Below are 253,509 nucleotides of genomic sequence, written 5' to 3' on the forward strand. Positions count from 1 at the left end.
AGCTGTAGATGCCTTATGGGCAGAGACATGGAAAACATCAAGATCGGTCTCGGGCTTTTGTAAGCGAACCCAAATATCTTTCCACATCTCTTGTTCCCATAAAGATTTGTTCATAATCAGTCAACTCTTCATGTTCATTGTCGAAGCCATAGTCAATCCCTTTAAAATGGCCCAACTGTCAGTACACAGGACAGTAGACACGGTTTATATGTGATTATAAACCCACTGACCACTGTGATTTGTTCCTGTTCCCATGCAGATGGTATCAGGGGATGATTGGATTACAACTGCCATACAGGTGAGCGATTGCCCCACCTAGCACCATCAGTATACCAAGCTCTAGACAGAACTTTCCATTTCTTCTTGCAGGTTGTAGGGAATGACACAGGGAAAGGAGCAGGAGCATTTGGAGGGTCTGTATATTCAACAGGGTCTAGTAATTGTTGCATCTCTGAAGACAGGACTCTTTGACAGAGTACTCCTCTGCTGTAGGTAGGCATGCCTCTTAGTCTGGGCCATGGCAGAGGCATATTGGTGGAACATGCTGTCTATCCGCCCCTTGATGAGAAGGGAAGTTCTTACTGTAACTGCCTGCTCTTTGGCAAGACTCCACCTGCAGGAGCGCTGCATAAGCTACCAATAATGGCTGTTCCATCGGGGTGTATCTGATATCTGCCCCCTTCCATAATTGGGATCAAAATCTAAGGGGCACTCCTTTTGCTGTTTTTTGCCCTTATACCTAGCCCATGCCTTCCAGGGTTACTGAAACATCTAATTCAAATGGCAACTCCACCTGGGAGATTCCAAGGGCTTTAATCTGTTTACTCTCTCCTCCACATCAACCCAACCTTGAACAACTTCACCAACTCACTGTAACAAAGGAACCCTTTGTAATCATATGCCAGTCAAGACACTGAAACGGAAGAACTTTGGTCTGACCCGCATGTATACAGTGCTTTGTCTTAGCAAGACCTTTGGGAATAGGCCTGGAGGAGAAGAAAATAAATGATCTATGAAGGAAAAGGGACATCTGGGTCTAATTCAAACATCTGAGGAAATGGAAAGGATTTTCTCTCCTGACGAAAAGTTCTGAACTGGGGAAAAAACCAAAAAGCAGTGCTGGTTAGGGTGTGTCACTCATCGTCTCTTTCTGCAAGCCCATTTCCCTGTCACAGATTAGTCCTGTCAAATCTACTGGCGCTCATTCTCCTCCTTGCCACGTAGCCTGTGTTTGCAATATAAACACATAATGAATCATCATCTTATACCCCTAAAATTAATATAGTGTTTTATGTCAACTATAACTCAATTTTTTCTTCTTTTTGGATAGCAAGAATATGGGGAACAGGGGCACATATGTTCTGGTTTTTAGGGAGTTTTGTGGAGAAATATACCCCATGGACAAAGAAGATGGTAGTATCAAAAAAAAAAAAAAAAAGCAGGTTGAGCCACTAAGGCCTGTGAGAAGGAAGTAATGAACATAAGAATAAAAAGCACCAGTAAGGGCCTTCACACCAGAGTGACCTTTCAAAAACACAAATCTGATCCTGTTTCTTTCTATTTCCAATTCAGTGGGTACCCTTTACCTATAGGGTTAAGTCCAGACCCCTATGCATACACATATGGTTCTTAAGGATCTCATTCCTGCCAGTTTTATCAGTATCATCTCCCACCCCTCTATTCAAGCATCTTATCATCTAGCTATACTGACTACTGCCAGGTCCCTAAAAATGAATACCACCTCAAACTTTTGCCTATTTGCACTTGCCCTTTTTTGAAAGGAAGCATTAAAAAGGGAACCAGATGTTAAATAGTTAGGGCCTGACTACAGAGGACTAGTCATCCACAGAAATGTGATTATAAAGGGACCAGAAAGTTCCCTTGTCCCAAACTACCTCTTCTCCTTGCCTATCACATGCCTAAAGTCCACTTGGACATATATATTTAATGCAGAACATCTCCGTACCCCATGAGATTTACATTAAATCATTGCCATCTATTAATACTGGAGAGTGAAACTATTTATAGGATTACTTTTCATTTCAGTATCAGGTGTGAAAAGGTCACTCAGGAAATGTAAGTTTTGATGGGGATAAAGTAAAGATAACTCTGAAATTAGAAGGCAGGCAGACCTGGACAGATTATCTCGGTTGATGACACTAGGCCAGAAAGGGCCAATATAAAGGCATGTGGAATTGAGTATGGTAATGCAGAGAGGGGGCTAAGATACGGAAGACAGAATTAGAAGTTGGTGATGAAAGGAAACTTTATCCACTGTGATGGTTAGTTTTGTGTGCGAATTTGCCTCAGCTACAGTGCTCAGATAACTGGTCAAACATTCTGGATGTGTCTGTGAGGGTGTTTTTGGATAGATTGACATTTAAATTGGTGGACTTTGAGTAAAGCACATTGCCCTCCATAATGTGGGTGGACCTAATAAAATCAGTTGAAGGCCTGAACAGAACAACAGACTGGCCTCCCAAGAGCAAGGAATGTGCCAGAACTGAACTTGGACCAACATCAGCTCTTCCCTGTGTCTGCATACTGACAGCACACACTCCTGATTTTGGACTTGCCAGCCTCCATGACTGCATGAGTCAATTCCTTAAAATAAATGAATCTCAGTAGCTCTCTCATGTGATACATATCTTATTATATATATCCCATTAGTTCAGTTTCCCTAGAGAACCCTAAAACACACACTTAATGTTGATCTTATTGATCTCTTCAATGTTGAATATACTTATGTTGTCTTAGATTTCTAGAGAATAAAGCTTTCGATAACAAACCATAGAAAGCCACTCAAACTAACTGAAGCAAGGGATTTATTGGCTAATGGAATTGGAAAGGACAGGGATACAAACAGCTTCAGGCACATCTATACCCAGGGACACAATGTTGTCAGAACTCTCTTTGATTCTCCCTCTCTCTGACCTCATGGACAAGGAATGACCCTCAAACAGTTCTGGAATATCTTTACAGCTCTCGGTCCAAGGCGAGAGAGGCTATTCCTCCATCCGCATTTTTTATTTTTTCATCAAGGATTCTGATGGGACCATGTGAGTCACATGCCCACTCCTGTTGCAGAGAGAGCAGGACAGTTCCACAGAGCCACATGGTCAGCAGGAGGTAGTAGTTCTTCAAAGGAAAGTTCAGGAAGGTGTTGCTAAATGAATGAGGGACACCAAATAGACAAACAAAAGATGTCCATTGTATCGGGTGAACACGGCCTTGATTTGCCCTACCAGGAAACCTCCGGCTTGGGAACAAAGGGTACTGACTCCAACTTGAATACATTCCCCAATCCTCTCCAGGATGGCTTCAAATTTTCCCAGTAGGCAGAAGCTGGGGCAATTTTCTAACTCTGCCAGAAACTCATTCTACTGCCAAGAAATTGTCAACAAATTGGAAAGCATGAGATTAACTGGTCCTATCTACTGTTTCTGTCCTGTAGGATGTGATCAGAGCCGAATGGAGGTGGGCCATTTGGGGAGCTGCCTAGAGCTGGAAGATCACTAGAAATGTCAGGTGATAGAGAAAATGCTTTCTTTTAGGGGATATAAAAGTCAATGGTGCACAGCCTGCAGGCACCCTGTAGAGGCATCATAGATAAGGATGAGGAGTTATAACGCTGGCATTTCCCAAACGGATGTCCATTCCCACTGGATTGGAGAGCAGCCGGCTGCGGATTCTTGCATAAAAAATTGCCACACACGCAGTGCTTTGGCCCACGATGGTGTGGAACAAGTAAAAGGTGGAAAAGACTTTTGCCCACTAGAAGGTAGCACCTATGAAGACAAGGAAAGCTTCTCTCCTCCCTCAGGAAGGCATACTCGGGAATATGTAGGTCCAATTCCCTTAGGGCAAACAGGTAGTAGTGATCTGTACAGGCTCCGCAGCCAGAATGCCAGGGTTCATGTTCCTGGCTTTTCCATCTCAGTTGTTTGGCAATGGAACATGTACTTCTCTGTGTGCCTTATAGGGACATTCGTAATCACCAATCTAATAGAATGAAATGACTCCATAGATGTCAGGTGCTTACAAGAGTCACATAGTGAATGCTCAATAAAGTTTACTGTTTTCATATACGTTGCTCCTTACTGTTTTGGATAGCGCTGCATCCTAATTTTGGTAGTAAAAACTCCTCCAAGTGCGTGGCTTATTCTTGGCCAATAACCTTCATTTCAAATACCTATTGAAATGTCCCATATTTATAAAATGTTTTCAATAATACTTCATGTAAAAAGATTTTATATATTTGGGGGGTTAATTTTTACTTTTGTTTTGGCTAAACACAACTAATAGTGAATGATTACTTTCTTTGGGACTATGTAGGAGGAAATTATATATAATTTAAACATTCAAAAATAAAAGCCTTATTAAAATATACTTTCTAAATTAATCTTTGATTGAAAAAGTAGTTCAATTAATTTAAAAATGTTAGTTTTCATTTTAAGGTCAACATTTGGCACTGTTTGATACAAACAAAAACCAGTAAAATTATTTACCAAGTCCTCCATGATTTACCAGGCTCTTTGTTAGAAGGCAATCAGTTTCAGGTGACAGAATATCTAACAGAAGCTATAATAAAAAAATTAAAAAAACAAACAAAAAAAAAACCTTTTATCCCATGTGATCCTCTGAAAATGGGTTGTTCCAGGGCTGGCTCAAAGGTCAATAATGTCCTCAAAGATCCAGGCCCTTTTTTTCCTTTCTCTTTGCCGTTCTCAGTGGACTAGCTTTTCAATATCACGAGTTCACTGTCAAAGCCTTAGACATCAAGTCTTCAGACTACAGTGTACAGAGCAGTAATAGAAATGGATAGGAAAAGTGATTTCTTTAATGCAGACTTACTCTCTCTCAAAGAAGAAAATCTTTCCAGAACTCACCAATAGACTTTGGCCAGAGCTGGGTCATATGTTCACACCTGGACTAATTTCTGGGAGGGAGGGAGGGAGGGAGGGAGGGAGGGAGGGAGGGAGGGAGGGAGGGAGAAAATGACTGGTTTAGACCAGTTAGAATTTAACCCCTGGGATTGAGGTGGGACCTACCTTCACTGGGCACATCACAACCAAATGATAACTGAGTGGGTTCTTCTCAGTAAGAAGTCGGGGTGTATGCTGGGTAGGCAACCAAAAGTTTCTCCAGCACTCTCCAAGCTGCCCACATCTTGCTTTTGTACCATTTCCAGCTAAGCACTTCCACTTTCCACTCAAGCCATTCTTAGTTTCTTAGTTTCCAAATACATTTCACAGCTTCCAGATTCTGATTACACTCGTCTGTGTGACGACAATGTTCTTCCCCACATTTTCTCCTTGTTCTTCATGGCTGATTCCTTTTGTAGAAAACGTTTTCAATGCCTTGGCCTCTCAGTTCTATGATTTCCTCCCTTCCAATACTCTAATCCATCACCCACCTCAGCCACTTATTACAGGGCCAGACCTAAGACTTGTCATTAACTGCATCTCCTCCATAATCTGAAGTTCCTTTAGCTTCATCTAAAGGGCAGGTTACAAAGCAATTCCCAGAGCTTAAGATGAATTCATCTGTAATAGCTCAGAAAACAAATTATCCAATCCTACTATCTGGTTCTGTGAACCAAAGAACAAAAATTAAAACTTCAATTCTTGGCATTCACAACTAGTGCAGTTCTTCCTGTATCCATCCCTATCTTAACCTCCATAATTTTGGGAGCCAGAATTCCAGAGATGCAGTATATCCGTCTTTCCTTTCCTGATATTATCTGTGAACTGTTGTCTCTAAATTACTATAGGAAAATAAGAAAGGAGGATAATTTGCTGTCTAGGCTACCTACAAAAGCAGTACCCCTATGGCAGAAAGGTAACTGTCCAAATTTCTGGCATGGCACACATTATAGATCTCTGAGCCAAGAGAAGCCAGTAGAAGAAGGACGAAAGCAATTTCTCATCTTCTTTAAAGAGAGATTCTGTTTCATATGGTAAAACCTAGGCATGCTAAGGCAGTTTTCTTCACTTCAGCCTGCACTCTTAAAATTAATGGAAATTTTGTCTACATTCTAGAACCTGGTTCTTTATCAGTTTTCAGCATTATGATTTGTTTTTTTGAGTTGTTTTTTTTTTTTGTCTCTTAAGGAAAAGTTATATGTTACTACATTTGGGGCTACTAGCTAGATGCCATTTTTAAAGCAGAATTGTTTTGTTTGTTTGTTTGTTTAGTTTCAGCTGTGTTTTGTTAACAAGGTATAAATTCAGTAAGAATAGTTTCAAACATCTCACGAAAAACTAAGCCATTTTAGAACATTTTAAAAAGCAATCTCCTTATGTACGTCTGTATAAAAATAAATACAAAGAATTAACCATGAGGAATGAAGAATAAAAATAAAAATATCCCTGGTTAATATCCACGTGTACAGAAGATAATTCCGGATGTTATAAATAACTCATATGAGGTAAAGCAAACATGCAATATTTATATATCATTCTATGACGAACAGGCATATTTTATTAATCCAAAAGTTCCTTAGCAGATTAATAATAAAAGTTTGGTATACATTATCAACAAGTCCGACTGCTGGGCCCAAAGAAAACTCAAAATTATTTTAAGGTGAGTTTGCTTCTTTTTCATCTGATTCATCATCCATAACCTAAAACCAAAAAACAAAGAGAATTTAAGAATTAAGAAAAGAATTAGAAATTGTTATTTTCCTGACTTAACAGTACTTGATTACCTGAAATACTCTATAACAATGCATATCAATCCAATAAGAACAAATCTACCAACAGCCCCAAAGCACAAGTTTTGCATCATAACCTGGTATCCTAACAATATAAAAGCAAACCGAATATTAGCAAATTAATTAAAAGCACTGGTCTCTCTTCCTTGTCTCAAAAGAGGCTTCTAATAGCAGAGTCTCAGCTAGATAGAGAAGATTATAATGATTAATTAATTTGTATTTCCTAGCCATAGACTAATGTAATTGACTTTTTTTTTTGTTTTTTCCCAAAGCATTTTATTTACTTAAATATATTCTGGGGAGCTATGCCAAACTGTTATTGCAAAAATATATATTAGAAAAAATGAATCCTTAAAAAAAAATAAACAAAATATCACATTGGCAACTAATTACTTTGGTCTTAGATAAGCATTCATTTGAAACCTTCGAAAAATGTGAAGACTTTCATTTCTGGTAAGTTAATAAAAATACTAATGAATACTTAAAGAAAAAAATGAAAAGATTAATACTCTTTTCATGAGTTAGTATATTACTCAGATAATGAAGAACAACTCCTTTGGTGAGGAAAAGAGTTATATAAACCTAAGAATTTTTTTTCTCTTCACCACACCTACTACAATTAAATGCCAATCCAAGTTTATAATCTCACTGCCAACTCATCACCCCACCCTGGACAAGCGAATAAACATGTTCCTTTGTCAATCCACTAAACTGTCTCCTAATGTAATTTTTTTAAAGCTTACAGAGAGAGGATAATGGCATAAAAATAAGTTTAAAAAACAATCTAGATGAATCTGGATCTGATCTGAGACAATCAATGGAAAAACAATTCTCTTAATTTCTCTTTTGGATTCAGTAAAATGGATATCTACTTCCAAGGATTGGATACTTTATACCCAATCTCAGCGACACCCAATCCAAAGAATTTCATCAATCAACTCCTATTTTAGGCAGAATATTCCTAATTTTGGAATATTTCCAAATATTTAATACAAACTACGTAAGAATATGTATAACACACAGGGCTAAGCGTTACAGAAGAACACAAAGACCTAGCTATGACTATAAGTCTCTCAAGGAACTTACCCATAGATACAAAGCTGAAACACACAGAAAGAGACTTTGGAACAAAGTAGAGCTTAATTCCAAGGAGGACTGATAAGGACTTCAAAGAAGAGATGGCATATATCTTTGGTGTGTGTGTGTGTGTGTGTGTGTGTGTGTGTGTGTGTACACACACATACATATATACATACATATATATATATATATGTATATATGTATATACATATATATGTATGTGTGTGTATACATATATATGTATGTGTGTGTATATATATATATGTATGTGTGTGAACTGGGGCAGCTGGTACAAGAACCTTGGAGTTTTTATATATATATATATATATATATATATATATATATATATATATACACACACACATATATATACACACACATATATATACACACCAAAAGGACATATTTTTATACTATCCTGAGATGAGTGATTCTCAAAGGAGCTAAGAGATGCCCTCTCTTTAAAGGCACAGAGTTACCTGAAGAATTTTTTCAAATTTCTAATTTCCACACATTCTTTTCCCTTCTTGATACTCTCTCTCCATAAGGCCATGCTTCCTGATTGAGAATCACTGTGTATTACTGCTGTGAAAATGCTGTGCTATATTCCTTAGGTATCTTGGGGCGGGAAAAATGTTGACATCAGGCTATAGATAAAGCTCTATGACTCTACTTAGTACTCGTTTTAACTGTACAACCAAGTATGATTTCTCAATGAGTTTCTTGCCTGCACATTTAAGAACAAGGAGTGGATAAATGTAAGAACACAAAGTGGGTTAAGTATGATGTAGTGGAGCTGTTCCACTTCTAGATCTCATCCATAAAATTCTATGTTTTGAATCCTCTTTTCCTAATTTTTCTATAACTAGAGCAGCAGTATGCCCTCTGAGTCTCAATTTCCTATGCACAAAATGGAAATGACTCACTTAGCACACTGTATTGTTAGAAGATTAAATGAGGTAATATCTGTAAAAATGCCTGGCACACAGTAGGTATTCATAACACTAAAGTTAATTCTAAACTAAGGAGTCTTCAAGTCTGATAATAATTGTAACACAAAAACCCAGCCCTTGAAGAAAATGTCAGGTCATAAATTTCTTTTCTTCTCAAATGTTTGTTTATATTAAATCTAAATTGTCACATAATATTGGCATACCTGTTCGACGCCTTCTACTTCCGGAATATAAAACTGCAGCATGTTCTGAATTCCATTTTTCAGAGTAATGATTGAACTGGGGCAGCTGGTACAAGAACCTTGGAGTTTCAGTTGTACGATGCCATCTTCAAAGCCCTTATAGATTACATCTCCTCCATCTTCCTGCACAGTTGGGCTGTGGTCACATATATTTGTGATATATTCAAGAGAATAGAAGTTTTCGTCAAAGATTTTCAATACAACTCAAGGCTTAGATTTAATATTGGTAAAATTCACAGTTAGAGCTACTTTTACAATAGAGAAAATAACTGTGGCTAGTCTCATCTGTAATTTTAATTCTGTCAAAATTCATTCACACAAATATTTGCTGTATTTATTGTATTTTAATCTTGCTAATTAATAATCTTTTTTAAGCATTTAAGGTTTCAAATTTCTTGAAAATTATAGTGATTGTCTAAGATATACTCATTCACTTCTTTTGAGTGAACAGAGGGAGACTGACACATACTAGTTTTCTTCTTCAGGTAAACTTTTCATTGAAATATTACATTAATATAGAAAAATACATATCATGTACAATCAATTAAATTAATTTTCACAAAGTGAGCAAACATTTGTCCCAGACCAAGAAACAAAACACTAGTACCCCAGGAGTGCCCCTTGTGCTGGCTTCTAATCACTCCTCCCAACCAACGTAACCATTTTCCTAATTGCTAGCACCATTGCTCAGTTTTGCCTGTTTTTTAACTTTAAAATTTGTAAATATAAATTCCATTTAGAAAACATAAAGTATTTACTCTTTTGTATCTGGCTTCTTTTGCTCCTGTGAGATTCACCCACATTGTTGCATGTAGTAGTAATTCACTCAATCTCACTGCAGCATGGTATCCCACTAAGTGAGTATTTGTCCGTTCTACTACTGATAGACATCTATCTGGGTTAATAATAGTCTGGGGCTTTTACAAATGGTGCAGCTATGAAGATTCTTGCAAGTCTTTTAGTACACACATATATCACTACTGGGAATATACCTGAGAGTGGAATTGCTGGATCAAGAATATGCGTATGTTCAGATTTAGTAGATAATGCTAAACAGTTTTCCAAAGTTAGAAAAATTTACATCTCCACCAGCAGTACATGAGAGTTCCTGTTACTCCACATCCTCACCAACAACTGGTGTTGTCAATCTTAATGATTTTAACCATTCTAGTGGATTTGCAGTGATAGTTCTTTGTGGTTTTAATTTAAATATTCGTGACTAACAAGGTTGAGCACTTTTTCATGTTTAGTGGCCATATGATTACTGTCTTTTGTGGGTTGCTCCAGTGCTTTTGTGAAGAGGCTGCTCCAGTATCTATTTGATTTTCTGTCTTTTTCTTAACAAAGTATAGGTGTTTTAAAATATATTCTGTCATATATGTATTATAAATATATTCTACTCTGTGCTTTGCTTTTCATTGTAAATGGTGTCTTTTGATGAAAAGAAAGTCAGAATTTCATTGTAGTCCAATCTGTATGTCTTTTCCTTGATTTTTCTTCTGTCCTGTCGAAAAAAATATTTGCCAACCCAAAGGTCATACAGATATTCTCCTAGTTTATATTGCCTTTGTGATTTCTTTGTTGACCCTGGTCTTCCTCTGGTGTGCCCCCATTTCAAGGGTAAGTCCTCTAGAGATCCCAACAGAGAGTCTGGATGTTTCTTGAGGCCCCACCTGCCGTAACAGTTCCTTAAGTCCAATTTTTGTCAGGCCCCCTCCGCTCCCCACCGCCCCAGCACCATGAGACTGCTAAAACTCAGTTTAGCTTTCCAACTGCTTTTTGTTTGACTTCTTAGTCTCTTCCCCTACACAGCTAAAACTAAGCAAGTGCCTTGTCAGGAGAACCTGAATGTTAGGCTTACTTTTTCTTAATCTCTCTCTAGGATCTTGGCCCTTGAAGTCAAAGCTTCATTGGTAACCCAGAATTTTAACTTTTGTCTTCCCATCTCAATGAATTTACTGAAAGCTAACATTTCTCTGATTCTTAGCAGTTGCCCCTGACCAGCTTCTCATACTCCAGCCTCACACCAAAACTCAGCAAGTGCCTCAAGGAAAGCTTCCATGTGCTTTCCTTCTCTACAGGATCTTATGTGCTCTGGCAGCTATCTAATGCCTTCACATACAACATTTTTTTTAATTGTATTTTGTCTAGCTTTTCTGGGACTTCTCACGGGAACCATTGGTCTGCTATAAGCAAAAAGTACAAGCCTGCAGTTCTATTATTCTTTATGGGCAATAGCCTAAAAATACGTCCTCCTCTCCTCACAATCCTCCCAAATACTATGTCTTTTTTTTTTCTAAGAAATTTCGCATTATAGCAGTATCAAACCTAAATGGCGATGGTGAAAGATAAATTCCTTTATTGACTCTGTTTAGATAGATTGTTTTAAAATTTGAAATGAATATAGAGAATGTACAGGCTTTACATTCAGCTGTCATGGTTACCTACGGTGGTTTACATTAACTTATACCTATTTTGGAACTCTACTACAATCTCACAGACTACCAAAAGTACATGCTATAAAGAAAATTGGTTCTGCAGCATATCTGATCTCAAGTGGAAAGACCAGCACATACCGTATTCTAGTGTCTAACAATTCTTTAATCATTGCCACAACTTCATCATCTTCTTCAGATCCTAGAAACAGTTACAAATAAAAAATTATCAACAGTAGATATTTCATATCCATGCAAGTACAAGTATTAAAACAGGATGATTTTAACTTAATGCCTCATTAAAAAAATAAAAGCACAGAACATGTAACTTGGTATGGTGATAAAGTGATTTGGGGAAAATGGAAAGATTATTCCTTTGATTCTCTGAAAAAAGATTAAGAAGCACTGATCCACTCAATATTTAGTAATAAAGATGAGTATATGGAAATAGCTTGATCCATAATACTAACAATGGTGAGGTTTGAATTTTTTGACCAATAAATTTGTAATCTTTCCTCGTTCTTAAGGATTGAAAAAAGGCAGAAAAAAAGAGATTGTCTTTTTGGAAACTTTGAGACAAAAAGGCATACTTTTGAAGTTATATCTTCAATTTCTTAGTTTTGTGGTTTTCAAAATGCAAATTATACTAAATATAGACGTGAAGAGCCTTATGGTAATTTCCAAAATGTTCTACAAATCTGAGCAAAAAGATGTTTTTTAATATTGCTTCATTTTTGTTTTTCTTTTACTTTTAAGGTTATACTGATTTTTACCAATGTTTTTTTATGGGCTTAAAAATATTTTTTGAGAAATTTATTTACGTTCAGAACTAAAAATGCAGATAATTCAAGTTACACTATAACAAACACTAGAGTTCTGGCAACAACATAAATAACTATCAGTGTTAAGTTATATTAAGTCTTTTTTTAAAAAAAGAAGTAAAATATAATAAAGCTAAAATTCTCTAACATCAGCAAACCTAAGTTCCATTCCCCACCGTCACTTCTATAGGTAACCACCATCACAAGTTCAGTGTATATCCTGCTAGTACATGTTTACATACACAAGTGTACATTTACACAGATGAGATCACACTATATACACTGTTCTACACCTAGTTTTTTTTCTATTTAATATATCTTAAAGGTCGTTCCTTATCAGCATCTACAGATGTGCCTCAATTTTTAAAATAGGTACATACAAATTTTTGTATGGATTTGTCTTCATTTACCTAATTTCTTGATTATTTCAGTTGTTTCTAGTTTGCTATTTCTAACAATCCTGCAGCATACATGCTTGTTAAAGTATGTATCAGTGTACTTTTACAAATATATCTATGAGATAAATTCCTACTGGTGAGACATCTGGGTCAACAGACTTGTGTATTTTTTAATTTGGTAGATGTGGTCAAATGGCTCTCAAAATTTTGTATCAATTTTATGTATATACCCATCAAGAACACAAATAGCTGTTTCATGTACGTATTATTTAAAATCTGCATAAATGGTACATATGTAAGAGTATATAAATAAACATACCCTTCACTTTTCCTTTATCACTTAAAATTTTCTTTTCACATTGATATCTCCCAAGCTAATTGCTGATATATTTTTAAAATATTTCAATGAATATGCTTCCACACATTGTCTTGTGTACATTTCTAAGACTCATTTATGGTATATATCTAGACGGGGAACTCTATCATCTATAGGCCAGTGTGTGTGTGTGTGTGTGTGTGTGTGTGTGTGTGTGACACACACACAATACCTTTATGACACTGGAGAAAGGACAAACTTCATCAACAACAAATATAACAATCACAGCTAATATTTGAGCTCCATGTGCAGTTCTCTTCTAAGTGTTACACAAAATAACTTATTTAAAACAAGGTACAAAAAGCACAAACCACAGAGGAAAAGATGAATGTATGTGACTACATTAAAAAAACAAACAAAACTGTGCTTGCTTCGGCAACACACAACCACTAAAACTGGAATGATACAGCGATTAGCATGGCCCCGAGCAAAGATGACACACCAATTCATGAAACGTTCCAATTTTAAAAACAAAAAGAAAAACTTCTTAATGACAAAAGGCATCCTAAACATAGTGAAAAAGTAACACATGGTTAGGGAGAAGATATCTGCTATGAAAAAACTAACAAAAAATTAACATTCAGAATACTTTTTAAAAACCTGCTAAAATCAATACAAAAAAAGACATACAATGCAAATTTTTAAAAATGGGCCAAGATCATGAACAGGAAATATACTGATAAGGAAAATAATGACCAGAAAAAATATGAATTCAGTCTCAGTGTTATAATATCAAGGAAATGCAATTGAAACAAAATACCATTCTACACTTAACATATTGGTTAAAAAAAAAATGTAATAGACACTAAGTGATGATAAAGATATCAGAAAGTCAAAATTCTTATACACTGCTAATTTGCATGTAAATTAGAACAATTTATGATACAGCAATTCTGCTTTTAGGAATATACTCTAAAGAAATTCTCCACATATGCACGAAGAGAGTGTACTAAAGATGCCCACTGCAGCAACATTTGTAATAGAAATTAGTACAAACAATTCACTTAAGCATAAGTAAAGGAACAAATTAATTAACTGTAGTTTACTCATATAATGATTATTCAGCTCTTAAAATAAACAAAACAGAACTGCATTTTTTTTCCAAAATGAATGCATCTTAAAATAAGCTCAGTGAAAAAAAGGAAAGTTAAAAATAACATGTTATTTAAATTTTAAAAACAAAACTGCTATATATTCCCTAGAGAGACTTGTATTTGTAGTAAACATTTAAAAACCAACAAAGTTTACATATATATCTGGAAGTAGAAAGGGAAGAAGGATGGGGGTTATAGGGCTTTGGCTGTATCTTTAATATTTTATTTAAAAATAGGTCTAAAGAAATTATAGCCAAAAATTAACATTTGTTAAATCTGAGAGGAGGGCAAATTGGTGAACTTCCTTTTCTGTATGTTTGAAATTTTTTTATAATTGAAAATTTTAGTTTTGTATAACAGATTCAATTTATACACAAGTTTTCAAAAACGATGGGCAAAACTAGTATATATAAAGTTTTGTTTCCTCTGGAATTGGTTCCAGGGCTAAACATAATACCATGATAAAAATCTGTATTTCCATGACGTCTGAAATCAAGACAAATGTGAAGAAAGTAAAACATTTTTTAAAAAAGATAAATATTAATTATCCAACACTTTACCTGTTTCTCCTGAAGATGTTTCCTCAGTGACTAAGGGTAAGCCAGATGCAAAGAAATCCATGATTGTTGCATAAATATCTGGTTTCAGTATATTCCAGTCTAACTCTTCACTTTCCTGTAAATATTTGAAGGAAAATGCTAATTTTCACCCAAGGGCACAGACAAATATAAAACAATACTTTGTATCTTTTAAGAATCTTTTCCTATACATATATCCTGTACTATGCAACAGTACCCATTTCTGAGAATACATGTCAGTTTCAGTTCTTAAAGGATCTGGCTTATAATGACTTTCAGAAGATACAATCTTAGAACATCTCTCATTTATTCATTCATCAAACTTGTATTAAGTGTGCTGTATGCACTATGCCCTGTATAGGGGATAGCAAAATACTTAAAAGGTCTTTTTTCATGAGGTAAAGAGAGTTAAAATACTGAATGGATTCTTTGTTTAAAGATGACAAAGAGATTTCCCATTCTTTTAAATAAAATAGGATATAATTGCTTGATCAAATATATAGGATATCCCACACTATTAACACGTTGCGTACGGCAGGGTTTAAATCTCTTGTGAAGATTCTCGTGATCCGTACGCAACGTGTTAAAAGACCTCAACTTACATATATTAATTACTTAAGAGTATTGAAGAAATCCAATGACACAACTGTAGAACCAAAACATACAATGTGTTTTATCTATGGCTACTGGGCTGGAGGACTTGTAAACTGTCGACAAGACTGATATCCTTAAGAAAGAATCCATAACTATTTCTCCTCTATATCTGGCCAACCAGTTGATTCCACAATTCTTAAATGCTTAAATAGTACCAACATCTAAAAACAACAAGGCAGGATATATTGTTCTAGCTTTCTAAAGGAGAGCTCCTTAGGAGAAAAACACTATTAGATCCAGTCTATTTAGACTCTCAGGAAGCTGTTAGCTAGGGTCAATGCTTGAATACTATTAAAAATTGAGTCTACATGCAAAAAGAAACTATTTTTGTCATGGATTAAGAACCAATTTAAAAACAGTACACAGAAGAGAACAAAAATGGGGACTGCTATGGATACAAGAGCAAAACAAGTGAGATGCCTTCGTGATTGGGAATGGAAACTAGCTCTAGGTATCATTTCTTTTAATTTTTATTTTGTTCAATTACAGTTGACACTCAATATGATATTAGTGTTAGGTGTACAGCATAGTGGTTAGACATTTATATCACTTATGAAATGACCCCCCTGATAAGTCTAGTACCCACTTGGCACCATACATAGTTATTACAATTAATACTGACTATATTCCCTATGCTGTACTTTATATCTCTGTGACTATTTTGTAACTACCAATTTGTAGTCTTAATCCCTTCATCTTTTTCGCCCAGCACCCCCATTCTAGGTAACATTTTAATAAATTATTTGGAAGATGGATCAGAGGGCTACCTCAAATCTTCAGTAAACAGTGGGCTCTACTGAGTAGGGAAATACTGGTAATAAAAATAAAAAAAAAATTCTGAAGTTGTCTGAATGAATAAAAAGGGCAGCATATAAGCTGCAAATACACCTACACGTTTAGAAAACACCGCATAAAGAAGCCTCTGAATTATCAATTACAAATCAGAAAGGGAAACAGGCAATTGCCGAAGATACCAGGTAAATGGGACAGTCCATGATGAGGAAGGTAACTGAAAGAAAACAAATCAAATCTGCTATTCCACCTATTAAATATCAATGTGTGCCCTCACTTGGAATATTATTTATTAGTTATGTCATTTCATAAAGAAAAAATAGTGGAGCTGAAGAATTTTTTTAAAGGGTAACTAAATTATGAAGGGAAAGAAAAATAAAAGATGACTTACCAAAATGAATTTTTAAAAAAAGGAAAAATACCCTGTAAGATATAATCACGTTTTCATCTAAAAATTTTTTTATATAACATAGGCTGAATGTAAAAGAACTAAATAAAAATGTCTTAAATACAAAATTTCCTGTTTATAAAATGAAGACAAAAACTGGTTGTAAGAATTAACTTAGATAATATATGTAAAGCAGTAGTGCCATATCAAATATGTTGGATATATTAAACAAATGCTGGTGCATTTTTCTCCCTCAAAAAATATCAGAGAAAGAAAATGAAGAATAATAAAGGTAGGCCAGATGTCTCTAAAGTGGGAATGACTGGGGATCACTTAACACACCTTTGCTCACCATGATCCTACATTTGGGGGAAATCACTTGAAGCCTGAAAATTCAATTTAGAAAATTTTACGTCATTGTTTCCTTCAACAAAAGTCTGAGTGCATACTATGTACTAGGCATTGTTCTAGGTGAACTTAACAAGATGAACAATGTTTACCTTCATGGCATTTACATTCTAGTACAGAAATGACAGGTATAAAAACAAACAAACAAAATACAATTAAGTGATAAGTGCAATGAAGAAAATAAATAAGGTGAATGACCTCCTAGAGGAAGTGCCACTTTTACCAATATGGTCACGAAAGGGCTTTCTGAGAATTTAGGACAAATAATACTTAAACAACAGGGGAAAACATTTTATAATTGGATATTTGTAAGAACAACCATAGCCACTGGGATTGCCACCAAGGAGGCAAATCATAATTCTCCTCCACACATAAATAGCTATAAGAGAATACTGGACTAGATGCAACATGTCACTAACACAGTATGGCCACTTTTATGGTGCACCAAGAACTCAGAGTAATCCTTTCTAATTGCTTAAGAGGAGTTGAATGAATATTTTTTATTTTGATGCAAAACTTGACACGTGATTAAGTTCAGTGCATACATGTCAATTAACAGGACACACAGTTCAAATTTAAATAGTTCATTTCTCATTAATCTAATAGACTTAAAAAGAAACAGCCTCTTCTAACAGGTATCACCTCAGCTGTTGGAATGGGTAGCATATTTAGCTTCGATTTTTGACATTTAGAGGTTAACCAAGCGCTGAGCACTGCACAGTCTACTGCTCTTATCTGTGAAGCTCTGAAGTGTTATTGCAGGATGGTAGAATGGGTCAGATGTCATGTATAAGTGCCCACTTTGAATGGAGATATTTATTCAATCATTCTGTTGGTGATATATATATGTGTGTGTGTATATATATATATGTGTGTGTGTGTGTATATATATATATATGTGTGTGTGTGTGTGTATATACACACACACATATATATGATATGTGTGATATGATATATATATATATATATACACACACACATATATATGATATGTATATCAACAGGTAATATATATACATACATATATATACACACACATATATATGTATATATATTACCTGTTGATATACATATCATTCTGTTGTTGAGATATATAGACACATATATATGTATATAAACATATACATATACGTATGTATATATGGTGTGTGTGATTATTTATTTGCTTCTCTTTTTACTCTATTAATTTAAACTAAGAATTAGTAAAAATAATAACTTGGAAGCCTAAATTCTAGTCCTGCCAAGGTTGAGTCTTGGCCATGCTATAGGATGGGTATATAATCTTGGACACTACATTTAACCCCCTGAAGCTTAAGTTTATCTCTTTTGAAAAATGAGGGATATGGACTATAGCAAATTTCAAAGTGAAAATTCTACTAAATAATTAAGAAATGTGAGAAGTAAACTTAACTTGAGATTTTTAAAATAATGGTATGCATAAAATACATTAAGAATGGAACTCTGGAGAGGAGCATTTGACTTCAAAAACCTCAAAGTGCTTCACATCTTATATCATCTTATATTTACTTTTGTGACAGTGATGAAATCTGGTCCAAAGAAGACACTTTTCACTCCTTCAATCCTAAATAACTGCCTGTGGGGGAAAAGAGAGATAATAAATTGTTTTATTATGAAAAGTTTACAGATAAGCAAAGCAGAGAGAAAAATACAAGAACCTCCATGCACCTATCATCAGCTTCAACAACTGTCGACTCATGGACAATCCTGTTTTATCCTCTTATCCTACAATCAAACAATCCCATTCTTCGATATTTACCCAAGAGAAATGAAAACATATGTTCCACAAACACCTGCACATGAATCTTTATAGCAGCTTTATCTATTATAGCCAAAAAAAATCTGGAAATGTCCATTAACCAGGCAATGACTAAAGAGCCTGTGAATATCCATATAACATAGTACTACTCAGTGATAAAGAGGAATGAACTACGGATACAAACAAGGATAGCTCTCAGAAGCATTCCGCTAAATGAAAGAAGCCAAACACAAGACTCTATGGTTCCATTTATAGAAACTCTAGAAAAGGAAAAACAGTAGTGGCATAAAGAAAATCAATAGTTACCAGGGTAATAGATGTGTTAACTAACCTTACTGTTGTAATCATATATACATATATATTCAAATATATACACATAGCAAGTCATCACATTGTACACAATATTTTACACAATACATAATTACACAATGTTTTATGTCAATTATATCTCAACAAAGGTGGAAAAACATTTTTTAAATAAAAATAAAAAGTCATCGCTATTAAAAAAGTTATCAGAATGTGATGGCGAAGCAAGAGGACTGGATGCAAAGGGAAATGAAGGATCTTTTGCAGCAATAAAAAAGTTCTATATTTTTATTTTGGTGGTGGGTACACAACTGTATGTTTTATCAAAACTCACTAAACTATACACTTAAAATTTGGTGAATTTTATTGTATGTAAATTATACCTCAGTAAAGCTAATTTTTAGAAACCTGTGAGAGAAGGGGCACATTATAATTTGAAAAACCCTGTAAGACATTTTGAAGTGCACCTTTTTCCCCCAATCACTGATGTATGTACTATACCTAATATATACACTCTAGAGCAGTTTCTTTTTTTTAACCTGAGGAATAAAAGCTGACATACTCCAAAAAATGTTACAGTTTTCCTTTACTTAGTCTACCATTGCAGGAGAACTATCGGAATTACTGTTTTGATATTATTTAGGAATTTGTCTGAAACAATGTAATGGGTCATTTACACAACCCTTCAATATTAAATATACAAGTAGTCACAAGGTTCTAGGTTGGAACTTATGACCCAATAAACCCAAGCACAGACCTTTAATTAGGTCCCTTGATTGTCTCTGTACATCTGCACTGTTAGAAGAGCCTTTATTTCCAAGTTAAAGGAACATGTGAAGGGGATTGCTTTTGATCTATGGGCCATGTCATGGGCACTTGCTTTAGGTAAGAGTTCATAGGTTCTGGCCCTAAAAGAAAGAAAAAGCTGAAACAGGAGTTTCAAACATTATTATACATGCTTTGCCATTTAGGTTACTTTCCTTGGGACAACTTCACCTTGACAACGTCAAAAATAAAATATGATACCCAGAATTGAACACAATATCCCAAGTATAGTCTGACTTGTTAAAAGTACAAAGACTTTTGACCTGGACACTATGACTCTGTTAAAGTTTGATTGACTTTTTTGAGCACTACATCATATCCAAATGGATAAACAAAAAGGTCAGATCCTTCTATTCCATGATTGTGCTCCTCATTTAAAAAATTTAAATATGAGGCTTAATATTTGTTCCTGTTACATTTTATCTTATTTGTTTTAACCTACCATTCCAGACTAATGAAACTTCTTGAATTTCTCTGAATTTTGCCATCCAATACGTAAGCAATTCCTCCCATCTGAAAAACTAATAATTATATCTTTATTGTTGCTGATTTAAAAAAAGTATTGAATAAACGTGCCAACTACAGAGATACACAGCCCTTTTACATGTCACTAGAGACAGATTTACACTCTGCTTATATTTATTTGTCTTGTCCATAAGGACAGGAAGAAACAAGTCAAATGCCTCCCTAAAGTAAGATATACTACCGTCTACTCATTCATTCAATCAGTTATTCATTCAACAAATATTTGAACACTTGCTGAGCACCAGACACTGCTAAGCACTAGAGATGAGCAACACAGACTGGTCTCTGTCCTCATGAAGCTTACATTCCAGCTTACAGCAAAAACAGTCTCTGCTACAACAAAAACATTTTGCTTAACTGAAGATAACATAAATTCTGTGAATCCACAAAATGGGCCACTTTCAAAAGATTAATTTGAAAAAGGGCTTTTGCCAACTGATTATCTGTCAGAAATACTCTCCAACTAATCTGTAACTGAATTGATCAGGGCCATTTTACTTTTACATTTTTTAAAATACAAAATATGTGAACTCATACTTGATGTAAACATTTCAAACTATAAAGTGAAAATGGCTGTTTGAACGTCCCTCCCAAATCTACTGTTATCAGCTTGGTGTGCATTCTTCCAGACCTTTTTTGTCAGTGCATTTTTGTTTTGTTTTGTTTTTTTGTACTTATACACATAATAATCATATTGTACTCACTGTTCTGAAACTCGCTTTCTTCACTTAACAGTATGTCTCAGAGGTCACTCTATGACAGTAAATATGGGTCCTCCTCATTCTTTTTAGTATCTGCACACTATGGATGAACCAAGTTTATCTAACTCTTCCTATTGATGGATATTTAGGTTGTTTCTAACTTGTTACCATTACCAACAAGGTGATAATGAACCTCCTTGCACAAAACTTGTGTATATATGTGTTCTGTACAGTAGGGTTTTTTTTCCAATAAGTTGTGAAATTGATACACAATGATCAGAATTTTATCTAATAAAATAAAACAGAACAGAATAAAAGAACAAGAAAGGAAATATAAGAATGCATTACACATTGTAAGAGTGAATAATGTCCCATCAAACACTTGTCTCATACACATATGTATGTGTGTATATATACATATATATCAGTGTGTGTATATATACACATATGTATGTATATCTGTGCGTGTGTGTGTGTGTGGTGTCTACTGGGTTGTAATATAAGACATTTCTTACTCTGGCTTGTATCAAAAAGTGTCAAAAACAAATGCTCTAAGGTATATTCTGAGAAGTAGCATGTTTAGATCAAGGAAATGTACATTTTTATTAATTAGATATTTTTAAAAACCATTCCTGAGATAAGCATATTTCTGGCTCCCCTAATGAAACATAAAAAGGCTGGATATAAAGAAATAGTTATCCAAGCTTTATTTTCCAACTATGCTTGGCAATTAGTATCAGGCTTAGGTTACCAAAAATTTCAATTGATAGTGACTGATTCTAATATTTCTTATTACAAATAATTTCTTCAGCTCTCAGTTAAAAAGAGTTTCATTCTAATAATTTTATTGTCTGTGCTTTATATTGATATATATTTAACATGTCTCTATCTAGTGAATTTGAAAACTGTCTCCACTAAGCAGTTTTTAAAAAAATCATTCCATATCTCATAATTATTATCATTTACAGTTTTAAGTGGAATATTTTGCAATGACTCCATTTTGAAACATCTAGAAATTCAGCTATCCTTAAAAAGAAAATGAGCAAGTTTTCATTGCTTATTAAAAACAGTTTTAAAGATTTAGAATGGAAATTTACTATATTATCATTTTGATGGATTATTTTTAAGTAAAAATACAAATTTTTATTTAGTCAGGTTACAGATCTCTCAAATACATCACTTTTCAGGACAAGGGTTTCCTACTATCAACTCTCAGTTTTCTTTATCTCTTACCCCAAAATAAAATAAAAGAACGTATTCTTTATACTGAAAAAATGTAATGCACATAAAAATGCAATAGTGAAATAAAGGTGCCTTAACTCCAAAGTCAGTTATTTGTGTGTGTCTTGGTGAAAGCAAATGAAGAACAATAATATACCTAGCCAGAGGGGAGCGAAATGCTGTAGCTGGTGTGGGAAAATCCATGGTCCTTGTCTCAAGAACTGGTCTTCCTGGAATAAACTTTAGACTGTTGGGATTTGGGGTATCTTGTGTTTGAATAAACATGTATCTCACTAAAAGAGAAAAAAGGAGAAAGAATGTTATTCTAGAAAAAAAATAGTATTTAATAATTTATGAACTATAAAGGGCTCACTTTCAGAGAACCAAAATAAGAAAAATTAGAAACGAGAAAATAAGGATTTATTACCCAAGCTCACATGGTAAGAATTTTTAAAGACAAGAAAGAAATTTATCAATATATTTAGGATAACTATATTGAATCTTACATTAATTTTGATTAGATAGTTTTGTTACTCAACGGATTCTAGGAATATCTTACACTTAAGTAGGAAGACACGTAATTTAGGAGTCTTATATATGTATTCTATTTGGTGACTTAGTACCAACGGCTACCATAATCATAAATCATCATCACTGTGATATTATCACAGTAAAATGTTACATTTTTCTTCTTTCCAAAGTGCTAACATTCTTTTAAAGACAAATAAATTTATAATAATAACAACAAATATTTATGTGTGCTTACTATTTTACACGCGAGGGACAGGATCAAGTGCTTTAAATGTATTTAAACTTTTAACAACCTTCTGAAGAAGGTACTATTATTCTCATTCTACAAATGAAGAAACTGAGGCTTAGAGATAACTAACTTAAGTTACATAGAGTTAAGTAACTTGCCCAGTGGTATAGAGTTAGTGACATTACATATTATCACGTAAGGGGGAATTGATGTGACTTTCTGGAATATTTTAAAATTATCTTTACAGTTTCTTTTCTTATCTCTTTCTCCTAAGGCCATGATTAGATTGAGAATGGATTCATTAAAGCAGTGAAGAAAGAACAGAATCTTAAATTTTGTACCTTGCTGTTATGACAATAGTTTATAGAACAAAAGGATAGTACTGGGTTTTACTAGCTTTAAAACTATTAAACAGGCTTTTATTATTTATTATGAAAATAAAACTTCTGATTAAAAAAACACCAATTCTGATCTTAGAGCGGTATACTGAAGTAGGTTAATTTATTGGGTGTTTAACATGTGCTGGGCATGGTGCTAAGCACTCCACGTGAATTATATCATCTAATCCTTACATCTTGCCAAGGAGGCACTGTTTTTATCCTATTTTATAAATGAGGAAACTAAAGCTCAAATTCACTCAGCTAGTTAAGTGACAGTGAGGCAGGACATGTAGTCTAGGAGATTTGACAACCCCCTCCAGAGTACAAGGGGAGGTATTTCACTGGTTACACCAGTAAGGAATTTAAAGTGTCCAATATCTGTAACTGGAGAAAACAAGAACCAGTTTCTTCCAGCTAGGATGATCCCCATGACCAGGACCTGACCTTTAGCTAATCATAATGTCATTATAATCTCATTTGCATTGCAACCCCCACATGCATCTGCCACGATGCCAGTTCTGGAGAAACCAAATAAGGAAGAAAAAGCAGGAAACAGAGGGTCCCCCGCAGGGGAGGAGATGAATGAACCACGTCAATGGGGACGTCACCAATTCCTGCCACAGGAAGGATAGAAACTCCCGATCATGACTTCTTCAGTATGACTCATTCTCAGAGTTGGCCCACATTTTCCTCTTAAGTGTGTACTTTCATTTTTTTTTTTTCTTCTTGGGGAATATTGGGGAACAGTGCGTTTTTCCAGCACCCATCAGTTCCAAGTCATTGTTTTCAATCTAGTTGCGGAGGGCACAGCCTATTGGCTCATGTGGGAATCGAACCAGTGACCTTGGTATTATGAGCACTGTGCTCTAACCAACTGATGCAACCAGCTGCCATGTACTTTCATTTTCAATAAATCACTTTCGCTTTCCTACATCTCTTTCGCTTTGGATTCTTTCTTGTGCCGACAGAATAACCCAGTCACCGCAGCTCCAGGTTGAGTCCTCTTCTGTACATCCCGTGAGCCTCTGGTGACGACACAACCAGAATTCAAGCCCCGCCAATTTTCTAGCACTGACTTGCTTAACCACTGTGCATAATGCCACTCCACACTTATTACTGCCAAGCATAACAGGAAAATATAGTTAAAATCACTCTTCCTATCTTATAATGATCCTCATACCATGTATCTTAGGGAAGACAGTAAAGTATCAAAAAGCAACAGTTTTATTTTAAATTAGAGATTAAATCTGGCAAAACAAATGGTTGTTATGGAAGTGCTTTTCTAACCATTAAAAGAGAAAATACTAATTTGACAACTGAGAATTGTTTTTGCACCTTGTCGTGCAGTTCCAGCTAACTGTGGTTGAGTGATTTCCTTGGTAAAGTAGAAATTGAAACTAAACTCCCACGCATTTTCCTTAAATCACTGTCCTATAAAGGTATGGGTGACCAGGTAAATCCTGAAAAAGAGAAAAATTTCAAATGATAACCTCAATGTCCAAGTACTTGGTTTAAAATATTTATATCTGTAACCAATAAATGCCTCTGGGAATCTGTGTTACAAGGGAATAATTTTTCAGATGGAACATTAAAGAAAGAACTGTCACCACTTTCTGTAAATATAAACAAGATTCTTTTAACCCTGGTTCTGACTAATCATTTCCTGTAAACTTTCTTAATAGTTTATGGGTAACCAAAATCTCTGCACACATTAGGCACATTACCAATATTTGAAGAATTAAATCTGACTTTTTTCCAATCAATCCATTTGTGTAAAACTATACATGCAAGAAAAAAAAATTAGAAATATTTGAAGGTAAGAACTATAAGTATAAAATTTTTTTAAGAGAGCATAATCTATATACACTGTCTGAAGTACAATATATGGTATCACTACATAAACTTTCTCTTGACATGAACAAAGCTATTGCAAAAGGATAATCTGACCAGGTGTTAACAAAATCATTACATTTATAGTCTAAATTGGATTTAATTTGGTATTTCAAAAATGACTCCTGGGTCCATCATCCAGAAAGATGCCCTTGAAAGTATCATAAGGGTGATACGAGAATAGAAAGACTGATCTAAAATAATTTTTCCTATTATGCTTGGTGTTCATATATAAATAGGTAGGCATAAGTTCCCCCAAACAATACATTAGTACTGCTTAAGGTCAGTACCAGAGACTAAAATCAGCAGCTCTCCAAGTTGAAAAGCCTAGATGACCACAATTCCAGTCCTACAAAAATTTAAAGTCCAATTAAAGTAGCTTACCATGCTGAGTTACTCAATATTCATACCTAAATTATTCTGTTATTCAAGAAGACAGGCCAGGCACTCCTGTTCTTGCCCTAGTACACAGGGGAGGTAAATCTACCCTAATCCTACTCGTGCCATTAGCCAGAGTCAGCCACCTTCCAAAGTACCGCCACAGGAGGTATTCAAGGTAGTGATGGAAATGGACATGAGCCAAGAGCTGAATCATTAAGCAGAAGGTAGGCACGAACGACAGGAGCGGGTAGGCAATCATGTAACCCCAGGGACCACCGAGGTCCAACCGTGGGGGAATAATTTTGTGGTTACAACATCCTGAAAAGAGGGAAGTAAAATCCATCTAGAATTATCTGGTTTTTGACGCCTGCGCAGAACGTTAAAGCTTATCCTTGGTTTAACCTTGGCCTCATTATATAATAGTTACAATAAATTAGCATTGCGGTTTTAACCCTGACCCCTCCCAGTGTGTTTTTCTGTATGCATTATGGGTAAGGGCATGTGCTGAAAGGAATGGGTTATATAACCTACACATGTCAATCAAATGACCCAAGTCTATACATCACACGCAGAGCTGGCCTAGGGCCAACAATATAAAGCTCAAGCCCCAAACCCTGCTGGGCCACTGTCTCTCTTGACTTGGCCCATTCTTCCCATAGAAGGTATCCTAATGAACTTTCCTTTCTTTATACCTTCATGTTTGCTGATTCGTAATTCTTTACTGCAACGGCAACAGGACCAAGCAGTTACTCCGATAACAAATCCAATCTCTTACAGCTCTATAAGCACACATAAATAGGTATTTACACACAGACATATACACCCTCTTCCCAAGGTTTCCTAACCACATTACATAATAGTGGTCATATTTCAGTACTTTTCAAATCCTATCTTCATACCTATTGCCAATATTAAAGAAAATAAAAGCATGCAACATCAACAAGATTGTCAAAAAAAACAGTGATTCTGACAAAAAAGATAGAATTACATTCAAAATACTATGTTGTACAGTCTGGATGAAGGCTAGAAATTTATTGATTTTAGAGGTATTCTTATCAAAATAAGGAGGGCAATAGCTTAAAACACATGATTCTTTGAAACACAAACTCATTTGTCATTTCTTTTTACCATGTTTTCACTTCAGAAATCATTTATTGAGCAACTCTTATGTTCCAGAGGATGTGTTGTACAACATCCTGAGATTTCATAGATCTATTATTAGACACTGTACTCAGGAGTCTTGAAATTTAATGCCAATGATATGTGTAAGCAAATAATGACAGTCAAGTGTGATGTTATGATAGAAAAAAATGCTGTGTTCTTTTCATAGGCATCTGAATAGAAAACTGAGAAATCTCTTCTTTTATGACCCACAAAATTTCATTCAAGCACAGTTTTATTAGCTTCTGAAACACTTTCTCTGAGAGGTAAAATTTTACCTGTGTTACATAAGGTTGCAGGTAGTGGGAAAAGTGGTCTTTGTACAAACTGATGCAGGGGCTGCTTCTTAACAGTGTATGGATTCATCATATGACAAAATCTGCATATGAAAACAAATAAAATGACATTTTAAGAGAGAATCTTTTAAGCTCAGTTTCTACTTCTCATACATAAAAAAACCATAATGAAAATAATAACAAAGCTCAATTTTCATTTTCCATCCATAACATTATTTCCACTTCCTTAGGCAAGCAATATCTACAAACCATTTTAAAAAGTTCAAGGGAAAATTTATAACCTTGATAACTGAGTGTACAGAGGATAGTGCAATATCTAGTGTAAAAAACAGAAATGCATATATCTGCAATAGTGATTTATAATCTGGAGGCCCACATTCTTAGCTATGCATGAAGGAGGCAAAAAACTACAAACTGTTTTTCCCCTCTTTTGAAAGTTTTAAAAACTAGGTAAAGAGTCACATGGTTTCAAATTTAAAGGGTGAAAATAAAATACTGTTTCTACCACCATGTTTCCCTGGAAAGAGATAACCTATGCTATCTGGATTGAAAGGTATTTCAATACTTCAAAAAATGTAGTAGAAAGTGTACTATTTTCCTACAAACTGCTAAAGAAGCCAATAATCTATATATGCTTTTTGATTGGAAACATATTAGTATTGTAACTTTGGTTATTTCTCTCTGATAGAGGAAGTACTGATTAGCTCTTTTTTCATGCCTTTTACATTAAAAACAAAGGGAAAGGAAAAAAAAAACAAGTATTACTGGAAAAGGAAATAAGACTTCTGTAGTGAAAATGTTTAGAAATCTGATGCAAGTTCCTTCAAAATCCAGTTTACTTTAAAATACTAGTTATCCATTACAATTTTCATTTCACAGGAGTCACTGAGGAATTTTAAGCATACATACGATTGCCTTTATTTTTTTAACATTGCTGATTCTTTTCATCTACAAACGCATTAAGGGGATTATCTTCATTTCTATGTCTCTAGCAGGTAGCACAACAGTCTCAGTTCCCCATTTCTAAAATGAAGTTAGTATTCATAGCTACCTCATAAAGACTGGGGCAAAGATGGATCCAGATAATCCATGTAAAGCACTTAAATCAATGCTAGGCCATGTAGTGTTCAATATACATTAACTACCACTGTTACGTGATTGGTGCCCAATAATTATTTATTGAATGAAGTTCAAGGTTTGGGGTGAAACATTTTTATCTAGAGCCCACTGCCTAAATCCTGAACACCTTGGAATATGGATAGACACTGGAAAATCAGTATTCTTGTCCCTTAAGCCCAGGGAAAAGGCAGCAAAATGGATAAATATTCTGAACAGAGATGGGTTTCAAGTAATAAAATAGTTAAGGCAAGTTAAATTATTCCAGGAAGACATTATTCAAACATAAGAAAGGCAGACAGGAGATGACTACTAAATAATCGTTATACAAACTTAAGAAATGCATTTAAACGTCCAGAGCATCATTAGCATAAAACTCCTACAATGAAATCAAACCCTGTTAAGTCCTTTCCTCTTTTTGTTCCAGAAGCAAAATTGGGGTACAATACCTAACCAATATTGACAGATATCAAAGGCAGGGCGCATGGAAGGGGGAAAATCAAGGGAAAGCAGTAGGTTTAAGTGGTGGGGAGGAAACCTAGGGGTCTGGATTCTCATCCGAGTTCCATCATTTAGATGCTGTGTGACCTCAGTCAAGTCACGTCCCCTTTCTGGGCCTCACTGAGAAAAATGAAAAACATGAGACGAGGTCTTCTTCATTCGACATGGCATTCTGATTTTGTGTTTAAAAGGCAGAGAAAATGCACGTGGTCTAAAGGCTGGAGGGGACCACACGATTTAAAAACAGCTCTTCCGCTGGATCTCTACAGCCAGTGTCTGCGAGCCTCCCCACCGCAGGAACCCAGGCACAGGGCCTCCCAGCCAGGGGCGAGGCAGGACACAGTCCGCCCGAACTGGGGGCGAGGAGATGCCTCAGTGATAGACGCGCACCTCAGGGCTCAACCCCCAACTGCGGCGACCCGGGCGGGGCCAAAGGCTCAGTCAGACGCACTTCTCCCCACAGCGTTTGGGGGAGTGGGCGGGGCGGCTACCACGCTGAGGGCTAAGCCTAGCGACACCCCTACACGGAGCTCAGAGCCCGTCACCTACCGCCTGCGCAACTCTGCGGCAGCAGCCGCAGCTCCCCGGCCCAGCCTGGCCGCAGCCGCCATCTTAGCCTGAGCCCTGATGCGTGGGACCGGTCTGTTCCTTCGCCGAGACGCGGAAGCCCCGCGCAAGCGCAGCAGCAGGCACAGACCGGCCGGGAGAGTTGGACAAGGACCGCGGAGAGCGCCCTCTACCGGTCATAGACGGCGCCGCTGAGGATGTGTTGGGCAGCCTTGCGCCCTGCTGTTTGCAGCCATTGCTTAACTACTGCGTCAGCCTGGACAAGGTGGGGAAAAAAGAATTCCCTCGGTAAGGCACGCAGGACTGTGCACGCATGCGCGGAGCCGTTACATTGCTTTTCCTACTTGTTGGGTGCTGCTTTTGCACCGACAGATCCTGTGGTTGGAATGCTGTTCCCCATCTCTAAACCTGCTCCATTGCCATTTTGTAGGATCCAGCTCTCCTCCAGGCTCAGCTCAATGACTGCCTCAAAAGACTCCCCGGAGCATCCCCTCTGAAGGTTCTTGCCTTCCGCCAGCGAGCTGCTTTCCCTTCAATCAATTACCGGGTTGATGTGGACCTCTTTGTCTTACCCTCCCATTAGGCTGGGTTTGTGGACTTGGTCATCTTGGACCAACACACACACAGGACTCACCTAGTGCAGGGCTGCCCTTTGCTACATAAATACGAGTATTGACTGGTTTCCAAAGTATAAAGCCCATTAAGTATTCTTCCAGGACCTCACGGGTATTTGGCTTTCTCTAGGACAGCGGTTCTCAAAGTGTGGACTGGGTGCAGTAACAGCATGAAAACATGTTGGAGATGCAGTTATCAGGCCCCACCTTAGACTACTGAATCACAGTCTCTGAAGGTGTGGTCTAATAATTGTTTTAAGAAGGTCTGCAGGCTAAAGTTTGAGAACCACTGCTCTAGAGGATACACAGAGTACTGGTTTCTGGAAGAGTAACAACACACCTGTTGTTGGACAGGTTGAGGCCACACCCAAGACAAACCTGGTGGTTTCTATGGCCAGTGAAGCATCAAAGAGGGTGGGTGGATGGGGCTTCAGACTTGCAGCTGGCCTGGGCCTGGACACTGTGAGCTGGCTCTGCTTCCTCTCAGTGCAGTTTGCATTCTTAAGGCTGCAGTTTGGCTTCCAACCACTGTCTTTCTTCCATGACCCATTTTACCTCAATGCCATCCAAGGTTTGTCCTCTTGCTCTCTTCTAGACCCTGAATAAATGTGGCTCTTCTACCCAATAACAGGCCCCAGCCAGGGAACAATCTGTCTTCAACTTCTCCCTCTTACGGGTTCCTTCCCATGAGAAAAATCCTTCTTTGCTCCAAATCTCCTTCAAACCACCATTCTCTTTTCTTCCAAGTCAAATGGCATAAAAGAGTTGTCTTTGAACTTTAGAGAGTAATTTTAGAGACTGGATTAGTTTCCTATTGCTGCTATAACAAATTATTGCAAATTTAGTGGCTTAAAACAACAAATTTATTCTCTTACAGTCTGGGTATCAGAAGTTTAAAATCATTTTCACTCGGTTAAAGTCAAGGTGTCAGCAGGCTTTTTTCCTTCTAGAGGCTCTGAAGGAAGAATCTGTTTCCTTTTTTTTTTTCACATTCTAGTGGCTGCCTGTATTCCTTGGCTTCCTCCATCTTCAAAGTATCTCTTCAATCTTTGCTTCTGTCATCACATTGCCTTTTTCTCTGACTTCTGCATCTCTCTTAAAGGATGCTGTGATTATGTTAGGACCTCCTGGATAATCCAGGATAATCTCCCCGTGGCAAGATCCTTAATTTAATCACACCTGCTAAATCCCTTTTGCCATATAAGGTATCATTCACAGGTCCTGGTGATTAGGACATGGATATATTAGAAGAGCAGGGAGGCATCATTCAGCCTGTTACAGTGACACAATTTCTTGTGTGTGTTTTTTTAAATTCACTAACACTATAGTGTAATAATTCTCCTTGGGCAGCTGGATGGCTCAGTTGGTTGCCGGTTTGATTCCCACATGGGCCAGTGAGCTGTTCCCTCCACAACTAGATTGAAGACAAAAAGCTGCCACTGAGCTTCTGGAGGGGTGGCCAGATGGCTCAGTTGGTTAGAGTGAGAGCTCTCAACAACAAGGTTGCCGGTTCAATTCCCACATGATATGGTGGGCTGCGCCCCCTGCAACTAAAGATTGAAAACAGCAACTGGACTTGGAGTTGAGCTGTGCCCTCCACAACTAGATTGAAGGACAACTACTTGGAGCTGATGGGCCCTGGAGAAACACACTGTCCCCCAATATTCCCCAATAAAATTTTTTTTTTAAAAAATTCTCCTTTTCGTCCTAAGAAATGCCATCTAAACATTTGTTCAGTGATGTTATTAGTAAGAGAACTGGAGGGGGAAAAAATCAAATCAATAATATTGGGATGCAAGTTAGATATAATAAGACTTGGATAAGGCTGTTTATTTAAAAACGATAAATCTTCTAAGAAAAAAATCACCAGATTAAATCAACAATTTAGAAGATAACGTAGCAGAAAATACCCAATCAGAACAGCAAAAAGAAAAAAGAATAAAAAATGATGAGGATACTTTAAGGGGCCTCTGGGACAACATCAAGCATACCAATATTCACATCATAGGGGTACCAGAAGGAGAAGAGACAGAACAAGGAGTTGAAAACCGATTTGAAGAAATGATGGGAAACTTCCCTAACCTGGTGAAGGAAATAGACATACAAGTCCAGGAAGCACAGAGAGTCCCAAACAAGATGAACCTAAAGAGGCCCACTCCAAGACACATCATAATTAAAATGCCAAAGGTTGACCGAGCTTCGCAGAGAAGGGAGAGCTGTTCGATGTTGTGTGGGGGCTGTTCATTAACAAAAGTATTCATGGAGAACACTGAAAACTCAGTGGATTCAAAATCCATTAAAAATTCAGAAACAAAGATTTTACATGGAAGCAAATCAATGAACTCTGGAATATCCTTGGACAATAGTTACAAAATGGATTATCCCGAAATGGGTTTATGTATAATAATCAATAATAAGAATTTTCATAAAAGTACTGGAATGGCAGCTCGGTCTGGTACAGATGTAGATGCAGCAAATCTCAGGGAAACATTCATGAAATTGAAATACGAAGTCAGGAATAAAAATGATCTCACATGTGAAGAAATTGTAGATTTGATGCACAATGTTTCTAAAGAAGATCATGGCAAAAGGAGCAGTTTTATTTGTGTGCTTCTAAGCCATGGTGATGAAGGAAGAATTTTTGGAACAAATGGACCTGTTGACCTGAGAATATTAGCAAGTTTTTTCAGAGGGGATTGTTGTAGAAGTCTAACTGGAAAACCCAAACTTTTCATTATTCAGGCCTGCCGAGGTACAGAATTAGACTGTGGTATTGAGACGGACAGTGTTGAGGAAGACATGGCATGTCAGAAAATACCAGTGGAGGCAGACTTCTTGTATGCGTACTCTACAGCACCTGGTTACTATTCGTGGCGAAATTCAAAGGATGGATCCTGGTTCATCCAGTCGCTTTGTGCTATGCTGAAAGAGCACGCTCAAAAGCTTGAGCTTATGCACATTCTTACTCGGGTTAACAGAATGGTAGCAACAGAATTTGAGTCCTTTTCCTTTGACTCTACTTTTCATGCAAAGAAACAGATTCCTTGTGTTGTGTCTATGCTCACAAAAGAACTGTATTTTTATCACTGAAGAAATGGATGATTTCTTTTTAATTTGTGTGTCTAGTGAGGAATTAATGTAACTGATCGCTGTATTTTCCCCTCATCTAAATTTAATCCAATACTGCAGGTAGAACTTTGAAACATGCCACTTTCATAGCAATAGAATTACTATGAAACTACCTCAAACTCAGAATCAGGCAGTTGAAATTGAATTTAGTTAGGAATAAATAAATGGATAGTAGTACAATCATGAGAGGAAGTGATTGTAAATTAACAGCTCTCATAATTAGCAAGTTTTAGTGATGCTATGCTATGAATTTTCAAGTAATTACGGAAAAAATTAAGCATTGTAGTAACGAATTTCAGTGATATTGATATGTCATCATTGAAGAATATGCATTCTAGTTTTCGTGAGCCTATGGAAATAATGATATGGAATAATGTATCCTAGACTTTAGGGATCCATGTGCATGATGAAGGGTTTGAAGACTTTGATTTTAGAATTTGGAGATAAATCAACTGTATTTTTAGATCATTTATCTGAGTGTGTGGTTTTGTGTATGAGTCCTGAGCATGTCTTTGTTGTAAAAAATCATGTTTAATATTGAAAAAAGAAAGTAAATATTGTCCTTGAAAATGTGAGCAAACTCAGTTGACTCCTTTAAGGCAAAGTGGAAGATGAACACAGGGAGACGGAGTTAGAACTCTGAGGTGCTGAAAGGCAGTTTCACCCACCAGCAGATGACATCCTGTTGTTTGTCCCTATGCGAGCTGCTGAGCCTCACACACCAGCAACATACCTGAGGTTTTGTGAGGTAAAAACCTCAAACTGTCAAATTGATAGCATTGTGAATTTAAAAACTTCTGTAGGGACATACTGAAATACAACTTACAGATAAACGGTGAAATGGAAGGAAGAAATAGTAAATCAGCTAACTGGGCACGCCGTATTAGATGGGGGTTGGAGCTTGAGCAGGTACACAGCACAGCGTACGTGATGAAGGCACCACCCTGGACCACAGCTTCCGGAAAAGGACTGCTAAGTTCTTCCTATCTTCTGGTGTGCATGGACGATGTCCCCAAGGCAGGAATCTCCAAGAAAGTGAACCAAATTAGAAACTTCTGAAATGGAAACTTTCCAAAGATGGTGAGAGCCACAATAAAAACCATCGTACCCTTTGTAGTGAAATTTTGGAACATGTTACTTTCTCTTGAAGTTTATGAGCAAAGAAAAATGATACTGTTATAATAATACACGGTTCTCTGCAATGAAACGACCGTGACAGACAGGACTTTAGAAATCATCCAGTCTTCCCTTGGTGCACAGGGAAAGTGAAGACCAGAGAGGAGAAGCACCGCAGCACCCAGCGTGTAAGGCCAGGCGCCATGCCTCCTCCCTCAGGGAGGTGGTGAGCCATCATTGTGGTGGTTTCTCACTGGTGTTCAGTCTCACATTTTACATGAGCTTTCTTTTGCTCAGAGAAAGAAACTCACGTTTATAAAAGAAACTCACTATTTGTTTTGACTATATCTAACCTTTCCTAAGTAAATGAGGCATGTAACGTTATCTTAAGGTGTATACCTGTGTGACAATTTTGTTAAGAATTGTTATTATGAATTTTTATTTCAAAATATAAATACTAACCTAAAATTACAAAAAAAAAAAAATGCCAAAGGTTAAAGACAAAGAGAGAATCTTAAAAGCAGCAAGAGAAAAGCAGTTACCTATAAAGGAACTCCCATAAAACTGTCAGCTGATTTCTCAACAGAAACTTTGCAGGCCAGAAGGGATTTGTATGAAATATTCAAAATGATGAAAAGCAAGGATCTACAACCAAGATTACTCTACCCAGCAAAGCTATCATTTAGCATCAAAGGACAAATAAGAGCTTCCCAGACAAGAAAAAGCTAAAGGAGTTCATTGCCACTATTACAAGAAATATTAGAGGGATTTTTTTAAGAAGAAAAAGAAAGGTCAAAAATATGAATCACTAAATGGCAATAATTACATTTCTATCAACAATTACTTTCAAGGTAACTGGATTAAGTACTCCAATCAAAACATAGTGTGGCTGAATGGATAAAAAAACTAAGACCCTTACATATGCTGCTTCCAAGAGACTCACTTCTGGTCAAAAGACACAAACAGACTGAATATAAAGGGATGGAAAAGATATTTTGTGAAAATGGAAACAAACTAACAAAAAAGGCTGGGGTAGCAATTCTTATACCACACAAAATAGACTTTAGAACAAAGGCTATAACAAGAGATAAGAAGGGGTATTTATCCAAAGAAACCCAAAACACTATTTCAAAGGGACATGTGCATCCATATGTTCATTGCAGCATTATTTACAATAGTCAAGATATGGAGGCAGCCTGTGTGTCCATCAATGGATGAATGGATAAAGAAGAGATGGCACATATATACAATGGAATATTACTAAGCCATAAAAAAGAATGAAAAATGTTTTCATTATTATGTTTTAGGTGTACAAAACAACATAATGATTAGACATTTACACACCTCAAAGTGATAACCCCAATAAGTCTTCTACCCATCTGACACCGTACATAGCCATTACAATACCATTGACTATATTCACTATGCTGTACTATTATATCTTGTGAATATATATACATGTGTCTATATATATGTGTGTGTGTGTGTATATATATATATATACATATATACATATATACATATATATATATATATATATATATATATATATATATATATATACACATATATACATATATATATATAAATATATAAATTACAGTAAAAAAATGAAATCTGACATCTGGGACAACATGGGTAGACCTAGATGGTATTGTGCTGAGTGGAGTAAGTCAGACAAAGAAAGACAAATGCCATATGATTTCACTTATATGTGTAATCTAAAGAACAAAATAAACAAAAGAGAAGCAAACTCATAGATACAGAGAACATTTGGATAGTTGCCAGATGGGAGGAAGGCTGGGGGCAGGTGAAAAACGGAAGGAACTAAGAAGTACAAATTGGTAGTTACAAAATAGTCGTGGGGATGTAAAGTATAGCATAAGGAATATAGTCAATAATATTGTGATAACTATGTATGGTGTCAGATAGGTAGTAGATTTATCAGGGTAATCACTTCATAAGTTATATAAATGTCGAATCACTATGTTGTACACCTGAAACTAATATAATATTGTATGTCAACTGTAATTAAAAAATTATTAAAGAAAAAAACTCCATAAAATGTAACAAAAAAATGGGGATCAGTTTGGTGTTTTGGGGGAAGGATCGGTGCAGCTGTAGTGTGCCCTAAATTGTGGATTAATCAAGGTCTTTGTATACAATGAAAACACCCTGTCCTTTAAAATGTATCCTTTACACGCTGCCCCCACCACTTTACTAAAATTGCTCATGCTGAGGTCATCAATAGCCTCCTGACAAATCCAATGAACACTTTTCTGTGTCATTTGATCACTCTGTGACATACACTACTGACCACTGCTCATTCTTGACACTGTTTTTCCTCCCTTAGCTTTGTCGTGACCCTTCTATTTTTCCGCCCATGTTTGTGGCTTAGTTTTGTCCGTGGCTTTTTCTCTATCCATCCATTAAATATTGATGTTTCCAAAGGGTGTTTTAAGTCCTCGTTTCCTCACGCTTCATTCTCCTTCATTGATCTTGTGTATCCAGACATTCAAATACCACTCACTGATGATTTCCCTGTCAGAAGTCAATACTTCTCTCCCGATCCATCCAGCTAATGGCCATCTGGACGTCACTATGCTAGCCCATGAACAGGCACACGACATTTTGAACCACTGTGGCTGTTTCGCCCAATATTTTTGAATATAGATATTTTAACCGAACTAATATTGATGAATTTTCATGAAGAAATTCCATTAAGCCAATTTAACATTTGGATCACTTTACTATGCAATGCATTCCCCTTTTTTTTTTTTTTGGTAATCATTTTCATTGGGATCCAGTTTTTCTATACATTTACAATAGAGATTTTTTTCGTCAAATTTTGGTTCACTTCAAATTTTACGAATGGTATCTTTTGCTACTGAGTTCTCTTGTGGCCACTGTATCTGCTGAATTCAAATTTCCCGAGCCAAAATTTTGACTTAAATTTTGTCCAGATTTCATCAATTTTTAACCATGTGCAGTGTAAGCTATCTTGAATTTTACTTGAACTTATTATTTCTACTGTTAATATTCATGATAAACTAACTGAAAAAAGGAAGAGAGGTTATATTTAATTTTTGGTTAGTTTATGAGAAAACTGTGATCAAGTCCCCTCAGGTAACCTAAGGTTTCTCTAAAGAGTGAAAACAAAAGTACGTCCTTGGGATCTAAAGGTCCTGTTCAAAAACAGGATGAGGATTATCTGATAAAACTATTAATTTCATTATATCTGACTCTAGGAATTCCATATTTCGCGATGATCATGGTCCCAAATCTTCAGCACTGGAGAGTTGGGTTGCCTTCCGAAGGAAATACTATGATTCCTTTTGGGCCTCTAAGCTAAGCTTACATAAAAGTAAGTGGAAGAATTACTTGGGTCTCCTTCCAGGTAAGCTGACAGCTCAACTTAAGCCATCTAGATCTTATTACTCCAACAGAAGGAAGGATAAACTCAAGGAAAAATACATAAGGGGAAAAGATCTTTGTCTCCAAATTCAAACAGGTCAAAATCATCTGCTCATGGCTTTTTTCCTGGTTCTCACCCTGGTTCCTTCCACGGGGTTCTCAATTAGGGGGCAATATAAGGGCACCTCCTCCCTTGCTGGTCTCTCACCAACCCGTCTCAGGGCTGGCAAAAATGAGGGTGCTCACGCTGTGGGAGCTAGAACTTCCACCTCTGGCTTTCCCTACAAGAAAGGCAGGACTGAGACAGGTGAGCTCTGTCCACTTTGCAGAAGGTGGACTTCTGCACCTCAGTGGGAGTGATGCATCTGACAGGGCTTCCCCCAAATAGCCCGATTCACAGATAAAGAAGACTATGTTTGGTTAATGATAATTTGAAATAGAAAAAGTATAAGAACTTCATATTATAGAACTAGGTGGGCATATATTTATAAAGATAGTTCCATCAAATCTTCAATAAATCTTCAGAAAAAGTAGTCAACTTTAGTTTCACTCATGCATATTATACCAAAACTCTTTGGATCCCTAGATCTTCTTTGAATGCCATCTCTGTGAACTCAGCTCATCACCAATTCTCCCTGAATCATGGATGTCAAGTTTATTAAAGTTCAAATATTACTGTTATTTTCTCAAATTTGGAGAGGAAACAGGCAGGCAGGTTCTTCCTCACAGTATAATCCATTTCCTCCCAAGACGTTTGTCTTTAGTTTCTTATGTTAATGCTGGTCTCTCTCATATATAGTATATATATATATATATATATATATATATATATATATATTCATATATATTATATATGACATATGTCATATTGATGCAGCTCACATTCATATAACAGATACATTAGAACCTCACAGGAAAGTGCATAGCAGGGAGGTCTGTGGATTTCCCAGCTGTCCTTATGGCCCCATTATCTTGTATTATTTCATTTATGTCTCCACATAACATCTGGAAGAGAAAGTAGGTCTCAGAAAATGACAGCATTGGAAAGAAACCAACCAACCAACCAACCAACCAACCAACCAACCAACCAACCAACCAAAAGTTGTTCTCTGAAACTTAAAACTCTTAGGATGACCTGACGTAAGAAATAAAACAAAGTGTAAATCATTTATTTTAATTAGGTCCATTTTAATAAAGTGTATAGGAGTTTACAACTCAAACAATTATTCATAAAAACTATCAGATACATAAAATAGATCACACGAAGAGTGCAGTAACATAATCCAATAGTCTGCAAATCAGAGGTATTGCAAAAACTGTTAAGATTGACTTTATAAATGTCCTTTCCCATGTTCACAGCCCTTGAGATTGCATGCACATATTGTTCTTGAAGTCTGATGACCTCAATACTCCTTACAGCTAGGTCGACCTCCTCATTCAGTCAACTCAAAATCCAATCAGCAGAGGGAGCTCACCTCTTCTCCATGGAATGAGCATGGTCCTTGGCCTGTATTTGGTTTCTATCCCCTAAAAAATGACATTAAACGTTCCCTCTTTCAAAGCAACATCTCGCAGGCCTTGTGGTGTTCTGGTCACTGCTGCCCTCCCAACACTACATGTGAGCCAAGGATTCAGGACAAACCGCAGTGGGTTTCATCCTTGTGGATGAGAAGAGCATACTTACTGTAGAAATGAGGCTAAGGCAATGGCTGATTTCCCCCCAACCTTTATCTAGAATAACTTTAGTTTTTACTCAGAGAACTGTTGGCAAAGGGAACCAAATTTACTCATGCCAAATCCCTACTGTCACCTTTGGTATTCTTTGGATGCCTTTATTAGGAGGTCTTGTTAGCATCATGGCAGAAAACATGATACACACACACACACACACACACTCCATTCACACTCCCCAAACAGGAGTTTTTGGTAGACTCAAGAGTACAACTGACTTGCCATTTCAGAGTGAAAAGGCTACATTGTCTTTTACTCCCAAAGTGTTTTTAACTAACATTGGGAAAAACCATTTCTGCAATTCCTTACCAAAATGAATCAAATAGATCCCTTTAAAGTGCATATAAGGTTCTATTATAATGCAATGCAGATTTCATTTACTTGATTTCAAGAAAATATTGTTACTATAAACTCAAAACACTGTCACACATATTGAAATTGCTGGGAAGTAGCTCAGACTAAATTTCTAATGTAATTTACAAGTTACGGGAATACTGGACTAAGCCACCAGTGTGCTGGTCAACATTTAGTCATTTTTATAAGCTATTCTCGAGTCCCTTCACACATAAACTTGCCCTGGGCCCTTGTTACATCAAGGTGAGGAGATGCCTTTGGGTTGTGTTTCCAGAGTAAGGCGGGGGTTCTGCCACCCTTCCTTCATCCTTTCTTCTAGTCCGTAAGAAATGGGGAAGGTGAGCCATTTCATTCTTATTTTGCATTATTCCAGTGTGGTGAGCTTATCACAGGCTAGGCTAAAATTTTTTATTGTAAACTGTTTACAATAGAAAGAGAGGCAAATAAAAATTAACATGATCATTCACTCATACCTCTCATCATCCACTTACTGGTATGGTCCTAATAGGGGCACGTCGTATGAGGAAATAAAGTGGGAACAAGAACAAGGACGATTAGCCAGGAAGACTTGCAGGGATAGAGAAAGAGCAGGAAAGAGCTATGTCTGGAAGTGTTTTAATGACGGTGTCTTGGGCACCACACATAGAGGCCTATTTCCTAATAAAAGTCAAGATGCAAATGAGGCAGGTAGGACCAGAAGTCTAGAGAGCAAGGTGGCATTCTGGGAATCAAGACACTGCTAGTGTGGATTCCCACATTTGAGCTAAGCCAGCTTGTTGTTTTCAGCAACCTAGCGAATTTGTTTTGTAGCAAAAGGACACCAAAACAAGTCCCAATCAGATACTTTTTATTTTCAAGCATTTTGAAATCCCTCAAGTGAACTTCACAAGTCACAAGTTTGCAAATGTTCTGGTGGTTAAAAACAAAAAAGAACAACAACAAAAAAACCAAACAAGTTGTACTTGACAAAGGCATTGGAAAAACTACGAATTTAAATTACATGATTTCACTTAAAATCTTCATGTTTACTCCATCAGGCAGGACTGGAGGATTAGAACTCAGAGGCGGTTACAGCGTTTACAGGTGCACCTGCCTCCTTAGAAGCTGTGGTTCTTTCAGCGGCTTTCCTATGTATCTTTCATCAAAGTAATCTGGGTTCCATATTTCTCAGTAATTTTGCAGTTTTCTCAAAAACTGCATCTGTGTGACCATCCCACAGTCAACTGGCTTATGTTCTCCAATTTCAATTCCAAAGACATAGCAGAGAATAACATATTTATTAAAGGGATCTAAGTGACTCCATTTTACGTTGTATACTTCCTACTACCCTTCTCTAGTTTCCTATATGATAGTTTCCTATTTGATGTAACACATACATAAAACCAGGATCTATGTTTTGATGACTTTTCTTTATGGAAGCCAAGTACAGCATAATTCAATTTCTATTGTCAGATCACTCTGGTGATTACACTTACTTTAAATAAAACTGAAATCTGCTAGTACTTCATGAGTGAAATGTCCACCAAACAACTAAAAACACTGATACACATGTATTCTAAAACTTAATAAGTAATGGGCCAATAAGATACTGGTATTTTTCCTGGAAGTTTAAAAGAAATCTTGGTTGCCACATGAAATTCGTATCTAATATGGGCACGTAAACACATACTCATTAGCCTACACATATGAAATTTTCAACTCAACAATGAGTGGGCCCAAAATGAAAGAAAGTTTCCCTTAAGTCCTGGCAAGCCTCTGCTTCAGCATAAAATTTTGTTCATTCCATTTTTCAGTCTAACAAGAATTTGGAGCTAAAGGGCTGAATGTGAGCCCAAAAAACAGATGTTAAATATTTTTTCACCAACATAAGGCAATTCATTAATTCAATAGTGCCTGTTAGTCAATTAATGTGGATTCTTTAAGAGTTCATCTGTGTATGTTGCAATTCAATGCTTTATTCTAAACATATTCTGGTTCATTGAGCTCCACTGAAATGAAAAGTCACAAATTCCTGCATTCCCTATCAAATGCGTAAAGCAAATAACACATAACAAACTAAAATAAGAAGTGCAGTATTTTGTTGACCATATATTTTCTTTTTCTCTTTAATTTTATCCGATTGCAGTATAGTTGTTGGAAACATGCATTTACTACTAATTCAAAGCACCCTGAGCACTCCCGATTCCCTTAAAACTAAATTTTCCAGATCTCCAGATTCAGGATGGCCTCTGGCAAGTACATTTTATCTTTCAATGATACATTTACCCTATATGATCCACAGAAGATCACTGCAGAATTCACTAGTTATTAGCTAATAATTAATGTAATCCAATAGTCAAAAAAGTTTCATGTAATCACTAAGAATACAAAAATAATCTGTTTATATTCATTTCCTATTCAAAGAAGGTATTTAGAGTCTCCAACCATCATAACTCTCCAGTGAGAATAAAAAAACAGGTTACAAGCCCATGCTTGACAAATGATACAACTACATAATAAAAATCACCATGATTTTATTGATTTTATCTTGAGAACTAAAATGGCGACTTGATTAGGAGGGAGTGATCAAATAACCAAAGGAAAGACATTTTGCAAGGCTGTTATAGAGGTAATTCTGAATATTTGAAAGAGTGAATCAGAATGACCTTCCACTTTTACGGAGTTTCTGATTTGGGGTGAGAACTCTCCCTGAATATTCCTATCCTCTTAGCTCCTGCCTTTGAGGGCTTTAATTGATAATGACGAAAGGAAGAGTTTGGGGTGCCATATGCATTAGCCGAAACTATTCATTCAACTGGAAAGATAATTTTGCATACACTGTTACATAGGAAAATCAGAAATGATCACTGAGAGAAAGCAAACTCCTAGAATAAACATATAGCATTTAATAAAGTGAAAGACATTTGTTTCTGGCACAATGAAACCTCAGTTGGAGCACCACTGCTGGTAGCTCTGATCCAGTGCCAATTGTTTATTTTTTAACCTGGACATTCGAAATAGGTGGAGACAAAACAAAACTAGAAAAAGTCTTGAAGCAGCTGTTCATATTTTACTGCCAAGATCCCTGAACTTCAAATTTAAAGACTATCACACCTCATCAACTGCAATAGAGTTTGGCATCCACACTTGATTCTTGGATGAATTTCCAGGAATTCTTAAATCATTAATCTGGTTTGGTAAGCAACATTCCCAATTTCTCTAGCTAATGGGGAAAAAAAAATCACTAAAAATCACAGGAAGCTTTCAACTTGAAACATGGTGTAGCAACTCTTTCCATTAAGTTGAATTTAGTCTGAAGTCTTCCCATTGGGACATAAGTTTCATTTTAAGGCACTAATAATAAAGGGTATGAAAACAGCTAAGAATGAAATGGATATTTCCAGAAAGAGAAGACATTTCAAAAACACAAGTCAGTCATCTATCTGGCTTACTTCAACTTCTAAAGAGTAGGGAGAATTGAAAGGTTTTCATGGCTAACTGATTCAGCTCTTTTTCATTTCATTTCCCAAACTTATTTACAAGTTTAAGATTTCTATTTCCTCAAGAGGCAGTAGTGAAAGATGGCAAGGATTTGGAACAATCAAACAAGCAAGCAAACCTAGTTTGTAGCCTAGTCTCATGATTAATGAATTCCATAATGACAGCATGGAGTGTTGAGACCTAAGGTCTTTAAAAGACCACATACCCAGTGGCTGGAACTGTAACGAGGTGCTCTTTCCTATTGTCCTGAGGGGTAAATGTATAAGGATAATTAATTTTTCATGACCAGGCAAATGGAATTTGTTAACTACAAATAGCAAATTCTGGACAAAAATAAATCTATTCAGAAACCGTAGTTTCAGCGGGTTTGAAACTACACCTTCCAATGAATTCAATTTTGCCATGAGAAAAGAACTAAATAAAATAGGGTTCAAGTCAGTTAGTTCAGGAGACAAATGCCACTAAATGATTGACTGTGGAGGTAGGCATGCTGGGACAGGATTATCCTAAAGGAAGAACGCTTCCTGTACACACACACACGCCACACCCATACCTGTGCACTCATACTAATCTATAAAGTGGCGCGGACATGGGGAAGACTCAACACTATGAGACATGAGCACAGATATCCCATCTGTTTGCATTTCTACAGAGGAGAAGGTCAGGCACACATTAAACAAGCACAGACACGCGTGCATGAGGGTCAGCCTGGCTGGCGCAGACTCAAACAGGTGCAGACTCCTTCTAGAGCTGCTGGTTTTACAGGAATGATTAGTATCTGCAGGATGACACTTCCTATGGATGTGCAGGATTTTCATCTTGCATTTCTTTCCAGAAATATCTCCTTTTCAAGAGTATTAAATCAAGTCCTGGAAGGACTAATCTTGATTCCTCAATGATGCCGAACAGGTCTGCAGGAATTAAAACTAATAACAATACGGCCCCTTTGGGGTTGGGGTGAAGTATTTCAAAAAAGCAGAGTTCTGGGTAGAGGTGGAGATGCCTGCAAGTCCAGAAATCGATATAAACAAAAAGAAATAGGCATAACTTAAAGGGGTTTTAACTAAGTATCACTGCTACTGAGTTTGTTGACTGAAGTTCTGCTCTGGTCCATAGAGCTGAAAGACAATAACTGACAATAATTGATATATTTCTTCTTAGGAAGGCTCAGCTGGGAGTGGGGTGGTGGGTTATTGAGGGTGGGGCAGACAGAGGCCCAAGGCTCAGGTATTGCTCCTAAGGTTTCTGCTTGCCTGATTTTGAAGGAAAGGGTGCTAAAGCAAAAGGATCAGCAGCTGGCAGCTCCATAGTCCTGGAGGAAAGGGATGTGATGGAAACAGAGCCAGCTATGGACTGCTTGTTGGTTTGCGAAACAATTTTGTAGGCAGCAATGGGCTGGGCTTCCGGACTTGGCTCATCTTCTGGGCTATAGTGACGAGAGTATTTGGATAAAGACTGGGGGCGGAATGGTTTGCCAGCCATGGGGACTGAGACAGCTTCTTTCTGGGGCTGAGGTCCTTTGTTTCTGTCATTAGGATGGCCCCCCGATTCTAGGGAGGATCCCCTGGGTAAGACGCTGTCAAGATGGTCTGCTGCTTGTACGGAATGGGAGGGGGGGGTGGACTGTTGGGCGAAACCAGCCATGGAATACTGAGATGGGACAGAGGCATATACTGCTCTGTCAAGGCCTGAGAGCAGAGCGACATCATCTGTCTGGCTGAGGAGACTGGTCTGCGCAGGCAATTCCTGGGAGGTGCTCGGGGCAACTGTTAACTCCTCCATACTTTTCTTCTTGGTAAAAGGAGCTCTCAAGAACACGTCCTCTGGCTGGGAAGGAGCCACACTGCCCTTGGAGACAAATGGGGCTTTGGAGAAAATGTCCACATCATCAGTGGGAACCCTTGAGCTCCTGAAGGGGGCGGTGGCAAAAACATCTGGCTCCCCGAGACCATCAGTGGTTGGTTGTGGGAGGACTTGAAATTGATTCTTTCTTCCACCCTGCGCTGCCTTTGCTTGCTCAGTAGAGACTTCCGGCTGAGTGAATGGAATGGCCCCTCCCAGCTTCCCCTGCGGAGGCTTGCAGCTTTCGTCCTCTTCTTCAGATTCCATGAGGAGAGGTCGAGACCCACTGCAGTCTAGCATGTCACCCTCGAGGTCAGTCCCTTCCTCTTCACTGCTGTGGAACGAGCTGTTGCTTGAGGGGCCATCCCTGGCCAAGTAGTCAGATTCTAAATTGTTCTGAGTTTTCATGTCAGGTATTCTGGAGGGGTCTGGATACAGGGGAAGGCCTTTAACACCCGCTGATTCTTTAAAGTGCTCTACAGTTATTACAGGACGGGGGTTGGGCTCTCTCTGGAGACCTAGAAAAGCACAAAATGCAGAATTAATGCGTAGGTCAGTTCAACTCTCCTTGAAACATTTAATGGTCAACCCGCGGCAGAAATATTGTGGGACCAAATAATAGATGTTGGAAATGGAAAAGGAAAAACAGAAAATAAAAGTCAGGCAAGGAAACTGCACACAAACTGGAACACAACCAATCACCGTTTCACATTTTAGAGCATGATAAGCACGATGCACAGGAAAGGAGATGGTGTTAGGCAGACATTGGGCATCACTACGCAATGCTCCTCCGCGCGGGGCTACGCACTGACTCCTGCTCTGCCTGGCAGTGGCTCATGACGGGATGAAAGCAAACCCAGTCACTATCTCCTCACATACCATGATGGCTCTGGATTAGGCAGAAATACTGTCTGGGGACAAACTCAACTCAGTATTTGACATGGTCGTCTGCTCCACACCGCTGGTATCTAAGGACACCCCCTACTCCCGACCCTGACCAGTAGCAGGACGTGGCTGCTTGAGAAATGCAGGTTCACTGGATGATTTACATCACGGGCACTACTCAAATGCACGCCAGTGCTCCAAATACAAGTACTGAAGGCATTTTCTCGGGGCAGGAGACATACTCAAAATCATGTTAATTAAATCACCTTCAGCTGGAGCTTCCCTGGCATTTTTTTTTTTTTCAGTCTTCTAAGTTTGGCAAAGATCTCCTCTGCTTAAATGAATCCATTATAAAGTTCTTGAACGACAAGGAATATGCATGGGAAATCACACAAGTATTTGCAAACTAATATGCTAGTCTATTTCTATCTAGGTAGAGGTGCCTCAGGGTGTTCTGGCTTTTAAAATCAAATAGACAATTATCAGAATGCAAGACAGCTTACCTTCCAAGAAATATTAGCAGGTTAGAAGTATGTCATTGGGCACATGTTAGCAAGAGGGCAGGAAAAAGGCATATGTAACTAAGCAAGAAGAATCCAGAGAAAGGGTGGTTGGGGGTAAAAAGGTATCATTTCATCATGGGTTTCCCAACCCACCAGGATAAGAACATTTGGTACAATGATTTGGATTCTCTAGATGACTTGGAATCTCTATACAGAAGTAATTCAATCATCACCTCCCCACATCACCCTCTCCCCTTCTATGCAAACCATTAGCTGTAGAAACTTCTGCTACATAACAATTATCCCGTTAAAGTTTCAGCTTGAATTAAGCACACAAAACACAGCAGAAGCAGCATCAAAATCAGTTTATTGGGAAACCAGTCATTAGAGACATTACATTGTAAAGAGATGTAGAGAGCTGAACATCTTAGAAGATACTGTACAAAAATACTATGCTTTTCTGAATCCTACAACTTTTTAGCAGTGCTTCTTTTTAAATAGTTGACCTTAAATATTGTTTCCAGAAGCAAAACAGGTGGGTTTCCCCCCATTTTTATTTCCCTAACATTGGAACGCATTTAGTGAATTCCAAATTAGGGTCTTTAAGTTAAATACTGTACTGGTGTCACATGGCTTTCTGAATAGTATTTGAATATGATTTGAAGAGGATAAATTTTTCCTTGCATTACAACTTTAATATATGTACCTGCATGGTGATACGAAAGCATTAGTGGATAGGAAATAAATGAAATACCTTATCCTTGCAATCTATGTGGAAAGACATAATCCTAACCTCTCAGGCAAGTATATTGATATTAGATCTGTCAGTGATTCCCAGATGATGATTTCTGGGAAGAAATTCAAATGACAGGGGGAAGATAAGTTTTCCAAAATAACATTTACCAAGCAGAGTGGTATGAAAGGCCCCCAAAATTCCTTGAACCACTTTCTAACATAGCATCAGCTGGACAAAGTTTTCAGTTGCTAAACTAAGGCACAATTTCTCATCTTCCAAAACTACCCTGAAAGTTGATGTTATTAAGCTGATTCTGTGGATGAGCAAAATATCTCTTGGGAAAAAATGGTAAATTTAGTTAAGCCAATGACCAACTCTGGCATTATACAGATCAATAATGGAAATGAACATGAGTTCGACTGGCGCTAGTGTTTATGGGAAATTTAAATTGATTTCAGTGAAATCAATTTGTGCGCAGAGATTGTTAAAAAGCAGCTACCTATAGAATCTGGGGCACTTTGGATGTGTGCAGTGTTAGATTACATTTTGAAAACTATAAAGTACCCAGCAGAGGTACCCATACCTCGAGTTGGACAGGATGGAAGAACATGCCTAATTTATCAAAATTACGTCTGTTAAAAAGTGGGTTCTTGGTCAAGTCAACTGGAAGCCTGCCAACTCAGAGCATTCTATAACCCTTCATGGTGAGCAACTTACAACTTTTAAAATTCACAGTCACAAAAATACTGTAACATTGAGTTTGAAGGGAAAATTAGTCTCTTGTCTTTCAAAACAAAGCCAGGCCTATTTCCTATCTCTTTCAGCATGAATATGCTTATAGGTCTGGAAAAATACATTTAAAAAATCCTCCTGAGAAGGCCAAGTCTCTCAACCTGTCCATTCCTTTTTAGAAGAGGTACAGTGTGATGGAGGCAGAGTGCAACCACCCTCTGCTAGTCTCCAAGCCTGGCATTCTGGAGACCAAAGAAATTCTGGTAGATATGGAAAAGCGCAGCTATCCCCATTCCCTCCGGGAATTTTGGTGGTGGCAGCACAAGAAACAAAGTAGTCAGGAGAAGGAGAGATTCTAAATAACTGTAAACAGAAGATAGATATTAAATATTGCTGGGAGTTAGAGGTCTTTTTTGGAACATGAGTGTGTTCTTGTAGGGAAAACACATATCTTTAGGGTCAATAGTCCTTGTATATGTAGATAGCCTGGTATTATCAGGAAAATGTGTTTGAAGTAGTCTGCCGACTAGCAATATAGGATTTCCAGTCATTTAACCTCATGCTTTGGTCCAGTTCCTTTTGTAACCGATGGTGTGCATAGCAGATACCCTGTGACCAGAGCTCACTAAATCTAGCCAGCTGCTCCTGTAGGGGGACGAGGGGGCTTAAGCCCAGGACAAGGCCTCACAGTCTGCAAAACGGTCTTCCTTATCATGAAGCCTAAGTAAGGCATTTTTCTAATTCCCCCAAATTGGGTCATATCTCCTTTTATTTTGGTTTAGCACATTAAATTAAGGAAGTAGTCAAAACATTTCTTTTTCTTGCTCTGATGTAGAGTGTGTGCCAGGTTAAGGTTAAACACAGTTTTTGACACTTCCACTAGGGATAATTCCATTTTTGAGGCTCCAAATTATACACCTTTCAGGAAGAGCTCACATGCTTCAGAGAGTAGGGAAGGAGTCCCAGAAAGAGATGACCAGGCAACTATCCTCACTAACTCTCGACTAACTTTCAAAGCAACAAAAAGTGCTGAGTGATTTGGGATAAATTTACCCTGGGAATTTTACAGGATGGACATAGTGAGGGTCATCAGAGTGCTTTCTAGAACATCAAAATCAGAAGAACTAAATTTCAGGCTGGATATTCCTTAGTGCAATATATCATGTACAACCAGAATTTTTACTCTCCCCTATATTAAAAATTGAAATAACCGTTACAGGGAGTATCAAAGACATATTTCTTGCCCAAAACTGAAAACGAAGACTTGGAGTATTGAGACACCTTCTCACATAGTTGACAAGTAGAAAGCAAAATAACCTTTCAGAAGAACTTGAGAAATGCAGCACCAACTGAAATTCACATTCTTGGAGCCAAAACAGAGAATCAGGAGATGTACATCAAACTAATAATTTCCATGACCTTTTGGCTTAGATGATAAAATTAAGCATTTGGTTCTACCATATGCTGTGCAGTTGCATTAAAACCCACGACTGGGGAATAAGGGATCTGAAGGGAGCCAACATTGGCTGGTGCTGTTGTGCCTCTCAAGCCAGTGGAGCAATTAAATGAGAGATTTCTCCCTGGGCATAAAACTGCTGTTGCCAACATAAAATGTTTAATTAAATTGGCCTGGGTATATTGAAGATTAAATTAGAGGAGGATAGCTGCAAATCTGTGCCCCACTTTACAACCCCTGTGTCTGGTTATATCAAATGCAGGCTCACAAGGGTTTCATTCTCCCTGACCACAAGGTGGATGACTCATTAAAATGTCCTCGGCATCTCTCTCACCCGTGTCTGCACTTCCCTAGTGCACAGGTACTTATTGTTACTCAACAATGTGTTTAAATCTTTTTTGTAAAAGTGAGTTTTCAGCTGAGGAAAACAGCAGCTATTTTAAGTTTATTTATATCTCTGAACATCAATGCTCCTGTTTGAACAGGTAAAAGTCTTTATTCCCCTGTATGTTTACATAAGAAATTTGTTTACAGATTTGTTTTTTTATACAATACTTGCGTAGCAATGTTCAAATTTCACATTTACTGCATAAGGTAGCTTCATGTACCTCTGTTTGCTTTGTCTTCTTGGGGAGGACAGGATAAAGACCTGTGGTAAACATACATCCACATGACGAGGGCTGTGCAATAGCAGAGTCGAATGCTCGTAGGAAAAGAGTACATTCAGGACACTACCACCAGGTGGGAACCAAGGGATTGTCTTCTATTCTAGCAACTACCACCATTTGGTAACCTTGCATTACCCAAAGGACCTTTCTCCCCGACCTCAGTGAAAGGAAACCTTGGAGAAACAAAACAGTATCTTGTTACAGACTATTTGAAATGGAAGCCATCCAGGATTCATTGTGACTCAAAAAACCCAAGCACATCCGGGAACATTACTAGCAGGGAAAAGGAAAAGGCTAACTCTATGTTGGTAAAAATGATAGTCTCTAGAGAGGAATAAAAGATAACAGCTTTGTAATATCTGGAGTGTTTCAGGAAAGATTCTTTTTAAACATCCATGCGACAGTTTTCTCTGTTCTGCTTGGCAGCCTCTAATTTGCTTAATTCCTGTCTTTTTTTTTTTTTAATTGAGGCAATGTTGTCATTTTTATCTCCAAACTCGAAGTCAGTGGCTACAGGATCCTGGTAATCTATTATAGACTGAGAAAGTTAAAAACTCCTGCAGATTACAGACAAACTTCATCATAGGAACTTAATTTTGGCCCAAGGAATCTACAGCGTGCATGTATTTCAGATCCCTCCATACCTCTGGGCTCAGGTCAGCCCGAAAGGTCTGCTGCTTCCCATAGCACTGCTGAAAGCAAACCGTTCCTGACTCGGGAAGGCTGGGCTGGTTTGAATCAAAATGATCAACTATCTGTCAGGAGAGTGGGAAAAGGTATTACAAACAAAACCAGTATTTCATCTTGGGAAAAATAGGTTCCTTTTTTGGTTTGTTCCTCTATAATTACTAGCAATCCAAGTTCTATAGTTCTAATTCAGGAAAAGCCAAGTTCAGTATCAAATGACACAAAGTGACAACCTGTTTCAGAGGTATTTTAGATCACTTATCTTTCAATTTCTAAACTATGCTAAAGACAGGTAAATCACAGACATTCCCTTAGTCCGAATATTAAGGAAATTATGATCATTGTCACTTTCCATTGTAAGTTTCTCTCTGGGAATTTTCTATGGATTATTCTTTTTACTATCTTCAGTAGTAACCACTCTACATCTTAGGGTGGTGATTTTGCTTTTGGAAATAGTTAAATGTTACTCAGAACCAAGAGTGGTGGAAAAAGTAGGTCAAGAAAAAAACATACTTTCGGATGCTGAAAGCGATACCAATTAGATAATAACTCATTTTCTTATACCTTATTACCTTCCTTGATGTTGTTTCTAAGAAGAGGAGTTTCAAAAATAACTTAAATGATGGCAGCATCATTAGAATAAGTATCAGCTTCCCAAGTAAAACCAGATGTCTTTGAAGGAAACAACACTCAATTAGATGTCAAAATTCTGATATATCTGGTAAAGTAATCATTAATTATAATCATATTTATAAGTGTCCATTTAAATCTTATCGACTCTGAGGCCCGTGTTTTTAAAAACACTGGGACTTGAATTTGGCAATCTAGCTATTTGAATGCTCTAAAGGGGAAAAAAAAAAACAATTTATGATTTTTTAAAATATAGTTACTACTCCTGCACAGTTGGAATAAAAGCAAATCAGAAACATATGCTTACAGTATTTGCCCATTTTTAAATAGCAGATCATTGATTATACATTTTTAAAAGAATTGAAATCTGATATTGTTTTGTTGTATGCTGTGTGTGTGTGTGTGTGTGTGTGTGTGTGTGTGTGTCTGTGTGTATGTGTAATATTAAAAAAAGGAACATCTATATCCAAAACTCTGTGACGATTTAGGCTTCTATTTGGATAACCAAGAAAGAGCAACCCAGGTTAGTAAAAGTCCATAAAGTCTGTTATAATTCTCTAAAATGTCAATACTGCTATATAATAGAACTACATTAGATACTTGAAGAACATCAGGATATATAAATCCTTCATAGTCCTCTCAAAGCATAATAATATATACTTAGAACCCTAGAATCCCATACTCTTCAAGGTCATCTAGTCCAAATCCACCATTATAAAAACAAGAACAGCAGCTCTGAGAAGTGATGGTGCCTGCTGAAGGTCACACAGACGTGAGTGGCAAAGGTCAGGGTGAGATCCCTATCCTGCCCGTCCAGGCCTCTTCTCCCACCACCCTGCCTCAGATGCTACACCTGTCAAATGAACTGGATGGACTAGAGGATGGGCTCTAAGGTCCCTCTTATAGCTCAGTCTATAGTTCCACAGGTCTATCAACTATCAGCACACTACACTCATCTCAAATAAACGCTTTTAGCACAGGGATGATGCTTTATACCGAAAGGCCCCATTTACCAAGTCACTCACTTGTATTCCTTAATAGAAAACCAGTTCTCTCCTTTGAGGCCCTACTCCTACAGAATTTCATTCATTATTTCCCTCAGGCTTCTCCATCCAGTCTCTGGCTTCTCGTCGGTTCTTTTCATTAACAATCTCCAATAAGCTTTACTGAGCCAGAAAACTGGATAATGTATCTCAATGTAATTACGGGTAATTACACAAAAGGAACAATTTAGAGACACCTAATTTCTAAAGTGTATACTTCAAGGTTTCGAGAAACTGGATATTTAATTATATTTCTAACAGGTATGCATGGAAAAATCAAATTGGAAAACATAGGCATAAAACATTATTCTTATTTAAAAATAAACATTTCCTTCATTAGTTTATACATTCTTTCTATGTCAAGGAAAAAGAATACACTTTTGATCTTCAATAATATTCCTGTCCACAAAGGGGCAAACCAAGTCCCATTTTCATGCTATCCAATCACGGAGAGCTCTTCAAGGATGTCTTTTTTTATCCTTAGCAGGAAGGCTGTGCCTCCCTCAATTCTGGAAATGATCCATTATCCTCACAGAGGCCTTTACTTAGCTCATCTAGTTTCAGCTGGCACGGGAAGTATTTAAAGGAAGAAGGAAGACTGAAAGATTCAGACTTTTCCTCTGGTGCCTTTCAAAGGCGGCTGTCACATTGCTGGGGTCAAAGCTTGACCTCCCAAGTGCAGTGTTTTGCAGACTGTTGTAGCTGTTCAGCTCCCCCCCGCCGCCCCTTAAAGTGCAAACATGAGGAAGAAGAAACAAAAGTACTAGATAGAGAAACAAGCAAATGGACTTGGAATTTTATTTGTACAAATCTTATTAACTGTTTCCCTTCCGATCATGGAAAATGGCACTCAAGGAAGGGAACCACAACGGGCTTTTCCGTGCTCACCTTTTTTCAAAAGGGCGATTTTCTAAAACTGCTTTCCACGTAAGGAAAAAAAAATATACTTCAGTGAGTAAGGACATATACAGAGGGTGACATGAGGCATGTTGTCATGTCATCGCAGGGCCCTTTATTTACTTTATGAACAATAGTCTAAGGTTAGTGAGGAACTATGCTTTGTTTTGTTTTTTTAATCTAGGAAGCCAAGGAAAACCAACTGAACATATTTCACTGGCTGCATCCTTCAATTCAGACATCAGCGAGAAAGAAAGGTAAGTAGCCAGAGTCAAGTTGTGCCCAGCTTGTCAGCATACTTATTTTTGATTATCTGAAAATAAACAACATGCTTAATCTACAAAGACAGAGGACCTGTTGAAAGCTTATAGCAATGCACAAGTCTATTCAAAATGATTCCATATGTTACACTGTAGGACTGCTGTGTAGTTATACAAGGGAAGGAGATCAAAACCCTGTACAGACACCTGATATCAGACTTGAAACGCCAAGTGGAAACAGAACTATTCAGCGTCTTTTATACACAATTTACAATATTTGATTCAAAATAAAAATCACAAGAAAAATACATCTGTTTCTGCTACAATTCCTTCCCCTCCCTCATCCACCCCCCAGTGAAAAGTCTTCTAATAAAAGGTATCATATTACCACCATTGTCTTGTTTTGGTCTAATTCTGAGATCCCGGCTTGGGATAGTTAACATGAAAAGGAATGGCAATACTTGGGATTTATGTAACGTACACATTTTATCCAAGGATCTCAAGCACTTGCAGTCACGTCTCCAGATCTGAGAATCACGGTTCAATGGAAGCCAGAGTGCTGGACGGATGCTGGACAGGTTGCATGGGGTGTAAAATCCCTTGGCTAAGTCAAGGTCAAAGTTGGTTAGCTAGAAGCTGGACATACTTTCTCTTTTCAAACATATACCATCAGTCAGTCAATTTTACCCTCTCTTAAACCACACACCCATCTCTGGGCTACTACCTAGAGTTAAGACCAACTGAAGAAGCCACGTCTTCATAATGCAGCAGGATAAAAAGCAAAAACAGAGAAACACATTCATCAGCATCTGGCCAAAGGAGACCGGGGCTGGGAGGATTGACTTGGGAGGCCATTCCTAGCGAGAATGAGGCAAAGGTATCAATTCACTAGTTTCAGTTACAGTTAAGCTTTTGGTGGAGTCGATTCCAGCAGAGGTGAAGCTCATGGCATCTAGTGCTTGATTTAAGATAATGCTGTTGAAGAAGGGTAATGAGAAAACACAGCAAACTAACAGGGAGGAGCTGGCCAAGGAGTATCTGGAGGGCCAAAGTGATTTTCTTTCCTTATCATTTCTATAGGAGAAGGCAAGGGGTAGGAGATAAGGGCTAGGGGGCCCCTTATTTGCAGATTTTTTAAAAAAATCATTTTTCTTATAATTCCGTAACGAAAATGTGTATTACGGTTATGAAGGTTACAGAACTGCATCTGCTACTGGGTCACGGCTACAGGTCTATGAGCTGATCCACCAGCAGTAAAGACCTGGCTAGGTTGGGAAGACTGGACTCAGAGCTCCCACTGCTGTTTCTAGAGTGCCCACCTGGAAGTGGAGAGATAGGAATTCAGTACAAAACACAGAGGGTTAAGGTTTAGATGTGCAGAGCAAGCAAAGGAGAAAAAAACCAAGACAAAACCCTGGAGAAGCAACAATTTACATTTGCAAACTCTTACACGTTGATTTTTAAACATATAAATAGGCATCCACCACCTCCCGCCAAAAGTTCTGGCATTGTGTGCACATCATACTATGAGCAGGACACCTTGCAAAGAAGATGGTATTTTCAAAAGAATATATATGCGTATTTTGCCTGAGAACTGCTGGCTGTACGCTAATTTCTTGATAACATTGAGTCATCTCCCTGATACAGTAAAAATCAATAATTTTTTCTTTGGGGAGAAATTAGTTAAGAACACTGCAATCAACACATGCTTTAAACAAATATGTAGATGGCACTACGCAATTCAGTGTTTTGTTAGCATGTTCAAATGATTTTAATCCATCAAAGAGGAAAAAGTATGCTCCACAAATGTCCAAAAGATGCAAATGATATCAAAGCACCATTGTTAATCTCTTTGGGAAGAATATTTATTCCAGATGGTTCTAATCATGATTTTTGAAATGGTTAGTACTTTTTTTTTTTTTTTGACACATGCCTTCAGGCTTCTACTGATTGAAGATCACTTTGTTTTTTGGCTTGAGTTACAAAAACCAGCTTTTAGTCCAACTATTACTTTTCCTCTCCCTAAAGAAACAACGTGGTAAGGCTTTAAGATACTTGCATCAGTATATCTGTTTGCATCTCTTATCTAAACTGGTCCAGCCCACAATGATTGTCATTACCCCCAATTTCCTTCATTAAATGTTGCTTTTTTTCCCCCTTGTAGATTAGATACACTACTATTTTGTAGAGAGCTGATGTCAAACTCTTCTCTTTTCCCCATGCTCTCTTTCTTACCTTGTGGGTTTTTGGTTATCAATACAGGAATAGGGTCAAACTCATCTTCTGCCACCTTGTCCGAGCCCTCAGGGACATCGAAACCTGAGAGGAGATTACTATCTTCCGCAGCTTAATACAGAACGCAAGTACACAAGCAGAAACAACAGAGGCAGAGATTAGCAAATGAGAGAACATGTCAGAAGCACCAAGTTCTCAACTGCACAATCATTGCAGTTTTTAAAGATGAAAATGTTTGTTTTCCTGAGTTGAAATAAAAGTTAAAAGTAGCAAAATCGGAAAACTTAGGGAAATAGAAAAAAATGCTGTAGAGCTGGCTATGTTAAGACTTTCATAAATGATTAAGAAAACGAATTAAAGGATGAATTCTCTCTACCATTTTAAGACCATTAATTGTAGTTATTATGAGGTATTTCTTCAATGTCAGTGATTCACAAAGGCACAAGAATTAGTCATTTATCTTACTTATTGAGCAAACAGAGGCCTGACTAACAATTTATTCGAAAAACTCAAAACCAGGGGCAGGGATAGGTCATCAGTCACTCTTCAGGAATCAAATGCTATATACAACATAAACAAAATGCTTCTGAAAGGACTCACTGCCCTGCAAAAGGGAAAAAAGGCTTTCAAACAACTCTGATGCCTCAGAGAATGTGGGGGCAGGAGATCACATGCGCTATTTCAAGCACAAGTCTGTCAGTGTTCTCCCTCCTGAGTAAGGCTACCCTACCAGCCAAGTGCTAGCTGAGCAGCTATTTTGCAAGTACTGCTCCTCTGTAATTATACATTGCTGCTGACATTCTCCGGTCAGACATACTTGGTTAAAAAGATAACTTCTTTTTACATGCTCTATAAAAACATAACCATTTTAATGCTACAAAGGGTAAAAACAGAGGCTCAGCTATTACCACTGCAAACCACAGGCTAATTTTTTTCAGTCATCTTGGGGAGGCTTCATGACTTTCCTTCAGAAAGGACTTAAGCTGTTCCTTTTCTATGTATGTGCTAGTTCCAGAAAACGACTGCCACTACCCAAGCGCAGAAAGAAGCTCGGAAAGAAGCTTAGTGAATGCCTGCATACAATACGCTAGATGTCATGTCTAGCATTTTCACCAACTACTCACTGAATAGGACTCAATTTAAACTACCTCTGTCCAGCAGAATTTCAAACCAGTGTTAACCTAAGACTAAGACGTGAAAATGGTAGATTAGAAAGAGAAACCCAGTAATCAATCATGACTCAAAGGTTAACCAAAATTCAAAGCTTTCATAAACTCCATCTCTGAGGACTAACTTTTGAGAAATGATGCCTGTTTATCACTCTCCAAAAACTTTACATCAGATTTGATGAAACAATTTTGAATTCTAAGGCCAATCAGTCTCATATCAATAATTTGAGTCAGTCAGTGGCTAGTAGGTTCAGCCATCCCCTTGAGCTGAAGAATGTGCTTTGTCTTCACTAGATCACATGGATTATCTGTACTCTGGGTAACTTCCAGAAAGCAAAACCTCCACCAATCTGTTGTCTAAGTTTTATTAAATATTCTTACTTAGAGGGACTGTAACACAGTTGCTGAGAATACCAACTCCAGTTTTCCACTTAAGAAGGGGGTTAAAACACTTCACTAGCAAAGACCTGTGGTAAGGAAAAATTTCAGTTGTTCACGTCTCCTCTCAGGATACATGTGGGCTCAACAAGAGGGCAGCATTTACCTTTATGGGCTGGAGCAGAGATCGCTATGGGGGCAAACTCTTCCAGAAGGTCAGTTGTAGGGTTAGAAAGCAGAGAGCAATCGATGAGGGAATCTTCCCCAGTGAGAGAATCTGACTCCACGTGAACGGCATCCCAGGTCAGTGATGGCATTAAATGGCACATACAACAATATCATGAGATTAGACCTTAGTCTTTAAGTCACTGCATTTACATGTTATATATACAAGCCAAGGCAGGAGAAAGAAGACCAAAAGAAATATGTTAAGCACTCTGGATTTCAGCTATAGAAACATGTATTTCTAGATTTCTTCGTAACACTAATATGTAAATAGTAAAGCATTTTTTTGTTCAGAGGTTGCTGGTTAAGCAAGTATGTGATTTAGATGCCAATAAAACTTTAACAATTCAGTTCTCAGCAAATGCCATTTGAGAAAAAGGACTTCACAACTAAAGAGTTTCACTTAAACTTGCCCTAAACATTCATGGAAAAAAGTTACTATAGGATGAGATATCTAAGCTAATTAGAAGGGGTTGTCCCTGGCTTATTATTAGCAGAATATGACATGATTAAACAGTACTTTCTAAAACTCAACCAGATTCCTATTCAAAATAGAACGATCTTGCCTCTTACTAGTGTCTTTAACTTTGAATTGCCCCTTTGAAAACATAATTTTGCTTTTAGTTGAAGAGCAGAAACAAGACAAAATTCAGAGTTCAAGTATTTTAACACATGAATTATTTTCTGTAAAGTTTTCTAGGAGAAAACAACGAAGTAAGCACAAGGAAAAGAAACCATATTGTCTTCTGTGTTCATTTTCTTTTTACCTGGATGAGTTAATAGTCATACTTCCTAGACTACTAATTGTTTCTGTTCCAAGGTAGGAAATCTGACCCTTTTATCAGGTAATTATGGACTTAACGAAAATGAAGGTTATCAAATCTGTATTTATGGGCGGTTAGGGAATTCTACTAAGAGCGAACTTTGATATTAGGGTGAAAGCAATGCTGGAACCAGGGGAGATTTCAACTTCGCCCACAATTTAACAGCAAATCACCTACGTATGTATGATTAAAGCTCTGTGCTGGCAACAGAATGTCCACATAGAGCATGAGCTCCAGGGATAGCACTGACGTTGTTAGATAATCTAGGAACAACTGCTCAGTAACTGGGCATCCTTACAGCTCAGCGGAGTTCTTTAATTAAGGAGGTGGAACTTGCTACCAACGAAAAAAATCTTGACTAAAGACTGTAACCAGAGAAAGCCCAGGGATCCCTCCACAAAGAACCTGGCTCCAAAAAGTACTCTGCTCTTTAGCGAAGAAACACATCGCTCAGCATCTAGAATCTGGGGCTGTGACAATTCCGAGCATCCCATCTAGGAGGAACTAACCAGGCTGCAAAAACAAGCCCAGGACCACCAGCGGTGGGTGGCACGCTGGCTCTGGGGGCTCCCCACATGGACCAGTCCCCGCAGCTGCACAGACTCCTGACTGACCTGTGCGGTTCGAGGTCACAGAGTCCGTCTGAGATGGGAGGCGCTGGGGCACCGGGGGCTCCAGTCCTGGTATCAAACTCTCAACAGCAACATCAGCTTTTTCTTTTGTACCAGAGCATTAAGAGAGGAGAGTAAAGGGTAAGGGAAAGGCAGCCACAGGTTCCGTGGCCAGTTCTGTGGCCAGTTCTTGTACAGGTCTCTAAGATGCCGGTTTCAGGCGGGATGGAAAGCGCAGTAAGTTACTGTATTCTGCAGCTTTGAGTGTCTGGGCTTCCCCGATTGAGCACACCTGTGTATTATGGCTCATCTCGGTGAGTCTCAGTGTTTACAGATGAATGCAGAATGAGAGCCACCCAGGAGATCTTTTCACCGTCAGAAGAGATAGACTAAAAGACACTTTACTATCTTCTGGTAGCTTTGCTTTTCTTAAAGGATAAACTTAGGGGCCTTTCCCATCCGCTGTGCCTTGCAAAGCCCATCCCGTGATGTACCTGGAAGGTATCCTGCAGCTATGACATTCCCCAGCGAGAGGCGCATCTCCCTGTAGTGTAATGGCCTTTCTGAATTCTAGGACTCTGTGCCCCTGCAGTACAGGGGCCCTGGACCTTTGGTAGGTCTCGCCTGCCTTGTGGTTGGAGCACAGGGAAATGTAAGGGCAAGAAGACCAAGCCCTGTCCTGATTCTACTCCTGGTGCTTCCCCACCAACCGTGTGTTTTCTCAGTTACTGATACTTGGCACATAGAGAGGCCTTCTAAAGAAGAATCTGCTAAAGGTAAGGTCTAGCTCGAAACCAACTTTTTTCATGAAGCTTTGGTAACTAAATGTGAATTTTCCCAGAATTCTCTTCATTCATAAGAAATCACTTTAGAAATCTTGGGGTATCAAGAAAGGAAAAATAACAGTGTTGTGCTATTATTTTTATGAAGTTATGAAGACAGAAAACATTTCATTTGGGGTGATACCGTGTTTCCCCGAAAATAAGACCTAGCTGGACCATCGGCTCTCATGCATCTTTTGGAGCAAAAATTAATATAAGACTCAGCAGTATAGTATAGTATAGTATAGTATAGTATAGTATAGTATAGTATAGTATAGTATAATGTAGTACATAAGACCCCATCTTATATTATAGTAAAGCGAGATTAAATAGCCTTGGCTTCTGCGTTAGCACAAGGCATTGCTCCAACACTAGGAGGCTTGGTGGCATTTCCTCACTGGGGCTAATCACTAGGGACCTGTTAACTGGTTAGTTATTCTTGAAACAGACACACACATCATGCACGACTGAAGAAACAGAGATGATGACTTTACCAATTACAGCATCAGAAGTGCTACCGAAAGGATCTGTCATAGGCAAGAGATCAGGGAGCAGAAGAGAAGTGTCAGGAGATTTGAGTCCCTCAATTAGTTTCTCTAGGTTGGGTAGAGAGGTAAAAAGAAAAGCAAAAATGCAATGAGATATTAAAACAAGCTGATCATTTTCTGTTTTCTATACAAATACATTCTAGGGATCAAAATTTTATACGGATTCATCATTAAAATGAATGTTAGTATCTTGTTAAAAATAGATTTTTAAAGTTTGCAGTTTAAAAATGATTATTTCCCTAATTGAAGTAGTCACTTAGTGAAGCATTCAAGATGCTGGTCTGGTTTTGTTTCTTTTTATTTTTATTACTATTATTATTTTAATTTTTATTTAAGAGTTTATTTGAAACAAACTGACATGCTGGGGAGCAAGATCTCAAATGCTCCCGTTTGTTTTTAATTTTGAGGCATAATTTACACTGAATAAAAGTCACTGATTTTAAGTGTACAATTTGATGAATTTTAACAAATGTCCACATTCATATAAGCACCAGTGAAATAATGACGGAGAATATCTCCATCGACCCCCAAAATACCCTTGTACCTCTTTCCAGTCAATGACTTCCTCTCACCCCGAGACCCTGGCAACAACTGATCTGATCTGCTTTCTGTTCGTACAGTTTGCCTGTTCTAGGATTTCTTGTAAATGGAACCATACAGTACGCAGTCCTTTCTGTCTGGTGTCAATCATTTACCGTAACGCCTTTGAGATTCCTCCGTGTTGTGGCATGTATCAGTAGTTTGTTCTGTTTTATTGCTGAGTAGAGTTCCACTGTACGAATGTACATTGTATTGATTCATTCACTAGTTGATGGACATTTGGTTTTTTCCAGTTTTTAGCTATTAAAAATAAAGCTGCCATAAACATATGCATATAAGGCTTTGTGTATGAGTTTTGAATCTTTTTTACTTGCATTTAGAAATGGTTTATAACTCACCCAAAGAATATATTAAACCATGCCTAAGTTAACTTCAACAATCCTTTATTGTTTGCCAACTGAGAATCTGTGATATGCTGGTACTCTAATTATTCTAAAGTCAAATCGCACAAGTCACTTAAGCCTGCTGATAAAAATTACTTCTGATATCTTTTAGCTAAGAAACAAAAGGACATCAGAAGCCACCAGATTTGTCACACCTGATAAGTTAATGTGTGATAATGTATACATATTAAGATTCCTTCCGGAACAATTCCTTTAGCCCTGATCCATTAACAACTCTCCATTTACTTTTAACTTATTAAAGATAGAACATTAATTGAAACAAAATAATAAATCCGAGAATCCTATAGAAAGAAGGGAATTAAGAGCTCATACCTCCTTTTACTTACAAGGAGACTGAGACCACATAAAATTCAGTAACTTGCCAAATTAAAGGCCTAGCAACAAACTTCTTTCTATCACAAATAAAATGCCATTAAGATAAACTGAAAGTAAAATGTTTGAGAAAAAGAAGTGACTGAGGTTCAAGTATGTGTATATATGGAACAATTTTAAAGAATCTGTAGTTTTGTAGGCCATCAGGAATCGAAATAAGGCAAAAGTGATATTCATTGAGGGACAGAAACCAAATTTTAGGTGATCTGTAATTTATAACTACTCAGATGAAACAAAATAATGGATTTTAGTGTCTTGGAAGCATGATTTGCTTTGGTACAATTAACACACTTCAGAAAAAGACATTTTAATATATGAAACCAATTTATCATCTTTGGAGTATATGGCACGTGTGATACCTTTGAATTTAATGCTACATTTCTCATTTATACCTGATTTATATTGAAGAAAGGAAGGAAACAAGAAGCTTCTCAACAGCTGGGAGAAAAACCCAGTGTACTAGCCAAGTATACAGTGTAATCACACTAGCAATAATCTGGCACTGTAAATATATTTTTGACAATTTTCAGTATAGTGGCAAAAATTAAGATGGTTTTCCCCAAAAGTCTCATTTTTCATTATTCTGAATACTAGTTTTTGTTTTATTCCTTCCAAAAGCTTCTCACTTAAAAAATAATTTGCCTCTTTCACTTTTAGCAATCACATTTGTAATCTTGTAAAACAATGGATAAAAAGACCCAAAGAGGTTCTGTGGCACTTTGTGCAAATTCCTCTCTTTCTCTGGATCTAAGTTTTCTTACTGATACCATGAAGATAAACTTAAAGGTACTATCCACTTCTAGATGTCAATCATCCAACATGAATGGAAAAGTAGGAAGTAGGATCTGGTTACCCACGTGATGGGCTGTTTAGAGATGAAACTGGAGATCTGAACTGGTAATAACTGCAGGGAAGGACACTTGGAGGGCACCATGGCAATACAGGAAGGAGGAAAGATGACTGGCCCCAAGGTAGCAGGTTAGGGAAAATACAGAGCTGACTAAACATGGTGTTCAACAAGCAAACTCAGCCCAGACAGGTACAGCCAGCAGAACAGCTTGAGGAGGTGGGGGAAAATCTAAACTCGTTCCTCGTTTGAAAAAAGAACCAGCTTTTATGGTTTAATTCCTTATTTAAAAAGTAATACATGTTTATTGTGGAAAATTTGGGAAATCCAAATAAGCCAAAGGATAAAAGTAAAAACTACCCATAATCTCATTTCTAGGGATAACTCACTATGAAGAGTTTTCAATGAATACTCTTCTAATCTTTTCCTATAAATTCTAGTCATTTGATAAATATTTAAGCATACATATCTTTTCTTAGAATAATTTTTAAGAAAAGAATTGCTAAGTCAAAGAGAAAGTAAACTCTTAAAGGCTTTTGCTATAAACTGCCAAACTATGTTCTGAACAGGATCTGAACGTGTCTGTTTTCTTATACCTTCACCAAGCCTGAGGTGGTGGGTTATTTTTCATCTTTACCAATCTGATAGCAGAAGTTGTAGCATCTCATCGTTTAATAATTGGCTCTTCTTGGATTCATGATGATGATGAGCTTTCTAAAACATGTATTTACTGGTCATTTATATTTCATCTTTTATGAATTGTCTGCTTATGTTTTTCTGTTGGTGGTGTTTTCTTATCACATTCCCATTAGTATACTCAGTTCTATCTCAAGTCTCTAGGGTTTCCAAGTAAAAATGAGTCAGATTAAGAGTTTGGGGAAGCACTGAAATCATGGTTAAGGGACTGAGAAGGTGGACCCCTGAAGAAAAGTACATGCAGAATTAGTTAGCCTGCCCAATGGAAGTTGAGAGTGCTTTTAGAGGACAGGATTGTTCATACTTTAAAATTAAGGAGGGAGGTAAGAGAAAGCACCTTCCCCTCTTCTCTTAAACGTAAGTGTTGTTGGGGTTTAGGGGAAGAGAGAAGGAAATAGTTGCTAGAGTTGGAGGTAGGAATGAATCCATTTCAGATTCTTCTTTTATACTTCTCCTCTCAAGACTCAGTTATTAAAAATACCAACTACAAGGCAAGAAGATAATAAGTTCTTCATAAACCAGTCTAAGCTTAGATAATCAAAACCATTTCCTAGCATGACACTGGGATATACTGAAAGTTGGGAGCTTTCTGTCTTTTAAAATGTCAAGAGAGGATGGGTATCTACTTATATAGGCAAATTAAGACTAAGAGCTTGCTTAAGGCCCATTCCAAGCCTAATTAGGAATACAGACATGAGGAAGGAAGCAGGATGAACTAACCAATATGGAAGAGCTTGATGTGAGCCCCATCAAAAAGGATGCTTTGGCTGCTACAGCTTGGTGGCTTTGGAAATTCATGTCTTCTCTGACTTGGGGTATAAGCCCTGAAGTTTTGTGATAACAGATGCTATTTCTAAAATCTAGTCATTCTAAATAGTTCCTATCACTGAGAAACCAGACCCTAAACCATCTGTGACAGCTGCAAGTTAGAAGCAAAAGTCAACCGCCATGCTCCATTCCAAGTCAATTCTAGAGACTTGAATTTGCAGGAAGATAAACTTGCCAGAGTAAAGACATGTATTATGATCAACCTTGGACTTTTTAATGTCACAAGACAGAAGCTTAGAACTGAGGAAGGTGCCAGGCAAACAGCTGAGAGGAATGCCTATCTTTTTTAAAAAATACTTAATATATTTTTTTAATCAAAGTTTATTGGGGTGACAATTGTTAGTAAAGTTATATAGATTTCAGGTTTACAATTCTGTATTACATCATCTACAAATCACATTGTGTGTTCACCACCCAGAGTCAGTTCTCCTTCCATCACCATATATTTGATCCCCTTTACCCTTATCTACCACCCCCCAGGAATGCCTATCTTGACAACAACCCACTAAGAAAACACAGCTCCTTTTGCTTGCTTTTCAAGAGGCATTTTTTAAAAAAGTTTTTCTTTCTAGGAAGAGGCACTTATGGGACAACTACGCATTCTTGCTTAGTCTTGTGAAACACTGATGTTGAGAGGTTAGCATTAGGAGCTGCTACAAAAATATTTTCCTCAAACTCTTGCACACTGCTGATGGGAATGTAAGAAAAGTGCAATCACTATGGAAAACAGTATGGCAGCTCCTCAAAAAATTAAAAACAGAATTACCATAGTATCCAGCAATTACATTTCTGGGTACATACACCAAATAATCTTGGGTCTTGAAGGGACCCAAGGGTCTTGAACACACTCATGTGCAATGAAGTATTATTCACAACAGCCAAAAGATGGAAGCAACCCAAGTGTCCACTGACAGATGAATAAACAAAATGTGGTATACATGCATAATGACATATTATTCAGTCTTAAAAAGAAAGGAAATTCTGACACATGCTATAGCGGATGAACCTTGAGGACATTATGTTAAGTGAAATGAGCCAGTCACAAAAAGACAAATACTGTATGATTCCACTTATCTAAGGTACCTAGAGTTGTCAAATTCATAGAAACACAAAGTAGAATGAAGGTTGCCAGGGGCTGGAGGGAGGGAGAAACTGGAGAGTTACTGTTTAATAAGTACAGAGTTTCAGTTTTGCAAGATGGAAAAACATTCTGTGTATGGATGGATGGTGGTGATGGTTGCAGAACAATGTGATTGTACTTCACACAACCGAATCATCCACTTTAAAATGACAAATTTTGTATTATGTATATTTTACCACAATTAAAAAAGTATGAGTAAATCTTTCTACCAATTTTCAGAGAAAATGTCTCAATTCTTTCTACCGTATCTTAAAACTTTGGTACCCCTTATAGCTTATCTGTTCTGTTCTCTAATGCAAATAGAAGGCAAAAGAAACGAACACACAGCGTCTGAGCATCAGTGAAGTACTGTGAGATTCACTAGAGCTAGGCTTCATTTGGCAGCTTTGTGAGCACACAAATGCTCACGGTTGTGATTTTTTTTACACCAGATTTTCTAAGAAAATTTGTTTCATGATGCTTTGGAAAATAAAATGCTCCTTTAAAAAACAAGCAAATCCAATTATCCAGTGCCCCTTCACCCAGAGTTTACCAATCATTGTATCACGGAAGGTCAAAGTTTTAATTTAGAGCAAGTGTAACTTTTATAAGAGAAGAAATAACATTGTCCTAAGACTTTATGATAACTAGGACTGCCCCACTGGGAATCAGGATGCAGAACCCAAGTTGTTACAACATTTTCTATCTTTTTACTGATTTCAAGTTTACCAAGCAATTTCAAATACATGACTTCACCTGAACCTCATGAGCCGCTCCATTAAGATAGGTTTTCAAATCACCAATTTTAAAGAGGAGGACACAGAGTTTAAGTGATTTAACCAAAATCACCTAGCTACTGAGAGGCTAGAACCCAGGTCTTACAAGCTCAAAATCCACTTTTATATTTCCCTAAACCTTAAATTTAGCTCTCTAGTCAAAGGCTTTATTGACCCAGGAATCGACCCAAAGACAAAGAACCACTCCATGCTGGGGGCTACGGGCCCTGAAAAGGAGTGTGTGCAACAGTACGGGGACGATAGCACGAAGGCCTCACTCACTCCCTCACCGCCCTGGAAAATGAGGTCTGACTCAACATACCCACCAGTCAGTATCATTTGTGGGATCAAAGTAAATTACATGTAAAAATGTCTTAAAAGCATAAGATACTCAGTCATTAAAAGGCATATGTTCGAAAGGAGACGAAGATTTCATGATTCTTATTATTAGGAAGGGTGGCGGTGGAAGGTAAGCATGTATGCAAAACCAACCAATCGGCCAACCAAAACCCCTGACTGGTGTCCATTATGAGCTGGAGGTGACCAACTGGTTGCTTTGGGTGGGGGAAGGGGGTGAGGGGAAGGACGAACTTGCAGTTTGCAGATGTACCAGAGACCCTAACTCTCAGCCCTTTCCTCGCTCAGGCATTTAAAGATGCTAAGGAAGGATATTGGGACCTTAAAGAAACTATATAAATGAATGGCGCTATAGGTTGAACATTAAAATAAAATAAGCAAAGATACAGTGGTAACATGCCAGACTTCTCCCAGAGAGGTACCATGAAAGGCTGGAGGTGACGAATCTGCTGAGCCGAGATACTACACTCATTCTAGGGTTTGGCAGCTTCCTGACATTGTCGGCTGTGCCTTCATTTATACACCCTCAGGCAGTGGGTGGGACGCCTGGCTAGGGCATGGCAGAGGCACAGATGGAAGGCTATGAAGCCAGTGGTCTGCTGTTTGGGAACTGGGACAGAAATAGAGAGTAATGGGGTCACCGAAAGCCTGCAGCCTCAGGTTTTACTTGATTCATTTACTCGATCTGCAAATATCTACTGAGTGCCAACTCTCCCCAGCAGTGTTCTCAACACTGGCAATACAGTGGTAATTAAGACAGCATGGTCCCTCCCTCAGGACACCCTCATTCTGCGGGAGAGTCAGACAATGAACAAATGGAAATAAACAAGGTCATAATAAATGCTATGAAGAAAAGAGCCAGAGAGTGTGAATGAGAGTGCCTGTGGGACCACCTTGGGCCTTTCTGAGAAGAGGGCATTTAAGCCGAGACCTAAATGTCAAATGACAAGAAGGAACAGCAGCAAGTGCAAAGGCCCTGAGGTGAGAACAAGCTTAGTCTGTTAGAAGAAAGACTGAGGGAAAGAATGCTATAAGCTCAAGTTAGAGGAGTAGCCAAGGGCCAGATTAGTTAGGGCCTTCTGGGTTGTGGAAAAAATTCTGGATTTTCTGCTCAGTGATATGGGAATTAACTGGAGCGCAAAGCAGTGACACTTATGTTCTGATCTATGTTTTCAACAGATGAGTCTGGTCTGAGAGATCAGAAAGCAAATAAAAGACACTCCTGGAATTCTCTATTAGAATGTTCCATTTTAATGGATTTTTCCATTAAAACCCAGGATGGGGTCATTACTTAATTGGTATTAAAGTGTATACCAGGTATTAAAGTTTAGCAGGAATCCACAAGCATGAGAGAAATATGAAGGATCAGGGGATGGGAAAGATGACAGTAAGGAACAGGATGGCAGCCAGATGGCTCTAGTGGCCCCCAGGTTCATCTTCACTACCCTTCAAAACATATCTCTACAACCAGGAATTGATATCCGGGGACACGTGGTGCCTGTGCCTGGCCCTTCACCCCTAACCCAGACGGCTCCTGTGACCGCGGCAGAGGATGGCCTGTGGGCTTTCAGCCTCTGGCCTGTGCCAAGAGGCCACCCTCCAGCTTCCGCAGCCCATGGGCTATCTAGGAAAGAGCAACGCAAGGACCGGATGGGGTGTCAAAAGAAGAATGCCTCAATCATCCCTTTTCCTTGCCTAATCTTATGACTGTCACCACTGGGAGGAAAAAGAGGTCAGTGGGCCCCAGCTGAGTTTGCAGCCCATACCTTTCCAGCCTCTTGCTTGAAACTGGCCTAAGGTCCTGCAGGCATACCTGAGGATGCAACAGAGATTTGATGCCTTTCTTCCCTTTTCCTTACCTAACCTATACTGAATCATTCGCGGTGGTTTTAGGTATTTTTGACCCACATCCAGGTCCAGCAAGCGATAATGTTGCACCATCCTACCTTATCAAGGCAAGTTTTTGCTTCCTCTTCAGAAGGGTCAACAAACTGCCTAAAGAAAGAAAAATTGTCTTTGTACCCTAGCGACAGTCTGTCCTCGTAGGGAGAGGGTCTGAATACCACAATCACTTTCAATACTGAGGCAGTCGATCAAATACCTTTGACATTTTGGGAAAGAAGAAGACCCAAGCAGAGCCTATCGGTTTAAGACCAAGGAACAGCAGGGGTAAGAATGGCCGAAGGGAAACTCTCAGAAGCACAATGACCACCAGATGCTTCTAAGGAGCTGGATATAGTTCCTTTTTCAGGGAGCCTGACAGAGATGAGAAAGGGCAGCTCCTGTTACTCATGTCAAAAGGATAGGGAAGGGGGCAGGAAGAGAAATCTTTGGCATTCATGAACTCCAAACGGAAAGCTTCCAATTTCGTTTCAAAAGCTGTTTCAGTCAGAACCCACTTATCATTTCTTACGTTTTTAGACTGCTTACTTAAAAACCAGGATATGGGAGACCTAAAGGGATATTCAAGTTCATGCAGTCCAACTTACTTCACTGATGAAGAGTCAAACCCAGAAGGTTTTCAGGTAGTGGAAGAGCCCAGGCAGGAAACCCAGGTCTCCTGACTCCTATTTCCAATGAACTTTTATTATGTATTTCTATATTATTAAATAAAAGCATATTATAGGAAAATAGGAGGTGGATAGGAAGTCACCCATTATCCAATCATCATACCATAACCACTATTAGCATTTTGTCCCTTCTATCACATGCTGATACGTGTCCCCCCATATTGCTATAATCACATTGGACTAACAATGGAATTCAGATCCTTTTTATGGAGTGTCGAAAATAACTCTCAAGAGGCCCTAAGGAACGTTAAGAATCAAACTGCTTAACCTCAGATCAGTTCTATTTACCTACCTGGTGCATCAGGTACCTGAAGAGGAATGAAAGGATCAGATACGCTTAGAAGTGGGAGGCTAGAATCCACCGTCTGCCCACCCTTCCTGTTTTCAGCTGGAGATGGTTGGAGGGGAAGGAAGAGTCAAGGAAAGAAAAAGAGAAAAGCAGAAAATATCAAATAAATCTAGATGAATTCACCATCTATCAACCCAACAGCTCACATTATAGAATAGGTCTATACCAGAGGCAGAATAAAGTGGGATGAGTGGATATAATCCAGTGTAACAGCAAAGTACACATGGGACATATAACCTGGCTCTTGCAACATACTCTAAGATGTAATTAACGATAAAACTACGATATTCCTACAACTGAAATTCCACTTCTTGCTTAGAAGGTGATCCTCAGAATTCCTCTAGCAATTACTGTCCATATCACACATTTTGGCATGTAAACAAACATTGTCTTTTTTGTAATCTAGCACATATGAGTTATGCATATATTTCCTATGTACCCATTACCCTCTTGAGATCATTTTATCACCAAATGTCCAATATAATGCTACAAAGACAGACAGGAAGAGACAGAAATAGACTTCTTTCCTCCTGCTTGGTTAGACAAGCCCTAACCTCTGGACTACATCTAATATCCTGCTGGCATTCATTCTATATCTGGAAAACTGACAGATTTACACAAATCCATACACCCTATGGGATATCAGAGCCAGAAGGGATCTTAGGATGTTCCAGCACAATGTTCTTATTTTCCTGAAAATAAAGCCCAGAAGTTAAGAGATAAGCCAGCGGTCCACCAGCACACCTAGGATAAGAACCCAGGTCTCCTGGTTTCTACTTTACCATTCTTTATGTTGCATTTTAATATTCAGTTTGTTCATTAATTAAAATCACATTCTGCTTTCTATGAAGTGGATTTAAAAAAATTTATTTTCAAATAAGTATGGAAGTAAAGGAATTTGCTATACATAGAATCCTGTGAACCATCCAGACAGCTTCCCTCCATGGTGAGATCGTCTACAGCTGTAGTACAGTAGCATAGACACTGGCATAATACTGTTAACTAGACTTTATTCAGTTTTCACATGTACTCACTTGTGTGTGTGTGTATGTGTGTGTACATACAGTTCCTTGCAATTGGATCCTACGTACAGACCAGCATAAGCACCACCACCACCACCACACAGAACCGGTCCATCAAACAAAAGAACGAGTTCCTAGTTATACTCCTTTAGAGTCACACCCATTCCTTACTCCTGTCCTTGTCCCTAGGAATCCACCAGTCTGATCTTAAGCTCCTAATTTTGTCATTTAGAGAATATTTATTAAAGTGGGTTTTTAGCTAAATTTCTTCAAAAGCAGATGGAGGAAGATAAAGGTAAAATCACTGCTCTTAAGTCTCTGAAATATTTTTAAATAGGACACACTGAAATATATTAAAAGAAAAAGAACAAAGTATGAAACTGAATATATAGTAAAATTCATTTTTGAAAACAGTATATATACAGAAATAAAATTATGGACATAAATATAAAATGTCAGCAATGCATTCTTCTTGAGGTGGGGTCATGAGTTCCTTTATCTTGCTTCTTTGTTTTTTTTTGTCATTTTTCCCAAAATTTCACAAATAAATGTGTATAATAACTTAGCAACAGAAAACTATTTAAAATAAAGACGCACAAGGTCAAGTTTCAAACGTCTGTCTCCAGGGTGTGGATATAATTCATCAACAATTTTTCAGATTTCCTGATTATTTCTTCCTTTGGTCGGTCAGAAGGTTTAAAATTAGTGAACAGTCTCACCTTGATTAGGAGGAAACTTACAGAAAATGGTGTGATCCTGTACAAATGAGGACACATTAATTTATGGGATTTAGATATAATTTTCTTTCATTTGTAAAGCATGAAGGTGTCACAAAAAAAATTTGCACTTAAATAAAGATAAATACCAAATGTTCAATTCAAAAGGCTGGATAAAATGACAAAAATGTGAAGATGTTTTATAATGGTTGCAAAAGCTTAGTGTCACTGATTTACAAGATTCTTGAGATGCGATTATGACTATAGCTTCTGAGGTGGCTGCCAGATACAAATCTCTATTCTGTCATTCTCCAGCTGTGGCTTGGGGCAGGTCACTTAACCTTTGTGGGCTGTTGTGAGGATCACCTGAGATAATGTTAATGTGCAAAAAGCAGTTATCTGGTGGGTTTCGCCTATAGCATGTACTTAATATATGTCTGCTATTATTACTGTCATAACTTTACTCAAATACATGTTTTCACAGCTGCTATATAAAGTCCCTTAAAAAAATTCCTGCCATTTACAGCCTTCAAAATAAGCATTAAGGGGAAAAAAGGCAAAAGTAAAAACAAAAACTCTTTAAAAAACAGTTCATACACATATACAACAAAGCATAATCATGGGTGGTAAGTAAGAATTAGGCATTCAAGCTGGGAAGGGATGGAAAACGATTAGGGACTTCTGTCATTAACACCGGTGAATCCAAGCTCCTGGCTGTTGGCAAAAAGCAACCTTTTTCATTCATTCACCAAATCTGTGCCTAAGCAAACACTAAACATTGGGGTTCAGCAGTAAACAAGACTCTTCTAGAGCTTATTCTATGACCCCCGTTCCCTACCCAGTACCATACTAGGTCATCACAGTGATGTTCTATCTCAATGCTTTATACATTTGGTACATTTAGGCAACTGTGTGCCATTTCAAATGTTAAGCACTTGAAACCAGACCAAAATATCGAGAAATTTTAAAAATTATATGGACCAGACAACAAAGCTGAAAATGAAAAATAACACATAAAAAATTCAATATAATATTAAAAAGCATACCTCTCAAATAACTCCAACGCCTACTCCCAAATAATAACAATGAGAATATCATGTGACGACTTACAGGATATGGTTAAAACATCAGTTTTTTTTCTTACAAGGGAAGCACGCATGTATTAGAAAGCACTCTCAATAAACAGTGTAATCCTCAAAGGTTGGGGTTAGATAGGCAATTGGAAGGAAAAGGAGAACAGAGAATATTGGAATGTCTATGAAAAAGTCTTCCTGGAAATTGTACTTAGCCTCCTTCCTCATTCTCACACTGGTTGAAAATCACTGTTCCATTGGGAGAAAAATTCTACATACTTCATTTTTTAAAAAAGAACTCTTAAAAATTTTACTATATGCTCCTCTTGCTATTGACAAAGCAAATCTAAGAAAAACAGGGAAGTGCAATCAAAAAGATAAAAGGAAAAAGTAAAGACTTAGAAGACAGAAAAACAGTACATTTAAAAAATCTAAGAGTTGTCTTTGAAAGATAATAAAACAGCAAATTTCTAGCTAGAGTTACCAAGAAAAAGAGAAACACAAATACACACAATTAAAATTGATATATACAAAGAAAATATTAAAATATTATAAAAGATTTAAATGTATTGTTCTATTTTATTTTAAAAACTATTAAACTACATATGACTTTTCTAAGAAAATATTACTAAATTCGCCTCATTTTTTGGCAGACAACCTGAGAGAAGAAGTTCTGGAGCCAGACAGTTGGTGTCCCAGCCCTGCCACTTGACTAGCTACGTGATCCTAGAAAAGAGACTAGTCTGTGTTCCATTAGTTCAAGTGTAAGTGATACAGGGATGACGAACCAACCTCGAAGGGCTCTTTGTTGAGAGGGTCAGATAAGATAGTACTCACGAAGGACAAATGACAAATTGGGGAAAATGTTTGTAATACATGACATATGAAGAGCTCTTACAAAGTAATAAGAACAAAATGAACACAGAAAAAAGAAAAAAAGTCAAAGGACACAAACAATACAAATCCCCAAAAAAACAAAAATGGCCAATAACAATGTCTTCTGTCTACAACCTCTGATCTGGGTTCGTAAATGTAAAGAAAATTACTGTCATTCACTGTTGATAGAAATAAAAATTGTATAGCATTTTTGGGGGGTAGTATGGAAATAGGTACCGAAAGCCTTAAATACACAATATCCTTGAATATCTTTTGATTTAGCAAATAATCTCCTAAAAGTTATCTTAAAGAAACTGTAAAGGATATAAACAAAAATTTAGCTTCGAGAATATTTACATGGTGAAAAATTAGTAACAACCTAAATATTCATCAAAAGAGATGTTAAGCATAATGTTACTATTCCTCTATAAAGAATCATGTTGTAGATTAGTATATATTGACATGGAAAACCACTAATTACCATAGAATGTTTATATAATGAATAAGAAACTGGATGACGGAAAGTCCCTCCATAATACCCCAAAGCAAACACAGCACAGGCCATATTATCACAAGCAGTTAAAATATATCCAAAGTAACTGTGGGGGTAAAGAAGAAATCAAAACTGCAATTTAAAAACATCCATAAAACAATGAGAGTAAGAGAGCATTACATATCAAACATTATGGAATGACAGCTAAAGTTTGAATCAGAAGTAAATTTATGACATTAGAAAAATTACTAACACCCAAAGAAAGTAAGAACATATAAGGTTAAAAGCAGAAATTAATTAATATAATTAAAAAGATCAATTTTAGAAGTATATCAAATTCCATATCCTACAAAGAATATATTCAAAATCTCACATCCATTGCTGAGGAATTTATAACACTAAAACACGGACATCAAATTAATGTTTCAAAAAGGGGTACTTGGTTAAATACATTAGGATATATCCATACAAAGTAATTTAATGCAAGTATCTTAAAAGTTATATTTTAGGAACTTCTGTAATGACGTTGGGGGAGACATGCCAGATTTATTAAGTGAAAAAGTAGGTTTTAAAATATGACTATAAAGATGTACATTAGAGTCTTAAGTTGAGGTCTAAACCTGTGCACAAAATTATGATCACCTGTATTTTTGTGAGTTGGAAGATCTGTAAGTTTCATGAAATTCACAAAGATATCTGTGACTCTGAAAAGGTTAAATGCCATTAATAGACATCAAAATGGTATCCCAGTGCTAATTTCTCAGTGGTGAGTTCATAGGGATTTTAACTTTCTTCTCTATGCTTTTCTATAAATGACTAACTTTTACATAATAAATATGTATAATTTTTATTAATAAAGAGGAAAATTCATTTTTTATTATTGCTTCTATAACTTAAAAAAAGTCTCATTTAAAAAGCTCTGTCCTCTCTCCGTAAGCATGTACACACACACAAAAACACAGCTCAGCAGAGTCTCAGATAGAGGATAGAATATCTAATTCTTAGAATTTTTCAAGTCATTCCAAAGAACCTAAGCAATTACAAGAGACTAACAGAGTAATGTTCCTCAAATTTAGAAATATTTACTTAAAACATGTTCGTGGACTAGACAGAACAAATCCTGTATATTACTGCCAGATCATCCTGCCATTTCAATTAAAAGTGATTCTAGATCTTTCTTTATCCCTCTTTTTTTATTGGAAATCTTTTGGATAAAGGAAAATATAAGTTACCACCAGGATTTGGGTATCACTGCCATGCTCGAGTTATCTGTGGAGTGGAAAACAGTGTGAGGGTAACAACAGTGAGTTGTGTTTCAGGTGTTTGCCATACTTACCAGTTCCAGCAGAAAATGAGGAAGCGGCAAAAGCATCACCTTGGGTTGTTTGAAAGCCTGGGATCAAACTCTCTGCTGAGCCTCCAAGCTTCTCAGGATGTTTGCCTGGAGGGACAAATAGCACTCAGTTCATTCCAGCAGAATCCCATGACGCATCCCCAGGGCATTCTCTGAAATGCCTTCTAGACTTGACTCCTTTTTTTTACTGCATGATGGCCACACCTCAGCTATTCATAGGTCCTTGTCTAGTCACTGCAATAACTGAGAGAACAGCTCAGAGTCAAGAGACAGCACATCAGTTCTGCAAGAGGAAGAGTTCTGGAGATTGGCTACACAACAATGTGAATGGAATTGACACTACTGAACTGTACGCTTGAAATGGTTAAGACGGTGACTTTTATGTTATGTGTATTTTACCACAATTTAAAATAAATAACAGCAAAAGAGATAGCTAGAGCCAAAGCCCAAAGCTGCAGCACATTACTCAGAGCAGAATGCCTCCAGCCCTCACCCAATCTATTTATTTTTATATAATTCTAATGAGTTTGATGATTTGTTTTCCATGTTGGAAGCAGTGCAGGATAGCAAGTGAGAAGAGGGAGTGGTGAAGACGGCAGTAGTGAGAGGCTATGAGGGACAGGCACATGGGGAACGCCAAGTGCTGAACAAGAAGAGAGGCAAGAAATGATTCAAAACAGACACAAGAATTTAAAAAACTTGGGAGGGTCACTTAATTGAGTGCAAAAACACTCCAGTTTTCAATAGTCCTAAAGGTACTTCTTTTATATTCTAGAACAATAATTGGCACACATAACAAAGAAATAATTTGACAATGAGTCGAATTAAATCCTATGCTTTACCTTACATTTAAAAAGGCAAGAAAACAATACGAATTTTTAAAAAATATCTATAAAGTAATAGTAAAAGCTAAAATGTGTGGTCAAAGTTCATACAATTCACGCGGTTCTGCGCTCTTGTCTACACAGATACTCTTTTTGAGTATCTTACAGTAACAATTTCCCAGGGTGTGTGCTGTTGTTTTCATGTGTGTGTGTGTGTGTGTGTGTGTGTGTGTTCTGCCTTCCAAATCAGACTGTGGGTTTGCGGGTAGAAATGACATCTTTTGATTTGATCTCCTCTCCATGGTCAGTCAATATAGAATTCGGATCACAGCGTCCACGTGAGGGCACACTCTCATGGTGAGCAGTTACAACTTTCTGGGACAGTGAACCCACCTAGGATGAGGGAATCAGCAGAGCCCTCCAAGAAGTGACCATGCTTGATATTATCATCCCCATCTATGCCACCCAACCTGCCCTAACAGTTTCCCATTCTCCTTGCCACCATCCACAACAGATTTGACTTCCTGAGAATGAAAAGACTTCAGTGCTCTGGTAAAAATACAAATTGATTTGGCATTCATACTTCAAAGTCAAGTCTTTGAGGGGAAGATAGACCCAAGCCCACATTTTCATACGCATACCCCTCTAGAGTTAATGTTCAAGAATTACAAAAAGACAGCAATTACTTACCTTCCCCCAGCTTGGCAAAATCCTTGTTTAGCAGTTCTTCAGCTGTGAGTTTGGAGAAATTGTCATCATCGAAGGGATTCCATGTAGAACCTTCAGAAGGATTATAAACGTTTTGCTGGGAGGTGCGAGGAGAGCCTGATGGAGTGGTAGTTGCAGACCTAGGTTGGTTCCCATCCCCATGAAATAAAAAGACATAAAAGTTGAAAAGGGTCAACCTATTTTCTCTTTGTTTTAAGATCAAATTCTTTTCTCAATCACACCATTACTTTCCACAGTGATTTTCTACAGGGCTTTCCACAAAGCAATCAGACAGTTTCCACAGATACCCTTTCCACTGTTTGCAATAAATGTCTTCCTTTTCTTCATGATTCACTACTTCTCTAATCCCTTACTTAGATTTTTGGTCTCATCTCCTTTCAATTCAGGATCCCAAGGCAACTTGTTCTTAGGCCTGTGGATCCTGAGGTGTCCACCATGACACCCATCGCTAACCCTGGGGGGGCTGGGACTGATGCCCATGCAGACTGCCTTGCATCTGTCGGGATCTAACATGTGTAGAACTAAGAGCCACCATCAACGGTCACCACCAGTTATAGAAATAAAGACGGTTACCACGATCGTGTGCTTCTAGGTATCATTACCTAATTTTATTCTAAAGTTTCTCTCTCTCTTCTTTTTTAAAGACTTTATTGGGAAAGGGGAACAGGACTTTATTGGGGAACTGTGTGTATTTTTCCAGGATTTTTTCCAAGTTGTTGTCCTTTCAATCTTAGTTGTGGAGGGTGCCATTCAGTTTCAAGTTGTTGTCCTTTCGGTCTTAGTTGTGGAGGGCACAGCTCAGCTCCAGGTCCAGTTGCTGTTGCTAGTTGTAGGGGACGCAGCTCACCATCCCTTGCGGGAGTCGAACCGGCAACCTTGTGGTTGAGAGCCTGCGCTCCAACCAACTGAGCCATCAGGGAGCTCAGTGGCAGCTCAGCTCAAGGTGCCGTGTTCAATCATTAGCTGCAGGGGGCGCTGCCCACCATCCCTTGCGGAAAATCGAACTTGGCAACCTTGTGGATGAGAGCCCACTGGCCCATGTGGGAATCGAACCAGTAGCCTTTGGAGTTAGGAGCACGGAGCTCCAACCGCCTGAGCCACCAGGCCGGCCCTCTTTCTTCTTTTTTTAAAGTTTATTGGGGTGAGAATTGTTAGTAAAGTTATATAGATTTCAGGTGTACAATTCTGTAATACATTATCCATACCTCACATTGTGTTCACTACCCAGAATCAGTTCTCTTTCTATCACCATATATTAGACTCTAAAGTTTCTCTTGATGCCCTTTGCACTTAGTTAATGACTTGAAGATTTTTAATTTTAGAGTGCATGGTTCCAAGAAAGCTGAGCACTCATTGCAACCTTCTTTATATCAGGCACAGAGCTGTCACCAGATTTAAAAGGGTTGATTAAGAATGATCCTTGTCTTGGAGGAACTCTCAGGCTGGGTCAGCTAGACATACTCACACAGACATACACCTAAATAATGATAATGCAATGTGATACACGCTCAAAGAAACGTTCAGGGAAAAGTGCATATGATACGAGAGAAAGGGTCAAAGAAAAGGTAACCTCTGACATGGGTCTCAATGAATAAATAAGCACTTTCTTGGTGGATACGGAAGAATAGTGCAGTTAAGGGAGATGAACAAAGTGCTTGTGAAGATGGAGAATGGCACGTCCACCAATGCGATACAACAGGCCTTGGTCTGTTAGCCAGTGAGTTCAGATATCATCCCACAGACAATGGGAAGCTAATGAAAGATTTTCAGCATGGAGGCTTGGTTCGATTAAGAGTTTAGAAAATACTCTGAGAAAAAAAAAAAAAAAAGAAGAAGAAAAAAAAAAAAAGAAAATACTCTGTAGAGCATGGAATGGACGAGAGAATAGAAACAGTGAGGCCAAGTAGGAAATTATTTCTGAAGATCAGTATGGTTTATGCACTACAGGCAAATTCGGTTTCTTATTAAACACAGACACACACTGCTACATACACATCTACACACATATGCAAAGACTCACACAGTAACCGCCCACGGCAGACTGTGCCCACGAAGTAAGAAGGATAAAAGGGAAGCATCACATACTTGGACTTATTGAGACTGGCCTCAGCTGCAGCTGCCTGGAGCAGCTGGGTTGATTTGCTGGCAGGGACCCCAAAGACTGCACTGTGGGTCACGTCACTGAGAATCCGCCTGTGCCCGGCACGTTGGGTCTTGGGGGATGATGGAGGAGTGAGAGATCCGAGTTTCTGCCCCTGGGTGGCAGGAGGTGGGGTTGTCTGAACCTTTGGCTGTTGTCTTACTGGGGCCTGAATCTGCTAGGAAGATAGATGAAAAATATTCCAAAAAAAAAAAAGGAAAAACAGATAAGCATAACCAAAAATGCCACATGAGAGACAACATAGAACTCAAATGGCTGAGTTTATCAGTCACACCCAGAAAGAAAAAAAAACTAGGCTTTGACCATCTGAACTATAACTTTGGGACTGATACCAACATGGTGCTTCTCTGGTACTTATACATAAATTTCAATTTTCATCAGCAACAAGATACAGGGCAACCATATGTTATTCAGTCCAGAGCATACGACTACAGAAGCTATTCCTAGCTCTAAAGATCTAGAACATATCCTTAAGGACCACTTTCTGCCTCACATAGAAACTTATTCAGCATGCCTCCAAATGGCAGACAGTAAGCATTCTACAACCACAGTCAGAAGCCAACGAAAGCATACCTCCAGCTAAAACACATTTGAGCTAAATGAGTTCTGCTAAGAGAAAACTGACTAATATAGTTCAGACTATTAGTTAGGAATAAGTTAGGTAGAATTCCACTGTGATTATAAATGGTAGTGCTTTTTTTGTTCTGTTGTTAACACTCTCTATGTCATTGATAGGATGGATCTACAAGACTCTTTCTGTGGCAACCACTGAGAAAATGTATAGCATTGGGACAGTGGCATTTTGTTCCGATTGTCAGTTTAGAAATGGCATTAAAGAAAGAGAGAATATAGTAAGAAGGAAGAAAAATGTAAAAGCCCTTGATGATTACTGAATGTCAACTGTAATTGAAAGATTTTTAAAAAAGAAAGTAAAATAAAAAAAGAGCCCTTGATGATAACTGAGAACACTGTGGACCATTTTCAGAAGGCGGGACAAAATGTCACCACAGAAAAACAAACAGTTTGGAATATCCTTGTGACCATATGGTTAGCCTTTCAGCATAACTCACGATCTACAAAGTGCTATGTTAAGAAAATGAACAAAAAATAATGTTCAAAAGGCCATCTAACACTTTTCATTAATTCTATCAATCCAGAGATAAAAAGACTTAGAATATGAAATGCCTCGGGTATGTACTCCTCCCCTCCAGTCTCTGATCTCAGAGTAGAGCTGCCCCTCCATGCTGCAGCTCAGTTCCCACATTTTGTGTCACCAAGGCGCTCAGAGAAATTAGGGAAACCGGAGTGTCCAGCTACTTAGGCCAGGATGCTGACAGCCTGCGATTTTCTGTCCTTCTATTTACTCAGACTTTGAGGTTTGTTGAGACAGGCTATGTGCATGTGTGAGTACAGTCATTTCACCAATGGGCTGAATGATACACTATAAGGTTCCAGTATCGATCAAACCACGCTCAGAGCATAAGGCGGCTGACGGCATCTCTGAGGGAGAGGCAGAGTGCTCCACGAAGAAGACCGGAGCTCCAGCTCCACACCTTCCTTCAGGGGTCAGGGTTCCAAGGCCAGCCTAAAGCAAAGACCTACAGGGACCAGAGAAGCTTAAAGGACAGAACTAAATTTGCTTACTTCTTGGAGTTGAAGACATTCATTCCTTTGAAAAGGGTACTTAACTCTTGAGTCACTTAATTTCAAGAGTCCAGACTACCTGGAGAACATTTCCCATCCTCTTACCTAGAAGAGGTACCTGTGAGCGGCACCCTGAGGAACAGATGCTTCCATCATGAGGACACCTTACCCTGTCACAGCAATCGACTAAAACAAGCGGCTCCAACGTGTTCGCTACTCCTCACAACATGTCAGGCAGAGAGTTTCTTTCTATTTAGAATCTAAGAACGTGAGAGTTGAAAGGGACCTTAGGGAACTTGGATTCCACTCCCTCTCTTTACAGGAGACAGACCAAGGCCCCCCGAAGCTAAGTGCCCACACAAGGTCACAGGGTCAATTGGGGACCGAATTCATGTTTCTTGACGGCAGGTTAGGACTCTCTTTTCTGCCTCCTCATCCAAAGATGGAGTTAGGAAGGGGGAGGAGGGAGACAGACCACAGGGGAAGGAGAAGCAAGGCAGACGCAGATGTTCGTCTTGGTGAAGATTTGTTCCCAAAACAAAATACATAATTGTAAAAGGAGTATAATCACATCAAGGAATGTAAGGCTATAGACAAGAGGGGGGAAAACTACCCAGACTTCCATTCACCACTCTAACACAACTGGTCTTACCTTTTTGGTATCTTATATTTAAGTGTCTTTTCAATTACCTACTTTTCCCATAATTTCACATCTCTTCTAACATTATCTCATAAGTGTTTTCATTCTGTTGTACAAACTTTATAACCATGATTTTTAACGGCTGCAGTTGGGTTCTTGAATGGTTTAGGTTGCTTCCATTCTTTTGGCTACTACTAATAAGGTGACATCTGTGGCATGCGGCCACTTTCCTTTACAGATTATTGCTTTAAGATGGCAGTGTATACTTTACATTCATCCCCTTGCTTCTCTAGGTAAGTCCTGCCAAGGGTCACCAAGCAAAAGGCTAGTCAAAGGTGGGAAGCTCTTGGGCTCCTGGCACAAGCACGGTCTGCTCCTGTTCCCTCACTGTCCTCTCAACCAACTACCCTTGAGCAAAGTGCTCAAAGTAATTTTTTTCACCCAAGGAACATGGAGAAGGTTCCTAATTCATTCCCAAGAGTGGGAAAGCAGAGGGAGCTTTGTAAGTATGAAGTGCAGGAAGCGGCAGCTGATCATTTCATCCCCCAGGATGAGCATTTGTTACAAACCTTGAACACAGACCAGGACTCTCTGTTCTTGTCCCAGCTCTGCTCCTATCAGTCTGTGTGTCCTGGGTAGTGACTTTCTAGCCTGGGCCTTAGTTTCCAATTCCATTAAAGGAGGGGACTGGACTAGATAATTAGTATCTCAACTAGCACCAATAATTTTTTTAAAAATCCATTTTCCCTTAACAAGAGGAACTTAATCTCTTGCTAAAAATAGAGTAGCTGTCTATCACACGCCTGCAGGAAGGTTGAGTTGTTTCGGAAACGAAGGTGTGAAGACACTGTACACACACTTAGCTGAGACTTAAAGAAGGCAATCTATTTACGGCACTGCTTCCTTTTGAAGGGATGTAGGTTTTCTGGTTTAAGATGGGCGACAAAACTCTATTAGAAATCAGTCCTCAGAAAGATGGTTTCTTACTTTTCCTTCATTCGTCTAGTAGTTGGACTTCCCTGGGAAAAAGAGAGTAGCTGTAATACTCCATTGGCTGGGTATGTAAAATGTCTTTTTCTATCACCAGAAACTGATCAATCACTACCACTCAGAAATCAATGAGTACAGAATTAGGGGCACTTATTAAAGCCAAAACACGATGTGCACGAGGATGCTGAAACAAGAGGGGTCAATCAGGAGAGGATGTTGGGGGTCTGATGCTATACTCAGCCAACAGTTAAAAGTGGACATGCCCAACTTCTAAACTGACAAGATGATTCAAAAGTACTCAGATACTCTGGTGACCAGAGGGATTAGGCCACGGCAAATGGTCCCCAGCAAGCAGACCCTTCAAGGGTGCTGTGTGGCAGATATACGAGTAATTGTGGTCCAAGACAGAATAAATACAACACTGTCAGTACTCGGGGTAAACGTGGGGGCTCACATGAACCTCCAGAGACTGAAAGGGCCACAGTGGTCAAACTGCCCCTTGAAGAAGGGAAAGGAATTAACTCTCATCCTACTAAGGTCCTTCACTTTTCAACACAAGCGACAATAAACAGCTCTTTCCACCAGCCTACTTTCAAAGTGATAAATAAGAATGTTCATCTTCATCGGTAGCCTAGAACCATGTTTTCTAAAACCTCTCCCACCTACAGAATACCTCATGCTACGTAGGGTACATCAACAAAAGGGCAAATATTTTAACTGCAGGATGGGAAGCCGCGTGGCCCCAGTCCAGAGGCCACCACTCCATCTGCTACCGCCTCTTTCCCACGGCCTCGCTGCGTGCTTGTCTCCTGCTTTTGCGCTCTGAGCCCTGGTTGGTCCTTACCGCTGACTCCTGGGCAGGGGGCGGCTGCGCGGCTGCGGCCGGCTGTGCCTGGGGCTGCTGCACTGCCGCCACGGCCGGCTTCTGCTGCAAGGCAGCCTGCTGAGTCAGCAGCTGCTGCTGGTGCAGGGCTGTGGCCAGTGGCGGCTGCTGAGGCTGCTGCTGTGGCGGCTGCTGGTAGAAGTTCTGTATCAGCTGCTGTTGGGAGCCTCCTTGGGACACCACAGGGAACTGGGCAACTGCTGGTTGCTGAGTTGCTGGGTGTACTGCCTGAAACTGAGCAGAACAAAGTGACAAGAAATAACTAACCCATTAGCAAATGAGTATCCCTAGCACCAAGACTGTGGTCTCCAAATATCACTTCCATGAGAAGGAAACAGAGTTCCTTAGAGAAATGGCTGATTCCAGGTCAAGGGCAGCCTGAGCCTGGAACCCCCCGTTACACCAAATAGCAAGGAAACCATAAAGACTACTGGAGTCATAGCCAAAGGACCCAGGAGTCAATCTGAAGAGACTTCCCCTGGCCAAAGTTGGGGCAATTTGAGCATCAAAATAAACAAAATTTTTAAAACTACAATGTATGGAAACACATCAAATATGCTAAGATCTATGAGCTCATAATAATACTAAAATAAAACAAAACCCTCACTGTCTACCTTTGGATGATAACTAGGAACAAATTCATTCTGAAAACTGGTCAACACGGAGAAAGAATCACACATTTTTCTTGCCGTTTCTGTATAAACAATACCTCGTGATAATCAAATACTTGATGAAAAAAGTTCCTCATAAAAAAATCCTAGCCCCTAAATGAAGAGGGAATGCTAGAATATCACCATTTTTCCATCGCTAATGAATTAATGGACTTAGGAAATGATCAGCAATGGCTGCTAAGCTGATGGGGAACATTCATGGATCTTAATATTATTAAAAGAGAGGACAACAGACGCTATACATGCCTCTGGTGTGAGATAACCAGAAAAACAAAGAACAATCAAACTGAACTGAATACTGAGCAAGCCTCAGGAAATTACCAGTTTACACAGGGGATGGAGAAACATATTAAAGAGAACCACAGGGATGCCGTCAGCCAGATCCAGAATATGGAAAATTCTATGGACAAGTGACCCAGTTACTTCAAAAAAAAAAAAAAAAAATGATAAAGGGGGGAAAAGAGAGGAAGAGGGTACCTATGGTTAGAAGGGAACTTAAAAGATAAAAGATATATTCATCATTATAAAATGAGTATGTTCATAGTAAAAAACATGAAAAAAGTATCAAGATAATGAGAGGAAAAAAGTATAGAACAACTAAATACAACGTGTGGACCTTGTTTGGATACTGATTTAAAGAAGCAAACTTCAATTATGAGACACGAGAAAGAGTTAAACACTAATAGACATTTGATGATGAGAAATTGTTTTTTTCCTCCAGTATATGATAATGGTATTGTAATTATGTTAGAAAAAGAAAAACAAGGAGTCCTTAAAAATAAGCTCCCTCCCTGAGGTCCCTTAGTGAGGTAAAGAATTCTCATGGCCTGAGAAGAAAGGTGAAAGGGAAGTGATCCAGACTGCTCCATCACGCAATGCTTCATGGTACCTGCATGTGGGAGCAGCACTGATGTGATGGTTAATGGCTGTCTTCCCCAGGCAGGCTCCTGTACCTCGTGGGCCTTTCCACAGTGACAGCTCTGATATGCAAAGCGTGGGTCAGACTCTGACCACCTTACCTGTGGAGCCTGGGCCTGCTGTGGTGGCTGGTACAACGTGCCTGCTGGCGGCTGTGGCTGTGGCTGTGCTTGTGGCTGCGGCGGCTGCTGTGGCTGCGGCTGCGGCTGCTGCTTGAGGAAGAGCTGCTGCTGGTGCTGGGGTGTGGCCTGGGCCTGAGTGGGCAGGCCCTGGGCTGGAGTGGAAGGTGTCTGCTGTGGGGTGGGCGGAGCCTGTGGCTGCTTGGGCTGAGATTGTGGTAGAGGTTGGCTGGCTGGGGGCTGGGTTTTTGGTTGGGGAACAGTAGCTAAAAGGCCAGGCTGATTGCTGGATCCTGCAAGGAGAATGAACTCTATATAAGGGTGCAGAACTCTTCTGGACAAAACTGGCTTTCTTTCTTGCCAAAGCAAGAAACCAGGTGATAAGTGGACGGATCATCTTACGATCCATGTGCTCCTCACTGTCTTTGTACCTGGAAGGTCTTTCCTTCTTGCTAATCTGTGTGCTTGATATTTTTCAAAACCAGATTCAATACTTGCCTCCTTCAGAAAGTCTTCCCTTATTCACCATCCCATTTAGTCAATTACTCCTTTAGTCAGCATCCTGAGTATCTACAAATTCAGTTGGCCTTTGATGCTATTGTATATAAACACAATCTTTGCACTTGCTGGCATGCCGCAGAATAAAAGCATCCTTTGATGTTTTGCATGCAGGTTACAAAACCTCAGTCTGGATGCCTGGCTATAAGTAGACGGCCACCAAATTCACCAAAAGCAGTGAATTGAGTTCAGTTACTTGATACTTTGGATCAATCCGCTTTATGGAATTACACTCAGTCACCTCATTAGAAACAGAATACCAAAACATGGAGCGGTGACAGGTAATTCAAGAGACAGCATCACAGAAACAATTCTTCTACGTCAAAAAGAGGTGAGTCTTGCTTCTTTAAAGGCAAAGAGAAGTATATGAAATAAATAGGTAGGTATGGGATAAGTGGACCAAGCCACAAAATCAGGGCCAAGACTAGAAAAAAAACAGAGACAGCAGGCTTCAGTGGTCTTGGAGATCCCCCACCGATTTCAATGACAGGCCTCCCCTTTTGCTGTCCTCTTGCTGTACGATTTCAATGGCAGTTCACCTTTTGTTCCTCAAGGAAAACTGTTATACTTTATGTGCCTCTCTGCATCCTACCCCTGAAGCAAAACCAGGCTTTCTAAGACTTCTCTATCGTCCAGGATAACAAGGAGGTAGACCAAATTTCAAACTACCCGAACTGACCTCCAGCCTGAGGTGGGGGCTGAACCGTGGCCCTCTTTCGAGGTGTCAGGGCTGGCTGGATGGGAAGGATTCCTGGGTTCGGCTGAGTCTGCCCGGCTTTAGGCCTCTGGCGGGGCGCAATAGAAGTCTCTGTGGTGGGAATGGGATCTGTCAGTCTAGACAAGAAAAAAACAAAGATTGTGTTAAAGTGTGGGAAAATGGGGGAGGGGCAGAAAGAGTACAAGATTAGCTTTCCTGTCCACACTCATCCAAACCTTCCACGTCTGCTTAATCAACATTTCCCAGAGGGTGTTATGTGTTATTAGACGTTACGAATACAGACTTCACGGGTAAATAACTTGTAACATACTGATAAAAATATTGAGCAGATTTCTTTCCAGCAGAACTTTTCCTGTGTGAATATGTACAGAAAACCTCAAAGAGGACACTGTACAAAATACAGTGTTTCTCAAACTTATTTGACCTTGGGACACTTTTACCTAGTACTTTCTAGGATTTCCCAGAATACACTCGGGTGATGATACAAAAAGGATGGTTTTCAGATGTAGAGGGAACTCAAACATGATTAGAACTAGCTGTCAAAATGGTCTCTCTACAATAAAAAGTATGTAAATGAGCTAATCCAATAAGACAACCATAAGGAATAATAATTCAAGATAATGGATTCGGGGAGTGTGACAAATATTCACATTTGCTTTTTTCCATGGTAATGTAATATTTATTTAGCTGGGCATAGGGTCAACCAGAGTAAAAATCCCACTGCCCAGTCTCTCCTGCTATCAGATGCGGCCATGTGTCTAAGTTCTAGCCTTACATGGGATATAAACAGATTCTTATGTGGCAGTTTCTGCAAACCTTAAGAAACACCTGGTGCATGCCCTTTGTCTCTCTTCTTCTTTGGCCATTCCTTGATCCTGCTGCTTGGAGCAGGATGCTACCATATTGGTTCATGAGGTCATGGCCACACTGTAGGGATGGTAGACTGGTGGGGGCCTGGGGTTTGGGGGGAACAGAACTGCCCTTCCAGCACTGGACTACTTACTTCCAGACTTTGTTTACTTGAGAGAGAAAAAATAACCATCTATCTTATATAAGCCATTGTCGTTGTGGGCTTTCTGTGACTCACAGCCAAATCTAATCCAAGTTAGCACAGGGAGGAATGCGGAGTGCTCTGCTTGCTCCTTGTGATGCTGCTGAAGCCTGGGTGGTGATTCCCATTCATCTAGAGCAGTCCAGGCAGCTGGCCACTACCTAACACAGATCACCGTGGTCATCCTTTGAAAATGCACTTTAGGGAGTACAGCTGAGGTTACGGCCAAAACAAACCAGCTTCAGGAAAATTTCCAAACTATGTCAGACATAGCCTCCATGAAATGCAAAACAGGAAGCAGAGCAACTGGCCGCATGTCCCTCCCTGTGACATACCTCCAAGGTATGTCCACCCTGGCCGCTGAGACTTTGTTTTCACTGGCACCCTGCTAGACGGATGCTCCAATGCTAGGTGACGGACGGATAATGTCAAAGCTACCACATTGGGGGAAGCTGCAACCTGGGGAGGGAGGTGGGAAGGGAAATGGGGCAGATGCTGAGAAAGGTGTTAGAAAGATAAAGCCAAGGGTGGGAGAGGTGAACAGACTTCTGTAGAAAACCCAATGCTGAAAACTTCCACACTGGAATTCTTCTAAGGGTAACATCGTAAAGACATTGGGATTTGGAGCCAAAGAAAACTCTATTTGAACTCTAGCTCCCTACCTACTAACTGTGTGATAAAGGGCATGTCATGTAATCTCTTTTAGCCTTGGTCCCTTACGTGTAAAATGCAGAAATAATCCCTACATCATGGGGTGGATGTGAACATCAAATACATCAATGACTATGAAACACTTACAAAATCAAGAGCGGTCAAATGTCCGTTTGCATGGGCATCAACATGCTGTGAGAAAATACCTGAAGCCAGGATGTCTGGTTCTAAGTTGTCCTATCTGTGTGATCTGGGGTGAATCACTTAACGTACAGAGTAGAAAGCGTGGGTACTGTGAGTTTGGTTCTTTCACTAAGTGCACATCAACTAACTAACTACCTTGGGCAACTTACAATTTTGAGTCTGTTTACTCATCTGTAAAATGAAAATAACCTCATAAAAGTTTTGTTTTAAGGGGAAAAAAGTCATTTATATAAAGGATCTAGTATGGTATCTGATATATATGATACCTCAGTAAATAGTGGCTACTTCAAGAATAAAGTGAAAAGGGCCGGCACAGTGGCTCAGGTGGTTGGAGCTCCGTGCTCCTAACTTGGAAGGCTGCTGGTTCGATTCCCATATGGGCCAGTGGGCTCTCGACCACAAGGTTGCCAGTTCAATTCCTCGAGTCCTGCAAGGGATGGTGGGCTCCGCCCCCTGCAACTAAGATTGAACATGGAACCTTGAGCTGAGCTGAGCTGCCTCCCTGATGGCTCAGTTTGTTGGAGCGCAGGCTCTCAACCACAAGGTTGCCGGTTCAACTCCCACAAGGGATGGTGGGCTGTGCCCCCTGCAACTAGCAACGGCAACTGGACCTGGAGCTGAGCTGTGCCCTCCACAACTAAGACTGAAAGGACAACAGGTTGACTTGGAAAAAAGTCCTGGAAGTACACACTGCTCCCCAATAAAGTCCTGTTCCCCTTCCCCAATTAAAAAAAAAAAAAAGAATAGAATGAAAAAGAAAAACCCACCTGTCAGGATTGGGGAGCAAATATGATAACACAAATGAATCATTGTAAATTATAGCTAGGACAACTTAGATCCAAATCTCTTGGCTGTAAGGTCTGTGTATTCTGGCAGCATTATTGAGGTCCATACAAACTAACACTTTGGGCACTCCACAGCTTATAAAAAAGTTTCACAGTCATTGATGCTTTTGGTATTCACACCTATCTTATGATGTAGGTATTATTTTCTCCATTTTACACAATAGAGGACCAAATGTTAGCTGTTACTATGATTTTTATAAATGTATGTGCTTTGTGGGAATGGATCCTTGCTTAGCCTCCAGTATATACCATGTTTAGGCATAGTACAAATGGCCATAAACCCCAAATATTAAGCTATTAAATCAGCCCCAAAAGCCATTCCCAGAGGGGAGCACGGCAGACTTATATAAGAAATAAACAGTTTACAAAGTAACAATGTGGATATAGTTTGCTAAATTTGTTAAAAACCAAAGTCTCATTACTTTCGAGCCAATCAGCATTCATTGTATAAATATTCAAGGTTTTCTTTGTGTTTTTTTTAAATGTAGAAGTTACTTTACTATTCTATTAAAATTCACATAATCCCATCTAGGGTATATGTTGATAGTTTGCTGCTAATGTTTCCTTGCCATGGGAGTGTGGAGAAAAGAGGGGTATAAACGTTTCCAGAATTACCCTCAGAATCTGCCATTTGGAAGGCGTGGCAGCCATGAGGATGTGTCCCGAAGAACCTCAATTGTAAAGAGTGTAAAAGACCAAGTGACCCAAGGGCTGCACTCCTGAAATCCAGTGCTGTGCTTGCCACACTTCCCGTGGGCTGCTTCCAGCCTTACCATCCACAGGGATAATAAGGCAGGTCGGGTCCTGGGAGCCACGGGACTCTGCTAGCTGACTTTGGCTCGAGGACTCCCTGACACCTTAGCGAACCTTCCTAAATTGTATGGCAATTCCTAGGTTATTTCCACCTAACTTTCTCCTTCCTCTCTTTGGGTCAGACTTACGTTGCCTCCTGATGGCTCTCCCAGCTCTTCTGGTCTCCCTCCCTATTTTCTCTCCGTATTTACAGGTGCATTTCCCCAAGTAAAATCCTAGCTTCTATAATCCTCTTAGCACCTGCTTCTTGGAAGACCTTATGTTACACAGAATGTGATCAGCTCAGATCCACAGGCTCTTCTGCTGTTCATGGACTCAGTGCTTTGACCTTACATTCCTAATGTGGCCAGGGCCACAGAAAGTAAGGAAAAGGAGGTGGAGGCTTAGGGTGCTGAAGGAGGCTAAACAAAGGCCAGGACACCTGTTTAGGACACTCCTGTATTAGTAATATCTAAAGTCTGCTGTTGCCTCATCTCTGAATGCCCCTGCGCCTACTCCCAAGCAAAGGAAACAGCTGTGGAGTTCTTGATTCTCTTTCACATGTAGATCACTGTATTTCATTATATTCCTCCTTGTACTGCCAAAGAACAGCTTTTGCCTAGAGGAGACAGCTTGCTTTCTAGTTCTGTGCAGCCTCTGACCGTGGTATGAGAAGACCTGAGAGATACAAGGCACGCCCCCTCTCCCCCACCTGCTACCAAGCATGAGCACTAAGGCATTTCTTACCTGGCCTTTGGCTGGGTCTTCTTTGCAGCTGCCTCACTGGCTTTCACGGGTTCAGGAAGCTTTGCAGGAATAGGAGAGTTCTGTAGAATTGAAAGGGAAAATTTTTAAAAAGGACATCACAGATTTTTTGTGAAAGAATAACCAACATAACTGGGCTGATGGAAAAATGTGTCGGGGTCTTCTAGAGTGGTTTCCTGACCCTGATCTCTGGTAGAGGGGAGGGAAGTTAACCAAAAGCATATCCCACAGGACTCAGCCCCAGTGAGGGAGGCAAATATCTGAGAAGAGGACAGATCAGCCCGAGTACAGCACACTCTTCCGCCATCATTCTCAACCTTCTGTACCGGCTAAGGTCACTGGGGCTTGTTCTCAGTTCCCTTTTCTTCCTACTGCACAGCTTAGAAGTTATGTTTTAAAAGGAATGGAAAGAAACGTCTATAACCTATATTACTATTTAAGCTCTCAGCTAGATCTTAGAGAAGTCAGAGCTGACTAGTGTGTCAAATCAGGGTGTGTTCAGTCTTCCAGGTAGAGTGCTGGGAGAACACCACAGCCACCGTGTGTGTCGTTGCTGAGCCAGCACCTCTTCCCAGCACGGGAGGCACTATTCAATCCACAAGCCAAGCAGAATTCCTCCAGCAAGGGTTCGCACCATCCATCTAACAACATCTCTCGAGGGAGCACCGCTGTCCCTAACCACGGGAAAACTGTGTACCACTGCTGAGCAAGTACCAAATGACTTGAGACTTGTGAGCTGACTTTTTAAAAAGTAGTTACCAACCTGAATGCTTCCAATTATATTTCATGTTACTTAACTTTATGAATGGGAAAGTGGGTCAGTAAAAGAAAACACGGTCACATAGGTTACTGTACAATATCCCTGATTTACTGTGGGAAACCTGACAAACGGAATACTAGTACTAATAAAACGGTTCTTCACAGGGATGTCCCCTTTCCTTCATGCTTTCCAGGTGGGGTTGATTTCTGCAGAAAATGTCTCCAAGCTTCTCTTCCACCCTCCAAGGGTTCCTCTCCCAAGGGAGGAGGTGTAACTTGTTTGACTGATAGATTGGGAGGAAAAGGTGAGCACGTCTGGCTGGCGCTTGTCCTCCCTCCTTTAGGGAAGAGCTTGTCTCTATGGAATCAGGCGCTCACTGCTTAGTCATGTGGCTCTAATACCAGGGAGCCTGACTGGTCAAGCTACTGCTCTGACTCAGTCTTGTTAGTATTAAAATCAATATTCTGAGCTCCACCTGAATGATTCCCACATCTGATCTAAATGTGGGAGTGAAAGTGGAATGTTATTTCTCAGCACCCTCAATCCCCAATAACGACTTCAGAAGTTCATTATTGGACAAACAGGCAAGATAAGTTCAGATGAGCACTTATTTATCATGGCATCCATTAGTAAAATACTCGAGAGTTGGATCATACTAAAACATGAAAAATACGCCAAGACTGTAAAAGGGTGTTTGCAAGAACTGTACTCTGAAAATGGTACACGTAGAGTTTAGGATTACTAAGTGTAGAAAACATTCCTGTGGCCTGATGTGTGGGGGGCGGGTAGAGGAAAGGAGGGTGAGTCATAGGTGGCCAGCAGCAGAAGCACAAGCAAGAAAGCTCTGCTGCAACGCAGGAGAAAAGGGTCAAGGGGCGCACGTTCCAGCCGGCAGGGGGACAAGTCCAGGGCAGCTGCCTAACCACCTCTAGGGAAACACCACAGTCACCTGGCTCTCAGTGAACTGGGAAAGTGGACAAGACAACAGTTTGGTCAATCTTTCAATCTTCACCCAACGTGCTCAACTCAATCCTTAGGGCATTTTTTTTTCTTCAGTGTAACTGCCTCAGTTTTGTCATTAAATTCTATGGGAAAATTGGATTTTCTTTGTAGCAAATGCTTCATAGTTAGTTTTGCCTGAATGTCCCCTACTAGATAAAGCAAGGGGCATCTACATTCATTTAAACAGCTGATTAACACCCTAGGAATTTCTAAATGGCAAGTCAATTATGTTTACTTCCCCTAAAGAAGCACCTTTCACATACCTGTACATTTGGAATCGGGCATTCTTTCTTGAGTAATTTAAATGAGAAGTAGGAGACCTGGTAAATATCCGGCCTTTTGTCAGGGTCTGGTTCCAACATATACCCTAAAACAAACATGTGAACTTTTTTAATAATACCCTAACAGTTAGTACATGAGCTAGGAAGCATCATTTCTCTATTACCAAAATTTTTTTGTTTTAAAATTTTTATTTCTCTTTTATTTCTATAAACGTCAGACAGTGCAATTAGCCCTTTCCCCCCCCTACTCAGAAAGGGAGGCTCTCCTGTGCTAAAATTTTTAAGATCCACAAGAAAATAACAAAGTTTTTGAATTGTAACAAAGATACTTGAAGTTCACACTCTGTGCCTGGCAACAGGGACTCAAGCTCTCAATATGAAAATTCTGGTACCTAAGAAGTTACATGGTCTTTTGCTTCTGGCCTCCTTAGTTCATGTGATCTTGCTAAACAAATGATTATTCTTGAAAATTATAACCCAAATTCAAATTTCATAATTTTATTTATTATTCTTCTATTGGAGACATAAGCTGTTTTCCAGTCTAGAAGGAATCGAAAAATAAATACATCTCTACTTTTATCATGATCTATATAGATCACTTGTCTGTTTCCAGCTGCCCTTTCTGAAGCTGGAAAAATTCTCAAGAAAAAAAGTCTTTAAGAAGACACACACAACACACACACACAACAACGCAAGGCAACTCATTACTCAAGGAATCAAAAGACACCAAGTTCAGAAAAAAATTGATGAGGCTGCAGTCTTGTGAAGGCCTTGCAGAACAGGCAGGATTTGAGCTGGTCCTTGAAGGCAGGCGAGAATTTAGTCAGTCAGGGGAAAGCAGAGAAAAAGACGTTCTAGGTGAAAGAACAGTCTGAGCAAAGAGGTACTTGGAAAAAGGCAAAAGAATGCCTTGTTATAAGGAGCCAGAGGAGCCAGAAGGCAGAGCAGAGACTTCCTTGTCAGAGAGAACAGGGAAATAAGGCTGGCAGGGAGGGATGGAGCCAGAATACAAAGGCTCTGCAATGCCTCTAAGAATCTGGGCCCTACTGTGGCCATGAAGCTTACTGCATAGGAACGTGACAGGGTGGCATTTTACAAAATTAATCTTGTGATGAAGGTGTGTTGGATAAACTGCAGAGGGAGGGGAGAGGGTACAGTCAATCACCAGTACAGGCATGAGTTGACAGAGTCTGTGTATACTACCATGACAGTGATGAGAATAGAGAGTATGTAATGAAAACGGGAAATGCCAAAGAAAGAACTAATGTCACCTAGGAAATACTCTTTCCTCTCTTGAAAGGCATATCCAAAGAAAACCTTAAATTTCAGTCATCCAGGCTTTAGTAATGACACCTTTGATAGAAATTGAAAACAGGACAGGAGAACCTTGAATTGGGAATAAAAGGACGTGGGGGTGGGGTGACAATAAATTTAATTTTAGACCTGTGAGTTTAGGGTGACAGAAGAATCTTCAAATAGTTTGTAAACTGAAATAGATCAGAGTTTAGAAAAGATGTCATGTTACAGACATTCATAGAGTTGTTTTGCCTAACATGAATTTGCTGCACAAGTGCTAAAAAGGAAAAAAATTATTACCAAAAATCCAATCATTCTAGCATTAAATTTGGCCATTTTCCCATGTTTCCTTCCAATCTCATTTGCAATTCTAGACTAGATATATGCTTTACCTCTGAAAACAATCCAAAACCATTAAATCCCATACTCCATTCCTTTAAATACCCTCCCTCTCTCTCTTTTTTTTAATAAATGAAAGAGGCTGATTGATAAAACTGGCACACTGGAGTGGGGAGTCACTTAAAAGTTATCACTGCGTTAACTTGGGTAAAGTTACTTATACTTTCTCAGCTTCAGTTTCCTCATTTGTATAGTGGGGACAATTATATTTATTACATAAAGTGTTAAGAATTAAATGAGGTACAGGTAGGCCCTCAAAAATGTCAGATGCTCTGCCCCACACTGGCTTCTATTTTCTCCAGTGCATCCCCACCCAGGACACCAAACTGGGTGGCTCAGAATTTATAATCCATATGGTTAAAATTTAGATGCTACATGTCTTGACCGATGTAAAAAGGTGATTAAAAAAATAAAAAATCTCTGTTTCTTCAGCATTTTACTCAGGGGCTTATGCAAAGATTGCTTATCCTGCCATCTGGTTAAGGAACATTAGCACATATGCTTGCTATGACAACGCAAAAGAGTGGAGAATTTTAAAATCCAGTGATTAACCTAAATGAGAGGAAAAACCTAGTTCTATAGAGTTCTACAGTCTTAATTATGTATTCAGCCAATGCATTGCAATCATTTTAATTTGAATTGCTTCTAGTTTTGCAAAAATGAATTTCTTATCACTTGATATGAGTCAGCTGGACTCCTTTGGTACCAGAGCTTTCATACAGACTGCAAGAGAACAGAGCAGGACTGTACTGCTCAAAGCACAGTCAGGGTTTCTGCCTGAGTGGCTGACTCAGGTATAAAACAGAGTCTGGATTTCTAGCAAAAAAACCCCACCACTCTACCGTCACTAGACATCTTTGAGTGACCCACCATTACCATCTGATTTCTTTGTCTTTGCATCTAACCCACCACTCCTAGGATCTAATACCTTTATCCTCCAATTCATTCCTAGAGACTGAATATGAGTTAGAGATAAAAATATGAAACTACAAACTTGAAATACTTACTAATTAAGCAGTGCATGTCTTGAGAATATCGAGAGTTATCAGGAATTGTAAAGTTTCCATCACATATTGCCACCTGACTCTCCCCAAATGGCAAAGTGAAGTAGCATAATTTATACAGTAAACATCCAAGAGCCTAAAAAATAAAGACAGCAGGTTATTACTGGTGGTTTATTGACCATAACTACAAATTGGTCTACTGAGAGAGTGGCACAGTCCAAATTTACTAGCAGATATAAAAACTATGTACTATTAACCTATTAGTAACTTGAATTTGGAACCCAATGCCACTATTAAACTGCTGAGTTACACTAGTTACATCATTACCAAATTGTGCTCCAATAAAGAACAAGTATTTCAACTGTTTTGCTCTTAAGAACTAGTTAACACATATGTGACAACCACCTGAACATGGGCAGGTCACCTGAATAATGTTCGTAGAGCTCTAAAGTACTTTTCTTTGCCCTGCTTCAAACAGTAGCAGATCATCTCAAGAATAACCCTGAGGGATAAGTAGACAACGATATGGTATAGTGGCCACTCCTGCTGTGGCACTGTCTGGCTTGAACTTGGGAGTTTACAGTCAAGACTGCTGAGATCTGAGATGTGGATAGGTTACTTGACACCTACCCAAATGTCTGCCTTCGTAGTGATGATTTTGCCACTGTACAGGTTGACCATTTCTGGTGCTCGATAGGACAGCGTTGTGTATCTACAATCAAGAGATTCATTTTTTGTTAAATATGTCAATGACATAATTAAAAACCAGGGGTAGCAGACATACAATTTATATATACATAAACAGAGTTCCCTGGGAGCAATCTGTAGGACAGAGCATGAAATGTTAGTGCGGATAAAAGGAACAGCTGTCCTTGGTACGCACCGGTGGCCCTCTAGCAGCAGTCCTAACCTAAGAGCATGAGGGGACCCAGACAGTAAGGCATTAAATAAACTCTAAAAACAACTTTTCTTAGGTCCTCAAATAGCAAAATCTTCTCCTGAAAATCCTTGTTTTACGATACTATATTTGCTGATATGTTTTTAAAAATGGTAATCCCCTTTAATGTGGCTTGACACCTAGATGTAATACTGGCGAGGACACTGGAGAACAGCAGAAAGTGGGCCCTGGCTGGGTGGGAGGTGGATGGCTCTTTGCTGCCGGAATAGGGCTGAAACAAGTTTTCCTCTTATCTCTGGCTCAAGAAGAGAGGAGTCTGAGCTCATCTTCAAAGTGAGTATGTCTTGGTGACACCAAGCACATGACTTGTGCTACAGTCTCTAGAGCCCAGAGGTACTGTGGTTTAGGTCCACTAGGGCCTTGGATCAGAAGTTGTCATGCCCCAGGTGTGGGACACTGGTGATTTACTAGTAGTAAGAGTGAGTGCTGCTGCCTGTGCAAGTCCAACACTCTGCACAACTGGGGAAAACGGGTCAGGTTGTCATTGGAGTCACATATCTAAAGAAGCTTTTCCTCAGGGAAGTCAGTGATTCAGTATCTGCGGAGATTTCAGTAGCCCTACTCACCATTAATGCCACTATCTTGCAGGTGAGCTCCTTACGAGAAGGAAGGAACAGCCAGCAATTCAGGGGTCAGTAGAAAGCACACCCAACTTATTAACAATGTCACGGCTGTTGTGATCCCACTTAAATACATCACAGTATTTCTGTGGTGTGTGCACCATTCAGTTTTTTAAGGGCTCTGTGATGTAAACCAAAATACGTACAGACAATGACCGCGGGCACACGGCTCAAGTGCCATAAGGGGCCTTCGTTTTCCTCTGCTGATCAGAGGTTGTAAACGTGCTCCACAGCCTCACTTAAAATCAAACAACCCAACGGCTAGCATGACGCTCTGAGAAGAAGAGCCATGAACTAGCACCACTGTCTTCTCACCCTGGCCGTCTCCTTCATATGCTGAAAGGAAAGTTGCTGATATAAAATAATAGACAAAACTCCAAGAAAGGAGGAAAAGCTTACTTCTTAATCTCGTCTTCTACTGCATTGACTCCCTCATTTTGTGGATTCTGGAATTTGTTGGTGGCGCTTCCGAAGTCGCACAGGACGTAGTGGCCTCGGTCATGCAAGAGGATATTTTCAACCTGGAAAACATTCCCCAACCATCCATTCAAAGATATCATTTAATAATGGGTGTGAAGTTTTGGTTCTCATTCACATAAACAAAACATTTCTGACAATCCCATTCATGTGCACAGGAAAGTTATTCTCCTCCAAGTATCTCAACAGGGGTCACCCCAAGTAGAACAAAAGAGCACAATAACAGGGGAAAATGAGAGTGGAGGCAGCAAAAAGAGGCAACTCCACAATGGGAAAGCAAGAGTCCCATATTTTTAGGTTTCCAGCCACATTTCCCACCTCTGCAGAAACAGTCCTTATACTTTCAAGCCTCTGAATCTTTCTACATGCCCTTCTTTCAGTATAGAATGCTCTCTATGATTCCCACCTCCTTCCCCAAGTATCAAAATCCCATTGCTCTTTCAAATCCAGTTTAAAAGCAACCTTTTCTTTGAAATGTTCCTCAGGCCCCGACTCAAACAAATGGAGCTCCTTCTCTGTGCTCCTTTAATGCTTCGCTCTTCCTGATGTCAGTGATCTAACATGCTAAGGAAAGCATCTAGACGGCACAGAGTGTGAGATCTGGGGAGTTATGGAAGGCTTCATCAAAACAACCAGGAGTTAACAACTAAAATCAACAGTGACAGGAGTCCTCTGGAACAATCACAATCGAGGCCTCTTCCCAGGGACCCGTTTACGGTCACTACTTCCAAGGTAGAGGGGAAAGGGCACCACTACTAGTGCCCCGCAGCATAACTAATGGCCTTCAGTATCGATTAAAACACAACTACAGAGCCCGACACTGTGCTCAGCGTCGCTCTGCGTCCTGGGACCATGGAGCAGAGGCAGGGGACAGGGCCCGGGGGCAGGATGGAGATCGGAACGTGGCAGCCTTTTGCTCATGCCGCGGCCGCACCCTCAGACTCCAGTTTGCTCCACATCCCTCTACTGAGACATCTCATAGGCTGTTCAGTGCAGTGAACGGAGAGGTGGGGCTCCTGCGGCCTGAGCCCAAGTGCAGACCGACTCCGTGTCCCCAGGTAAGACACTGGGCTCTGTACCTCAGGTTCCCATCACTGGGTGACGCTTAGCCACCCCCTCTCAGGAGCACTGTGAACACCACGGGGCAATAACATGCCGGGAATATGGAAACTGGGTAGGCACTACTTACAGGTGTGAAATGATTATCATTTTGACCTCATTTAATCCAACAGATATTGAAAAAAGGTAAAATAAAGGAAGACTTTCTTGAAGAACATGGGACTAGCACTCCGTAAAGGATACTTGAGGGCCTCTGCCTCTCCCCTGGCTCTCACCTGCAGACCCTCTCAGGACGTACTGTGCCGGGATGTGCCTGACAGGACATGCACGCTCTCATTTAACCCTATCTGAACCCTAACAAAGCTGGCACTGTGTCTCTAGTTCACAGACGAGGAAACTGAGGCTCAGAGGCTGATTATACATGAAGCCACTTGGTTTTCACCTTTCATCATTTTGTTGTATAAAGTTCAGTATTTTACCTATTTCTGTTTCAAGTCTAAACAGTTCATTTACATCCTCTCACCAATACTTGAAACACCTTGAAAGTAAGACCAAAGAATTATGTACTTATGAAGTTGGACAATTAAGTTCGAGAACTTGTTGCAACGATGTTGTTAATCTTTTTTGATATCAGAGGGATTATCCATTACGAATTTGTACCAACTGGACAGTTAACCAAGTTTACTATTTGAAAGTGCTAAAAAGGCTGCATGAAAAAGTTAGATGACCTGAACTTTTTGCCAACAATTCATGGCTCTTGCATGACGACAACGCACCACCTCACACAGCACTGTCTGTGGGGGCGTTTTTAGCCAATAAATAATTGTTTATTCCTTCCCTACATACCTGATCTGGCCCTCAATGACTTCTTTCTTTACTCGAAGATAAAGAAAATATTGAAAGGAAGACATTTTGATGACATGCATGACATCAAGGGTAATATGACAACAGCTCTGATGGCCATTCCAGAAAATGAGTTCCAAAATTGCTTTGAAGGGTGGACTAGGAGCTGGCCTCAGTGCACAGCTTTCTATCGGAAGTACTTAGAAGGTGATGGTAGTGATATTCAGCAATGAGGTATGTAGCACTTTTTCTAGGATGAGTTCGCGAACTTAATTGTCCGACCTCGTATACTACGCTAGGCTCATATCTACTGAGATGTATTCTCCTTTTTCTACTCAGAAAAAGGGCTGACTATGGGCAGAGATACACTGGAAAAGAATGTCTAAGGCTTTTGGAGGTATGTACCTATCTTCCTGAAAGCTAACTGCTTCAGCACAGAAATGCCAGTATATATGTTCCACTTCACACCCACTAAAGATGGCTAAAATAAAAAAAGACATTAACAAATATTGGTAAGGATGTGGAGAAACTGGAACCCTTCTATACTGCTGGTGGGATGTAAAATGGTGCAGCCAATTTGGAAGACAGTTTGACAATTCCTTAAAAAGTTAAACATAGTTACCATATGACACAGTAATTCCATGCCTAGATATACACCCAAGAGAACTGAAAACGTGTGCCTACATAAAAACTAGTATATGGGTGTCCACAGTAGCCTTATTTGTAATAGCCAAAGTAGAAACAACTCAAATGTCCATCAACTGATGAATGGATAAACAAAATGTGGTCTACCCACACCACGGAATATTCTGCCACGAAAAGGAATGAAGTACTGATACATGTTACAACATAGATGAACCTTGGAAACATTATTCAAGGTGAAAGAAATCAGATACAAGAGGTCGTACACTATATGAGCCCACTTTACATGCAATGTCCAGAGCAGGCAATAGAAATTAGATTAGTGGTTGGGAGAGGGGGAATGAGGAGTGATTGTTAATGGATACAGGGTTTCTTTGGGGGATGATGAAGTGTTTGGGAATTAGATAGTGATGATGGTTGCATAGCCTTGTAAATATACTAAGATCCACCAAATTATACACTTTTAAAGGGTGAATTTTATGGTATGTGATTTATATCTCAATTTTTTTTTTAAAAAGCCAACAAAACAAAACACCAAAACCTCAAAACAGAAATGCCAGTGTGCTGCTGTGATGCTCAAACTTTAGAATATACAAAACCCACTCGGGATGCTTAGTAAGACATAAATTCCTGGGCCTCCCTGGCACCACCACCAAAATTATAGCCCCACAGATTCAGTGCGGAACCCAGCAGCCTGCATTTAACAACCGTGCCAGGAGGTTGCTGATGCAAGATATTAGCCATGAAGCACATTTCGCACAACACAGGTATAACGGAAAGAAATTGTAATTTAGAATCAGAATTCTGGGATTGCTTCTTCCTAGTTATATGACCTCAGGCAAGTCATGTAACGTCTCTGCTCCTGAGTATCCTCAATGATAAAATGTAAAGAACGTCGCCCTCCAAAGAGGACAGGTACATCAAAGTGTCCAGTAGAGTACATGGCACACAGTCAATGCCCCATAAATGCTAGCGAATCCTAACTGGGTGCCAATTCCATACAACAAACATTGTCAAGTGACTATGATATGAAAGCCCCAGTGCAAAGGGATGGTAATTAGTTGAATAAATATTACAAATAATCAATTAATGGTTTTTGAAAAGTATGAAATCGACTTTAAAGACCAAGCATCAATGTTTACAAACTATCTAAATTAGCACATTACTTTCATGACCCCGGAAAAGTGAATTTGGGAGTATATCAGGAAAAAAAAAATGTGTTTAAGCATTTGATGATTATAAAGAATTTCAGAAGGCTACTCACTTACGTCATGAAATTGATACCTGTACTATACTGTTATCTCTTTTTTTCCCTTTGTATTTTCTCCCTTCAAGTAGAATGTAAGCTTAGAATTTGGGACCATGCCTCAAACTTCTCTCACATCCCCACAGCCTTCGCCGATCCCTGGGGCAGGTAGAAAATACTCTGTAAGAAGACACTTAGTGAGACACTATGGTCTGTTACCTTCAGGTCACGGTGGATAATAGGAGTCTTGCACTGATGCAGGCGGGCAACAGCTTCACAGGTGTCACAAAATATCTGGAGCACTTCATTCTCTGTAAAACCTGTTTGCAGGCGTTGGTTCATCAGGTTGACCACCTGGCCTCCTGAAAGGGGTACAGATCGAAGGAGAGGGTGTAAACATTCAGCCTCATCACTTACCCAAGAGAGTGAATGGCTGTCCACAGAGCATCCTGGACCAAGCTAACAGAGCTCAGCGATCACTCATTGAGCCAGGGATAATACGCAGGTGTCTTGATTCCCAGCCTGGGATTCGTTTTCTTACAATCCAGTGCTTCCTCTAATGCGTCAAAAACACAGTGGCCGTATTTTATAAAGCAGCCCAGATGTGAGCTGCTCTCATTACGTCTTCAAGATCAGTTGTAGAAATGACAGTGGTCCCGCTCTTAGCTGCCTGGTTAAACTGTCCCCATTGTATATGAGACAAGGCCACAGCTTCAACTTGCCATATGTGTTAGCAAACATCCAGTTGCGCAACAGACCCCAGGAGAAGGAAGAAGACAGCTTTATAGTGTCTGCTTTAGGAAAAGCCTGGTCTCTCTGGGTTCACTACTTGCTGACTCGTCTGGAGAAACGCTACACCAACATTTAATCTCTAGGACCAAAGACTGATGGCCTCACTTACAAAATTCGCCAGATCCCTGGATACATTGCCTCGTCTCTAAACATTTTACTGTCCAAAAAGAAATAGGCAGCAGGAAACAAACTGTCAAGTTCAAATCTGGTAGTATTATATTTTACAAAATCAGGTTAACAGTTATTACAGTAAAGGCTGAAATTACTGGTAACATCACATTTTTGTGATTAGCGACATATTTAATTTATGAACAGGTATCTTTAAAGGCAAGGAAAATTAGTGGACATTAGGGTGACTACAAAATAGTGAGTCAGTGACCCAAGCTTCTAAGTGGCAGCTGCTTAGGCTAAAAAAGCCAAACCTCTAAACAATGGTTGTATGAAATGCAGTCAACTCTGAATAAATTAAGTCACAGTCTGGATTGCCCAAGATAAGTGCTGCTTGAAACTCCATGCTTTTAACTACTTAACTCCACTGTTAAGAGCAGCATGTTGTGAATGTAACCTTACTGGCAATTACAGCTCTCAAGCAAGGGGAGGAAGGTCACTCCCATTAAACGAAAATAACTCTTTTACTCCGTAACACAAGGATGGTGGTGTGGGTGGAGAAGAGAACACAAGAGTGAGGGAGTGGGGAAGCTGAATTGTTTCTTTAGTCCGTCTGGAGTTGGGTCTTTATCCTGTGCCTTCATCATTTGTTTTAAAGCATCACAAAGAACACATTCATTCTCATTCTCATACATGCTCATTCATATACAAGCACCAAACCTTCCTGAAGCTAACAAACATGGAGTTTTGTATTATCCACCACTTTGAACTGTTTGTTCAAAGAATAACCAAGAGGCGACAGATAGCAGGCTCTGTATCTTTTAGCCTGGTAGTTTTCCAATCTTTAAAACCAGAAAAACATACATTTGGGTACAGTGCAAATTAACTGAGATGACCACCATGCCCTTGACAAAGAAAGCATTAGTGAAATGAGAGCTCAGGGAACGGTTCATATACTCACCCCGACAGAAGTCCATCAGAATGAGCACTTCCCATACGTCACCGCTACTCACATTGTTGATGCTGGAGTCGATGTAACCCACAATGTTCTTGTGTCCTGACAGGTCCCTCTGTGAAGACGAGTTGAGAAACACATTATTAGTTACAGACACCGATACAGACAGAAGGAGCCAGTCGGTTCTGTGAGCACAGATAATGTACACACACAGAGACCACACTAACAGTGGTGGGAGGGAAGGCTAAGGAACGGGGTTAAAAGCAGGTTACCAGTGGTCTCTGAGATTCCTGGCCAGATCTTCGATAGCAATTCTGCAACCCTACTAAACCGCAGCTCTCTCCTAAAGTCAGGTCTTGAACCCAGTGGACACAGGGTGCTGACCTGCTTGCTGCAACAGTGCTCCATGTAAACCAGAAGCAAAGATCCCCATTTCCAGACACACTGTCAAGGGGATAAGAGGAGAGAGCCAGTATGAACTATTTAAATATGTGAATGTTTAATTCAGAAAAGTGAATATTTTTTTCCTGGTTGCAGGGACTCGTGTGAATTCAATTTGGCCTTAAACTGAGTTCATGCTGTTTTTCTACCTTTAGGAAATATATGAAAAGAACAACTGCTTTACAAAGTTTTGAAGGGACTACAATGGCATCTAGACCTAAGCATTTTACTTGTAATTAAGACTTTCAAGCCAACCAGCTGGGATATAAATAAGATGGGTCATGTTTCCAGCTCTCTGGTTGGAATTGCATATGATCTCTCAGGGGTGCTCTTGGAATTAATTTTGTTTCAGGACCCAGAGAGGCACTGGAAGTTGCCTTATACCCTGGCATACTTATTTCAACATTCATAGAGGTTAATCTTTGCAATGATGATGTTCAAAATCCAAGGTCATTAATGAGCAAAAAGTGAGCTAGCTGGGTTATTAGGATTTTTGCACAAATACAAAATAAGGTTTTATTTTTTGAACTAAAATTCTAAAAAATTATTTTACTTTTGTTTAATAAAAAGTAGGAGGGAGGGTGTGGAAAAAATGAGTTTCTGTAAGAATCGGCTTACATATTTAACATTTTGGACCACAGAATAGTAACTACCACCGCACTAACTAGAGATTTCACTGTTTACAGTAATAAATAAAGTCTCTTTTAATCGAAATCACATACCAAAACAAGAGGAAGCATCTCATTATCAAATGAACACAACTGAACCCTGTGCATCAAAGTTAAAACTCATTTTTAAAAAAGCTAAAACTCATTAGAACTTTCCTTTGAGCGAAGGATTAAGAATGGCTATTGTCTCAGAAAGGTAGACCAAAGGTAGAAATGTGCAATTGGCAATGGGGAAGTCGCTGGAGATCTATGTAAGGACAGTTTCAGAGAAAGGATGGAACGGAGGTAAGAATGGAATTGGACTTGCAAAGAATGGGAGTTGAATATGTATAGCCAGCGACTGTACATTACTCTTTCAGAACATTTTGTGCTTAAGAGAGGAACAGCAATGAGGGAAAGGATTTTTACTATGGAAAAGAATTAGGCACTGGACAGTGGAAGGAGTCAGGAGAAAAAGTTTTAAGATACAGGAGAGAGAGGCTGAGGATAATTGATGAAAAAAGTTCTATAGATAGAAGAGGTAGGGATTCAAAGCACTGTTAAAGGGGCTGGTCTTGGAAAGATATTTCTTTCCTGGCAAGAAGGAAATAAAAACAGATATGCATATTGGTTTAGGATTGGGAAAAAAGGGAATTTGAGTGAGTTCAGATCTACTGTTCTGTTTTTGGTAGAGGGCAAAATCATCAAGTGTAAAGGAATAAGAAAGAAGCTTGATGAGAGAAATAAAAGTCTTAGAACAACTACTTTGCATATAACAGACAAGACAGATAACGAGACAGAAAAGCAGTCTCTGGAGTTCAAGTTTCTGCAAGGGAAAGTGATTTCCGGGCTCATGTGTTAGAGGACTAGCATTCTCTCTGCTTTTCAGTCTTATTATCAACTCTTCTAGAATTTGTTTCCACTTACACAGTCCTGGAAGTAGGCAGAATTAGCGAGAAGTTCTTGGAAACCAAAATGGAGGAGGATCACGTCCTCCAAATGCCCGCAAGGAGGAATGAAGACTAATGCTTCTACATTTAACTACGAAAAAGAATCAGCAATGTTGCCTGAGTTTGTCTCACCCCAAGAGAAATAATAAAGAATCAAGAAGAAAAATAAAAAGCATTTGGTGGAGCCAAGAGGAGGCCAAGATCTATTAGAGCACCCGATCTGGACAGCTAACATCTGCAGATGGCATCCTAGGACAGTTTGCCAAATTGTCTGCAATGAATTCAAGCCCAGATTCCTGTTCATTTTGTCTTCTGCAGAAATCCCGAGATATATCCATGCAGAAAAGATCACCTCTTTGGAGGGAGTCTATGACTTTTAACGACTTGATGATGCAGCAACCTCTCAGATTTTAGAATAAAATATCACTGGTTTATAACTGATAAACCAGATGGAGCAGATCTGTTTGAATGGCTGTGAAATGCAGAAAAGGTCGAGAGAAAAATCTTACTGCAAATTGAGACTGACTTGCATTTACTACAGTGGCATCAGTTCTCAGCAGCAATGGGCAAGAAGATGTCCCACCTTTCCCTGGTTTTAGTTAAACGACCAGCTCCAGGCTTATAGATAGACTGAACGTAAAGGGATGGAACCCACATGAGGGACACCTCAGTTACCATTGTTTACTCAGGAAAAGGCAGGACGTGAGGATAATGCTTTGATGCCCTTGGCTACAACTAGTATTTGGAGTATTGGGATATAAGTCTATATGGTGAGTCTAAGCCAAACCTGAGCTTTGACTTTGAGGTCAAATATATAACGTTGAGGGGTGAACACAATGCAGTAATATATAGATGATGTATTATAGAATTGTATATGTATCTAATTTTATTAACCCATGTCACCCCCAATAAATTTAAAAAATAAAAATAAACAACCATGCTTTAAAAAAAGAACCCTGAGTTTTAGGGGAGTGGGAAATGTTCAGTTAAACTATAGGTCAGATCAGTTTATATCATACGACTTAAACAGTGATAAACCTAAAGAGACTGTGTTATCATTTTAAACTTTATTTTTAAATTAACATTAAACAAGATTAATAAGGTGCTGACAACATGTTATTAGAAGACCTGCTTTACTAAATAGACATTTAAAGTGGTTTATAGTTAGCTTACTAACTTTCATATTTAACTGCTTGAAGTACTGAAAACCTTTTTTTCAAACACACCATTTGAAAATCAGCAAAATCAGGCCTTCAACCCAGATTATTAGGTTGGTGCAAAAGTAATTGCGGTTTAAAAGATTAAAAGTAATTGCAAAAGCCACAATTACTTCTGCACCAACCTAATACAAATTTCAAGTTTACTGGGGTCCTAGTTAATGATGCTTGCAGCACAAAACAGTGTTCTATCCCTAGCTTCAAAATCCCAGTGGAAGGAAAATTCCTATGTGAGAATCTTAAGGCCTTATAAGGAAGCGGAGGACTCAAGTCCTAAGCATATCTCTAAAAACCTGTATGTTCAAGAAAACAAAGAAGATAGCATTCTAAATGGCATATCAATAGTATCACTCACCTCAAAATAGTAAAAATGAGTATTGCATGTAACTAATTTACATATATATCATCCTCTCAGGCCACCCTTCCTTGCAATGTCAGTATAATACCTGCAAATTTCCAACTCTCATTGTGCTTTCATTTGCATGCATATAGTAAGTTCTCAAAGAGGTATATTAACTTGTTTTGACCCTCCATTCAAATACTCAATGTTTTCTCATTTTATGACTCAGCACTATTGCTGCCTACTTCTAGAATCACGCTATAGTTCCACAGACCCTTTTAACCAAATTTCAGCTTCTTCTTAATTTAAAGATGCAGTTCTAAGGCCTGGAATTAGCTTATCCCTCCCAAAGTTGCTTTGTAAAAAAAGTCTTCTGCCTTGCTATTCCTGACCCTTTTTTTCTCCATTACTCTAAATTTCCTTTATAACTCTCTTCAAGGAGTTATTCACAGGTAAACAAAAACTATCAAGACCAGTGCAGTAGTGAAAAGAAACAGTCTGAGATGTGGGCTGGCCCTGGAGTTCTACTGAATGGCCAAGGTATCTGGGGTCCGTGTGGGTTTCTGCTACATAAGAAGTTCCAGGTATTCTCTTACTTATCCTCATTTTTACTCTCCCTTCCCCAGGTCTTTCTCATTAATTAATCCTGTACTTACTTGAATAGATCGTTAAGAATCATTTAGAGCCTGATTCTAGAGCAGTGCTGTGAGACTTTAATATGTACATGAACCACCTGGGGATTGTTTAAAAATAGATTCTAATCCCGTGGCTCTGGGAGGGGGCCTGGCGTGCTCCCGTCAGCCCAGTGCCACGGAAGGCAGCAAAGATCCAGGGCAGTGCTGCTGAGAATGTGGTCCACGAACATTTGCTGGTCAGTACACTGTTACCAGGCCACAAGGAGATGAGGAGCTTGTTCCACGACATACACCAGTCAAGTCACTGAGCTGTTTTCTTCTCCTAGTGAGACTTGACCTATGAGAAGAATCGTTCATTGATTTACAATCTGGCACAAGATCCTTTGAGTAGCACCCCTACATTTATATGGACAATTGATTTCTGATAAGGGTGCTAAGACAATTTAATGTGGAAAAGAATGGTCTTCAAAAACTGGCGCTGGGACAACTGGATATCTACATGCCAAAGTATGAAGTTGGATCCCTACCTTATAACATACACAAAAATTAACTCAAAGACCAAAGATCTAAAAACTCCAAGAAAACATATGTGCAAATCTTCATGATGTTGGATGCTCAACACCATTAATCATTAGGAAAATGCAAATCAAAACCAGAATGAGATGGCTAGAATCAAATGCAAATTAAAACCACTAGAATGGCTATAATTAAAAACAGAAACAATACAAAAATGTCAACAAGGACATGAAGATTGGAAACTTGGTACATTGCTGGGTAGGAATATAAAATAGTGCAGCTTCTGAAAAACAGTTTGAAATTTTCTAAAATGTAGAGTTGCCACATGATCTAACAATTTAGACCTAGTATGTATATACCTAAGAGAAATGAAACATTATGTTCACAAAAACTGGTAAACAAATGTCCATAGAAGCATTAGTTGTAATAGCCAAAAAGTGGAAACAACCCAAATAGCCATCAAGATTCAAAAATATGGCATATCCATATAAAGGAATATTATGCAACCATGAAAGTGAATGAAGTACTGATACATGCTACAACATAGATAAACTTTGAGATGTTATGCTCAAGGAAAGAAGTCAGACACAGAAGGCCACATATTATGTGAGCCCTTTTATAAGAAACGTCCAGAACAGGCAACAGAAAGTAGATTATGGTTGTCAGGGACTGAAGGGTGGGGAAATGGAGAGTGACTGCTAAAGGGTACAGGGTTTCCTTTGGGGTGATGAAAAAATGTTCTAGAATGAGATAAATGGTGATAGGTGATTTTGTGAATATACTACAAATCAATTACATTTAAAAGGGTGATTTTTGTCTCAATTTACAACTTTTCTTTGTAATAATGCAAGTTGGGGAAAACATAAAATAAAACGAACACACAAGGGGAAAAGAAAAAGGAAACAAGATCCTTTGAATAACACTGTTTCAGAGCAACCAGATAGCCCATTTCTGAAGCCCTGCCTTTTGACAAGCAGTTTTCTTAGAATAATGTCAATTCCTTGGGCCATCGGCCCATCTTCAGATAGCCCTCACTGTTGGTCAGTTCTTCCTTACATCCAGCTGGAAACTTCTACCTCCTGATTCGAGACTGTCCTCTTCAGAGCAAAAAGAACAAGTCTAGACTATTTTTTCACTTTCTAAACAACTGAAATATGACTATTTAGATCCTCAAGTTTCTTAAACATACCCACTTTCTTTGACATAATTTTTACTCCCATCATCATCCTGGCTGCTTCCATGTTTAAACGCTTTGCTTTGTCTACATCCTTTTTATAAGAATGGCCCCAGGAAATGAATGAAACCAGGCCTGATCTGACTCATGCAGAGTAGACCTGCACTATCACCTTCTATTAATTTTATTAATGTAGCTAAACAATACATTCTTTTGGCAGCCACATCACACTACACAGTCATAGCGACTTGACTAACCACTAAGATACTTAAATCTTTCCCCACGCAGGCTGTTTTTTTCATCTTTGCCTTCCCAGAACTGTGCTTATAAATCCGGTCAAAATAAAATAAAAATCCAAGTAGTATATAACCTTACCTTGTTATTTCATCTCATCAGGATCAGTCCATTGCTCCAATTTGTAAGGATCATCTTGGATCCTGATTCTATCACCCAATGTAGCTGTTATATCTTTGAATTTTATATTAGGTACATAATTGATAAGTGTGTCTTCTATTTATTTAACCAAGTTATTCCTTAAATGTAAAATAACATAAAGCTAATGGTGAGCTGCAGTGCTTTTTTACTCAGAAGGTTTCGTCCAGATTAATATGAAACCATTATAAACAGTAGCAATTACACCCAGCATCCAACTACACTCTCCAGCTTGCGCACAGATCTCTGGTGAGTGTCCTTACCCAGAGGACACAATGCAGACCCTGCGCCTGCTGCCCTGCCTTCAGCTCCCTGTCTAGAAACCTCTCCAAAGGAAGATGTGATGTTGACATGACGTGGCTTCTTCTTATTCAACCTGAAGGCACTTTGGATCCCTGCTTATTCGTCCAAGTAACTATAACACAGCTTAAAATTTAATTTAATCTTTACAAATAAGTAACATGTTAGCACTCAGAGAGTAAAAAATAGTAGACAATTATTTTCTACCTCAGTACTCGTTCCCCGTAGAGAACACTGCCCCTCTCTGTCCTTTCCTCCTTTCTCCCTATCCTCCTTTCCTCCCCCCCTCCCTCATCCTTCCAGTATTTTTTCAGGCAAAGTCAAACAACATGTATTATGTACATGTACACAATTCTTACAATCTCTGAGAGAGGTAGGGCTGGGGTTATGGTCTCTATCGGACAGAAATCTGAGTCTCAGGGACGTAAAATCATCACAAAGGGCTTTGATTAAAAATGTCAGGAATTTTTTTTTTTAAGTTAGTTGAATACATGCACTTATCTCTGCATCCTTCTACAGCCTCACTAAGTGATGTAAAAGTGTTTGCTTTTTAAAAGACATAAACTGAAGACTTCTACTTCCGGGAAGATGGAGTAAGATGTTTCTTCCCCTACTCCCGCTAGGTACAACCAAATACTTTGGACATTATATATAAAACAAACATAATAAGAAGAGTCTTAAATGTGAGAGAGAGGAAGGCAGACTGGCTAGGAATTTTGTGATCCAAGGAATGAGATGGTTGTGAGTTGCCTGGGTTTTCTTTTTGCTTCCTATATCCCAGGCTGGAAACTAAAGAAGCCAACAAGCTGAAAGCACCAATGAGCACAGACAGAAAGCCCCAATGAGAGTCTGTTCTCTCTCTAGCCAAACCTACGAGTGTGGCAACGTAGTAAGAAAGAAACTCATAGATACTAATCTTTCTTCTCCAGTCAAAAACCACAGAAAACAACTGCAGCCCTCCCCCAGCCAGGCCAACAGAGTCCAAGAGGGAGCCAAGATTTCCATCCTCACGGGGCTACAACAGATCACCCCCACCCACCACTGGGTTGTGGTAGAGAAGGCTGAGTAGGGAATCAGGACCGTCATCTCTGTTGGCAGTAAGGGGATGGTGTCAGGAGGCAAAGCAGAAAGTCAGGACCTCACAACCACCAAGTCGTACGTAGGCCAACTCCCACCCCCATGGTGCCAGTGGAGGCCACAAGAGGAGCAAGAACAAGGCTCTCCTGCCTTCCCACCCAGGAAGTATCAGTGGAAGCCTACTGGGGAACCGGAACTTCCACCCCAATCCTAGTAAGGAAGAGCACCCCCTAGGGTGTCAATAGAGGCCCAGTGGGAAACCGGAACTTCTACCCCCACCTAGTAATAACACGGGAGCGCCCCCTGGACCTCCTTAAGCCCCTGCCAGGACAGAAGCCAGTTAAACAGGTTTATCATACCAAGAACCAGGAAGATCTCAAACTAAACGGGGGGAAAAACAACAACAATAGATGCCAATATTGAGATAACAGAGATGACAGAATTATCAAGCTATGATTTTAAAGCAGTTATAACAAACAAAAAAAAGTGTAAATCAGCAATTACAAACATGCTTAAACCAAAGGAACAAATAGAAAGCCTCAGCAAAAAAAATAGGACGTTTCATCAAAGAAACAAAACCTAAAGAACCAAACAGAAAGAGACAGAAGAAAAAAAATCAGGGGGGGAGAGGGGTGGTAGATGAGGGTAAAGGGAATCAAATAATGGTGATAGAAGGAGAACTGACTCTGGGTGGTGAACACACAATGGGATTTATAGAGGATGTAATACAGAATTGTACACCTGAAATCTATCTAACTTTACTAACAACTGTCACCCCAATAAACATTAAAAAAAAAAAGAAGAACCCAGTGCTGACTCATAATAAAAAAAAAAAATCAGTGAACTGAAAGATAAAACAGTAGCAATTACACCCAGCATCCAACTACACTCTCCAGCTTGCGCACAGATCTCTGGTGAGTGTCCTTACCCAGAGGACACAATGCAGACCCTGCGCCTGCTGCCCTGCCCTCAGCTCCCTGTCTAGAAACCTCTCCAAAGGAAGATGTGATGTTGACATGACGTGGCTTCTTCTTATTCAACCTGAAGGCACTTTGGATCCCTGCTTATTCGTCCAAGTAACTATAACACAGCTTAAAATTTAATTTAATCTTTACAAATAAGTAACATGTTAGCACTCAGAGAGTAAAAAATAGTAGACAATTATTTTCTACCTCAGTACTCGTTCCCCGTAGAGAACACTGCCCCTCTCTGTCCTTTCCTCCTTTCTCCCTATCCTCCTTTCCTTGCCCTCTCCCTCATCCTTCCAGTATTTTTTCAGGCAAAGTCAAACAACATGTATTATGTACATGTACACAATTCTTACAATCTCTGAGAGAGGTAGGGCTGGGGTTATGGTCTCTATCGGACAGAAATCTGAGTCTCAGGGACGTAAAATCATCACAAAGGGCTTTGATTAAAAATGTCAGGAATTTTTTTTTTTAAGTTAGTTGAATACATGCACTTATCTCTGCATCCTTCTACAGCCTCACTAAGTGATGTAAAAGTGTTTGCTTTTTAAAAGACATAAACTGAAGACTTCTGCTTCCAGGAAGATGGAGTAAGATGTTTCTTCCCCTACTCCCGCTAGGTACAACCAAATACTTTGGACATTATATATAAAACAAACATAATAAGAAGAGTCTTAAATGTGAGAGAGAGGAAGGCAGACTGGCTAGGAATTTTGTGATCCAAGGAATGAGATGGTTGTGAGTTGCCTGGGTTTTCTTTTTGCTTCCTATATCCCAGGCTGGAAACTAAAGAAGCCAACAAGCTGAAAGCACCAATGAGCACAGACAGAAAGCCCCAATGAGAGTCTGTTCTCTCTCTAGCCAAACCTACGAGTGTGGCAACGTAGTAAGAAAGAAACTCATAGATACTAACCTTTCTTCTCCAGTCAAAAACCACAGAAAACAACTGCAGCCCTCCCCCAGCCAGGCCAACAGAGGCCAAGAGGGAGCCAAGATTTCCATCCTCACGGGGCTACAACAGATCATCCCCACCCACCCACTGGGTTGTGGTAGAGAAGGCTGAGTAGGGAATCAGGACCGTCATCTCTGTAGGCAGTAAGGGGATGGTGTCAGGAGGCAAAGCGGAAAGTCAGGACCTCACAACCACCAAGTCGTACGTAGGCCAACTCCCACCCCCATGGTGCCAGTGGAGGCCACAAGAGGAGCAAGAACAAGGCTCTCCTGCCTTCCCACCCAGGAAGTATCAGTGGAAGCCTACTGGGGAACCGGAACTTCCACCCCAATCCTAGTAAGGAAGAGCACCCCCTAGGGTGTCAACAGAGGCCCAGTGGGAAATCGGAACTTCTACCCCCACCTAGTAATAACACGGGAGCGCCCCCTGGACCCCCTCAAGCCCCTGCCAGGACAGAAACCAGTTAAACAGGTTTATCATACCAAGAACCAGGAAGATCTCAAACTAAACGGGGGGAAAAACAACAACAATAGATGCCAATATTGAGATAACAGAGATGACAGAATTATCAAGCTATGATTTTAAAGCAGTTATAACAAACAAAAAAAAGTGTAAATCAGCAATTACAAACATGCTTAAACCAAAGGAACAAATAGAAAGCCTCAGCAAAAAAAATAGGACGTTTCATCAAAGAAACAGAAAACCTAAAGAACCAAACAGAAAGAGACAGAAGAAAAAAAATCGGGGGGGAGAGGGGTGGGAGAAGAGGGTAAGGGGGATCAAATATATGGTGATGGAAGGAGAACTGACTCTGGGTGGTGAACACACAATGGGATTTATAGAGGATGTAATACAGAATTGTACACCTGAAATCTATGTAACTTTACTAACAATTGTCACCCCAATAAACATTAAAAAAAAAAAAGAAGAACCCAGTGCTGACTCATAATAAAAAAAAAAAATCAGTGAACTGAAAGATAAAACAATAGCAATTACCCAATATGAACAAAAGACCAAACAGATTTTACAAAACGAACAAAATAAATATGCATGAGTCCATACTGATATAGATAAATGACTCAGTAAATAAATAAATGTGGGAGAAGAGACAAATCTCTTTTGCAGAAGAATTCCAAATAATTCATGTTGAAACTCCACCCTAAAGGAGGGAAAACACAAATCCCTACTCCTTAAGTTGGGCTGCGCATAATGACTTTCTTTCAGAGTACAGTACAGAAAGCGGGGGAAAGAGCAACTTTGCGGTGGTGAAACCTGATAAACACTACCTGGGCCTGGTGATCAACATCAGCACCCACAGGGAAAGTCATGATCACACTACACACCCATGACATGATGTGATTAAAATGGCACTTCAGCTCTGTTATTTTCCTCCAAAATGACAACCCAGTCTAATCCTGTGAAAAACATCCAGACAAATTCCAACAGAGGCCACCCTACAAAATATCTGACCAGTATACCCCAAAACTGTCAGAGTTATCAATAATAAGGAAAGTTTGAGAAACTGTTACAACCAAGGAGAGCTAAAGGACATAAAAATTAACTAGGATGTGGTCTTATGGACGGAATCCTGAATAGAAAAAGATATTAGTTAAAAACAAAGGGAATGTATGTAAACTATACACATTAGTTAATAATAATACATTAATACTGGTTCATTGATTGGCAAATGTACCATACTAACATAAGATGCTAATAACGGGAAGCTAGTTGGGGGAGTATATGGAACTCTCTGCACTATCATCTCAATTTTTTTGTAAATCTAAAACTTCTAAAGAATAAAGTCTTAAAAAATAAAAAACAAAGAACAGAACCTCAGGGAAATGCACAACTATAACAAAAGATCTAACATTCATGTGATCAGAGTTTCCAGAAGGAAAACAGAAAAGGGAAGCGACTGAAAAAGTACTTGAAGATATAGTGGCTGAAAATCTTCCCAAATTTTGCAGAAAACATATACCTATAAACTCAAACAACTGAGCAAATCCCAAACAGAATGAACCTAAAGAAATCCATACCACGATACATCATAACCAAACTTCTGAAAATAAAGACAAACAAAAATACAGAAAGCAGTCAGAGAAAAATGACACATTACCTATATGGAGAAAAACAATTTGAATTGGTCGGTATCTCATCAGAAATCACGGAGGCCAGAAAACAGTGGCACATTTTGAAAGAAAAGAACTGTTGTCTAGAATCCCACACCCAGCAAAAATATCCCTTAGGAATGAAGGGGAAATTAAGACATTCTCAGATAAAAGGAAACTGATGGAATTTGTCACCAGCAGACCTACCCTAAAAGAATGGCTGAAAAAAGTTCTCTAAACAAAAAGGAAATGATAATAAAAGGAAATCTTGGCACGTCATGAAGGAAGAACACAGTAAGAAAAAATGTGGGTAAATAAAACAGACTTTCTTTCTCCTACTGAAAGTTCCAAATCAAGTTTTACAGTGGAAGCAAAAATTATAGCTCTGTCTGATGTGGCCCTAAATGTATGTATAACAAATATTTAAAATAATTATAACTGGGGAGGGTTAGGGAGGGAAAGGTGGGTAAGATTTCTATACTTCATTTGATTTGGTAAAATAACACCACCAATAAATTATACACATACACTATATATGCGAATCATATTAATTCGAATAGTACTTAAAAGTTATACCAAAAAAATGGCCAACAAGCATATGAAAAGATCCCCAATAGCACTAATCATCAGGGAAATGCAAATTAAAACTACAATGAGATACCACCTCATACCCGTTAGGATAGCCATTATTAGAAAAAATAAAACAGAAAATAAGTGCTGATGAGAATGCAGAGATACTGGAACTCTTGTGCACTGCTGGTAGGGATGTAACATGGTACAGTCACTACGGAAAACAATATGGAGATTCCTCAAAAAATTAAACATAGAATTACCATGTTATTCAGCAATCCCATTACTTGATATCTACCTAAAAGCATCAAAAACAGGATCTCAAAGAGACAGTTGCACACCCATGTTCACAGCAAGAGGTAATTCAAGCCAGGTGGTAGAAGCAACTGAAATGTCCATCAATGGATGAATGCCTCAAGAAAATGTGGTATATACACACAATGGTATATGACTTAACTTTAAAAAAGAATGTTGTCATATTTTCTGACATAAATGAACGTTGAAGATATAAAAAGTGAAATAAACCAGTCATAGAAGGACAAATATGGTATGATTCCACTTACATGAGGTATAAAAAAATAGCCAAACTCATAGAAGCAGAAAGTAGAATGGTGGTTGCCAGGAGCTGAAAGGAGGGGAAAATGGTGATTTACTCTAGACAAATAAGTCCTAGAGATCTGCTGTACAACACTACGCCTAGAATTCACAATACTGTGCACTTAGAAATGGTTAAGATGGTAAATTTTAAGTTACAAATTTTGACAACAAAAAATTATTTTTAAAATTTATGATAGAATTAAAATGAAATTTAAAAAGTGAAATAAAACTTTAAATATTGACTTAGAAACATAAAAAGAAATCTTCAAAATTGAAATAATATTTGCTTAGTTGAGGATCTATGAAACATAGCCAAATGAGTTAAAAAAAAATGCCCACACAAAACCTGCACACAGATGTTTATAGCTGATTTACTAATAATTACTAAAACTTGGAAGCAACCAAGATATCCTTCAGTAGATTAATGGATAAATAAACTGTGATACATCCTTACAAAGAAATATTATTCAGCTTTAAAAAGAAATGAGCTATCAAGCCATGAAAAGACATCAAACAATCTTAAAGCCATATTATTAAGTGAAAGCAGCCAATCTGAAAAGGCTACATGCTGAATGACTCCAACTATATGACATTTTGGAAAAGGCAAAACTATGGCGACAGTTAAAAAAAAAAAAATCTGTGGTTGCTAGGGGTTGGGGTTAGAAGGGCTGAATAGGTAGAGCACCAGGGATATTTAAGGGAGTGAAATGATTCCTTATGATACTATAATGGTATTTGTTAAAACTACATTTGTCAAAATACTACATTTGTCCAAACCCAAAGAATGCACAATGCCAAAGTGAACGCTAATGCAAACTGTGGACTCTACGCGATAACGATTTGTCAGTGTAAGTTCATTGGTTGTAACAAATGGACCACTCTGGTGCTAGATGCTGATAGTAAGAGAGACTGGGCATGTGGGGGGCCTGGGGTATACAGGGCCTCTGTACTTTGTGTTTAATTTTGCTGTGAACTTAAAACCACTCTAATAATTTAAGTCTTTTTTTAAAAAACCATACAAAGAGATACACTCAAAAACACTACAGATAAATCAAAATGGAATTCTGAATAAAGTTCAAGTAACCACAAGAAGACAGGAAAAAGACAAGAGATATGAGAAATAGTGAGAACGAAAAGAAAACAAAAAATAAAATAGGAGATTTAAGGCTTAACTTATTGGGCCTAACAAATAACTACATTAAATGTAAATGGTCTTAAATACACCAGTTTATGCAACAAACATTGACAGAGTGTATTAGAAATACAATCCACCTACTTGCTGCCTGTAAGAACTCCCTTGAAAATAAAACAATAGAGGCAGGTTGAAAGTAAAAGGATAGGAAGACGTACACCATGCAAACTTGAATCCCCCCCAAAACAGGAGTGGCTATATTAGTATCAGGTAAAGTAGACTTCAGAACACAGAAAATTACCAAAGACAGGGAGGAACACTACAGTGTAGTGACAAAAGGGTCAATCCACCCAGAACACAACAACCCTAAATTTATATGCACCAAATAACAGAGCTGTACAACATGTGAAGCAGAACATGACAGAATTGAAAGAGAAGACAAACTGCGATTATATGTGGAGATTTCAACACCACCTCTCAACAACTGATAGAACAACTAGATAAAAATCAGCAAGGACATAGAAGAAAATAACACCACAAACCAATAGGATCTCATCAACATTTATTGAACACTTCACCTAACAACATAAATCACATTCTTTTCGAGTGCTCATAAAACATATACCAAGATAGGCCATAAAACAAACCTTAATTAATTTAAAAGAAGTGAAATCATATGAAGTGTGTTCTCCAACCACAATGGAGTCAAACTAGAAACTAATAACGGAAAGATAAAAAACTGCCAAACAATTCTAAATTAAACAACATACCTCCAAATATCCCATGGGTCAAGAGGAAGTCTCAAGGGAAATAAAAAAAAATACATTATAACTGAATGAAAAATGAAAATACACATATCAAAATAAAGCAGTGTCAAGAGGGAAATTTATAGCACTAAACGTATAAAATGAAAAAGGGGGAAGTCTCAAATCAGTAATCTAAACTTCTACTTCAAGTACCTAGGGAAAGAAGAGCAAAATAAACCCAAAGGAAGTAGACAGAAAGAAATAAGTATGAGATAAAAAAAATCAATAAAGCTGAAAATGGAAAAATATAGAAAATCAATGAAACACAAAGACAGTTCTTTGAAAACATCGATAAAATTGGCGAACTTCTAATACGACTGACATAGAAAAAAAGAGAAGATACAAATTACCAACATCAGGAATAAAACGGGCTACACACAAACCTTGCACAGATCAAAGGATAATAAGAGCATTATTATTAGAGTCACTAACAATTAACTCCACATGCATAAATTTGACAACTTAAAGAAATGGACCAACGCCTCAAAAAAAACAATCACAACTCACCCAATATGCAACAGATAATCTGAATAGCCTTATAATTATTAAGGAAACTGAATTTGTAACTTAATAACTTTGAAAAAAGGAATAGCCAGGCCCAGATGGTTTTATTGGAAAATTCTACCAAACACTTAAAAAATAAATACCTATTCTACAAAATCTTCTCCAGAAAACAGACGAGGAGGGAACATATCCCAACCCATGTTATGAAGCCAGAATTATGCTGATACCAAAACCAGAAAAGACAGTTAAAAAACAAACAAACAAAACTATAGACCATTATCTCTCATGATTATAGATGCAAAAATCTTTACCAAAATATTACCAAATAAAATTCAATAATATATAAAAATACTTATAGACCATGACCAAGTAGGAATTATTGCTGGCATGCAAAACTGGTTCTCTATTTGAAAAGCAGTCACTATAATCTACCATAGTAAGGCTAACAAAGAAAAATCTCACAATCGTAGAAAAACAAGGAAGTCAAACAAAAGGAGTCAACAAATCTAAGGAAGGGAGGCAAAGGGAAATTCCAAGATAAGACTGTAAATTAAGACTAGAGAACAACCAACCCAGATTCCATCATGTCAGAAGACTGACAGAGATTTCTTCAAGATGATAAAATAGACGGAATACTAAATGTGCTTTAAAGTTTTAAAACAATGATTTCTACAAGCTGGGAAGAGTTTGGGATTAAATTGCTGAAAAGTACACAGAAAACTAAAACAAAACAAAACCCCCCAAAACAAAAAAAATCACACAATTATTAATTCCAGTGAAAAGAGAGTTATGTAAGAAAGGAACAGTAATTATAGTCCACTAGGAGATTCAGCAGAAATAATGTTTTCTTACATAATAATGTAAAAACTAATACTAAGATAACTAATATAACTGCCAAAACTTACGGCTGCTTTGGAAGAATGAGAGATGAGAATAATGCAAGTATTTGGGGAAAAGGACATGCAGGAGATGAAAGAGCTACATTTTTCCTTTCTATATAACATAATGCCTAAAATGGAAAAAAAATTAAAAATTAGCATTATCAGCATGTTATTTAGAAATACATCAAATGAATCAACTAAAAGTTGTCGCCTTGGGACCTTGAAATGACATAGGAGGACCCCTTGGGGAATGCTTGATGTTTTTATAACAAGCTTAGTTCATCTATTTAAGTATTTAAGTTTTGAAAAAATATAAACTAAATTAAAAACAAAACAAAACCCTGACAGCTAATACATGCCTGGGCCAGAACTTGAACCCATGTAATTTAATTCCTAATTGGGTCCATTAACTTGCGAGCTCCTAAGGGGCCTGTGTCTTATTTCCTCTACTCCAACGCTCGCCTCGCACAAAGTAAGCCCTCTAACATGTTTCTGAATGAGTGGGAGAAAGTTCAAGAATGGAATTACTTTCCTAACACCGGAAAATGAATGAGAAGGGCATTCCAGGCAGAGGAAATAGCAGAAGCAAAGATAGGAAATGGAGTGTGAAAAGACGAGCAAGGAAGGGGCACCCAGGTGGGAAGAATCAGAAAAAGAAGCATCCGGAAAATGCACGGAGTGAATGAAGGGAAACAGGGCGAGCGCAGTCATTTAGAGCTGTGTGGCAGGAGAGTGGGAGGACACTGGCACTCTGAGGACAGATCCTCGGGCCCTGACTATAAGTATATGAGCCTCAGGGTTGGGGTTTTGTTTTGCAATGATAACAGCAACTTATTTCCATCAACAGTGCCTCCCAATTATTTTCAGCTTTCTCAAATCCAAAGTTCTACCAGGCTCCTCAATTCTGAGTTCTTCTTTCAGTAACTCAACTACTTACTCTAAGGAGCCATAGAAAGGGCAAACCCACAAGAGGCAGGCAGAGGCAAGGAATCTCTACAGTGCCACAGTCACCCACTTTTTAGACCCCTTTCTGCTCTTTACAAAGGAATCATCACCTCTTGATGAACACAGGCATCTGTTATTACCATTATTCATATATTCATTTCATCCAAAGTTTATTAAGTATTTATGTCAAGCAGGGCGCTGGAATACCAAGTTTCTGATTTTAAATAACTTACTTTCTGATAGCAGAATTACTTATAAAATAACAAGATAAGCAATACAATTGGCATAAAGAAAAGCACTGTGGAAACACAATGGATGACAAGACTATTTGAATTTTTTTACGTGAGGTGAGAGTAAGAAGCAACTGTAACAAACTCATATGCATAACCCTTGCTGCATGATGCTTGAATCATCATAGTTGTTTCTCTTGTAAATCTACTCACGAACTTCAAGACATCGTATTATCTAATCCATAAATAGTTTAGCACTTATCTCTAAGAGATAGGGACCCTTTCTTTAATTATAGTACAAATCTGAATCTTGAAAACTGAGTAAGTTCTTAAGATGTGAGGTACAATTAACATAATAAAACGCACAGATCTTAAGGTGTTCAACTGAGTTCTGACAATTGTGTAGCCCTGTGTAACCACTACGCAAAACAGAACATTTGTATGGCCCAGAAATTTCCCACATGCCTCTTTCTTTTTAATTTCCCACACCCAGATAAACATTTCTTATTTCTATTATCAAAATTATTTTTGCTTTTTCTTGGACTCTTATAAATGGAATCACAGAGTATATATCAGTAGGAGGTTTCTAGCCCAAAAAAAGGGAAAAACATTTCAGGTGGAAAAAAAACTACATAAACAAAATAAAAACGTGTGGAAAGATATGTCCACAGAATGCTGAAGAGCTCAAGAGGGTTGAAAACTGGGATTGGTAGACAGCATTAGAAGAGCCTCGTGGGAAACCTAGGGTTTCTGGATCAATTTCCATAGTTAATTCTGGGAACCAAGTTGTGAAATAAACTATTCCCAATGCCCCAAACGATTTCTATAACCTAAAAATTGGTCAGTTCTCTCAAGATGCTCCCTTCTTCTCAACCCTCCATCTGAGAGTGACCGAGGCAGAAGCAGAGTCTTACACCCCATGTTCACCCCATCTTGTGCAGAGGCCATCCTGCCATCTCAGGGGAGGGAACCAGCCCCCTTTGGTTTTCTTATGAGGGCACAGTCTCTCCCCTGGCCCATTTTAAATAAGCAGTCTCCAGACTGAGGAGCAGCCTTACCATTATCTGGATTTCTCTCTTGCACACCTGGAGATCATGCTCATTGTTGACAAACATGCGTTTCAAGGCACATTTCACTCCATTGCTTGTCCTCACCAGAAACACGATAGCAAATCCACCTGTGAGAAAAACAAACATACAAACGATTTTGAGGCATCTTCAAAACGTCACTCAGAGGCTATGGTGGCTACAGGTTGCTGTGGTTACTGTTGATGGCACTGATGCCATCGGCAGCTAGTCCTGGTGCTGCTCTGACTTAGAAGGCGCTCTCAGATTCTCAGGACTCAGAGGTGTGGCTCGGTGCGACTGGGTGGCAAGAATTGGAGAAATTTCTCCTGAACACCTATCTCAGGAGAAAGGAACAGTAATTATCTTCCAAAGAACCTACAAATAAACAGAGGAACAAAAAGACAAGAGAAAAAAAATACTACATTCCAACCACTGTCCTAGGCACTTTGTGCTCTTGTTTAATTCTAACTACCATGTTTTCCCGAAAATAAGACCCAGCCGGACCATCAGCTCTAATGCGTCTTTTGGAGCAAAAATTAATATAAAACCAGGTATTATATTATAATATTATATTATATTATACCCGGTCTTACATTACATTAAAATAAGACCGGGTCTTATATTAATTTTTGCTCCAAAAGACGCATTAGAGCTGATGGTCTGGCTAGGTCTTATTTTCAGGGAAACACAGTACCATCCTGTGAGGCTAGGTGTTATTTTTCCTTTTAAGGCAATAACTACTAGCTGGAGCATTCTTAAATGCTTTGAATTTGTTACCCCTTAGCGTTCCCCAAATCCTTAGAACCCCTAGCCTTGACCTCACTCCCTAAACCTTGCACGAGGTGTTCGGTGTGACGGTTGCTGCAAAGCTGTCAAAATTGAAGGTTTGGGGATAAGCAGCAGTTATACTGGCCACTTAGTCCATCTGCCTTCTTCATAATTTAGCTTGAACTATCCTGTGCATTGACACTGCATAGCAAAAAAAGAGAAAGTTACTGGGTTACTCTTTGCACAAAGGTGATCACTACCTGGACGAAAGTGAACCCCGAGGGAAGCCATCAGTACGGAGCTTGAGTTGAGGTTACAGCACAGTGTTGGGGCTGGCAGCCACACGCAAAATTGACAGCGAGCAATGCAGTGATTATAGAGACCTCAGGCCTGAGCTACGACTTGGGTCCTGACGGCCCCTCTAGTTCCTCTGAGACCCAGTGGCACTTCCATACCTGTCTATTGATGTTTCTGGCATTTCCTGCTATATCTTTACAACAATTATTCCTTTTCAAGTCAGTTTGAGTAAGTTTCTGTTCCTTACAACCAAAGAGAGCTTTAATCATAAAGCACTGTTGCATGTTTTCATAAAATACACACAGAAGTCTGTATTAAAAAAATTGTAATGGACTCAAATATTCCACTGTGTATTTTGATAATAATTTACCAGAGACTGCATGTTTGTATATTTCCTATCACTATGTTGTTGTTCTTCAGTATTTAGATAAACACTAAAATGTACCATATAATCTTTCATTTCAATGGTCATCTCTCTAATCTTTGTACTTCAATAACATTTTCCATTTTCTTGTAATACTTTAAAGTATACTTACACTGCTCAACTGTCCATTGTAATTCTAGAATTTTGAGTATCTACCAAAAAAATTTTTTAAACCCTCGCATGCATTCACAAATAGAGGTCTTATTACCAAAAAGAAGAAAAAATGAATTCCAAGATGCACATTTTTTACATTTTAATTTTTAGGATATCTGAAATTTTCTTGTAATAAATATATACATTGAATGAAGTACTATTTGTCTTCCTTTTCCCCCCAAAAAGGCTATTAAATTCATGATGTGTCTTATACTCAAGTAGAACTGGGGAAAATGATAGTATAAATTATAAAATGTCTATGTATGTTTATAACTGTTTTGTAAACAGTCCAAGTGGGTATTCATTTTATAGATCCTTTGAATTTTAAAAATCACAGAACTACAGACTTTGCACCAATAGTGCTTCTAGAGAGCACGTAAGTCCAAGCACTTTGCTTTATGGGTGGAGGAACCTAGTGAGGCGTAGGAGTCCATGGCTAGTTATGGGCAGAACCTGGAACAGTGTCACTCTCCTGATGGCCCCAAAAATGTTCTTTCCACTTCATTTATCTTGGAGAAAACTGTGCAATGCCTCTGACAGTGCTGATACTGTTGCAGAACAAAAGCTGGGAGAACAAAAGTTGGGAATGGCTATTTCCTATAGTTCTGTGATTCATGGCACCACTCAAGGATAAGGCTGTGCTTTCAGAAGCAGGCTGATGATGCAGCAATCGGAGATAGCTGCCACCAGATGGGAGCAGTGTAGTTTTCTTTACCAGGAAGCAAGATGACCCTTGGAGCCAGAACTGAAGAAATGACGCCTACCGCACGATCTACGCAAGCACAACTGGTTGTGAAGAGCCAGCCCGGCTTCTCCAAGTCTACGACCATCATACATCTAAAGACAAAGCAATGAACCATGATGCTTAACGCAGAGAGAACCACGTTATTAAGCATCTATGCCCAGACAAGGGCTTATTTGCAGGTGAAGAGCATTTAAATCAGTGTTCCTTGAACATGAGATCAAAATCAAAGCCTGATAGAATTTGTCAATTTAAAAATGTTGGCCACGGGAGGCCAGTTTGCTCAGCTGGTTAGAGCGTAGTGCTCATAACACCCAGGTCACCGGTTCAATTCCCACATGGGCCAGTGAGCTGCACCCTCCACCACTAGACTGAAAATAACAACTTGACTTGGAGCTGAGACGCGCCCTCCACAACTAGATTGAAAAAAAAAAAAAAAAAAAAGACGACTTGACTTGGAGCTGATGGATCCCGGAAAAACACACTGTTCCCCAATATTCCCCAATAAAAATTAAAAAAAAAAAGGTTGCCCACTATCACTACGGAGTTGACCAAATGGAGATGCAAATTACTAGGTTAGAAGGTAGACGGGAGATAGCACCACTCAAGATAACTTCTCCAGCACAGGTTCGCCACGTGGATCAGGGTAAAAGGATTCTCAGCCACAGCTAAACAGAGTCCAGGCTATTACAGAAGAAGGCAGCTGTAAGACTGTCAAGAGAGACGCTCATTTCCGATTGAGTTACATCCCGAGAGCTTGATTAAACATAGAAATCTAAAGCTGAGCTGGGGATGGTTTGGACATAGGTAAGAAAAACTAACATTCTGTAGACCTTTGCCAGTCTCTCTGCCTACTGTCATTTTTTGAAACGTTGAGCTAATCTCCATGATTTTACTGGAATGCACTTTTTTTGGCAACCCATGATTTACTGAATCACAAAGGGAAAAGGATCTGATCCATTATGTGAGGTAAGCAAGAGAAATAGGCAAGATAACTGTTGGCCTTTTAAATATGTAGGAATGTTTTGTTTTGTTTTACTTCCACAAAGAAACATGTTTTCTTCCACTTTCCCTAAAATATTGGTCTAACTTTCTCCTCCTAATTTTTGATGATGTGGATGGGTACTTATCACTCACTATGAGTTTAGAGATTTCGTTTGTTTGGTTGCCCTCTATATAGTCATCCCCTAGAGTAGTGCCTAACATTATCAATGGGCACTTGACAATCAATTAACTTTCCTCTTAATGTTACTACAGAGAATACAAAGGCTACGGAGAACGGTGAAGACTGTGGGAAACTAAAGTGTATGGCCCACATAAAAGAACAGCTACCACACAACTCCAGATCATTGTTGCTTTGTAGGAATATGAGCCCAGTTTTGTCAGATCTGCTAATTTCTAAAGATAAACTGGAAACCCAAAACTTTAGGTGAAATCTCCAGATTTGAACATTGGCAACCAGTCACATTTTTAAATTAACCCTGGTCAGAATGCCACTGCAGAGGCTAAAGAAAACACACCTGAGAGGCTTTAGAGAGTCTCTGAGCCTATAGCTTTCTACCTCGGATCTAGTCTAACTCTCTCCTTTTACTGATGGCCAGAGAAGGGAAGCAATACAACACAGCCAGTGTCACACAAAGTTAAAAGATGACTTCAAATAAAATCACACACACACACACACACACACACACACAGAGGGTGCCCAAAAAATGTATACACATTTTAAGAAAGGGAAAAAATGTATTAAAAATTGTAATACTCAATACATACTGATAACAAAAGATGAATGCAAGTCATGCATACACATTGTTTTGGCACCCCCGGTATATATAATATATATAAACTCATACGTTAGTTATCACAGTTCTTTCCTTTCTTCACTGAAGACGAGTTTATGAAATATTCCCCTCCCACTCCCAACCAGCATTTGTACGTGACTTTATACTTTTTTAAAGGCATTTCAAAATAAATGATTTCATTTATAGTTCCACAGTAACTGAATGAGGTAGGTGAGCTACCTACCTACTGTCCCCTTTTCCCAATAGGAAAAGAGAGGTACAGAGATTAAGGTCCTTTCACAAGAACCCATAGAGCTAGTTAATGGTAGAGCTCAGACCAGGTCCCTCATCCTTTTTTTTTAGTTGTCCATGGTTTATTGAAACTATTACAGCACAGCAGGAAGATTCAAACAGCACCACACGGTGTTTCGAAATTCATCCCACCTGGAGGCTGAGTGACCTGCAAGTTGGACAGACTGCCGAAGTCTACGAGCTTCAGCGTTTCCTCATGTCCGGATCTAGCTCACTGATTCCTGACCCCGGGCTGAGACCTCAGCAACAGAATTCTCTCTCCTTTCTCTCTCCTCTTCCTGCAGCTTGACAGAAATAGCTCTCGCGGGGCCGCTCCGAATCTGCTTCATCAGATGTGTGACACAGCCTGTATCTTGTTGCAGAGCTTCTTGCTGGGAATAATGGTGGTCTCCTCACACGTGCGCTTGTCGGTGTGAAGTCTTGATGATGACCCGGACCGCCTTCTTCACGGTCTTAGTGCAAATGCAACCCTTCTTGGCGGGTCACCGGTGAAAGAGCAAGGTCCCTCATCTTTTAAAATCGACTTTATGTATAATACAGTGCATCCTTTTAAGTGTACAGTTTGGTGCGTTTTCATTCTTGTAACCATCACCACCATCAATCCATTGCTGCAAACAGTTCCTCACACCTCCCACTCCTCCTCACACCATCTCATGTAACTTCTGACCTGCTTTCCATCCTATAGATTAATTTTGCTTGCTCTAGAATAAACAGAATCATACAGTATGTATTGCTGCATCAAGCTTCTTTCATTCAGCACATTTCTAAGATGCACCTTCAGTGATACAGATATTAGTAGTTTGGGTTTTTTTAAAATTGCAGACTAGCAGTCCATTGTATAGATTTTCCACAATTCATTTATCCATTTACCCATTGAAGGACATTTGAATTGTTTCAAGTTTTTGGCTATTATTATAAATACAATGTTCATATAGAACTCCTCTTTTGTAGACATAAGTATTTATTTTTCTTAGGTAAATACTTAGGAATGCAATTGCTGGGCCATATCGCTAAGGGTATATTTGGCATATAAGAAACTGCTAACCAGTTCCCACAGTGGTTGTACCATTTCACACACCCAACAGCCATCTATGACAGTTCTGGTTGTTCCATATCCTCACCAACACGCGGTATGTTGGTCTTTTTACTGTAGCCATTGTAGTTGAGTGTGCAGTGATAGTTCATGGTGGTTTTAATTTGCATTTCCCTATAGATCCTTCATCATTTAAACTCCTAGGATTAGCTGCTTCCCACTACTGTCACGATAAAAGGCTTTAATCAGCAAAGGATCAAAGAGTCACTCACGAAATTACTGAGATACCTTGAAGTTCTACCTCTCAAGTAAAGATGACAGAATGCCTACTTTTCTCCTGGGAGAAGGCAAGTGAGAATCTGTAATACACAGTTATAGACTCTCTAAAATCGCTTTCCCCTCTGCTGTCAACGAGCGATTATCAACATCATTCTCATGACTAAAACTTTTTCAACAAAACCTTCTCAGAAGCCTGATCATGATATTCAACATCAGCAACGGGGCTTCGGAAGAACTAAGGGTAGTGCCTCTCCTGGGTTGGTCTCGGAATCATGCTAGATGGCACCAGACCCCCGAGACTGTACCGATTGAATCAGGACACCAGTGACTTCCTTCCACTTGGCAAGGAAAGTGAGGAATGGAGGAGGTAAGGTGAGTGGGAAGGAAGAAAAACACCAAACTGATGATCCGAGCAGTAATGTGCAGAGCTGGGAGACAGATGGGCAGACAAATGAGGACGATTAGACCAGGCAACAAAGAAGCCCATCGTGGCGCTGAGGCAGGGCTTCTGGATTTGCTGCCAAAGAGGTTTGGGTGGATATTTTAAAATCAAGCCTAGATTGTAGGCACTAAAATCTGCTGCCTGCTTATTTCTTGCAGGTTAAAGGAGACTTCATTTGCTAACATCAGTCCCATCTACACTTTGAGGAATAGCTTCCGCTTGTCTGAGATGAAATAAGGTTTAACCCAATGAATTCTGTCTACTTCATGAAGTTTCCTTTTGAATTACCCGAGAAGAAGAAATGAGCATAAAATACAACTGCATTCTGAGGCTTTTCTAAAAAATCAGACAGAGAATCCAGTTCAAGTAGAATTTTTCTGGAAGATGGAAAAGAAAGGAAAATACCGGTCAAGTTACTGGATCCCTTTGGCCTCCATTTCCTCAATTGCAGAAATTAAGACTAAATTAGTGGTTTTAAAACTGGGTTCCTCGAAGCCCTAGCATTACGGGAGGTATTTCAGTGACCCCATGAGGAAAAAATGACTCCGTTCAAGGGGAGGACTCTGCACACAGCTTCCTTTATCTGTTTAATATTGATTCTGAAAAAGAGGCTCAGAAAAGGGGGGGGAGGGGCAACTCTGTTTTAAAGGAGAAGAAAAAAGTGCCCAAAGAATATTTTGTAGCTCTACATAAAAGTATTTTATAAAGAAAACAGGAATACACCACTGCAAGTCATACAAATAGCCCTCACCTGCACGCCTCTTGTAGCTATAAATGTGCACAGAGCTTCTGGGAATGGGGGCAGTGCCATCACATCCATGCTACTTTGACACCACGCAGCATTCCTTTGGAGTCCAACCGGTTAGGTTCAAACCCTGGCTCAGGTAAGCCGCAATCTCCCTGCGGCCTGTCCTCTCAGCCAAGGGCAGCGGAGATCTACCTCATAGCTTTTTGGAGGATTACATGATGAGCAAAGCACTTAGCACAGAGGAGCTATGTGTTGAATACAGGTGCTCGTTCCCTCCTCGTCTCCCCCACAAAAAACAAACAAACAAAAAAAACTCCTTTGTATTTGTATGATACCTGACTTATCATAAGGTTCTAAATCTGGAATATCTTCTTGAGATCAAGGGCACAAACCCAAATGCCTAGAGGGGCCAGATCGATCACCTAAAGGAGAGAGAGCATCCAGGTATAACAAAACATACACAGGGAATCTGATGACACAGACTCACTGCCGGGGATCCCACTCACGGGGAGCGGCGGGGCTGTGCACACGTGAAAGTGAGCGCCCCAGCTCGTGGGGAGCCATTTCTCAACCTCAGTCGCTCTTGCCACGGAGGGAACGTAGGCTGAGGCTTGCCAGGTTTTTTGATTTCCAAGAGAAGCTAGATTTTTAGGTAAAATTTCTTGATTTTTAAATCCAGCCAACAAACTTTAAAAAAAAAAAATCTCTTAAACCCTGTGAAAGTTCATGAAAACCTATTTCTAGGCTAGGACTGTAGGAGACAGCCCTGGTCCAATCTTTATGGGAACCCTGTGAAGTAAGCAGAGCATGTATTACAATCTCCACTTGACGGGCTGGAAAAGGAAGGCACAGAGGACAGCCTAAGTGGCCTCCTCACACTGCCCCTGGGTGCCAGGGCCAGGCCTAGAATCCAGGCGTGCCAATTCCTCACCGCATTGCCACCCCGACCCTTCAGCAGCTCACTGTGCAGGAACACCAAGGAAGGTAAGAGAAAGATACAGGGGAAGGACAGGAGGCTGACCAAAGCTTTGCCTCTCAGCTGACCACGTGGAAGAGTCCTCTGTACAGTGAGAACTTGGCCACAGTCTGCAGTGTCTGTGAGCTCCCATCGGGAGTGACGTCCAAGAGGCTTGCAAACACCCACCTACAATTTATTCAGATCGATGACAATTTTGCCAAAAGTTTCGGCAGGAACAAAAATTTTCAAAACTTTACAACAGATGGCAAGGAGCAAAGCAAAGATTTCATGGGAGAAAAGGTCAATTTGAAGCATTTTGTCAACACTGATTTCAGTGGGGACTTGGGGTTTGTTTTTTTAACGTCAATCTCTCCTCACTTGCCTCAAATTAAAAATCACCATGTGCCAGCTCCTTCTGGGGAACATGTCAAAGCAGTCCTTTTCCTAGGCAAAAAGCACACCCAGATGGGATGACTTGAGGTATTCAACTTCCTCTCTCCCCATCAGGAGCTGTGGGCACAAGTCAGAGACTGGCAAACCTGGCAGTAGTACAGAAACATCAATGGAACCCAATCAAGGCTACAGCTCAGGTTCAACGTGTGATGGCTAGCAATTGGTTCTTCCTTTCCAAAAATGGCAACAATTAGGGAGCAGCTCCAGTGGAGGGGGACCTCTTTAGGGGTCTGGCAAAAAATCTCCAGGAAAAAAACAGACATTTCCAGGGAAGGTACCTGCTTGCCTACAATAAAAGGTTCGAATTTTAAGAAATCAACTTGGCTCACACACACCAGAGGCTGGTGAATTACTGCCCATAGAACCAGAGCATACTGGGACTGGCCTGTCAACAGCTAAGACTGACGGAAAGAGGACCTTCCCCAGAGCTACCTGGCCCATCGTCACTGCACTGATACCATGGGGTTAACTAGCTGGCAAATGTCTGTTACCATGGGGTTAACTATATGGCAAACTGGTGAGAGACATCAGTAGGGCCATATTCTTTGTTCACTGAAACCCACTGAGCAGCTTCCCCATGTCAGATTAAGCCATTTTCTATTCTCTGCATTACTAGGGTGATCTTTTAAAAAGAGAAACTGAGTATCATTCACCTGTCTGAAACTCCTCAGTGGCTTCTCATGCCTCTTAGACTAAAATACCAAATGCTGACCACGGCCTACAAGACCCCATGTGATAGGACGTGATCTCTCTCCAGCATCATTCAAATACCACAGCCTTTCACTGCTCGCTCTGTTCCAGCCACAATTGCTCTTTCTTCCTCAACGTTGCTTATACTCCACCCTGCCTCAGAATTTCTGTGCACGCTTCTCCCTTTGCCCTGTTCACCTCACTCCTGGCCTGACCGTCTCCTACTCCTTCAGGTTTTAGGCTGAATGTTACTTGCTTTGACGAGCCTTCCCTGACTGCCCCTGGCCCCCACCCTCTTTTTCTGATGAGGTTATGTCCCTTGTTATACACACCACCCTCTACGTTTCCTTGAGGCATGGCATATGTGGAGTATAATTACGCAGGTGGGTAATTCCTGATTTGATGCTTTCTTTCCCTGAACCCTGTCAACGGCCCAAGGGCAAGGATAATGACTGACTCACTGTGGCCTCTGTCACCCAGCACAGGGCCGACTACAGAAAAGGTATTCAAGTGTTTGTTATACAATTTGTTTGCCCCGTACTGTAAAAAAGTACCAAAAAAAAAAAAAAAAAAAAAATCCAAAAACAAAACTAAACCAAAAAACCCACAACAACTAAAAAGCTTCTGCACAGCAAAAGAAACCATCGACAAAATAAACAGGCAACCAACTGAATGGGAGAAGATTTTTGCAAACAGTGCCTCTGATAAGAGGCTAATATCCAAAATACAAAAGGAACTCATACAACCCAACAACAACAACAAATCCAATTAAAAAATAGGCAGAGGACAGACATTTCTCCAAAGAGTCACTAATCATCAGAGAAATGCAAATAAAAACCAATGAGGTATCACTTCACCCCAGTTAGAATGGCTATCATCAATAAGACAAATAATAACAAGTGTTGGAGAGGTTGTGGAGAAAAAGAAACCCTCATACACTGTTGGTGGGAATGCAGACTGGTGCAGCTGCTATGGAAGGCAGTGTGGAGGTTCCTCAAAAAATTATGAATAGAATTACCATATGACCCAGCAATCCCTCTCCTGGGTATCTACCCAAAAAATCTGAAAACATTTATCCGTAAAGATAAATGTTTATGGATATGTGCTCTGATGTTCATTGCAGCTTTATTTACGGTGGCCAAGACATGGAAACAACCAAAGAGTCCTTCGATAGATGAATGAATAAAGAAGTCGTGGTATATATACACAATGGAATACTATTCGGCAGTAAGAAAAGATGAAATAGTGCCTTTTGTGACCACATGGATGGACCTTGAGATTATTATGCTAAGTGAAATAAGTGAGACAGAAAAAGTCGGGAACCATTATGATTTTACTGATAATGTGGTATATAAAACTGAAGACAACAAAAGAACAAGACAAACAAATGAAGAAACAAAAACTCACAGACACAGACAATAGTTTAGTGGTTACCAGAAGGAAAGAGGGGAGGAGGGTGGTAGATGAAGGTAAAGGGGATCAAATACATGGTGTCAGAAGGAGAACTGACTCTGGGTGGTGATATATAGATGATGTATTACAGAATTGAATTGTACACCTGAAACCTATGTAACTTTACTAACCATTGTCACCCCAATAAACTAACTTTAAAAAGAAAACACACACACACACCCCAGTCCCAGCCTTTCAGGAAGTTAGAATCTAGTTTGGTACACATTTTGAGAGAAGGCACCTTGGTGATAAGGTAATCAAGCCCTCCAGAGAAAAACCCTGAGCACTCAGCCTGGCATAACTGAGAGCTGCATGAGACTGGGGCTTACTGGACAATAGCCTGGGGCAATATGCTCACGGTGCAGCTTTATGGAGAGCTTTACAGAAATCTCTGTGCTGTCACAGGGTGACACTTGTCCTATGTACGATTCCTTCTTTCAAAAACACTTGAGCTGGAAATGAAAACACTCTTCAGTTGAGAAGGGAAAGAAATCAAACACCCCATGCACAACCCTGCCTCATCCCTCACCTGAAGGAATGGAGAGTCTCTTGGGCATGACTGTCTCAGCCCCTAAGCCACTGGTGCCAGCATTCTTCTAATAAGTGGTGTGCACACAAACAGAGCAGCCGAGGTCAGCCAGAGGCCCCAGTATCCATGCCCAGATTTGTCTGCCCCCCACCACAGACACCCGCGCTCTGGCTCTAATCGTTCCCACCAAGACTTGATGTGTGTTCCTTGTCCACATTCTCCAAAGGAGAACTGGGCTTTTAAAAAAGCCAAAGTTTGGCTGATATTCTCTCAGCTCCCAAATGTTAATTCCAGAGCATTCCACTTGAACTTCATGCTTCAAAAGCTTAGTTCGTTTTCTGCTTTTGTAGTAAGATCTGGTTCACTAGCTCTGTTCCAGAAAGAGCATCCTGTTCCAGAAAGAGCATTTACTAGGGTGGTGATTTGAGCTTAGCAGCCAGGCTGAAAGCTGAGTTTTCTGTTCTACTAAGATACCGGTATGCAATGACTTCAAAAATACACAGTATAAAAGTTTTCAACTGTTTAGATTTCATTAGAACTGGTCTCGGGACACAACTGCTTTTTCCAGGTCATCCTAACCTGCTTCAACCCTCCTCGTTGTGAGGGAGATGAGTTCTCATCCTGGAAACAGGATGAAATTTTCTCAGCTCCCAACTATTAATTCCAGAGCATTCCAATTTAACTTCATGCTGCACAAAGGCCTTTCCTCTGAGGTTCAGGATACCTGACTGTACCACCCATCGCCCTTAGGTGGTGGCCCCTCACCGAGGACTTGTGCACGAGGTCAGTTGCCTCCCCGTCCCGGCTCCGGCCATCACCCAAGCTGATTTCCCCGAGCCTTAGCAAGTCCATCCTGCAACTGTCCAGAGTCCATCCCCTCTCCTCCATCCCTGATGCTCCTTTACACTCTCCTCTTCTTACCAGAAGAACTGAAATCAAGTCCTAACTTTCTGCACCTTGGATCGCTTTCTCTTCTAAAATTCGTATTTAATATCTCCTCTTAAAAGCTTTCCTTAGTCCCCTAAAGCCAGAATGAAGACCAAATTCCTTAACGCCACAGCACATAAGAACCTTTATACTTTTCCCCACTTTGTTATGAAAAATTTCAAACACAGTAAAGTTGAAAAGATCGTACTGCAAACATCCATACACCCACCAGCTAGAGTTTACAATTGTTAATATTTGCCAAATTTGTTTTATCACATATTTATCATCCATCTATGCAAACATCAACTCATCCTATTTTTGATGCATTTCCAAGGAAGTTGCAGACCTCGCTGGGCGCACTCTCCCCTAAATACTTCAGCCCGCTTTGTCTTTAACTAGTGTTCCGAGTTCATGGTTCTTTGGGGGGTAGGGTAGAAGTAAAATCTATTTATAGTGAAATGTATAAATCTTAAGTATATTACTGGATGAGTTCTGATAAATGCACACTCATGTAATCCAAACCCTATAAAGATATAAAGCCTTTCCATCACATACAAAGTTCCCACATGCTCCTTTCCAGACAATCCCACCCGCATAGCCCCCTATAGACAATCACTGTGTTGATGTTTTTCATCAACTACTAGTTTTGCCAGCTTGAGAGCTTCATATAAAAGGAATCATAAGACACATGCTTTTTTGTGTAAGGGTCTTTTACTTATGATAATAGTTTATACTGTTAAGTGTACAGGGTAGTTTATTACTTTTACTGCTGACTAGTATTTCATTATTTGAATAAATCTGTTTATCCTTTCTCTTAAAGACAGACATTTGGGTTATTTCAAACTTGAAGCTATTATGAAGAAAGCTCTATATGCATTCTTGTACAAGTCTTTTTGTGTCATGTTTTTATTTCTCTTGGGTAAATACCTAATACCCAAGAGTATATATAAGTGCTGGGCTACTAGGTAGGTGTATATTTAATTTTATAAGAAACTGCCAGAACTTTCTCCAAAGCGGCTGTATTATTTTATACTCCCATCAACAATATTGCCCGGTTCTGGCCCAAATCCATCTCCCAATGCTCTCTCCTCCCCTACCACCAAGGTTTCAGAACTTGAACTTTTTTTGCTGCTTTATTCCCAGGACACTTACGCATGCTATTCCCTCTGGCTGGAATATCTTGTCCCAGTCTTCTGCTTGATAAAAGGAGTTAAAGATTGGTAAAATAATACCTCTTCTGTGAAGTCTTCCCTGTCCCTGACAATGACCCCCCCAGGCTTTCATATTCCAGTCCCCATATGGTACCTCTATTGCTGCACTCAGCTCGATGTATCATGATGACCTATGATATGCTAATCTCTCCAGCAGACAGGCTAAGGCAAAGAAGGGGCCACTCTTTTCTGCCCTGGTAGAAATGATACTTGTTATGTTATCATCATACTTTATATTACATGATACTTTATAAAGTATTTTTTACATGAAGTATACTATATATACTTTAGGATACTTTAATGGTATTATTAAATACCAGTTTAAGGACTTTGAATACTGTGAAACCAAAAAGACAACATTCTACATTGTTCTCTAGGTGGGGGCACTTGAAAAATGAGTCATCAAGGAAAATTTAAATGGCAAGAAGTGCTTCTTATTTCTCTCTGAATCCTCAGGGCTAGCATAGTACCTGGTACATGGCAGATGATTAATAGATGTTTCATAAGTTAATAGCATATGTAATAATGTCGTTTCCCTGCTTATAATTCTTCTCTAGCTCTCAACCATCTACAAGATAAAATCCCCACCTTACTGTGGCGTACAAGGCCCACACTGAACTGGGCTCCTGCACTCGGTGTTGTTGCTTGTATTCTCTATCTGGAATGTCTGTCTTCGCTTTAATTAGTAAACTTGTAACTGTTAAGTCCAGGCTCACACCAGGACTCCTATGTGAACTTTCATCTAACAGAACGCCCACCTCGTATTCCTGTCTTACTCTGATTATATCTCCCTCGTCTGCATATCAGTCTTTCTCACTAGGGCTATATTTTCTCAGAGGGCAAAGATTTTACTTTATTTTTATTCACTGTAGGGCACACATTGGTCTAGCTTACCATACCCTCCACCCCATGCCGAAATAATTGTTAGAAGTGTTATATCAAGTGACCCCCTTCTCCTAGCCACTGCTCACTGGACCAGGAGTGGGCAGCTGGCACACGTTCTCCACGGAGCATCCGAATGACAACCTCAGGAACTGTAGTCGGATGGTGCTGTGCAACCATATAGACTAGACTGGTGGCTCCTGTGAGTCACGTGCAGGCTCACAAATAAGCAGAGAAGGGTGTTCTCCAAAAAGACAAGCAAATGGAACAGACACTGGAAGAAGAAGCTGCAGTCCAAGACTATGCGTCTCCAAGGGGAGACGGACCGTGAGAAGAACCACCTGATAATTTTCCAACGCTCACAAAATCCAGCTTCACAGCCTACTGTTGGGTTCCGAAACGGTCCCCTGTACTTATCCAATAAATTCTATTTTTCACTTACTCTAATTTGAATTAAACTTCTGTTCCTGGCACCCAATGACCCTAAGATACTTTCCAATAATATTGTATGTTTACAGACTACACACGCTCTGATACAATCGAAGTTCAACAATTTCAACCATTATAGGCTCTTTTAACAAAAAGTATCCATAATTGTGTGTTAAAACAGAGCACTAACAACTGCAATGAAAGAATGAGAACTTTTAAGTGAAGGACTAAATTTACAGCAAAACAGAACCTGCATTACTACACAAAGATCTTAGGAAGAAAGTGGTCCAAAATCTACTGGGGAAAGGACAGTGACAAGGTCCCTGACAGGGAAGCCAGTCTGCTCTGTAACCTTTCCCGGGCTCCCAGATCAGGGGCAGGAGTCGGGCACACAAGATCCCTCATACTCAGTGCACTCTTTATCTGGGGATGGCGTAGAGAGGGTTTTTACCTGGAGTTACCAGAAAGTAATCATAGAGAAGAGGATTTGGCCCTCTGCTGGGAGGAAACAGACAGGGTGAAGTCTTTCGTATCAACTGAAAAAAGGACTCAGCCACAGACACACCTGGAGAGGCCTGCCAAGAAGGTAAGTCTCCAAACGGACCAGGAGCATACAACCAGTGGCCAGTGCACTCAGCAACTCGTGGGGGAAACTCCCTCTGCGTCAGGATGAACGGGGGTGAGCAGAGTGAAGCACTTGCCATGGGCACAAAAAGACACAGTCAGTAGTAAGGGTCTTTCCTTTTGACCCAGGCTGCAGTATGGCTGGCACAGCACTGTTAAGCTGATCCTGTCTTTGTTTTAACATCTCGTATTTTGTTCATCACGGTTTCTTGCATTCATTTTTATTTATAAATATTGCATTAAAATGTGATGTATGTTGATTTCTGAGGTTTTCGGTGCCTCTTTTAATTCTGCACTTGAAGTGTCTTCCTCTAGTCCTGGCTCTATGGGAAATTGTTCTCGTCACAGCAGAGAAACCTGCCCAGGGATCGATGTCCATGCCATCTTTCCACTCTGCTCCATGGGAGGCCTGAGAGGTCAAGACATTCCTCAGGGGAGGCGAAGGAACTCAGTGAGGGCCTCCAATGGATGCAGGGGTGGGAACCAGGAAGAGACACAGAGCTGTGCAGTCAGTTCTTGGCTCTCAGTTGGAAGTAGCGACGTAGGAAAGCTCCAAGGATAGCCTATTCCTAAGCACCCGTGGGCACAGATGAGATCAGACTTGACTCAGGCACCAAACAAACATAAAGAAACTAAGCTTCACTGACACAGAGACCAAGCGTTAACAGCCTAGATACCAAATGAGTATAAGCTCATCAATTAAATGGATAATAAATCAGTACCAACCAAAATAGAACAGAGAAATATGGGTTAGGAAGAAAGGTAGGTCTTCCAATAACCACAGTCTTGGAGGCTTCTGGGTCAGGGCAGAAAAGCCAGAAGCCTAGGGAAAAATACCTGAAGCTTAATTAGGAAAGTGCTTACTTACTCAGGAGCCAGTACAAGGAACCAAGAGAAACCAAGATGTCACAAGGTTCTAAGAGATTTATGCCAAACAAGGAAGGGAAGTAGATCTGAAGAGCAGAGGACCCCACCTGACCTGGGAGTAAGAGTATAATTCTACCCAAGTATCCAGTACCACGGTAGGGCTATACCTGAGTAAAGTTGAGAAGAGGGAAAGGAATGAGAGCTGAGTATTCCCTAAATTGAATGAGCAAGCAGTCTGAGTTAGGCAGGCTTACCTTCTGGTAGGGCTGTCAGCAGGCTTGTGCCTCAAAAGCAACACAGAAATATGTATAAAAAGCCCAAAAGATCTTTTGACTCAAAAATTTCATTTCTGGAAGTCTATCTTAAGGAAATAATCCGAAATATTCACAAAATGTACCCAAAAAATGCTCAAAACAAAAAAATTACATGTACAAGAAATGGAAATTACTTAAAAATCCAGTAAGAAAAGATTTGGATTTAATGTAATCCCATCAAAATCCCAATGGCATTTTTAAAAGAAATAGAACAAAAAATCATCAGATTTGTATGAAATCACAAAAGGCTCTGAATAGCCAAAGCAATCCTAAGAAAAAAGAACAAAGCCGGAGGTATCACACTCCTTGACTTCAAATTATACTACAGAGTGACAATAATCAAAACAGAATGGTATTGGCAGAAAAAAACACAAATGGAACAGAATTGAGAACTCAGAAATAAACCCACATATATATGGGCAAATAACTTTTGACAATGGAGCCAAAAACATACAATAGAGAAAAGAAAGCCTCTTCAATAAGTGTGCTGGGAAAATTGGAAAGCCACAGTTAAAAGAATGAAACCAGACTGCAATTTGTCACCATACACAGAAATTAACTCAAAATGGATCAAAGAAATAATAAAATGCATAGAAGAAAACATAGGTACTTATGGACCTCGGTCTTAGAGAGGATTTTTTTAATTTGACCCCAACGACCAGGGAAGCGGAAGCAAAAATAAATGAATGGGACTATATCAAAGTAAAAAGCTTCTGTATAGCAAAAATACCCATCAACATAACAAAGAGGCAACCAACCAAATGGGTGAAGACATGTGCAAACAACTTCTCCAATAAGGAGCTAATATCCAAAATATATAAGGAACTCATACAACCCAACAACAAAAAACCCCAAACAATCCAATTAAAAAATGGACAGAGGACCTCAACAGGTACTTCTCCCAAGAAGACATATAAACAGCCAACAGATATATGAAAACATGTCCAACTTCACTCGCTATTAGGGAAATGCAAATTAAAACCACAGGGAGATACCACCTCAGACCTGTCAGAATAATGATTATCAACAAGACAAGTGTTTCCCGTGTGTCCCCAAAAATAAAACCTCGCCGGAAAATCAGCTCTAATGCGTCTTTCGGAGCAAAAATATAAGACCCAGTCTTATCTTACTATAATATAAGACCGGGCCTTATGTAATATAAGACCGGGTCTTATATCAATTTTTGCTCCAAAAGATGCATTAGAGCTGATTGTCGAGCTAGGTCTTATTGTCAGGGAAACAGGATAATAACAAGTGTTGGAGAGAATATGGAGAAAAAGGAACCCTCATACACTGCTGGTGGGAATGTAAATTGGTACACCCATTATGGAAAACAGTATGGAGGTTCCTCAAATAATTAAGAATAGAATTACCATATGACCCAGCAATCCCTCTTTGGGTATCAACCTCCAAAATTTGAAAACATTTACCCGTAAAGATATAGTAACCTATGTTCACTACAGCATTATTCACGGTGGGCAAGACATGGAAACAACTGAAATGCCTTCTATAGATGATTGGATAAAGACGACGTGGTACATATGTGTATACAGAATGTAATATTACTTGGCAATAAGATGAAATACTGCCATTTGTGACACCATCAATGGATCTTGAGATTATCGTGCTAAGAGAAATACGTCAGACAGAAAAAAACAAGAACCTTATGATTTCACTCATATGTGGAATATGAAACAGAAAGCAACAAACAAACAAAACTCATAGACATAGACAACAGTTTAGTGGTTACCAGATGGGAAGAGGAGTGAGGTGAAGGCAGAAGAGGATAAAGGGAGTCAAACATACGAGTATAGGTACTTGACTTTGGGTGATAAACCCACAATGCAATATACAGATGATGTATTATAGAACTGTACACTTGAAACCTATACAATCTTATTAACCAATGTCACCCCCATAAATTTAATAAAGTTTAAAATTTTTTAAAAAAGACAAAATCTTCTACACCAAGGAGACACAGACTTGAAGTAACATTAAGAATGAAAATTATTTAGTGGTATTGAGGGGCGCATGAGGAAAGTACTAATTTGAAATGAAGGAAAAGCTCTGCCCTGAAAAAAAAACCCTAATGCTTTAGAGTTAATTCAGTGTCTTTATGGTTGATGTTTGTTACGGAGAAATTTGGTGTATCAGAGCTGTTCTTGAAAGAATGAGGTAACAGTGTTCATTGATAAATTATCACCATACCCATCACAACTGACCATTTTGACCTAATTTTCCTGTCTATCATCCAATCCCTGCACATTGGTGCAGGTATTTCTCCCTAACAATTTCTACTACACCCTATATCACGTTGTCTATTTGGGAACATGAGCCATATTTGGAGTGTGCATTCGCCACTGATATCGGACAAATAAGCCAGAAGCAAAATCATTTCTTTGACTCTAGGATACTAAAATGAAACAAATTGCTTAGAAATAACAAAATGAGGCTTAAAAGGCTAGGATAAATATTCCCTGCATTTTCTGAAAAATACCAATATTAGCCATCAAGGACATAGGCCATCTAGTTCCATTAGCATCACTGTATGAGCCATAGTTTCCTTATAGGTATGTACAATACATGAATTAATAAATGCTAATACAAAAGAAAAAAAGAGAAGATTTGGTTAAAAAATTCAAGTTTGTTCATACAAAAGAACATTATGTAGCCGTTAAATATTTAACATTTTAATATGTTAAAATGCAAACAATATATTCAATAAGAAGAACAAGATAACAAAGCTCTAAATTTATTAACAACACAACTATGTAAAAATGCACATGGTAGCAAAACAACTAGAAGACAATACAACAAAACGTTGTAACTGAAACAATCAAAAGAATTTTCTAAGACTGAGATACCTGTGGATGATGGGATTATAGATAATTTTCTTCTGTATCCTTTTCTCTATTTTACAAATTTTCTATAATGACCATATATTATCTTTCTTATATTAAAAAACAAACAAACCTGTTAGTTGTTTATTTTTAAATAAAAACCTGTCCTCCAAACCTGGGAAGGCGTTTTAAGAAAGCAAGTCTCCAAAAAGGACCAGGAACACACCTGCACCAACCAATGAACTAAATTAAATGCAGAGAAAAAGTCCTCTGCCTTTTGGTGTAACCCAGGGCTGGTACTAACATGAGGGGAGAGAGGCACTTGCCGCGGGCACAAAATTTAAGGGAAGACCAAAAACTCAGTGATGAAGATCAATAATATTTTAATGTATGTTAAGTGAAAATTAATGCAAAAAAATCCACAGTGACAAATTCCACATTTTTAAATAAAGTCAAGATCAGTATTGATTTTTTTCCCTTTGCCTTAGGCTCCAATCTGGCTGGGCATAGCGCTGTTACTGATCCTGTCTTTATTTCAAATTCTGACATTTTGTCCCTTGTAGTGTTTTGCATTACTTTGCTTCTATGCTTACTGTAATCCTGACTAGCTGATTTCCTGGAGAGTTTTTCCACCCCTGCAATCACAGTCAGGCATGAGGTGGACCAATGCCTGTCTGGTCTGATGGCAGCGCTAAGCAGGAACAAAAGATGATGGCCTAGAGGGGGAGGAATCCGGTCTAGAGAGTCCCCAGGGACTGTCCTGGTTCCCCTAGACCACAATGCTAGCCCAACTTCTTTCCTGTGACTTGCTGGGGTTAAAATAGGAAAACTTCTTTCCATTCAGAAAATACGTAATATACAATGACTGACAGACATCCCCACCATAAAAAGTAGCATTAATTCTTAACGGAATACTATTTGTAAATATTTACATGTTTAACAATCATGCTTGCGTTTAATGGCGGTATAAACACATATGCACACATAAACATTCAAAAAGCAAGCGAAGGAAAGTGAATTATAATAATCAGCTCAATTAACCATGCTTATGAGAAGTTCACCAAGGCCTGAGTCTGGCTACCTGGGGACAGGCATTGGCACAAATGCTCAGAAAAAATTTGTCTCTAGAGCTCAGGAGCTCAAGCCCATGATCACAGAAGCACCACCACCCAGGACAGCAGTCTGAAAAATTGGTCTGGTAATAACACAAACATAATCTGAATATAAGGAGAAAGAAACGTAACACACGCTGTAACACTCCATGGCGTGAAGGCCCCATGGTCTATTCTCAGTCAGACCTTCACATCTTCCAGCTACTTTATGGCCTATCCGTTTAGGACACATCCCAAAATAGCACCGCTGAGCTTGAGCTCTGTGCCAAGCACTTTCACGTGCATCATCTAATTGCATCCTCATGACAATCCTGTGAGGCAAGTATTATTATCTCCGTCTCTCGATGGGGAGCCACAGGGTCACTGCCAGCAGCAGGACCCTCAGAACATAGGCGTGTGCCCAGTGCCACGGATCTGTGCCTGGCAGGCTCATTTCCTGAAGCCCACCTCCAAAACATGCTTCCAAAGGCTCCTCCAGCATATTCTACTGGGATCATCTCATCCAATTATCCATCATCCATCAGAGACTCAAGTCCCATTTTACCAATAAGGAAAGTGAGACACAGCAAAGCAAAGAATTCACTGAACTTTCCATTGTCTGACTCCTGGCACCGCACACTGCAGAGTGGGCCACTGGACTGTCCTGAGGAACCAGGCTATTCTGGAGAATTTACTCCCCCGCCGTGAGGGGAAAATGGTGCCCTCACACTCTTATCAGGTTCCATTCTAGGGAAAAACCCCATAACGAGGAGAGCTGAGGGACAATCTAGGAGAGTGCCAGGTAACGACTAGCGTGTCAGCTTCCAGCACATCTTCTACCTTCCAGCACAGTGAAGATCATTTCCCAGACCTGCCAGCAGAACGAGACTGTGGGAGGGATTTCAGCTCCAAGGTTTGAGTTACATTCCTTCCTTTCAGGCCCTAAACCCCTCTTCTCTTCTCTTGTCCTTTGTATTCACCCTAACAGTAGGAGGCAGGGTGCAATCTATACTCTGCCAAAGGACAGGAGCCAAGTACTGGCAAGGGCGCTTTCTGTATCCCCACCACACTGGCTTCCACGAGAGGCATAAGGGCCCCAGACCAAGCAGAGGCACATTTCAGTGGGGGCTGGCAGCTTAGATCGGGGAGGCAGTGAGGATGCTGGAGATGGAATTCTTATTCCTAAATGTGAGTTCTTTTCACCATCCTTGCATCTCTTTCACCTTCATCTTCACTCAGGCACCCTGGGGAGTTCAGGCTCTGGTGCAATGTGGTCTCAGCAGGAGGGGAAGGCCTGTGTTAAGGAGGAAGTAGTAGAACTCACTGCACTTCACTGCCATTCCCAGGGCTGCAAAATGGAACACAGGGCCTTACCTCCCAGCTTTCAAGCAGTAATTAATTAAGGCAAGCCCAGAGTTTTTGGATGAAGTGAAAAATGGTTCGCACTGGACAAACAAAATCAGACCACACACAGATCCTAACAGAGCTATAGAGTATGTGATGGGGTTGTGGGAACTGTTTTCAGTGAAATTTTGAACAGAAAGATGCCTTTGGGCTTTAATCTGAATGATGAATATTAAGAGATGCTGACCGGTCCGAGCCTGCTTTCTTGCAATTAGTGATTCAATCCTAAGGAAACCTGAGTCCATGCTGAGCACATCTACAACCTGGCTCAGACAAGAGTTCAAATGCAAGGAGATCCTGTTCCCGGGTGCACTGCCTTCCCCCCAGCTCCCACTGATCCATACAGCACAGCTGTCCTCTTTTGTTTGTTAAATTATTCTCAGGGTCAAAAGCATCATTTAAAAAACAATCTCAACACTGAAAGGGGACTCAACGCCTGCCTTTCCACCACGCCTACCTTCCAGCAGCTCTCAAGTCCTAACAACTCCAGAATCCACTCAGTGCCCTCAACTTTCACACCCCTCCCTCTTCTAAGTTCCCTATATGAGCCCTTGCCCTGCCTCCCCCACCCCCTCCTGTCTCTGGAGCCCATCAGTACCCCTTTAAGGACTTCACTCCAGAATTACCCCTCCTCTCTTGTATTTTCAATTGCTCCTCTCTACTGACTTCTCCCACCAGGATTAAAACATGCTCCAAGTCTCTCTGATCTTAAAAAGAAAAAATGAGGAGGGAAAGAAATCTCTTCACCCCTTTCTTGATCCAACTACAGTGTTTCCCTGAAAATAAGACCTGACCAGAAAATAAGCCCTAGCATGATTTTTCAGGATGACATCCCCTGAACATAAGCCCTAATGCGTCTTTTGGAGCAAAAATCAATATGAGACCCGGTCTTATTTTTGGGGAAACATGGTAGCAACCACCTCTTTCTTCTCTTTCACAACCAGACATTTTTAATTGCCTATACTCCTCTCTCTCCCCACGGAACTCCCATCATGCAGAAACCTCTTGTAATCTGGTTCCTGCCCTCTCCAAGGCCCTCTCTGTGGTTCAATCCAGTGCACTACTTTCCAGATGTTATCTCATGTGACAGTCACGCAGCACTGCTCACTGTGACACCCTGCAATCAAGCACTCTTTCCACTAGGCTTCCAAAGGAAAAGGCATTACATGCTCAGTTCTCCTACGTTTCTGCCCACTTCTCGACCTCCTTTAGAGTCATTCATCCGCTTCCTGTTCCTCAAATGCTGCTGTTTTTTTAAGATCAGTCCTGAGTCATCTGTGTTTGGCTCGATAATGCTCTGTAGGTGAGTTTATCCATTAAGCAGTTAAACATAGTTCAATTACATTCATAATATTGACAACTCTCCCCATCGGTCCAGACTCACATCCTGGACTTTCTCAATTAACCTGACAGACATTATCACTTATAATTTTCATAGACACTCCAAATTGAACATGTTTAAAACTGAAATCAAGCCCTCTATGCCCCCATACACACTTTCGAAACCTTCTTTCCTGGGTTCCCTATTATCGTGAATGTGACGACCCCATTTCCTATTTCAGCAACTCCCTCTCCCCAATATCCAACTAATTATCTGAGCTTACTGATTTTTCTCCGTCTCTGTCAAATCTACTTACTCTTCCCATACCCCCTGCCACTGCCTTATTTCAGATCCTCCTCGTTTTTCTCCTGGAATTACAATTTCTTAGTGCGTTTTCAGAATAGAAGGCTGTGGTGTGTATGTCCAACTCAATGATTTACCTTCCTCTGGACATTCCCTGTCCCACACCAGTCACGTCTGACTAAATAATACTCTCACCCCATCTTTGCCAGAGTTGATGGGACCAGTACATCTGACTCAAGCTTGGGCCAATCAGAGTCTCTCTCCCTGAAAAGTGGAATTTGGTATTAAGTCCGCGCAGGCAACTTAAATTGTTAACAAGTGAAAGTGGAAGCTATACAGTAACCATATTAAGTCACGAGGATGAATGAGCAGACAAAGTCCACCTGCAGAGAAAAAGAGAAGACCAAAGCAGGAGCAGGAAAAAATTTAAATTAGAAAACCAGACATAAGAGAGCCAGAGATTCCCGAGAGGCTTCTTGTTCCTAACTCGGACCCTTCTCAAGGGTTCGCAGCACCCTGGCTCCCAGGTCCCATGACACACCTTATCTTTTGAATATTTTCCCTTTTGTATTTCAGCTAACTTAAGTGCGTAACTATTATGTGCCTATAAAAAGTCTTGATTAACACATGTGGATCAACTCACTTCTCCTCACTGGGTCTCAATTTCCCATCTGTAACACTAGAAGACTGCACTAGATCAACTCTATGAAGGCAGGAATAACATGCTACCATTTTCAGGCAGAGACCGTGTTATTTCTTCCTTCAGTCTGTGCGCAAAATGATGGTCACTACCTACCCAAGGACAGCCAAATGTATATTTTATGAATTTTTTTAATAACTAAGTTTTAAAAAGATTCTGAGTTTAAAAACAAACTAATAAAAGAATCTATTTTTAACTCAAAGACAGTGTTTTGTGCACGTCCATTTTCAACCCATTTACCATAAATGTACGTTTTTAAATTACTTCCTCTTTACTTTCTACATTACTTCCCAGAATGAAAACATCTCTCTGCAATTTCGTAGCTCTCAGATGGCACTCCACAGGTAGGCCAGTCCACTTTCAAATGGGCCCTTTCTGAACAAATTTAGAGAATGCTTTTCACTATTCATTCTTACATTATTGCAGAAAAAAAATAGATTCACTTTACAATGCGACATTGTATGCAGTGCACTAAGTGTTTTTTTAAAAAAAACAAACCTTTTGTCCTCTCAACTGTCTCTAGATAAATTAATAGCCACTGATTAAGTATCCAATACACAAAGTACATATTACATCACTGATGAAGTACTTGGTAAATAGCTAAGTGCTGATAAGGAGGCTGATTCAGCAGACCCGGGTGGAGCCCTGGGATCTATTTTTTTGAAAGCCTCTCAGACAGACACACCATCTGCCAGTTTGGGGACCACTGCCTCAGGATCAGGGGCATTTCAGATCGTTCTGAAGTAAAAAGTAAAAGCTGCAGTATACTGAGAACACTTAGAATAGAATCAGAGTCTCTACATTAAAAACCTTTGTGTGTGACTAAATTAAAATAATCGCTACCAGTGGTTTAGGGGTGAGAGAGGCCATAAGGAAGTTTGACCACACTGGCTAACTGTGTCTAAGGAAGGAAGCCAATGACTTTGCAAATTCCTGTTCTCCTGAAAATATCTACCACTGGGGAAAGCAAAGTATACCATAATCCACACTCTAAATGGCTATTCAAAAGCTTACTGAGAAACTTCTTTCCCACAAGTCTGCTCAAGTGTGAATGCTAGGAAAGTTGGGGAAAAAGAGAAAGGATATCCTAAGGTTGTTAAAGAATCAGGGCCCAACAAGAAGTTGCGATCAAAGCGAAAGAGGAGGCAAGCTCAGTGTGGAAATAAATCTTTCTGCTCCAAAGCCTTTGCAAACTCACAGGAAAAAATGCTGGTGAAGCATCTGAGAACTATTCCCTGCTGCTCTGAGGGCTCTGCTGAGAGTGAAGACAGCAGTGAGGAGCCCCACTTGACGCCCAAAGGGTCATGTCCCTGCACTGTGCGGTTTTGTCACTGCCACTGCCACAGAACTCCTGGCAACATTTCAAATAAATCTCCACATGAGATACCAAGGGGTAACAGAAAGAATAACAGGCGAAGAGTCAGGAGACTTAGTTCTGGTCCAAGTTCCACAAATGACAAGCTATGACCTTGAGCAAGTCACTACACTTCTCTGGGCCTCCATTTCCTTATCTAAAAAACAAGTGTGGCACTGAATTAAAGGGACAGAAAAAAAATCTCTGACCTTTGGAGCTGGGTATTTGCCATGTTTTGGTGATCCTTTAGGGATATGAAACACCCTAACCCACCTCGTAAATTCTGTGCAGGAATATGAATGATCAATTCTTTAAGAGACAATACTGCTTTCATACTGGAGGGTAGGGAGTGGGCAGTAGAAGGAAATTAAACGCAGCTCTCTGATAGGTGAGAATTAAGGGAAGTCATTGGCAAAACATGACTTCCTTTGGGATGTTCACTCTTTACCACTCCAATCACTTGGCTGGTTTTCCTGATACAGGCAAATCTCGGAGATATTGCAGGTTTGGTTCCAGACCACCATGGGAATAAGGCAAGTCATAGTCCTTTTGCTGGTGGAAGGTCCTGCCTTCCATTTGTAAAAAACCTAACATCCGTGAAGCACAATAAAATGAGGGATGCCTGTAACAGGCAAATTTTCAAAAATTGAAGGCAAAGAGATTTCCTGTTAGATTCTCCTAAAGCGTGTTTAGAAAGTTGGATATTTTCCTTGACAGTCACTCACTGCATGCCTGATGTCCAAGCAGTGTATCAGAATCCCCGTGGGTCTCAGCCTCCTGGCTCACAGTCCAAAGACTCCCTTCCAGCTGAGTACAATACCCATAGCACATCCAAAGTCACACTCCCTCACCTGCCACTTTCCTGAGAGACATATAATTTTTTCATCTGATTCTTGGCCCAAAGTCCCTTCAGAGGCAACTCATCATGTGCTCTAAGCAGAGTGGCTTGTGTTTCAATTCTACGCTGACTTAGGCCCATGTTTTTCAGGAACCTGGATTTAATGGTTTCATCCATAGTACAAACTACCCATTAAAAAAAACAAAGTGGATTTTTCCCTCTTTCGCTGAATGGAGAAAAATGTCTCAGTTGGTTCTCCGCATAGACCTTGGGTTTCTGGCCGTAGTCTGACAGCCACCTTCACCTAACTGCTCCTGTCCTGATACGTGGAGTCGTTCCTACAGAATAATTAAACTTCTACCACTGCTGTGCATGCTAATGGGTCCCATCTGCTCAGGAGCCCTCCAGAGCTGCTCCATTCTCTCTCCCCATACCCTACCCACCTCCTTCAAGAAAGGCACTAGTGTTTCTAGTGTTATTTATCAAACACACACACACACACACTGCTCCCGTAACAATCTCGCATCCTCCTTGAAAAATGCAATCAGGGAATCCTAACCAGGCAAGCGTGACTCCTAAGCAGATGGTAGGCCTCATAATTAGGTCATTACATAATACCTCTTCTCTAACCAGCTTCTCTCAACTTCACTCGGAGACCCTGCGTTGATGAGCTTTACACTGTGGTTACTTTAATTATAATTCACTCTTGAGAACACAGTAATACCATGTTTTGATTAAAAAAAAAAAAAGGAAAAGGGTAAAAGAATGTGGGAGATGTAAGAGATAGATGTTGCTTTTGGCTTCAGTTTTGAGTAGTCTATGCTTGTAAACTCTCTGCGTTGGTTTCCCAACCTGTCAGACTCATGCCAATCCCCAGTTGCATTGGGACTCATATGAACGTTCTATCACGTGATTTGATTACTACAGGATACTCTATAATATTTAGCTGTCGGGTCAGGCTGTCAACAACTCATCACAGAACTAAAGATGCATCAGATGGTGTCCACCTGCAGGCGGCAACTGCTGCCCTCAGTAAAACCCCAGGTCAGTATCCAATCAGGTTTAATCTTTGATCTCCCTCAACCTCCAACTCCCAGCACTCACAGATCTCATTTATATCCCCTCCCCTCCCAAGAAATCTAAAGCCTTCCAACGCTCTCCCAAGGCAGCGTCCCCACTCTTGTCTCGCTTCTGGAGTTATCCATGCTCCCTTAACCCTACATCAAAACTGCCATTCTTGCCAATCTGTTAGTTTCCAGGAAGCTGGGGCCTATTATTTGTATGCTGGTCTAATTAGCAAGTCATTCCCACACACGGTCTCATTTCCTCATAACAATAAGTCTTAGTTATCACTTTGTAGATTCAAAAACTGAGGCCTAGATAGGTAAGTGTTACCAAGAAAGGAAGGTACACAAAAATTCAAGCTATAATTTAAGATTTACAGAAAAGACTATTCTATTAAAAGGAGAGATCAGTGATCTCCAATTGGCATAACATGTAATGAGAGATATTTCTGAGCTGAAGGGCCACCTTCCCATACCACTTCTGGCTCCCCAAGAAACTGGGTTAGCATTTATGCTTGGAAAAGCCTAAGTTTTCCAAGTTCTGACACTGGTCTGTGACAGTGGCTTTGTGGCCCCTGGTTCCAGCGGGCTGGCTCAGCACCCACTGTCATCGCAATTCTCAGACTGTGGTGCCTATGCGACCCTCTCTAGAGTCCTGTCCCAAGTCCTACATCTCTCCTGGATTGTTAATCCAAGCCTTGATTTCTAAAACCCATTGAGAATATTAAAAATCAAATGTAAGACTCACTTATCCAAAAAGTAGGCCTGAACTAGATCAAAAGCTTTACAGATAACACAGCATGTAGTAGTCATGGGCCACAGAATGACATTTCGGTCAACAACGGACCACATGTCCGACAGTGGTCCCATGAAATTACAATGGAGCTGAAAATGTCCTACTGCCTAGTGATGTCAGAGCCGCTGTAAAGTCCCTGCATAAGGCATTACTCACATGTCTGTGGTGAGGCTGATGTAAACAAACCTATTGTGTGGCCAGTCATAAAAGTATAGCACCTACAATTACAGTAGCCGGCTATACCATCTGGGTTTGTTTAAGAATACTCCATGATGTTCACACAACCATGAAATCACCGAATGACGCATTTCTCAGACTGTATCCCCATCCTCAAGCGGCACGTGACTGTACGAGGAAAAGAACGTGACCTTTAGATGGGAACCAGAAGGTTCTATGGCTGGATTTCTAGCAACAAAATCTACTTGTTTATGTAACCTCGAGAAAGTCACTTAACTTCTATAAGCCTCAGTTATTATCCATGTTTTGCAGACATGGAAACTTTCTCCTACAAGGCTATTGAGAAGCATTAAAGAAAAAAAATACATAAAAGGGCCTAGCAGTAGCGGGAGCAGTGCTGGGCGCACACAGCCCTCGTCCTTCCCTCCCAGGGGACTGCCCTCTGCTGCGTTCACTGCAGTCCCTGAGGGGTCTGGAGAACCTGAAAACGCCGCAGCCCACAAAAACAGATGAGTCACAGGACTGTGAACTAATCCAAAAGCACAGCAAAGAGATCGGAATGACCACCAGCAGGGCAGGTTTTGTCCAGGCACTGAATTTCTAAAATAATCATTGTGCAGTTTTTCAGGCCTTTCCCAGGTGAGATGCTTCAAAATGAATTGAGAACAAAGCAGTGAACTGAAAAGCTGTGGGCCCTGTGGATCTAAGGCAGAATTGGTGGTTGAATACCAGGCTGGTAATGATGCAGAAAGGCAGGCAGGAAACTTCTAGACCGAGGAAGCCAGAGGCTTTGGAGGCCACTTACCACCACAGTGTTAACAGGAACCATTTACACCACTTGAGGGTGTAAGGAGGGTCTGGGATGATAATTTTCGAAAGCTTTTGTAACATTAATGAAGTCTGGAAGTGTGGGTTCCTAGTGTGCTTTGCTTTAACTGACTATGTGGCCCTTAACTAAAAAGTCTTCAAAGGCATGAAAAGTACTTTCTTTGAATTTTCTCAATCACCTAGAATAACAAAGAGTCAAAACTGGGTAAATGTTGGACTGAATGAAAAAGGAAGATCTGATTTCTGAGCTCTAAGGACCTGTTTCCTCTCACAAGAGGGTTGGAAATATCTCCAGGGCTCATACCCATCCCATCGCTCTCCATAACCAGACAGTTTTGCAATCCTAACAGCACATCAGAATCAAATTGGAAGTCCTAGCCCAGATCCCGCCTAAATCCAGAGTCCTTGGGGCGGTGGGTTTTTCCTTTTTCAAATCTTTACAGGTGACACTAACAGATGGCTTGTGCTGAGAACTAATGCACCACGCCTTCAAATGCAGCAGTCTTAGTGCAACGAGGCAACCGAGGCCTTCCTCTGTATCTCCTGCCTTTCTGCCCAAATCAGCAACTTTCATTTTCTCAAGTAAGCCTGCCTCATTCTAAGGAGCAAGGCTTTGCAGTTCGATCCAGGTTCAAATCCCACTGCAAGCACTCTGCAGTAATGTGACCTCAGTGCATTTATGAGGAAGCATCAGCTACTCCAGAGAGGTGTTAGGAAGATTATACGAGACAGTGTCATAAAGCACCTGGCACACGTCCAACAGGAGCAGTCGACAAGTGGTCATTTCCATCTCCCTTCACCCCCTCGTCCCTAGTAATTCCATTAGGTGGTGTCTGACCACCTGCAGTACAAACTAAACCCCGGTTACAGGAATTTTGGATGACATAAAGTTTGCTCCATTTTCAGTATTTGGCAGGAGCATCAGTTTCTCCATCCCTTACGTTAAGAGGGAAAACTAAACCTATCCTCTTAACCACCGTGTTTCCTGGAAAATAAGACCTAGCCGGACCATCAGCTCTAATGCGTCTTTTGGAGAAAAAATTAATATAAGACCCGGTCTAATTTTACTATAATATGAGACCAGGTATAACATAACATAACATAATCTAACACCAGGTATAATATAATGTAATATAATACCAGGTATAATATAATACCAGGTCTTATACTAATTTTTGCTCCAAAAGACTCATTAGAGCTGATGGTCCAGCTAGGTTCTTATCTTCGGGGAAACACAGTAATGACTCTCTATGTGTTACAATGGCTTGTTGTCAACAATAGAGGGCTTCAGATGATGCAAGTATCCAGAAGTCCTACCTCTGAATGGTCAAAGCGAGGCCTAGTCCTGGGTGCCTGTGGCATCGGAGTATATATGAAACCATCCCTGGTAATTCTGACCTTTGTTTTATAGTTGCTACCATAACTACATGCTTTTTTTTTCCCACACAGGTTTTTATGATGCTTCCATTAAACAGGCTGGTTTTATTGCGTTCTTCCACATTACTTATTTTTATCAAATGGCACATTTGATATGTAGATTGAGCTTTATTGTTGTTAGGACTATCCCAGTATATAACGTGGGAGAATATTTTATAAAGAGCTCAATCTGGATCCTCCAACAGAACAAATGAAAGAACTGCTATCAAAAAGTCAACCTCTGATTTTCCAAAAGCACTTTGTTGCTTTTTAGATACTTTTTAGAAAAGGTGGAATCCGTCTGGAGGGACATATAAACAATATGCTCACACAGTACGTAGGAAGTCAGTCTTCTTTGGTAACCTAATCGCAAGGTCGTCACCAATGTCATCTGGGGTTAAAGGTCAGAGTACAGATGAGAAACCAGGCAAGAGCACACATTCCCAGAAGGCAGTATAGAGAAACTGTTGTCTGATCAGAATCTGTATACCCATCCCCAGATTGCTATTCCGCAGTGCCTATCCTTGGAGAACAGAGCCAGGGCAGGAGTGATTCAGCATTAAGCCATCCCCACTAACCTTGTACACTGCCTACTTAATATAGCAGGCTTAGATGTCTCAATACTTTAACTGGCAATTCTGCACATCACAAGTATAATAATAAATGAGAAACAGTTTTTAGGTTTGCACAATTTCCCTAGTTAGGAATCCCAATACATAACGGGTGCTATTCTTGTCTTAACCACCTATGAACTAGATATCGCTGGAAAGACTTCTCTAAGGCTCCATTTTCAGCTGCAAAATGGAAATAATTATATCTATCCCAATAATCTTAAAGTTAGTAGGAAGATCAAATGAGATAAAGCATAAAAAGGACCTAATGCAGTATAAAAATGTGATGTCCCATCAAATCTCCACTCCTACCTCCCCAAGAAAACACAATCTGTTGGAGAGATAAGACATGAAACAATGAGGTGGAAAAAAGTAAGACTATGGAAAGACAAATGTTATCTGGAATTGGGGGGAAAGTTTCTTGGGACATATGGAATTTTGGATGGATTCTGAAGGACTGGTAAGATTTGGAAAGAAATCCATTGTGTATGTCCAGATTTTACAGAGCATTTACTTTAACTATAGTTAAAATATTTATAGTTAAGCAGTTAACACTACAACTATCACTGCAATTTTATTACTCTCAATGACTGTGAGAAATAGGTAGATTTAAGATGTAAGGTAGGTAAAGGACTCAATTCAAAAGATCACAGCAGCAAAGCAAAAAATGAAGTACAGTTCAGCACCCTATGTTACCTGGCTCAACTAGAGCATGAAATAATAGGAAATCAATCAAAACTAGTCAGGTCTACTGACGCCACTTAAATCTTCCAGAGGACATTTTGCCCCGTGTCACCAAGGTATAGAAGTGGCATTCCTACAAGTCACAGTGAACCAGGGCAGGAGAAATAAGACCATGTTAAATAACTTACAAACCACTTTATTCTGGAACCAGGAAGATTGGCACTGGTTCTGCATTTCAAACCACAACTACAGGCAGTCTAATGGAGCTTAAATAGGAAAGTTGGGGCACGAGATGTCATCAAGGGATCCGCCGACAATTTTCCTAACACTTTATTAATAATGCCCAGCTGCCCTTTCCCAGTTCTTTTACCCTATAGAGGGGTAGTAAGAGAAGATTGGGAAGTGAAGCAGAGGAACCAAGTGACTTATAGAATCCACAAACTACAACAAAAGGAAGACTACTTCAAATTCCGAGTTTCTCCCATCTCTAGACTATAATACAATTCTCGAGAAATAGTGCACCAGGGTATTTCACCAGCCAATGAATGGTCTGCTCTCCTGCCAGTGTTTCTTACTGAGGAGTGCCTACATCCCCTTCAAGATCTGTCACCCCACTGTTGCTCAAAAGAGGGCAACTGTGGACCCCAGAAGCGACATTTGATGATATCTGGAGACATTTTGGTTGTCATACCTTGGGGAGTGCAGGGGTACCTACTGGCATCAAGTGGGTAGAGGCCAGGGATGCTGCTAACATCCTACAATGCAAAGGACAGCCCCCCACAACAGAAAATTATCCAGTCCTAAATGTCAATAGTGTCGAGTTTGAAAAACCCTGCTCTAGGCAATGATCTATCACGTATACATAAAGGGTGCCAAAAAATGTCTACACATTTTAAGAAAGGAAAAAACAGTATTAATTGTAATAATATATACCGATAACAAAAGGTGACTACAAGTCACTTTTGACTTCTGCAATTACAAGAGGTGCTCAAAGTGGTTACCATCAGCGTCCAAACACTTCTGATTACGGTGAACTACTGCTTGAGCATAGATAACACCTCTTAAAATGTGTACACATTTTTTTGGCACCCCCGGTATATCCTATGATTACATGAAACCATATCTGTTAACTCATAAATGTTGTCAACTATTTATAACAACTGAACATACACCTTTTTAAAAAATCCATCACAGAATTTCTGCAACCTGTAACAGAAATAGGTGCATTTAAGTACTTTTAAGGATTGTAGGCACTTCTGAACCTGTTATGGGGCCAGATGACAAAATTCACTTATCCTTCAAAAGTTTGTATTTATTCATGGCTAGCCTATGTATTGCTCTCTCAAGAGTTGGAACACTGAATTCATTAAGTGGTGTGTAGGAAAACAAAACTGTGAACTGTTGATAATGAAAAACATGAGTAAATTGTGACATTATTTGATTAATAATAAGCAATTACAGATACTTAATTTAGTTACGGCTCATTCACACCACATCACTGAAGAATCAGTTGTTTTGAGGTTTTCAGCTGACCCTTTCAAAAAATGTCAACATATTTTAATTATTTTGATGAAATTCTTTTTCAAATGTTCTAAACCTATTTGGGAAGTTGAAGCCAATGAAGTTCAGCCAGAAGAAAAAATATAGAGAGAAACACTGAAAATGTTCACACTAGATTTTTATTACTTACCGATGATGTGATTGCCTACTTAGAAACAAGACAATTAGCTAAAAAATAACTATCAAAGTTCAGTGAGAAAGGTAATTATAAAATGAATACAGAAAAATTTATAGCTTTCCAAAATTAAAAGGCAGACAATCCAAGTGCTTGCTGAGAATGTAGAGCAACAAAAACTTTCATACATTGCTGGCAGGAATGTAAAATTGCACAACTTCATAAGAAGCTATTTTTCCAAATTTAAGCATGTATTTACCATATGAACCAGCAATTCCACTCTTACAAAAGTGAAACAACTACCTACACACAGACTTGCACAAGCATGTTAATAGCCAAAACTGGAAAAATTCAATGATCCTACAAAAGATGAATGGATAAACAAATTAAGAAATATCTATAAAATGGAACACTATGTAGAAATAACAAGGTATGAACTACCTTAATACTGATACGACCAACATGGATGAATCTCAAAAACATAATGTTGTGTAAAGCAGCCAGAGAGAAAGAAAGGCACACACCATGCACCCTAATTAAAATGTAGAGACTATCACGCTGCATAAAAAATAAAGATCCAATTATATGCTGCCTGTAAGAAACACACTTTAAATAGAAAGATACAAATAGGTTACAGTAAAAGGATGGAAAAAAAGGTGCACCATGCTAACACTAATCAAAGAAAGCTGCAGTGACTATATTAATATGACACAAAGTAGATTTCAGAGCAAAGAATATTATTACAGGGTCATTTCATAATGATAATGGGGTCAGTTTGTCAAGAGGACATAACACTTTTAAATGTCTACATACCTAATAATAGAGCTTCAAAATACATGAAGCAAAAACTGCTAGACATGCAAGGAGAAATGGACAAATCCATAATAATAGTTGAATATTTTAATACCCCTTTCTCAATAATTGATAGAACAAGCAAGTAGAAAATCAATAAGGATCTAAGAGACCTGAACAACACTACCAAGCAATGTGACCTAATTGACATTTATAGAATATTCCACTTAACAACAGCAGAATACACATTCTTTTCAAGTGCCCACAAAAGACCAAGATATGCCATATTCTAAGCCATAAAACAATTCTCAATAAACTTAAAAGGATTTAAATTAAAGTATATTCTCTGACTACAATGGTCTTAAATGGAACTCAATTAGAAATCAATAACAGAAAGATCTCTGGGGAAATGCACAAACATTTGGAAACTAAATTCTGCTAAATAACCCTTGGGTCAAATGCAAAATCAAAAGGGAAATTAAAAATTTTGAGCTGAATGAAAACTTCAATAGGTTGCTTTGTTTTTGGATAAAATTATTCTAAGTTGCATCTAGGATGCACTAGAATACTGTAGCAGTCAAGATTGGGGGGGTAGGGGATAATGAGAGGATAAGGGGGAAGCTGGTCCCACCAGGCATTAAAATTTAAAAACATATAATTTAGATATAAAATTATAAAACATTGTTGTAAGAATAGACAAAAAATACAAAGACCTCAAAAACATGTAAGAATTTAATACATATTGGAATTATCCAATAAAAATTTTTAGTACTGCTAACTAGTACTAAAAAAAAAAAATGGTCAAGTCAATTGCCTCTGTTACTCAAATACCAAAACAAACTCTAAATTGACTAATTAGGGGTCTCAAACTCAAATGTCCACAAGGACCATCTAGGTAAAACAAAATGTTCAAGTTTAAGTATGCAAGGTGTAAGACAAATTAGACGATACCTGCCTTTTCTAACAGGCATTTAAACTCCAACTTTCAAAAACTATAATGGGGAAAAAAACCCACCTCTTCCAGCAAGTCAAATGTAGCCTATTAAAAATATTTGTAACTTCTGATTTAAATGGAAAAACTAAAACTACAAAACTACTAAAAAATGTTAAGGTAATACTATAACCTTGAAGTAGGAAAGGTTTTCTGTAAATATAATATGAAAGAAGTAACCAAAAATTGTATTGATTTTTTGCTCATTTAAAATGTGAAATTTCTTTGTGGCAAACAAAACCCATAAAAATAGTTAACTACAAAAAAGTTTTACCATAAAAAAATTACATAGACATCACCACAGTTCTATCCTGAGATTCACCCATTTGGGTTCTGGGAATTAGAATCATTTAAACACCTGTGCTTCAAATTATGAGGCATTTCTTTTCATTCATGAAAACTGATTTGGATTTTGTATACTTCATGAAGAGATGTCTTAAGATGAGAGTTATCATGCTTATACACTGAATAGTTATGTGTTAAGTTCTTCTCCTAAAGAACCAATAGTTTGCTAGTTTATAAACCATAATAATCTCATATATCACATTCCCTAAGATGTATTTTTTTCTCATTGACATCTCTAGCTTTTACTGATGTGTGCACTTTTTTGCATTAAAGATTGATTCACATAAACATTGATTTAAAATAATTATAAAATCAAATATTGGAAGGAATACAGTGGAAAGGACACTTAAATATGGTGATAGAAGTACAATTTGACAATATACATTGGAAGCCCTTAGAAAGTACACGTCCATTAATCTAACAATTCTCCTGGAACTTTATTCTGATGAAATGTGGAGGTATGTATATTTAAAGACGCTTTATGCAATGTTAACAACAAAAACTGGAAACCTACATACCTAACAACAGGGGACTGATTAACTAGATTGTGGTATATCCACACATCCTCAGAAAGGAACATCTATACTCATATGTGGGAAAATGTGCATGCTATATTGTGTGAAAAAAAGCAGGCTTCACAATGTGGGTATAGTTAATGCTACTGAATTGCACATTAAAACAAGAGGGTAAATTTTATGTGTTTTTTACCACAATTTAAAATTAAGAAAAATTCAGGTTTCAAAGTTCTCACACAAATTTGGCATACATATACATCACGTAGAAATATATATCAATGTAGAAATATATTATGTACTAATTACATATACCTCGTTTTATACATAGAGAGCTAAATACTAATGTGCTAAGAGTAGTTAAATCTATGGGTGATAAGATATTAGCTGTTTTTTATATTTTTTCCTTTATGTTTCTGGATATTTACAATTAATATGAATTAGCTGTAAAAGTTTTCAAGATAAGCTCTTATTTACATCTTGATGTTCCCAAATTGTATACTGGATAAAAATGTCACCTTTTCTGGTTAACTGGTGAAATTATTAGAAATATTAATGACCTGTTCTGTACTCAACACTGGGATGCCCTCAGAAGCTACTGGAGTGTGGAATGCTACTTCCCTCACTCATTAAACAGCTCCAGACGGCAATGCTTTTAACTCGTCTGCCAGCTTTTATGCTTTTGTATGGTACTCGTGGCTCCTGTCATTTCTCACTACTGTCAGGCTGGTGTCTCTCTCCACTTTAATTTATTGCTTTTAATTCAATAGTAAACCAAAAGTGTAAAAATTCATTAATAAAAAAGAGAAGGAATGAAAAAGACTGAGGGAGGACAGAGCATCTCTCGTAAGGTACAAATTACAGTGGGCGTTTTCGAGAGATTTCTGCCACCCAAAGATTTTCTTTGGGAAAGGGAGGTGAAGCATTGGTTGCTTCACCTCCCGAGCAGGTGAAGCAGTGGTGTATTTCTAAATTCGAATCTGTTTTAGCACAGATATTCAACTATCCTCTACCATGTACCCACATGCAATGACATTCACAAATAAGACATGCGTCCGTGGATAGTCAGGGTCTCGTGCAAGGGCTAGTTCTAGTAGGAGCCTCCTGTGGGCTGTCACTCCTCAGGGTAAGAGCTGTACCTCCACAGCATCCCTTGGCACTCAAGAAAAGTCAAAATTTGAGGGAGTCAGGTTATTGTGGGGATAACCTTGAACTTATTCATGTGTTTATATATGAATGTATTTCAAAATAAATGATTGAAGTTCAGTATTTTACATTTAAGAACATGACAGAGGCGTGTGGTGACATCATGGCAGAGAGCTGTTTTCAGGGTTACAACTCTCAGGAATGTGAGGGATGAATAAGTGGGACATTACCATGTCCAATTAATATCATATCTCACCTCATTGATATCTCATTAATAGGAGTTACCAGCTTTCCCCAAAAGGACCCTGGTGAGGTCAGAAACTTAGAAATGCTGAGAAACTGTGCTCTAAAAAACACTCCAAGTAACTCTTGAAGGGGGCAAGGGGAAGCGGGAAGCTTCCCTATACCAATATGGACCCAAAGAGACCAACTGTCTTTGTTTCAACTTGCCATCTTAACCTCTAGTTCAACTACAAAGCTGGAAGGCAGTGTAACCAGAGACCGGAAGCAGACACATAGCTACTAAGAAGACGTGCAAATTAACATGGAGCCAGCAAGCATGTGGCTTACCTAGTGTCACTGGTGCCTGAAGTCGGCCAAAGGGAAGTGCCACCAATACGTTACCACCCTGCTCTGAGCTTCTGGTTGAGCCATTTCACAGAAAGGCTGTGTCCTCACCCTTGTGGCGCGCACCTGTGTGTGTGCCTCCAGCATCCCTATCCATCTGTCACTCCAGGCTCCTTCCCCAACAAGTCTTTCTTGACTCTTTTTTTGCTTCACTCATCTCTCCTTTCTTTAACTTCTATAGCATCTAATTTTAAGAACTGGCTATTGATTATATACTGTTTCCCCGAAAATGAGACCTAACCGGAAAATAAGCCCCAGCATGATTTTTCAGGATGACATCCCCTGAACATAAGCCCTAAGGCATCTTTCAGAGTTAAAATTAATGTGAGACCCGGTCTTATTTTCAGGGAAACACGGCATCACTTGGTATGTTAAAGATTTCTCCATATTATGCATAGAAAAAACTGGCTTCTGTGACTCATCTAACAATCGGAGCCTTAGCAAAGCACAGGGTATGTAACTGTGACTCAGTCAGTAGACAGTTGACTAGCTGGACCTGGTAGCCAGAGCAATGCCTGCTCACAAGTGATTCAACACAGAGGCAGTTCACTCTGGCCTCCAGCATCTTAATCAGAAGCAAAGATAAGTGGACAAAAGGTCAAAAACAGAACACCACCATAGGCCAAAGACCCAAAGGGCACTTGTGTGACCAGAGAAAACTAGTTGGATTATCTTGGGCCCTGGGTGACCACACTAGGAGCTCAAAGATTACAGGACACAGCCCAATCACTATTCTTAAGATTATGACTAAAGTGAAATTAACCTATGTAAAGACCAAACTCAAAGACCACATGCAATGGCTAAAAATGTGTGGCTGATCTGCCCAATGGGATGAATGCCTCACGTTCTCTTGGCTTCACTTTAGCACCAAGGGAAGCAAAAGCCTGTATTTGCTTTGATCATCCTTCATTGCTGCCTCAAAAGATACGGTGCATGCTAAAATTAGTGAGTCACAGTTTGATGAGGAACAGGATATTTATACAGTATTATCCCACAAAATGCTTATGACAAAGTAAAAAACAGTAACTTCACAGTGGAGAAGCCTGGCAGAAACCGTCTAACCAGGTGATTAAAGTGAATCACCAGTGATAGGACAAATAAACATCACATGTCTCTTGATATGCTGCACTGAGGTATTCCAGCCAAAAACACAGAACCTGTATCTAATCAAAGGGAACATCAGACTCACCAAATTAAAGGACATCCTACAAAAAGGAACTAGCCTGTACTCTTTAAAAATGTCAAGGTCGTGAAAGACAAAGTAAGATTATGGAGCTGTTCCAGATTAAAGGAGATTTAAGAGACATGACAACTAAATACAATGTTTGATCCTGGCTTAGATCCTGGACTGGGGGAAAATATTTTTCTTTTGCTATAAAGGACATTGGTGGGACAATTGGTAAAATTTGAAAAATGACATAACAGTATGATATCAAAGTGAATCCCCTTGTTTTGACAACTGTACAGTGGTTTTGTTCTTTAGGGAAATACATATTGAAGTACTTAGGGGAAAGGGGATATTTTATCTGTAACTATCAAATGGTTCAGGGAAAATTATGTGTATATAGATAGAATGAAAAGCTAACGTAGCAAAATGTCGGTGAATTGGTATATGGGAATTTTTGTGCTATTTTTGAACTGTTTCTATAACTGAATTCTTTCAAAATTTAAAGTTTAATCTTAAAAAATGACCAGATGAGTTAAAGACTGGGCCTTCTGACCCCAAAGACCCAGGGTTCCAAGACCGGTTTCTCCCGTGATGGGAGTTACAATGATGAGCTGGAGGAACATAGACTTTGGAGCTACGCAGATCTGCGTTCTAAACACTGCGCCTCGCACAAACTCAGCTCACAACAAATGATATTTAGTATCTCAATTTCTTTTTTATTAAATTTATTGGGGTGACAATTGTTAGCAAAATTACATAGATTTCGTATCTCAAATTTTTAAACCTCCAAAAAATATGGAAGGCTTCCACATTTATTTTACAGGAACAAGTAATTTTATGGAACAAGTACAGCCCCAATACCAAAACTCTGACATTCGATACAGGAAAAAAAGAAAACCATAGATTATCCCATTTATAAATAAGGATGCAGACAGACTCAATAGAATACTAGAAAATGGAATCTGGCAGTAGATTAAAAGAATAATTCACCATGGCAACCCCAAGTTAGTTCAGAAAGGTAAGGATAAATGGATATATGAATATCAAGAAATCCATTAAAATAATTCATCAGTTATGGAAGTCAAAAACGAAAAAGACTTGTAAGTTCATTAGAGACATTTTCAATATTTAAACTTATCTTTTCCTGATTTTTAAGTGTTTTATTTTTTTCAGTGGGAATATTTGTAACTTTTCTGATTATAAAAAATAATTATGATTATTGTGAAATTTTTCAAGTAATGGAAAAATGTGTAGAGTAGAAAGTCTCCTGAATAGTCCATGATAATGTGGAGTAATAAATCTTTCCAGTTTGTGAAAGCATATTTATAAGTAGATAGACAGCAAGCCAACAAGCAAGAAAAAGAGGAGAGAAAGAGAGAAACTCCATTCTGAGAACAAAAGGTAAGCTCTGCCCTCCCCTCCCATTACTCTATTAGAACTGAGGGCTCTCAAAAAGCATACCACTGATAAAAGGGAGTCCATATGTATTCTCCCTCTCCATCACCTGCCCCCTTCTTGCCTAACCAGTCACCATCGATGCAGAAGTAGCAAATCTACTTGTGAGTCACTTCAGAGAAGCTCTTATCACATATAGGTCCTCTCCACTCAGATACTATCCATCCTCAGTTACCAATGGGTTCTGTGTAGGAAGATAGGAGGATAAATAAATAAATAAAAGATTTTAAAAGAGAGAATATTTAAGTATAAAATTTTAAGGTAAAGATGGAGACAATAAAAGAATTAAAGAGATCTTATGCAGAGGAACCCAAGCTAAAATCTTCATCATCATCACCATCACCATCATTGTCACCATAATCACCATCACCTTCACCTTCACCTTCACCATCATCTGCTTTGGGGACTACATAGTGTAAAAAACACTTTATTCAGAGTACACTTGTGTTGAAATTCTCTGGTGTTTCAGGGGTTGGCAGTAGTTTTTCAGAACTTAAGTAACAGACAACATCATTCAAGTAATGGACAGAAGAGGAAGAAGCAAAGAAGTGGGAGCCCCCTTTAGTGATGCTGTTCTCTATCTGTGGCCAAAAAATAAGGCATTTTCCAATAATAAAGGGGCACAGAATCTAACAGGAAGCAGATCCACTTCCAATTCCAAATAACCTGCCCTGAAAAAGGTAAAGCGCCGTCTGAAACCAGGGAAGTTAAAGAGTCTGATCTCATCCCTTCAGAACAACCAGGGCTCAAGGTTACGGTAACCCTACTCCCCAGTATTATTTTGACTAACTTCAGAACAACAAAAGCTGCCTTTGATGCACTTCAATGCCCAGCCACTTCACCAGAGAATCAGATATTAAAAATTAATCAGGCTGGCAAGGCACCATTCGATGTCAGACAGCTCTCTACATATGAGATGGGGCGCGGGGTGCACTTTGACTCAATGCTGATGTTTTGTTGTCATGAACGTCTACAGTTTAGATAGTGGCCTATTTCTTCTGCTCGTATGTGTAATTCCATTTGGTCACCTCTGCTGTGACTGAGCAATCAAACTTCCACTTGGCCTCACTATTTACTAGTTCTCCTACTCTCCAACTGCTCATCTCCTTCCGCTGGTCTCGCTGCCTCCAAATTCAGGTTGCTTACTCACCTTCTTCTCTCCCATGGACAAAATTTGCTGGCGAAGTTCCAGACATCACCTCTATTCTGACGCAGGCATTTGCAGGAGTGGAGCAGGGAGAGAGGGAGCTTCCAGGCCAAGGCACAGACTTAAGAAACATGCTGAGGATGGATGATTAAGAAAGTGGCAAGTGGTCCTGTGTGGATGCAGCTTAAGTTCCAATACATCTACCTCTAGGCTCTGCTTCTCCCAAGTTCCACACGCTAACCGCACACCAGGTTCTCCGCACGGGAGTCTTCAGTTACCTCAAACCTAACACATTCTGGCCAAAACCTTTCTCCTCTTATACTTGAAATGTTGGCCACCCTGCATTCTGTCAAGCTCAAAACCTCTGTCCAAACACACTGTATATCACCAATTTGCATCAAATGGTTCCAAAATGGTCCTGAATCCACTCCCTACTCTCAGTTCCTACTCCCACTGCTTGCAGCTGCTCCTTCACCGGGACGACTGCAGAACCCCAATGTAGGCTACCCAAACGCCCCCTCTGCCCTCAGCCAGCCCAGTCATCACATCAGTGTGAAGCCTTCCCCACCCCCAGCAGTTTGTCCCCCCTTTTTCCTGCTCTCACAGTGCTCTGTAGCTCTTTACCAGTACAAAACCAGCACATAGTATGAACGCTATTTAAAACATGTCTGTCTCAACACAACAATTCCTCAAGGGCAGGCCACCATGCTTTATAACTTTCCAAGCACCTTACGTACATCGTATCTGAGCACTGCATTTCACAATAAAGAGATACTCTCATCAGTCTCCCTGTTCCAGCTTCCCCTCTGCCAAGTGTTCCTTCTTATGCTGTTTTCTAAGTTTTTATTTTGAAATAATTACAGATTCAAGGGAAGTTGGAAAAATAGTAGAGCGGACCCATGTACCCTCCATCCAGCTTCCCCCAATGGTAACATCTTACATGACTTTAGGATAGTATCAAAACCAGGAACTGGACACTGGCATAATTTTCAGACTTTATTCAGATTTTGCCGATTTTACCTGCACGTGTGTGTATGTGTAAGTGTACGTGATGTCTATGCAAACGTCACACGTAGAGATTCGTGTAACCACCACCACAGAACTGTCCCACACCACACAGACCCTTCACATTGGCCCTTTGTAGTCCAACTCCTCCTTCCTGCCTGCCATTTCCCCACTCCCCACCATCCCTAACTCCTGGCAACAACTAACATGTCCTCCGTCTCTGAAGCAGATACTTTGAACAGTGTTCCACTGAGTGCAGACTGACAGTCACAGATCTCGGTACGGCACCCAGGCCTTCACAGTGTGGTCTGGATCTACTGCTCCAGCCTATTCCTTACCTTCACCCCCAGACAGCAATACAAGACAACTTACTGCTCTAGGAACATGCTTTGTACTTTCCTGCTTTTGTATCTTAGCTTGTAATGTTCCTATGCCTATTACATTCCCTCCCTGGTTTTTCTATTCCAAAAAACCATCTTTAAAGGCTCAGCTCAAATGTCATATTGATAAAAGGCCATTCCTGACTTCCAACATCCCCAAGCAATTGGTTTTTTTCCCTTCTCTGTGATCCCTCTCTTCCAGCAATCAGGTCACAGAATTGTCATGTGTCCACGTCCTCCCAAATTTACCATGATCCAACTAAACAGGGGTATGTTTTACTCACTTTTGTCTTCACAAGACCCAGTGTTTTGGTTCCACAGACTTTCACAAATCCTTCCTTTGTGCTACCTGTCACTAGCTGCACTTAGTGCTAGAGATGCAAAAATAAGTATACTCCTAAGGGGCTTATAAGCTGGTACCTCAGTGCCTGGCTTACTGAGGATACACAACAAAAGTTTCTTAAATGAGTGAATGAATGAATGAATCCTGAAGATCTGCCTATCACTTGACAACATTTTTAAGACTTAATGACATATATTATCCGTGATCCTGATGCTACTGAGTGACACCGGAAGCCACCAATCATTGATTGTTCAATAAATGCTGGCTGAGAGACACTCCATGTCAGGTACTGCGGACACAGCAGTCAACAAAATTGACAAAAATCCCCGCCCTCGTGGAAATTTCATTCATGTGCAGGGAGAAAGGAAATAAAATACATACATCAATTTAAAAGTAGGTTAGACTGTAATAAGTGCTATGGAGAAAAACAAAGCAAGAAGGATGATAGGGCGTATGTATGTTATGGGGAGGACAAACAATTTTAAATTAAAGGTCAGGAAAGGTCTTCCTGAGACGGTGACGTTGGAATAAAATCATGAAGGAGGTGAGGGAGCATGCATGGGGCTCTATGGAGGAAACTGTCCCAGACAAAGGGAAAAGCAGGCAGGAGCACATCAGCATAGTCACGGACTAGCTAGCAGGCTGGTGAGTGTTAGGAGATGAACTCGGAAGGTAGAGGATTGTGTGCAGGGGGTGGGGTGGGGTGGGGTGGCAGAGGTGAGATCGAGTAGGGCCTTGTAGGACCCAAGGACTTTCCCTTGCTTACTAATGACACTTTAACTCTTTATCCTTTCCACCTGTCTTTCCCATGTTATTTGGCCACTCTTTCCCACTCCCACAAGCCCCCAAAATAGCACTCAGGGATAAAATAATTTATCAAACACAGTTAATGACTGCTGCTAGCTACCAGAATATAAAACCTATTGGACATGGCCATAAAAGCTGGGACTATAACTTCTAAGCCTTCTATATTACACTTATACTAAACCAACCCATTTCTAAACTCAGTAATTCTTTTTTAAAAATCTGATTTTTCCTTGCATCATAACAGTAATACAGGAGAAGCTCTCTCTTTTCCAACCCAATCAATCAGGCCAGTGGTCAGAATCACTGAGGGTGTGGGGACAGCTATGACCACTCAGCTTCCTAAGAGCAGTGTTTCCCAGAAGGAGCGAGGACGGCCTGTTCATCTCATCACGTGCAGCTGGTTAAGGAAACTTCTATCTTACAGAACACGTGGCTAAAGCTGTAACAGGAGGGCAGGTGTCCTCTGCCCCAGTTTCTTTTAAAATAAAGTAACATAAAAATAGAGGAAAACCTGCCTCTGAGCTAGAAACCCGGAAGGATGCCATCCAACCTGGCCAGAACTTGGAGGAATTACTGCTAGATACTGTGTTTCCCCGAAAATAAGACCTACCCGGAAAATAAGCCCTCGCATGAGTTTTCAGGATGACATCCCCTGAACATAAGCCCTAATAAGTCTTTTGGAACAAAAATTAATATAAGGCCCAGTCTGACGTTCAGGGAAACACGGTATAGTCAAGATGAAGCAGGACCACAGAGGCCTAGCAAGCTTTCTGTGGAGAAGCAATGTGTTCCAGCAATCAACACAGAACACACAAGAGCGTGAGGGCAGCACACACACAACTGCTGCCACACAGGCCAACGCCCACACCAAGGGCTTCCCTCAGAGCCATGGGCAGGCATTATCCTGCCCAAGCCCTCGCCCAGGCCCCCGTGCCTGGCAGATGGAATGGCACTCGAGGTTTGGGCCCTGGCATGGGCATCCTCAGTATCAACTCAGTCAACCTAAAATGTCCCCTTGTTCCTTCACCTGGGTTTGAAAAAGTCAGACAGACACAGTTATCTGTGTAAGGACCCATCTTTCAAGAGATTCTGGTGATGGTTGAAAAACTCTGTTCAGATTAAAGGAATCAATGTAACTATGATACTCAAGTAGACTGTTATTTAAGAGATTTCTAAACCAGAAACAAACTGAGTGGAAATTAAAACTGTGAATGCCAATTTAAATAGGAACAGAGGAAAGGAACACCAAATTGAGGGCTATAGAAAATCCAATTGGTAAAGTAAAACAAATTCCTCAAAAACTCAGAGGAGAAGTTAAAGAAGATAAAAATGAGGCAGTGATTTATTTTAAAAGTACAGGATAAAAAGCACAACAAGTTAAATGTTTGGGCTTAACAAAAAACTGTTAGAACTAAAAAATTCAGCAAAGTCGCAGGATATAAAATCAACACACAAAAATCAGTTGTCTTTCTATGCACTAATAATGAACAGTCCAAAAAGTACATCAAGAAAACAATCCAATTTATGGCCACATCAAAAAGAATAAAATATTTAGAGAAAATAAACTAAACTAAACCAAACCAAGAAGATGAATGACCTATACAATGAAAACTACAAAACAATCCTGAAAGAAAATTACAGAAGAAACGGAAAGACATCCCATGTACATGGATTGGAAGGCTTAATATTGTTAAGATGTCAATACTACCCAAAGCAAGCTACAGATTCAATGTAATCCCTATCGAAATCCCAATAAAATAGAAAAACACATCCTAAAATTCATATGAAATCTCAAGAGACCCTGAATAGCCAAAACAATCTTCAAACAGAACAAAGTTGAGGGTCTCACACTTTCTCATTTCAAACTTACTACAAAACGATAACCAAAACAGTTTGGTACTGGCAAAAAGACAGATATACAGACTAATGGAATAGAATAGAGAACGCAGAAATAAACCCTCACATACATGGTCAAACAATTTTTCAACGAGGATGTGAAGACAATTCAAGGGGGAAAGGATAGTCTTCTCAACAAATGGTACTGGGGAAACTGGTACCCATGCAAAAAAAGAAGAAAAAAAGAGAGTACCCTTACCTTAAAACATATTAACTCGAAAGGGAACAAAGATCTGAACATAAGAGCTAAAACTATAAAACTCTTAGAAAAAAATCACAGGGGAAAAGCTTCATGACAACGGATTTGACAATTATTTCTTAGATATGACACCAAAGGCACAAAAGAAAAAAAGACAAATGAGACTACATCAAAACCAAAGACATTTTTGCACCAAAGACACTATCAACAGAATAAAAAGGCAACCCACAGAATGGGAGAAAATATTTATAAATCATATATCTGATAAGCAATTAATATCTGGAATATATAAAGTATTCCTGCAACTAACTCAACAATAAAAAACAAACAACCCTACTAAAAATGGACAAAGGACTTGAATAGACATCTCTCCAAAGAAGATTTACAAATGGCGAATAAACACATGAGAAGATGCTCAACATCACTAGTCATTTGGGAAATGTAAATCAAAACCACAGTGAGAAACCACTTCACACCCATTAGGATGGCTATTATATCAGAGAGAAAAGAGGAGGGGAGGGGAGGGCAGGGGAGGGGAGGGCAGGGGAGGGGAGGGCAGGGGAGGAGGAGGAGAGACAATGAATAACAAGTATTAGCAAAGATGTGGAGAAACTGGAAGCCCTGTGCATTGCTGGTAGGAAAGTAAAATGGTGCAGCTGTGGAAAATGTTATGGCGATTCCTCAAAAACTTAAACACAGAATTATCATTTGATCCAGAAATCCCCCTTATGGGTATTTACCCAAAAGAAGTGAAAGCAGAGACTTGAACAGATATTTGTATATCCACGTTCATGGCAGCACTATTCACTACAGTCAACAGGCAGAAGCAAGCCAAGTCCTCACCAACAGATGAATGAATAAACGAAATGTGGTACATCCATATGATGAAATATTATGCAGCCTTAAAAAGGAAATTCTGACACCCACTACAGCATGGATGAACCCTGAAGACATACTAAGGGAATAAGCCAGTCACACAAAAAAACAAGTATTATATGATTCTACTTATATGCAGTACCCGAGTAGTTAAATTCATAGAGACAGAAGGTAGAATGGTGGCTGCCAGGGGCTGGGGAGGGGAATAGAAAATTAATATTTAATGGGTACATAGTATCATTTGGCGAAAATGAAAAAGTTGTGGAAAGGGGTGGTGGTGATGGTTGTACAACAATGTGAATGTACTTAGTGCCACAGAACTTCACTCAAAAATGGATAAAATGGTTAATTTTCTAGTATGTATTTTTTTACCACAATAGAAAAAAAAAGGCTTGCGTTTCGGGTCAGCAGTCCCTCTACCCAATATTGGATAACTTTGTGGCTTCGGGCAAGGTGCTTAGCCTCTCTCAGAAGTAGAACGAGGTAATAACAGCATCTACGTCATAGGGCTATGGATAATTCCAGTACAGCACTAAAGGAAAGCTCTTATTATCAGGAAGATGACTCCTCGTATCAAGAAGGCACAGCTGACGCCCCGTAAAGGACTGCTACTGTATTTTTTAATCACTACACAGGGAAGGATGCTTCCATGTTTGTTTGTACTGTATTTGATTGATAAATGTCCTTTCTATGATTTCCCTGAAAGGCCCTGGCCCCCTTCACCATTCAGTCCTGCTAGGACTGAACCATGCGCTGTGCAATTTTTACCCAGCGAGTCTCCATGCTGCTGAAGGCGTCAGGACACTCCGTGGAAACATTAAGAACTGGCACATCCCTACCAAGGTGGCAGGTACGACCCAGTTTATACAAATCAGCTCACTGATGAGACTTCAGAGCCTCTGTGCCCACTCTGCCATGACGTGAACTTCCCAGATCTGTCAATGTTTTTGTCAGTCTTAAAGTGTCATTTGGAGTGGTGCTGACTAGGCTTCTGGATCTTCAGAAGTATTATTCTCCTTAGGGGAGATTTGCATTTTAACCAAGTAATTTAACCACAGATGATGGCCGCGCTCTACATCTGGGGGGAGACCAGGAACACTCAATGGAAGTGGGTGATTCAAGGTCTCAGGAGCCCACCCTCTCCCCAGGTCGAATGGTCCCCTGTAATACAGGCACATCATCAAGGAAAACGAGATGCACGCATTTCAAGGCACATGCGTGGTGCAGTCCCTACAGTTCCTAGAAGCCCATCCCAAATCACGTGGCCAAAGATCAAGAATCCAGGAAGGGGGAGGGTCACTGCAAGGCTCCATCGTCTGAGTCAGCTCAGAAGACAAGCAACAAAGAATTACTTACTAAACATTAAAATTACTACAATACATACTTCTGTTTGATTTATCGTTCATGATGCAGACAGAAAAACATCAAAGAGAAGTAAAGTACCACAGAAAAAAAATCTGACAAGGAAGGAAAGAGGGAAGAGGAAGGGCTCGCGGAAGGAAGACAGACGCGGGGTCACACAGGAACAGGTTCAATAGGTGTGAGCTTACTTTCTGGTCAAGCCAGGCCTGGTGAGGCCACTGCAGTCATTCCCTATGGAGCTGGAATTTCAAGCTAAGAGCTTCCATGGAGGGCGACAGCATATTGCTGGTGCCCAGGTGAGAGTTTCAGCCATGTCACTCTCTACAGCACCTTGTCTCCTTCCTCTCAATCATTAAAAAAAGGCTTTCCTGTACTCCTTCACCTATGGAATGGGCTGAGTGGTCCACTTCCTAACCCCAGAAACCTGTAAATGTGACCATATTTGGCAAAAGGCTCTTTGCAGATGTAAGTAAGTTAAGGATCTCAAAATGAGATCATCCTGGATTATACTGGGAGGCCCAAGGTCCGATGACAAGTGTCCTTAGACCAACTCAGAGGAGAGACACAAACAGAAGAGAAGACGGACGCAGACTGGGGTGATACAGCCACAGCAAAGGAACCCCTGGATCCAGCAGGCGCTGGAGGAGGCAAGCAAAGATTCTCCCCTAGGCCTTTGGAGAGAGCATGGCCCTGCCGGCACCTCGACTTCAGACTCCTGGCCCCCAGAACTGTGAGAAGATAAATCTCTGTAGTTGGAAACCACCCAGTTTGTGGTCATTTGTCACAGCAGCCCCAAGACCCCAACCATGGGAGAAAAAAACAAACAAAACAAGAAAACACTTTCCTGCACTCCCTCTTCATGGGAATTACCACCAACATACTTCCTTCTGGGAAATCTTCACTTACATAGTCCACCAAGGAAACTCCGTGTCCGCTGGCATTGTGCTTCCCACGGGGACTGGACCTCAGGGACTCCACAGAGAGAGGGGCTCTGCCGGCCAAAGCTTATTTAGCCCTGCCCGTCCCCAGCCCCAGCCATCTCACTGGGCTGATTCTTACAGAAGACACTGATGGGTGGTAGCACATGCAATGTTGCTTCTTAACCAATTCAAAAGGAAATATAACCATCCCATCCATATGGCTCAAAACAGAAGGACAGAACACAATGGAAGATGTTTTAAGAGCCGGCTTGGGGAGTTTCTAAAAGAACCGAAACACGAGATTTCCCCAGTGGACACAGGACAGGGACAAATGCCACAGGACCAGTCCTCCCGCCGCCTAACTGCTGAATCTTGTATTTCTCTTCATGTAAGTTTTCCCCTGTGTTTTTTAAACTACAGATTTGCCCTTATGTGAAAAGAACCAGGCACACACCAAATTGAAGTGGAAGCCAAGAAATTGTAACAGTCAACCCTGCTGTAATAGTTACTCCCTTATTCTGCTACATCACTTCCAAGACTTGACAACCTAGTGGTGGGACTTGAATAATGTCAGCCTTCTGGGGACCTATACTTGTGCTGCTTATCACACTTTACACAGTGCTTTCAACAGTGCCCTCATGATATATTTGTGCCCTCAAAATATATTTGTTGAATGACCAGTCTGTATCAAAAGGGAAAGTACTAAAATGGTCAATTTTCTTATGTATATTTACCGTGATAAAAAATTTTTTTTAAAAAGCCATAAGGAGATACTACTTCACATCTACTAGGACAGCTATCATTAAAACAAAACAAATCAAGAGTTTGCAAGGGTATGGAGAAACTGGAACCCTCAGACACTGCTGGTGGGATGTAAAATGGTTCAGCCACTGTGGAAAACAGTTTGGCAGTTGCTCAAAAAGCTAAACATATAATTACCATATGACCCAGCAATTCCACTCCTGGGTATCTACCTGAAAACATAGAAAAAGAATTTTGTTTTTCAAACAAAAACTTGTACACAAATGTTCGCAGCTGCCTTACTCACAATAGCCAATGATGGAAAACAACCCAAATATCCACCATTGGATAAATGAATAAATTGTGGTACATCTACAAGATGGAGTACTGTTCAGCCATAAAAATGGATGGAGTACTGATACATGCTACAACAAGAATGGACTTTAAAAGCATTATGCTCAGTGAAAGAAGCCAAACACAAAGACAATCATGATTCCACTTATATGAAATGTCCAGAACAGGTAAATCCTTAGAGATAGAAAGCAGACTGGTGGTTTCCAGGGGCTCTGGAAGGAGGCCATGGGGAATAACTGCTTAAAGGGTACAGCTTTCCTTCTGGGCTGATGAAAGTATTTTGAAACTAGACAGAAGTGGTGGTGGTTGCACAACATTGCGAATACACTATTAATAAATGCAACTGAACTGTTCACTCTAAAATCATTGCATATATAAATTTCACCTCAATTAAAAAAGAATGAAAAGGGTGAAAGAAATCCAATTTTGCCATTTAACCACAGAATGTAAAAAATACATATACAACATCTGTTTCAATGACTTAACTACACCAGGGTCTAAATCAGGGTTTCCCGACCTGAGTAAAACTGAGTTTGGGCTGGATGGCTGGATATAATTCATTCCCTGCTGTGAGGGGCTGTCGGGTATTCAGCAGCATCCCTGGCGTTTACCATTTGATGCCAGTAACACACACACACACACACACACACACACACACACACACACACAACTTTGCCAAGTTGTGACAACCAAAAATGTCTCCAGCCATTGCCAAATCTCCTTTGGCAGGCAAAAGAACCCCCAATTAAGAACCACTGTTCTAAATGAAAAAAGGACTTTCCAAGCAGTTACTAAGAATTGTTTTTTTCAATCCCATCAACCTGCCAGTGTGACTCACTATTTCCTGCCAACCCTACCAGCCACAAATGACTTATCTATGAATTTCCGGCACCTGATGACAAGGTCCTTTTTTCTAATCCCAGATTCCCCCAACCACTCACAAGTACCCCAGATATGCTGCTTTCCGCCTGCCAAGGCAGAGATTCTCCAGGGCCCTTCACCCTGTCCCCAGGGCCTGGCTCCATCTTCACTAGCGCTCCTGACAGAGGTGTCCTGAACGTACAGGTCAAGGCAAAAGCAAACCTACCAGTTTTACACGTAGGACAGAGCCCTCCTGTGCCTGGGCCCTCATTCCCCAATCTCAGTGGGTAATTAAAGAACAACAAATGTCCCACCTACCATCCCATAACTGAACAGGGTGACAGGTGAAATGAGAGGTTGAAAGCCCCTATCCCTAGAAGAGATGACTAAATTTCCGAGTTCAAGTATCTCTAACCTTGGGGAACACAATCAATTCAAGCCTAGTTGTTCTGACGTCAATCTTTCCGAAAGCTCCAAAAACTTGAGAGGAGAAATGGATTCTAATCCCATCTGAACCTATATAGCCTTGAACAGGTCATTTAATCCTCTGCACACAGTTTACTCCTTTGCAAGATGTGTGTTAGGCTGCTTGAATTCTAAGTGCAATGCATTAACTCAATACCTACTTCCTAAGTACACATCTACTAATTAAGAGCATATGAAAAATAAGGGAAAATCTAATCATATCCTTAAGAAGTCCAAGTTGGGTCAGAGGTGGGTAAAGAGTAGCTTGAGAGAAAGAGAGAGAGAGAGAGAGAGAGAGAGAGAGAGATCAGTAAATCAATCAATACAACAAAAATGAAAGAAGTATGTGCCAAGTGCCCTTGAGTATCTGAGAGAAGAAACATCAGAAACAACAATCACACGTAAAGTAAGTCCACAGGTCCTCTCAGCAGCACCCCGTATCTGTGTGGGGGGTGAAGTGAGGAGCTTATAAAGTATTAGGAGTATGGCAGAGAGACCTCCCAGCTATTCTGGTTCTTGAATAACTGAAAATATGCAAGATACCATTTCTAATACACAGTCAGCACTTTTGCTCACACAGTCAGACCTTTTCCTTTTACTAGAGGCCGAAGAGCAAAAACTCAGGGCAAGTGGTCCTTAAGGGCTTCCCTAAGAGTTCATTATGTCCAGTGTAACCAAAGAGAACCCAAAAGGCAACCCATCTGAGCAGGAGGGCCTAAAAGCTACAGGTGAGCAAACAGTCTCAACAACAGAACACAAAAGGCAAATTCAAAACCTGTACTGAGGATGTCTCTACAGTGACCATACGAGGTTTTTCTTCTCAAAGCCAAGACCCAAGGGAAAATGTTTTTAAATATACATACATATATATGTAAATATAATACATAATATGTACTTGTAAATATATGAGTAATTGTAAGTAAAAGGAAACTTTATTCAAATAACTACCATAAATTATATTTGCATAACAATAACAACTTAGCTCCAGAATCTGGCCAGACGACAAATGGCCCACACGGCTCCGGCACCAGCCAGCAAAGCTTGCCTCACCATCCAGATTCTCCTACCTCAAGAACCTCGGGGAGGAGGTCAGAATGTTCCTTGTCCTCCTAAGTTGGTTTCAGATTGATTATAACTCCTCGCATGTCCCACCCTGATGCAAACACCGCTGCCCCTCCGAGCTCAGGCCACCGGGCTCCTGTGGCTTCCACCCTGCCTTGCCTTTTACCTCCACCCTCCTACTCACTTCCCAACATTCACTGAAGCCTCTGGCATCCTGGCGTCCTTTCTGTCAAAACTCCTGCCATGGTCCTGGGTGGTTTCAAAATCCACAAGGGTGATTTATTTCTATACTTCAGCCTCTAAGTCTCTTCACTACAATGACCTATGGTCCCCTCAACCACCTACATCCATGGCCACACCCTACACTTGTCAACACAAACCTTAAATGTCAATCGTTCGCTTTCTGACACACCTCTGAGCTGTCCGAGTCTCTCCTGCCCTCACTCTGGCCTCATGTGTGTAAGCGCATCCATCCTCCAGGCTCCGACTCTTGCCATTTTCTCCCAAACACTCAACCTGCTCCTTAGACGGTCTTCCTCCCCATTCTGGCCCCATAGCTGACGACCTGGAATACTCCTTTGATTCCTCTGCACTCCTGGCTTCGCATCACATCTGCCCAACCCTGGCTCAATGTTAAGTCTACCTATTCGGCTCCCAACCCCAGGCTCCTGCGTTCTCCCTGAGAAAAATCACACAGCGTACAAAACTGCATCGTCATCCACTCACGGTCTTCACCCTGGCCGGGGTGCTTTACTTGTCCTTGGACAGCTCCCTCTCGCACACCTCTCGATGACGAACCCAAACCCTGAGGTGTCCCCTCAAGCCCCATACTCTCCACCACCCTCCGCAGACAACCTTGCCTCCTTATTCCAGAAAGCTGGGGCATCTGGCACGACTACATCAAATTGGGACCTGAGAATACAGATGGACCTGATAGGGCGACTGGAGGAAAGGTTTTTTACACAAGTAACGGAAAGAATGGAGCTGCAATTCAAAAAGATGAAGACTCCTCCAGTCTCCTCTGGAAACTCAATTAAGGAAACTGCATTCACTCTTGTTCTAACGTCTCTCTTTCCCCCTCTCTGTCTCCTGGTGCCCTCCCATCAGCCTGTTAGGATGCTCAAGCACCCCCCGATCTAGCTACCACACTATCTCTCCTTTCCTCTTCTTACTCTCACTTTTGGAAGACAGTCTAGACTTGCTGCTGCCACTCATCAACTCAACATCACTCTCCTCAGACTGCTCCGCTGGAGGGCAATGCCATCCCACCGTCCAATCCAGAGAACGTGTTCCACCCTCTATCCTACCTGAGCCTCTGGAGCGTCAGGTCCTCTCCTGTAACCCAGCTCGGGAACTCTGTTAGGGTCCCACCCGTGCCAGACACTGCCGTCTACTGACTCCTCACATCTCTCTGGAGAGTCTTTCTCCGTATCCTTTAAGGGCTCTCCTTACAAGCTCTCCCTTAAACGTTGCTAAATCTCAATTCCATTCTCAGCCCATTTCTCTTCTTACTCGCGACTTTCCAAACTTGAGTACAAGTATCTCTGCGTGGACAGCTCCACACAAACCAATTTCATAATATTTAACTTCCTTAAGTCCTCTTTCCTAAAAATGGTGTGTCCACATTCCTCAAAGCCCTTATCCCACTTAGCATAACTATATAAGTACATTTTTTAAAAGGCATACCCTTCACCTAATTCTCACTGCGGTACAGAGTGTGAAAAACAGCAGAGTTCGGGGTATAAACCCATAGGACTTCCTGTTTTTCTGACACATACATTTCTGTAAGGAGGAAGCATGGTGTTCTACGCCTCATCACAGAAATGTGATGTTTTGGCTCACGCTGGGATGCTCTGAATTCAGGTATATAGTAGAACAGGGTGGAAGGAAGGAGTAAAGACCATTTTAACAGACCCCAAAAGAGATGAGCAGAAGCCCTAGCTGAAGTCCAGCTGAGCCCCCAGTCGACCTACAGAACACGAGAAATAATTAACTGTTGTTGGTTTGAGACACGGGGTTCCAGGGCAGTTTGTCACACAGCAATAGGTAACCCAAACACCCCAAACACACTACAAACAGATTATATCAAACTCACTATCTTCCCTCATACCTGTCTTCCCTCTTTCACTCTTTCCTCTCTTCCTGAGTAACAGCTCAGTTAGTGCCACTTGTCTCATGTACCAGGCACTCAAACTGGGATCACTCTCAATTCCATGCCTCTCCTTCAGCCTCCAAATCCTGACGATGACCTCCCAAACATTCACCTGCACCCTTCTCTGTTCCCGTTACCTCTGTCACTCAGAGCCTCACTGCCTTTTAATGTGGATTGCGGCAACAACCTCCTAAAACACTCCCGACTCACCTCCCTCATGTCACCTCCAAAAATCAAACTGAACTGAAAATCTGAATGCTATCTCCCTCTCAATGGCTTCTCTGTTGCTCAAAGATAAACTTCAGGCTCATAGGGTCTCTGTGATCTAGCCCCTATCTTTCGCCTCGGGCCTTTCCAAGTATGACTGCAGACAAAAACCATGAAGGAAAAGGCTGACATACTTTACATAAAAATTAAAAGTATCTGCAAAGACCCCAACTTAACATAATGTAAACGACAAAACAGAAAAAAAATCTGCAATGTATATATAAAACAAAGAATCAATATCTTAAATTGGTAAAGAACTTCTATAAATCATTACAGAAGATGAGTGCCCTAACAGGAACACGAGCAAAGAAACATAAACAAAGAATTCACCACAGGGGAGAGAGAGGAGAGAGAGACAGAGAGACAGAGAGACAGAGAGACAGAGACAGAGAGGGAGGGAGGGAGGGAGGGAGGGAGGGAGGGAGGGAGGGAGGGAGGGAGGGAGGGAGAGAGAGAGAGAGAGAGAGAGAGAGAGAGAGGAAGGGAGGAAGGGAGGGAGGGAGTCCAACCTCATAAACAAGATACACTTCTGGCAGAAGTATATATTGGTTTAATCCTTCTGGAGGCTATTTTGTAATATGTATCAAAAGCTAAAATATACATATCTCTTGATCCAGACATTTTGCATTTAGAAATTTATTTTAAGGAACAAAACAAGTACTGAGAGGCTTAAAAAATACTCATTGTGGTTGTTTCATAATAGCTATAAATAGGAGATTGGTTAAATAATGTAAATCACAATACATCATCGTATAATGGACTAAAACTGATGATGCAGACATTTAACACAGAAAGATAGGCTATATTACTAAGTGAGAAAGCAGATTATAGAAAACGACGTAAAGTATATTCTTATTTTTATAAAAATACACAAGTCTGGGAGCTACACATCAAAATGTTAACAATGGTAATCTACGGGATTATGAGTAATATTTTCTCTTTTTGTCTGGCTTTATCTACTATTACTAGGGATTAATTTGTATAAAAAAACTTTTATAAGACTTCTTGGTTGCTTTCTTCCACATCACCCAAAGATTACATATGGAACTAGCATTCATTTCATTGTTTCAAGTCTTCCAGCCCCCAACCCAAATACTATTTGCAAGTCTCCAGCAGGATGGGAGATAGACACACTTGAGATGTAAACATATACAGAATTAAACAGTGGATTATAATCCCGGTAACTTCTCTGTGGTTTCAAATAAACAGAAATTAAATGACTACAATAATATTCTAACGGTGCCGAGAACATTGCCTTACATTCAGTGTGGAGAGGGGACTGGGCAGGCTGGGAGAGAGTGAGGGAAGAGCTAGTGAGCGAAAAGGAAAATGGAGACAGGTTAAGTCCCTATGGCACTGATATTCAACTTTTCACACAAATGGTTATAAACACATTCAATTAATAATAAATATCTAACGGCAATCCGTGATCTCTTCAGAACTTAACCTTTCTAGAACATAAAAACCTGGTTTCTGTGCCAAGAGGCAGAAGCCCATGCTCAGCAGCTCATGTACTTTAGTCAGAGACGAGACCCTCAAGCTCACTAAGAGCACACACAGTTCTGCCAAGATCAGTCATCTAGTTTCCAAGTCCAGAGATTCAAAGTGGCAGACACTCACTAAGTCAGGAAGGTACACAGAAGAGGTGACAGCTGCTAGTTTCTTAAAGGAACCAGAAGACACTATAGAGCACAAACATGAAATTCAAAATGTATAGCAACCCAGGGCCGTTTTATTCAGGAGCAAACTGTCTTACTCCTATCAAGCAAAGAGCCTAGTAGATCCGTAACAAAACAATATTCTCACAACAATGCATTTGAGAAATAAACAAACAGTAAGATGTTCGAGTTTGGAAAGCAAACTCACCATCATCTAGTCATTTTACAGACAAGGAACCCGATGGACAGAGTTGGGAAGCAGTGTCCCGAGGACAGGGCATGGTGGCCACCAGACAGGCTCAGGCCGGGAGTACACTGCACCCACATTATGCTGCCTCTGGGCCGTATAATCCAGAAGACAGGAAATATATCATGCATTTCAGAAAAAGTTCTATCCTAAATAGTACATTTTTCAAAAGTGATAAACCCTCAGAGTTCAGAAGACCTGTCTTTCCATGCTGAGTCATCTCAAATGGGTTCTCCCTATGACCAAACCATTCTTATCTGCCCTTTGTCAGCCCTTCACTCCTAAACCACATTCTTCCCTACTGTCTTTAAAGCCCCAATTCAACTGCCAGCCAGCCGCATTCAATAGAAAACAGAAGCCATGAAGCGGGAACTCCCTCAACGAGCCAAACCTCACGAACTTCTTCTTCTCCGGCCTGTTCTGTCTCCTCTTCCTTCCAGGCCAGTGAACAAAGCGCGCTTTCTCCTGTCCAGTCACCTCTTCCACTTGAGTTCCTGATTCCATCCCTGACCTGCCATCACCGCCTCAGCCCCATTCCACCACTGTACTGTATTTCCAACCTCTGCATCCACCTTCACTCATTTCACTGCCACCTGGACTCAACTCCATTGCTCCATTTAAACTGCTGTAACAAAGTGCAGGAATGATCTCCACTTTTCCAAATCCAGTAACCCTTTCTGATTTTTAACACTCCAAAGTATCCACACCCTCCTCCTTTTTTTTCTTTTTTAAAGTTGTTTCTAGTTCTTTGTTGTTATGAAATATGATTTTTGCATGTTAACCGTGTATCCATTGACAATGCTAAATTCGTTGATTAGTTCTAAGAGCCTTTTTGTTTTTTAAGATTTTATTGGGGAAGGGGAACAGGACTTTATTGGGGAACAGTGTGTACTTCCAGGACTTTTTCCAAGTCAAGCTGTTGTATTTTCGATCTTAGTTGTGGAGGGCGCAGCTCAGCTCCAGATCCAGCTGCCGTTGTTAGTTGTAGGGGGTGCAGCCCACCATCCCTTGCATGGGTCGAGGAATCGAACTGGCAACCTTGTGGTTGGAGCCCACTGGCCCATGTGGGAATCGAACCGGCAGCTTTCAACATTAGGAGCACGAAGCTCCAACCACCTGAGCCACCAGGCCGGCCCCCCACATCCTCCTCCTTTTAAATCTACTTAGTGTTCATTTTCATCACTCACTCTCCTGATTCTACAGCTTTACCTTCGATTATTCCTTCAGCCTCCTCATGTCTTACTTATTCACTCAACTGGTTTTCACGGAGCTCGCCCGATGTGCCAGGCACGACATGAGGCACTGGGGATATGGCAATAAATAAGTCAATCAAGGTCTCGGCTTTCATGGAGGTGAAATTCTAGTGGAGGGAGATAAACGATAAGCAAGAAAATCAGTTGATACACGCTACCTGGCAAAATAAAACATGACGGTTTCTTTATATGGGATGGTCAAGGAAGGCCTTTCTGAGGTGAGATTTAAGTGAGATCTACGTGGCAAGAAGAAGCCAGCCATGGAAAGGGCAAGAGGAAGAACATTCCAGACAAAGTCCTGCCAAGCCTGACACTAAAGAGGAAACAATGCTAAATGCTCACATAAGCTAACAGGAACTGTGGCCACCAAGCACACTGGTTGAAGTGAAGAGAGATACATGCTCTTACAGGGCTCCGTAGGTCAGTTTGGACTTTATTCCCAGTGTGCTCCTCCTCCTCTACCTGCCCCGTACATACTGATGCCCCCAAGGAATCTGCCCACAGCCCACTCCCACAGTCTCCTTGTGAGACCGCATTCCATTTCAGTTTTCATTAATATCACGAGGTTATAAGACAACTCCCAAGAAACTTTTCCTAAAATCCGGGTCAGTCTTATCCACCAGTGTCCTGTATCCACACTGGATTTCTATTGGTGCTTCATGCTTAAAAGTCCCAAACAGAAGTCATTCTCTTTCCCTCATACATTGTTCTTTCTTCTTTTTATTGACACCACTGTCTACCCAGTCACTGAAGCCAGAGGCCCAAGATTTATCCTAGCTTCCTCTCACCTCCAACATCTAATTATTAACAGTAGCTTTTCTAGTTTAAGGAAAAGATATGGAAGAAAGTGAGTAGAAAAGGAATGGAATCTTCCATCTCAACTAACAATGACACCTCCCAGTATGGCTCACACACAGGCCAAGGTTAACAATCCACTTCAGGAATGGTGGAGAGCTTGTCCTTTCAGCTACACAAGTCTAACACTTCCACCTAATCAACCCCGCCCCAATCTCCCTCCCAAATGGTCTCAACAGAAACTACACAACTTAAAAACCATGCCTGAGCTAAAAGAGATCTTCAAGATACCCGGTGACCTCCTTCTTTAAGGAAAGACATCCTCAGAGAAGGGAAATGATGTATCCAGATCATTGAGAAGATATACAAAAGAAGTGATGATCTACTTCCCTTTCCTCATATATTACAGTTTGTTCATATTCTATGAGCTCACCCTAGAACCAGAACGTAAATATATAGACTTGGATATTATCCCATCATATCACTTTAAACTCACTCCAAAACTGCTGAGTGGGTACACAGGCACTTAACCCATGTTGTTATTAATATGTTAATAACAACATATTAATATGTTTAATATTCTAAAACTATGATTTTAAAAGAGAAAGAAACACTTCACCTTCTAGGAAAGTCTGTATTACCTAAGAGTAACTTTTTCCAAGTGAAATAACACCACTGGTCAGAGAGCCACTGAGAAGTGACCTTTCAACCAGGTCATGGAGCTCCCAGGGCAAACCACCAGGCACGACTTTACTGATGGTCCCTCTTTTTACTTCTTTGAAAGTAGCAAGAACAGGGAGAAACCGGTGCCTGCCTACAGTGTAAGAGCTACAGTGATCAATTTCAGACACCACCTTTCTAGACTCAGTTTATAATTGCAAGTGCCATATTTATCAACCTTTTAAAAACCATATCCTCCTTGATAAATATAAAAGTGTCATGTGCTCTCCCGACCCCAACCCCCTAAGTCTATAATATATGCCTCTTAAGAGGGGATACAACTCATCCTCTTTGAGGTTCCCTCCTTTCCTGGCTGGACCTGGGGTCAGCCTGTGCTTTTTCAAATTACACATTCCCCTCCTATCTATCTGTCCTCTGCCCCCACGCTCACTATTCCAAATATAGGTTGAGAATCACTGTCCTAATTTACTGTGGGCCAACAACCACCACAAGCTAGAAAATATGAGTTTTTCATACTTGACCTAACCCTCTCCATCTTTTTTTTTTAAAGATTTTATTGGGGAAGGGGATCTTTTTTTTTTTTAATCAAAGTTTATTGGGGTGACAATTGTCAGTAAAGTTACATAGGTTTCAGGTGTAGAATTCCGTAATATATCATCTATATGTCACAATGTGTGTTCACCATCCAGAGTCAGTTCTTTCCATGACCATATATTTGAACCCCTTTAAGTAGATGATAAAGGGGACCTTCTTCATCTTCACAATACAGCATTTAAACAGTTTTACAGTTTCTTTATATAGTTAAGGTGCTTATACCTTATATCTCCACTTTTGAGATTGATAATATTAGATACCCATAATTGAATCCAATCATTAAAGACAGATTTACATGGTTTTCTGGAAGGTGTTTTACTTTGCTTTGAATTTTTTCAACTTGACCAAAAGCCTAGAAGATGCAATAGTTCTTATCATTGTAATAAAGGTCCCAAACATAAATCTACTATATTATTGGAATAGGGATAAGAGAGGTCTGTATATCTCAGATCTGTCTGGTCTCTAGTGCCTGGCCAGTGAATGTGAATTAGTACTGATTTACTGTATTATTCATTCAGTTAATTTATTCTCCAGTACCCACTGTTGCACTGTTCAAATTTAAGAGTCCTGAATTGGATACAAAATAAACCTAAGGTTTACACCCTGCCCAGGAGATACAAATGAAGTAGATAAATAAACATTGAGATTATGGGCCCAAAGAGTCAGCACAGCCAGCAAGAGCCACAGGCATCCAGAGGACAGAGGACGGACGATGACTCGGGGAGGTGTGGTGAGTACTGAGCTTAGGCAGGACAAAGGCCAGGTGAGGAAGGCGAGGATATCCCAGGCACGGAGTAAAGCAGTGGAAAGAACTAAATTTGTGGTACACAGGAGATGAGGAGGGCACAGGCCTGAATAAAACAGAAGATCTGTGTGAGAGCACAGGAGTTTGAAAGTTGGATAGGCAGCTGGTGTCAGGAGTTCCTCAAGGGCAGAGGGGCCCATCATATTACCGTATTTCCCCGAAAATAGACCTAGCCGGACAATCAGCTCTCATGCGTCTTGTGGAGCAAAAATTAATCTAAGACCTGGTCGTATATTAATTTTTGCTCCAAAAGACGCATGGGAGCTGATTGTCCGGCTAGGTCTATTTTCGGGGAAACACGGTAATAGCACCCTATCTACCTGAGATTCTCTCTCTTCTCCTTATTCCTCATCCTGGACTTTGGATACTCTGATATGTAGCTATATCTATATAGCTATATATCTATCTCTAGAGATCGCCAACACTCTAGCTCCATTAATTTATATGCACAGCAAAACAAATATTACCTGATAACAACAAAATTCATGCACCCAAATGTTAAGAGTTACATTAGTTCATCTAATTCTTATAACTACCCAGAGTATTAGCTGCATTTTGTAAACGAGAAGCTTGGATCTTAGCAAGTTGCCCAACATCACACGGACAGATCCAGGATTCAAGCCGAGGGCTGCCTCCCTCCAATTTCCATGCTTTTAAAACACCCCACACGATGCTAACCTTGAACGTCTTCTCCTAAGGAGACCACCATAGTGTCCTTATTCCAGGGGGACAGGGGAAGAAAGACAGCACTGAATATCAGGTTTTCCCCCAATCGTTACTGAGTTACACCTTCTGGTCAAACCAAGATTTTTTCCATATCCAAAAGGCCAGGTGGAATTATTTCTTCCAACACTGCCCACCCCACCACCACCAAGACTCGTAGGCTTCTAACAATAGTGGAGGACAAAGGTCTAAGGAATAGAGAAGACTACCTCCAGGGAAAATTAAACAAGTCTAACAAACCTGTAAGATAATCAGCACTTCCTGACCCTACAAGATTCACTCACCGAGGAAAACAACGAGTCACGGTACTAGCAGGAGTCCTGCCACCTCTGTAAATGATGCGCAGGCCCCAATCCTCCAGGAAGGGCCACCTGACGAGGCCTGAGCCCTCTTCTTTCTTCCTGCCTCCAAAGGGTAATAAAGTCTCCATTTTGTTCTCCAATTTGTATGCTGAGAACCAGAGGGACAACGATCTTTCTCTCATACTAAAGGCCCCAGCACAATAGCTATAAATATCCTTAAAAGCAGGCAACAAACAAACTGGATGGCATTATATACTTTCTCCAAGATTCATGTCCTAGATGAAAGACATTATTATTTAAGATCATTGTCATTACAAATGATAATCTAACATTAATGCTATGCTTGGCCTTCTATTATAATAACATAGGGATGCCATAAACTCTTTCATCCAATAATCTCTCGGCTCTTCAGAAGTCATAAATAACAAAGCTTCAATTGGCATTGCCATCCATTGTCTGCCAAGGTTAACTCAGAGCCCAAGGAGAAAACTGACCAGCTCAATCTGATTCACTCACAGCAGACATCAAATGAAACTCCTGAATTTTTACTCTTTCAACTGTTCCAACGTGAGAAACTCACCCTCTGCCAAGGTAGGAGTCTCACTGATAAGGACTCCTCTTTCCTAACAATTGTCTGTTACTGAGCAGAAGAACTGAGGTTGTTGCAAGTATACATAATAAGCTAAATAATAATAAAAATAACAGACTAATAATAATAAAGATAATGGAGGGAGAAAGGAGGCACAAAATGCTGCAGCCAGTGTTGCCATAATGTGCTAATATTCATTATTCCTGAGCGATTCAAAATGACACAGAATGAAAAGACTTTTTTGCTTTGGGTATAAACACAGAATGTATGATGTATTGATGTAGGCAACTTTGTTCCTCAAAAGAGACCAACGGTGTTGCAATACTTACTTCAACTTTACTAAAAATATAACATATGCAAACGTGCTGAACTAGATAAGTTCCCTAAAACACAGTTCCTCGAAGAACGGGTTCCGGAGAAAAGACTCTTCTTTTAAGAGTCTTAAGATTGATTGTTAAGAACAATCCATCTTCACAAAATCTTTCCTAACCATTTCAGTCCTCACTGTTCTCCTTCCATTCAGCTCCTCCATAATTTGAGACTACACCATACACCCCACCATTTCAATAGCTAGTACTGTGTGGGGTGCACTGTTTTCTTGCACGTTGGTCATATCGTGTCAACGAGGAGGCAGAAGCCAAGTCTTCTATTACTTCTCTATTTGCCACGCCATCTCAGACTGAGAATGTCCCAGCTGCTCAAGACACCGTGCCACTCCTGGCTAGCAGGACAAGCTGTCTCTTACACACTCCCATTCTACCTCCATCCTCTCATGGTCACAACATCCCTACCGAGGTAGGAAGGACATCTATTACAAATGAAGCAGTGGCTCGCATTGGTTAAATGACTTTCCCAAAGCCATACTGACTAGTAGAAGTGAAAGAACTTGAACCCGAGACCCCTAACTGCAAGTGTTAGGCTCTTCCTGAAAATTCTTCCCTGCACAAAGGATTATCAGTATCTTCTCTCATAACATTCTGATCTTTCATAACCCTGCCCAACTGAACCTATGAGCAATTCAAGTCAGAAAATGCTCCCATGACACTTTGGGATTGCTTAGCTATGGGAATGTGGGGAGAATTTTTTAAAGCTCATAATCCGTATCAGTTAGTGGTAGAGCACTGTTATAACCTCCCTCAGCCAGAGCCTGCAAAGACAAAGGCATGCCATTCTACCTCCTTTGGTTTATTGGTTTACTTCTGGAAGTAGCTATGTCATACAGAAAATGATGTAAAGATTCTCCCCCACTTCTTCCACCTCCCCCACCCCACTCCGGTTCAAGCCACTGTTTCTCAGTCTAGTTGTGTAGGACACAGCTCCCTGGCCCATGCTGGTATTACGAGCCTTGCTCTCCCCCCCGGCTGAGGCAGTCGGTCGCTGTTCGTTGGTCAGCCACTCACGGCAGCTCCCGGCAGCTCTCGCCAGTTGCCAGCCACTCACGCCAACCTCCGGCTGCTCACGGCAGCCCAGCTCCAGGGAGAGCCCTTGTTCACAATCTTAGCTGTAGAACAATGTAGAACGTGGGCTCACTGACCCATATGGGAATCAAACCGGTGACCTTGACGGTAGGAGCTGGCACTCCAACCACCTGAGCCACCTGGCCGGCCTGGTATAAAGACTTTTAACCACAATAGGTTAAGAAAGATGGCTGGCTCATTGAGTCTGAGAAAATTAACTTAAAAATTAAGTGATTTGCCTGAAGTCAAACAACAAATTAGACCCTTCTGAGACAGCCCTAACTCCTCTCTCTCTCTCGCCACATTGGCCAACCCACCATGTTGTGCCACCTTGGCACTTCTGATATTTTGGGCTGGATAATTCTTTGCACAAGGACACTTAGCATATCCTTGGCCTATACCAACTAGATGTCACTATTAGCCCCTCCTTGTGACAATCAAAAATGTCTCCAGACATTACTAAATGTCACCTGGGGATAATCACCGCTGGTTGAGAACCACTGCTCTAGACCAGTGATCTCCAAACAGAAGTACACAAAACAATCCCCTTGGATATAGAAAGAAAATGACACTCTCTGTATTAACTTTTATCTTAAAAAATATTTTATCTTTACTAATATTTAATATATGGCACAACACTAGTGCTCCCATTCAGTCCATAGGTCAATCATGCGTCTCATACAAATCTGATGGAATCCTGAGAAAGAATGGACGCTCCATAGCACAGGCTGAGATGTACTGCAGTTCATGTGCTTGCTTAAGTGGATTGACTAATTACATTTGTTTTAAATTAATTAACCCTCATAAAACAAACAAGGGGCTTATAAAAAGATTCCTGCAATGAAATCTTAGATTAAAGATAACACAAACATAAATGAACAAGAGAATGGCAGTGCCTCATTTCTATTACTGGTACATTCTTCATCAGCCATATTATTAATACAATGTAGAAACAATCACAATCTAGTAAGATATGACAAGAAGTTCACCAAGACCTTTGCGAGATTATTTAAAATATGGATTTGCATCCACTACCATAAATAACGAACTACATTTTAAGTATATATTGTGCTTTCAATAGCAGACACAGCTAATGACAGCAGGACATCGATAAAACTTATAAATAAACAAGCATACACATATGAAGGGATTGCATGTTTTCTAACTGATAGTGCTATTCTATCCAAAAAGTTTAGAGACTATTGCTCAAACCAACTATTGCCCAACAGAACTTCCTATGATGATGAATTATTCTCTATCTCTGCTGTCCAAGACTAGGCACTAGCCACATGTGGCTGTTAAGCAACTGAAATGTGGCTACTACATCCAAAGAATTTTTATTTTATTCTCTCTGCCAAGAATGTTCTCTCGACCTTGACCATCTAATAAGTTCTTATTTTTGAAGACATACCTCAAATATCACCTTTCTGTGGCTTTCCCTGATTACTCCTCACTCTGTAAAATTAACTGCTTCCTCATGTCTGTTCGTCTAGCCCTTTCACATCCTTAGAGCTATTGGCTCCTGTGTCTCAAGTTCTGTAACTGTGAGCTCCAGGCAGAGCCATGTCTTGTTTATCACTGCATGATGACCAGCACATAGTGAGCGCTCAGTAACAATTACTGAATATGGCATGAACCAACAAACAATGAATGAACCAACAAACCTCGATCTCCCAATTTATACTACAGGGCTCCTTCCACTGCACCAAAAGATGGCTCCAGAAAAGTAGACTGAAGGCTACTCTTAGCCACTTCGAAGTGTTAGATGCTACTGCAGCAGACAATACCATTCTATTATTATTATTGTTTGGCTCTTTCAGATGCAGATGTCTATTATTTCTTAAACAAGGACAGGCTCTGAAAATACATATCCTTTGAAGGGTACAAGATGAAGGTAGATGGTGTTAGTCCCCTTTCTGAAGTGTCAACTTTCAAATACTGGAAGTTAAAATGACTGCTCTGATGCAGTAATATCTTTTCATGTGCACTTTATTAATATTTATCAAGCTTTTCCGGTGTACTCTACATGCAGTTTTTGCTACTGAGGTACAAGTGTACGACTCCCCCATACCCTCCCACTCAAAACCCATGTAAAACTGTTTCTCTCTCTTCTCTCATCAAATGAGCATGACTTAGAAAGACTAAAGGAAAGACTCTGACCATGCAATTGGATTTCGTTTCTGAATTCTAGATTTGGCTATATTTAGCAAAGCTATAACCGTCATCATGCCCGAAGCCAGGAAGAAGACACCATTCACAAACCACCCCCTGAAAATCTGCAGTTGCCACTAAAAAAAACAGACTTCCCAGAAGGCAAAGACATCTGAAGTGGCAGGGATCAAATTGGTGTTTGCGTCGAGAAGACCTCGGGTGCTTATAACTAACCTCTCTGCCTGGCACTAAAGCTCTCCATAATCTTTTTTCCTTTTCTTTTTTCTCCAACATACCTTCTGCTCTGATCAAACATTCTCATTGTCTTCCCTGACTCCTTTCTGTAACACTGGTCATCTCACTGCCCCACCTGTTTCTGCTTCAAGCTTCTTGCTTCTCTTTGAACCCTCAGGACCACTCCTTCCCCAGACACTAGCCACTCCCTTGCCCCACAAAGAGGTGAGGCCCAGAGGGGAGCAGTACATAGTGGATACCTAATTCAATAGTTACTCAAACGGCCAAGGGCCACTGAACAAAACAAGCAGCAAGCAGAGCCTGGGAGCAAATTGTAAAAGAATTGCCTTCTACCATTCCATGTCCCTCTTTCCTTGATTCCGGAAGAGAAACTTGTACTAACCAAAATAACACTGAACTACTCAGTATTCTCGGAACTCATTCTTTTTCACCACTCTGTACTTTTGCTAGTCTCTCTGTTTAGAAGACCTTGGGTAACCCTCATCTGGAACATCTGCTGGGCAATTTCCATTCCTGTTCAAAGCACACTTCATCTGCAAACCCTCACCCCGGGGCCCTTTCTCTTTACCATCTCTTAACATCATTTGACCACCATCTTTTATCCACCAAGCGTCATGCTAAGTGATGGACACTTATCTTTGGGTTATTTGTTGGCCTATGAGCTCCGTAAGAGCGGGATCTAAGTCCCATCCATCTGGTAGCTTTGGAACCTAATACAGTGCCTGCCGCAAAGAAGGTACCAGCAAACGTACACTAAATGAATACATGCATGCATCATGTTGATCATACTGGTACCACCAACACGTTAGAATTATATGTCATATATGTATATTGTGTGTGTGTGTGTGGCTGTCTTTGGGTTTTTTTTAGGTGGTTTCACACACATTTTTAAGCACTGCAAGTAGTAGGTAGGAGAAATTGTTGAAGTTTACTGATTTGGAGACTTATTTTTCATTACCTCTAGACCTAGATTCCTTTAGTGTAGGTGAGAAATTGTTCAGAAGGGCCACCTGGTCCACCTTATATAGAACTTAAGCAGTTCTGGAATGTTGTCTTCTACACAGCAGGTATTCAACAAACATTTATTTATTGTTTAAAGCTTAGATGTAAGGCCTCATACAGCTAAGGAGGTATGATAAAAGCATAGCTTCAGTCCTTCTTTAAGCATTGCTCCAATTTTCCCATTGAGCTCATTCTGGAAGCTTAAACCAAATCATTCCTTGACATTACATGCCCATTACATCAGACATGATCTAGCATCTCATTGTGGCATCTTGCTGAGAAAATTAGAGAGAAAATACCCTCCCCTGTACCGAGCCTAGATATAGCCACATCCCTCTGAACTCCTGACTTATGCTCCTCACTTCCTGCAAACAAGCCCCTGCTAAACTACCGTGTTTCCCTGAAAATAAGACCTAGCCGGACAATCAGCTCTCATGCGTCTTTTGGAGCAAAAATTAATATAAGACCCGGTCTTATCTACATAATATAATAATATAAGACCGAGTCTCATATTAATTTTTGCTCCAAAAGACGCATGAGAGCTGATTGTCCGGCTAGGTCTTATTTTCAGGGAAACACGGTAGTTAGTGAAACTAGGCGAGCAGGACTGACGCTGCAGATGGAGGGCTGGCAGCCCAGCATTCTCCTGTCTTACCCCAGCACCTCCTCCTTGAGATTCCTGCCATTCCACACTGTAACGCATAGACGAATACCCACGTTAGGGAAAAAGGGATGATCAGTGGGATTTGGTGGTAATAAGAGTCTGTGTTTGAAACCCTCAGCTAATATACTTAATGGTGAAAAACCGAAAGCCTCTCCTCTAAGATCAGAAACAAACAAGGATGCCCGCTCCACCACTGTTATTCAACACAGTATTTGGAAGTCTAGCCAGAGCAATCAGGCAAGAGAAAGAAATAAAAGGCAACCAAATTGGGAATGAAGAAGTCAAATTATCACTTTCTGCTACATAAATACTTGGTACACTGGCTCCTACATAGCCATACACTTCTAATAGCCACAAATTCAAACTCCATTCTAGTCAGAGAACATAAAGAGGGCACCATTGCCATCCCCAGCTTTACAGGAGACTGTCTTGTTAGTCTTTGCCCATGACGTCATCACACCTGGTGGGTAACTCCTATCCATTCTTCAGTCAGTCACTTCCGGCACAAAGCAATTCTTGGCTCTCGAAAATAGGGGGCCACCCTAAATGTACCTCTATGATTGCACATATCACTCTATCCAAAGTGGCTATTTTCCATCTCTCAAAGGAGTTTGTAAACTCCAGCTTCTAGTTGTGTATCGCATTCCCAGAGCCTAGCGCAGTGCCTGGCTCATCACAGACACGCCATAACTGTCTGTCCAACGTACGAATGAAGGAATGCAGAGCTGCAAGCCCTACATTCCTCTAAAAATATAACGCATGATGTACAGTTCTCAGGGATGAATTCTGGGGAAAAGGAGGGCAACCTAAATAACAAAGACCAACTTTGCCTTTTCTCTTTCCCATCACTCAGACTCTGAGGACAGGCACTGCTTAGGGTAGCACCATCTACAATGAGAGAATATCCTAGCTGAACAAAATGCTCCTGGGCTCTAAGGTCAGCAGAGGCCATTCAGAGAGAAGGAAAGAGCTCTGTGCCCCCATCACTCCTCCTGATTTCTCTCACACACACTCCTTCATGTCTCCATCCCACTGCAGTCAAGGGTTTTGGCACAGGGATGAAAGAGACACATCAGACTCAAGGGTGCGGATCTGGCAGCAGGCACAGAAGCATCTCCCATCCTGCACCAAAGCCCACAAGGAAAGATCCAAAGGGACAGTGACTCAGGCCCCACATTAAGTCTAGCTAGAGCAGTACTGAGGATGGAAAAGAGCAACAATTTCACAAGGGCATCGTGAGACCTTTTTAAAAACAGTGTTTTTAAAGTAGAGGCTTTAACCCTAACCCCAGAAAACTGGGCCCAGCTGAATCCACTGTTTAGACAAGCTGAGAGCCAAACACAGCTTCTTCCTCCTCCCACTGACCTGCCTGCAAGACTCACTATCACAGGCATTTCCCAGGCCCAGGTTGAAAAATCTTGTTTCAACCTTAGCTTGCAAAAAGGTTCCTTCCCCAGCTAATAAACTGTTTCCCCCCACCACCACCATATTGCAGTAATAGAGGCCTCCCCCTTCCCCCATCCCCTCTCGGCTGATAACACAACCTACAGCAAGCTGGCCCCATCCAATTAGTTTGAATAGCTTCATGCCAAGAAAATTGCTGCTTTTATTAAAAATAAAAGCACACTAGGCAGGCAATGGGCTGTGAAAAGTATGAGTGTGGCATAATTATGAAGGTCGAGGTTAAGGTTACGAAAAGAGACATGCGAAGATTTCCAGAAAGCCTGGGGAATAGATATAGATTTAGATATAGATATGGAATTTACAGAGCAGATCTTAATAACACCTTCTCCAACAGAGGAAAAGCAAAAATCATGATGCCACTCTCAAGTAATTCTTCCTGGGGGGGGGGGGCGAGGAGGGGTGACTAAAACAGGAGCAGGAGGAAGAGGGGCCTACTGGACTGATTTCAAAATAACCACATTCATTTCATGTAATTTCTGTTATCTTAGCTACATCCTGGGGACCTGATTACAGCTGGGTCAGGAAACAAACCCAGTCAAATCCAAGAGCCTTGGCTCTCAGAAAAAACATTCCCATTTTCTGAAAATCCTGTCTTTCTTCCAATGCCTGTTCTTGGCAGTGGGAAAGTTGGGTAGGAGAAAGAGAAGGAGAAACCCTCCTCTCTTCAGCCCTCACATGATTTCAAGTTTTAGAATGACAAGCCCACTACCCTACCTTTGATGTGAAGCTTTGCACTTTCACATATAGGTTTTCTCATCTGCTCCTCATAATTCAGTGAGGCACACAAGATTTGGCTTGTCAATGTTTTTTAAAACATAAAAAGCCATTGAGGTAAACAATTTGGGGCAACCTTCCCCCACCCCATAAACCCTGTCACTTTCACGTCTGTTTTAAATTTCTCAAGGGCAGTGATTCACAGGGCAAGGAAAGAGGGAAGGGAGGGTCAACTGGTCAAAACCCATTCATACGTTCAACAACTAGAAACCAGAATCTTGCTGCATCAGCCCAAGATTTTCATTTACGGCGCACTGCAAGAGTCCTACCGTACCTTCCGCCAACACCTCGTCCACAGTGACCTGCTGTCGCCCAATGCCAAAGACCCTTCCGATGTAGCCACTGCCCAGGCCCGAGGTGCTGCCCCCTCCTCCGCTGGAGCCGGAGCCCAGGCCAGAGCCGCCCTGCTCTCGCCGGGAGTCGAAAAACTTCTTCATCTTGCGAATAGGAAGCAGTAAAGCAAAATACCGACAGCTTCTAGATTTTTTTTAAAAGAAAACAAGAGATCCAAGGATTTCTTCTCGGATTTCAGCTCGGAAAGGAGCCACCCGAATCCGGCCGTGGGGGTGGGGGCTGAGGGAGGATGCCTACAGGAATATGCGTGTCAATCGCGCAGCGGTCCCCTCCTCCTCAAGAGAGCGATTCGTGTAAGTTTAAACCTGTGATGACAGAGGAAGAGAGAGAGGATGAATCAGTAACACACTTGAAAATTCAACTGCTGAGTCCTAGAGGAAGCAAAAGCCATCATCCTGGGAAACGCTTCATGCATTTCCTTAAGGAGAAAAATCTTGGAGCTGAAAACACGTCCCCGACCCCAAAACCCAGGACCCCGTGCCCGGGGCTCAGAAAAAGGAGGGATCCGGGCCGCCTTGGGCAATGCCGACCCAGCCGAGCACTGCCTCCCCCTCTTCCCTGGTCTCCCTGCCGCCCCGCGAGGCAGCATCCCGGTAGCACCCACTTGAGATGGCTCGGCGGCCGGCGCCCAGCTACCAGCCCCGCAACATTGTCACGGCCGCCGGGCCGGCCTGCGACACGGAGATGAGGCGGCGCTGCAGCGAGAGCCGGGGCCGCGTTCGGCACCCGCCCGCCCGCCAGCTGATCCCCGGAGCGCCCGGCGGAGACTGACCCGCCGCCCCTCCCCCGCGCGCGCTCCCGCCCGGCTCCATCCACCCAACCAGGAAGTGAACCGCCGCCGGAAGTGCCTCTAGGGGCGGTGCGGGGACGGCTGGGGCCCTCCTGCGGCCCGCCGCCTTGTCGCGACACACGGGAAGGGGTCGTCGGAGAGAAGGGGACCGGGAAAAGGGGGTGTCAGTGCGGAGAGAGTTTTAGAAAAGAACGTTGAAATCGCCAGACCCGCAGAGCACCATGGGAAAGGTAGTTCGGCGCTGCCCAGGGGGGAACTACAACTCCCAGGATGCCCCTGGAGAAGCCAGCGAGGCGGAGGCGATGGCAGTGGCCTCTTCGGCCTCGAAGGTGGTTAGTGGGGTGGTGCATTTGTGAGGATTCGGTTATTTAAACACATCCGGTAAAGAAACTGCCAGGGACTAGGATTTCCACCCTGCTGCATGTTCCATCCTCCTGGAGCCATCTTATTTGCGGCTTGATCTCCCTGCACAAGGGATTGTGGGGTTTGTGGTTTCCAAACTGATCGAGGCTGACACCTGAAGGACGCCGCTTAACAGTTTAGCCCCTAGCGGGTCCTGCGGGACTTACCGACGTCACCTAGGCAGAAGGTGGAAGACAGAGGGTGATCGGGAGAATTTTGCTAGCAGTTGATACGAGGCCACACCCTAACATAAATAAAACCAGTGCCCTTCCGCCCCCAACCTCAAAAGACACTTTTGCTCCCAGATGTTATTGAGAACCGGTTCAGCCATCAGCTCTGAGCTAGGCGCTGTGAGAGTGCTTAATAATACAGTGTCTCATCTGAGAATCTACAGGCGAGACTCAAACCGAGATTATTACTTTACCTTGATAACGCCTGAATGCTGAGGGTGGGAGTGGACAGTGATTTGAATCGAGCAAATGCAGAAGATTTGGAAGGCCGGGTGGTACCCTTATCCATTCCTAGATTTCCTGATAGATGATGCTGAATTAAGGTAGTGCCAAATTCCTGCCCAACCCCCCACCCCAAATCCGTGATTTTTCTAACTCCTGAATCTAGGTTATTTCTCACCTCTACCCGCTCTCCTTGGTCCCTAGTTTTGCGACTACCCTCCTAGCTTGTGATTCGTCCCAGGATTTTTTTTCCCTTTTTTGGGGGGGGCGGGGGCAGGCATTTGAGAAGAGTAGAGAAGTGTGCTCCAGGAAAAAATGGTGCTTGCTTTCTCTAGTCTGAATAGTGAACTGGGCTGTGTGTGACTGGGCTGGCAGCAGCGTCCTTGCTACTTCTCCTTCCTCCTCTTTTTCTCTTCCCTCTTTTCCTTCTCCCTCCTCTCCTCCTCCTTTTTGTTTCAAGCAGTGCCATTCTAGTTAAACTTCCCGTGTAGAGACAGCATCTTTTCTTCAGAAGGGAGTCAATGTTGTCACCACAGTTCACAAATGCATACAGCCACCTCCAGGGCAGAACGCAGAACCTGCTAAAACAGTCCCTCAAAGCAAGCCCAGGGAGGAATGTTCTCAAAATTCCCTTAGAAGGCTAGAATTTTGTCTAAGGAAGTTTGGAATAGGTCTTAAAATAGATAGGTAAGCTCATTTAGAATTAGATTCACTGACCTCCATCTTTCTCTGCATCTATTGATCTTGACTGACTTTTTTTAAAGAAGCTCTGTTGGGTCCTAGAATCTGTTGCTATCTCAGTTTTTACTTTTCTAGACTGTCTTTTTATCAGACTAGGCCAGACTTAAACAGATCACAAATCTCACTTCTGAGATACAAAAACTTATTTTTATCCAATAGGATTAAGGTATTTCGTGAACACCCACCTGGATGCTTTGATCAGAATCTGAGGGAGGAGGTTATAAAGAAGAAGAAGAGGAAGAAAATCATTAAAAGACTATATAGCCTTTTGCCTTCCATTCTCTCAGAGACTAATAATTATAATGACAAAATCGCAGTTTTTAATGCTTTGCGTATATTAAGTTATTTAATCCTTACAACAACCCTATGAAACAAGGTACTATTACTCTACTCATTTAATAGATTGCGGAACTGAAGCATAGAGATAAGTGACTTGCTCAAAGTCACAGCGATAGTAACTGGCAAAGCCAGAATTCCAACCCATTTTGTCTTCAGAACCCAGTGCTTAACTAGCTACATGAAACTGCCTATGTCAAAAGTGCTAATATAAACTGATTAAAATACTTGAATACAGTCAGAAACATCTACCAGCAGGATGGGACCAGGAGCCAGGAAACCTCTGCCACTCCAGAGCTGTGCTCCTAAAACACTTAGATCTCTGGACTGTTTTCTCAGCCATAAAAGCAGATCTCTCTTGTAACTCTTAGTAATTCTCTAGTTCCTGAATACAAAATAATCACAGATCAGCCATTATAATCTCGCAACTCCTACCACACTTACTTTCTGTATAATTTGTTCCACCTGCCTTTCACTCCTGTTCAACTTTTTATGTATATTATCACCTCAACCAAGTACCTCAAGGTCAGGAAACAGTCTTCTACTTATCTCCTTGAACATCCAATAAAATAGAGTGTACCTTTACCAGTACTTAAATAAACCAAATAATTGACTTCAAATTTGTGACACAGAGGGAACAATCTGATTAAGGTGGAAAGATTGATTTGAGGTATTCTAGACTACGTGAGCTTTTGAATTTGGTCTAGGAGATACTATGGTTAAACACCCAGTTGAAGGGAAGAGGACAGGAAACTGTCCTTTACTGTATATCTTCCATATGCCAGTTACTGTATTAAGCGCTTCACATATCATCTTGTTTAATCCTCATGGATGTATCTGTGCAAAGTAGATTCTATTACCCATTAGAGTAGATACTATTATACTATTATCCCCAATTTTATGGATGAACAATAAAGATTTTGTGAGTGGGAGGGTTTATTAGGTTTGGAGGAAATGATTTGACCCATGGATGGCTAAATTCTGTCATTGTAAACCCAAGGGTGGCAAATGTGTGGTACATCCTTAGAGGAAATCAAAGGGAAGGGGATCAACATTTTTAAAGACCTTAACGAAGGCCTCCACTGTGTTAGATATTTAATCATATCATTCAACCTTCACAAGACACTTAGGAGGTGTGCATTGCTTTTATTTTATCAATGTGGAAATAGGATGAGCAGGATTAAAGTAAGTCAACTATTGCTACACACATCCTGCAAAGGGCAGAGCCAGAATCAGATCCTGACTGACCTCAAAACCCACATCATGGGGCCGGCCCGGTGGCTCAGGTGGTTAGAGCTCCGTGCTCTTAACTCCGAAGGCTGCCGGTTCGATTCCCACATGGGCCAGTGGGCTCTCAACCACAAGGTTGCCGGTTCAACTCCTCGAGTCCCACAAGGGATGATGGGCTTCCGCCCCCTGCAACTAAGATTGAACACGGCACCTTGAGCTGAGCTGCCGCTGAGCTGCAGAATGGCTCAGTTGGTTGGAGCGTGGGCCACAAGGTTGCCAGTTCAATTCCTCGACTCCCACAAGGGATGGTGGGCAGCGCCCCCTGCAACTAAGATTGAACACAGCACCTTGAGCTGAGCTGCCGCTGAGCTCCCGGATGGCTCAGTTGGTTGGAGCGCATCCTCTCAACCACAAGGTTGCCGGTTCGACTCCCGCAAGGGATGGTGGGCTGTGCCCCCTGCAACTAGCAACTGGCAACTGGACCTGGAGCTGAGCTGCACCCTCCACAACTGAGATTGAAAGGACAACAACTTGACTTGGAAAAAAGGCCTGGAAGTACACACTGTTCCCCAATAAAGTCCTGTTCCCCTTCCCCAATAAAATCTTTGGAAAAAAAAAAAAAACCCACATCATTTTCACTACACCAAGTAGCCATTCTATGTTGCCATCTCTTAGTCCAATGGAACTTACTAGAAATGCAATTATCAGGCCTCACCCAGATCTACTGAATGGAAGCAGGGGGCACAGAGGCAACATTCTCTTCACCATTTTCTACACTTTAGTTTCCTTACAGATGCCCCTTAGCTTATCTACTTTCTTTTGATTCTTTTTGTTGCAAATATAAAGTAGATGTGTTTTACAGAAATTGCCTTTGGTAAACCTTGTTCAAAAGGGTAGCCTTCCTGTGCATCTTGAGCACTGAGTTTTCCTTTTATAATGCTGTAGAATTTTTCATAAACCTATGAGGTTTTCTTTTCCTGTTTCATCATCCTTAGATAACGCAGTGTTGTTATGAGGCGTAATCTTTTCTGAGTCATTTAAAAAATTTGAATGCATTGCTGGGAGAAGCTAATGCATGTCTAGCCAGATGCTTTCTTAAGTTGGGGCTCAGCTCAGCCTTTTCATTTGAGAAAAGTCTGTTGTATTGACTGAATTGGGTACATTAAATAATTGAACTAAGATGTACTTGTTATGAGTGACATAAAATATAAATTGAGGTTCCTGAAATGGTCAGGCAGAGCAGCATGAATGTCCCAGGCTCATCCTTAGTGAGGCACGTATTCTTGAGATCTTCTTGCCATCTGTCCATGTCTTCTTAGTTGAATTTTGACCTTAGGTGCATACACCTAGGTTCTGTGCCTAGGGAACAAGAGGAAGCTAAACATCATCTACACAGACATTAAATGTAAGACTGTGATCTCAATTTTTCAGTACCATTCGCTGGAACAAACACTCATTAAACACCCACAGTGAGGGTGTCCTCTTAGAGGTATTATTCTGCTTTCTTAATAATGATGATACTCAAGAAAGTGTGGTGTGTAGACTAGTGCCAGTCTTTTAACTGTTTATAATGGGTCCATGATGACATAAGTACAAAAATTGAGAATAGACATTTAAAGTATATAAATTACATATATGATTCTGCACCCCCAATTCCAGTGTGTGGGTTTTCAACACCAGCTGGGTATCCTACAGTTTTACTCAATTCTGACACTATTTACCTGAAGATAGTGTCAAAACCCACAGCTTTAGGACTTAGTCCTGTAAGACTGCCCCCCCCACCCCATTTCAGATGCCAATTGCAAGACCAAGTTGTCACCTGTGCTTCTGACCAGCTGGCTATAGAGTAGAGGTGCCAGTGACCCCCTCCTTGAGTTCCATTAACTTGCCAGAGCAGCTCACAGAACCCAAAGAAAGATTTTAGTTACAGCTCACCAGTTTATTGTAAAAGAATAGAATTCAGGAACAGTCAGATGGAAGCGATACATAGGGCAAGGTACATGAGAAGGGGCTTGGAGCTTCCATGCCTTCTCAGAGAATACCGCTCTCGTGGAATATTCACGTGTTCACCAATCCGGAAGCTCTCCCTACCCCATCCTTTTGGGGGTTTATGGCATCTTTATTGCCGTTGGCATGATGGACTAAATCCTTGGCCACTGGTGATCATTCAACCTTCAACCCTGATCCCCCTCAGAGGTCAGGGTGGGTGGGACTGAAAGTTCTAGCCCTCCAATCACATGGTTGGTTCCCCCAGCAATGAGCCCCTGTCCTTAAGTGCTTTCTAAAAGTGACCTCATTAACATAAACACAGATACAGTTAAAAGAAGTTTGTTAGACCATCAAGACACCTTTATTGCTCTTATCATGTAGGAAATTCCAAGAGTTTTAGGAGCTCTGTGCCAAAAGCACAGATAAAGACCAATATATATATTTCTTGTTATAAATCATAGAATCACAGGGGACTATTAATAATTATGCCAGGATAACAAACATTAACTGGACTACCCAGACAATCTGGAACATATGGTCACCTCATCCTTAGACTTCATTAGTGATGGAGCCCTGTGGACACACCCATCAAAAAATCTTTCTGAACCTTTGTTTTTCTGAATGTAATATACACTAACTCCTAAATCCCTGGCCCCATACACTTGATGGGACAGCCCAGCAATTACACTTGGACCCCTTGTGCCCACTGTTCTTGGAAATTGACTTATGATTTGACACTGTGTCTTACCCACTTAGAATTGGACACTGCAAATATTTTCCAAGTAGTTCTTTTTGCTGATGGACTTGGTTTAACAGGGGGCGCAGAGATTAGACCACAGTTGAAATCTACAGGCTTTCAGCTGGGCCTCTGCTAGGAGCTTCTTGGGATGCTTGACTTGGGAATTATTACAGTGGTCTTCCAAAGTTTTCATTGACATAACACTAAGTTCATTTTTAATACCCCATGTTCTCTCATATGTTTGAAAGTTGACCTACACAAATTTTCACAAATCTAAATAATTGCAAAGGATATAATTTATGACTTCTTATAAATACTATCATTTAAAAATAACACTGTTCCATCACTCTTTTCAATTTATGCAATGGAAACTAAGTACCATATATTCAATGAACTATAAATACTATCATCCATTTTAAAATATTTAAATTCTTCTTCAACACCTAGGAATTTCACATTATTCTTTTCTAGAACACATACTAGTTCTGATAATTAAGTTCACAAACTTGTTGCAACGATGTTGCTAACCTTTTTTGATATCAGAGGGATTGTTCATTATGAATTTGTATCAGCTGGACAAACAGTTAACCAAGTTTACTATTTGGAAATGCTAAAAAGTCTGTGTGAAAAAGTTAGACAACCTGAACTTTTCGCCAACAATTCATGGCTCTTACATCACAACAATGCACCACCTCACAAGGCACTGTCTGTGAGGGAGTTTTTAACCAGAAACAAATAACCATATCGGAACACCCTCCCTACTCAACCTGATCTGGCCCCCAACGACTTCTTTCTTTACCTGAAGATAAAGGAAATATTGAAAGGAAGACATTTTAATGACATTCAGGACATCAAGGGTAATACGACGACAGCTCTGATGGTCATTCCAAAAAAAGAATTCCAAAAGGTGGACTAGGTGCTGGCGTGGGTGCATAGCTTCCCAAGGGGAGTACTTTGAAGGTGACCATAGTGGTATTCAGCAGGGAGATATGTAGTACTTTTTCTGGGATGAGTTCCGAACTTAATTGTTGAACCTCATATTTCTAATTTCCCCACAGAATTTTATCCTAAAATAATATAACTAAGTGCTGGAAATGTCTTCATTGATTGCATCATTATATTTCTCTACAACAAAATAAACTTAAGTTTTTTATTCCCTGTAAGTATAAGTCTCTAACTGTTAAAAAAATTTCTTTTGGTTATCATGACAGTTATTAGCTTTATATAATTGATTAACACAACATAAATATAATACAAAGTTTTATAAATTGACAAAAAGTAAAAATATTTTGGGAATGTATTTCTTCACAAGATGAATGGGGCTTTTAAAATTTTAGTTCATTAATTCCATCAGTTGTATGCCTATTTTTTATTTTTATGTATGTAACCACTGGGAAAACTTGTTAAATATATAAGTGGATGGGACTTGAAAAAGTTTTCTTTTAGAAGCACCACTTATTTCTTTGCCCTCCTGAGATATAAGAAGAAGAAAATTCAAAGGGATCTAGTCTCAAAAATTACTTTTAATAATATATAAACTTTAACTAGATTGATCTTTTTAAAATTCTATCAAAGGCAAAAAAAGAACACTGCTACTTGCAGAAATTTATTATGCAGTTATTGGAGCTATTCACCTCCTCAGTTTCTGGAAAATATATTTAAAAGGTTTTAGCAAGATTTAACACATGACTGCTATTCTTTCCCTTAGAGGCCCAATATTCTCAAAAAGTGTTGAGAAAATAAAAGCAATGATAATTTCAAAGCACTCTTGCCAATATAATATTTCTTAATAAAATGCTATTTTTATAATGTGATTTAAACATATTTTTGTCAAAACTGTGGAGATGGATTTTAGTCATTTCACTTATGAAAATGTATGTCATGTAATCTAATTAGTAAAGTCAGTCCTCTTTGTCAAATCAACCAGGTAAATCAGACCCACTTTGTGAGAAAAGTCTAGCTTATTTTATTCCCCTAACTTTATTTTCAATACAAATATGATAAGCAAATTGCTCACCAAAAGTCATATATGGTAGTCCCAGAAAATATTCAAATTACATTTAAAAGAGTCAGTGTCACAAGCTTCTCCTGTCGTCAAAATTGGAAACATCTTTGAAAGACACTGTTAAAAAAACAAAAAGACAACCCACAGAATGGGAGAAAATACCGGGGTGCCAAAAAATGTACACAAGTGGACTCTTTGGTCAGCGTTGCTCAAGCAGTAGTTAACCATAATCAGAAGTGTCTGGACACTGATGGTAACCACTTTGAGCACCTCTTGTAATTGCAGAAGTCGAACGTGACTTATATTCATCTTTTGTCATCAGTATATATTGAGTATTACAATTTTAATACAGTTTTCCTTTCTTAAAATGTATATACATTTTTTTGGCACTCTGTATTTGCAAATCATATATCTGATAAGGGATTTCTATCTAGAACATATAAATAACTCTTACAACTCAACAATGAAAAGACAAATAACCTAATTTTAAAATGTGCAAAAGATCTGAATAGATACTTCGGCAAAGAAGATGCACAAATGTCTAATAAACACATAAAAGATGCTGATATCATTAGTTATTAGGGAAATGCAAAGCAAAACCACAATGAGATACCACTTCACACCTATTAGAATGGCTATCATTAAAAAAGACAGACAATAACAAGTGTTGGCAAGGATGTGGAGAAATGAGAATCCTCATACACTGTTCGTAGAAATGTAAAATGTGCAGCCAGTGAAAATACAGTCTGGCAGTTCCTCAAAAGGTTAAATGTAGTATTACCATATGACCTAGCAATTCCACTCCTAATTATATACTCAAAAGAAATAAACGCATATGTCTATACAAAAACATACATGAATGTTCATAGAAGCAATATTCTATATTACACTAGTATATAGAATATATATATATATATATATATATATATATATATATATATTAGTATATTATACTAGCCAAAGTGTGAAAACAATCCAAATGTCCATCAACTCATGAATAGATAAGTAAAATATGGTATAATCCATGCAATGGAATATTATTCGGTAATAAAAAGGAATGAAGAATTGTTATGTGCTACAATTTGGATAAACCTTTAAAGCGTCATACTAATTGAAAGGAGCCAGTCTTGAAGGACCACATATTGATTCAATTTATATGAAATATCCAAAATGAGCAAATCTATAGACAGAGAATAGATTAGCGGTTGCCTAGGGCTGGAGTTGGTGGGGGAGAGGGAAAGAAATGGAGAGTGACTGCTAATGGGTTCAAATTTCTTTTTGGAGTGATGAAAATGTTCTAAAAATGATTGTGGTGATGGCTGCACAACTCTGTGAATATACTAAAAACCACTGAATTGTACACTTTTTTCAAGTTCAGCTGTTTATTAATCAGTATAAACCCCAACGTAATACACCAACATGATTTCATGCATTTGGAGGGGAACTATTTCCTGGTTAAGTGGAAAATTGTGCAGACGGCTTCCGGAAGACCATCATTTGAAGCAGCTTTATAGTGAAACATTCCATTTAGAAGACTGGACCTTCTTCCTTCAGTTTGCTGTAATCTACATTCACTGAGTAGAACTTGTATTGATCATTGGGACCCAGTTCATTCCAGGGTGCTAGGTTATTCTTTCTGTCCCAACAGACATCTGGATTGAACAATGCTGGGCACAAGTTACACAGCGCTGCTCCAGTACCTCCAGCTCCAATAAATACAAAGAGGGGATCAAGCTGGGATGCTCCTAGGCCTGACGAGGACCTGGAGGTACATGGTTGCTTGCGGCAGAGGGCTCCAGTCTGGAAGTAGAGAAATACCTAAACTGTACACGTTAAATGGGTGAACTTGTGGTATGAGAATACCACAATAGAACTGCTGAGAAAAAAAAGAAAAAGTCCCATAAAAGCATTATAGACTAAGATTTAGCCTAATTTACAAAGTACACTGTCCTTAGAGGATGCTGTGGTAAATTTATATAATCAATCTCTCTCTCTCTCTCTCTCTCTCTCTCTCTCTCTCTCTCTCTCTCTCTCTCTCTCTTCCCCCCTTTCTCCTCCCCCCCCCCCATCTGTTTTCTCCTTTTCTCCTCTCCACTCGGCATGTTATTTATTCCTTGTCATTGTATCATTGTCTATTGACACAATAATGCTGGTAACAAACCACCTGAAGACTTACTGCTCACAACTCTGTGGTTGCTGAGCCATTATCCACGGCTTCTAACACTGTCCTGGCACAGAGGTGTCCAGGATGTGTTTGCTGAATTGACCTGAGCCCTTGTCAACACTTCAGTGAGCTGCTGGCAGGACATGAAAATAGCTACATAGTGAAGTGTTGGTTGCTAGCACCTGTTGCGTTTCCTACCTGTGCTAGCACTCTAGCTAACATTCTCTGGAAAACCTGGCCATTTGCAGGAGGCTGAAAACAGGTATTCAGAATTTTTAGAATGTGGGCTTAATTTCAGATACAAGCTGGGCTCTACTTGAATGAGAAATGGATTCTGCTGTCTTTCCCTGCCTTTTTAACATTTCAAGTTAAGTTCTTACACCCATCCATCCATATACAACTTTCTTGTTCAGAACGTCATCTGAGCACCATCTCAGAATTTTCTATTTTCATTCCTGTGTGTAATCAATGGGAACACACTGGGTGAGAAATGGAGAATTATAAATTGATAAGAGCAAATTAGTGACATTTGCTTTTTTTCCTGAGTAAGCTAACAAAGGAAAATGTCCCTAATGTATAGAAGTACAATGGACATTTTATAGGTCACCCTCTCCACAAAAGTACCCAGTGATTTGTGTCTATTTTCAGGAGGAAAGAAATATATTGCTTCTAAATTTTAAATTGTTAGGTTTTGGAAAAGTTTTCATAGGAACTGATTTTCTGGAAACATTGAGGTACGTAATACCATCAGCCCTTTCTCCTGTAAATTATTAATCTGAACTCACTATTTATTTTCTGCCATCCTTTTATAATCAAAAACAATCTGTTCTCCAACTTGATAACACTATTGATAATTTTTTTAAAATCTCATTTCAAACATTGCACCACTCTAAAAATAAGCCATTTTTATTTTCTATAGTCTTCCTTCCCAGTCTTGCTCCATAAAAAGGTATTCTTTTTAATATAGTGGGATCATAGCATAGTTTTGCATGCTGTTGCTTCTTTTAGGTGGATGATGTAGGACTTCAAAATAAAACGTCACATGAGTCTCATGACTTTATAGTCATGCTGATAATATGCTATCACATATACATTCCCATTATGATACATAAAAATTTTTATTTCTGTGTGTATTTTACTGTATGTAAATGTCACCGCAATTTAAAAAACCATTTGAATTTTTTAAAATTGGTCTTTCAAACTAGCAGAGTTCTCAACCAAAATAGAGACGAGATTTATTTAGGGCCTTGAAACTAAACAAAATTGAGGCACCTAGAATAGTCAAATCATAGAGATAGAAAGTAGAATGGTGGTTACCAGGAGCTGGGAGTAAGGGGAAATGTGGAGTTATTGTTTAATGGGAGTTTCAGTTAGGGAAGATGAAAAACGTTCCAGAGATGGATAGTGGTGACAGTTGCACACAATGTGAACGTACTCAGTGCCACTGAACTTGTACACTTAAAAATAATTAAAACGGTAAATTTTATGTTAGGTAAATTTTACCACAATAAAAAAGTTTTAAAAAAAAGTAAACAAAATTAATTACTAAGTAATAATAACATTTGCTGCCTCAAATTCATTTTTAAATGTGACAACATGTAAATAATGCATTAAAGTTAAAATGCATTAAGTTTCAGAATAATAGGTTCAGAAACAAGTGAATAAGAAATTTCCACTTAAAAGTAAATTAAAAATTAAACTTAATGCATGTGATTTGTAGACTTATAGGAAATGAAGAAGAGTTTAAAATTGTGGATGGCCCAGAATTGGTAATTAGTTAATTTGTTCAAAGTAAGTCTCAGTCCTGTCAGGCTGCTATAACAAAATACCAGCCTCTGGGTGACTTATAAACAACAGAAATTTATTTCTATAGTTTTTGAGGCTGAAACTCCAAGATCAAGGTGCCAGTATGGTCAGGTGAAGATTCTCTTCTAGCTCGCAGACTTCTTGTATCCTCACATGGTGGAAGCAATTAGGGAGCTCTGTGGTATCTCTTTTATAAAGGGCACCAGTCCCATTCATGAGGACGCCACTGTCACCTCCTAATCACCTCCCAAAGACCCCACCTCCAAATACCATCACATTGGGGGTTAGGATATTATCATACGGATTTTGGGGGGACATAAACATTCAGTCTATAGCAAAGTTTCACAACTGCAGTGAATGACAAAGACATGAAAACCCAGGCAATTTTTACTACACAGTAAAAAATGATTTAGCTTTTCAATTCTTTTATGGATTTGGATTTTTAAAAGTTAGGTTTTAAATATTACATTGTGTTTGAACTTGTTTTAAATTCAGTAAGTATAATCTTCAATTTTTTAAATTATTATTCTGTTTATAAAAGTATATGCACTGTTTGTAGAAAATTTGGAAAATAAAGCACACAAAAATTTTAATTTGCCCATACTCCAGCAAATAGATACGTGTTAATATTTTGGTGTAATTTCTTCCAGTCTGTTTGTTATACACATAGTTGAAATTACTATACATAAAATTTTGTGTCCTTTTTTTTAACTTAATATTATATGTCTTTAACTAGTTATCAAAGATTCTTCAGAAATATAATTATAAATGTCTTTAGGGTCTTTTGACTTATGACTGCATCATAATTTGCTTAATCATTCCTTTATTGTTGGACGTTTAGGACATCCACAGTTTTTGTTATAAGTAATGCCGTGATCTGCTTATTTATGTATAAAGGTTTTGTCTGCATTTCAAATTATTATTTAGAAAGGAGTTCTAGAAGTAGAATTCCTAAGTGAAGATTGTAAATACATATATATACTATTATTTTACCTAGTGTTTTCCACTTTCTAGTATTAATGAAATACTAAAAATCATAATCAAAAAATATTTAGTAGCTGAAACATTAATTTGAAACAAATCTTTCCAAAAAATGGAAAGATACAATATAGTAACATTAATTTATATTAATTTTGAGTTGATAATTTTACATCTTGATCAATTCCTATGAGAAAACATATTAAGTAATTTTGTAACACCTAAGATTAAGCCAATATATTACTGTTAAGTGATGTAAATGTAAATTCTAGGAAGGTATTAAAATCCATAAAGGGTTACCAAAAGGCATACACCCTGTTTCCTATTGTTGCTATGAGTCACTTTTACAATCTTTGTGTAATGATTTTACTGGAAGTGTTGTTCCAGCTTTCAAGTACCCATTTGTATAACTTTAGTATAATTCTGCTTTTGAGTTCTTTGTCCATCTTAGGTGCTCAATGAATATTGATACTGCTGTTATTATTGTTGTTTTATATCATTATAGTCGTGCTCGCCACAATTTAACCACTTAATGTGTATTATTTTCACATTTTTTTATTAGTTTCAGGTGTACAAAACAACATAGTGATTAGACATTTAAACACCTCACAAAGTGATAACCCCAACAAGTCTATTACCCGTCTGACATCGTATATAGCAATTATAATGCCATTGTCTATGGCTATGCCACCCTGAACGCACCTGATCTTGGAAGCTAAGCAGGGTGGGGCCTGGTTAGTACTTGAATGGGAGATTATAAATGTTTTTTAAGATTCTTGGTTTATGTTGCCAAATTGCTTTTGAAAAAGATATTATAAATTTATACTTTTAACAGAAAGATGTTATCACCACTGAGTAGGAATAAGACCTAATATTCATTAGGCACTAGTTTTTACTAGATACTGAGCTAATTATTTAATATAAAGCTGTACTTTAAAATGTTTCATATCATTGGTGGAAAAAAATTGTCTATTGTTTTAATTTCATTTCTTTGATTACTAGTGCTGTTGAGCTATATTTTATTACTAAGCCATTTGTAAGTATTATTTGTAAATCATTTGTTCCCTATTTTGCTATTGGGAGTTACTGTCTTTATTGGTTTCTGTGAGCTCTTTATATATTAGTATGCTAACTCCTTGTCATATTTGCTATAGCTATTTTACAAGTTGTTTCCTGTTTTTTAAGTTTTCCTTATATTTTACATTTCTATGTTGTCAAATCTATTGAGTTTTACTTGGTGATTCACCCTTGCTTTTTAAAAAGTTTAACTTTATTTAATGGCTCAGTAATCATAAAGATACATCTTACTTATCTATGATACTGTTTGCAGACACTATTTCAAGCTTTTGCAGTAGGAACAACTAAACCAGATTCTTGTGCACATGTGTTACTTTACATAACTTTACATCTTTTACATAACAGTTCTTTTCAAGCTTAAAAACAGTTCTTTCTCAACAACCTATATTTCCATCCATATGGAATTGACTAAGTATATGGAACAAGCAAAATAAAAAGGAAAACTATGGAGTTCTTAGAAGTCATGTTAAATACCTACATATGATGACACAAAAATATGTCAATGATCTTATTAAGGAGGAAGGAAGAGTACAATGCTGCAAATAAAGAACATGCCACTGGTGTAAAATTAAACAAAGGAAAATGTCTGGCAAAACCTTACCCAAATTCTGTCAGTGTTTATTTCTGGATCATGAGATTTCAGGTGATTTTTATTATCTTCTTTGTGCTTTTCTGGCTTTTCAATATTTCACAATGAGTACGTATCATTTTTACTAAGAAACCAAGTTTTTTTTTTAAAGTATGAACAAAATTTTTCAGAGTAACAATAATATTTGCCTATTTTTTCTGCTCTTTTAATTACATGAATTTTCCTACCATTTAAGCAATATCCAGAAAGGTATATACATTTCTACAAACAGGTTAAATATACAAATATATCAACAAATGTATTTGCTAAGAAGCTTGGGACTTATAAATACTGGATAAAAACTGCTAGTGAAAGGAACTCTTAGGTGAGCTATTCTTCTAATCTGAGGAACTTCCTACTGCATAACTTTCTGGATGACGTCGTACAAACCTCTTCCTGCATCTGGGACTGTTTCCAGTGGCTACATGTGTGAGCTTCCCGTTTTTGTTCTAAGTGAGTGATGTTTACTGGACATGGAAGTCCACTAACAAGATCTCAGTTCAGATAGCATTGTCAGGGCAGGAAAAGAATGATTGTGAGATGGATTTGGCCAAAAACTTTTACTTTCTCCCTTACGATTATCTTATTTTGATAGGTTGGCTTAGTTTTGTTTTGAAATTACCTCTTGTGAAAAACTTAACAAGAATGATATGGGCTGTCGTCTTCTTTCTCCTCGTCCTCCTCTCCTTACTAAGACAGTCAACTCAAACCTTTCTTCCCAGTTCCTCCCCATGTGCCTGCTACAGAGAGTAGATGGAGATGGCCAAGAACCCATGGACAGGATAGCTGGGTATTTTACCATTCTGTTCTCTTAGATCTAGAAGAGACTTACAACACTTAGATGTGAACAAAAGAGACAAAGCTGATCAGTGGCAGAACAAAGTGGAAAACTTAGGTTTCATATCTCTTAGATCAGGGCCGCTGGGTTAAAACACAAAAACATCGTTAACATTTTTTTGGAACTGTGCATAAGGGCAATCTAGAGAGTTCCAGGTCAAAGAAGGTTTATAACAAGAGTTGGTTATATTAAGAGGCTGTTTTATGTTAAATATCAGCTAAGTAAAATTAAAGAACAAAGCACCTAAATATACTGGGTTCTTCCACTTTTGTGGATCCTCTTGATTGTGATTTTGTGATATCAGAAGTACCTACAGATTTTTTTTCAAAAAAATTCAAGATGAAAAATTGTCAAGTCCAAATTAATTGAAAATTTAAAGACTAATATATACCATGCTGCACTTGAGGAGATAGGGAACTTGTTGCAAATTCAAGTAGGCTATGGTGTCACAACTTCTGAAAGGTCAGAAATCTTTTATCAAATATCTTTCTTACCATTGCCCTTACCTGTACTCGAATACACAGAGGACACAGTCATTAATATCAGAAAGGGTAAAGCTCCAAATGAATTCCAGTTATCCTAAAATTCCAAGGTTAGGTGATGGCTGTCATTTGGGTGTCCCATTCTTTTTTAGTAAAGCCTGAGGAATAATATGAAGTAAAGGATGGAGCTTGTAGCTTGGGGCCATTGTCAATGGGGGATATAGAGAAAATAGAACTCTTCCATTTTCTTTCTCCTTTTCTTTTCTTTCTTTCTTTCTTTTTTCTTTTCTTTTTCTTTTTCTTTCTTTTCTTTTTTTTTTTTTTTTTTTGACTTTCAGGGCAAGAACATTTCTTCTCCACATGGAATAAGTAAGGTGAAGAGGAATAGAAAATCGGAATGAACTTTGGTAAGGGAAGATGGAAGTCCAGGATAGAGTAACAGAACGTGAAAAAGCCCAGAGTTACTCTGAGTGAGTGTCAGCCCCCAGCTTTCAGGAATAATGTCTTAGGGCCCTGATAAATGTGGAATCATTAAACAATTGTCACTGATCTTTGGGGCATCATCGAAAATGGGAGACATTTCGAAAGACTGGAGACAGTGGAATATTCTAATTTTTAGGAGAAAGAAGGCAGAGCCAGAAAATTTGTAGACAGTTTTCTATAACATCAATCTCAGGCAAGACTCTATAATGGATTACTAGAGGAATAGTAGCAGACACTAGGTGAGGAAGTAATGATTAAGACCCAGAATGAATTTACTAAGAACAAGTCAAGGCTGATTTGTCCACTTCCCTTTTTGAATGTTACCAGCCCAGTAGCTCTGGGAAAGCCCACATACAGAGTATTTTGTCTTTGGATAGATATTTAATGAGGATTTTCATGATACTCCTTTGGATAAGATGGAGAAATATGAATTGGACCCTGGCCTACTGGGTGAATTAGTAACCAGTTGGTCATACACACATGATGCTGACTAGCAAATTGCTGTCAAGCTGCAAGGAAGTATATAATGATAAGTCCCAGGGCTGTGTCCTTCATCTGTCCCTCATAAATTCTTTCAGAACATACAGAAGGTGTGCTCATCAAATTTATAAGTAACTTGATGTTGGAGGTATGATGAATACTTGGATGGCAGAATGAGAATCAGCAGGTTAAACCTAAAAGGATACAATTTAAAAGTAATGACTATGAGGTTTCAGGAGCTAATTATATCAGTAAGAATGGGTTATACTGTACTTGTTTTAGCAGTAGCTAAGAGTCTTCGCCTAACTCGAGTCAGAAGTATAATGTGATTGCAAAAAAAAGACTAAGATTTTAGACTGTATCCAGTGATATGGTGGTAAATGTTTAACAACTGGCTCTCTGGAGGGAAAGAAACACCTTGATTTATATAGCACTTGCCAATTTCTGTAGCGTAAATATTCCCACCATGGCCAGTTTCAAGCTACCAACGTGATGTCACTGAACAGAGTTCGGAAAGACATGTGCGCTATTATATAATATTTTTACTACACAAATACAATAGATGTAAATAATCTCAAGAGAAAAGATAATAGTAAAATGTAGTACAATAATTACGAAGTCATGAGTTTTAAATATTTTATACCTTTGTTTTTAATATAACATATGTAATTATAAGTTTATGTACCTTAACTTTTGATTATGGCTGTGGTTAAGAATTGGCTCACAAAATTCTTGAACCTTTAACACTCAGCTTTGGGAACTTTGTGCACCCAGGATCAGCCTGTGATAACAAGAATGGAGGTAACTGGAACAAAGGGCGTGATAAACTTCTTTTTCTCTGCAATTGCCAGGCCATACCCAGATCATTACATTCCAGACACATAACTTACAAATCAAACTGTTCTGAGCTCAGAGCAGAGTAGCCAGGATGACGGAGAACCAGTCATGGATGTGTGGAACCTTGATAGAATTAGGGCTATTTAGGCTGGAGCTCAAAAACCTGCATGCAGGCTTAGGGTGAGAGGGACAGGTGAATGAATGCTTGTTTTCAAATATTTGAGAGACTGTTGTGAGGAAGGGCTAGGGCTATAATCTACAGGTAGAAGAAAGATACAGGGAGTCAGATTTCTGTTCATTATAAGAACTTTCAAAGCCGTCACAAGTGGAATGGGCTGAAGGTCATCCTGCAGAATGTGGGCAACCACCGTTAGCGACCATGTTGGGGTGGATGGCACAGGGCTGGATAATCGCGAAGGTCTCCCCTCTCGAAGGTCAGTGGTTTCCTGAATTTTCACCCAGTGCTTTTTATCATGCAAAAGGCATCCCCTACTCCTGGTTTTGTTTGCCTCTTATTAGAAGGGTGGTACAGTACACTTTAAAACACACACACACACACACACACACACACACACACACACACATTTTATTAAGGAAAATTTCAAATGTCAAAAAATAGAAAGAATAATATGTATAATGAAAACATCACCAAGTTTCTACAATGATCAATTTATGTCTAATCTTCTATCTTTACCCACACCTACCACCCACCCTGGATTGCTGTGAAACAAACCCCTGACATCATATCACTGCATCCATAAATACTGCAGTATGTATCTCTAAAATATAAGAAGTCTTTGAAAATATGCCTTGTATCACACTTAAGAAATTAATATTGATTCCTTAATATCATCTATCATCCAGTCAGTGTTTACATTTCCCCAATTGCCTCATAATTTTTTTAAATTTGAATTTCCTCACATCAGGTTCTAACTAAGGTCCGCACATTGCAGTTGGTTGACGTGTTTCCTAAGTTTCTTTTAATCTATAGTTTTTCTTTTCATTATTTCATCCCCTTACAATTTATTTGTTGGAAGTGCAGAGTCATCTGTCCTGTAGAATTTCCCATTCTGGATTTTTCTGACTGCTTTATCGTGATGTGTTTAACATGTTCCCCTGGTCCCTATACTTCCTGTGATCAGATCTATGTTGGATTTGGGGGAGCAAGCATACTTCATGGATGTTATTGTGTATTTCTCATTAGGAAGCCAATAATGTCTGGCTCTCTTTGCTGTATCAGCAACCAGTGATAAATGTCTAGGTCCATTAATTCATTAGGAGTTGCATTCTAGTTCTATTATTCTTTCTTCATTTATTAGTTGGAATACTTCTATAAGGAGAAATATCCGTCCATCAACTATTTGCACCCTGAAATACAAATTATACAGGAAATGCTGGATTATGTAGCAATTTTCAAAATGAGTTGATTTCTTAGCATCTGCCAAACTTGACCAGTAAGGTGTTTGATTTTGTTTTCTTTTAAGTATTATTATGAACTCATGGATTTTTGATGTATTTCAACATTGCCATTATTCTTCTTAATATTCAACTTGTGCCATCTTTGGCCAGTAGGCGTTTATTCAGGTTGGCTCCCAAGTTTTTTAAAACATGATCCTAGTAATTGCATTGATTTCTAGTATGACAAGATTCCTTATATTCCGGACTCAGCTCATGTATTTTCTGTCACAAATCTGGAATTATCCATTTCTCCAAAAAGCCCTGATTCCTTATAATGGGAAATGAGATTTAGAGACAATACTCTGGGTTCTAGGGTCATCAGGCTACTGGGTTGATCATGATTTCTGAGCCATTTCAGTAGAAAAAGTTTGGAAATACTCTTCTAGAGAGACTACATCGTGAGTTCATATGACATTTTCAAACAGGACTACAAGATGTTTTCTTAACTTCATCAATGTTACGTTTATGTTTTTGTTCTCCTTTATTAAAAATCCCAATTCTCAAAGACATCAACACAATTTTTTATCTACTTTTTTCAGAATAAACATGCAACTGTCCTAAAATTAGTGTTTCAATACTATCACCAGTAATATGATTACTGAAATCCATTTTACATTGCTATGTATTTATTTTTGCTTTTAGGATATATTATAATAATGAAAATCAAATTAAAGTCATTGGAAGTAATTCCCTTCTACGTGGTTATTCCATCAACTCAAAATATACATTTCAGTTCATTTGTTTCATTTTGATTTTGGTTTTTAGAGATTGCTTCTCAATTTAAAAAATTATAAAATTATGTAAAATGCTTACATGCTTCCGGAGTGAAATCCACAACACCAGGTGTGTTCAGAAGAGTATGGCTTCCACTCCTGTCCTTGTTTCCACCTTGTTTCCTCTCTCCCACATCATCTTTTTTAAAAACCAAAGTTTCATGATTTATTCTTTCATTTAAAAAGGAAAAGCAAATATTCTCATATATCAAATTCTCCCTTCTTAGATAAAACAGTAGCATACTACAGTCACTTTTTTTTGCCTGCCTTACTTTGTGTTCACTCACCATGTATTTTCAGGATAGCACTATACAGTGCCCGGTGGTTTTTACAGTTATATAGTCCTCCATTTTGTGGATTGAACATACTGTTATTGTGATGTTAGACACATCTAATCAAAATAAGAATTTAAAGTATCATAATTTTATAATACTTTAATTTATTACAATGTTTAGCATGATCAACTGAGATAAAATTTAGACACCTCTCACAATTTGCCCTCAGTTCCTCTCTCCCACCTGAAGAGTGGCCCTGCTTGTTTGTCCAGTTCCTATAGCCTGATCCCTTGGGCACCTTCTCTAGCCTAAGCAAATGTCCTATATTTTTCAAACAATTCCCTCAGACATCTAAATTAGCCCTTTCCTTAAAATTAGTCCATTCCTTAAATCCCTACTCTTTCTTAGGTGACAATGCATACTGAGCAATTTATTTAAAAATAACTCCTGTACAAGCTTTACCCACCTAATGAGTCACCTCTCCTGGGTGACATAAGGCACTGACTTTAAATGTACATATGAGGTCTGACAATTAAGTTCGCGAACTTGTTGCAACACTGTTGTTAGCCTTTTCTGCTATCAGAGGGATTATTTATCATGAATTTGTACCAACTGGACAAACAGTTAACCAAGTTTACTATTTGGAAATGCTGAAAAGGCTGCGTGAAAAAGTTAGACGATCTGAACTTTTTTCCAACAATTCATCACGACAATGCACCTGCTCACACAGCGCTGTCGGTGAGAGAGTTTTGAGCCAGTAAACAAATAACTCTATTAGAACACCCTCCCTATTCACCTGATCTGGCCCCCAGTGACTTCTTTCTTTACCCGAAGATAAAGGAAATATTGAAAGGAAGAGATTTTGATGACATTCAGGACATCAAGGGTTATATGACGACAGCTCTGATGGCCACTCCAGAAAAAGAGTTCCAAAATTGCTTTGAAGGGTGGACTAGGCGCTGGTGTCAGTGCATAACTTCCCAAGGGGAGTACTTCAAAGGTGACCGTCATGATATTCAGCAATGAGCTATGCAGCACTTTTTCTAGAATGAGTTCAAGATGTAATTGTCAGACCTCGTTTATCAGGGCATCACTTCTTGCTTTATTAAGCACCATGTTTTCGTTGATAGTGCTTTAGTATTGTTTATAAAACAAACAAAGCAGCTCATAATCAAAATATATCCTGGGACCTCATTGGGAAGAAACATCCTGAAATAACTGACAAATAACAGTGGTGGTAAATCATATGTACATATGTGTGCAGGGGATGGAGTTTTAGCAACAGTTTTCTAAACAGATTTTTCTGACTGCATTTTCATGATATGTTTTCTACTATAATATTCCTTTTACCATTCTTTGTGTTAGTAACAAAATACAAAAATTACAAATACTCTGTCCAGGAGAACCGCCACCTGTACCTTCATCTTCCCTGTACAGTCCTTGCACTGAGAAACAGATGAACCCCACAGGATAAAGACGGGAGTCTACTCTAGAGGCAGAAGAATAAAAAGAACCAGATTCAAAATTATAGGCTCAACGTTCAAATATGAGAAACCTCAGTAATTTCACACACACACACACACACACACACACACACACACACGTACACGCACACACCTACACACATGCCTATAAGCCACAGAAACCGAGAAGCTGCCACTGAAACCCAGAGAGCTGTGGAGCACAATTTGAAAAGGCCTGGGACAGAAGGGTTTGGAGTGACCTTCCTGAGCTGTGTAGATGTCATACTTTAAGGACAGAAGTTTGCAGAATAGGAACAGCTAGCAGAACCAGAGCTGTTTGGCCACAGTAGCTGGTCTTCCTGGCATATGTAGACCTTGAGTAGAAGTGGGATTAGTTACTATCCAATAACTATCTTCCTTAAGAAAAGCCCAGAATATTAACTCAGATGGGACTACTTTACGGAGATTTAATATATAAAACTCTAAACTTAAAAATATAAATTCGGACACGATGATTTGCATTATGCAATTTACTACATTTATAAAATCAGGGAATTTAGACCTGGAAGTGTCTCTGAAGAATGTAGCACTTTAGGCCTGTATGCATGTACTGTACACTTAGCTTGGAAATCCCTTTCTCCATATCTTCGCATTCTAACACACTCCTGCTCACTTTTTAAGACACAACTCAGTGTTACTACCTATCCATGCTCCCATAACACTTAGTACATATCTCTTGTAACAAGATCATATGATATTATAATTATTTGTTTATTGCTTGTTTTCTACTAAACTGTGAGTTCCTTTGGAGGAGAAGCCAATTCTTCCTACCTCAGTTGCCTGGCCTGATGCCTGGGCATAAAAGACTCGATATTTACTTTAAAAACCACTTAATCCCACCCAACTAATATAAGAAACTGAGACCCAAAGAGTTTCTTTAAACTCAGTAATGCAACAAGTATGCTGAGTATCTGCTGTGTGTCTTGTTTTTCTGTGTAAGGCTAAATGTCTTTAGTGTATTTTAAATGTAATTCAGAATATGCTTAATTTCCTTTTGTCCAGAGATCAAAAGATAAATACCAGCATCTTATGAATCCTTAAAGAAAGATTAAATTATGTTCAGAATGGGTTTACATCAATTAATTTTATTATATTCTAAGTGAGCATCACCCAAGAATACTGTCTGTGGAATGCTAACTTAATTGTGTGTGTGTGTGTGTGTGTGTGTGTGTGTATTCAGGAAGTGGAACTGTTGTTGAATGCTTGACTTAATTTAGGAAACACTGAATTAAATTAAGTTAGTTCATTCCCTGAACTCTCAGCATACTTAATAGTGATTAATTATATCTCCAAGAAGAACATCTAATATGCAGTGTTTCCCAAATTCATTGTCTAGCGAACTCCCTCTTTTTAAATTTATTTTTATTTTTTAATATTTTTATTAAAATATAGCTAACATACAATATTATATTAGTTGCAGGTGTACACCATAGTTAATTCAACATGTATATACCTAAAGAAGTGATCACCATTAAGTCCAGCAACCACCCAACACTGTGCCACGCTATCCCAATATTATTGACTATATTCCCCATGCTGTACATTACATCCCCATGACTTATTTGTTTTCTACCTGGAAAGTTGAACCTCTTATTCCCCTTCACCTTCCCCCACCCTTTTAATTAAAAAATTAAACAGTTGACATTCAATATAATTTTATATTAATTTCAGGTGTACAGCATAGTGATTAGACATTTATATAATTTAAGAAGTGATCCCCCTGACTAGTCTAGTACCCACCTTGCACTATACATAGTTATTATCATATTTCTATTATTAATATATTCACTGTGCTTTATTTTACATCCCTATGACTATTTTGTAGCTATCAATTTGTATTTCTTAATCCCTTCACCGTTTTCACCTTGCCCCCAACCCCCCTCCCATCTATCACTCTGATAAATCTAGCATCCATCTGACACCATACATAGCTTTTACAATATTATTGGCTATATTTCTTATGCTATAACCTACATCCCCATGACTACTGTGTAATAATCCATTTGTACTTCTTGATACCCTCCCCTTTTCACCCACCTCCAAACCTCCTTCCATCTAGCAACCATCAAAATGTTGTCTGTATCTATCAGTTTGTTTTTATTTCTTTTGTTTCTTCATTTTGTTCTTTAGATTCCACGTATAAGTGAAATCATATGACATTTGTCTTTCTCTGTCTGACTTACTACATTTAGCACAGTACACTCCAGGTCCATCCATGTTGTTACAGATGGCAGGATTTCATTCTTTTTTATAGCTGAGTAATATTCCATTGTATCTATGTACCACTTCTTCTTTATTCATTCATCCATTGATGGACACCCAGGTTGCCTCCATATCTTGGCCATTGTAAATAATGCTGCAATGAACAAATGGATGCACATATCCCTTCAAAATAGTGTTTTGGGTTTCTTTGGATAAATACCCAGAAGTGGGATTACTGGGTCCTTCTTTGTCTCTTGTTATAGCCTTTGTTTTAAAGTCATTTTGCCAGGTGTAAGTACTGCTACCACAACTCTTTTTGTTTGTTTGTTTCCATTTTCATGAAATATCTTTTTCCATCCCTCTACTTTCAGTCTGTATGTGTCTTTTGACCTGAAGTAAGATTCTAGTAGACAGCATATGTAAGGGTATTGTTTTCTTATCCATTCAGCCACCCTATCTTTTGATTGGAGAATTTAATCCATTTACATTTAAAGTAATTGTTGATAGATATGTAGTTATTGCCATTTTATTATTCATATTTTTTATCCTTTTTCCCCATCATAAAAAGTCTCTCTAACATTCCTTGTAATACTGGTTTCGTGGTGATGAACTCCTTTAGTTATTTTTTTGTTTGTTTGGGAAGCTCTTTAACTGTCCTTTGATTTTAAATGAAAGCCTTCTTAGGTAGAGTAGTCTTGGTTGTAGATGCTCACTTTTCAACACTTTCAATATTTCATGCCAATACCCTCTGGCCTGCAAAGTTTCTGTTGAGAAATCAGCTGACAGTCTTACGGGAGCTGCCTTGTAGGTAACTAACTTCTTTTCTCTTGCTGCTTTGAAGATTCTCTCTTTGTCTTTAACTTTTGGCATTTTAATTGTGATGTGTCTTGGTGTGGGCTTCTCTGGGTTCATCTTGTTTGAGACTCTCTGCACTTCCTGGGCTTGAATATCCATTTCCTTCACCAGGTTAGGAAAGTTTTTTGTCATTATTTCTTCATATAGGTCTTTCAATTTCTATATGACAGACCTTTCATATAGGTCTGTCTCTTCTCTTTCTGGTACTCCTATGATGCAAATGTTGGTATGCTTAGGGTTGTCCCAGGAGTCCCTGAAATTGTCCTCATTCTTTTGGATTCTGTTTTCTTTCTTTTTTTTTTTGTTCTGTTTGGGTGTTTTCTGCTACCTCATCTTCTAAATCGCTGATTTGGTTCTCTGCTTCATCTAATCTACTTTTAATTCTCTCCTAATGTATTCTTCATTTTAGTTATTGTATTCTTTATTTCTGACTTTTTAAATGTTTTTTATCTCTATTTTTATGTTTCCTGTCTCTTTGTGGAAGTTCTCCTGAGATCGTTGAGCATCCTTATAACCAGTGTTTTGAACTCTGCATCTGCTAGATTGCTTATTTCTGTTTTGTTCAGTTCTTTTTCTGGAGCTTTGTTCTGCTTTTTTATTTTTGGACATGTTTCTTTGTCTCCCCATTTGGCTGCCTCCCTGTGTTTGTTTCTATGAATTAAGTAGGGCTGATACGTCTCCTAGTCTTAGTAGAGTGGCCTCATGTAGTAGGTGTCCTGTGGGGTCCAGTGGCACAGTCTCCCTGGAAGGCAAACACATCCCACACAAAGGACACACCTGGAGCACTAGAGCCAGGTACTCCAGGTGTGTCCCTTGTGTGTGTTGTGTTTGCCTTCCTGTTATAGTTGAGCCTTGGTTGCTGTTTGCATATCAATTGGAGAGATTGACCCTCGGGCTGATTGGTTGTGAGGACTGGCTCTGACTACAGCGGAGGAGCTGTTGTGCAGGGGCTGACCCTACAGAGCAGGATTCATTTAGCAGGGCTCTGGTGACTGCCCAGTCTGCCCTTTGGGTGTGTCATCCTTGGAGGCAGCCAGGTGATGCTCTGTCTCAATCCAAAGTTGACTATTGGGCGTGCCAGCCCCAGGGCCTCCTGGGAGGAGACCCACCACAGGCCAAGTTCAGCCACAGCCTGTGCCCTGCCTGGGGCCACCTGGAACGAGCCACAAAACAATCTGCAGATGGCCGCCACCCACACTGGGCTTGGCGGTGTCTCTAGAGGCCAAGCCACAAACCAAGGCCAGCTGTTACTAGTGCCAGGCTTAGGGCTACTCAGCCAGAGCTACAGAACATGCTCAAGCCAGATGCTGCTTGTTTGGGTGTTGTGAACCTTTGAGAGATTTTAGGAAAGTCTGTAGCATGAGCCAAGGCAGGCCATTTGTATGGAAAAGGCATTGGACTTGTCTTGGGTGAGCCCAAAAGTCGGGTGGGGCAGAGTCTCAGAATTGTCAGGGCAGGGCAAATGAAAGGTGTTAACTAGATTGATGGAGACTCAGATATGGCTCCCACCTGCATAGGTTGTACCCTGGGAGGGGGAGCGCTCAACAAAGAAACAATGGCTTCCGCCAGCTCCTCTGTCCAGGAGCAAGCTTCCCCTCCAGCCCTTACTTTGAGGCCAGACAACCCAGTTCCTTTCCGTAAGTTCCTGGCATCTTTCGAGCTGCTGCCCCAGCGCTGGATCTCAGAGTGAGTGAGTTCATCAGTAAGTCTGTATGCGGGAGCTTTAAGAGAAATGCCTGGGACTGCAGCTGCCCTCTGTCTCACTCAGCTACAATCTCTGCTGGTTTTCAGAGCCAGAAGCTATGCGGACTTCTCTCACTGGCACTGAGACCCTGGGCTGGGGAGCCTGGTGTGGGGCTGGGACCCCTCACTCCTCAGGGAGGCAGAGGCCTCCGCAGACAAGATATTGCTCCTGTCTCCTGATTTTTGATAGTCACATGCAGGTGTGGGACCAGCTCGTTCTGTGTCTCTCCTCCTCCTCTCAGTCTTGAGGTGGCTTCTTTTGTATGTCCTTAGTCGTAGGCTTCAGTTCATCCAGACTTCAGGTGATTCTCAATGACGTTTGTTCTGTAGCTTAGTTGTAATATTTTTAATGTTGTAAGAGGAGATGAGCACAGTGTTTACCTACTCTGCCATCTTGAGTGGAAATCTTTAATCCCCTATTTTTTGTTACACTTATGGACATACTACAGAAATGGTATTCTGAGAAACCCCAGGCTGGTTGCAAATGCTGTTGTTCTTTGAAAAGTGCACATCCATGTTTAAGGAGGACTTCAAAGGCAAACAGGGCATGTCAAAGGGCCAGTGATGAAGCTCTAGGGGGAGGGAGGTAGCTGGAGCAGAAGAAGGGAAGATTTGGAGGAGAGGCCATAGTGGGGAGACTGGGGAGGTAGCAGATCATTGTCTAGGGTCTGAGAGAAGAAGAGGGGTCACAAGCAGACATTTGAGGAGTAGTTTTCTTGATAAGCTATTTGAGGCATTTGAGGAACAAACAGATGGGTTTTAGGACAAGAGATAAAATGCATCACAAAGAGAACAGAAAACACTTCTGCGGGACCATGCAGCATGGCTTCCACCCTCCGGGGACTCCAGAGGACATAGCCCTCTGCCTACAGCTCCCAGTGGGCTGCCACACATCCTGTCCACCGTGACTGGAGGAGCAGGAGAGAAAGGAAAGGAAGCAGGTACAAAGCAAGTAACCAGGTGGTTTCATCCACATCTGTGAAACCCACTCCCATAAGGCTCCTGGACAGAATTGACCTTGAATTTAACAAGGGGCTGTAGCAATGGGGGAACAAAAGTAGATCGAATGATAGCCAGGGGACAGGCTTGGCTACATAATTTGCAAGACCCAGAGCAAAATGAAAATGTAGGTCCCTTGTTTGAAAATTAAGAATTTCATGATAGTGACAGCAGCACATTCATTACAAGCACGGGGCAAGTTGTGGAGCCCTGTGTATCTGTGTAGGTTGCACACCCATGAAGCTAGCCCTGCCACAGAATTATCACTAGTCCTAAGACCGCATTTGAATCCTCTGGCTAATGCGGCCTGGAGAAACCGGGTTATACATGTGTTACATACAAGGTAGATCTCCTCTCAAGATACTCAGTTATCATGGAAACCGTGTTTACAACTCATTCTGGGTAAGCCTGACTTTGCTGTAAGATAAATCTGTGGACACATTATATTTCAGGAGCATATTTAATGTGGAAACACAGACTCATTCAAGCTCTTCCCATATATAGGTCTCACATCACATACAACATCCTTTCTTTTCACGCCAAGACTAAAGACAGATTTGCAGCTGCACAGCAGACATGTATAACCTTTGACTGTGTCCTGGGGTTAAATACCCGTATTTAGTTGGTGCTGAGGCAGCACTCAGCACTCATGCTGAGTTCTCTCAAAATGAAAAACAAATTCCGGTGGAAAATCCAGGCAAGCAATGTTATTTTCTATTTTTGGAGATGGGGGAGAAAAAGAAAGTTGTAGAAAGTGTTGTAACAAACAGCAGAACAGCACACCATGAGTGTGAAATAAAACAACAGCCACTCACTCTTGTTGGTGAGTGGATGGAAACAACTAAGTGAAGGAGAAATCATTGGGAAGAGTTGGCATCCCATTGTGAGAGGACATTGGCCTCCCAAACGGGGGAATGAGAGCATGAGTTACCTCACCCTATAAGATTGATCTCCATCCGAACAGCAGTCCTACCTCTGAGATCATTCTAAATTTGGGAAAACAGTGAATACGTGGGGGGATCAAAACCAGACCCCAGGGAGCTCCTTGACATTAACTTTTATGGAGCTGAAGAATTGTCCTTCAACTCCCTCCCAGTCCTGTGTGGTCCCCTTCTGCCTGTCTCTCTCCATGTCTCTTTCCAGAGACCTCTGGTTCACTAAAGACAGAGCTGAGTGGGATAAGCTGTGAGGTGTAGTTAGAAGGAGACTATGGCAGCAGAGAATGATTACCAGAGAGCTTGGGACAAGGGGGTGTCACCTACAGAGAGGATGGACAAACTCAGTTGTAGTCTCTGACCAGGTGGGAGACTGCGGGATTGGGAGACGGGCAAGAATGAGCTACTATTGCCTCCATTATACAGGTGAAAGAACTGAGGCTGAGGGAGATTTAGAGAATACACATAAGTGGTGGTCCTTGGAGTCAATTCCAGTCCTTGTTCCTCTAAGACTCACGTCCTTTCTACCATATCAAGCCTTTTCCCTGTTTCTCAAGACTGTGATATAAACTATAAATGCTCTGCAAGGGGGTGGTTTTGAGTTATAATTCCAATTAAGAGGGAAAGAAGTAGAAACTATTTTTATGATTTGGAATATTGATTGAAGGAGTCAGCATCCTTCAGAAGGAAAGAAGAGGATAAAGAGAAAAAGGAGGGAGGAAAGTTAAACAACAAAGACTGGAAAATATACTATGCTAATGTCTTAAAGAGCTAATGGATTGAAGGAAAGATTCTGGGATGGGAAAAACTAAGATAACACATCATGAGTAAAGAGGAGAGTGTGATGTTCTTTGCTGAACACTAGAGCTGGCAGTGAGAACTGGGGGGTTGTGGAGTTGGGGGACTAGAGTTCATCTTCATTTTGTAGATGAGGACATTGGGCTAGAGTCACACAGTAGGTTGGTGGCCAAGCTGGGGCTAAACTTTGGTCTCCTGGCTTTACGGGTCCACCCTGAGAAGGGAACCAAAGGACCAAATTTCCTCTACTTTGCCCACCCTGAGAAGGGAGCTAAAGGACCAAAGACGGAAAAGTTAGAGGACACACATATAGTAAGAGGTTTAAGCTTACCACTTACAGTGAACAAGACACCCCTAAAAACTGAGGGTCCCTGAGTGAAAAGAGGTGCAGGGTTGAGGTGATGGAAATGAAGGATTTGGAACTACCATTTTCAAAGCAAGAACATCAATCACAACCAAGAAAAATGTATTTTCAAATACGTGTTGAACTTTCAGTATGAAAATTTATTTTTCAAATAGGTACTGAACTTTTAGTACATGCTGCGTGTGTACCAGGAACAAGGAGAGCTGCCAAAAGTTAGAAGATGGCGACCTTCCCCAGCAGCAGGAAGGCAAAACTTCCAAAGACATCCCAGTGCAGTGTATGGTTATAGGTGGTTTTGAATTTAGATAGGTAAGTGAGCACCCAGGGGGATTTGAAGGAAGAGAAGGAAAAATGGAAAAAAGTTGCAGAAAGGCAAAATAATATTTAAGGTTATAATTTTGAAATTTGACCTATTAAAAAGGATGGTTAGATACAATATCTAAATGCAGATACATCTTGTAAACTCATAGCATCTGAGTACAAAATGTTACATTTCCTTTAAACTTTGAAAAATTAAAAATGGGGGAAAATTATAAATGGGAGGGAAGAAATCCAAGAACTACAAAAAGGTTTAAAATTAAGTCTTACTATCACTACTCCTCTCCCTACTTTTAACAATTTATTTATAACTCCATAAAAATATGTTATGATTATATAAAAATTGTAAGTATATATCATACACACACAGTGCACGCACTTTTAAAAATGTATATACATGGGTCATACAGTACACACTCTGTGGAACTCTATTGCCTCAATTACCTAGTAATATTATCTCAGAATTCCATCTACTTTTTCAAAATCTCTGCAGAGATATTGTATCATTTAACCATAATTTACTTCACTAGGTTGCTGTTGTTGAGCATTTAAGTTGTCTGAAATTTTTGCTGTTACAATGGGTATGAATATACTTGGCTTGTGTATATATTATATTGAATATATATTTGAATGAATATATTTTTGCTTGTGTAACCTAAGGTAAATGTTTGGAAGTGGAATTGCTGAGTCAAGAAGTATGTATTTTTATCCAATTTTTTTAATAGTAAAATACACATAACATAGAATTTACTGTCTTAACCATTATTAAGTGTACATACAGTTCAGTGGTATCGAATACATTTGTATTGTTGTGCAACTATCACCCTCATCTATTTCCAGAACTCTTTTCATCTTGAAAAACTGAAACTCGATACCCATTTAACTGTAACTCTCCATGACCTCCTCCCCTCAGCCCCTGACAATCACCATTCTACTTTCTGTTTCTGCGATTTTGATTATTCTAGGTACCTCCTGTAAGTGGAATTATATAGTATTTGTCCTTTTGTGTCTAGCTTCTTTCACTTAGTATAACGGCTTCAAGGTTCATCCATATTTTTGCATATATCAGAATTTCCTTCCATTTTAATGCTGAATAATATTCTACTATATGTATAGGAGTATGTATTTTTAACATGCTGACAGATATCCTGAAATTGTCCTTCCAAAGGATGCTACCAACCTATACTCCCACCTCAGTGTGTAGATCCAACTGTTACACACACACACACACACACACACACACATATACACACACACCAATGCTGCTTTTGATTATAAAACTCCTCATGTTTGCCAGTTTGCTAGGTGGGAAATGGCATCTCTTTATTGCTTTCTTTTGCATGTATGAGTGAGGCTGATCATCTTTTCACAAGTTTATTAGTTACTTGGTTTCCTTTACATTGTTCGGCCTGTTGATATCTTTGGGTGGGGGGTGGTGGTGTCTTTTTCTTAGTGATTCGTATGAGCGCCTCTGAATTAGGAATTTAGTACTTTTAATACTGATGCTGCAAATATTTGTTCCCAGTTTATTTATATTTTTTAATTTATACATAGATTTTTCTTGCTATTTATTTTTTACTTTTTATTACAGAAAAATCGAACATATAAAAAAGTAGAGAAAAGTACCCCATGTATCATTACCAAGTTTCTCTCTTAACCTAAGTCATTCTGAAGCAGATCCCAGACATCATATCATTTCATCCGCAAGTATTTTAGTATGTACCTCTAAAGAAAAACATTTAAAAAATAGAACTGAGAAACTATTATCACATGTATGTAGTATTTTTAATATAAAAACTAATGTCTATGCAAATGGATCAATCATTTTTCATTTGACTTCTGTGTTTTATGTCATGCTTAGAAATGTCTTCACTACAAGATTATAAGTGAATTCACTCATGTTCTCTTCTAGAAATTTTTTTACTCAAAAAACACTCAATAAGTTTAAAATGATTGCTCAGGCCACATAGAGTCCTTAAGCCCTGGGAAGAGGCAGAGTGACAGAGTAACGGGAGCTAAGAAGGGTTAATTCCTTTGCCCTCTCCCTCACCTATAAAACATCTGTTTCCAAAAAGCCCCCTTCCAGACCCAGCTCCAATGTTTCTGACCTCACGACTTGGGTCAGAGCCTCCTCTGGGTGGCTTCTTCCTCTTCTCCTTCTTTTCCTTCTCCTTCTAAAATGAGTATTATTGAAATATAGTCCACATACCATGAAATTCACCCTTTCAAAGTGTACAGTTCAGTGCTGTTTAGCATTTTCACAGTTGTGCAATCATTGTCAATATCTAATTTTAGGTATTTTTCATCACCCCCAAAAGAAACCTCATATCCATTAAGTAGTCAATCCCCATTCCCCGTCTCTCCCCCACCCAGTCCCTGGAGGCCTAATCTACTTTCTATTTTTATGGATTCCCAGGACATTTCCTATCAATGGAATCATACAATATGTGGCCTTTTGTAGCTGGCTTTTTTTTCTTTTTTTTTTTTTTTTTTTTACTGCTAGTGCCTTTATAGTTTCATTTTAACATTTTATTATATTCCTGCTGGAATTTACTTTGATAAAAGAAGTGGGGTTATATAGCTTGATTCCCCGCCCCCCCCAAATAGTCTCAGTACTGTTTTTTAAATAATCCATTTTTCCTCTCATGGATTGGAAATGTCACCATGATTGTTTACTAAAATCTCATGTGTATTTCAATCTATTTCTGGATTTTCTATTTTATTCCATTGATCTAACTATTTTCTAGAACGAAGCTGTTTTTAATTCTTATAACTTCAAAATACATTTAAATATCTAATCTGAATGCCCCTTCCCAATAACTTTCTTTTTTATTAAAGTATAGTTGACATATAATATTATATTAGTTGCAGGTGTACAGCATAGTGATTTGACATTTATATGTCTTACAAAATGATCACCACGATAAGTTCAGTAACCAGCTGACACTGTACCAAGTTATTAAGATATTACTGACTATATTCTCTATGCTGTACATTATATTCCCATGACTTATTTATTTTCATAATTGGGAGTTTGTACCTCTTAACCCTTCCACTCTTATCACCCATCCCCTCCATCCCCAGCAGGGTTTTTTCTTGTTTATTTCTACAGAGGACAGCAACATCATTTATTTTAATGTTAATAATTTTTTAGGTATTTTGATTGGGATCACATTGAGTATATAGATTGATTCAGCAAGAAATAATATCCCTTAACAGAGATTTTACATTTTCTTTATATAGTTCCTGCCTATTTCTGGTTAAGTTTATTTTTAGGCAAATTGGTGGTAGGATTGCTTTGTAAATGAGCTCTTTCCTTCCATTGTATTTTCTAACAATTTATCAGTTTGGAACATTAATTTTACAAAAAATAACTGCAACTTTAATAAGTTCTCTTATAATTTCTGGGTCAGTTTTTGCTGCACAACAAACACCCCAAAACTTAGTGGCTTAAAACAAGTGTGTGTTATTTCTCATGACTCTGTGAGTCTGGTTCTTCTAGTCTGGGCCAGCTCAGTTTATCTCTGCCATCAGTTGGCACCTCAGCTGACCTAGATTGTCTGGGATGCCTCACTCATATGTCTGGTAGTTGGTTCTGTGTCAGCTGGGGCAATGGGGATGACTTAGCCACGCATCTCTCACCATCCAGCAGGCTAGTCTAGACTCAACGCATAGAGTAGCCGTCTCAAAGTTCCTTAAAATGGTGAAGAGAGCAAGTGCCCATACACAAGCCCTTTTCAAGCTTCTGTTTGCACCAGTTTGGTAATGCCACATTGTTCTAAAGAAAGCCACATTGTCCAACTCAGATTCAACCTGTGAAGAAATATACTCCACTTCTGAGAAGAGCTGCAACATACTATAGTCATTTTTGCAATTTCCCACAACTTTCTAACATTTTTTTTGGCCTAGTCTCTTCAGGTGTCTAGTTATTCTTGGACAAATAATAAAACTTTCTTATCTTAAGAAGTACTTTAAACTCTTAAATTCTTTTCTGACTAATTATACTGGTTAGGATTTCCAGAACATTATTAAAGTATAATGTCTTCTTTAACGGGAATTAAAGTATGGTGCTGGATCTTTATAATGGCAAATAATAAAATCTAGCTACTCCTAAGTTACTAAGACTTTATGCCTTTTTCATTTTGTTTTGTTTGTTTAATCAAGAATGGATGTTCAATTTTGCTAAATGGCATTTCAGTATCTACTGAGACGATTGTTTTTCTCCTTTATTAATATAGTAGCACATTGATACAAATTCCTAATAACATACTATACTTGGATTTCTGGCATGAGCCTCATTTTGTTGAAGTGTGTTTTTTTACATATGGTATAGAAAAATTACGTCTCTATGGATCTGCCTATTCTAGACATTTCATATAAATGGAATTATACAATATGTGGCCTTTTGTGTCTGGCTCATTTCACTTTGCATGTTTTCAAGATTCCTCCATGTTCTATCACATATCAATACATCATTCCCTTTTATGACTGAATGATGTCCCATTGCAGGTATATACTATACACAGTAGGTGCTTTTATGGCATCTACCAACTTGATGCTGACGTCCTCTTCCTTTATTTGCTTTTCTAGTGAATTGCATTCCAGATATTCTGGTGTTAATATATCCTTTCATTCTTGGATAAATCTTACTTGCTAATGATCATTATTCTTTAAATGAATTGAAAGATTCAATTTGCTGGTATTTTATTTGGAATGTTGGTATCTTTTCACAAATGAGCTTAACTTGTATTTTAAATTTCTTCTGCATTTCTTATTTAATTCTGGTATAAGAGTTGTGCTAGCACAGGAGCTATTGTATAACACAGGAAATATTGGCTCCTGGAAAGTTTGGTAGAATCTCATCATAGATTCACAGATCTGGGTGTTTTTTTCTTTTTTAGGAAGTAGATCTTTGACCATTTCAGTTTCTTCAATGGATATTGGTTTATTCAATTTTTAAATTTCTTTTTGGGCTACTCTAACACACAAATAGTAAAGTTTACAAAACAGCTTGATGACATTTCACAAAGCAACACCAGGTCAAGAAATACAAAATTGCCCATACTACAGAAACCCCAAATATGATTCCTCCCAATCGCTACTCCTTTTCTTTTCGAAGATAATTATTGCCTTAACTTTTGTGATAATTATTTCCTTGCTTTTCTTTATAGTTTTACTTCCTAAGCATGGAACCCTAAATAGTGTAATTTGGTTTTACCTGTATTTAAACTTTATAAAAATGGAATTATATAATATGTATTCTTGTGGATCTGGCCTCTTATGTGTAGTTGTTATTTTTTTTTTTACTTTGCTGAATAATAATATACCACTATGTATTTGTTTATTCGTTCTTATGTTGATGGACTTTGAGGCAGTTTCTAGTTTGAGGTGATTGCAAATAGAGCTATTTTGAACATTTTTGTGTATGTCTCTTAGAGAACATGTGTACATATTTTTGTTGGGTATATTCCTAAAAGTGGCATTGTTGGGTCGTAAGTTATATCGTGTTTCCCTGAAAATAAGATCGGGTCTTATATTAAGTTTTGCTCCAAAAGATGCATTAGGGCTTATGTTCAGGGAATGTTATCCTGAAAAATCATGCGAGGGCTTGTTTTCCGGTTAGGTCTTATTTTTGGGGGAAACATGGTATGTAATTTCAAATTTATTGAATGTTATCAAAATTTTTCTGCAAAGTGTTGTACCAATCTACACTCCTCCAGCATGTAAGAATATCTGTCGTCCACATCCTCACCAGCATTTGGTAGTGTTGATCTTTTAATTTTAGCCATTCTAGTGGGTATATAGTGGTGTCTGGTTACAGTTTTTATTTGCATTTCCCTGATTATTAGTGATGTTAAGTATCTTTTCATATGTTTATTGTCCATAGAATATCTTTTTTTTTTTTTTCAGAAGCATCTGTTCAAGTCTTTTGCCCATTTTTCCTTTGTGTTGGCTGTCATTTTCTTATTGGTTTGTACGATTTCTTTATGTATTATTCCATACATGAGCTCTTTGTAAGTTGTAAGTGTTCCAAATAGCTTCTCCATATTCTCTATATTTTAAGGAATAGACGTTCTTAATACTAATGTAAAATTTAAATGTTAAATTAATGTCAAATCTATCAATCTTTTTCTTATGATTAATTCTTTTGGTCTTCTATTTTTTTATTTAATTTAATTTTTTATATTAGCTTCAGGTGTACAAAACATCATAATAATTAGACATGTATACCCTTCACAAAGTGATAACCTCCCCAAGTCTACTACCCCTCTGACATTGTATATAGCTGTTACAATGCCATTAACTATATTCCCTATGCTGGTCTTCTATTTTTAAAGTCTTTCCTTACCTTTAATGAGGTTTTAAATTTTAATGTACTCAAATGTATTGATCTTTTTCTTTATGGTTAGTACTTATTAAGCAATCTTTCTCCACCTTTAAGTCATGAAGCTCTTCTATACTGCCCTCTAGAAGCTTTATTTTTTGCCTTTTATGCTTAAGTCTATGATGCATCTAGAATGAATTTTTATGTATGGTGTAACGTGGGAGTCAAATCTCCCCCTACACTCATCCAATTGTCCCAGCAGCATTTATCAAAAAGATCATCTTCTCTTTATTGCTTTGCAGTGCCTCTTTGTCATAAATCAAATTTCATATATGCATGAATCTGTTTCTGGATTTATATATATTCCATTGGTCAATATGTCTCTCCTTATGCCAAAATTATTTTTAATACATGTAAATATACAGAAGGGGAAATCCTCCCACTTTGTTCTTCTTAAAGATTGTGTGGGTTATTCTTGGCCCTTTGCATTTCTGGCTTATCAATTTCAAAGATAAAAACCTTGGTTGGATTTTGTTGGCTGCCAAATTAAAAAAAAAATACTGGCTCTTCTGAATAACCATTTGAATATTATTTCTTGGTTTCATGGGTCACTCATCAGCAAACATATATAGTGTGCCTTCCTTAGGTAAAGTATCTGACCAGGTTCAAAAATAACTCTGGTATGAGCTGAATAATTGACCTTCACAAAATATGTTGCCTTTGGAAATTACCTCCTTATATAAGCAATCTCTAAGGAGCATCATAAATTCCTTCCTCTCAATAAAACCAATAGTAATTATAGTCTCTTTCTAATCTTCAGAGGATAACAGAAATAACTTTAGAACTGGAAATGAAAATCAGTAAAAGGATACAAATTATTTACAGGGTAAGACTTTCCAGGTACAAAATGTACCCACAAGGTTCTTAGTCAAAATCTGACAGATCTTACTTAGACCAGAGACCTGTTTGCTTAGATTCAATTCCTTCCTGCATTTCCTCTTTCCACTCCTGTCTTTCTTCTCTTAGCTTTAATATTTTTTTCAAACCAACGCTTTTCTCTTTATCTGCCCACATTGCTTTACCTCCAGCTCTCTCAGTCTGTGTTTTACCTGGTCTCTTTTTAACTTGCCTAAGTTCTCAAGATCATCTTCCCAAGTCATTGAACATATAAGCTTGGGAGATTTTGGATATTTTAGAGTAAGTACCTGGAAAGCAGTTTCCCAGAAATCTACATGGTGATTTAGCTAGGTACTTCACAGTTCTGACTCCCATTTTAAACAGGAGGGACTGTCCGGAGTTCAAGGGCAGAGCTGGAATGATAATTCAAAGCTTTTGGGTGGTCCATTTTGCAATTAACTACCTCGCTTTGTTACTAATATTATTACAAATCACTCTGTGGTTCAGGTGACCTTATAAAGAAAGCACCAACCACTGCTTTAACCATTCACTTCTTTATGAGATGTTTTTTTGATTTTTAACTAAGGCATGCTTCCTCTGCAAATCTTGAAAAATATAGAGAATTTAAACACTGGTCATATTCTTACCACTTAGACATTATCACTCTTATTATTTTGGCATACAGTTCCAGGCTTTTTTAATGCATAGCTGATATTATACTAATATTACACATAACTTTATTTTCTGCTTAAAATTATAGTAGTCCCCCCTTATCTGCAGTGGATATGTTCCAAGACCCGAGTGGATGCATTAAACCATAGATTGTACGAAACCTGTATATGCTATGTTTTATCCTGTGTGTACATACCTATGATAAAGTTTAATTTATAAATTAGGCACAGTAAGAGATTAGCAATAATAACTAATAATAAAATAGTGCAAAACACTATAATAAAAGTTATGTGAATGTGGCTGCTCTCAAAATATCTTATTATTGAGATCTGTCAGACTTTGAATTAGAACTTATTGTACTGTACTCACCCTCCTTCTGTGATGAACCGCAAAAATCGATCTGATAACTGAGATGGCTACTAAGTGATAATAAGTGGGGAGCATATATAGCGTGGACACATTGGGTGATTCACGTCCCGGGTGGAATGGAGCAGGATGACAAGAGATTTCATCATACTACTCAGAACGGTGTACAATTCAAAACTTATGAATTGTTTATTCCTGGAATTTTCCATTTAATATTTTCGAACTGCACTTGACCATGGGTAACTGAAACCATGGAAAGGAAAACCATAGATAAGGGGGGACTACTATACATCAAAAGCAGGTTTCCATGTCTTTAAATTTTTAATATCATTAAATGACTGTAAAAATATTCTTTTGAATCATAAAGAAGTGAACAGTTTCCTTTTTATTATATTGTAACTTATTTCCAATTTCACCACAATAACACTGATCTGAAAAACTATATACATGTCTCTTTGTATTTTGAATTATTTCCATAGGCAAAATTTGATCTTATAAAGGACTTGTATCCAGACTATTTAAAGAATTCTTACAAATTAATAATAATAATAAACAACCCAATTTTTAAATGGGCAAAGAATGTGGACAATTTACTACAGAAGATATACTTAAGGCCAATAAGCACATGAAAATATACTCAACAACATCAGTGGTTTGGGAAACACAAATTAAAAAGACAATGAGGTAATACTACACATCTACTTGAAGGGCTAAAATTTTAAAACTGACAATGCAAAGTGTTGGCAATGATAAAGAACAACTGGGATTGTCATATATTGCTGGTGGGAATGCAAATGATGCAGCATTTGGAAAACAGTTTATCAGTGTTTTCAAAGTTAAGCTACATTTACCATACAACCCAGCAATTCTCTTCCTAGAAATGAAATGAAATTCAACTCCCAAGAGAAGGGAAAATATATGTCCACACAAAGACCTGTATGTGCATATTCATAGTACTTAGTTCATAATAACCCAAAACTGAAAACACTGCAAATGTCCATTAACTGGTGAATGGATAAACAAATACAATGTCTATACAATACAACATTTCCCAGGAATAAAAATGAATGAGTTACTAATATATGCAACAACAAAGATAAATCTCGAAACAATATGCTAAGAAAGGAGGCCAGACACAAAAGACTACCTACTATATGACTTAATTTAAATGACATTCTGGAAAATGCAAAACTAGAGTGCTAGAAAGGAAACTTTTGGGGGGTTATGGAAATGTCTTATGTCTTGGTTGTGGTGGTGGTTACATGACTGCATACATTTATTAAAACATTTAAAATGGGTGAATTTTTGTTGTATGTAAATTATATCTCAATAAGGCAGATTTAAAAAATAAGGAATGATTCTGAGTTGCATATTTTGTTTGTTTGTTTTGTGCTTGAACAACTGACCTGAAGTAGAACCTGAGAACAAAAGGGAATTCAACAAGAGAAGTAGTACTTTGAGGGGTGAGGGAGATGGTGTCAGGATAATGACTTCTGTTTTTGGAAGTGTTAATGAGGCTGAGATAATGAGGGCACAGAGAATAAAAAGAAACATATCAAAACAAGAAGAAAAAATAACTGTAGTGCAGTTAAACAGGAAAAAAGAGCATGGAATTAAGAAAAGGCAAGACTTGGCTTTTGTTCATAGGCTATTTTTGTCTCAATTTATTTTCATTTTTCTCCCACCTTTTTCTCTTAGTATTGCTTTTTCCTGGGGCAGGGGCAGGGGGTCTCACATACTGTGTGTGACCACTCTATGCTTCTAAAATCTCCCTCTAAATAGACTACACACATGTATTCCTACACAAACACACATACACGCACGCGCACACACACACACACACACACACACACACACACACAATCCAACCAAATAAGAATAGGGGGAAAAGTAAACCAAGAAAACAAGAAGGTAAAGAAGTTCAGCAAGTGCCCCAAAGTGCATTAGCAGGGAGGGTTCACTCTTGGTCCCCTACATTTTAAGGCGAGTAGCAGCAGAAAACTACTAGGTTGTTTGTCCCAAGTTTAAACAGCAGAATAGGAAAGTAGCATTAAAAGTTCCATTAGGACCTAGACCAAAATCTTTTCCTTTGGGTGTGTTGTGAACAGTTAAAGATTATTGGTGGCATTTTTCCTTCAGCCTGGGGGGCAACCAAACTAGTCATGATCCTAACTCAATCCAACTGGGAAACTCTAGAAACCTTCAGTAACAAATATGCAATGGTTCTGGGCCTTTTATTCTGTGTCCACCAAAGGCAATGAGGCTGTATTTTTACTTCCATCCTATGAATGAGGAAATTAAAATTCAGAAAAGCCATGGGACCTACCCAGTCCCTCACAACGAAAGATCAAAGGACAGATGTTAGGGGCAGGATCTCCATTTTGGCATTTTGTTTTTAGATGTGCCTACAAGAGGTAAAAAGGGGAAAAAGAAAGGAAGGAAAGAGGGTAGGGGAACACCCTGTATTTCTATTTCCATATGTTTCCATGAAGACCCTTCCAGTCTGCTTTTTGGAGGGGAAGCACTATTAGAGTTCTCTCCCATCCCAGTCACTCATTCTCCCCAAGGAAGAGGCCATTTACCAGAATGATAGGATTGGGAGAAAAGTCACTCTATGTGCAATGATGTGTTGCTAAATGTGTAGCATCCAGCTTTGGGGCAAGGGGAGGAGACCTGACTTGTGGCATGTGTTCGTTTCCATGGTGAAAACACCCCACCATGGCTGATTTCAAGCTAGCAGAGTAATGTCAACCAGTTTGCAAAATTCCTGAAAATGTAACATCCCACTCTCATAAGCCATTATGTGCTGACTCCAGCACATCAATGCACACACAGCTCAGCTCCTCGCTATTCACAGACCTCTGATCTCTGGCCCATTGTGGGGGTTGCTCCTCTATCCCTCCATTGTTCCCCATTCCTCCTTAAAGGCATCAGCTGTTTCCCCTCTTCTCCTGGCGCACCTAACTTTTTAAGGAGTTTAGATTTTTGAAGAGTTTAGCCTTTCACACACACACCAAAAAAAGAAAGAGAAAAAGAGAGAAGGAAGAAGAGAAGGAGGGAGGGAAGGAGGGAGACAGGGAGAGAGAGAGGGGAGAAAAGAAAGAAGGGAAGAAGGAAAGAGAGGAACAAAATGGAAGGAAAGGAAAGGAAAGGAAAGGAAAGGAAAGGAAAGGAAAGGAAAGGAAAGGAAAGGAAAGGAAAGGAAAGGAAAGGAAAGGAAAGGAAAGAAAAGAAGGAAATGTGTTCCAGCGGCTTTTGCTTTCTACCCTACAGCACACACTTCACCTTAGGAAGGAGCAGAAAGGGCTGGCTACCTGCCTGGAATAGGATAAAGGAAAATTCTAATATAGAATGAACAAAACCCAACTTCAAAGAAATGTGCTTTCTGCTGCTCAGTCCACCACAAGAGAGTGGGGCATAGACAGTCTTAGGTCTACAAATCTCTCCAAATGAGTTCCCAATGACAGCAGTGCCTGGTGGGTGACATCTCTCCAGGGTTTTGAAGATATCTGAGCCTAGATTCTGAGCACATTTCTGACCTCACTGTTTTGGAGGCTCTTCTCCTTCCAGGTCACCTTCCTACAAGCCCTGTCTCTTTCCTGCCTGTTGAGGCTGGGCTCTGGGCTGGGGGTCAAGGTGAATATGTGGGAGCATGGTGACTGGCAGCCCCATCGAAATCCCATGGAATGGGGAACTGACTTTCTCCAAATGAGGGGAGCATAGTTTCCATAAAGAAGGAAGGATGCTGTGAGGACCCAAACCACCCACCACAGGACTTCAGATATAAATGAGGTGATAAACACAGGCACCTACTCCTGACAATCAAAGCAGGGAGAAGCATAAGATTGGATACTGGGACTTCAGTGAGGGAATGTGACTGAGACCTCCCATAACATTCAAGCCTTCTCTAGTGCCAGCATCAGGGTGTGAACCCAATTCAGCCAGCCTGCTGTCTACAGTGTGTCCATTGCTGGGCCCACTGCCACCCCTGTGGACACAGTCTTTATCAAACATCAGCACTTTGTTTCCTGGGACCCAGGCAGGGTTAAAGGTTAGCTGGGCTCCCACTGACCTCGCTGTGTTGTCCACTCAGCTCCTATAGATGGTTGAGTGTTTACATTGGGCCAGATCCCTGGGCTGGGCTTTAATTTGTGGTGAGATACCCTAGAAGGCAACCATGATTCAGCCTGAGCCCAACAAAAGTAGCCAGGCACCCACGTCCAGACGTGCCCCAGTCAATTGGTAAGACACTGAGCCTACTCCTGGTCTGGATCAGAACCACCGACATTTTCTCCTTGGATTTCTCTGGGCGTGTTCATCACACCCACTACTGACCGTTTCTGGATCCCCGGTCAATTCTGTTCATATAACCTAATTCAGGGCCCTCCGGGGTGACACAGTGAAGTCAAGTAATAGATGTGAAGATGCTTTGGATAGCAGAAAAAGGAAGATGGTATACTTGTACATGCAATTGACCATTATTCTAAAGCCAAGATTGAAGAGGACAGAACTAAATGCCCCCCTTATCCTCAAAATTTGCCTTCACATGCAAAATTTTTCAGTATGAATTGTTTTAATGGGCAGAAATTAATTGTAATGGGCTGAAGTGTCCCCTCATCCCCTCAAAATTCACAGGTTGAAGTCCAAACCTCCAATACCTCAGAATGTGACTGTATTTGGAGATAAGCCCATTAAAGTGGCAATTAAGTTAAAATGAGATTAGGATGGGCTCTAATTCAGTATGACTGGTGTCCTTATAATAGGAACGTAGCACACGGAGACACATGGAGGGAAGACCATGTGAAGACACAAGCAGAAGCCTCTTCAAGCCAAAGAGCGGGGCCTCTGAAGAAAACAGCCTTGCTGACAGCTTGCTCTCAGACTTCTAGACTTCGGAACTATAAGAAAACAAAGCTCTGCTGTTTAAGCCAGACATTTTTGTGGCAGCTCTAGCAAACTGATACATCAGTCTACAATACATTTAGCTCAGCTATTATAACCAAGTTTTAATGTACCTAAAACAAGGCCCTGCCTCACGTAATTCATGGACTAGAAAGAGGAGATAAGTAAATACAGAAGAGTGTTATGAGTGTTATTAATAATGGTACCTATTATGTGCCAGATACTTTGCTTAGGTTGTCTTTAATCCTCATAACAATCCTAAAATATTGTTACAGATAAGAAAGTAAAGGCACAAAGAGGCGTAAAACTTTCTCAGGGTTACATACCGTGTTTCCGCAAAAATAAGACCTAGCCAGACAATCAGCTCTAATGCGTCTTTTGGAGCAAAAATTAATATGGCCAAGTCTTATTTTACTATAATATAAGACCAGGTCTATAATATAACATAACATAACATAACATAACATAACATAACATAACATAACATAACATAACATAACATAACATAACATAATATAGTACTGGATCTTATATTAATTTTTGCTCCAAAAGATGCCTTAGAGCTCATTGTCCGGTTAGGTCTTAGTTTTGGGGAAACACAGTAGTTATTATAAAGCCAATAATTGAATCTATGTCTATCTAACTCAAAAATCTGTTCCCTGTTGGTTCCTCTGCCTCTATACAGAGGGCAATGGGAAAATGAGGGGAGTGGGGGGAAGGGTTAGAAGATGGTTGTACTAGGCATCGGTGGTCTGATCTTTTTTCCTGATAACAGCACCCTCTCTTTGATTGAACCGCTCCCCCAAAAGGAAGTACCCATTGTCCCTCCCCAGATCAAGAGGGACGGTCCAAGTTCTGGCCAATCATAACTTTATTCCTCCAGCCCCGGGTCAATGACTGGGTGTGTGCCTACAGCCAAGCTAATCTTAGATTTTCCCAAAGTTTTATAAGCTAAACCCCAGAGAAAGAAGCCTTCACTCTCCCCTGAGATGACCAAATTGTATGTAAGCCATGAGTTCCCTATGATCACATTTTCCCTTAGCAAGAGAGAATGAGATCAGCGCATAAGAAGCCAAAGTGTGTGTGTGTGTGTGTGTGTGTGTGTGTGTGTGTGTATAGAGAGAGAGAGAGAGAGGAGATAATGGTATCATTTGAGTGTCTGGATCCAGCCATTCCTGATGCTGCCACCATCTAGTCTTATGTGAGTTAATACATCCCCTTTTAATCGAAGCCAGTTTGTGTTGCATTTCTGTCTCTTGAAATCAGGAGTCCTGAGAAATACAATATCGGTCAAAAAAATCTTCACAGATGAGGTGACCCAGGAAAGAAGGGATTCGCCAGACAGACAAGAAGAGAAGAGATGCAGAGGTTGAGGTATGTAACAGCAGCTACACTTGAGGAACTGCCCGCAGATCAGAACGGCTAGAGCTGAGATGAGTGGAGGGCTGGAGAGATGGGCAAGAGCCACATCAGCGAAGGCCTTAGTGCCCTGCTAAGACATTTGGTCTTTATATTAGGTCAGTGGGAAGCCACCCAAGAGTTTATAGCAGTGGTGGGCCATATTCAAATTTGTGTTTCAGAACATCACTAAGGAGATGAGTCTGAGGAGACTGCTACAGGGATCCAGGTGAGAGATCAGGGTGAAATGCCCCCCAAGTTCTTGGTTTACCTATTGGCTGGGGGCAGGGCAGGGACACAAAGGATTGCATTTTGGTCACTGTGAGGTTAACATTTGAGTGGAATGGTCCAGTAGGTATATTAAAAGAGATGCTTGAGTTGAAGATTTTTTTTTTTTAAGTTTTTTTCAGTCATTAATTCAGCTATTTATTGCAGGTCTACTACTGGCCAACCACTGTGCTGAGAAGAATACAGTCAAGCCCCTGCTCTGCCCTCCGCCCCCCCATTACATCTGGTGAAGACAAAACAGATAACAAACAAGTAAACAAATAAATAAAAAGAAACAAGGTAAGTGCCTGATAGATAATCAAGAAGTGTCATGTGACAGAGAGGAACTGGGGGATGGGGGTTGCGGGTCCAGCATGTTCAGTGGTCCACTGGTAGGAAGAGCTGAAGCCCTGAGTGTGGGGGAGGCAGCCACAAGATGAATATTCTCAAATGCGTGCAAATATGAACGCATGCATTAAAAACATCCATCCATTCTGTAAAGTTGCCTTCTTTGCCTGGCTTTGCCCTCAAGGCTGGCCACGAGATGGCAAGGGGCTTCAGTGCAGACAACTGAGGCCGGTGCTCAGGAAACTCCCCGCCAGCACTTCTTTGTTCTTATCCAGCACCTTTTGTCCCACCTTCCCAAGGTCCCATCCTGGCATCCACTCTTTCATTGTCAGGACTGGCTCATTGACGTAAGTAGGTGGCATTTGATCATTATCCCTACATCATAAATAAGGACAACAAAGGCATCTGTTTATAGGGCATCAGCCAAAACCATTTTGTGAGTCAAGGGCTCTTACTTTAAGTTGAACCAGAAATACCTGATGTCTGGTCTTATTTTTCTGGAAGTACCAGTTGCTGCTTCTTTTTATTACAGCTGTTTCCTCTTTAACTCCATGCATCTGACTGAAAACTTAGTTTTTCTTCAAGGACCCTAAACTAAGTTGATGTTACTTTATCTCACTTCCTTCCAGACCTACCACTGAAGCCAACCTGTGTTTCTTCCCAGGATACTCTTTCAACTGAAGTTCTACATAAAATTCAAAACTATACATTACAATTTATTTCCTTTTTCAGGGGCCTTCATATGATGGTCCAAACTTCATGAAGTAATGAAGGTGAATTCTGTATTTTCAGGTTGCCCAGGTAAGGGTTTTGTGAGTAGCATACTTTCTTTTTATAGAAAATGAATGGTTTTCTGAAACGCTGGGAAAAGTTCACTTTGTCATCTGAGGGGGCTGACTGTTTGGTACAGTGAGGGAATCATCATTACCTTGGAAACCTGGTCAGTATAATAAAAAACGTATCCTTCTTGAGAAAGTCTTTATACAAACTAAAGAAGATTGGCATGAGATTAGTTTGAACTGAGTTTATACATAGGAAGATCAAAATCAGGCAGCCTAAGGGACTTCTGGCTATGGCTGGGTAAAGAGGTTGGTGAATCCTCTTGGCAAAAAGCAAGTATAAAACTGGATAAAGCTGTAAAAATAAAAAATAAAGTGTCAAGGCTCTGGAAATTGACCATAGGTAGAAAATAAATTGAGAAATGTTTATTCTTGAAAAATTGCTAGACCTTTGGATATAAACAGTGGAAGTCCACAGTTGTATCAGTTATCTATTGCTGTGTAACAAATTACTCCAATATGTAGTAGCTTAAAACAATAGACATTTATCATCTCACAGTTTCTGTGCATCAGGAATCCAGGAGTAGCTTAGCTGGGTGCCTCTGACTCAAGGTCTCTCATCTGCTTATAGTCAAGTTCGTGGCCAGGTCTACAGTTGTCTCTGAAGACCCATCTAGGAGAGGGTATGCTTCCAAGCTTACTCAGGGGGCGGTCGGCAGGCCTCAGTTTCCTGCTGGCTTTTGGCTGGAGGCCTCCCTCAGTTCCTCACCAGATGAAGTTTCAGGTGTATAGCATAGTGGTTAGACATTTAAATAATTTATGAAGTGATCCCCTGATAAGTGTAGTATTCACCTGGCACAATACATAGTTATTAAAATAGTATTGACTAGATTTCTTATGTTGTATTTTACATCCCCATGACTATTTTGTAACTACCAATTTGTACTTCTTAATGTCTTCACCTTTTCCACACAGCACTCCCCAACCCACCTCCTATCTGGCAATCATCAGTTTGTTATCTGTATCTATGAGTCTGTTTCTGTTTTGTTTGTTCATTTATTTTGTACTTTAGATTCCACATGTAAGTGAAATCATATGGCATTTGTCTTCCTCTGTCTGACTCATTTCACTTAGCATAATACCTTCTAGGTCCATCCATGTTGTCACAAATGGTAAGATTTCATTCTTTTTTATGGCCAAGTAATAGTCCACTGTATATATGTACCACTTCTTTTTTATCCAGTCATCTATTGATGAGCACTTATGTTGCTTCTGTACCTTGGCTATTGTAAATAATGTTACAATGAACATAGGGGTGTGTATATCTTTTCAGGTTAGTGTTTTCGATTTCTTCAGATAAATATCCAGAAATGGAATTGCTGGGTCGTAAGATAGTTCCATTTTTAATTTTTTTGGGGAAACTCCATACTGTTTTCCATAACGGCTACACCATTTTGCAATCCCACCAACAGTGCATGAGGGTTCCATTTTTTCCACATCCTTGCAAACACTTGTTTGTTGACTTACTGATGATAGTAATTCTGACAGGTATGAGGTGGTATCTCATTGTGGTTTTTATTTGCATTTCTCTGATGATTAGTGACGTTGACCATCTTTTCATGTATTGGCCATCTGTATTTCCTCTTTAGAGAAATGTCTGTTCAGATCCTCTACCCATTTTTCTAAATTGCCTTCTTTAATAATTTCTGGTCAGAATATAAAATGAGAATTACTTTGGAAAAATTTGGCAGCTTCTTAAGCTAAGTATAGTGACAACCTAGCAATTCCATGCTTATGTATGTATCCATGAGAAATGAAAATATATGTCTACACAAATACTCAGAAGTATTTATTCCCAGTGGCATTATCCATAATAGTCAAAAATTGGAAACAATCCAAATGTTTATCAACTAGTGACTAGACAGTGATGGTGTATCTATATATTATAATATTTCTTAGCAATAAAAAGGACTGGATTACTTATGCATGCAACAAAATGGATTAACTTCAAAAACATTATGCTAAGAAAACTACATATTGTATGATTCCCTTACATGAAACTTCTAGAACAGGCAGAACCATAGAGACAGAAAGCTGACCAGTGGTTGCCTGGAGCTGGTGGCAAAAGAAGGGACTGACTACAGTGGACAGGAGGGAACCTTCTGGGATGACATAAGTGTTCTAAAATTGCATTGTGGTGATGGTTGTATGACTGTTTTCTTGGCCTTAACAACTTACTCAAAGGCAGTGAAGTATTAACAAAAACAAATAAGAAAATGGACCCAAGAAGCCTTGGAGTAAAGGTAATCTTTTTTTCTTGGTCTGGGAGGTGAGTGGTTACTTGAGTGTGTTCACATGATGATAATTTGTGCATATATATGTATATATATGTCAAACTTATTTGTCTTTTTACTGCATACATGTCATACTTTAATAAAAATGAAATTAAAAATTAACAAGTCAGACAGTCTAAGTAATTCATTGATGAAAGAAAAATCAGGGTGAAGGCTAGTGTATTGCTGATGCCTACTGGCCCTATAATAAGCAGCCAAGATCACTCATTCTATTTGTAAATTAACATTATTTTCCACCCATGGTGTATGTTTAGCCTTCATTTAGGAGGTTATATTACCACATTCTTTGGTTTATTTCTATACTTACTGACTCTTAACATGTTCTGAATCCTATGATATAACATGAAAGGTGGATGTTTCTCACACAAAGTTGTTTTTTTAATTGCAATAAGCCTGCATATAGTGAAGTGAACAAATCATACATGCACAGCTAAGTGAATTTGTGCACATATATACACCTGGAGAGCTACTATCTAGATAAAGCTAGAGAATATTTTCAACACTTTACAGGTTCCTTTGTGTCCCTCTCAGTCAGTAGATCCCCAGCAAGTATAGCCAAATACCAAGATCCACCAACTATTACATCCTGACTTTATCACCATCAATCAATTTTGCCTGTTTTCTTTTTTTTTTTAAGATTTTATTAGGCAAGGGGAACAGTGTGTACTTCCAGGACTTTTTTTCCAAGTCAAGTTGTCCTTTCAATCTTAGTTGTGGAGGGTGCCGTTCAGCTTCAAGTTGTTGTCCTTTCAATCTTAGATGTGGAAGGCGCAGCTCAGCTCCATGTCCAGTTGTCGTTGCTAGTTGCGGGGGGCACAGCCCACCATCCCTTGCAGGACTAGAGGAGTTGAACCGGCAACTTTGTTATTGAGAGCCCACTGGCCTATGTGGGAATCAAACCGGCAGCCTTCAGAGTTAGGAGCATGGAGCTCCAACCACCTGAGCCACCGGGCCGGCCCCAATTTTGCCTGTTTTTGAATTTCATATATGGATCTAGATATTGTGCACTCTTTTGTGTCTGACTTCTTTCATTCAACATCTTGTCTGTGAGATTCATCCATGTTGTTACATGGTACCAGTAGTTCCCTCTTTTTCATTGTTGCATTATATTCCATTTTGTGGTTATGTCACAACCTACTTTTGACGCACATTGGGTTGTTTCTAGTTTTTGACATCACAAATAAAAGCATATGTTTTGAGTGGATGTAAGCACTTATTTCTGTTGCCACCTAATGATATTTTACACTAGGTTTTAATAAAGTAAAGTACAGCATTCAGACCAGAGTAGGCCCATGACATTTGGACTGATAGTATCCAATCTCTACCATTCAAGGTTAACTCCCCCAAACTATCATAGTTAGTAATTTTGAAAACAGAAAATAATACTCATTTCACACGTTCATACGAGGTCTAAATGAGAAGGAATCTGTGAAGATCCCAGCACAAATTGAAATCTATCATGTCTTTTCTTGCCATTATCAAAGACATCACTTCAGTAGTGAGTGGGCCCAGACTTCTGTCCAGCCTTCATAACTACCAATTTAGAGAATTGTGGGATTCTCAAAGAACTTTAAACTATACACAGATAAAGTAAAGGACCTACAGCAATTAATATTTTTTCTATAGAGTCCTAAGAAGAGAGAGGGAAGAGACAAAGATAATGGATTTGATAATGACTCTGAGGTATTGGACCATCTTAGAAAAAACTGTGAAGTAGACTAGGTGCCTTTAAGGACCTCGCCCACCCACGCTCTTCTCTTATTTGGACAATCTTGTTCCCTATGCCCCGCCTCCATCACTGCCCCATCAAAGCTTTGTTTCAGCATGGGGTGCCCTGGGCCCTCATAATGCCTTGGATTGGTACCACATCTAATCTATTCATCTCAGGTGATGCCTAAACTCTGAATCTGCCTAGATCCCTACAGTGTACACCCTTGGGACTTGGCTTTCTACCAGGTGACAGGCAAACTGAGAAGCTTGTACAATATGTGATCCCTTCCCTCTAGGATTTTACAATAGTACTCCTCTAGGAAGAAAGCTGAAATTTAAATTAGTTGTTTTAATGGTGAAAAATCTGGCTGGGGAAATGTTCTCATGGTAACTACAGGGCTGTGTGTCTAGCTAGGTCTGGCAGAGCTCACCACTTCTGCATCTTACTGCAGATGTTTGGTTTGGAAGAGTCCCTTGGCTTCTGGAATCCTCTCTCACCACGGGGCTCCTCTGTGGGAACACAGAACTCATCAATCACATTCCCCAAATGTCAAGCTCCTGCTGTGTGACCCCAGGAGAACCTTGCTTGCCATCTGCATCACTGAAGCAAGGACTACACATTTGCTGGATAAAAAGCTTGAACTGTTGGCAAAGGCCCTCCCTGATGGTTAGAGCTCCCAAAGAAGGCTACTATTGGAAGATAAATTGCAATATAAACGTCACCCCCATGTCCTGGATGTTTGTCATTTCACCCTTCCTTCTCTTTCTTCCAGTCTCTTAATCTCTTAAGAGATTCTTTGGAGATATAATTCACTAGCCAGAAACTAAATTATATTTAACACTTAACTAGATGCTATTTCAGCTATGTTGAGCCAGTACTTGAGATGCTAAGTCAGAACTTGAGCTCGCTGGAAGAGGTCATAGGGTCATTCAAGTTCAGACTTGAATGAATGATTGACGTACTTGCCTTTCCAGAACCAGCCACTGCTTTTAACTCTAAAGCTTTAAGTCTGCTTCTCCTTTGCCTGGAATTCCCTCCTCTCTCACTCACCAGTCCTATCCAATAAACAGGGAGAGAGAGAAGGAGAGGGAGAGGGAGTGGAAGAGGGAGAGGGAGAGGGAAAGGGGGAGGGGGAGGGGGAGAGGGAGAGGGAGAGAGAGAGAGAGAGAGAGAGAGAGAGAGAGAGAGAGAGAGAGAGAGAGGCTTGTACAATATGTGATCCCTTCCCTCTAGGATTTTACAACAGTACTCCTCTAGGAAGAAAGCTGAAATTTAAATTAGTTGCTTTAAGGGTGAAAAGAGAGAGAGAACTGAGTGGCTTCTGCTTATCCTTCAGGACTCAAGTTAGGCATCATCTCTTTTGTAAAACTTTTACTGATATCCCAAGTCTGAGCTAGCTATCCTCCCCCTCGCCTCCTTTTTACAGTTGTCTAATAACTGGCTGATTTTTCCAATCTTTACCAATTGGCAATAAGCTCCCTAATTGTCATTATAGTCCCTGTGTGCCAGGCACACAGTAAGTGACCAATAAATATTGATGTAGTTAAATGAATAAATGGATCGTTAGTGCTACTATTGTGCTCTGACTCTCAATCTGGTTAAGAAGGAGCCCCCTCCCCAAATAACCAAGTAGACTAGAGAATATTTCCGAAAATATAATTCAATTCAATTCAATTCAATCCATAATTTGCTCCATATGCTCAAGGTTGGCCCTGGGGGATAGGGCATAGGGAAACTAGCAATATTACTTGTAAACTCTGTCTTCAAGGAGCTTCCCATCTTTTTGAGGGTGGTCCTAGTGTTGGTCACCTCCCCGCACCACCTCAGATCCTCTCAACCCCCCCTCCCGACTCCAGCAGAGGTCTGGTGATCACCTTCATGCAGGCTCATCCAACTGCACATGTCCAAAGGCTCATGGGTAAAAGAGTACGGTACATCCATGGAACTTCAAGAGGTTCAGAGTAGCTGAAACACTGCATTCATGGTGGGGAGGAGCAGAGGCAGTAATGGGAAGAGACGAAGCTGGAAGGCTCAGCAGTGGCCAGATCTTGAAGGACCTTCCAATCCTGCAAAATATCCTGATAGCAAAGAGCAACCATGGGAGGGTTTTGAGTAGGGGAGTGACTTCATCAGATTTATTATTTTTAGAAAGATTCCTCCCGGGATTATTATTGGCATGGAAAATTGAGCAGAGGAGGCCAAAGAGGGAAACAGTAAGTCCAGTTGGCAATTACATGTTCTGAATCTGACTGCACATGAAAATCACCTGGGGAGCCTAAAAGAACTATCTAGAGGTGGGATTCAGATATCTTTTTTTTTTCTTCTAGTTCCCCAAATTCTCCTGTGCAGCCACTGTGTTAGAGTCCTGGAAGATGTTCAGTATGGCTGGAGTGTAGAGGGACATGGGGTAAAGCAGAAGCACGCAAGGAGGGGGCTGCAGTCCCCATGTCCTGTGGTTAGTGTCCAGCTGTTCTATTTTCTCAAATTTGCACTAATGTTGTCCCAACTGATTTTTAAAATTTGAATTCGCTGCACAGAGGGTTTTAGGGCAGTGAAACTACTCTGCATGATACTATAATGGTGCATACATGTCATTATACATTTGCCCAAACCCATAGAATGTACAAGACCAAGTGTGACCCCTAAGGTAAACTATGCACTTTGGGTGACAATGATGTGTCAGTGTGGCTTTATCAACTATAACGAATGTACCATTGGTGGGAATGTTGCTAATGAGGGAGGTTATACATGAGTGGGGACAGGAAGTATATAAGAAATCTGTGTATCTTCTGCTCAATTTTGCTGTGCACCAAAACTGCACTAAAAAAATACTTTATTGCAATTTGTGATTTAATTGCCAATGTTAAAAAATATATAAAATTCACAAAAATATCCACATTTCTGTTCTCTGAGAAAGTTGGAAGATCTGGCCACACTGGGTTTGCATGCCCCCATGGCAACAAACCAAGTACCAGCTGCCCACTTGAGACGTAGCGTGCACTCCCCTGGCCATCACAGTCCCCACCCCTCTCTGTCAATTCCCACCAATGCAGCCAAGTGTCAATCAGTTGCTGTTTTTCATCTCACACCCAGCCAAGTCATTCATTTAAGTTAATGGCCTAACCCCTATTGGGATTAGAGTTTGGAACTCAAGAGCTAGACTCTGCACGGTGGGTAGCCCCGTTAAGGATTTTGTTTTCTACCCTAGGAGCAGTGCAAAGCCATTGGAAGATTTTACACAGAGCAATAACACGATCAAATCTGTGATGTTAAAGGTCAGTCCGGACTGTTTAGATTAAAAGTACAGGAACTGTTTTACTAGGTAATGAAGACAAATCAAGACCCCTCAGCTTCCCCCTTTTACAGAAAGAAACTTTATTACATTCTTTTAATACATTTTTAGTAAGACTGGATACTTTTCACCAATTATTTATCAGAAATAATGGGCAAAATAAGATAGGATGAAAATAAAATTGAACTAGAAGGCGAAAGATCTGGATTTGAATTCTAAGGGACTTTCACACTGATGCTTTTGCCATTGCTGTCCTCCTCTGTAAAATGGAAATAAGCACATCAAATTCTCCTACATGCTTCATAGGGTCATTGTGACGATCAAATAAAAAATGTATAATAAATGCACTATAAACTGCAAGTTGATTCATATGTGTAAAGAATTATTATTATTCATTCATTTACCAAACTCAAACCCATTTCTGCTGTGTTTGGCCTGTACTAGGCTTGGGATTATAAAAATGCATGAGACAAGCCCTATAGTTTACTGGAAATACCAGTGGTGTAAAGAGGTAACCATAGGTATATACCCAAAAGAATTAAAAGCAGAGACTCAAACACATACTTGCATGCCAGTTTCATAGTAGCATTATTCTCGACAGCCCAAGGAAGAAACCACCCAAATGTCCTTCAACGGTTGAATGGAGAATCAAAAAGTGGAATGTACACACAATGGAATATTACTCTGCTAGGAAAAGGAATGGAGTTCTGATATATAGATAAACCTTGAAAACACTGTGCTGAGTGAAATAAACCAGACACAAAAGGACAAATATTGCATGATTCTACTCATGTGAAATATTTAGAACAGGCAAATTCATAGAGACAGAAAGTAGGTTAGAGGTCATGAGGGACTGGAGGTGAGGGTGGAACTGAGGAGTTATTGTTAATGGGTATAGCGTTTCTGTTTAAGGTGGTGAAAAATTTTGGAAACAGTGGTGCTGGTTGCACAACACTACATCTTTAATTATGCCACTGAATTGTACACTTTAAAATAGATAAAATGGCAAGTTTTATGATATATATTTTTACCATAAAAAAGGAAAAATAAATAAATACATTAGAGTTCAAATAAACACACCAGAAACAGAACAGAGTAAACCTAAAGAATGTATGAGGGGAAAAAAAGAAAAGTAAAAGCAAAAATTAATGAACTAAAAAACAGAGAAACAATAGAGAAAGTCAACAAATCAAAAGCTGATTCAGGAAGGGAGATACTGAAATAAATAAATAAAAAGAAGTAATTATAACAAAATATGATAAGTACTTGTATTAAAGAGATGCATTCATAAAGTGCTATGAAGAAACTCTGAACTGTGGAGGAAGCAGGAGAAGGCTTCACAAAAGACCTGCTTTTTGAACTGTGAACTTGGGAGAGGAGAGTAGGAGTTTTCTAGGGCACAGAGCCATGGGGATGTGTGTGTGTGTGTGTGTGTGTGTGTGTGTGCACCAGGCACAGGGATTCTCGTTCCAGTCACCACTGTATGCCCTTCCTAGACCAGTGTCTCAAACTAGGGTGTTTAAGAAATGCTTGCTAGCTTTATTTACAGTGGCCAAGACACGGAAACAACCAAAATGTCCTTCAATAGATGAATGGATAAAGAAGTTGTGGTGTATAAACACAATGGAATACTATTCGGCGGTAAGAAAAGATGAAATAGGACCATTTGTGACAACATGGGTGGATCTTGAGATTATAATACTATGTGAAATAAGTCAGACTGAAAAAGCAGAGAACCACATGATTTCACTGATATGTGGTATATAAACCAAAAACAACAAAAGAACAAGACAAACAAATGAGAAACAAAAACTCATAGACACAGACAATAGTTTAGTGGTTACCAGAGGGTAAGGGGGGTGAGGGTTGGGAGATGAGGGTAAGGGGGATCAAATATATGGTGATGGAAGGAGAACTGACTCTGGGTGGTGAACACACAATGTGATTTATAGATGATGTAATACAGAATTGTACACCTGAAATCTATGTAACTTTACTAACAGTTGTCACCCCAATAAACTTTAATTGAAAAAACAAAACAAAAAAAGAAATGCTTGCTAAAGGAATAAACATCTTCACTGTCTCGGTTCTACAATGTGTCTTTTGTCTGTCCATGGATTTTAAGGTGTAAAATTTCCTAAACCCTTTACCTATAACTTTTGAATTTGAATTCCATACTACAGTCTTTCATAACAAGGTAGTATGATGTGATTTTCCTAAAGACACCACATTAGAAGTTCCCAGCCTTTTCTCCATTTCACCTAAAACGAGGCCTTCAACACCTAGGCCTAAATAGAAACCAAAATTAATAGTGCCTGTTGAAAAGAAAACTGAAATTCACAGGTACCTTAAGGATACATATGAGGGTGGGATGTGCCCATCTTGTGCCCCAGCTTTCAGGACTCAGTGATTGCTGTGGGCATTTGAGATGCCAAGAGAAAGTACTGTTGCTTTGTCGGGTCTGCCCTGCATGGTTGTGCGGGTTGTCCACTGCACAAGGACTCATGGAAGAGGTGGGGAAGAAGGCAAAAATACAGCCTATACTCCTCTTACCAAGCCATGCACCCTGGACTTTGTCCACCCAAATTAAAAAAGCCTTTTTCAACTTGGCACAAATGCATCAGTGAATATGAGCCAATGGCAGCCCCATGTCCTTGGCTGTCATCACTGTTGCTGCCCTGGCTGGAAGAGAGTCCGTGCCTGAGAGTCTCCTGCCTATCTCCTTAAAAGAGCCTCCTCTATTCTCTTCAGCGTCAAAGTTTCTATTCAGAGGATCTTTTCAAACCCATTGATGGATGACTAATCCACCACTGACAATCCACAGATGGAGAGTTATCTTCTGCCAGGAGACCTTCAGAGTTCTGTAGAAAAGCAAAGATACACTCCTTTTTCCCAGGCTGCTTTTGGCTCTGTGATTGCTTCTCCTGCCACTAGATGGCATCCTCGCCCAGGTACTAGAAACTGATTCTCCTGAGGGCTGCACTGAGGAAACAGGAAGCCGGGATGCAGGGGCTGCTGGTGTAAAAGGACCTTCATTTGATCCAAGCTTTTTTTTTTTTTTTTTTTTAATTACCTGATTAGGAAATGCCTTATCATCCTATCACGCACTGTTATTAAATGGAGTAACAGTTTCACAGCACTCATCAAGCTCATACAGACCCTCTTTTCTTGCTCAAGCTGCAGATGTTCAAATCCTATCCATGGGACACAGGTCAAGCCATGGAGAACTCATCTTTCTGACACCTGGTATTTCTGAAATATGCTAAGAAACCTTATTGATAACATAATAGGGTATTGATTTAATAAATTCTGACTCCAGGCAACCAAAGCTATTAATCATGTTGCATTCTTTGTTTCTAAAAATTGGGGCATAATTTACCTATCCTTAAAGGCACAAATTTGAAGTGTACAGTTCAGTGAATTGTTAATAAGTGTATACACCAGTGCAACCAGAACCCCAATTAGGACATGGAGCATTTCCATCATGCTGGTAAAGTTCTCTTGTCTATCTTCAAAGTCAATGTCATGACCTGAAGAGGACTCAGGCCCAGAGGAGTGCAAAGGTGAGTTGAGCAGGGAGTACATGGCCTTGAGGATAACGTGCCCTGTAAGATGCTAAATACAGCTCTTAGTTATTCATTGCCATAAATTTTTGTGTTTTCCTGGTAAAGCAACAACTTATTTTTAAGAAAGAAATGACATTTCAGAACCTGCTTGTTTTATCCAGCATTTTAACAATATAATTTTCTTCCAGCTACGTAAATATTAATACATAAAATTCTCTAAAATATGTTTAGTCATTGCTTCATGATTTGGTTCTTGTGAAGTTCTTTTACTCTGCAGTTGTTAGGCTGCAGCTGAGAAAAATGATCAAAGTTGTTCAGTGAAGACCACTAATTTGTTTTGAAAATAATTTTTTCTGGGTATTCTTTGGCTCAGGAGTGGAATTCACTTGTCAGCCTGCACTAGCTGTGATTTTATTACTGTGCTAGAGAAATGAGATGATTTCTACTGAGAGATGATTTCTTTATTGTAAACTCTTTTTGGAAGAATAACATGCATACAGAAACAGGCACAGCTCAGTGAATTTGCACAAAGTGAGCACACCCATGGAATCAGCACCCAGATTAAATAACAGATTCCCAGAACCCCAGAAGCCCTTCTACTCACTCCAGAGGTAACCATTACCCTGACTTCTTAGAACGCAGATGAATTTTACCTGCTTCAGAACTTTCCATAAATAGAATCACATACTAGGTGCTGTTTTGTGCTTGGCTTTCATCACTCAAGTGTTTTATTTGAGAAGGACATTCATGTTGTAATTTGTTCTTTCTTTTGCTCTAGTATTCCTTGGTGTGACCATACCACAATTATTTATCTGTCTCACTATATACAGAGGGTGCCAAAAAAATGTATGCACATTTTAAGAAAGGAAAAAACTGTATTAAAATTGTAATGGTCAATATATACCAATAACAAAAGATGAATACAAGTCACGTTTGACTTCTGCAATTACAAGGGGTGCTCAAAGTGGTTACCATCAGTGTAATTTTAATATAGTTTTTCCTTTCTTAAAATGTGTGTATATAGTTTTGGCACCATCTATATTATTTCACATATAAGTTGTTTCCAGTTATTGGTTATTACAAATAATGCTGCTATAAAAATTTTTGAAAATATCTTTTGATGCCCATCACCTGCACATTGATGGGTCATAGGACCCACATTTGTTCACTTAAATTGATGCTGCCAAACTGTTTCCCTGTGTGGTTGTACTAATTATACTCCCCCCAGCCGTGTATGAAAGTAGTACTTGCTCCAATTTGACAGTATTTTATATAACTAATCTGTTTCATTTTAGACATTCTGGTGTGTTCAGTGGTATCTCACCAGGACTTTAATTTGCATTTCTCTGATAACTAATAAAGTCAAACACTTTTTCACATGCTGTATTGGCTATTTGGAGATCCTCTTTTGTAAAGTTATTCAAGCCTTTTGCCAATTTTTTGCAAAATACTTGCACGGGTACTTTACAAAACTTTTTAACTTTTTACTTCTTTTTAACTTTTCACTTTGAAATAATTTCGGACTGTGGGGACAGAGCCCCAGAAAGCAGTTTCCAGGCTTTCGGCCTCACATAGAAAGGTGCTGGCTCAGGTAGTAAATGGCCATCAACTGTGATTGCATGGCCATCAGCTGTGGCTACTTGGCCGTCAGCTGCAACCAGTGAGCCATTGGCCACTAATATAACTGCCATGGTTTTGCTAGCAGAAAACGGGGGCTAGAAAGACGATGGTGGCTGAGCTAGCAAGCGCGGATTGCAATTAGCACGGCAGACTGCAGCTAGCGAGGGGAGTCGGTCAGTTGGCAGAAAAGCGGACAGCAGGTCACACGTTGTGTGAATCCAGCCTCCAGTGAGACTATAGTGGTGTGACTCCCCTACTTATAGCTCCGTGGATGTTCCTTTTTGGCTTCACCATATCCTGCGTTCCTATGTGGGGAGCGGGAGCAGAGACCCTGCAGGCCACCCTGCGCAACACGGACTTTTGCAAAATAGTACCCCAAAAACCCCATATTCCTTTCAGCCTGCTTCATATCTTGATCCTACCTAACTATAGTCCAATACTGAAATCAAGAAATTAACATTGGTACTCCTCTACAGACCTTATTAAAACTTCATCTGTTGTCTCACATCTTTTTCTGGACCGGGATTCAACCCAGATTCATACAGTGCCTTTAGTTCTTATGTCTCCTTAGTCTCCATTAATCTGAGATACTTCTTCAGTCTTTGTGTTTAATGACATTAATGCTTTCAAAGAGACTGGGCTGGTTACTTTGTAAAATACCCTCAATTTGTGTTTGTTTAATGCTCCCTCAAGATTAACTCAAGTTATGCATCTTTGACAGAGTGATGATGTTATATCCTTCTAAGTGAGTGATAGCAGGAGGAACATGATGTCAATATGTCTTATTAGTGGTGATGCTAACCTTGATCACTTGGGTAATGCAGTGTCTGCCAGGTGTCTCCACTGTGAAGTCACTATTTTTCCCTTCGTAGTTAAGTAAATATCTCTTATGGCAGTATGTAAATATCTGTTTCTTGTCATTCTTTTGTTCTATAATGTTTTTAATTTATAGTCTTATTTATATAGTCTTATTACTTCCCTTTTTGATAAATGTATTGTAAATGTCTTAGCCCACTCTAAAGGCTTGCTTTTTCACTCTCTTCATGTCTTGATGAACAAAAGTTCTGAAGGTTAATATAATTAAATTTATCATTGTTTTCCTTCATGGTTACCACGATTTGTGTCCCATTTAAGAAATTTTTACGTTTTCCTCAGAAATCAGTTCTCTGGATATTTTGTAGGAGAGAAAGGATATTACACAATGAAATTTATCTGTGATCAGTAGGTTACAAAATGGAAAGTGAGATGCCAAGAGGTTTCAGACACTGAGATAGAAACTAATAAAAATTTACATGCTGGGAATTAGATTAAGCTGGTCAGTGCTCTACCCAGAGGTAACTTAGAATTTTTAGTAAAGGAAGAGCTTACTAATGAGATATCGGGAAGTATTCAACCAAAAGGGCAATCAAAGAAAAATATAATGAGGCAGTTCAAAAGTCATGTAAACATGAAAACAGTACTTATAATATTTCTGACTTAGTGAACATTTAATAAACATTTGTTGTTTGATAAAAAAAGAAAAAGCTCTCCCTACCCCAAGGTCATGATGACATTCGCTTATGTATTCTTCAAAAAACTTTATTGTTTTTCCTTTCATGGTGGATTCACAATCCATCTGCAACTGATTCTCTTTAAGTAAGCATTGAGATTCATTTTTTTCCAGTTTTATTGAGAAATAGTTGACATGCAAGCATCACTGTATAAGATTAAGGCAAAGAGCTTGATGGTTTGATTTACATATATTATGAACTTCAATATTTTTTCACATCAAATTGACCCAGCACCATTTATGAAAAAGTCCTTCCTTTCCCCACTGCACTGCCACCTTTGTCATAAATCAGGTGACTGTATGGGTGAAGATGTGTTTCCGCCTTCTCTCTTCTGTTCCATTTGTCTTTATGTCTATCTTTGTGTCAATACCATGCTGACTTATGTTCCATATTATTAAGTCTTGACATCCTTACTTTTCTGGCTTTGATCTTCTCCTTCAAGATAAACTTGGCTATATTTGGCCCTTTGCATTTCAGTTTAAATTTTAGAATCAATTTTTCAACTGCCATATGCATATCATAAACCCTTGATTTGGATTGTGTTGAATCTGTAGATCAATTTGGGAGTATTACATATTTACAATATTGAATTCCAATTATGAACATATTTCTTCTCTCCATTTAATTAGACCTTTATTTCTGTCAGTAATATTTTTATAGTTTTCAATGTAGTGGTTTTGCATAGCTTTCATTGATTTGTTCCTAACTACTGATGTTTGACAATTTATTTCTAAACTATGACTACATGAGAAAAGCAGTGATTCTTAGTGGGAGGTAATTTTACTCCCAGGACACCTTTGGCAATGTTTGGCTACATTTTTTTGGTTGTCA

General features: G+C 39.6%; 3 protein-coding genes and 1 non-coding gene across 19 annotated transcripts; 2 read left to right on the top strand and 2 right to left on the bottom strand.

The window, feature by feature from the left end:
- Positions 1 to 6,431: 6,431 nt before the first annotated feature.
- On the bottom strand, positions 6,432 to 29,481 carry NFU1 (NFU1 iron-sulfur cluster scaffold). Of its 3 annotated transcripts, XM_019718421.2 has the most exons (8): positions 29,324 to 29,481; positions 27,140 to 27,240; positions 22,447 to 22,582; positions 18,462 to 18,528; positions 14,675 to 14,789; positions 11,567 to 11,627; positions 8,952 to 9,126; positions 6,432 to 6,625 (listed from the first exon to the last, which is right to left on the bottom strand). In XM_019718421.2, exons 1-8 carry the CDS (start codon positions 29,383 to 29,385, stop codon positions 6,581 to 6,583), a joined length of 762 nt encoding a protein of 253 aa, XP_019573980.2. In that variant the 5' UTR covers positions 29,386 to 29,481; the 3' UTR covers positions 6,432 to 6,580. The 3 variants fall into 3 exon arrangements, with proteins under 3 accessions (XP_019573980.2, XP_074188200.1, XP_074188201.1); XM_074332099.1 differs by lacking the exons at positions 27,140 to 27,240; positions 29,324 to 29,481 and adding an exon at positions 24,765 to 24,876; XM_074332100.1 differs by lacking the exons at positions 22,447 to 22,582; positions 29,324 to 29,481.
- LOC141571955 (U6 spliceosomal RNA) lies at positions 13,386 to 13,488 on the top strand. The gene has a single exon (XR_012496991.1). It is a non-coding gene; the product is annotated as a U6 spliceosomal RNA (small nuclear RNA).
- Positions 29,482 to 32,001: 2,520 nt separating the features above from the next.
- LOC141571559 (caspase-3-like) lies at positions 32,002 to 34,407 on the top strand. Of its 2 annotated transcripts, XM_074332102.1 has the most exons (2): positions 32,002 to 32,697; positions 32,810 to 33,012. In XM_074332102.1, the coding sequence occupies exons 1-2, from the start codon at positions 32,017 to 32,019 to the stop codon at positions 32,879 to 32,881; spliced, it is 753 nt and encodes a 250-aa protein (XP_074188203.1). In that variant the 5' UTR covers positions 32,002 to 32,016; the 3' UTR covers positions 32,882 to 33,012. The 2 variants fall into 2 exon arrangements, with proteins under 2 accessions (XP_074188203.1, XP_074188202.1); XM_074332101.1 differs by having other exon boundaries at positions 32,002 to 34,407.
- A 4,371-nt stretch (positions 34,408 to 38,778) lies between these two features.
- Positions 38,779 to 192,886, bottom strand: AAK1 (AP2 associated kinase 1). 13 transcript variants are annotated; one of them, XM_074332105.1, is made up of 23 exons: positions 192,753 to 192,886; positions 192,169 to 192,236; positions 191,852 to 192,054; positions 120,868 to 120,986; positions 102,394 to 102,502; positions 100,752 to 100,894; positions 96,665 to 96,786; positions 95,318 to 95,399; positions 94,691 to 94,823; positions 91,971 to 92,074; positions 89,928 to 90,007; positions 85,599 to 85,753; positions 84,344 to 84,654; positions 82,615 to 82,887; positions 78,421 to 78,653; positions 76,297 to 76,454; positions 74,765 to 74,869; positions 69,192 to 69,287; positions 60,276 to 60,377; positions 58,964 to 59,065; positions 57,467 to 57,577; positions 55,754 to 55,864; positions 38,779 to 45,539 (listed from the first exon to the last, which is right to left on the bottom strand). In XM_074332105.1, exons 3-23 carry the CDS (start codon positions 192,012 to 192,014, stop codon positions 44,416 to 44,418), a joined length of 3,936 nt encoding a protein of 1,311 aa, XP_074188206.1. In that variant the 5' UTR covers positions 192,015 to 192,054; positions 192,169 to 192,236; positions 192,753 to 192,886; the 3' UTR covers positions 38,779 to 44,415. The 13 variants fall into 13 exon arrangements, with proteins under 13 accessions (XP_074188206.1, XP_074188205.1, XP_074188204.1 ...); XM_074332104.1 differs by lacking the exon at positions 192,753 to 192,886 and adding an exon at positions 192,536 to 192,729; XM_074332111.1 differs by lacking the exon at positions 192,753 to 192,886 and adding exons at positions 46,410 to 46,487; positions 192,536 to 192,725 and having other exon boundaries at positions 45,408 to 45,539; positions 191,852 to 192,236.
- Positions 192,887 to 253,509: the final 60,623 nt, after the last annotated feature.

The sequence above is a fragment of the Rhinolophus sinicus genome, linkage group LG05 (assembly GCF_036562045.2).
Source record: "Rhinolophus sinicus isolate RSC01 linkage group LG05, ASM3656204v1, whole genome shotgun sequence".
Taxonomy (NCBI): Eukaryota; Metazoa; Chordata; class Mammalia; order Chiroptera; family Rhinolophidae; genus Rhinolophus; species Rhinolophus sinicus.

Coding starts and splice junctions, on each gene's coding strand:
- NFU1 (XM_019718421.2), bottom strand. CDS start 29,385: ATGGCGGCTGCGGCCAGGCTGGGCCGGGGAGCTGCGGCTGCTGCCGCA. Junction 22,583..27,139: donor TGCAACCTTATGTAACACAG/GTAAAATTTTAC, acceptor TTTCTCTTTTAG/TGAGATACATGTTTATTCAA. Junction 18,529..22,446: donor TTTCGCTCCCCTCTGGCTAG/GTATATTATTGT, acceptor TTTCCCCCACAG/GCAGTTATTTAGGATTGAAG.
- LOC141571559 (XM_074332101.1), top strand. CDS start 32,017: ATGATGGGAAACTTCCCTAACCTGGTGAAGGAAATAGACATACAAGTC.
- AAK1 (XM_074332105.1), bottom strand. CDS start 192,014: ATGAAGAAGTTTTTCGACTCCCGGCGAGAGCAGGGCGGCTCTGGCCTG. Junction 85,754..89,927: donor AAGACCCAGCCAAAGGCCAG/GTAAGAAATGCC, acceptor TTTCTTGTCTAG/ACTGACAGATCCCATTCCCA. Junction 57,578..58,963: donor TGTGACCTCGAACCGCACAG/GTCAGTCAGGAG, acceptor ACGTGGAGTCAG/ATTCTCTCACTGGGGAAGAT.